Source organism: Bos indicus, chromosome 12, assembly GCF_029378745.1.
Source record: "Bos indicus isolate NIAB-ARS_2022 breed Sahiwal x Tharparkar chromosome 12, NIAB-ARS_B.indTharparkar_mat_pri_1.0, whole genome shotgun sequence".
Classification (NCBI taxonomy): Eukaryota; Metazoa; Chordata; class Mammalia; order Artiodactyla; family Bovidae; genus Bos; species Bos indicus.
In genome coordinates, this window is record NC_091771.1 from 16392796 (window position 1) to 16636588 (window position 243793).

At 42.2% G+C, this 243793-nt stretch overlaps 1 protein-coding gene across 3 annotated transcripts; it reads left to right on the top strand.

Moving 5' to 3' along the window:
* Window positions 1-27988: 27988 nt before the first annotated feature.
* LRCH1 (leucine rich repeats and calponin homology domain containing 1) lies at window positions 27989-243267 on the top strand. Of its 3 annotated transcripts, XM_070800077.1 has the most exons (20): window positions 27989-28564; window positions 135816-135960; window positions 160532-160658; window positions 172130-172235; window positions 177658-177794; window positions 178596-178723; window positions 180222-180285; window positions 183468-183570; window positions 186071-186198; window positions 190182-190249; window positions 191829-191915; window positions 196660-196749; window positions 196849-196885; window positions 201279-201332; window positions 202071-202143; window positions 204812-204916; window positions 213982-214091; window positions 218072-218209; window positions 221442-221519; window positions 232111-235753. In XM_070800077.1, the coding sequence occupies exons 1-20, from the start codon at window positions 28258-28260 to the stop codon at window positions 232315-232317; spliced, it is 2292 nt and encodes a 763-aa protein (XP_070656178.1). In that variant the 5' UTR covers window positions 27989-28257; the 3' UTR covers window positions 232318-235753. The 3 variants fall into 3 exon arrangements, with proteins under 3 accessions (XP_070656178.1, XP_019827284.2, XP_070656177.1); XM_019971725.2 differs by lacking the exon at window positions 204812-204916 and having other exon boundaries at window positions 27993-28564; XM_070800076.1 differs by lacking the exons at window positions 204812-204916; window positions 232111-235753 and adding an exon at window positions 240978-243267 and having other exon boundaries at window positions 27997-28564.
* The last annotated feature ends 526 nt before the right edge of the window (window positions 243268-243793 follow it).

Below are 243793 nucleotides of genomic sequence, written 5' to 3' on the forward strand. Positions count from 1 at the left end.
CATAATTGGAGTAAAAAGTAAACATCCCTTGAAGGGCCACTTATTGAATGGGTTATTTACAAAACTGTAAGCAGGGTTAAGGGAATTATCTGGTGGATCAGTAGTAAAGAATCCACCTGCCAATGCAGGAGACATAGAGATGTGAGTTCGATCCCTGGGTCAGGAAGATCCCCTGAAGGAGGGCATGGTAACCCACTCCCATTTTTCTTGCCTGGAGAATCTCTATGGACAGAGGAGCCTGGTGGGCTACAGACCGTAGGGTCACAGAGAGTCGCATACAAGTAGTGATTGAACATGAGCACGCAAAGCAGGGTTAAAAGAAACCACAAGAGATGATGAGACCTACCAAAGCTGCCAACAACTCAGCGGAGGTCTTGGATTTTCAGTAGCTGCCACTCAGGGAGTGGATATGAGATGGGAGGCTGGGAACAAATAGCCTAACTTCTCTGTCCTCCCATCCTTCTGACTCTTGCTCTTGCCCCTCAATGGTCAAACTACAAACCAGAAGTCGGTGGAGCTTAGAGGATGCCATCCACATGAGGTCAGCTTCCTGGGGCTCAGAGCAGGGTTTGAAAGTCTATCTGGAGCAGCATGTGGAGAATCCCCAGCACAAAACATAGAAGGCTTAGCAGTGTGCTGAGCACATAGTCGACACGGAAAAATAAAAAAGAGTGAATGGTGGGGGGAGCTAGTTAGGGAGTTTGGATTGACATGTACACACTGCTATCTTTAAAATAGATAAGCAACAAGGACCTATTGTATAGCACAGGGAACTCTGCTCAATAACAGACTAATAAACAGTCTAAATATAACAAACTAAATGGGAAAAGAATTTGAAAAAGAATAGATACATGTATGTGTATACCTAAGTCAGTTTGCTGTGCCCCTGAGACTAACACAGCACTGTTAAGCAACTCTACTCCAGTATAAAATAAAAAGTAAAAAAAAAAAGATACAAATTTCTAATTATAAGATAAGTAAGTATGAGGGATGTAATGTGTTATGTCACTAATATAATTACACTGCTGTGTGTTATATACAAAATTTTTTAAGAGAGTAAATCCTAAGAGTTCCTTTCACATGGGAAATTTTTTTCTTTTATTTTGTATCATATCAGATAATGGATATTCACTAAATTTATTGTGGTGATCGTTTATTAACGTGTGTAAGTGAAGTCATAATGTTGTTCACTGTAAATTTATACAGCACTGTATGTATGAAATGGCAACCCACTCCAGTATTCTTGCCTGGAGAATCCCAGGGACAGAGGAGCCTAGTGGGCTGCTGTCTATGGGGTCGCACAGAGTCGGACACGACTGAAGTGACTTAGCAGTATGTCAATAAGGAAATGGCAATCCACTCCAGTACTCTTGCCTGAAGAATTCCATGGACGGAGGAGCCTGGTGGGCTGCTGTCCATGGGGTCGCACAGAGTTGGACACGACTGAAGCAACTTCGCATGCATGCATGCATTGGAGAAGGAAATGGCAACCCACTCCACTATTCTTGCCTGGAGAATCCCAGAGACAGAGGAGCCTGGTGGGCTGCCATCTATGGGGTCGCACAGAGTCGGACACGACTGAAGCGACTTAGCAGCAGCAGCAGCAGTATGTCAATTACATCTCAATAAAACTGGGAGGAAAAAAGGAGTGAAAGAATTTAAGAAAATGTGAAGAAAAATATTTAAAGAAAACTTATGTTTCTTGAAGTCTTCACAGTACACTTTACTTCTGACAAAGAGAAATTCACGTTTTTCCAAAGAGAATTTTTCTCTTCACAACACTGATTTTTCAACAAGGGCTCTGTGTCCAAAGCTGGGCTGTCCTTTCTCTCGCCTAAAAGCGAGTTTGATGGAAAGAATGGCATTTTGTTTGCAAAGCAAGAGACATTGATAGCTCCGCTCCAAAGAACTTTTATCTGGGCAGCCAGTAATTACAGCCTAAGTGAGGCTGAATGGCACAGCTACCCTGATAACCGCTGTTACTGTTTTCAGTCTTTCACTTGCCAACAAGATCCTCTGGTCCCTTATCTTGTTCTGGGGCCAACCCAACAAGAGCGGGAGAAGCTGAAATTCTGACACTTTAAAGCACAGGACATTGTGAACACGCTGGTGAGTTGTTTGTGTTAGGCTTTGCTAAGTAATAGTCTGGGTTCGGAGCTAGTAAAAAGCTTTGGAGAGTCACGTTTGATGTTTATTCATATGGAGTTTCTCATTCTGCATGTAAATGAAATGATCTTTTTCCAGGAATCAAGTTTAGTTCTTGCTGCTTTCCTCCAATTGAATATTGATGTCAGAAACTCAGGGAGGGGGCTGTTGAGGACTTCCCTGGTGGTCTAGTGGCTAAGACTGAGCTCCCAGTGTGAGAGACCTGGGTTCAATCCCTGCTCAGAGAACTAGATCCTGAATACTAATACCTGGCATAGCCAAATAAGTACATAAATTAATTAAAAATTAAGAAAAAAGGAACTCAGGGGAGTTTTGAATTTGAAGGACATTTAGAAATCATTTTGTCCAACCTCCTCACATACCATCAACACTTTGGAGGGACTGGGGTTCAGCCTGTCCCTGATGAGAAGCTTACCTGATATCAGCAGCTCCTGTGTGTGTGCTCTGAGCCAGGTATGGAGCTTTGGTGCACAGGCTTAGCTGCCCCAAGGCACGTGGGATCCTAGTTCTGGGACCAGGGATCAAACCCAGATCCCCTGAACTGGCAGAAGGCTTCTCAACCATGGGGTCATCAGGGAAGTCCCCTATGCTCTTTTCATTACACCATGCTAGTGACAGCAAAAGATGAAGCAAGGAGGTATCACTCTTGCCCTGGGTTCCAGACTACTTCCTGTATTGTACTGATGCACTGCAGCTTTCTGAATTGCATTTCTATTGCATTTAAGAGGTTCGGTCTGTCTAATAGATCTGCCCCACATCTGCTGGTTAGATCTAAATCCAGTGAAAAATTGTCTCCATTGACTTTACTACCTGACCTTAACCCAAGCTAATATCTGCCCTTGCTTTGTCAACAGTGTTTGTGGGATCGTATCTTATGGACAGTGGGCAGATCAGACAGAAAGCAGTCTAGACCCACAGTGGTACAATGATGCTTCTATTTGGTCCACAGGTTGCCAAACAGCTGCTTCTAAGTATCCAGATGTTTGGCATCATGGACAACAAAGCTTTGATTCTTTGGCCAAATAGTCCATTGTCATCTAAATAATCAACATATGCTCCAATGTTTTGTCATTCTGCAGACTCGTTGTTTGCTTAGAAGTGATTAGATTTTAATATTTCAGCTTCCCCAAAGTAGCCCACAACAAAAGGCCCCCACACATTCTATTTTCCAGTGCATCGATCGTCTTTCCTTGTTGCTTGCCAATCTGACAAAAAGAAAAAGGTCCCGCACATTTTACAAACTCTTTAATCAGCTAAACACATCTGCATCAAAGGCCAGTTTGTTCTTCTGTTGAGAAAAAAAATGAAATCTTGGTTTTCCCCAGTGTGGTGAAGCCCAAACTGATGTAAACAAGACACGTTAAACCTCCTTGACTCTTGTCTTTGAATTTATTTAATTTAATTTATTCTTTATTTAGGATTAATTGACATGTTACATGATACTAGTTTCAGGGGGTACAATGTGATGATTTGATATTTGTATATATTATAAAATGATCACTGCAGTAAGTCTAGTTAACATCTGTCACCATACATAGTTACAAGACTTTTTTTTCTTGTGATGAGAACTTTTAAGATTTATTTGCTCTCTTAGCAATTTTCAAGTGTCTTTGGTTTTGTATATTTTACATAAACTATTCGATGAAACTTATCTCACTGGTTTTCCTAATAGTTTTTCTCTTGCATGGCTACCTGGAAACACATTTCCAGACAATTTGCAAGGTGGACAGGAAATGATGTCCGGTGAACAAGATTTCTAAACTTTCTCTACAGAAGTGGTGATAGTTTTCTCCTCCTTGGGAGATCCGTGTTACTGTTTGGTCACTGAGTCACATCTGACTCTTTTGCAACCCCATGGTCTGTAGCCCACCAGGCTCTTCTGTCCATGGGATTTCCCAGGCAAGAATATTGGAGTGCGTTGCCATTTCCTCCTCCAGGGAATCTTCCTGACCCAGGGATCAAACCCAGGTCTTTTTCATTGGCAGGCAGATTCTTTACCACTGAGCCACCTGGGAAGCCCTGAGAGATCCTTAGATATACCCTGTGTCTTTACTCCCTTTTGGAGCCATCAACCTACTGCTACTCAAAGTACTAATAGGATCTACTTTATATTAAGTCATCAGTACAGTTGTCAGATTCTGTGCTAAGTGCTTTCAAAACATGACTATTTAATTCTCTCAAGAAGCCTTGTGCTATATACCATGAAGAGCACCAATTTGCAAATGAGAAAACTACTGCTTAGAGAGGATCATCAGTTTATTCAAGGTCACACAGCTACTGGCATCAGAGCTGGGACTCTGAACCCCAGTCTAGCTGCCCACAGACCCCATGTGCTTAACCTCTTACTCTTCTGCCTTCAAAGAAATCATCCTCAAACACAGGATGGAGTCTATCAGCCCAGAGCGAAGCCTAGCACAGGATGGCTCTTCCTTGACTTTCTGCTTCCTGTCCTTCTGTTTCCCTGAGGGCTCCTGTTCCTCCTGCATCCTGAGGTTCATCCCCACAGGCTGCAAGTCTTCCCCCAAACACCACACTTTATTCTCCTCCGTTCATTCACATACCCTGCTCTCCCCACATGGAGCATTGTACACACCCAGACTCGGTGTCTATATGCCCAGCGTCTTTCATCAGAAAACCCCACTCATCCAGCAAAGATTGCTCAAAAGTTAATGCCTTGGGACCTCCCTGGTAGAGTTCAGTGGTTAAAAATCTTCCTTTCAATGCAGCAGACTTCGGTTCAATCCCTGATCCAGAAAGTAAGATCCCACATGCCTTGGAGCCCACAACGAGAGCATCTGAGTGCCACAAGGAAAGATCTAGAGCACCTGCTGCAACTAAGACCCGATGCAGCCAGATAAATAAATAAATTTTTAAAAAGACCTTATTTTTTAAAAAACATTAACACCTTCTTGAAGTTCATCTGACCCCATGCTGGGCCCCTCTTCTTCCATAATCATACCTTCCTTGGTTATAGTACCTAACACATTTATTGTCCTTAGGGAGCTGGTCACGTGTATTGAAATAATTTGTTTGCCTGCCAGGCTCTCTCATCAGCCTTGAGGAGGAAGCTGATTTCATCTCTGTGTCTCCGGGGCCTGGAATGGTCAGTTTTCAGTCGGTGTTTATTGACTAGAGGATGAACTAAATGTACGCAAGTTGTGATGATGTGTGAGTGATTACTAACATTTATTTAACTCCTTCTTGAAATTAAAACTGCTCAAAACTTGTGGTTTTATAGGTTTCTTTAGAACTGGACTCAATTTTTGTCTTCCCAATCCTCTGAGCAGAGAGTTTCTGCTTTTGCTTTCAGTAGGACTGTAAAATTGGTTTTTAGTGAGCAAGAGAAAAAAGGAGGTGGGGAGGGGGGTGTCTTTTTCTCTGCATCTCAATCCCAAAGTCTCAAGATAGATTTGAATAACTCAATCCTGACACTGGAACGAGCAGCACCAATAATTATATTATTCTAACACGACTGTTTCCATAATAACCATGTCACTGGGAGGGAGAGGCAATTCCATTACGTGAGAGTGGGGGAAGGGTACGGAGCAAAGAAAACAGCAGATGTCTGGTAGCCCATGCACATCAAGGACTGGAAAACAATCTCTTGCTAGGTTTAGCAAAACCTTGTTTATGCAGTCATCCCTGTCAATGTTTTGGAGATTTTAATAAGGGCCTCTTAAAGACCAAAAGGTCACCCAAGCTCAGAGAAATGCCTTTCTAATAGAGGCATTGCAGGAGGCCTGAGGGATGGGATATTTAGGAGCATAAAAGACGTCTCAGAGTCTTCAAATTACCCCATGTAGGGGGCTGTGAGGTCCTTTCATAAAGCCAGAGAGCTCTGCTTATTGACAGGGATACTTGTGTCACGGGTAAGAAGTTATTGGGCAGTTAGGTTCTAAAAGTAAAGATCTTCCAGAACCAACATCTGCAAAGCAAATGGAGTCTTGAGCCCTGGAAGCACAGGGCTCAAGTCAACACCCAAGGCCTCCAGGCTCTGTATTCAAAAACAGGTAACTTCATCTCTCAGAGTCTTTCTTTCCTCAGCTGTGAAAAGGAAATGAATAACAAAGTCATCTTCACGGAGTTGCTGGAAGCCTCAGGTGAAACAAAGTGTAGAACTCCTAGTTATACAAACGTTATTTACTTGTGTTATTTTATGGAGAAACGGAGAATAATGGAAGTACTCATTTTGTATAATGACTCATGAAAGTTTTTGCATTGATTTAACTGGAAACCAGGAGAAGGCAATGGCACCCCACTCCAGTATTCTTGCCTGGAAAGTCCCATGGGTGCAGGAGCCTGGTAGGCTGCAGTCCATGGGGTCTCGAAGAGTCGGACACGACTGAGCGACTTCACTTTCACTTTTCACTTTCATGCACTGGAGAAGGCAATGGCAACCCACTCCAATGTTCTTGCCTGGAGAATCCCAGGGACGGCGGAGCCTGGTGGACTGCCGTCTATGGGGTCGCACAGAGTTGGACACGACTGAAGCGACTTAGCAGTAGCAGCAGCAACTGGAAACCATGGGGAAATGACTGTGATACAAGTTGAATGAAGACGATTCATGTCACGTTTTTCTACTTTAACAAAATTTTATCTTACGTATTTTTTTATGGCTGCACTGGGTCTTCGTCGCTTTGTTCAGTCAGGTTTTCCCTAGTTGTGGAGAGCGGGTTTCTCTCTCATTGCAGTGGCTTCTCTTGTTGCAGAGGATTGGCTCATTATTTGCAGCTTCCTGGCCCTAGAACTCAGGCTCATTTACCATAATTTTATAAAAAATATGGATGTGTATGAAAAAGAACTAAAAAGGGAGTTCAGATTAAAAACTATTTGGTATTTTAGAGGACATAGAATGGCAACCTACTCCAGTGTTCTTGCCTGAAGAATCCCAGGGACAGGGAGCCTGGTGGGCTGCTGTCTATGCAGTTGCAGAGTCGAACACGACTGAAGTGACTTCGTAGCAGCAGCAGCAGCAGAGTTGGCTGAATTTTTTTTTCTTCTTCTACCTCAATTTCTGTTAGTGTTGTCTGTGTTTGAAATGATACTTCTTAAAATTTTTCCTTAAAATGAAAAAGAGTGTTGTTTTGTCCCTCATCACTCATATAGGTGACACTTCATGGCAGCCGTGGGATTCTTGTCCCTTTGCTTGAATCCTAAGGAATTCTGTTAGTCTTTATGGAGTCCTGCACCCAGTGAAGATACTTCAAAGTCGAATTGTCCAAGTGTTGAAGTGGATTAAGAAGAATAGCACCAGGGACTTCTCTGGTGGTCCAGTGGTTAAGACCCCATGTTTCCAATGCAGGGTGCGTGGGTTTGATCCCTGGTGGGGGAACTGGAGAATTAAGATCCCCACATGCCGCCTCGTGGCCAGAAAAAAGGCAGCATCTTAAGCAGAGGTGGAGCATGAAGGTAGGGCACACACGGGCAGATGAAACAGTTCCCAATTGTTTTTCTGCTCACAGTCCATCTGCCCTTCTGGTGTCTGCACCCAGCCTTCCTCTGAGACAACACCCGCCTCCAACACCTCTGTCAACGTGTTCCAAGGGCAGATGCACTAGAGCAGATTATTGAGGTCCCTAAGGTGATTTAACTTCACAATGTTTATTCTCCAGACTCTTGGGGGAAAAATGGGGTTGTTTAATGAATCATTTATCGATTCGTTTCATCCAAGGTTTTGCAGGGGTTTTAAGAACTTAAAACTATTGTCACATAGTTGTGTTGTTCCTTAGACTAGATTAAGCCTGCTGGGTAAAATGTTTCTTTCTGTTATAAGTGCTATTCGCCCATACACGTCTTTCCTCTTCCTGAAATAAAAATAAGACCAAAAAAAGAGAGGGGAGAGAGAAATTTTCAAGATAAAAATCTTTCTCATGCTATTTTAAGTTCATAATCCTGTCCATTTGATATTCATTTTGCATGGCTGGCTTTCATCACAGTGATTACCATTTAATTACATTTTAGCTGAAACAGCCAGATAGCATTTCAGTGAGATTGAGGGAAGACTGAGCCTTACTTTTTTCCGCAGCCTTATGTCTCTGTGTTAACTTCAGAGGCTGCTTTTTATAATACAAGGGCTACGATGTAGATAATTCATTTTCTGAGGATGTCAGGTACATTAAAAATTGGCTTGATTTCATCTCCGTTCCACACTAAGTTTTTCCCCCATTAGAAGCTTCTTCTCATGGAGCCCACAGTCCATCTGCCAGGGGACCAATCAGCCAAGAAAGAAAGAAATGAATGAATGAAACCTAAGTCACAACAGAGTAGGATTTCTTTTCATTCTTGTGCAGCGCTCTGCCTCCTTGGCTGTGGAGTACAAATTCCTGGACACTCCCGGAGATGCTGAGGAACTCACCCAGCCCTTCAGCCCTCTTTGAGAAAAGCTGGGAGGAAACATTCTAGCTGGTTCCTCCCCATGGTGGAGAGACCCATGGGAATAATGAGACCAGGACTCTGGCTCTTATCTGCCAACAAGCAGAGATCTCCTCCCTCCCTCCTCCTTTTATTCCGTCAGCCCAACAGAGAGCTTTCCGACCCTGAGTCCTTGGCCATTCAGTCTGTGACTGGTGCATTGGTCAGAGAGAATAATGCTAGGGAGGGACAAAGTAGGTAATTAAAGAGTTAATCCCTCTAGGGGATTGTTAGTAAAGAAGGAAGTTTGGGAGATCCCTGGAAGTTAATGATCACTCAAGAAAGAAGGTTTGCTTAACCGCAAAACCAGGCAGACTTGCTTAGCAACCAAAGCACGCAACAGAAGCACGAGGCATGCCCCAAAACAATAAAATAATGGTGGCATGAGACCCACATCCTGCCCAGTGAACTCAGTGAGTTAATGATCCCTAGACATGCTCTCGGCACCCATATAAAAATGATACTTTATGGAAAGGTGACATTTTAAAAATGAGAGAAGATATACTTCCAGTAGACCTTGAGCCTCCGTTTATGCTCATTTTACTATGTTAGCATATGCTAAATGACAGACCCACCAGGTTCATGACTGTTCTGAGGCTGACTATGAAAGGCCAAAAAGTGGGTGGTGGCCCAATTCCTGGAAACCACTGCCCCTTTCCCCCAGTGATTGGAATAATCCCCCCACTCATTAGCCTATGAAATTACCCAGTCCATAAAGACGAACCATGCCAGGGACTTCCCTGGTGGTCCAGTAGTTAAGAATCCATCTGCCAGTGCAGGGGACATGGGTTCGATCCCTGGTCCGGGAGGGTCTCACCTGTCGTGTGTGGGTCACAGCTACTGAGCTCAGGCTCTGTAGCCCAAGTGCTGCAACTACTGAAGCCTTCGTACCTGGAGCCTGTGGTCTGCAACAAGGGAGGCCACTGCCGTGAGAGACCCATGCAGCCAAAAATAAATTAAACAAATGAATAAACAAAAATTTAAAAATGAACCACACCATATTTCAGGATTCTCTCGCCTTCCAAAATGGTCCACACTCTGTGGAGTATTTCTCTCTAAATAAATTCACTTCTTCCTCTCACTTTGTCTCCAAAGCAAGAGCCTCAGATTCACTGGGAATACTCTGACAGTCTCTTTTTTAAAATTATTTCTTGGTGATGGCAACATCTAAGAACAGTCATCCAAATTAATGACAGTGCTGTTGACTTGTGTCACTGGAGCGACAAGATTCTCATCTCTAGTGATGGCCCAATAGGTTCTGAATGTTACAGGAAGGATAAAGGAATTATGTACCATGATTAGAGCAGCTAACCACCTGAGGAAGTGTGAGGAATCTAAGGGGGAGGGTGTCTGTGGTGGGGAGCATGTGTGCAGGGAAGGCATTTGCTGAAGGGTAAGGAAGTGATCCATATTTGAATAATGGTCCAGATGCACCAAGTACCTGCTGAATATCAGAACTGCCACGCCCTGTGCCCACCACGGCTCTGTGAGGGAAGATCCTACATTTATATCCTTTTTACACAGAAGGAAATGAGACCTTGCTCAAGATCACACACTCAGTACAAGGTAGTAATTAATTTTTAAACAGTTAATGGATTTTGAAGGGAGCAGTTTTAGGTTGACAGAAAAGTTGAGTGAAAGGTACAGCGAGTTCGCACACACTGCCTCACCTGTGCACCTTCAGTGTATCCCTTAACATCTTGCACTAGTGTAGTACATGTGATATTTGATAAGCTGATATCGACACATTATTATCATCTGAAGTCCATAGTTTGCATTATAGTTCACTCTGTTGTTTTTTAACTTTTTTTTTTATATTATAGTTGATTAACAATGTTGTGACAGTTTCAGGTGGACAGCAAAGGGACTCAACGAGACATATACATGTGTCCATTCCCCCCAAATTCCCCTTAGAGTTCACTCTTAGTGTGTACCTCCTATGAGTTTTGAAAAATGTATAATGATGTGAACCCAGCATGAAAATAGCACATAGCAGAGTTTCAACACCCTTAAAATCCTCTGTACTCCTATTGATCCCTCCCTCCCTCTCACAACCCCTGGAAACCACTGATCTTTTAATTATCTCCATATTTTTGCCTTTTACAGAATGTCATATAACTGGAATTATACTGTATGTAACCTTTTCAGATTGGTTTCTTTCACTTACCAATATGCATTTAAGCTTCCTCTGTGACTTTCTGTGGCTTGATAGCTCATTTCTTTTCATCACTGAATAATATCCCATTGTGTGGATATACCGCCATTTATTTTTCAGTTGAAGGACATCTTAGTAGTTTCCAAGTTTTGACAGTTAGGAACAAAGCTGCCACCTACATTCCTGTGAAGCTTTTTATGTGGACATAACTTTTCAACTCATTTGGCTGAATATTAATGAGCCTGATTGCTATATCATATGTAAGAGTGTGTTTAGTTTTACAAAACTCCCAAACTGTCTTCCAAAGGACTATATAGTTTTCTACTCCCATCAGCAAGTAATGACAAATAACTAAGCTTTTATACATGATTTTTGTAATTTACAGAGCACTGTTACGTCTATTTCTGGATCCCAGAAAGACACATTTCTTGAACAATAAAGCCATATTATTTCTTTGGTATGCTATGGACTTTTCTGTGTAATTATTACTGCCAAATAAAGGCAGTAATAATAAAGGCGCTTCTTCTGAACTATTTGGTGAATGGCATTCATTTCTTTATATGTTTATTTTATTTAATCCTAACAACAACTCTGAAAGGTAGGGATTGTCCTCCCCCATTTTACTGAAAAGGAAACTGATACTCACAGGAGTCGAGTATATTGATCAAAATAACAAAGGAATTCAAACCCAGGGCTGCCTATGGCCATGTCCTGGGTTCCTTATGTTCTACAGCGTTACAGCCCTTCAGTATAAATTGGCAGGAAAAATTGTGAAAGACTTGGAAGGAATTAAAAAAAAGAAAAAGATTACTGAATGTTCTGTCCAGTGCATTTTTTCTGAGTTATCTCCCCTTTTTTTCTGCCTCAGAGCTATTTTACAACTCTGTAAATTGTAGGAAACCAGTAATAATGAAAATGATTCTTGTCCACAGAATTGCAAATCAGTTGTATCTGGTGGAGGGCAGTTGACAAGTGCCCCGTGGATACCTTTGCTACTTATGCATTCACTTCAGCATGCCTTATCTGTATCTGTATCTGTGTATTAATTTTTAGAATATTTATTCATTTATTTTATTTGGCTATGCTGGGTCTAATTTGCAGCATCTGGGATCTTTAGGTATGCCATGCGAACTCTTAGTTGAGTGGCATGGCTCTTAGTTGAGCTATGTGGGATCTAGTTCCCTGACCAGGGTTCAAACCTCGGCCTCCTGGATTCGAAGCAGAGTCTCAGCCCCTGGGCCATCAGGGAGGTCCCTAATTTGAATTCTCCTCTGAAGCAGCTGAAACATGATGCATTAATGAGTTAAATTCCTTGATGTGTTTATTTTATGTACGGATGACACTCTTAATTTTACACATAAAAGTTATTTTAATAGAATTTATTTTGTGTACATGCATCAATATAATCAGAAACAGTGTCAGCGTTATTTCACTATCATGGTTCCTTCTTCATAACTTAGGTGCCCACCACATTAACATATCAAGCCATATGAAAATTCTGGACTTTGCTTAAACTCACTCAACTGGCTAGCTTTTGAGATTGACGTTGAGATGGTCTTTCCCTCAGTTTCTTCTCCAGTGCTAACATTGCATCCTCTTATTTCCTTCTGAAATGGATTTTGTTTTCTGCAACATTAAGATTCCTTGCTTACTGCTTCCAGAGAAACAACACAGTATTCAAAGGGGGAAGATTCAGTGATTCCCTGGTGGTCCAGTGGGTAAGACTCTGTGTTCCAATTCAGGGAGCCAGGGTTTGATCCCTGGCCTAGGAACTAGATCCCACATGTCACAGCTAAATAGCCCACATGCCACAAGACCTGGCACAGCCAAATAGATAAATAAATATTCAAAAAAGTAAATAAAAGGGAAAGATCCAATAATAGTCTAATTACGATGAATCTTAGAATTAAATTTTCCTGCAATACTTCATACTCCTCATTGTATGACAGATGATTATGTGTTTCCTGGCTTATTCAAGATACTAGTTTCTCATTCTGCCAGCCTTAGGCTCCTCGTTGTCATGAGGACTCTTCAGTCACGTTGCTTCAGTCACACCATGGACTGCAGCCAACCGTGCTCCTCTGTCTGTGGGCTTTCCCAGGCAAGAACATTGGAGTGGGTTGCCATTTCCTCAGGCTTCTCATTAGCCATTCCTAATTTTACCCTACTCTGTTCACTGCAGCACTATTTACGATAGCCAGGACGTGGAAGCAATCCACAGATGAATAGATAAACAAGTCGTGGTACATATCTATATATCTATCTCTCTCTCTCTCTCTCTCTCTCTCTCTCTAAAATGGAATATTACTCAGCCATGAGAAGGAATGAATCTGAGTCAGTTCTAGTGAGGTGGATGAACCTAGAGCCTGTTACACAGAGTGAAGAGGAAAACAAATATCGTATATTAATGCATATAAATATAATTTAGAAAAATGGTACTGATGGACCTATCTGCAGGGCAGGAATAAAGATGCAGACCTAGAGAACAGACTTGTGCACACAGTGGAGAAAAAAGAGGGTGGGTCGAATTGAGAGAGTAGCACTGAAATACATACATTACCATATGTAAAACAGCCAATGGGAAACTGCTGTATAGCAAAGGGAGCGCAACTGGATGACCTGTGACAACCTACAGGGGTGGGATGGGCTGGGTGGTGGGAGGGAGGATCAAGAGGGAAGGGACAGATGCATGCTTATGGCTGATTCATCTTGTTGCATGGCAGAAGCCAAAATAACATTGTAAAGCAATTATCTTCCAGTTTAAAAAAAAATAGAACTAAAAAAAAAAAAGAAATGTGTCTTTTCCTTCTTCTAGATAAGTAGTACTATCAAAATACTTTTGGTAGTACAGAAACTTGAAATAATTGATTAAACTATACTTTTGAGAATAATGACATTTTAGAGAAAAAAAGATCTTAGGTATGCACTGTGCAATCCCTTCATTTGACATAGCAGACACTGAATTCCAGAGAAATTAAATGACTTGGTCACAGTGACACAGCTCACTGTGGGCTTTGCTAGGAAGAGGGCTGCCCCCTCATTTTCAGTTCAGTTCTCTTTCCATGATACACAGCGTTTCAATAACCTTGGCCTTCAAGAACTCTGGTTAGTTCAGTAGTTAATAACTGAACTATATAACTATATAACACACATTATTTTCCTGAACTTCTCTGGTCTTCCGAAATCATGCAATTTAAAAAAGCTTATTGTTTTAGGTACTTGAAGGAAAAATCAAGGACAAGGTCAATGGCAGCAAATTTGCACTTCAATGACAACTTGAACACCAGATTTTCACTGTTGTTGTGAGAACAACAACAAAAATAAATTTTAAGTGAACACCAGATTTTCACTGTTATTGTGAGAACAACTAACTGGACTAGATCTTATGACTGTCACACATTCCACCTTCCTCCATGTTACGAAGGCCTTCTGGAGTTTTCCTGGGCTTGCTCAAGTTAGACTGGATTGGCCAATGGATACTGACCACACATTTGTTTGCCTACTAAAGTCAACAGTTCAAGAAAATGGCCCATTATGAAGAGTCTTGCATTTAATACCACTCATTTGCATTCAAATAATTATTTAGTTGAAAAGGAAGCTTGGGCCAGGGGAAGTGAAGGAAAGCCAGGCTTTATTTTCTGAAAACCTTAAGCCTAGAGGATCTCTTGGATTTTCAAGAATGATAAAAGGAAACAGGTAGGACTTAATGCAGTCATGTGGACCCAAATGGTTCTGTTCTACAGGAAGAGGCTCGTGTAATTAGAAAGAGCCAATGGAGCACAGCATAGCCTAATCAAGGACCTGGAAGAAGTGTGTTTCTCCCCTGTCCGATCATGAGGCTACCATAAACCTGCACTTTTCGATTCCCCTGTTGTGTTTACACATAGAAGCGCCACTCACACAAGGTAACCAACACACTTAACAGTTTCCCATCTGATGAAGTATGAAGACAGAAAGTACCTGCTTCTGTTACAGATATCTAATATGTTTTTATCATCAGGCTTGAAAAGTGCATTTCCTCTCAGTCATAATTCACTGCATGACCTGAGTAATCTGGAACCCCTTGGGGAGGGTGTTGGGTGTTTACCATAGCATCTACTGAACTCAATAGTAAAGTGTTTGCCTCTTGATTTTTTGGGGGGTGGTGGGGATGCTTTCTAGGTGGTGGAGAAGGCAATGGCACCCCACTCCAGTATTCTTGCCTGGAAAATCCCATGGACGTAGGAGCCTGGTAGGCTGCAGTCCATGGGGTTGTGAAGAGTCGGACACGACTGAGCGACTTCCCTTTCACTTTTCACTTTCATGCATTGGAGAAGGAAATGGCAACCCACTCCAGTGTTCTTGCCTGGAGAATCCTGGGGACGGCGGAGCCTGGTGGGCTGCCGTCTATGGGGTCGCACAGAGTTGGACACGACTGAAGTGACTTAGCAGCAGCAGCAGCAGTGGTAAAGAACGAGATCTCCAATGCAGGAGACTCAAGAGACAGGTTTGAATCCTGGGTCGGGAAGATTCCCTGGAGGAGGGCATGGCAACCCACTCCAGTATTCTCGCCTGGAGAATCCCCATGGACAGAGGAGACTCATGGGCTATGGCTCATGGGGTTGTAAAGAGTCAGGCATGACTGAAATGACTTTAGCATGCATCCACTTCTGATTTTTAACCTTGCAGGGGTAATGGGTTGCTTAGTTAGATAATCTCTGGGCCTATATGGGAAGCAGCTCTGGGTAAATGGAAGGTGATGGATGACTTGAAGGGAACGGAAACACATCTATGCCGTTTACCACCACCTCAGTTCAGTGTGGGAGGAAGCTCCATCATCTGTGTCCTAGGTACAGACTCACGTCACAGAAACGCCTTGTGCCAGCGGGGAGTGAGCCACACACTGGGAAGCCATGCTGTTCACAAGGGCAGGTCTGCGCCCCAACCCACAGGCGGGGACCCATACCCTGCTGCTGACATATGGCGCCCCGTCATTAGCCAGATGGCAGCAATGCTGGGAAAGGCCTGAGCACACATGAATAATCTAATCTGGGCTGTGGGAGGCAATTAGGACCAGCTGGGTGGGGATCAAAGCCGGTGCAGGGCTGGAGAAGCTTGAGCAGGTGTTGAAGGTGTTAAAAATGGGGGCGCTGGGGGAGTCTTCAGCATCAGCCTTACCTCAGCTATCCCCTCTTCTACTTCTGAGTGGGAAGACAATTCCAACGTCACCCAGTCCCCTCTGTGCCCAAAAGAAAGGTCAGGGGTTCAGGACAAGAAAAACTTGTTGCACATAAAAAGTAGAATCTTCTTTGAGATTGTATCATGGAACAGACTGCTTGAGAATTTTTTTTTTCAATAAAGAAGGCTTGGTCAGAGTTGAATAGTGGTGCTTGATCTGCCCTAGATGATTCAGAAAGCCTCAAATACCTTTGAAATTGTGTCCAAAGAACCTCGAAAGATCCATGACTCCAAAATATTTTGTAGCCACTTGAATAAAGGTCAGAAGAGCTCAACTTTTCTTTAATTTTTTGAACTCAGCCTTTCTGATCATAACAGAAAGAATCCTGGAGGGTTACTGCACATGAAGTGGATGTGGGATGACTCATGGTCTTGTATGTCGCCTGGTCTCTGGGTACCTCCATCTTCATCACCCTTCAGCTGGCCCAGGGCGCACTGCCTGTGTCAGAGTCAAGTAGCTAGACCATCTCAGGCCCCTCCAACCAGATCCCAACACAGCCCTTGTCCAGCATCACCCCTGTGAGCTAGTGCCCTAGATGACACCCCTATAATAAAGTTGCACTCAGGCAGAAAGCAAATGATCCATCATGATGGGAGGATAAGAGCAGACCTTCCAGCAGGGTAGGTCATGGCAGGCAGTTAACTTCCAGTCTCACGAGGGACAAGGAGAACACAGCGGACAGGAAATGGATACCCGAGTCCTGGTCCACATGTCTGCACTGGCCAGCACGCAGCACTGGGCAAGTCACCCTCATGCGTCTATTTCAGTTTCCTAGTCTGTAGAATGGGGAAGCGCGTCTATTTCAGTTTCCTAGTCTGTAGAATGGGGAAGTTGGACTGGATTCCTGAGGCCTCCATAGCTGAGGACGTGACAGGCTGTGGACAAGCTTTATGGTGTGGCCCTGCCTGTGGGAGGTATTCAGAAAGGAATGGGTCTTTTATTAGGAGCCAGTTTATTCTTCCATCTTAAACACCAAGCTACATGTTTTAAGACATGTTGGATTTTGTGATTAGGAAAGGATTATAAGAAAATATATGCGTCCAGGAGGAAAAACATCACTTGAGCACACCATCAAGGTTTCAGTGATGGGTCAATGTGCTCGTTAGATCCGAGAGTCACAGATCAAATATTTCTGATTATAATGTGTGTTTTCTGATTTGGAAATATTGTTCACACATCTCCCTTCCTGCCTCCAACCTCCAGTTCTGTTCTTAGCAGATCATATACATTTAGATTCTAAACTGCTCAGCGTATAAGCCCTAAGTGCTCTGAACCAATACTTTGGCATATCAGTTGTACTCAGGTCTCTTGACTTTTTCACTCCAGGCTCAAAGAGGGGGCTCTGCGTCCTCTATTCTCTCCTGGACTCCATCCTTCTCATCTCCACCCCCTTTTTGGATGTCCCACTTCTAACCCTCCGCTCCACACTCATGCTGCTTTCTCCTATGGGGGCTCCAATCTTGCCTTCCCCACGGGCTTTCCATTCTCTTCCCAGGTCTTCTCAGATCTTCCTTATCTTAAACATTAAACCAGTTTCTCTGTTCTGTTTGCCTTTTTGTACACGCACGCGTACTTGGTGCACCTCAGTCGTGTCTGACCGTGACCCCATGGACCGAAGCCCGCCAGGCTCCTCAGTCCGTGGGATTCTCCAGGCAAGAAAACTGGAGTGGGTTTCCATGCCCTCCCCTAACGGGTCTTCCTGACCCAGGGATTGAACCTGCGTCTCATGCATTATAGGCAGATTCTTTTCCACTGGGGAAGCCTACTTGTCTTTTTAGCCACTTTTCAAACTTTTTCCTTTTCCCAATCTCCTAATCCTTTGAGTTAATAGCTGTGTGCTTGAGTGCTCAGTTGCTTCAGTTGCGTCCAACTCTTTGCAACTCCATGGACCCGCCAGGCTCCTCTGTCCATGGTCTTCTCCAGGCAAGAATGCTGGAATGAACTGCCATATCCTCCTCCAGGGAACCTTCCTGACCCAGGAATCGAACCTGCTTCTCTTATGTCTTGTCTTCTGCATTGGCAGATGGGTTCTTGACCATTATCACCACTTGAGAAGCCCAGTAAATAGCTTATACCTCCTGTTTCTGCTTCCCTTGTCTTCTTCCAGTGTCTGCAGTCTGGATGTTCATAAGCTGCTCTGTATTTGCTCTCTCCAAGCAGGGCTTTCTACGTCTCCTCTTTGCCTCTGGCATCTGATATAAATGCAGGGTATAGATAGGATGTCCCTCCATTCACGTCCAGTGCCTAGCATTGACCTGACTTAGCAGAGGCTCACAGAGAAGGCAATGGCAACCCACTCCAGTACTCTTGCCTGGGAAATCCCATGGACAGAGGAGCCCGGAAGGCTGCAGTCCATGGGGTCGCTGAGGGTCGGACATGACTGAGCGACTTCACTTTCACTTTTCACTTTCATGCATTGGAGAAGGAAATGGCACCCCACTCCAGTATTCTTGCCTGGAGAATCCCAGGGACGGCAGAGCCTGGTGGGCTGCCTTCTATGGGGTCGCACAGAGTCGGACACGACTGAAGCAACTTAGCAGTAGCAGCAGCATTGGTGACTCAGCAAACCTTGGCTGAAAACTGAGGCTCTGTTGCCTCTTCCAGGTATTTCCCATCCTGTGTCTCCTTGCAGTCCAAGCCCTTCTCATCTCACCCCCCTTTCACTGCAGCAATATTCTGGCTCACTTCTTCACTTCTGATTTATCCCATAGAGCACTCTTCCTCAGGACTCACCAACAGTTCCCCAGGGACTATTGACCCAAGCTCCATCTTCTCAATGGGTATTTTAAAAAATGTAATTAATTGCTTGAAAAAAAGAGTTCTGGAGTCGGTTGCCATTTCCAAGGGATCTTCCCGACCCAGGAATCAAACCCGAGTCTCCTGTGGCTCCTGTAACAGTAGGCACCTTCTTTACTGTCTGAGCCACCAGGGAAGCCCATGGATGCACAAATGAAACATTTAAACTGAACAAAAGGTACCAGAGAAAGATAAAATCTCTTTTCTACCCTTCTCTGAGTTTTCCTTCCAGGAGCAATCACTGTTAGCAGTTTCTTATACATCCTTGCCCATCTTTGCAGAGATAGTTCGTGGATGCAGTGCTTCCTGATTGGCCTGCAGCTCACCATTGGGCCTGGGGCTCCATCTTCCAACCACTGGGTTGGGGAGCCCGTTTGCCTCCTGGACACTTCTCCCAGAGCTGGGCTCTAAGGACACACCCTTGCAGCTTGCTTCAAGCTGCAGACCTGAAACTGTCCTTGTTCTCTCTCGATTGTCTGGGGCTGCCGGTGTCTGGGACGGACCTTCAGACCACACGCCCCCTGTGGCTCCTGTGAGGGATTCTAGCACTGCTCACCCTCCCTGGAGTGAAGCTCCTTTCTGGTCAGGGGTCCAGTCTGAATCCCACTAATCCTGACTTGGCTCTTTTTGCACCAACCAGAAACTGCTGGAAGTTCTAACTGGTTTTGCTTCTAAACCCACGGTAGGTTGCGCTCCCCATTGATATGGTTGCCAGGAGATAAGCCTGGGATGATCCTGTTCCTGTTTTTGCAATGTCACTTCATCAGCAGGCCTTATTCCTGGGTCCAGGTCTGACCCCTCTTCAAATGATGCATTGGAATGATCTGAGATACAGCTCGGAATGTCCTCAGAGCCAGAGTGCATTTCCTACTAAATTGGGGAAGAGCAGCCACTCTGGGACGCCACCCCCCAACCCAGTTCTGCATCTGACAAGGCAGTAATGATAGCCTTGGCTTTGGAAAATAGCCCTGTAATGACATCAAGAGTCTTAAAGCTGTCCCGAGGGAACATATAAATTACTGTTTTAGTTAGATGCAAAGTACCTTAAGTATAAATAGGAAGACTTCTTAGTTCCTTTAAAATCCACCTAATGAACAATAGGCCTGGAACAGTATTTACTGGAGGTGCTGCGTTAGTGACACTTGGCCTATTTAAAATATTGATTTGGTGGTAAATTCTTATTTATTATATACATAGTTATGCTATATACGTGTGTTATTTATTAGGTATGTTGCTGCTGCTGTGTGTGTGTTCTAGTCGTGTCTGATTCTTTGTGACCCCATGGACTGTAGCCACCCAGGCTCCTCTGTCCATGGAATTTTCCAGGCAAGAATACTGGAGTGGGTTGCCATTTCCTAATCCAGGAGATCTTCCCAACCCAGGGATCAAACTCGCGTCTCTTGCATCTCCTGCATTGGCAGACGGTTTCTTTACCACTAGCGCCACCTTGGAAGCCTCATTATGATTGTTACACATATGCTAACATATATAACTAAGCACATGTTAGACATGTTAATGTTATATATATATTGAGTCAGCCAAAAGTTCGTTCGGGTTTTTTGTTTACAGCTCACTAGAAAAACCCAAATGAACTCTTTGGCCAATCCTATGTATTTATACATGTAAGTCATGTCTGACTCTTTTGAGACCCATGGACTGTAGCCTGCCAGGCTCTTCTGTCCATGTGATTTCCCAGGCAAGAATACTGGGGTGGGTTGCCATTTCCTTCTCCAGGGGATCTTCCTGACCCAGGGATCAAACTCCTGCATTGCTGGCACCCCAGAGATGTACATCCTCTCTCCCTCTTGCATATTCACAATGCATGTTAACATATCAAAGGCTCTGAGAGGTCCTAGAGTAAAATAACTTCTAAACCTTTTGAACTCAAACTTATTTGGCAATGAAGCCCTTTATGCACGATTCCTGAGTGTTAGTTGCTCAGTCGTGTCCGACTCTTTGGAAACCCATAGACTGTAACCCGCCAGGCTCCTCTGTCCATGGGATTCTCCAGGCAAGAATATTGGAGTGGGTTGCCATCCTCCTCCAGGGGATCTTCAGGGGTACATATAAAGGATAGTGCTGCTTCAGTTTCTGCATGCAAGTTAACCAATTTATTTGTATACAAACAGCTGGTTCCCTTAAATATTTCATATATCCATTACACTACAAACCAATAACATAATATGCATTATGTATACACGAATAAGCTAATATAAAGAATAGGTGAATTTTTGGAAAAATAAATCACAGTAAAGCTATTATCTATTCCTACATATGACCTAACATTTATATAGTCACATCTTTAAAAAGTCAGTATGTAAAATACATTTCTTTATAAATCAAAGTCCAGTTAGCTGGGCCCCTTCTGTCCTTACTGTCCCATTATTTTTTCCCTAGTAGCCACTTAACAAACTTCCGGCAGGAACCAGAGGGTCCGCTGTTGGTCACTGATATTTTTTTCCTTAAGGAGATATCAATCTCATTAAGCCAAAGAAAGTCTTCTTATTACGTTTTCTCACCTGAGTGATCCAGACTATATTTTCCTCATAGTTTCTTTCCAAATGCTATATGTCTCATAAGTACTAGGTCAGAATGCTATCTTTCTGCTACACAATTGGCTATATCATATATACATGTACTTTTAAAAATATTATTTAAAAATAATAAAAGTCATGCAAAATTGGCATTCTATCCTAAGCCCAAGTATGTTTATGAACTAGCACACAGATTAAAGCCCATAAAACAACTCATTCACAGATGGCTCCTCTCTGGTCATTCAGAGAGCCTCTTAGAGACTGCTATCTCGATGGCCCCGATTTTGTGGTTTTTCCATTTAATAGAAGTTGCCGTGGAAAGGAAGCCGTAAATAAGACTCCCTGGTCAAGGAGCTAGAGCTCTGCTTTATCTTGGAGAGAACTGGAAGAAACAGCTGAGCGGGGCCTGGCCACCGCAGTCGCTTCTAAGGATTTCTCATTGAGAAGGGAAAATAAGCCTCTGTGAGGGGACTGAGGATTTTTATTGGGAGGTTGGAGTAGAAAGAAAGTTTTGGTCTGAACAATAGTCATCTGTGAAATATTTTTAAAATCAAATGGCAGACAATATTTTCTTTTGAGACTTAATGATAAACCCTGGAACAAGAATGCCTAGAAAATACATTAGATTACAGTTGGTGTGAGCAAAGCTTGAGAAAAAGCTTGAAAGCAGGTAGCTGGAGTGCAGTATGTCTAACTCTCTTTTAAGAAAACCAAGAATCTATTAAAATGGAATACCAGCAAGGTCCTGCTGTATAGCATAAGGAAGTCTGCTCAAAGTTATGTGGCAGTCTGGGTGGGAGGGGAGTTTGGGGAGAATGGGCACATGTATATGTATGGCTGAGTCCTTTGACTGTTTACCTGAAACTATCACAATGCTGTTAACTGGCTATACTCCAATACAAAATAAAAAGTTTATTAAAAGAAAAAAAAAAAAAAAGAAAACCAAGAATCTAAGCAAGTAGTTTATAGACTTTTTGATTTCAAGGATAAGGAAAAAAATTCAGTTAAAAATATTGATTTTGAAAGCCAACTCTAGTAGCCCATTTTTCTTTTTTGCCCAAATAAGGATAGACTAATTTGGCAAGAATTACCATTGTTTTATTTTTTCCACTAGGAAAAAAAATAGGAAAGCATGATGTCATATTTACACATACAGTTCAACACTTATATACAATTCTTAAAACTGAATGCATTTGGCTTTAATGAAAAACTCTGGACATTGTTCTAATTTTTCTCACGTAAGTTTGCTTTGTTAGATTAGTGTTTTGGAATGCAAAATAGAATAAAATAAAATCTCCTAAACATGCCAAGGAAGTATTGATTATCTTCAGAGAAATTCACATTGGTATTATTAGTTGCCTTATAATATAAAAATATCTCAAACATTATTTATTGAATTTCTTAGGAAAAAAAAGAACTGAGCTCTGCATTTGATGTACTTAAAAGTTAATGAATGTACTTGAAAGTTAATGATGTACTTGAAAGTTAATGAATACAACCTACATACCCTGATCATTTACAGATAAATATTTACTGATAAGTATTTACAGATACAGTACAAAGAGAAAACTTTAGTACTGAGAGCCTGTGGAGGGAGTAAAAAAGGTGGTATTAATCAGGAAATATTCTTGGTTCTTTTTTAGGAAGGAGGGAGAAAACTGAAGCTGAGAGGCTAAAGAATAATATGAAGCAAGATAAAAGAGCTTCCCTGGTGGCTCAGACGGTACAGAATCTGCCTGCAGTGTGGGAGACCTGGGTTTGATACATGGGTTGGGAAGATCCCCTGAGGAGGGCATGGCAACCCACTCCAGTATTCTTGCCTGGAGAATCCCCATGGACAGAGGAGCCTGGCGGGCTCCAGTCCGTGGGGTCACAAAGAGTCGGACATGACTGAAGCAACTTAGCGCACACAGCACAGCCCTGATGTGCTGCCTTTGGAGTCAAAAGCTTTGTTATTTGCCTATAGTTTTGGAGTGCTTTTCCTTCACTTTTCAGGAGAGTTTGATGGATGCACTTATCTACCTGTGGTTGGAGGGGACAGTCGGGACTATGACAGACACAACTGCCTTGGCGTATATCCAGAGAAAATTCCAATTTGAAAAGACACCCACACCTCAAAGTTCATAGAAGAATTATTTATTAACACAATAGCCAAGACATGGTAGCAACCTAACTATTCCTTGACAAATGAATGGATGAAGATGATGTACACATATATATATATAATGGAATATTACTCAGTCATAAAAAAGAATGAAATAAGGCCATTTGCAGCAACATGGACGGACCTAGAGATTATCATACTAAGTGAAGTAAGTCAGAGAAAGACAAATATCATATGACATCCCTTATATGTGGAATCTAAAACAGAATGATATAAATGAACTTATTTACAAAATCAGACCACCTTACCTGCCTCCTGAGAAATCTGTATGCAGGTCAAGAAGCAACAGTTAGAACTGGACATGGAACAACAGACTGGTTCCAAAACAGCAAAAGAGTACGTCAAAGCTGTATATTGTCACCATCCTTATTTAATTTATGTGCAGAGTACATCACACGAAATGCTGGGCTGGAATCAAGTTGGAATCAAGATTGCCGGGAGAAATATCAGTAACCTCAGATGAAGCCATCCTCATGGCAGAAATCGAAGAACTAAAGAGCCTCTTGATGAAAGTGAAAGAAGAGAGTGAAAAAGTTGGCTTAAAACTCAACATTAAGAAAATTAAGATCATGGCATCTGGTCCCATCACTTCATGGCAAATAGATGGGGAAACAAGGGAAACAGTGGCAGACTTTATTTTGGGGGGCTCCAAAAATCACTGCAGATGGTGACTGCAGCCATGAAATTAAAAGATGCTTGCTTCTTGGAAGAAAAGCTATGACCTACCTAGACAGCATATTAAAAAGCAGAGACACTACTTTGCTCACCAAGGTCTGTCTAGTCAAAGCTATGGTTTTTCCACAGTCATGTACGTATGTGAGAGCTGGACTATAAAGAAAGCTGAGCGCCGAAGAATTGATGCCTTTGAACTGTGGTGTTGGAGAACTCTTGAGAGTCCCTTGGACTGCAAGGAGATCAAGCCACTCAATCCTAAAGGAAATCAGTCCTGAATATTCATTGGAAGGACTGGTGCTGAAGCTGAAACTCCAATACTTTGGCCATCTGATGCAAAGAACCGACTCATTGGAAAAGACCCTGCTGCTGGGAAAGATTGAAGGCAGGAGGAGAAGGGGACGACAGAGGATGAGATGGTTGGATGGCATCACTGACTCAATAGACATGAGTTTGAGCAAGCTCTGGGAGCTGGCGATGGACAGGGAGGCCTGGCGTGCTGCAATCCATGGGGTGGCAAAGAGTCAGATACAACTGAGCAACTGAACTGAACTGATTTACAAAACAGAAATAGACTCACAGACATAAAAAACAAATTTATGGTTACCAGTGGGGAAAGATGGGGGGGTAAATTAGAAGTTTGGGATTAATATATACACACTACTATATATAAAACAGATAAACCACAAAGACCTACTGTATAGCAGAGGAAACCATATTCAGTATCTTGTAATAACCTATAATGGAAAGGAATCTGAAAAAGATTATATAAATCTCTCTGTATATCTATATAGCTGAATCATTTTGCTGTACACCTGAAACTAACACAATATTGTAAATCAACTATAATTCAATTAAATAAATAAAAATAAATTAAAAAAATCTAGAATACTACACTTTCAAAAAAAAGAGATACCCCTAGATGGCCATGCTATCGGCCATTCTTAATAAGCTAGATTTTTACAACTTGCCCGCAACTCCATTTTCAGGTGAGAGTAAAAGAGCTGGGTCTTACACATGGAAGACTCTGTATGATCTGGTATGTTCACTGAGGACAAAAATTTAAAAAATAGGTTCTAAATTTTTTTTGATTTGTTGATGAAACTGATCAATTTCCTTCTAATAGTGATATTATTTTATAAGGGGGCATTTCTATTTCCCCACTTTTCTTAAGCATTTGAATTCTATTAACTTTGTGAAATGATTGGAAAGTACTAAAGACCAAGCCTGGTAAAAGGTTAGCTGCCATCATCCAAATAGTTGGTACAAGATTATTTGTGGACCATCCCCAAATGAGGCTATTTTAGAAAACAAGGGGGAATAAAGACTAAGATAAAAGACTAAATATTTAGAATCTTTGGTTGCACTGACAGAAAAACCAAATAAAACTGACATACACAAACAGCACAATGTATTATCAACACACCACTGGCTATCTCATAGAAACTAAAGATGTGACTTAGGAACAGGCAGAATCTAGGGTCTGAACAGTCAGGATCCTCTGATTCTCTGGATGTTCCGTCATTTGGTCAGAAGTCTCCTTCCAAAATAACCAAGATGGTTAACTGGGTTGATGTGATAACATAGCAGTTATCAGAAGACTATGTGCATGGATGGTGTGGGGAGAGTAGAACAGGAAGAAGATTCTGTTTTCAGAAGAGATTTGTATCAAATAAATCAGAGATGTCCACCTGATTGAAAAAATAGTGAAGAAGCTAGACAGCAAGAGAAAATGGCTTGTCAAGTTTCTTGACTGTTTATAAATAACCAAGATCAGTTTCACCTGATCAGTAACACCCCCTCCCCGCCATTTAAAGAAAAATTTTCTTCATTTAAGGACATCCTTTGAAAGATGTACCAACAAATAGCAAACTGTAAGCCACTTGGCCTATTGTGCAATGCTTAATTACTAATCTTCACTGCGCACTCATCATATGCAAAGAACTTTTCTGGATTTTGAGCTATGGGAAAGAAGTTGCAAACATGACTAGGTCCCTCCTTCAAGGAGTTTACACTTTAGAAATCTGGAGAAGGAAAAGTTTAAAGCAAGCTATCATAACTAAGTCAACCTAACATAAGGACAGATTGCTATATCCCATATTTTCCTCTAAAAAAAAAAAAAAAAAGAATTTGTGGTCTTAAAATAGTACATGATGCACCACGATTCACAGCCTGAACCACATTTGAAGTCAGTCAGAAGGTGTTCTCAACCATACCCTGCAGACTGATCACACACACCACCACCTGGATTTAGTGGAAGATTTTCAAATGCATCTTTTTCTTTCTTTCTTTTTTCTTTTTTTCGAAATGCATCTTTTTCTGTGTCTCTGTTTCTCACTGGCTTTTTGGAAAAATACCAGAGAGGAAAGGAAACCGTAGGTTATTTTTATAAGTATGCTTGCACATTCACCATCATCATCATCATCCACAAGCCTGGCTTTTAAAAGCCTGGGACTTCCCTGCAGGTCCAATGGCTAAAACTCCGAGCTCCCAAGGCAGGGGTCCCAGGTTCAATCCCTGGTTAGGGAACTAGATCCCACATGCCCGCAACTAAGACCTGGCACAACCAAATACATAAAAAAAAAAAAAAAAAAGTCTGAGGGGCAGAGGGGCGAAAAAGGAGCTGGTGAGAGGAGGTTTTGGCGGAGGATTCCAGCAGGTGGCGCTTGTCTCCTCCTCCGAGGTTAGAACTTTGAACTCACCCTAGACTCCTGAGGGAATCAAGAGGTACTTACTCAGCGCTCAGTCAGTGCAAGTGACATCGACCATGCGGTACTTTAGATCATCACCTTTCCGCATCACCACTTAAAACACCATCTCCCCCTCCACCAAGGGTTGAATTATTTTCTTATTTGACCTGCATCCTCTTCCCTTAGCTAAGTCCCTCACAAGGTCGCTGCTCAAGACTTGGGTATAGAGCCTTAGAGAGTTGGAACCGAAACTTCAGAAAGGAGGGGGACGTTATTAACCTTCCAACTGTTCTACTCTTAGGCTGTCAGAAGTTCTGATGCCCCTGGTGTTGGTCTGGGCAGAAGGTGAACAGGGGTTAAAAGAAGCTCACAAGGTCACCTTGACGAACACCTGTGCGCAGGCTCCAACCGGGACCGGGTTATTTTATAGTTGGGGTCACTGCCTTTCTGACCCCTCCAACTCCACCCAATTCCGGGCTCAGCCAGCCACAGCCAGCCCCTCTTCCTCACACGACAGTGGGTTCTGTCCACCATAGAAACGACCTGCATCTTGAAAACTCCTTCCTTTCTGTGCCTGTAGTTTTCTGCCATCGCTCAGAAAACGCTCTGCTCCACTCCTAAGCTGTTCGCAGCGGCGTCCAGCCCCGGCGTTTACAGGAGCGCAAGCCTAGAGTCCGAAGGCTCTCCTTTCAAACCCAGCTCCGCCTCTGACTGCCTGGGTGACCTCAGACGGGTTTCTTCACTTCCTCTGTGGGCTGAGGGAAACAATTTTTCCGCTCACGGGGTCCCCTAGATTCCTGAGATCACGAACGCCGACAACGGAGACCAGCGTCTGGCCCACTGGAGGTGCCCAAACGCTAGGGGCGGGGGTCGTCTGTTAGCCTGATCCTACCGTGAAACACTGCCTCTGGGGGTTGGGAGGGGACTGGAGGTCAAAGAATCCGAATAATTCGCAGAATTGAGATAGCCTCTCGCCTACCCCGTGATCTCCCCGCGTCCAGCCCCAAGCGAGTACCGGGGCAGCCCGGCGCCGGCGCGCGGCAGCAGCCGGGGCCCGCGCCCGGGGCGGCGGAGGCAGGCTCGGGGCTGGACTGACGGCTCCGCGGGAAGGCGGAGCAGAGAGCGGGCGGCGGAGGAGGGGAGAGCCGCCGGGAGGAGGGCGCAGGGGCGGGAGGAGACACATGCGCGCTGCCCGCCGCCGCCGCCGCCGCCGCCGCCGCAGTCCTTAGCTTCCCGGGGACAGGAAACCTTCGAGACCGCGCTGCCACGGCCGCCTCCGCCTCTCGGCTCCCGGTTCCGCGCGCCTGCCACACCCTCCGCCCCTCCTCCGGCATCTCTCGGCGGAGCGCCGCGGGGACTCGGCCCCGGGCTGTCGTCTCCCGTTCCGGGGGGGAAAGGTGTGACCTCCCCCCGCAGGAGCGGCGCGGCGGGGCGGGGGGGCCCGGGAGAAGATGGCGACGCCGGGAAGCGAACCCCAACCTTTCGTGCCTGCCCTGTCGGTGGCTACGCTGCACCCCCATCATCATCCCCACCACCACCACCACCACCACGGAGGAACCGGAGCCAGCGGCGGGGCCGCGGGAGGCGGCGGCGGCGGCGGCGGCGGCGGGGGCTTCAACCTGCCCTTGAACCGGGGGCTGGAGCGCGCGCTGGAGGAAGCGGCCAACTCCGGGGGCTTGAACCTCAGTGCCAGGAAACTGAAGGAATTTCCCAGGACCGCGGCCCCCGCTCATGACCTCTCGGACACGGTGCAGGCAGGTGAGAGAGGGCCGAGGGCGGGCGGTGGGTGTGGGTGTTTGGCGGGCTGTCGTGCCTTCCCCGACGCGGTGGCCAGTCTGAGATCTGGCCTGACCTGGGGGTCCAGCGGCCCGTGCTGTTCCGAGGCAGGGACCCGCGTGGGCGGTCCGGCCCGAGGAGAGCCGGGCTGCTCCGGGCCGCCGAGCCCGCGGGCGCGTGGGTCCCCCCCGCCGCTGCTGCGCCTGGGAAGTGGCCGCTGGACTGGGACTTACGGGCGCGCCGCGTGCGCGCAGTGGAAGTGGGAGGTTTCGGGCGGCTGCGGCCGCTTCCTGGGCCCGGCGCAGGGGCTGGGGACCCGGGCGCCGCGTCTGCGCCTCCAACCCGGGCAAAGCCCTCTTTGCGCCGAGGCGCCGCCCGTCCGGGTTGGGAAGCCTCTAGACAAAGGTGGCGCGCCCTCCGCCGACCCGAGGGCACCGGCGCAGTTCCGCCGGGCCCCCCTCGGCGACACCACCGAGCGATCGGGCGACTTGTGCCCGCGGCTTCCTCTTCCTGCGTCTGTGTGAGGGAGCGGCGGCTCTGGTCGCGAAACCAAATCGCAGCCGCTTCGCCGGGCTGTCCGCTCGCTGGTTCTTTGCCTCCAGCTCACCGCCCACGCGGTTTGGTCCTGCCACTGAAGCTACCTTGTACTCAGTAATCCGATCTTTGCGGGGGCCCTGGAAGAGACGGCAGGGTATATTTAAAAAAAAAAAAGTAATTAAAGTGCGCTGGTTTCCACCCGTGAGCCCGACAAGTTGTAACTCGCGCCAATGAGCATACAGCGTTTTCAAGTTATGTCGTGTGTTGACATATTTCTGAGAGGTCGGCTTTCCCTTTGGTAGTGGGAGTTACTGGAGCAGGATCTATAAACAGGAAGGAGGCTGGTGGAATGCGATTCGGGCCTTGGGATCCAGGTAGAACTGCCTGGGTTCCCCGCCGTCGGGTTTCAGTTCTTTGGAGGAGGGTTTGTATCTTGCCTCCCAGCATTTCCCAGAGCAGTGGGTACCCCATTTGGGAACCACCAACCAGACCTCCTGGCTGTCGTTGCGTCACAGGCCGAGTGTCAGACCCCTGGGATCCTGGATGGCTTGACTGTCAGCTCCAGATCTGTTTCCTCCGCTGCGGGAGGGTGGGGGTGGGGAGAGGGGACAGACAGTGGCCTTTTGGAGCTAGATTCCAGCGCTCCCCTCTTTAATTCAATGCACGTTTATTAAGAGTCCTAATGAATATTCAGACAAGACTTCTGAGTTCACTAGAGGCAGAAAGCACTCTTTGGGGTCATTAAACTTTGCAATTTGGATCTAGGGATAGTCAGGAATGGGCAAAAAGGAGGGAATTTCCAGAGTTGAGTTGTCAACAGCTGGGGAGGTTCTTGATTGGACCACTTAGATGCAGTTTCTCAAGTGGAAGTTATTCCAAGAATTGCCTGAATCATTAACTTAGGAAAAAAGTCCGTTGTTAAGTTGGACTTCCCTTTTGCGGCAGATTGTAAGGTGAGCTATGGCAGGATTGGATATGACTGCTGAAAATGTAGCTGGCAGGATATTCATTTCATTGGATATGAACATGGAGCTTGCAGGACCAATAATAATCTGTGTCTGTAAGTTCAGAAGGAGGCAATGAATAGTGTTCCTCTACTTCTGAGGTTTATTTCAAAGTTGGGTGAACTTGATGTGTTTGCCCTACTGGTGTTTCTTGGAGAAGACCGGTGCTTTTAAAAGCAGAGACCACCTCTTTCAGTTCAGACCTAACTGTGTGAAGCATGGTGGTGTTTAAAACACGATTTCCGTTGTCCTTTCTTTGCTTGTTTGTGGTGAGCTGTGCTTGTGAGTTCTGCAAGATTTTAATTCGAAACCTCACTTGCACATGTTCTATGTGCAGAAAATTCTAACTAGTTAAATCTTGGAGGCTTAACCTTAGTGACAGTGAACTGAAAATGTTAGTTCCTCAGTCGTGTCTGACTCTTTGACACCCCATGGACTGGGCCCACCAGGCTCCTCTGTCCATGGAGCTCTCCAGGCAAGAATACTGGAGTGGATAGCCATTCCCTTTCCCAGGGATCGAACCTGGGTCTCCTGCACTGCAGACAGTCTTTACCATCTGAGCCGTCAGGGTTAACTCCCTATGGATAAAGGCAATGTTAATTATGGGAGGAGGAATGACACTGGAGTTTGTAGGAAGTTAGGACAACTCTTGAAGTAAAGAGTATTCAATGTAGACAGCTCGTTTACATGAAATTTCATTACCCAAATGTGTTAAAGAGTTGCTTTTGCAAAAACATTTTTGCCTCAGGTCAAAGCTGGGTGTAAACCAGTTGTGTTCTGCCCTTTGCTCTGTTTACTCAGAGCACTGTTCCTTATTTGGAAGAGCAAAACTCGAAATAAAGCAAGAGTTAAAACTACCTCCAGTGTGCACAGTGCTGACATTTCCTGCATGTAAGAGTTTTAGAAGAGTGGAGTGTCTGAATAGTAACATATACAATAGAGACAGTGGATTCTCTGGGGTTCATATTTAGTTTACAGAACATCTCTTAAAATCAGAAGGACACACAAAGATCCTTGAAGACCCGAGATGTAAAGTGGACTTTTTCATAAATTTTGTAAGACAGGGAGTGACAGAGAAAGCTTTATCTCCCCATTCAGTTGTATAATTCAGGCCATTTGGTTTATGCCTTGTAAAAGTAACTCTTCTGGCAGCCACCCTAAGCAGAACTGCCCTCTTGGGTAATGTAGCTTATCTGGCCAGGAGTTGAAAACCCAGATGTAAACATAGAAATATAGAAGCCCAGGGCTGCTCAATAGATGTTTAAGCTCTGTTAATCAAGTGCATACATCCCTTTCATAGGAAAAAACCCAACACTCTTAGGCCTTCCCCCTTTCTTTGAGCCAATCAATTTACTCATATTTGAGTGCAAACAGTTTGGTCGTCAGGATCCAGACTTCTGGCTGGTGAGCTGGGGAAAGAAGGGCTGTGTGTTAGCACAGGTGACCCTGGCTGAATGGAAGAGCCACTATGAGCTCTTGGACTGGGCTCTGCATCACCCTGCTGGGTCCTTGTGAAAAGCACGTTCAGATCCTCCTGTACAGCTGGGGAGAGTTGAGTAATACATGCTCAAGGTCATCGCTCTACTTAGATGCTAAACCAGGGATGGAACCCTGATGAGTTCACTCTAGTGTGTGTGTTCTTGACCATGGTGCTAGTGGTAAAGAGTCTGCTTGCCAGTTTAGGAGACATAAGAGACGTGAGTTCGATCTCTGGAGGAGGAAACAGCAACCCACTCCAGTGTTCTTGACTGGGAAATCCCATGGACAGAGGAGCCTGGGGAGGGCTACAGTCCATAGGGTTGCAAAGAGTTGCACACGACTGGAGCAACTTGGCATATACGCACACAGGGAAGGGGTGGAGAGGAGTAAAATCCAGGAGGGTACCTGGAGACTCATTCAACCAACATTCGTTCTGCAAGTACCCACCAAGCACTGCTTAGTGCCAGGCACTGTTCTAGGTACCAAGGATACAGCAGAGACCAACAGAGACTCCCTTGACCTCTTCTGATAGAGTTCTCATTCTCCTTGTCGGTGAGGGTGGAGATAATTGAAGAAATAGATTTTGAAGGATGAACTGGGAAGACTTATAGGAGATGTACGCTATCTTGGTTTAGAAATATACACTCTGCCTCGTATTAAAGGTGACTTGCAGTAGCTTGTAAAATAGCACAAATGGTAGTAATAAATACGAACTGATGCAGAAAGTCAGGTCTGAGAAAAAAGTACACAAATACGTTCATTGGGAAAGCAAACTTGTTGTTGTTGTTCTAGTGCTGATTTATTAAATAGTGTCATTTGGGGATAAGGAAGTTCCAAAGGGTGTTTGTATGACTGAAATGAAGTGACTTGAAAAGAGGAGTAAGAAAAGAGTCTGTCTCAGGCTGATTGCTGGAGGTCCTGGAAAATGAAAAGGAAAATCTTGGATCCGATGTACAGAACAGTTGTTGAAAGTTGGTCACATTAAGAAGAGAGTGGGGTATGTTATTGCTGATATCTCTTTTTGGGGTGGCTGGAAGCAGGAAAGGCGATATGGGAAATGCAGGGCTTGCCCAGGCAGGAATACAGATGAGAAAAGTACTCAGTGAGGTCCTGTAAGTGCCAGTGCTGGTGCTGGAGGAGGTGCAGAGAGTAAGATGCGACAGGAGCACACGTGAGATGCCACGTGATCTTTTTTTAAAATAAAATCCCTGCATCTTCTTTAAATATATACGTGTATATATATATGTAATTTTCTATTTATGTGTTTATTTACTTTTGCCTGGGCTGGGTCTTGGCTGCTGCGCAGGCTCTTCTCTAGTTGCAGCAATTGGGGGCTCCTCTCCAGTTGCCGTGTGGGGGCTTCTCGTTGGCCGTGGCCTCTCTCGTGGCAGAGCACAGGCGCGAGGTCATGCGGGCTCCATTGTTTCGGCTCCCGGGCTCTAGAGCGCAGGCTCAACAGTTGTGACCCACCGGCTTAGTTGTTCCAAGGCATGTGGGATCGTCCCAGATCAGGGATCGAACCTGTGTCTCCTTCATTGGCAGGTGGATTTTTTTTTTTTTTTTAACCACTGAGCCACCAGGGATGCCCCCTTTATTTTGCATCCTTTAATTTCAAAACAAAACATGAAAAACACGATACACAGCCTTTAATTCCCCCTGTCACATGTGGGAAGGAACAGGGTTTGAGGCCCTGGTATCCTGCCTTAGACAGAAGGATGGAAATAAAACCACTGGACATCAGCAAAGGGGAGCAGGTGGGCCAGGCCGCCGGGGCTGCTGCTGCTGGGGCGGCCACGGGAACCGGGAAGCCGTGGGGACCTCAAGGTGCGACGCCGGTGGCACAGATAGACATTGTCTGCAAAATTCAGAAAAAAAGGTCATTTTAGTTAAACTGGCTGGGAAAGACTCTGCTAACCTGAGGTTTGGGTCAGGTTTTGTAGGCTGGCTTGGTTTTGGATGGAAGTCCGCACGCACATTCTGTGGTTGGAAAGATGGTGTGAATGTGGGGTGTGCCTGACAGTCTGAGATCTGCTGTGCGTACAAGTGAGACGGGTGTTCAGGCCGTCACCGTGCAATGGGGTGACGCGGCACAGGGCTCTTAGGACCCTGTAGGGCACCGCGGATTACTGGGGCCTGGGATATGTCAGCCTGTGGGACTAAGGCCCTGGTCTGCCTGCGATACCTCTCTCAAATATCTACAGAGGCAAAGACTCTTCTCTGAGATTTGTGGCTTCTCTGTTGAAGCCTGAGTCTCCCTGCCACACTCCCATCCTGTCTCAACTGAATCCTTGGGATATTAGCTTCCTTTAGTCACTGGGATGCACCCAAGACTTGATGAAATCTATCTGGTCTCAAAAACTATTCCATAATTTTGGCCGTAAAGATTTTTCATTATGAATGTAATGAAACTTGAAATCACACTTGTTTTTGTAGAACATGATGTTCTTTTGTAGTTATGCTTTGTTTCAAATTATGTTTCTGCTATTGAATTGATTAGTCACTGTGCTATAACGATCATTTATAGTTGTAGTCACTCTCATTTAAATGGCTATATTCATCACATATATTCTGACTATTAATACTTCAAAAACAAGGAGTCACAGCTTTTCCTCCCTTTTATTATTGTTGTTGATCAGTTTCACTGTTGTTGTTTAATCACTAAGTTTTATCTGACTCTTTGCAACCCCATGGACTGTAGCCTGCCAGGCTCCTCTGTCCATGGGATTCTCCAGGCAAGAATATTGGAGTGGGTTGACATTTCCTTCTCCAGGAGATCTTCCAGGACCAGGGACTGACCCCGTGTCTCCTGCATTGACAGGCGGATTCTTTACCGCTGAGCCACCAGGGAAGGCCAGGTTTCACTGTGGTTTAGTCGCTCAATCGTGTCCAACTCTTTGTGACCTAATGGACTGTAGCTGCCTGGCTCCTCTGTCCGTGGGATTTCCCAGGCCAGAACACTGGAGTGGGTTGCCATTTAGAGGACTTCTAGTAGTCAAAGCTGTTAGCACTGCCAGGCCTCCGTGTGCATGGTGTCTCTGCACCACAGCCACGCATGCTCTCCCACGTTTCTGTGTGTGGCAGGAACAGTCTCCACAAACACACCTGCATTCTTGTTGCTTGCATCGTGGGCCGCTCTTTATTGAAAAGGCAAGAGCACGATAATCATGTTTCCAGAATAACAGCATGCAACCATAGGCCACAAAACCTCTGGGAATTTTTGAGCTGTGCCAGTTTATAAAGGTCAGCCCAGGGTTTGACCATCATTGAAAGTATTCCACCGGCTAATTTGTTAGTCACTGTGACATCTTATTTGTTTTTTTGGTGAGTGTCTGTTATTAGGCAAAATTTTGGCATAACCTCACTATTTAAAAATTTTAACTTCAATTGTTGACTAAGAATTTTTTTTTTTTTTTGAGTTCTGTTGCAACTTAAAATTTTCATGCTGTGGTTTAGCAGTTCTTTGGTTTTAGCATTTAAAGGGTAGGTAAGCATTTAAAATGTAAACACTAACATTTGAAATCCATGTTAGTGTTGATTGGTGCAGAGGTTAATTACCTTTGCTCTTGCTGTGTGTGAACACAGCTGGTCTCTGCTGGTGTGAACAAAGGCTTAGAAGTTGTTAGTCAACTTCGTCATTACTTATCAATATTTAAACACAAGTTGCTTCCTTTTGCATGCACTTTTCTATTATTCCCCTTTTACATATCTATGTATATCTATTGACCTATATCCATAGATATAACTATGATGTCTGTAAGTTATATAGATATAACTATTTACCTATACCTATAGGTGTATTTATATACCTGTATTAATTGGTATATATCTATATACTTGGATGTACTGGTGCTCAAGACGGTAAAGAATCTCTCTGCAGTGTGGGAGACTTGGGTTCAATCCCTGGGTTGAGAAGATCCCCTGGAGAAAGGAATGGCAACCCACTCCAGTATTCTTGACTGGGAAATCCCATGGACAGAGGAGCCTAGCGGGTTACAGTTCATGGGGTTGCAAACAGTCGGACATGGCTGAGCAACTAACACACACACACACACACACAGATCTATATACTTACATCTATATACATTTATATGTGTGTGACTTGCTTAGCCAAAAAAGAAAGCCCAACTATATTTACATACCTGATGCCTTTATTTATGTACAGTTTATAAGTAGTGTGGAGGCATTTACTATTGCTACAAACTTCTTGTTGTATGAAAGTTCTGTGGCACCAAATTTTTCATTTGCTATATAAATTTCTTTGGCTAGAGATAATAGGTATAAAGACTTTTTATATTTATGCTGGGCAGCATTTACTTTCTCTTAATATCTTCCCAGAGTCATCTCCTCCTGGCGCTTTGTTGAGTCTGCTTTTCCAGAGACTTGGCGATTTAAATGGCAGAAATGCTATGAACTCTGCTTAAGGTGCTTATGGGGTTGTCGGTTGGGTCACATGACTTGAACTTTTGTCTGTGCCTCATAGAATTCTGTTTGTGATGCTACTTGCCAGATCTGGCTTAGCTTTTTGGAAGATTAGACTTCTGCCTTAGAAAGGCATTGGGGAAAGCTGGCCTGGGCTTAGGTCTGGTACTGCCACCACGATTACCGTTTGCGAGCTCTTTCAGTGACGGCGTCACTTGTTGGAATTCAGGTGATTTGGAGTTAACTGTGATGTTTATTTCAAATATAAAATTATGTGTGTGCTCAGTCATGTCTGACTCTTTGTGGCCCCATGACTGTAGCCCGCCAGGCTCCTCTGTCCATGGGAGGATTTTCCAGGCAGGAATACTGGAGTGAGTTGCCATGTCCTTCTCCAGGGGATCTTCCCAACCTAGGGATTGAACCCTCGTCTCTTCCACCCTGGCAGATTCTTTACCAATAGCACCCCCTGGGAAGTCCCTATCGTAAAAGGCTTAAGGATGTAAGACCCAAAACCCAACTATATTTACATAGCTGATGTATAATTTATAGAAAGTCAAGAGGCTTCTGTTTTATTGCTACTATTTTTCGTGTGTGGCGTGGAAGGGTTTTTGCAGCAGAATTTTCAGTTGCTATGATATTTCAGAGAAGTTTTTGTGTGTATGTGGTGTGAATTGTTTAACCAAAAAAAGAAAAAAGGCAAGAGAGAAAAGAAAGAAAAAAAAATAAGAATGGTCAGGATTCCATGTAAGCCTTAGGCCTGCCAATAGAGATGCAGGCCTGAAGCGTGTCTGTGTTCTCTTCATCTTAATTTCAGAGTTCAGTAGTATTGCTTCCATATACTGTAGTAAGAAGTCGTACATTTGGAAACCATCTGTTCCCACAAAGTAATTCAAAAATCGAGTGAGATTGTTTACATGGATAGAAAGTCGAAGAACTGTGAGAATTTGGCTTCTCTTGCTTTTACTGCAAGCAAGTAGAAGTGAGATGCCTTTCTCAAAGTCAGATTCCTGGGTGTGCTCCTACTTTTTCCTATCTGGGTCCTCCATTGGTCATAAAGGAGGGATACTGGGACCAAAAAAAAAAAAAAAAAAATTGGAGACAATCAGTGTTTGGTTTGCATCATAGAAACGTTTTAATTTGGGGTTGCTGAGAAATTATTGTTCCTATGTTCATAGGAGATTGATACTGAGCCAGGTTAATTTATGGTATCTGGAACCCTTCCAGGATGTTCCGGGGTCAGGCTTTATAATTTTGGAAATCTTCTTTGATATTTGCTTTCTTCCTTCTGCTGTGCTTCCTCAGTCTCTTTGCTGGAGGGGCCCTAAGAGCTTGTGACTCAAAACACAGTCCGTATCTCTCTGGCCCAGTGAGCCTTGAGGTTCCCCTTGACTGTTCTCCCCAGAGGGGCAGAGGGAAGCCCCATCTTGGTTTTCTTAATCCTCTGGCTTCTCCTGTGGTCTTGCTTTTGACAGCTGACCTCTGCAGCTCTGGCCATGGAGTTTTGCCACCCAAGGTATTCCTCCAATGTTCCTTTTTTAAAAAAAAATATTCTATGTATTTATTTTATTGGAGTATAACTGCTTTACAGTGTTGTGCTGGTTTCCGCTGTACTACAGTGTAAGTCAGGTCTGTGGGTCATATGTCCCCTCCCCCTTGAGCCTCCATCCCACCCCTGTCCCAGCCCTCTAGGTCCTCAGGGAGCACTGAGCTGAGCCCCCTTGCAATACAGCAGCTTCCCACTTGCTGTCTGGTGTATATGCCAGTGCTGCTCTCCCAGTGCGTCCCCACGCCCTTTGCCTCCCGTGCCCACATGTCCATTCTCTACATCCTCCAGTGTTCTTCCCTATTTTTTGATGTTGAAGCTGCACAGCCTTACAAGTAGCATCAGTACATCTTACCTGGTTCCGTCAGCCTGGCTCTGATTTACTGCATTTTCTCTCTGCAGGCAACTGTGATGAGTTCAAAGATAGCATCTCCCCTTGCAGACTGCCTGACTTGGCCTTTCTTCCCATTGCCCGCATTTCCCTTTTCCAGGTCATTTCCCTCGCTTCACCCCTCCACCTCCCCACCTTCTGCCCTGGAAAAGCATGAAAGTGAAGTTGCTCAGTTGTGTCTGACTCTTTGTGACCCCACGAACTGTAGTCTACCAGGCTTCTCCATCCATGGGATTTTCCAGGCAAGAGTACTGGAGTGGGTTGCCATTTCCTTCTCCAGGGGATCTTCCCAACCTAGGGATCGAACCCAGATCTGCCGCATTGGAGGCAGACACTTTACTGCCTGAGCCATCAGGGAAGCCCTTCTGCCCTGGACGAGTCTACTTAACCCTGCTCCCATTTGGTCAGTCCCCAGCCTCCTCAAGACAGGGGGCTCCCTGGCAGCCCTTCCATGTAGATCTGAGCACAGAATCAGGCGCAGCTTTAAGACACTTTGGCATTATTTCCTTATGGTGCTTTTTTGTGAATTAGTGCCTTCATCTCTGGTACTTTCCCCATGCTTAAACTCTTTCTTCCTTTGCTGGCCCGTGAGGTCTGGCTCGGCAGGGATTTTCCCTTAGTTTCGTGTGTGCCCTCCATACAAGGGACAGAAAGTGCTAGATTATTATCAGTGCACTGCTCCTCTCCTCTTTCCTACTCGAAGCCGTCTCTTAGTCCCTGCACTTTCAGTCCGTCATCTTGGATCTGCCACGACGCACGGTTTGCTGATCTGATGCCGTTTTTTTGGTCCTCACCTTTTTTTTTTTTTCCCCACACGGCATCTTTTTGCTTCTCAGCCATCACCCCACTCTACTAGTTGGCTCAGGCTGCTGTAACAAAATACCGCAGACTGGGTGTCTTAACAGAAGTTTATTTCCTCACTGTTCTAGAGGCTGAGAGTCCAAAGTCAAGGTGTCGGCGGGGCTGGTTTCTCCCGAGGCATCTCTCCTGGGCTTGTTGGTGGCCAGCCTGCCCCTGTGCTCCTGTGACCTTTCCTCTGTCCTTGAGCGTCCCTGCTGTTTCCTTGTGGGTCTGTGTTTCCTCTTCTTATGAAGACACCGGTCACACTGAATTAGTGCCCGCCCATAACCCACTCGTATAACCTTGTGAGTGGTTATACAACTTGAGAGGCCTGATCTCCAAATAGATCATGTTCTGAGGAACTGGGGCTTCAGTGCACGAATCTAGGGGAACTCGATTCAGCCCAGCACACACTCCTCCTGGCCTGGATACAGTGACTGTGCTGTGTAAGCCTGCCCTCCCAGGAGGCCTGGGCCAGGCCTGTCTTATTCCCCACAGTAAATGTTTCTGAGTACCTGATGTCCTGTAAAAGGAAGGGGCCACATACACACTTAAAAATGGGTGACTCTGACTAAAGTCTGGGTCTCCCTTCTCCCCACCACCTCGCTCAAATTTAGAATCTTGTTTTTGGTGGTTGGTGGGTCCCTAGAGTTATTCTTTCTCAACAGGTAAGAGTACTTTCTTCAACATTTGCCAAGTGTTTGATAAGCCAGATTACATCCAGAGGTCGAGTTGTCATGACTTCTGAGAGGGACAGGTGGGAGTTTTATTGTATCAAATGTCGCTTGAAGTTAACAGTTGAAGTGAGTAAACAGGTTTTGAGCACTTAGCACTGTGGACGAGGAAAAAAAATAGAGATATAGTTGTCCCTGTAGATTTTGCAGAATTGGGTAGGACTCAAGTAACGTATTTGGAAGACTGTTGTTTTGTTGCTGATGTGTCTGCTTCTTTTGCGACCCAGTGGACTGCAGCCCACCAGGCTCCTCTGTCCATGGGGCTTTCCAGGCAAGAATACTGGAGTGGCTTGGCATTTCTTTCTCCAGGGGATCTTCCTGGCTCCTGAATTGCAGGTGGATTCTTTACCACTGAGCCATCTGGGAAGCCCCGAAAGTACTGTATTCTCAGTAACTTAAGTGTCATTTTCAGAAAAAGCCTTTTAGTCCTTAGCCTAAGGGACTGTCTTCCCTGTTGTGTAGCTTAGAGGTTAAAAATCAGCTCTCTTGAGCCTCAAAGACCAGGGTCCAAATCTTGGTATTGTCGATTGTTAACTGTGTCACTCTGACCTGATAACTTAAACTCGGAGTATCAGTTTCCTGTGACCTGATGTCTTACCTGTAAAATGGGCACAATGGATACTGAGTCGTGTTGTGAGGACAATGCTTATAATTATGATAACAACACTATCAAGTTCTTTCCTGTGTCAGGCATTGTTCCATGTCCTTTATATGTAAACAGATATATTAAATATATGTAATATATACATTTCCTCATTTAATTCTTGCTGAGTGTTCTGTTTTAACTGTAATAGGAGCTCAATATCTCCTTACCTTCCCAACTGCCATTTGGGTTCCACCCAACTTCCTATATCCAGTTGAAATCCACCTGCCTCTGAAATGCCTTTCTTGACCACTGTAGCCTGAAGAGGGAGTTTCTCTATAACTAGAAATCACCCCTTCACATCTCTCCCTCGTTTAATGGCTGAGGACACTGAGGCTCAGAGAGCTTAAGCCACTTGCCCAAGGTCACACAGCAGGGTGGTGGACACCTCCCAGCCAGGAAGCTCCCTCCCTCCTTAGACTTCTCAGGTCAGCCCCACCCAGACCATCCAGGAGGAGCCCCACCCAGACCATGCAGGAGGAAGGACTCTAAAAGAAAAAAAAAAATACTGTGAAACCTTTAATAACATGTGGTCCAAAGCTGGGGAGAAAAAGATAGGAAACGAAGCGCAGTTACAGATTAAACGTGTTAGTTCAGGATTTTACAGCATGTGGTTTGGAGGACATGCTTGGGCTCCATGTAAATTGGATCCCAAAGTACTGACAGACGCGTGGGGCAGTCCCACCCAGACTCAGGCCTGGAGGTCCGCCTGTCAGAGCAAGACTTTTCTCAGCACTTGGAATCCATTTTCCTGTGGAAATAAAGTAGTAAGTGGTGGTTTGGTTCCCCCGCCAACCCTCCCTTTAACCCTGGCAGAGCTGGGCCTTTGGAAAAATGCAGACTCCCTTCTGACATGGAATTCTGCATCAGGATGTGAAACTCTTGCCTCTGGGCGATTGCTCTCTTCCCTGAGGCCGTTCTGACCCAATGTCAGAAAGCCCAGCTCCCTCCCAGGCCCCTTGGTCAGCGGGCCCAGCAGACTGGGTGTCCCTTCCACCCGGTGCGGGGAGCCAGCTGCTGTGCTGTGCGTGTGTACTCAGCCATGTCCCACTCTTTGCGACCCCGTGAATCGCAGCCCCCCAGGCTCCTCCGTCCATGGAATTTCCCAGGCAAGAATACTGGAGCGGGTTGTCATTTCCTTCTCCAGGATATCTTCCTGACTCAGGGATTGAACCCGCAACTCACGTGTCTCCTGCACTGGTAGATGGATTCCTTATCCCTGAGCAACCCAGGAACCTCACGTGGGCATAAGTCAGGGGCCAGCTCTGGGGCTCAGTGAGGCATCCAGACCTGAGACGCGTTGGTCTGGGAAATGCCCCGTGCAGGAGACAGGCAGGGATGGAAACGCTGCTCTGCCTAGTTGGTGTATTTTTTACATATTATTCCCCCAGGTTATTAATTTTAGAATTTGAAGCAAATTGCTGAGTCTTGCTGAACTTCAGGTGGGTAATTTGTTTTGTTTTAATATTTATTTATTCGGGTGCATAGGGTCTTAGTTGTGCCACACAGGATCTTTAGTTGTGGCGTGTGGGATCTAGTTCCCTGACTAGGAATCGAACCCAGGCCCCTGGCACTGGGAGTGTGGAGTCTTAGCCACTGGACCACCAGGCAAGTCCCCAGGTTTGTAATTTGTTGATGGTGAAAATACTCTTTTCCAGATGCTCAATATCACTCATTATCAGAGAAATGCAAATCAAAACCACAATGAGGTACCATCTCACTCCGGTTAGAATGGCTGCTATCAAAAAGTCTACAAGCAATAAATGCTGGGGAGGGTGTGGAGAAAAGGGAACCCTCTTACACTGTTGGTAGGAATGCAAACTAGTATAGCCACTATGGAGAACAGTGTGGAGATTCCTTAAAAAACTGGAAATAGAACTGCCATATGACCCAGCAGTCCCCCTGCTGGGCATACACACCGAGGAAACCAGAATTGAAAGAGACACGTGTACCCCAATGTTCATCGCAGAACTGTTTACAATAGGACATGGAAGCAACCTAGATGCCCATCAGCAGATGAATGGATGAGAAAGCAGTGGTACATATACACAATGGAGTATTACTCAGCCATTAAAAAGAATACATTTGAATCAGTTTTAATGAGGTGGATGAAACTGGAGTCTATTATGCAGAGTGAAGTAAGTCAGAAAGACAGACACCAATACAGTATATTAATACATATATATGGAATTTAGAAAGATGGTAACGATGACCCTATATGTGAGGCAGCAAAAGAGACACAGATATAAAGAACAGGCTTTTGGACTCTGTGGGAGAAGGTGAGGGTGGGATGATTTGAGAGAACAGCATTGAAACATGTATATTACCATATGTGAAACAGATCCCCAGTCCAAGTTCAATGCATGGAACAGGGCACTCAAAGCCGGTGCACTGGGCCAACCCAGGGGGATGGGATGGGGAGGGGGATGAGAGGGGGGGGTTCAGGATGGGGGACACATGTACACCCATGGCTGATTCATGTCAATGTATGGCAGAAACCACCACAATATTGTAAAGTAATTAGCCCCCAATTAAATTAATTAATTAAAAAAAAATACTCTTTTACCTTCAGGGCTGTTGCGAGGAGCTGAGATACAGTCCCCAGAGCAGAATTTGGGTTTGGCTTAAGTGAGTGATCAGTAGATGTCACTTGCTTTCCTAGATTCCCAAGGGTTGACGTGTCATAGTTTGTCTTCAGTACGATAAATAACTGGGTGTCATCAGCCTGTCATTGGCATAGTGGCTAAGGGCGCACATGGCTGGCTCTCAGTCCTGGTTTCACAAGAACACAGCTAGTGCTTAACTTCCCTGAGCCTCAGTTTCCTTGTCTTGCAATGAGGGATCATAATCCTAGGATTATTGTGCAGAGGCAATGAATGAATATATGTGTAAAGTGCTCAGATCAATGCTTGGCACTGACATTTGCCATTATTATTATCACAGTCCGTTATTTTTAGAAAAGAGATTCAGTCTTCTAAGGCACAGAAAGACTAAATTCCTAGAAATATTGTGACATTAATAAAATGCTTGTGATATCCAGAAAGCTTCAGTATACCTGGTGGCACTGTGTGTAAGCATTATTTATATTCTTTTGACAGTCTTTGGAAGTTGGTAGAGTAGGTACTGGCTCAGAGAAGAATCTGCCTGCAGTGCAGGAAACCTGGGTTCAATTCTTGGGTTGGGAAGATCCCCTGGGGAAGGGAATGGCTGCTCACTGCAGCATTCCTGCCTGGGAAATCCCCTGGACAGAGGAGCCTGGCGGGCTACGGTCCATGGGGTGGCAAAGAGTCAGACATGACTGAGCAACTTAGCACACAGAGAGTAGGTATTATTTATTCTTCCAGAGCTAAATATTCAGATCTTAGGTGTAAGGAAACCCGGATTAGATGGCGAAATGGTTTTCCTTGGGTTGTGTTACCAAGTGGTTGAGCCAAGACTATATCTTCTGAGTTTTTATGTGTTTTCCATTCATTCCTCAAATACTTCTCCAAGGAGTGAGAACATGTCTGTGAGGATGCAGAGATTAAAGAATAAATATGTAGATTTCAACATGTGATTGCTTTTCTTACTTTCCTGGTGTCCAGCATTTGGTTTGAACTTTAATCAGAAGGCGTTACATCCAAGGCCTGCTGAGAGGTTCAGTATCACCCCGAAGTTACTGATAAGGGAACCAAAAGGGGAGACGGTCTGGGTCCAGGGTCCTTCAGGCTATTTCCTCTTTCAGTCCTCCCAACGGCCTTGCAAGGCAGGTAGTCTCCTTGCAGCCCAGAAGGAAACATCAGTTATGCAAACCTGAGTACATTTGCAGAGCCACTAGAGCCAGAGCTGAAGCTGGAATCTGAACTCGGGTTGAAGAAGTGCTGGAGTCTCTTGCCATTAGTAGGAGCAGAATCTGCCACCCCCAGAATAGGCCACTTTGGCATATTGATTATTTTGAACTTTGCTGTTGTTGTTCGGTTGCTAAGTCATGTCTGACTCTCTGCAACCCCATGGACTGGTAGCCCACCAGGCTCCTAGGTCCATGGGATTCTCCAGGCTAGAATACTGGAGTGGGTTGCCATTCCCTTCTCCAAGGGATCTTCCTGATTCAGAGCTTGAACCCAGGTCTCCTACATTGCAGCCAGATTCTTTACTTTCTGAGCCACTGTTTGCTCAAATTCATGTGCATGGAGTCAGTGACACTATCTAACCATCTCATCCTCTGCTGCCCACTTATCCTTTTGCCTTCTGTCTTTGCCAGCAATAGGATCTTTCCAATGAATTGACTCTTCGAATCAGGTGGTCAAAGTATTAGAGCCTCAGATGCAGCATCAGTTCTTCCCATGAATATTCAGAGTTGATTTTCTTTAGGATTGACTGGTTTGATCTCCTTGCAGTCCAAGGAACTCTCAAGAGTCTTCTCCAGCACCACAGTTTTTAACTTAAGTTACTTTAAAAACATTCTGGCCTCTTTAGTCTCCCTGAAAACTGAAACTAAATACCTCGTGTGAAAGAGATACCAAAAGAGACACAGGGATACCCTCCATACCAAAGAGGGAATAGAAGAATTCAGGGTGGAGATGGCTGTGTAAATAAACTTTATTTCTTCACTCATTTCCTACCCCAAGTCCAAACTCATTTGTCTTGTCAATTTTTAGGAGGTTTACCGTTTTTTTTATTTTTTTATTTTTTGAGAGGGGGTGGGTCTAAAATATATATAAAAGCGGTCTGTTTTGGTTACTTCTTTCAGTATCTTATATTTATGAGCTCCTATATGTAGGAAATTAGTTTTTTTCCCATTGTTGGATAGCAGTTTAGTTACTAGGCCAACCAAGAACCTAGAAGGGAAGAAGGAATTAAGTTTTCTTCTCCTGTACTGTGCTCTCTACATATTTAGAGCTGGAGCTATGGATCCGTAGACGAGAGTTTGTGATGGGAATCAAGCCCAGAGCATTTTGATAGGTAGTCCCTGTGGTGACTCAGAGACTGTTGAGTTAAATTCCACTCCAGACTCATGTCTCCCATTAAAATAAATGGATACAGAGGATCCAGGTGGATGCCTGGGGAGTTCTAGTCCTGATACTCACCAGTTTCCAGTGGCCAATTACCAGCTCCATTTCTAAGAACTGTGCTTTCCAGCAAGCACCAATACTCATTAAAAAAAATCCTCCAACATTTATGTTATTTAAAAATTTAAGTACGCCTTCAGATTTTTGGTTTTGTTATGAAATTTTGTTAGACTTTGTAGTCCGTAACTTAATTGAACAGCCTATTTAAAATTTACTTGATTTTATTCCCTCCAGTGAGAAATGAATGGTCATTGAGTGAGTCATCAAGTAATATACTTTCTAGAGCGTTCCCTCTGCAGTAGGAGTACTTATATTCTCTGTGTTTTTTTTTTAAATAACAATCGTTGAGTTGATTTCTAAACATGCATTTTATTTTGTAATGAAGATCCTTCAATGCATTAATTAGTTGCTTTTATAATCTTATAAATGAAATAACACAGCAGCCCATTTTGACGAAAATGGCAGCACAATGTATGGCTAAATAACCAAAATTTTTTGTTAATGCAAATCGATCTAATTCAAAGGAATCTGATTGTGCAATTGAAGGCAAACAGATCTTTTCTTTGTTCAGTTCCCTTAGAGGTGAGGATGATAATCTCTGCATGCAATTTAAGGCAATTATGTGTAGTTTTCAGTCTTTAGAAAGCCTGGATAAATCAAAGTTAATTTTAGTTGTACCAGTCCTTCCAGTGGCTATCGTCTTGTAATAAACTTTCCGCCGTGGTTTGTTCAGATATTTGCAATGAATGCTTTCTTGCGTCTGTGCCGTACTTTGAAGGGCACCATGCAGTAACTTTATGAGTGCTAATGTGCCAAAGTCCGATCTATTTTATGAAATTCACCTGGCAGCTGTGAAGACTTGCTGTTGCTCCCCCTCGCCCCCCTAACCCCTAAAGTCCTTGGAATCACTATGTTAATGAAGACTTGATTTCTCAATGTGAAATTTACACAGTGGGAGTTCCAAGGTAATGTGCCTTGGCAGTGCCCTCAATGTCTGCGTTTTTAGAGAGTGAATGACAAAGACAGGCTAGCCCAGCTCAGTGTTTTCACCATCAGGCTGCCAGGGTCTTTCTAAGGTTGGTTCATTTTTTCAGTGTGCACAGCCTCTGGTCTCAGTGGCCTCAGAGGTTCTTTTAGAACCCTCCTCTTCTCTATCAGCCAGGTCTCCTTGTTTGTGATCTCCTAACACAATTGGGTTGGATAAGCCCCATTACCTTTTTTTTTTTAATTGAATGAAAGATTCTTTAAATTCTGTAGTGCTTTACACTTTTCAAAACTTTCATACCCTTGACTTCATATAATTCCATAATAAACCTTCTCTTCCCTACCCCTGTATTCCCTCTCCCCAATGGGACTCTGCTTCTTTTTTGTCTTATTCACTATTTTGTTGTACTTTTTAGATTCTCCATGTGATATCATATAGTGTTTGTCTTTCTCTGACTTATTTCACTTAGCATAATGCCCTTCAAGTCCATCCGTGTTGCTGCAAATGGCTAAATTCCATTCTTTTTTATGGCTGAGTAGTCTGCTGGTGACTTCCCTGTGACTCAGTGGTAAAGAATCCTCCTGCCAATGCAGGAGCCTCTAGTTTGATTCCTGGCTTGGGAAGATCCCCCAGGGAACTAAATGGCAACCCACTCCAGTACTCCTGCCTGGGAAATCCCATGGACAGAGGAGCCTGGCGGGCTACAGTCCATGGGATCACAGTCAGACACGACTTAGCCCCTTAGAACAACAGTATTCTATTGTGTATATATATATATATATACACACCAGATCTTCTTTATCCTTTCATCTACTGATGGGCACTTAGGTTGCTTCCATACTTGGGCAGTTGTAAATAATGCCACTGTAAACATTGGGAACCCCATCACCTTAGGACAAAAGACTTCAGCTTTCAAACATATCACTTTGTATAGTTCTGTGCAACACTCGTTTCTCAAGAGAGCCTTAGGTCACTGTGGACATCACAAGAGGTGCTCTTATGGAGCGCTCCTAAGTATCCTATAGACCAGGTTTTCTGGGGTCAGTCTGGTTGATACCATTTGCCCTGGCTTAATGTATAAAGACTGCTAAGTCGCTTCACTCGTGTCAGAGTCTGCGACCCTATGGACTGTAGCCTGCCAGGCTCTTCTGTCCGTGGGATTCTCCAGGCATGAATACTGGAGTGGGTTGCCATGCCCTTCTCCAGGGGATCTTCCCAACCTAGGGATTACATCTCCTTCATTGGCAGGTGGGCTTTTCCCTACTAGCGACACCTGGGAAGTCCCTTAATGTATAATAGCACCTCCTTATAATGCATCCTGATTTGGATGATAAATTTTGTGATCTCGTTACTCATGGAACCATAGGCACCATGTATTAAGATAAACTGAAAATGGAGATGAGGTAAGTGACTTGCTCAGGCCCTCTGGTCACTGAGTTCAGATCAGGTTTAGGATCTGAGCGATTTATTCTGGTCATCTCCATCACCTGCCCAGACTGCTGCCCTTTGACGGGGAATGACAATGCTTGGCTGGTTTCTCTTTTTTTTTTTTTTAAGATTTTTTTTTTTTTTTAATGTGGGCCATTAAAAAAAAGTCTTTATTGAATTTGTTACCTATTGCCTTCTGTTTATGTTTTTTTGGTTTTTTGACCACGAGGCACGAGAGATCCCAGCTCCCTGAACAGAGATCAAACCCTCACCGTCGAATTGCAACACCAAGTCCCAACCACTGGACCGCCAGGGAAGTCCCTGGTTTCTCTTTTTAACTTTCACACCAAGGAACCCTCACAGGAAGGTCTTTGGCATTTGTCATTAATTTTAGTGGGCAAATACACCACTCATTTTAAAATCATGAAGTATAGCATACATAGAAGAATCTATACAAAGTGTAAACATGGCTTCAATGATGATAGTGAAATTGTCTTAGGGGCAGACAGCAGGTAGGAAGCTGGGACTGGGGTGGGGACATGAAGACCTGGGGAGGTACAAGGGCTGATGCAAACAGTTTCTGTCTTGGGTTAATGGTGAATGCACAGGTAAGTATGCATTTGTCAGAACTCATCACACTCTACACGTAAAAAGGTTGCGTTTTGTTATATACTGATTGTACCTCAATAAGGTAGACTAAAACTGCTTCTGTGTGGTTTTATCCAACTTGAGAAGTAGAACAACCAATTCCTCTTTAGCTCTCTGCTTGCTGCACTATCCCTGAATAACAAGCTGTTTCATTATTATTTTTTTAACTTTTCAACATTTTTACTTTTTTTTTTTTTAAATGTGGAACATTTTAAGTCTTTAATGGGCTTCCCTTGTGGCTCAGCTGGTAAAAAATCTGCCTGAAATGTGGAGACCTGTGTTCAATCCCTGGTTTGGGAAGATCCCCTGGAGAAGAGAAAGGCTACCCACTCCAGTATTCATGCCTGGAGAATTCCATAAGCTGTATAGTCCATGGGGTTGCAAAGAGTGGGACATGACTGGTCAACTTTCACTTTCACTTTGATTAAATTTGTTACAACGCTGTTTCTGTTTTACATTTTGGTTTTTTGGCCAAGAGGTGGGTGGGATCTTAGCTAACCTACCAGGGATCAATCTTGCACCCCCTGCGCTGGAAGGCAAAGCCTTAACCACTGGGCCACCAGGGCAGTCCAAACAAGCCTTTTTAAAACACAGAATAACTGGAGCTTTATGGCTGAATTCTTGCCTACTATTTGAAGACTGACGTTTCTCCGTTCTTTGACCTTCATTTTCTTTATTTTGAAACAGCTTATTAACTGTCTATGTGCTGTGCTGTGCAAGTCGCTCAGTTGTGTCTGACTCTTTGCGACCCCATGGACTGTAGCCTGCCAGGCTCCTCTGTCCATGGAATTCTCCAGGCAAGAATACTGGAGTGGGTAGCCTATCCCTTTTCCAGGGAATCTTCTTGACTCAGGAATAGAACCGGGGTCTCTTGCATTGCAGGCAGACTCTTTACCGTCTGAGCCACCAGGGAAGCCCGAGAATACTCGAGTGGGTAGCCTATCCCTTCTCCAGGGATATCTTCTCCACTCTCCTGCATTGCAGGTGGATTCTTTACCAGCTGAGCTATCAGGGAAGCGCAACTGTCCACACAGTCACACTAAATCAAATATTCTAATTCTCTTTATGAGTGGCATTTTAGTTTATTGATAGAAAAACTGAAACTGAGCCAACCTTCCGGGCGTCCTCGGGATCGTGCTGGTTAACGAACTCCAGGATCTGAGAGCACTGCTGTGCAGCTGTTGGGTGCCAGCCACCCTGCAGACCTGATCTCATTCTTCCCCTCGGCCTGGGAAAGGTGTTTACCTTGCATTTTGTGGAGCGCAGATACCAAGACCCAGAGATGCTCAGCGGCTTGCCCAGGATTCTAGAAGCCAGGGTGTAACCCGTCCACCAGACTCTAAAAGTGTTTGCCATTCCCACCACGCGCACTATCTTTAGAAAGAACTGCCTTTTGTGGGGAAGGCGGGGCCTTTTGGCGGACTCCCTGCCTGTCCCCTGGAGCCTAGGACCCTGTGATGCTGTATCACCCGTGGTCTTCCCCTGTGACGGCCCTGAGCCGGCTTGCTCCCCACCCCGCCTCCTTCGAGGCTCTCTCCCTGCAGAGCTCCCATGTCATCTGCCTCTGGGATCCAGCGTGCCCCTCCTTAGCCACTGGGTTTCCCCTCACGCTCCTCACCAGTCTTTGTGGCTTCAGCTGCCTCTGTCTCAGTCCCGTATGTTCCAGGTTTAGCACCTCTGTTTCTCTATTTTGCCTTTGATCTTTTCTTCCCTTTACTCCTGGAGAGGGAAATGGCAGCCCCGTCCAGTATTCTTGCCCGGAGAAACCCATGGACAGAGGAGCCTGGCAGGCTACAGTCCATGGGGTTGCAGAGTCAGACATAATTGATCGACTGTCACTCACTCCCTCCTTTTCCTCTCTGTATGTGCCAAACAAAACACAACAGAAAATAGAGCAATCAAAAAATCAGACTCCGGATTTCCAGTCCCTGTCAGTCACCCCACGATCTTAACACCTGCCTCTTCTGTGATGTCCCCAACCACGGCTTCCCTCTCCCCACTCACCCCTGGCTTTTCTGCACTTTAGGGTTTTGGTACAAGTGATTGAATTGATCCTTAATTGTTCTTTAACTTCATGTCTTTTCTCTCCAGTTACTGATAACAACAAGAAGAATGATAATAGCTTTTTTTTTTTTAGTCAGGTATTGTATTAAGTATTTCTCTCATTTAATCCCCCAAGTAATCTTAGGATGTAAGTACATGCATTCTCCCTGTTTCACAGATTAGAAAATGGAGGCCCAGAAAAAATAGCCGCCCATAGCTACTTAAGTGGAGAAAAGTGAAAAAAAGGGTTAGTTGCTCAGTTGTGTCTGACTCCTTGTGACCCCATGGACTGTAGTCCACCAGGGTCCTCTGTCCATGGAATTTCCCAGAATACTGGTGTGGGTAGCCTTTCCCTTCTCCAAGGGATCTGCCAGACCCAGGGATCGAACCCGAGTCTCCTGCATTACAGGCTGATTCTTTACTATCTGAACCACTAGGGAAGCCCAGAAACTGGGATTCAAATCCAGTTTGACTTGTGTGGTTCCATCTCACCCTTTAGTGACCCCTCAAAAATTCCTTGACGAGCATAGAAAAGAGAAAAAATGGAGGACTCTTATTGTGCCTCTAGTATGGCATATTCTAGAGGTGGCTTACTGTATTATTCTCATGGTAAAAATGAGATATTGTGGTCTCCAAAAACTGAGGCTCAGTTTAAATAATTTCCTCAAGGTCAAGGAGCTAATAAGTGAGACATCAAAATTAAAGCAGGTCATTGGTCCCCTAGAAATACCGCCTCTGTGCATGATGAACTCCTACTGGATGTCCCGTTTTTTATTCTCTGCAGGATGTTAGTGAAATTTTTTGATTAGATTGATTGACCGAAAGCAGCGTTTCCTTTTTTTCTGCTAGAAGGGAGCGTGTGAGAAATAGTCCGCTGGGGAAGAGTGAAACCTCAAGGAATGTTAGTTTTAGAGAAGGGACAGTGTAATAACAAAGGTGAGGTGGAATAGCTTCTCAGATGGCATGGTGCAACTGTAGAATTTTGTTTATCTCAAGAGACTGATTTTAAACCTTCCTGAATTTTACCCTAGTGGAGCAGGGTTGTCTGAAATTAAAGGATGGGAGAGAATGATTTCGTATTTCTGTTCTGATTTTTTTTTTTTTTTAAACAGGTTTATTTGAGATGTAACTCACATTCCATACAATTTCACTCATTTAAAGAGTGTAATCAGTGGTATTTGGCATATTGAGAGTTGTGAAGCAATGGGCACAATGTTTGAGTATCTTCATCACCCCCGAAGAACCCTGTCTCCACTAGCAGTCACTCCCCGTTCCTCCCAAGTCCGTCCCCACCAGCCCGAGGCAACCCACCACTAGTCTGTGATAGTGAGTTTTGCCTTTTCTGGACATTTCAGAAAATGGAATCACACAGTACGTGTTCTTTTGGGACTGACTTCTTGCACTGAGCATCACGTTTTCAAGGTCGTCCATGCTGTCGCACGTAATCAGTACATCATTCCTTTTTATTGTGGAATAATACTCTATTATGTGCATACCCCACACGGATAACATTCTTCAGCAGATGGATACTTCACTTGTCCCCCACCCCTTGCTGTTGTGAGTAACACTGCTGTGAACAGTTGTGCACAAGGTTTTGTTCGGAAGATCCTGTGTTGTTACCTTTCTCTAATCAGCTGACTTCCTGCCCTTGTCAAGTACAGAATCAAACGCTAGTGGCCAGTTACCCTGGTTTCTTTCACTGGTAGATTCGGAGACTATTGAAATTCTCCCTAGAGCTCACCTTTCAAATTAATTAACAATTAAAAAACTAAACAAAAAAGGATCCATTTATGTTCTAAAAATACGTTACGATATGTTAGAATTTTGTTGATCAAAACAGGCATCCTCTGACTACCCAGTACATCTTGTGGTTAGTTCTTATTTGTTTGGGGCTTCCCTGGTGGCTCAGATGGCAAAGAATCTGCCTGCAATGTGGGAGACCTGGGTTCGATCCCTGGGTTGGGAAGATCCCCTGCAGAGGGGAATAGCTAAAGCTCTTCGGTTCTTGGTGTTAATATAAGTAACCCAGCATGCAGAGGACGGGTCTGCAGCAGATGCAGCTCCTGGGTCTTGGAGTTTGTTTTTGTCAGCAGTGTTTCTGCTTTCTGCTGACTGTGCTGCATGCCAAGGGCGCAGTTGGTGGTGGTATTCACAGAGATGTGTGTTAGCCTGAGGGACAGAGGACACTCAAGTGTGGACTTTTGAGCGATGGGCACCCGATCTGCCCTCCACACATGGCCCTTTGTACTCTCAGTAACCGGAGAAATGCTGGCCGTGTCTCTGGGTTTTCTCCAAGCCTGCTAGGGGTGGCATCTCCCAGGGCTGGATGTGAGCTTCTTAGCATTGTATGTGGTAGGAGCTCTTCCATAATGAACCACCAAGGGCTCACATCACCATGTCTTTGTCACTGGCTTCCATCTCTTGCTTGCTGTGACCATGCATGAGGTTTAAAACGATTATGGCTGTTTAGGCAAAGATCAAGGTCAAATCTCTGCTCTGTCAGTTACTAGTTGGGTGACTTGGGGCCAGTTCTGAGCTCTGATTTTTTATCTGTCAAAGGAAAATACTAAAACTTATTTCCTGGGGTTGCTGTGATGATTCAAAGAACAAATTCTCAACGCATGGTACTTGGCATGTGTGTGTGTGTGTGTGTGTGTGTGTGTGAGACATTAGTAGTAGCTGTGTTTTGAGCTGTGGTGGCCCCACTGGAGGAGCTATTTTTAGACAAGAGTGATCTGCTCACTGCCTCCAGCCCTCGTCCGAGCTGAGGACCTGCATCTGTCTCTGTCACTAGTCTGGGAACATACCTCTTGGCTGATACAACCTCCCTTCTGCCAGTCCTCCGAGTCCTCTTTGCACCCGTCCCCAGGCAGTGCCTGGGGACTCCCTGCTGTACACAGGGTGTCAGTGGTCCCGCCCAGCCTGGTGCTGGCCGGCTTGTTGGAAGGTCTTGGACTGTCTTGCACTTGGCTGCCTGGGTAGCTGCAGCTCCTCTGAGGCTGTGGTCCCCTAACCACATACATTTATCATCTTATATGAGCCATTTGGGGTCTCCTGTAAGCTCTGTGACTTTAATTTGAGAACCAGCGTGTAATGTGGCGTGGTGTCTTAGCTCTTGGTAAAGGTAAAATGGGAGGGAAAGAGAAAGGGAGAGAGTAAGTGAGCAAGAGAGAGAGAGGGTGACGTAAAGGCCAATTCTGCTTAGAAATATGAACATCTTAGGGTGAAGATGCTTCATCCGCAGGGATATAGTTTGGAAAATATATTTATGACCATTATTTTCATTACATCGACTAAAGGAAAAGAGTAAAATCTTTCCAACCTTTGGGGGAGTACAGGAGGCCAAGTGAGAAACATATATTTATGACCATTATTTTCATTATATTGACTAAAGGAAAAGAGTAAAATCTTTCCAACCTTTGGGGGAGTACAGGAGGCCGAATGAGAAGGCGATGTACTGGGACGCTGAGTGTCCCAGTGATCTGAGGGTGAACTGAGGCAGTAAAAGTTCGCAAGGACTTTAAAAGGCTTTTTAAGTTTTTTTGTTTGTTTTGCTGGGCTAGACAGCATTATGAGATCTTAGTTCCGGGACCAGGGAACGAGCCTGTATCCCCTGCAGTGAATGCATGGAGTCTTAACCTTTATAAAGTAAGAAATGCTGTGCTATTTTCTTCATTCATTCATCCAGCAAGTGTTTATTATCCAGCACATGTGGGCTGCAGAGGGCACGTGGGCTGTGGAGGGGCTGGTCCCTTCCTTCTGCTCACGTCCCTATGTGATGAGAACCGTGACCCACACCATGACTCGAACCTCACGGCCATGTTGAGGTTCCTGCTCTTCCACCTCCTGGTCTGGTGACCTCGGGCAAGCTCCATAATCCCTCTCTGCCCTGGTTTCCTCATCTGTAACTAGAAATGATAATAGCACCTGTTTCCGAGGGAGTGGAACATGTAAGTACCTAGAGCAGTGCCTGGCATGAGGAACAATCACTGTTAGCTATTATTTGATTCTTCTTTATTTGTTCCCGTCTTTCTTATCATTCCCTCACTCTGTCATCAGATGCAGGGAGAGACTTCGTTTTTCTTTTCCTGTTGTAACTAGTGTCCCTAGTTCCCAGGCTCCCTTAAGTGAAGTGAAAGTGTTAGTCACTCAGGTGTTCGACTCTTTGCGACCCCATGGACTGTTGCCCGCCAGCCTCCTCTGTCCATGGGATTCTCCAGGCAAGAATACTGGAGTGGGTTGCCGTTTCCTTCTCTAGGGGATCTTCCCGACCCAGGGATCAAACCCTGGGTCTCCTGCATTGTGGGCAGATTCTTTTCCAGCTGAGGTACCAGGGAAGCCCCATATAACTATATATTGCAAGCAACTGGAATTTATTGTGGCTACAGGTTCATGGGATTCCCCAGGCAAAAACACTGGAGTGGGTTGCCCATGGTAGGAGCTTAGTAAATATTCGAGCTCAAGCAATGAGTGAATGGATGAATGAATGAACACTGGGCTGGGCTGGATGTTCCATCTACACTGGTGACCCACATGTGGTGCTGGCCTTCATGGAGCTGGGGTTAGTATAGTGAAAGGGAAATTGGAGTGTATAATAACAGATGGTGACAGGGGGCATGCAGGCTGAGGCCTAGGTGGACTATTTTGGATTATGTGGTCAGGGAGGAAGTAGCATCTTCAGACTATGTTGTGTGTGGCTCAGTGGTAAAGAATACACCAGCGATGCAGGAGACCCGGGTTCGATCTCTGGGTCCGGAAGATCCCCTGGAGGAGGGCATGGCAACCCACTCCAGTATTCTTGCCTAGGAAATCCCATGGACAGAGGAGTCTGGCGGGCTTCAGACACGACTTAGGGACTGAGCACGCACGCACGCACGCATGGTTGATTAATAAACGGGACCTCTTTTTCCCTTCCTCCATTTGGAAACCTAAAATAATCATTTGTGGCTTCCTTTCCTGACTTGTAAAGCATTTCTACTCAATTATTCCCTCTCTTCAAACAGATAAACTATTATCTGCATGTTCTAAAGTTTTTAAAAGGATGACAAACAAGCTTTTATGATTTAAGAGATTTTAAAAGTCAACCCATGTAACTGAAAACTGATTATGAAACACTCACTCACTTGTTTACTTTTGGTTGCTTGGAATTATTATTTTTTTTTTTTCTATTTTGGTATATGGGATATTTGTTGGTTTTCCTTCATCTTTCTCTTGTCTGTTTGGATAAATTCAGCTAGCAAAATTCTTTCTGGGTGCAGTAATAATAAAGATTTTGCTTAGTCTTAGGGTGAAGTTTACATTAGATATTTACAAGTACATTCTTTTTTTTTTTTTGAATTTAAAAAACTTTATTTACTTTTGGCTGCACTGGGTCTTCGTCGTTGTTCTGCCTTTTCCTCTAGTTGTGGTGTGTGGGGGCTACTCTCGGTTGCGGTGAGTGGGCTTCTCACTGCCGTGGCTTCTCGTTGCGGAGCGCCAGCTTTAGGCCTGCAGGCCGTGGTAGTTGTGGTGCGTGGATTTACGTGCCCCGCAGCATGTGGAATCTTCCCAGACCAGGGATCAAACCCCTGTCCTCTGCACTGGTAGGTGGATTCTTGGCCACTGGACCACTAGGAAAGCCCACAAGTACATTCTTGAATGTTAGCATTAAAGGTTCTTTTGGCCAGTAGATAGTGAGACAATTGAAAAACATTAAACCAAAATATGCCTGATGGGCAGGAACCATCTTCTTTTATTAGATGAGGGTCCCCATTAGGGTGGACTCTTCCATTCCTGTCCTACCTTGGGAATGACTGACGGTGGGCAGCAGAGAGTCAGTAGAAGCGCTGGCTCCGCGCTGCGTCTCCATTACCGCCAGCGAGAAGGACAGAATTCTCTGCTGCAGCCAGTACTTTTATAGGTATGGAGGCTAGCTTCAGCTCTGCACCCCAAACTTTGGTGTGAGTGACCATTGTATGGCTTAGCTTCTCGCAAGCAGGAGACGTGTGTGCGGTTAGCTAAAGAAAGAACCATGCTGGGGAGAGCTTTTCATTCATCTGCCCTGCACACAGAGGTTCTCTCTCCACGCTGGAGGAGACATTGCTCTGTAGCAAGACCTGCAGAACAGAAAGCTGTGCGTGTGTATGTTTGGCAGACGGGTACAGAGCCGTCTCAGTCCTGTGTGTAAAAATCATCAGGCAGGGATTTTCAGTTTTGCCCAGGGCTGGTGATTTTCAGCTTGTGTCGACTATCAGCACAGTTTCTTGAACCCTGCCCTATGCCTTGGAACAGTTGCAAATCTCTTTGTGCTCAGGGAGTCCATTTAAATTGAATTGAAAGATTGAAACCATTTAAATGGAAAGATACAGAAACCATTGCCCGGTCTATATTTAGGTAAATTTATATTTTCACTTTTCACTTTCATGCATTGGAGAAGGAAATGGCAGCCCACTCCAGTGTTCTTGCCTGGAGAATCCCAGGGACGGGGGAGCCTGGTGGGCTGCCGTCTATGGGGTCGCACAGAGTCGGAAACGACTGAAGTGACTTAGCATGTTTGGGTATTTATATTTTCTTTCTATTTACATTTTTCTTGAAATGCCTGCAGGAACCCCTTCTGGCTGAAATTAGAGAATGAAGCTGACTACTAAGCCCTTGAGCTCATGCCTCTGGTGAGATAGCAGGAAATCTGCAGGGGAGTTCAGAGGGCGCAAGGATAATTAGCAGAAGTTGAAGGAGGAAAACCCCTGTGATACAGAACAGTATGACATCGAAAGTGACGAATATTTGACTTGGGAATGCGTTTTTATTTTTGGCAGTGGATTTACCTCCCATGTTCAGCCTGGACAAAGATTGGAATTAGTCCGCATTCCTGAAGCACATGCTGATTGCGTGCTCAGTCGCTCAGTTGTGTCTGACTTTTTGCAACCCTATGGACTATAGGCTGCCAGACCCCTCTGTTCATGGGTTTCTCCAGGCAAGAATACTGGAGTGGGTTGCCACATGTTCCTCCAGGGGGTCTTCCTGACCCAGGGATCGAACCCCCCGTCTCCTGTGTCGCAGGCAGATTCTTTACCACTGCCCACATGCTGATTTTGGCTGAAGTCTGAGGCATGCCAGCGACCAGGGGAAGGCCATCTGGGTTTTAGACATTTACCATGGACTTTGTGTTCATGTCTTTGCATTAGGGCTTCCCTGGTAGCTCAGACGGTAAAGCGTGTGCCTGCAATGTGGGAGACCTGGGTTTGATTCCTGGGTCAGGAAGATCCCCTGGAGAAGGAAATGGCAATCTACTCCAGCACTCTTGCCTGGAAAATCCCATGGACGGAGGAGCCTGATAGGCTACAGTCCATGGGGTGCAAAGAGTCGGACCCGACTGAGCGACTTCACTTTCACTTTCACTTTGTGTTCATGTAACTTCTCCTTAAGCTGGAGAAATGAGAACTGAAAGGCATTTTCAGTGAGGTTCTCATGCACAACAGCCTGTTTTAATTATAGTGCTTCCTTAGTGTCAGCTTTAAATGAGAACATTGTTTTTTTTCTTCTGTAGGATTCAGGTTGTCGGTGTAAAACTTGTTAGAATTCCCCAATGATCAGTCAGTTCAGTCGCTCGGTCGTGTTTGACTTTGCAACCCCATGAACTGTAGCACGCCAGGCCTCCCTGTCCATCACCAACTCCCAGAGTCCACCCAAACCCGTGTCCATTGAGTCGGTGATGCCATTCAACCATCTCATCCTCTGTCATCCCCTTCTCCTGTCCTCAGTCTTTCCCAGCATCAGGGTCTTTTCCAATGAGTCAGCTCTTCGCATCAGGTGGCCAAAGTATTGGAGTTTCAGCTTCAACATCAGTCCTTCCAATGAACACCCAGGACTGATCTCCTTTAGGATGGACTGGTTGGATCTCCTTGCATTCCAAGGGACTCTCAAGAGTCGTCTCCAACACCACAGTTCAAAAGCATCAATTCTTCGGCACTCAGCTTTCTTTATAGTCCAACTCTCATATCCATACACGACCACTGGAAAAACCATAGCCTTGACTAGATGGACCTTTGTTGGCAAAGTAATGTCTCTGCTTTTTAATATGCTGTCTAGGTTGGTCATAACTTTCCTTCCAAGGAGTAAGCGTCTTTTAATTTCATGGCTGCAATCACCATTTGCAGTGATTTTGGAGCCCAGAAAAATAAAATCAGCCACTGTTTTCCCATCTATTTGCCATGAAGTGATGAGACCGGATGCCATGATCTTAGTTTTCTGAATGTTGAGCTCCCCAGTGATAGGTTACTTTAAATGCCCTTCTGATAACCTGGAAGTTGTGGTTGGTGTTGAACTTGACAGGAATCATTGTATTCTTTTATGCATATTCTCTATATTTTGAGACCCAAGAGGGTTTTCGCTGCATGGTCACAAGGCTGCTGTTGGTTAGAACTCTGAGTTTTAGGAGGTTGTCAAGCTTCCCAGGTCACTCAGATGGTAAAGAATCTGTCTGTAATGTAGGAGACCTGGGTTTGATCCCTGGGTCGGGAAGATCCCCTGGAGGAGGGCATGGCAACCCACTCCAATATTCTTGCCTGGAGAATCCCATGACAGAGAAACCTGGTTGACCACAGCCCATGGGGTCGCAAAGAGTCAAACACTACTGAGTAATAACTAACACTTTTACTTTAAAGTTTGGAAAAGTTGGGAGCAGCCTGCTTGTTCTCTACTTTCCCAAACCAGAATGAGAGGCTCCTTCACTGGTCCCATTGAGTTCTGTGCTTACCCTTTATCATATATATAAATATCCATGTTCCCTTTGTTCCCCTTCTCTGTTTCTTTGTCCCAACACCCCAGCCGAGGGCCAGGCCCACATGGGCATTTGTGTCGGTTTTCTATTGCTTCATAAGAATTTGTCACAAAAGCGTAGTGGCTGAAAACAGCATGGATTTATTATCTCACAGCCTCCCTGAGTCAGGAGTAAGGGCATGTTTTGCAAGGTCCTCTGCTCAGGGTCCAACAAGACTGTAATCAAGGTATCGGCTGAGGCTGCTCTCATCTGAGTCTCCGACTCGTCTTCCAGGTTCGTGAGATTATTGGCAGAATTCAGTTCCTTGAGGCTGCAGAACTATAGAACTCATAGTGGCTTTTTTTTTTTTAAGAGAGGCACTTCTCTGGTGGTCCAGTGAGTAATACTCCATGCTCCCAGTATGAGGGTCCTGGTTCGTTCCCTAGTTGCGGAACTAGATTACACATGCCACAACTAAGAATTTGCATGCCACAATTAAAAAAGACGCTGTGTGCAGCAGTGAAGATTGAAGACCCCACATGCTGCAACTAAGACCCGGCCCAGCTGAAGAAATAAATACAGATAAATAAATAAGTAAATATTAGGGGAAAAATGGGTCCAAGTCTCTGTTTTAAAGGCATCACCTGATTAGGGCTAAATAAAAATAAATAAATAAATATTAGGGGGAGAAAAAGGGTCCAAATCCCTGTTTTAAAGGCATCACCTGTTTAAGACAGGCCACTCCAGATTACCTTCCAGTCGATGAATTCAAAAGAACCCACCTGCCACAGTGCAGGAGACATGAGTTTGATCCCTGGGTCGGGAAGATCCCCTGGAGGAGGGCATGGCAACCCATTCTAGTGTTCTTGCCTAGAGAATCTCGGACATGACTCAAGCGACTTCACGCATGCATGTGAGTCTTTCTCTGATCCCCTCTAACCACATGCACGTGCTCTTCTTGTTGTTTAGTCGCTGAGTTGTGTCCAACTCTTTTGCAACCCATGGATTGTAGCCTGCCAGATTCCGCCATCCATGGAATTTTCTAAACAAGAATACTGGAGTGGGTTGCCATTTCCTCCTCCAGGAAATCTTCCCGAGCCAGGGATCGAACCTGCATCTCCTGCATTGACAGGCGGATTCTTTATCATCTGAGCGACGGGGGAAGGCCATGCACATGCTGTATCCCCTTGGAATCCCTGGGCTGTGAGATGCATTAGGTGTGGAAAGAAAGCCTTCCCTTCAGATCTCCTGGCTTCATTTCAGATCAGTTGGCTGTAAGAAATCACACTGAACTGTGGTCGTCGGTGTTTAATTTGGAGGAGCATGAAGGGTGTGTGCTGCGTGGTGCCCACATGGCATAAGAGTCTCCATGATCTAATACCGCTCTGCCCAGCCTTAGAAGCTTCCTCTGCAGACAGTGGCCCTGCTTCCCTGACAGTTCCCAGGCGTGGGTGCCACCTTGTGTAAACATGGCTGCTTTTAGTGCCTGCAGAAGCTAAAGGATGACACATTAGTAACAGCTGGAGGATCTCATTCAAATTTGGAGGAAAATATATGAAGGCTAGAGTCTGGTAACATCCAAACATAAGAGAGTCTTTGTCTCATCTGATTAACAATCGGATACATTCTGAGTGCTTTTCTGGATGGTAAGAACCAGCGTTTCTGCTGGAAGGACCACATCATTCTTCTTCATGATAACCTACCCCTGTTTCTCAACTCTCCTTTCGCTTCCAGCATTAATATGTCAGTCCTTTGGACTCCCTTGAGAACTGAAGTAGCTTGGTGGCTGGTCCCCACGAACTGGTGCAGAATTAGCAGTCACTCGGTTGGCTTTGGGAACGTCTGAAGTATGCAGTCAGGTGCTCACATCCTGGGAGCTGGAAGCATAGGGCTTGGCCCTCCTGCCAGAAGGGAAGCACACTCCGGGGGAGCTCCCCAGGAAGAAGGGGTTGACACTTACACTTTATTAGTGATTTTAATCGAGGGAGCCACACTGCACCCTCCCAACTCTGCAGGGACAAAACCCTAATGCCGGTGAAAATGCCCTTGTTCATGAGTATGCTGAGACATTTTCCCTAGGATGAAGGTGGGGGACTTGCCCTGTGCAGGAGAAGGACTGCGTTTTCAACAATTTGTATGTAGAACTTAGAATAAAAAACAAAGTACACCAAAGGACTGTTTTTTTGAAACCCTGGTCTGGTTGACTCAGATGAACAGGAAAGTTGTATGCTTGCCTGCAGCATCTGATTATGGGCTGCGTTTGCAGCCCGAATGGCCACCTAATGTGAACCTGCAGAGCATAACTTAACTGCCAGCCTTCATCAGTGTTCATTTCTTTAGCTCATCAGAGAAGTATTTATCACTATGGAAAGTGACTATACATGTAGCCTTCTAGAATTCCATGGAACAAGATGTCAATCTCAGATGGATTGATGTGCCCTATGTCTTTTTGCCTATTATTGTTTTTTTCTTTCTTGGTAACAGTTTCTTCACATATGCCAACTTTTAGCTAGTGGGAAAAAAAATGATTTTCCCTTTCTGGCCAACTTGAGTAGAGGGTAGGGTTGGCTTCTTTTCTGGGGTTTATCATTATGGATCTGATGATGTGATCAATAAGGAGGTAATAACACCTCCATAGGCTAACAAAGTAGATAATTTGTACTTTCTTCGCTAAATTATCTTTTCACCACCTTCATATATTTCACAGTTAATTTTTCTGTAGGTTCATCCAAAGGCAGTTGCCTGCTGGTTTGTCCCTTTCATACCGAAGCAATGTGAATATTGAAATAATTGTCAGTTAAAGAAGATCCGGTTTCAGAAATAGCTGTCCAGTTGTTCATCATCTGGCAACTTAAAATGCAAAAGTATGAGGTGCTTTTGAGGAGAGAATGTGGAGAAAAGGGGACCCTTTTGTACTATTGGTGGGAATGTAAATTGATGTATTCACTGTGGAGAACGGAATGGAGGCTCCTTAGAAAACTAAGCATAGTGCTACCATATGACCCAGCAAACCCAGAGAGAAAGCCTCCATTCCAAAGACACATGCGACGCATTGTTCATTGCAGCGCTAATTACAATAGCCAGGCTCTGCATCAACCTAAATGCCTATCAGTAGAGGACTGGATAAAGAAGATGTGGTACATTACACAATGGAGTATTACTGAGCCATAAAACGGAGTGAAATTGGGTTATTTGTAGAGGTGTGGGTGGACCTAGAGACCTTCGTACAGAGTGAAGTAAGTCAGAAAGAGGAAAACAAGTATTGTATGTTAAGGCATACGTGTGGAATCTGGAAAAGTGGTATAGATGATCTTATTTGCAAAGCAGAAATAGAAACACAGACATAGAGCACAAACAAACATGGATGCCAAGTGGGAAGAAGGAGGGCAGAGGGAGGAATTGGGATATTGGGACTGACATATATGCACACATGTATACACTACTGATGCTATGCATAAAACAGGTAACTAATGTGACCCCAGTGTCTAGCACAGGGAGCTCTACTCAGTGCTCTGTGGTGACCTGAATGGGAAGGAAATCCAAAAAAAGAGGGCATATATGTGTACATGTAGCCGATTCACTTTGCTGTACAGCAGAAACTGACATAGCATTGCAAAACAACTGTATGCCAATAAAAATTAATAATAAAGAGTGTGGTAACATTGTTAATCTTGTGGGGCTTCGGGGTAATTTGAGAAGACTCGCAGTCTGTACCTGGCGAGGCAGGTCTAGAAGAAGGCTTCACCAAGGAGTGAAACCTCTCAGGCAAGCGGGGTGGGCCAGCGAAGCTCCCGGAGCATTTTGGCATGGACATCTGTTTGCGTTTCTAACTCAAGGCCTTTTTATAGCATTTGTTCCTCTGCCAGGTCCTCCTCCAACTGCCTCCAATTTAAAAAAAAAAAAAATCAAGTCCCATCTAACTGCCATTCTTGTTTGATTGTGAGTTAGTGCTGGAAAAGCTTTATAGGACTATTTTCAACAAAGAAGGAGTTTTAAAACTCATTCTATCACTTGTCATCAAATTATAAGCTGACTCTAGACAGTATCTCAAGTTCTTAAATCATTGAAAGGGTTTCATTTATTTCACTCTTTCTTATAGGGCTCTTCTCTTCTTACTTGTTTCCCAGAATTGTGTTTTTAGAGTGAAGAGATGAAATTATCCGAAGTGTAATTTGCAATTGCATCCTACGCGACAGTTGAGACAACACTAGCTAAACTAAGAAAAAAGCAAGCCGTGTCTTGTAACGCCAGTGGTTACTGTTAGCATACCCTGCTTTCTGTTTCAGGGGGTACTAACATTGGAACTGGGGACTTTTTGGCCTGGCGCAAATCTGTTAAATTGGTAAATCACTTGTTACTTCACATTTTGAAGTGGGGCTTGTTAGACGAACTTGTTTGTGAGACCAGAAAAAGCGTCCCTTCGCGTTCTGCTATTTTTGATTCTATAATGTGAGTTAATCAGGGCTGACATGGTGATAAAAGCTACCGTCGCCTGTCCAACCTTCCTGATGTGCAGGGTGGATTAGGATGGAAAAGCTTAAATATATGGGAATGAGAGCAGAAGTGACAGAGCTCTGGGGACAAAGTTCTTTTTACCGAAAAAGAGCAGAGAGCAAAGAGAATTGGTTAAGAATTTTGTAGTTTTTAGCACTGGGTCAGTTCTGATGAAGCTCTAGGAAAGGGAATTTATGTACAAAGTCTGACTCTAGGCCTCTTTATTATTATTATTATTATTAATAGCAGCAGTAATGTTTTCATGACACTTGGGATACTGAGGTATGTAGCTGGAATCCATCCTCGTGTTAATAGGTGCATCACTGGTAAGTATCTAATAAGCATGCACTTTGCTTAATGAAGTAAAGGAAAACACATCCCCCATGGCACTGTTGTACCAGAAAGTGGGTTCATGTGTCAGCTCCCTGCTGAGGTTTGGAATCTTGCTGGTGGGGCTGTGTTTGCTTCTTTGTCTGCTGATTCTCTCATTGTCTCAGTCAACCCCACTGCAGCTAGATACCTTTTACTTCCTTCCCCTAATCCCCATCCAAGCCTCCCAATCTTCTGGGGGCTGAATGGAATACAGTGTTTTTGTTTTTGTTTTTTTTGGTGTGTGTGTATGTGTGTTTTTAGCTGTGCCGTGCAGCATGCATGATCTTAGTTCCCCGACCAGGGATCGAACCCGTGCTCCCTGCGGTGGAAGCATGGAGTCTTCACCACTGGACCACCAGGGAAGTCCTTGGAATACAGTGTTAACTGTGCCTCTGAAGCATCTGCAATTCAGGAGAGGCAGGTTCTATCCCTGGGTCGGGAAGATCCCCTGGAGAAGGAAATGGCAACCCACACTAGTATTCTTGCTTGGAAAATCCCACGGATGGAGGAGCCTGGCAGGCTACAGTCCATGGGGTCGTAAAGAGTCGGACACGACTGGGCAGCTAACACTTCACTTCACTGAACCATCTGAGGGAAAGTGTGGGAAGGCCAGGGACAGAACGGAAGGCAAGGCAACAACAACAGCAGCAGCAAAAGGGCCGTGGGAGCTGGGGTGAAGGAAATGGAGCACGGAGGACTTGGAGGGCGAGATGAACAGAGTGGTGACCAGTGAAGTTGCTCAGTCGTGTCCGACTCTTTGCAACCCCATGGACTGTAGCCTACCAGGGTCCTCCATCCATGAAATTTTCCAGGCAAGAGTACTGGAGTGGGTTGCCATTTCTTTCTCCAGGGGATCTTCCTGACCCAGGGACTGAACCCAGGTCTCTTGAATTACAGGCAATCGCTTTACTATCTGAGCCACCAGGGAAGCCCAAGAGAGTGGTCGGGGTAGGTAAGACTCCCCAGCATCGTCTGAACAGGTACCACGTGCCAGGCGTGGTCATCTCTGTCTCACTAGTATCCTAAACAGTTATCATTATCATCCTTGTTTTATTATTATTATTATTTTGATAGTACCTTGTAGCTTGTGGGGGGATCTTAGTTCCCTGACCAGGGATTGAACCCCCAGCTTTGGGCAGTGTGAGCCCAGAGTCCCAACCACTGCACTGTGAGGGAATCCCTCATCCTTGTATTAGATAGGAGGCATCTGCAGCATGAAAGGAAGTCATTTTTCAGTTTCTCAGCAGCCCTTTCAGGGATCAAAGCACAGCAGTCTTGGCTCCTGTTCATACCCCTCACCATTACACTGGAGTCAACAAAGGGTGGGATGAAAATCACAACTAAAGGTGGGGATTTTTCAGATTATTTCGCCTCTCCCAGCCTCCACTCTTCCATTAGTTTTCCGTCTTCTCAAACCCAAGTACTCCTGTCCTTCTTTTTGTTTTCCCATTCTCTCCATAATCAGTTGCCTTCCCTTTCAGTTCAGTTCAGTTGCTCAGTCATGTCTGACTTTTTGCGCCCCCATGAACCACAGCACGCCAGGCCTCCCTGTCTATCACCAACTCCTGGAGTCCACCCAAACTCATGTCCATTGAGTCGGTGATGCCATCCAACCATCTCATCCTCTGTCTTCACCTTCTCCTCCTGCCCCCAATCTTTCCTAGCATCAGGGTCTTTTCCAGTGAGTCAGCTCTTCGCATCAGGTGGCCAAAGTATTGGAGTTTCAGCTTCAACATCAGTCCTTCCAATGAATACCCAGGACTGATCTCCTTTAGGATGGACTGGTTGGATCTCCTTGCAGTCCAAGGGACTCTCAAGAGTCGTCTCCAACACCACAGTTCAAAAGCATCAATTCTTCGGCACTCAGCTTTCTTTATAGTCCAATTCTCACATCCATACATGACCACTGGAAAAAAACATAGCCTTGACTCGATGGACCTTTGTGGACAAAGTAATGTCTCTGCTTTTTAATATGCTGTCCAGGTTGGTCATAACTTTCCTTCCAAGGAGTAAGTGTCTTTTAATTTCATGGCTGCAATCACCATCTGCAGTGATTTTGGAGCCCAGAATACTAAAGTCAGCCACTGTTTCCACTGTTTTCCCATCTATCTGCTGTGAAGTGATGGGACCGGATGCCATGATCTTAGAAGACCGGATGCCTTCCCTCTATATAATCCAAAAGAATTTTAAAAATTATTTGAAGAAAGTATAGTAGACACCTAGAAACTGCTCGTTCCATGGGACACTGGCAGTTTTAAAAATTGGAGTGCGCTTAAGATACAAAGGATCCTTGCTTGTGTGCTTGCTCACTCAGTCGTGCCCTACTCTGTGATCCCATGGCAAGCCAGGCTCCTGTGTCCATGGCATTCTCCAGGCAACAATACTGGAGTGGGTACCCATTCCCTTCTTCAATAGATCTTCCCGACCCAGAGAGCGACCTGGTCTCCTGCATTGCAGGCAGATTCTTTACCATCTGAGCCACGAGGGAAGCCCACAAAGGACCCTTATCGCCAAGTTTTTCCACCAATGGGAAAACAACTCTTGCCGTCTTCTTTTGCGCCATTTCATCCTCCCAGTGGCTGTGACCAATACAAGACTCTCCGTGGTTGCATTGAGTTCCTTTGGATGTCTTCCTGAGGGGTGAGCCTGTTGCCTTTTGATGGAATTAAGCCATAATTGCTCCCAAACACTTCCAGAGATTTTCAGGCTCAGAATCCAGTAGTGGCTCCTACCCCAGCTCTCATACCACCGTACATCACAAAGCCTTGTGCTCTCGGAAAGAAAAATAGTGGCAGTTGTATTCAATAAGAGGTGGAAACAGGAGCTAATACATTTTTCTGAAAAAGGTGTTACCCAAAACTCCACTTTGATCCAGGCCAGAGACCATCCAGTGGCCTGAGACCCGCTGTCTCAAGGACTGTTCTGCCACAGATTCTCGAAGGATGGATCTTTTTTTTTAATTAATTAACTTTTCCACCCAAACATTAAACTTTTTGTTTGGTATTGGGGTATAGCTGGTTAACAATGTTGTGGTAGTTTCAGATGAACAGCGAAGAGACACAGCTGTACATAAACATCCACGGACGGATCTTAATGTCAAAAAAATAAATGAAAAACCTTTTTATTTATTTATCTTCTGCCAAACCACATGGCATACAAAATCTTAGTTCCCTGACCAGGGATTCGGAGATCGAACCTTCATCCCTTGCAATGGAAATTTGGAGTCTTATCCACTGGACCGCCAGAGAAGTCCCCCATCTTATAAAAGCTACTGGTTCTCACATTATGCATTTCATCTGATCACTGCGAAGACAAACCAGTTCTAGCTTCCCTTAAAGATCTTGGTGGAATTTGCTGCAGCCACACGCCCATGTTGAAAAGCATGACTACTCTGTCCTTTTCTATATTCTATAGAATGTAGCCAGTGAGAATACTGGCCAAATTAAAAAGAATGAGGTTCACTGGATCAAGGCATTTTCCTTGCTGGATTAAGTCCATGACCTCTCGCACGCACTGGAGGTCTTGGTTGGAAGTATGGTGGGGTAGTTTTGTCTTCGTTGGAGTCTTCTGCCCCTGAACTCAGAGGCTACGGCATGAACTTTTGACTCCAAAAGACGCCTTCAGATTTCTGCCTGTGTTCGCAAACATCAGTATTGATTCTAACTTTGGGGTATTTCTAGTCTTTGGGGTAATTGAGAATAACTACATTCCCTAGGTTTCTTTTCTATTTAATAGAATAAATGTTAGTGATGTGATTTGATCCAACCAGATTACTACAGACTTTTGACCTTGTCTTCCTTGGTAGCCCAGTTGGTAAAGAGTCTGCCTGCAAGGTGGGAGACCAGGGTTCAATCCCTGGGTCGGGAAGATCCCCTGGAGAAAGAAATGGCAACCCAGTCCAGGATTCTTGCCTGGAGAATCCCATGGACAGAGGAGCCTGGTGGGCTACAGTCCATGGGCTCACAAAGAGTCAGACATGACTGAGTGACTAACACTTTTGCCCTTAATTATTGGCTTGTACTTTTGTTCATGTTTCAACTAAGGTTTCTTGTTGTTTTGGTCACCTAGATTTTAAATTCCATGAAGTTAGGAAACTTATTTTTCACATGTTTTCCCTTTGTGGAAAGGGAAGACTAATTTCTAGGTATTCTGTAGAAATGATGTAGGTAGTGGCTGAGGATAAGATCTGTGAAATTTCCTTATTTTATGCAGATCTTGGCCTGACTACTTGCTAGCTGTGTGGCCTTGGGCAAATTCCTTAATATCTCTGGGCCCTATTTTTCTGTTCTGTAAAATGAGGGTAACAAAGGGATGCTGAGAGACTTAAGTGAGATAATCCACCCAAAGTACCTGACAGTCAACATTCAACATATTGGAACTCATATTACTGTTTCTATTCATGTTTTTTTTTTTGTTTTTTTAGCTTTTTAATAGTGAACTGACACATGTAGAACAACACAACGATTTTCTGGATAGAGCAACTAAAATAGTGAAATAAATCAAAACCTTATTATTCGAAGAGTAGTTGAAGAAAACAGATGTTAAGCCCAGAAAAAAGAAATACAGAAACTGTGATAACTCTTTTCCAGTATCTCGGGGGAACACACTCCTTCCATTATAAATTTATTTTAACTATCAGACCACATAAGGTTGGAAACACATTACATTTGTTAGTAAAACTTAATCGATTCCTTTATCTGAAGTATGTATGATTCCGAAATCTTAGGCAATGGAACCTGTATTCAAAGACATGAGAATAATTAAGACGCTTAAATCGTTGTCTGTTCATCACTGGTGGAGTTCACATTCTAGTTATAGAGTGCCTTTCTTCCAGGAAACCTAAATTTCTTTACCCTCATAGCCTCATCTCTTTCCATAGTGTCCTGCTGTGTTAATCCTGTTGTTTTTTTTTTTAACATTTAAGATCTTACTCCCCAGTGTATGTTCCTTGGACCAGCCTCATTGGCATCACCTGGGAGCTCCCAGAGACATGCAGACTCAGGCCCCACCCCAGACCTCCGGACTCAGAGTCGGTTTTTTGTTTTGTTTTGTTTTGGCCATGTGGCACGTGGAATCTTAGTTCCCCGACCGGGGATCGAACCTGTGCTCCCTGCAGTGGAAGCCTGGAGTCCTAACCAGTGGACCACTGGGGAATTCCCAGAGTCTATGTTTTTCACAAGATCCCCTTTTGATTCAAGTGCATCTTAAAATCTGAAAAGCATCTCTCAAGACACCAAAGTTAACTGTGTTTGGAATCACATGGCAAGCAGATTTCCTGCCTAGTCAGGGTTTCGTAGCTTCTGCTGTTGAGAGAGCTGAGATGCCCAGTCTTTCTTTCTCACAATGCCCTCTGCCACCTTGGGGCTTCTGAGGGTTCCTGTAGCTCATGTTTCTCTTGTTAGGCTTTGTAGCTGTGCCCCTGTGAGTTTTTGCCCCTTAATGTTTTGTCTCTTTGATTTCTTCATGTGCTCTTGAACTTTTAAGCTTTTTATTTCTTACTTTTAATACGGTATTTCAGTCGGGTGACAATTTTATAGTCAGAGCCCACATGGTACGTATTTAATAATGTCTTATAAAGCACCACTTGTTACGAAAAGAAGCGGATGTTCTTGAGATGAGGCTATAGGTAAAATATGGATGGAATTTGTGCCTCATTTGGGAACTGATGGAGAAGTATATTTTGGTCTGCTATAAAAGTTCCTTCCTCTAACTTCCTCCGTGCAACGAAGCCATGAAAAGCACAGGGAATTCGCAATTTGCTTCACTACTGAAAAGTTACAGGAAATTTATGGGGTAATAGTGACATTGAGAAGAAGTAGTTCTCTAAGAGAACTGCATTTTTCATAGGTAACTGGAAACATTTCCAGCTTTTAAAATGAACAGATGTCTTTTTCTCTCATGATTAGTAAGGTTTTGGAAATGAGCAGGAACAACTTGGTAGCGTTCCTGACATATATTTCAAAACATTTTGGATCTACTTGTTAAGTACGATGTTTTAAAAGGCGCTGGCACTTGTATTTCTGCTACTCATAAGCATACATTCAGCATTTTTTTTTTTTTTTCTTTAGCATTTCTGTAATTTGCAACAGTTTTGTAGAAATGAGTGTTATCTGAAATGAGTGTTCTCGAACATGCTTTACCCACATAAGTAATTTTCGTTCTTTAGATTACATCTCTCTCTTTCTGGTTGTAACTGGATTTACTGGGGATGAGAATGAACATTGTCATTTTTCCCCCTAGGAATGATAAATGTAATTACAGTACTAAAAAAATCCTTTCCAGCTGAAGGAACAAACCATGAAGACTGTGGTTTAAGTCTTTGTAAATGTATTTTTCCCCCTGTTAAATCTAAACCATACAGTTAGACTTGGTTGTGCTGTGTAGGTGTCCGATTTTAGTTTCTTTGACTTTGTGATCTCCCAGTTCTCAGGCATGAGTCAGTCCAGTCCTGGGCAGAAAACTGCACTTTCAAAGTTATTTTGACTTTTCAGTTTGAGTTTTTAAACCTTAAAAGCATTGTGCATTCTTCTCACCAGGATGACATGTTTATCGCCAGTCTAGCATCTAGAAATAGCTTGACTTAGAGGAGATAAAAGTCAGTGGTTGCAAAAACAGAGATGGGAAGACAGAATGACAGACAGAGGGAAAGATCAGTGGGTATGACCACAGAGATGACACATTTTGCTAGACTCAACATTGTAATTGTTGCCCAGGAAGGTCTGAGGAAGGGCCACACACAGGGCCCAAGGTTGCCGGTTGCATGTGGTCAGCAGCCAAGGACAGCTCCAGCAAAGGCCGGGGAGAACTCTGTTCATCTGTTTCTTCATTTGGCCAGCTTTGATTGAGTTCCTCCCTGGGCTCAGGAATTATAATACAGCTGTAGGAGTAAGTGCTGGGGGTCAGGATAGTTCTTTCCATATTGTGTTGTCTTGAGCAGGTTTTCCTAACTTTGAATCTTCCCAAGAAGAAACCTTGGATCTCTCTTGGATGTTGTGTATGATGTGGTTTGTCTCAGCTTCAGCAGAGGGATTCTGGCTCTCACTGGATCTCAGTTTCTTTATCAGGAAGATGAGGAGTTGGCCGTTAAACGACGTCAGCAGTGGCTTCCAGCTGAGATCCTTGGGATGTCATGTGGCTTGTTGAGGATTAAACAGCTCATGACGGATCCTGGAAGAGGCTTGCAGATGCAGGCCTTTCTCTACCCATCTGAGTTTCTTAAGTCGTAAATGCTCGAACCACAGCACCCTGAGGAAGCTGCCTGCTGAAGGTGAAGCTTCGGATCTCCAGTTGGCCTGGTTGTCGGGAGGAGTGACAGGCGGTGTATTGAAAAGCAGAGGAATCACTTTGCCTCATGCTGGGAGGGGTTGGGGGCAGGAGGAACAGTGGGGACAGAGGATGAGATGGTACGATGGCATCACCGACTCAGTGGACATGCGTTTGAACAAACTCCAGGAGATAGTGCAGGACAGGGAAGCCTGGCATGCTGCAGTCCATGAGATTGCAAAGAGCTGGACATAACTTATCGACTGAACAGTAAGAGAGAAGTGGAAGTTTGGCCTTCAGCGACATCTCAGTCCTTGGCTCTGTGTACCACACTTCCTTTAGTCAGTGGAATAGTAATTCCTTGAAATGAAACCCCATCCTCAAGTTTGCCCTGTGCCTTCACAAGAGCCAGATAGGCTGCACTGCTCATAGAATGTGCAGGTTGTAATGCTGATTAAGTGAAAAACGTGTTGAGGCTGGCAAGGGATTTCTGGCATTGATGGATTAAAGCAGATTAGACAGCCTTTCAGGACACTTTTAATAAACTTACAGTATGTTAAAGACATTTAAGAAGAAGGATCGGAAGGAAATAAGGGAGTGGGAGCACATTATGGGTCCCTGAGAGAAAGTATTTCACTGAAGCTCAATTTTAGGTTGTCCTCAGCTTGTGTTTTCTTTGGTAGTTTTGATTAGTTGGGAATTAGAGACAAATTTTGGGCTTCCCTGGTGGCTCAGATGGTAAAGAGTCTGCTTGCAATACGGGAGTTCGTTCGATCCCTGGGTCGGGAAGATCTCCTGGAGGAGGGCATGGCTACCCCCTCCAGGATTCTGGCCTGGAGAATCCTTATGGGCAGAGGAGCCTAGTGGGGTGCAATCCGTGGGGTTGCAAAGAGTCGGACACGGCTGAGCGACTACGCACGGCACGGCACAGAGACACATTTTAGAGGAGTGCATCGTTATTGTCATTGTTTTATAGCAGTCTTAGTGGTAAGTTTCAATAAATGACACTGGTTTTGTCGGTTAAAAGTTGAAACAAATCTGCCTTATTTTTAATGTATGTGATAATAAAGACTCAAAACTATAACCTTAGCACAGATCAGAGAGCTGTGAGAAACAGTAAAAAATATATATATCACTTCCATTATTAGGCATTGTGTATGAAATTAATAATCGCTCTCCTTCCTTATACGGGCTTCCCTGATTGCTCAGTTGATAAACAATCTGCCTGCAATGCAGGAGTCCCCGGTTCGATTCCTGGATTGGGAAGATCCGCTGGAGAAGGGATAGTCTACTCGCTCCAGTATCCTTGGGCTTCCTTCCTTCCTCAGCTGGTAAAGAATCTGCCTGCAGTGTGGGAGACCTGGGTTTGATCCCTGAGTTGGGAAAATCCCCTGAAGAAGGGAAAGGTTACCCATCTCTAGTATTCTGGCCTGGAGAATTCCATGGATGGTATATAGTCCATGGGGTCGCAGAGAGTCCGATGTGACTGAATGACTTTCACTTCACTTCACTCACTTCCTTCCCTATGTCAATTGCTGAAATTAATCTTAGCATTTCTGTTTCAATTTTAGTACCACTGAGTAGTTAAGAATTGGTGGGGCTGTAATTATTAGTGCTATGTGGATATTTAAGTATAATTTGATATGAGGAAATTAAAGGAATGTGCAAACTTGAGGCTGTGTTTTTCTCTTTCGGGTAAATCTAGTCATATAGCTCTGTTAGAATTGTAAATGCCGAGTTATTTGATCTTTCCTGGTTGAGTTGTCTTGAAGTAATTCACATTTACAACATGCTGTGTATGAAAGCGTGAAAACCAGAACCATACAGTTTCACTACCGTCTGCAGTCCTGAAATGTTTTTTATGTACATAGTAAATCTGGGATTGCTTATAGTAAGTGGTAGATACTGAAAGTGGTAGCAACTTTCAGAGATAAATAAGTTACCTATTAGTCTGATTAAATGTTTTTGGTAGTTACATGATAAGTCATATATGTTTCCTTGTTATTTCTTCTGAGTTTCCTCAGAGATAGATTAACTTTCTTTTCACATATTTAAGGTCTTAGCAGCATTTTCCCTACTCCTGGCCCCCCTAGATTTTTATTATAAAATATGTCAAACATAGAGAAATAGAAAAAATAGTACCTTGAACATACATTGAACATGCCTAGGTTCCTTAATTGTTAACCATTATGCTGTATTTGCTTTATCTCTGTGTGTATGTGTGTGTGTGTGAATGTATACATATATGCATATTTTTTGCTTAACAATTTGAGGCAAACAGGGGTAGGCGAACATTAAGATACTCACCCCCTACGTTCTTAAGTATCTTCTAAAAATAAGGACATTCTCCTACATAACCACGGTAATATTTCAAAATCTGAAAATTAACCATAATTGTTTCATGATTCTCGATAGCCAGTCCATATTCACACCCCTCTCCCCCAATTGTTTCCAGAATGTCTTTTATGATTGTTTATTTTTTCCGTGAACTAAGATCCAGTCAGCATTCTTGCATTGCAGTGGTATGGCCCTAAGGCCTTATTTTTTCTAGTCTAGAAAAGCTCTCATATTTTTTTTCTATGACACTGCCTTTTTAAAAAGAGACCAGGCCACTTGCTGTGGAGAATGTTCCACGCTGAGTATGCGTCTGATGGATTGTTGCCCTGCGGCCCATTCAGTTTTCCCTCGCCCCCATATTTCGTGCAGACTGGGAAAAGTTTGAAGGTTATTATTTCTTTTACTCTTTTTTGGGGGTAGGGAAGTGATTAGGGGCTTCCCAGGGGGCACTAGTGGTAAAGAACCCTCCTGCCAATGCAGGAGATGTGAGAGACTTGGGTTCAGTCCCTGGGTTGGGAAGATCCCCTGGAGGAGAGCATGGCAGCCCACTCCAGCTTTCTTGCCTGACGAATCCATGGACAGAGGAGCCTGGCAGGATATAGTCCATGGGGTCGCACAGAGTCAGAAACGACTGAAGCGACTTAGCAGGCTGGCATGCATGGAGGAGATTAAGAAAACGCGAAGGTTGTCTGTTCAGAGTAAGTTTCCCTCATACCCAGGCCTCTGTGCTGTTGAGTAGGATGGAGAATAATGGCTTCATTGAGAGGTAATATATATGTTTCTAGTCTTCGGTTGCTCCCACGTGAAGTGATAAGTAGATGTGTTTATCAGTGGATGTGCTAGCTTTCAGGAGTTGATGTGTGTCTTCTCAGAACAGAGTTTTCTGTTGCCTGTGGCCTTTTATTTTCTGTCAGTGCCTTGCCAGCTGTAGCTGTGAAAACACGTGGACTTAACTTTCACTTGTCCTGGTTGGACGAAGCTCCTTCCTGCATGGACAGTCCGATTGGCTCTGTGGCCTTAAAATGTCAAGTAAGTGCCCTTTTCTGTGTGCCCTGAAACTCAGCCTAAGCTTTGCTATAAATGGCAAAGCTACTGAGTTGCTGTGGCTACAGGCCAAAGGCTGGAAATAATTTTAGGATCTAAAAACACAGTTTTCATATGAAAATGTTTATTTTATGGGCCGCTGATAAGCATGCATGTGTGCTATTCATTTTCATAATGAATTAGTTCCTTTTTTTTTTTTTCAGTTGTAAGAATAAACCTTCATTAATATCTAATTTGTTGGAATGGAAATGATTCCAGTAGGGTTATGATGATTTCATTGTGACCTCCCTTCTGGAGAGGCATAATGAAATGGATACTTTAATCAAATTCGAAGGAAGATTTATCTGAATGTGCACTTGATCAATAGGAAAGGTGGCTTTTGGCTTTCACTTTGAAATATTGTTTTCTCAGCGAGGGCTCCAGGCTAGGCCCCAGGTTCCAGAAGGCAGTTAAGAAGGGAGTCAGGATATTACAGAGTTCTTAGTCTCCCAAACCTAATTAAATTTGAGTCCTTAGAAGCATGCATCTCTTTGGATTCATCTGGATGCGTGGTTCTAAGAGGGAATGTACAGGAAATTTAGCATATATTTATCATAAGTGAAATTCAGAATTAAGATTAGTAGTTTCATTCTTTATGCTGATGTGTGTTAATCAATGGACAACTAAGCAAAGCTCATTTTACAAGTTTTCATTTGGAACTTTTGCTTCAATGTCTGTTTCTTAAGTATGAAGTCACAAAGCCATTTCATTTCCTTCTTATAAATTAGCAAGTGTATAATATATGTATATAAAAAATTGAGTTCTTAGAGCTGAACGGGGCCAGAGAAAACCAGCAGGGCAAGACCTTTCCCTTTAGGCCAGAAATATATTAATTCCTGTTCTCAGGTAAGAATTTGAAGGCAAATGTTCTTTGAAAAACATGAAGGCTCACAGGGGACTGCAGCCTGGGATGTCTTCTTTTATTGCACTTTTTCTTCTCTAAGAATACTTGTATTTTCCATTCAGTCATTAGGCTAACGTCAAGGAAAATAATATTGATAATTTGAGAGATTAGAGGAGTTCAGTCATCTGTTGGTAGCATAAGTCTTCTCCATGGAGTCCTTCTTGAACTTTGGATGGAATTGGGGGAAAACTGTCCCTGATTTTCAAGGCTTCCCCAGCATCTTGTGGTATTTGAATCAAAAATAGACTCTTGTTTTAAAAACTGTCAGAATAGGCACAGTTCCCACCCAGCCGGGCTGTTCGTGGCTCAGTCCTTGCTTTGAATGCAGCAGTGCCATGATGAGGCCGCTCAAAACTTTCGACTGGTGTGCACCCATTGGATGGACATTTTTTTTTGTATCTAAAAGTTTGTTTTTTTTTTTTAATTTTTTGTTGGATAAATTTTTAAAGAGTATCATCGATTTCGTCAAAGCCTCACATAAGTGGAGAATGAAGGTCTCCTGATTTGGGATTGCTAATTTATATTATAAACAGGAGTGTTTCTGTTTCAGAGTGAGCCACAGCTCAGAGGCAGCAGTTTTAGGGAGATTGTATCCTCAGTTAATCACTTGGCAATGGTGGTTTAGTCACTAAGTCACGTCTGACTCTTTGCGACTGCGTGGACTGTAGCCCGCCACGTTCCTCTGTCCATGGGATTTTCCAGGCAAGAATACTTTCCTCTGAAGGATCTTCCTGACCCCGGGATCGAACCTGGGTCTCCTGCATTGCAGGCGGATTCTTTAGAGACTGAGCCACCAGTTATGTGATGCCTGTGATGTGTCCTGGTGGTCCATGGCACTTTGTCGTTCTATCTCTTTCATTCCTGGATTTACCCTTCCAGTTCAGAATAGGCAGGACACGGGAGGGAAGAGCTCTGTTACTTGCTCTGTACCTTGAGGGACACTGTGCCCTCCATAGGGACATGAGGGTTCCCTGTGACAGTCAGTGCAGGACTCTGGAGTCACTATGATCTGGATATTTTAATCCTCAGAGTCTCATTTTCTTATCTATAAAATGAGATTAAATTGTTAGAGTCCATCAAGCATTGAGCAAGTATGCTACAAATGGTACTTAACATTACTCTCTATTGACATTTGTCAGTTTTATTTTTCAAAACCACTCATTCGATCACATCCTTCCTCTTCCCAATCCCTGGTCTTAGAGCTGAAGAACCTCTGGTGACTCCCTCCTGCACGTGGGCTAAAGTTCAAACTCCTTGGTGGGTCCTCTGAGGCTCCCTGTGATCTGGCCCTATTCAGCTTTTCGAAACTCAGACTCCCCTTCCTGCTTGCATTGGACCAGTTGTGCTGAACACGATGCTGGAGTTCTGGCTTCCCTAAGTCTGTGTCTTTGCTCCACCTGAAGTTCCCTCATCACTTGAGTTCTTGTGCCCTCAGCCCCCCGCCCCACCATCCTAAGGCTAACTCTAACCTCTGATCCCTAACCCCTAACCTGCCTCCAGTTGCCATCTCCTCAGATTCTCTAGTCCTTTTTGAGACTTGTGCCCCCAAATAGCCTTTCTTGTTTCCTTCCAAATTGGAAATACTGTCATCCTTCTCTGAATTGCTAACTCTATATTTATAGCTCTCTTAAAAGCCTCAGAAAGTTTATTTAGAATTCAAGTCATTAGAAAAATTAAACAATGTTCTGGACTTACATTTATGTAATATGAAAGTTTATCAATGTATTTTCAAACACTTTTTCAATGAGAATTGGAACAGCGATGTTTGTTTTTCCTTTAGGGGTTTACTTTACTTTAGGGGTTTGCTTTATTTACTTATTTTTTCATCCTCCTAAGACCTGAATTTGATGAGACAGATGTAGTTAAGTGGAAGATGCCATTCTTCAAACATTTCTGGGAATCTCAGTACTTGGTAGCTGACTAGGTCATGCTCAAAATAGAAAGGCAGAAATGAAAAGTCGGCCCAGAGAGTTGCTGGATCTTAGAACCAGGAGAAACCAAAGTGACTTTGGTGAATCATTATTGTGGTCTGAATTAAGCATAATCTCAGATAAGTGAGGCCGTGTTCTGAAGAAGCTGGTTCTGCCGGTTGATCCAAATGGCTAGTTTTTCTGGTGCTGCCTTGGGAGCCAGTGGGCACACCTGTGCTTTTGCAGGGGGCACCTGAGGCCTGCGGCCCTGCCAGGAACATGACCCTGGTGGGGACCATTCTGTAGCTGGTGAGGCCCTGAGGTCAGGCCAGCGCTGCCACTGTATCAAGTCTAGGGAGCATGGGATTTCCTTGTTGTGCTTAGTGGCTCAGTCATGTCCGACTCTTTGCGACCCTATGGACTGTAGCCCTCCAGGCTCCTCTGTCCATGGGGATTCTCCAGGCAAGAATACTGGAGTGGGTCGTCATGCCCTCCTCCAGGGGATCTTCCCAACCCAGGAATCGAACCGAGGTCTCCTGAGTTGCAGGCGGATTCTTTACCATCTGAACCACCAGGGAAGCATGGGATTTCCTTGGGAAACCATATATCACTCCCAACCCCTATCAGCTTCTACTCCTGCCCTTTTGAAATGTAAACTCACCTTGCTCTGATTTTGTACTTGTTTATTGTCGTAGTTTTGGTTCAGTTGGCTCACCATAATGATTAGGTATTTTTATCATCTATTATTGCACATACCTCATGTTACTGCTTTTGATTTATTTACAGATTGAAGGTTTGTGGCAACCCTGCTCCGAGAAAAGTCTATGAGCACATTTTTAGCATTTGTTCCTTTGTGTTTTTGTGTCACATTTTGGTAATTCTCACTGTATTTAAAACTTTCGTTATTATTATGTTTGTTATGGTGATCAGTGATCTTTGATGTTACTATTGCAAAAAGATTCTTACTCACTGAAGTCTCAGATAATGGTTATCATTTTTTAGCAATAAATTATTTTTAATTAAGTTATGCACATTTTTAAGACAATGCTATTTCACACTTAATAGACTACAGGATAGAATAAACATAATTTTTGTGTGCATTGGGAAGACAAAAAACTTGTGACTTTTGTGGTATATGCTTTATTGTACTGGTCTGGAATTGAACCCCACATGTCTCCTAGAGATATGCCTGCATAAAGCTGATTTTAATTTGACATGGTAAAATATAAAGATATTATGAATTAAGTAGTATAACTTCAAATGATATAGAATTTGATAATGATGATGATCTAACCCGCTTCTAGTATTTACCATATGACAGAAACAGTTGTAAATGTTTTACATATTTAGTTTACCCATTTAATTCTCACAGGAATCCCATGAGGTCGTGGCTATTAGTATCTTCACGGACGCACAGAGAGTTTAATTAACCTGACCAAGATCACACAGCCAGCCAGTGGCGGCGTTGTCGTTTAAACCTAGGCAGTCTGACTCCAGGGAGCAAGTCGAGACATTCACCGACTCTCCTCTCTTGCCTGGATAGTCTTACTGTTTGGCACTGGACCCCTCCTTCATTTCAGGGAAAAAAGTGGAAAGTCTGCATTTAACAGTTAAGCAAAATAAGCACAGGATGTCGTAAATTTCCAAGCTAATAGGGAATTGTTCAAGAAGTATATTTACGGATGAGGCTTTTAAGAAAATCATAGGATGAGTATGGGACCCTTGTTATCTGACGCGTGCTACTTACCCAGAGAAAAATTTAGGGAAGGGATCCTGATGGAATAGCAAGTGATTTTTAAAAAATCTCCCCAGAGAAGTAAAGACCCTTTGGTTTAAAGCCACTATCGTGCTCTCTCCTTGAGGCTGAGAATGCTTAGGGCCATGGGCCAGGTAGAGGGAGAGCTGACTTCCAGCAGAGTTTACAGGAGAATTTAATATTTCACGTTTCTCAAGTTGACTGAATTAGTCCATAGGACTTCATAAGTGACTGCTTCCCTTAGCTTTGATGAATAATAAAATCACCAAATCATGCGGCTGCACATTCTAAAAAAGACAGCCCTACTTTCAAGTTGGCACCTTTTAGAAATAAAACATATCTTGTCTGAAACGTGAAGACTGTAATGAGATCAAATAACAAGAGTGTCATTTCGGAAAACCTGTTTGCCTCCAGGTTCTGTGGCCACCCAGTCCACAGCGGGCAAGAAAGTCTCATCAACAGATTTTATCTGAGTCCCATTCATACTGTTCTCAGTATTGCTGCATTAACTTCCTCTAGCTGTGCAGTTTCTGAGTTTTCTCCCAACCTTATTCTAAACTTGTAGTCTTCATTTAATTACAGTCTTCATGATGATTATTTTTGGGTTTGCCGCCCCGCCCCCCCCAACCCAGTTCACTGTAGGTTTAATATACCATCTCTGATCTTTTCTAGTTGTGCTCTCTCAACTCCCCCAGCCTCCATAAGAACCATATAACCGTATTCCCTTATGGCAGATGGGAGTGAATGGAACACGTTTTCTCTGTCTGGGGAGCGAAGAGGATGACTGGGCCTGGTACCAGCTGTGAGGAGGAGCCGTAGCTTTCCCCATGATTGTGCTGCCTGCAAGGCTGCCCCCAGTTGTGTAACACGCTCACTCCCTCTCCAAAGACCCGCTTTGTGTCTCCATCCCATTTCTGCATTCTGGTCCAGGTTGTGTCTCTCTCCACATTGCACAGGCGGATTAGGTAGGAAGCAACTGGGATCCGCTTTTAGATTCGAGTCAGCATTTTCACCTAGGACACGGGATGGCTGCAAAGCAGCCCTTGTTGTTCTCTGAGGTTTATCACTGACGTCCGTTCTGCCTGAACATCCCCAGCTGGTGCTGAAGCCACACGTGCACTTGAAACTTCACCTGCCTTTTTGCTTTAGATGTAATTTCAGATTTCGTTTGTTTTTATTGGTGAACTCAGGAGAGAAAGCGGGGTTCCTGCTATGACTCAAGGTGAATTCCTATGTCCAAAATTCTCTATTTTTGGAGTGTTTGGACCTGACAGGAATTGACTCAAGGAAACAAAAAGAACAGGAAAAGCCCTAGGCACATACTGGTTGATCCAGACACAGAATTTTGCTGGTGACGGGCAAAATCGTGAAAGCTAAACTATGGCTCAGCAATTTTTCTTTGAATATTTTATGTAGGAAAGGGGATGTTAAAGGGGGAAAGTAAGAATAAGCATGTCTTTAAAATAGTAAGTCATCACTTTAATGCTCAAAAGCTTTTTTATTTTTATTATTTTTAAAATTTAATAATTTAATTTTTTATTTATATATATATTTTTTACTTTACAATATTGTATTGGTTTTGCCATATATCAACATGAATCCGCCACAGGTGTACACGTCAAAAGCTTTTTTAAAGTGGATAATCAACAGGGACCCACTGTGCAGCACAGGGAGCTCTGCTCCGTATAATGTGGCAGTCTGGATGGGAGGTTTGGGGGAGAATGGAAACGTGTCTGTGTATGGCTGAGTCCCTTAGCCGTCCACCTGAAACCGTCACAACATTGTCTGCTTTACTGCTCTACTCCAGTATAAAATAAAAAGTTTAAAAAAGATTTTCTAGTTGTGATGTGAAAAAGTCTTTAAACAACTTTAGAAAAGACTCTAAAAACCAGCGTAACTTCTCCCGTGAGGTGTGTCAAATTGTTGATTATTGGAAACAGGATGTCATTTTCTCCTTCTAGGCTTTTTGAGAGACTTCATCTTCTCCTGACCAATGATTTATTAGATTCCACAGGAATAGAATGAAGGTGAATTTTGTTTGAAGAAAAGACTTTAAAGAAGTAACGGGTTTTGAGATTTTTTAAAAAGCAGAAGTTTTGGAGACCTGGGCTTCCTTTTTTAGTGTGACTGTAAGGGGGCGGAGCTGAAAACTGAACAGTGGTGATGGGGGTGGGGGTATTGAAGTGAAAGTGAAAGTTGCTCAGTTGTCTCCGTGACCCATTCTCCAGGCCAGAATACTGGAGTGGGTAGCCTTTCCCTTCTCCAGGGGATCTTCCCAACCTAGGGATCGAACCAGGTCTCCCACATTGCAGGCAGATTCTTTACCAGCTGAGCCACAAGGGAAGCCCAGGGGTTGAGACAGAAGCATGGGTTTCTTTTCTGAAGAAAGTCTTGAGTTCTTACATTTATTGGGCTGGTGAATTTTATACTTTACCTGCGGCTCTGAAGAAATACCGTGACCCTGTCTTATGCCCCCTGAAAATTTTCAACCTCAGAGGCAGCACAGCTTGGTGTAGTCTGGTACGACGATGCTCAGTTTAGAGTCATTACTTTGGAGAGATAAAAAATCGCGTGTTATTTCGCAAGGAGCCTGAATTAGTTCTGTCTGTTGTAGATTTCCATTTTTTTTTGATGGAAGACACGTGGTGTGGCTGTGAAGAGTAAATAGGAAAAAACTGGGCATCTTTTAATCTTGAGTTTTGTCTTAAGCATATGTATGGAAATGAAATATCCCAAACAACAGAGATATCTTTGTTGGAGTGTGAAAGAACGCCAGCGAATTCTAACTGGGAGTTATTTTCAGAGGAAACTTTGAAGCATGAATAGACAAAGGGAGTGATTTTGAGGGTGTGCCTGCTGGAGACGGTGGGAAATCCCGTTGTGGGCAGACAGGCGGCTGGTGATTGGATCAGAGTCCCTCAGACGTGGTGGCGGTAGATGCTGGTGGGCAGACTGTTAGGTCCAGTGATCGGTGCTTTGCTTGGCCTGCTGAACTTGAGGGAACCAGGGGAGCATTGTCACTGCCTCTGGCAGGCAGTCAGGTGTGTGACGTATATGCAGGTCAGAACACCTGAATTTTCAGGTGACTTTCAAATGTATTTATTTATCTGTTTGGCTGTGCCGGGTCTTAGTTGCAGCATGTGGGGTCTCTAGTTTCTGCATGCCAACTTAGTCGAGGCATGCAGGACCTGGTTCCCAGACCAGGGATTGAATCCCAGGCCCTCTCCACTGGGAGTCCAGAGTCTTAGCCACTGAACTACAAGCGAAGTCTTTCAAATGACTTTTATAAGGGCCACCATTAATATGTTGAAAGACCTTGTATTTATCACCAGAAGACTAGGAACGTTCCTAAGTTGGCTGATACAGTTGTTATTGTTGTTCAGTCGCTCAGCCGTGTCCGACTCTTTTTTTCGACCCCATGGACTGTAGGCAGCCAGGCTTCTCTGACCACGGGGATTCTCCAGGCAGCAACACTGAAGTGGGTTGCCATTTTCTGCTCCAGGGGATCTTCCCGACCTAGGGGAGATCAAATCCTCATCTACACTGGCAGGTGGATTCTTTGCCAGTGAGCCACCAGGGAAGCCTGGCTAATATAGTGGATGCTCCTTATTCAAGGATTCTCTTTGTGAATTCTCCTGCTTGCTGAGATTTATTTATGGTCCCCAAATCTGTACTCCAAAATAGTGCTGTTGGCTGTGAGTTCAGTGGTAAGGAATCAGCATCATATATCAGATAAGATGTTTTTAAACCGAATCACATATAAAACAAGATCAGTTAACTAAAATGTGATGCTCAGAGATGTGGTATTCAAGGAGCCTAGTCCTTCTGAGTCCTCCGGTGATAATAGTTTGGTATTTGGTAATTCAGTGTTCAAGGTGATTTTTCTAGAACAGAACTACCACGCATACAGAGGATTAGGTATATGTAGGAGCTCCTCTCCTTCCCCTGCTGCCCTGTTAATTCTAAAATTTATATGAATGTAGTCCGATCATAAACCATATGACCTCATCAACAGCACCCAAAGTTCTGGGAACCTCGAGGAGGTTCTTTTTTTTTTATTTATTTTTTTTTTTTGATGTAGACCATTTAGAAAAGCTTATTGATTTGTTTGGCGTTGTCAGTTATCAGTTGCGTCATGCGGGATCTTCGTTGCATCATGCGGGATCTTCGTTGCATCATGCGGGAGCTTTCATTGGCACACACAGACTCTCTAGTTGAGGTTCCTGGGTTCAATAGTTTCGGCACTCGGACTTAGTTGCTCCGAGGCGTGTAGGATTTTAGTTCCCCAACCAGAGCTCTAAGACGTGTCCCCTGCATTGCAAGGTGATTCTTAACCACTGGACCACCAGGGAAGTCCCTCTGCAAGGTTCTTGATACCATTTTATAGTTGGTCTATCACTGTAAGTGTGGATAGATGTTGGTGTGCTGGTTCAGAACCACAGGTATGGTAAAATCACAACAGAATTCCAACTTCACAGTTTTTGAGGCAGTTTCAAAGTCAGTATCTAGTGCCTTCTTTCCTCCCCAGTTTCAAGAAACACCGCTATTTCTTTATGTGTAAAATGGCCTCTTTTGAGCATCTCTGGGGTGGTTTCCTCTGGTCGTCTTGTAGCCATGGTTCCCCAGTTCAGTGTACAATCAGAGTGAAAATAGGCAAAACAGAAACTTGTCTGTCTAGGGGAGGGAGATGGTTGCATATTTTTGGAAGCTTTTGCATCGGAATGGATGATATGCTACCAGCTCTTAAAAGACACAGATTTCAGAAAATTCAAGGGAAAAAGTTGTCTGCCTTTTTAGCCTCCCTAGGACTTTTTCTTTCATAGTCTCACACCCCGTTCCCACCCCCGAAATAAAAAAAAAAGACACAAAATGGCCCTTTTCTGTGTTTTGAGGAAATGGTTTTGTGAGGCTGTTTGGTTAGACAATGAATTAAAGACTCAGAACTTCCTGGATGGGCTTTTGGGAAAGGAAGTGTGTGCAGCTGTGAAGCCTGAGGTTCGGCCTGCCTCAGGACACTTGAAAAGTTATTCTCTGCACCCAGAATCATGGGTAACACTGTGGTGCACAAAGCCCCCAGAGATTATATATATATTTATTTATTTAAACTTGGTAAAATACATTAAAAAATTACCATCTTAACTATTTTAAGTGTACAGCTCAGCCGTGCTGAGTATATTCATGTTGTCATGCCACCAGTCTCCAAAGTTATTTTCATCTTGCAAAATTGAACCTCTGTAGCCATTAAATACTAACGCTCCATTCTCCTCGGCTTCCCAGGTAGCTCAGTGGTAAAGAATCCACCTGCCAATGCAGGAGTTCCATCCCTGGGTCAGGACATGGGTTCCATCCCTGGGTCAGGAAGATCCCCTGGAGAAGGAAGTGGCAACCCACGCTAGTATTCTTGACTGGAAAATTCCATGGACAGAGGAGCCTATAATCCATGGGGTCGGAAAGAGTCAGACACGACTGAGCAACTAAGCTCATACACATGCTCCAGTCTCCCCACCTCTCCAACCTAAGAAAGCACCGTCTACTTTCTGTTTGTGTAAATCTGACTTCTCTATAAATACCTCATGGAAGTGAAATCATATAGTATTTTCTTGTGACTGGCTTGTTTCACGTAGCACAATGTCTTCAAGATTCATCCAAGTTGGAGCATGTGTCAGAATCTCCTTCCTTTTTAAGACTGGGTAATATTCCCTCAGCTAGGTACACTACATTTTGTCTTTCACCTGTTGATGGACGCTTGAGTTGCTGCCACCTTTTGAGTCTTGTGAATAATGCTGCTATGAATATGAGCGTACAAATATCTGTGTGAATCTCTGCTTTCACTTCTTTGGATATATCCAGAAATAGAATTGCTGGGTCATATGATGATTCTTTTTTTTGGCTTTCTGTGGAACTGGCGTGCTGTTTTCCATTGTGGCTGCCCCCACCAGCGGTGCTCAATTGTTCCAGTTTCTCAACATCTTTGCCAATGTGTGTTACTTTGTGTTTTTGATTTGCATTTCCCTAATAATTAGTGTCATGGCATCTGGTCCCATCACTTCATGGGAAATAGATGGGGAAACAGTGGAAACAGTGTCAGACTTTATTTTTTTAGGCTCCAAAATCACTGCAGATGGTGACTGCAGCCATGAAATTAAAAGACGCTTACTCCTTGGAAGGAAAGTTATGACCAACCTAGATAGCATATTGAAAATCAGAGACATTACTTTGCCGACAAAGGTGCGTCTAGTCAAGGTCATGGTTTTTCCAGTGGTCATGTATGGATGTGAGAGTTGGACTATGAAGAAAGCTGAGTGCCGAAGAATTGATGCTTTTGAAGTGTGGTGTTGGAGAAGACTCTTGAGAGTCCCTTGGACTGCAAGGAGATCCAACCAGTCCATTCTGAAGGAGATCAGCCCTGGGATTTCTTTGGAAGGAATGACGCTAAATCTGAAACTCCCGTACTTTGGTCACCTCATGCGAAGAGTTGACTCATTGGAAAAGACTCTGATGCTGGGAGGGATTGGGGGCAGGAGGAGAAGGGGACGACAGAGGATGAGATGTCTGGATGGCATCACTGAGTCGATGGACGTGAGTCTGAGTGAACTCTGGGAGTTGGTGATGGACAGGGGGGCCTGGCGTGCTGCGATTCATGGGGTCGCAAAGAGTCGGACATGACTGAGCGACGGAACTGACTGAACCGAACTGACTGAATAATTAGGGATGTTGAACATGTTTTCGGAGAAGGCAATGGCACCCCACTCCAGTACTCTTGCCTGGAAAATCCCATGGATGGAGGAGCCTGGTGGGCTGCAGTCCATGGGGTCGCTAAGAGTTGGACACGACTGAGTGACTTCACTTTCTCTTTTCACTTTCAGACATTGGAGAAGGAAATGGCAACCTACTCCAGTGTTCTTGCCTGGAGAATCCCAGGGATGGGGAGCCTGGTGGGCTGCCGTCTATGGGGTCGCACAGAGTCGGACACGACTGAAGCGACTTAGCAGCAGCAGCAGCGTGTTTTCATGTGTGTGTTTGGCCACTTGTGTATCTTCTTTGGAGAAATGTCCGTTTGCCCATTTCTTAATCGGTTTGTTGTGTTTGTTGTTGAGTTGTAGTTTTCTTTTTTTAATATACTCCGAATATTAACCTTTTGCAGATAAATGAATATGACATATCTTCTCTCATCTCCTGGGTTGCCTTTTCATTCTGCTAATAGTACACTTTGAGGTAAGAAAGTTTTTGGTTTTGATGAAGTACAGTTTACCTATTTTTTTCTTTGGTTTCCATTGATTTTGGTGTCATATTGAAGAAATTATTGCCAGATCGAATGTCATGAGAATTTTCTCCTATGTAGGGTGAAAATGAGCCTGATGGAACCAGGTTACCTTGTATTACTGTGGAACTGTGACTGATGCCTAATAGATGTTCAGTGAACTTCCATAAAAGGAATGCCAGTGACCGTGAAGTCCGTTGAGCTGTGTTGTCATGGAGATACATATTGAAGTTGGAAAAGATTTATGATACTTTTCTTTTTAGCTCCTTGGCTGTCTCAAAAACATAAAAATGTTCACTTTAACTATTGAAAGGCACACGTTTAATAGATTTAAAAGAGAATTTTAGTAAACGGATCCCAGCGTTTCCCAAGGCTTCCCTGTGGCTCAGATGGTAAAGAATCCTCCTGCAATGCAGGAGAACCGGGTTGGATCCCTTGGACATGAAGATCCCCTGGAGAAGGGAATGGCTACTCACTCCAGTATTCTTGCCTAGAGAGTCCCATGCACAGAGGAGCCTGGTGGGCCACATCGCATGAGGTCACACAGAGTCAGACATAACTGAGCGAATGACACACACACACAGTTATAAACGTAACCCAGTGTTAAATGTGTTCATGTGTTAGTTATATTAAATATAAAATATGCTGGTGCTTTAAAAAATTATTCCATTCTGCTTCCCCACACTAGGACATTGCCCATGTGATGTTTATCTCTGTGGCATTCCCAGGCGGCCATCTGCATGCTTTTCTTCAGCATGCATTGTCTGCACCACCAGGCTCTTAAACGTAGAAGCATAAACAGTTGTTTTCTAGGAGTATCTTTATGGTTTGGGCATGTGGCTTCCTGTCTTTTAATACTTGATGCGATCCTTTGTGTGTGCTTTCTAAACACCTGCATTTGAAATCTTTCAGGTGTTTTCCAGTAGTTTTCTCAGATAGTTGGATTCCATCGGGCCAAGAATAATAGAGTCCAGACTGTGAACTGTATGGTCAGCCCTTCTAAAGGAAGTATTTAATTCATTTTTGTTTGCCATTTCTTGGGTCTCATTTGCTGCCCCAACTTACCCCAAGTTGAGTTTTCCAAGCTGTCATTGTATGTCCTGACCAGTTTCACACACAAGTGAACCTAAAGTACTTGTTGTAGGGCATACAGGTCTTCCTAAGGATATACGTTTTCATTTTCTTTACATAACATGCCAGTCACTGAATTGATTTATCTTGTCGTACAATTTGGCAGACACTGAGCCCTGGCGCCATAGACCTTTGCTATTCGTATTCTACAGCAGTAGCCAGTCTTTCTGCGGGTGACTGACAGCCTGTTGCTGTGGGATGCTGTCAGTCCCTTAAAGCACTTTGATTGTCGACATCATCCGGCTCTGGCTGTACATTCAGTTTTACCTGCGCAGGCGCTGCTCCACAGGAGGTGGGACTCTCAGAGCAGATCGGACTTTCCATAGAAACAGCTTTATACCTGGGGGCAAGGGCAGGATTCCCAGAGGAAGACTCAGCAGGAAGGAGATCATGTGTCAGCCCACTCTAGCCCTCCAAAGTGTAGTTCCTGGCCGCTAGGAATTGCTTGCGTCACCTGCAATCATCTGTAATTGCCTACGATCATTTACTTCGTGGATACTCTGAGCAGAGGTGCTGTGTCTGGTTTCTCTGTTATCAACAGTCCTTAGCATGGTGACTTGGGTGGAGAAAATGCATCAGCCTCACATCTGGTAGAGTCTCTTCATTCTCTGTCTTCTTTTTTCTCCAGTGCTTTTTCTTCCTCCCTGCAGAAAACAGAATTATGGACAATAAGAAATAATGTGGTATGACCTGGGGGGCAACTTGTTTGGGAGATGGAGACTGCCTGTATGTGAAAACTTATGTTTGAGGCATACTGGAGCAAAAGACCCTTATAAATTAAGAAAAAGTAAGATTAGAAACATTTTAAAATGTGGTAGTGAATACAGGAGAATGGTTAATAGTTATCTCATTGATCATAGGTAAATAGAGGCTTTTAAAAAGTTAAATGACTTGTCCCTTAAGGTTGATTCAGTGTCCTCTTGCAATCTGAATTTTCTTATCCAGTCCTTTTAAATCTAGGTGGGGCTTGGCTCCATATGAGGTATCACAAAACCTTAAGGCTAATTGGATTTCCGTGGCAGTGTTCAGGTGGCCCCCCCCTCCAGTACCTGTCAAGCCCAGCCCTGTTGAGTTTGTTTTCCTCCTGTCAAGGTCCAGTAGGACTGTCACGCTGTTTGGGGCTGGGGCATGGAGTGGCAGGTTCCTGGCAAGGTCACAGGGCCTAGGACATTAGGGCCATAAGCTAGGCTTGCATCATGGCATCAGCACTGCTCCAACTCTTGAAATCCAGCTGTGAGTCAGAGTTTTCATGTACTTCCTTTTTTCCTGGGAGGAAAGAGTCTGTTAGATAAACCTGGGAATTGATAGCTGGTGTGTTGTGTTTGGATTTGTAGGTTGGATGTTTTATGTTGACCAGTTTGCACCATTGTCATGTAAATTAGAGATGATGGATCCAGCTGTGGTTTAATGGTGACTGCTCCTGAATGTGGATCCAAAAGATCGGAATTTGTGTCTCATTTCTTTCTGTTCTTGCTGTGTAGCCTTGAGGAAGGGTTAACCTCTTCACTCCTTAAAGGTGTCAGGAAGATGACATGTGACTAGTACTGCTGAACCAATAATTTGAATCCAATGAATTTGGGGATCAAATTGAGTAGAGCCTGGATTCTGGATGTGGGAAGTCTTTGAAGATGATCTAGTTTCATTGTGTAACTGAGAGTCTGAGACATTTAAGTGTGTTTCCTCCGTTTCCTCTGTCAGTGGTAGTGTCATGATTACCACCCAGAACACATTGACTCTGGGACGGGGTGTCTGCTCAGGGTTAAGAGTTTGGGTCTCGGATTGGTCCACCAAGGATCTGAATTATCCCCTCAGTTTACTGTGTCTGGAACCTTAGACAAGCTACTTACTTCTTGCACTTAGTCTTCCTATGAGATTAAATAGAAGAATACTTTTTTTTTTAAAAGAAAATTCATATGCATGTGATGAAGATTGAATGAGGTAAATTTATGCAAAGCTCTCAGCACTATGACGGCACCCAGAAAGCATTCAATATCATTATGGTTTCTTAATCAAAGGACATTACTGTTGATCCCTTAGTGTGCTTCTCTGGATATTAGGCTGAAATTCTGCATTATCAGAAGGTCGGTTATTGATAGGCATTGCTCAGTTCTTTAATAATAAGTAAGTAAATTTAAATAAATTTAAATAGTCTTATCTTGATGAATAAATGGCTTTGTTGTTGTTGTTGTTGTTTGACCATCCTGGGTCTTCATTGGGGTGCACAGGCTTTTCTCAAGTTGTGGCACATAGGCTTAGTTGCCCTGAGGAATATGGGACCTTATCAGTAGTTTCCCAGCCGGGGATTGAACCCATGTCCTCTGCATTGCAAGGTTGATTCTTAACCACTGGACCACAGGGAAGTCCCTAAATGACTGTATTTTTATAACAGAATGTCTGCATTCTGCAGCTCCATCTTTTAAATGATTTGTACCTCTTGCACTTCCCATGGTCTAGGAGGCAGGAGGCTCCTTCTTTTTCATTACTGGCATCAAACAGAGATGCGGACAGTCTCCTGACTCCTCCTCTTTGGGCGTGGCTTTGTGTTTTGGGCTCGGGTATGTGATCACTCAAGGAGGAACAAAGCCGCACTGCAGAGATCTGAGGTGTTGGGAACCCATCCAGTTTCCTCCTCTGACCCTGCCTCAGGTCTTCCCTGAAATCTTCTGTCAATCCCCGTTCTCTTTCTATCAGCCACCCACCTTACATAACCCACGTGGGTTTCTAAGGCCGAGGTCCGCAGAGGTGTTCTGTGTCCAGCAAAAGACTTTGGGGTGGAGCTGGGGATCCATTTGTGTCACCAGAGTGAGTAATGGACGTGGAAAGTGCTGGGTGCTAACACTGAATGACAGTGTCAAAGTGTTAGTTGCTCAGTTGTGTCCAGCTCTTTGCCACCCCGTGGACCATAGCCCGCCAGCCTCCTCTATCCTTGGAATTCTCCAGGCAGGAATACTGGAGCGAGCAGCCGTCCCCTTCGCCAGGTTATCTTCCTGACCCAGGGATTGAACCCCAGTCTTCCTCACTGCAGGCAGATTCTTCACCATCTGAGACACCAGGGAAGCCCAACACTGAGTGCCATCAACAAATTTGAAAATTCGATCTGCCATAGACAACCTAGTTAATTGCCTTAGAAAACTTTTTAAGTATTGGTGAATTTTAAGCATTTGAAAACACTTTCTATTTTCAGCTTTTTAATCAGATGATTTGATATTCAAAGAGGTTATGTTCTGCAGACCCCAGGGCCTTGTTTGTTTTAAATAGTTATAGGAAGCCCTTTAATTTCCATGAGATTGAGATTTTGGAGGCCAGGAGTGATTACAGGGATTACGTCTAAAATCGTTTGACCTTGCTACTGTTGAAATTTTATTTATTCATTTATTTTTCTAACCAGCTCATTGATCCTGCCTCCCTGTTTGTTTCACTGGCAGTAACTACTTTTTATTCTTGTATTGCAGACTACCATGGAGGAATAGTGAAAGGATTGGGGAAGGAGTTGCCAAATTTGGCCATAAAAAAAAAAAAAAAATTTCAGGACACCTCATCCCATTTGAATCTCATACAAACAATGAAATTTTCTGGTATAACTATGTCCCATGCCAGAGTTAAATTTGAATTTTAGTGAAACAAGGAAACATGTGTTTAGTTTAAGTATGTCCCATGCAATATTTGGGATATACTTAAATGCTGAAAAATTTATTGCTTCTAAACAAGAAATCGACCCATTTGTTTCTTAGATAAGAAAGGCTTACTCTGCTTTCTTGGCACAAAGCAGCACCCAGAAATGTGTGGAAGTTGTAATTCCAACCTACCCTTTTCAAGTCTCAACTCTTCTGAGTTTAAAGCACTTTTTTTTTTTTTGCTCAGGAAAGTTGGATTGACATAAAAAACACACGTGTCTGGAATTATCTCTGAGTCCTTTATAAACAAATGGCCAAGACTTGGAAGGGCACACCTTAGGTTACAGAATGTTTTCCTGGGCTGGGCTCCAAAGCTTCCTGACTCTGGAACAATAATGGGTTCTTTCCATGCTACTTTATGTATTTATTTTACGGCATTCTTGTGCCTTTTATCCCTTCATAGCCACTTGGAAAACATATTTGGGTCCTGCAGGAGCAGACATACAGAAATTGTGGAGTGTTTTATGTTCAGAGGCTCTGTGTGCTGAGGACGAGGGACCCCCCTCCCCCTTCTTTCCCCTCCTCCCTTCTCCCCTTCTTTTCCCAGTGCTCCTTCCTCTCCCGCCTCCCCTTCCTCCCTCCCCTCAGCCTTCTTTCTTTTTCTTTTTTTAAATAATCATAAGAAAAAAAATAATCATAAGGATATTATTCCTCATTATGTGCTTGTAAATATTTTTATTGGAAATTTTTGACTGATTTCTAAACATCCTGATGGGGAAGTAGGGTATTTCTTCATGCGATAAATTCTTTAAGGAGAGATTTGAAGAGTTTTGACCTTTGAGTTTTCTTTTTTCTTTCAGTTTCCTTGCTGTCTAAAAATCTTACATTTCTTGTTAGGAGGCAAAAACAAAGTATCTCTGATGATAATGACTAAAACATGTGATTGGAATTCAAGTTTTAAGTTTAGTGAAATGAAAGTCATTCAGTCATGTCTGACTCTTTGCGATCCCATAATCCCATAGATTATACAGTTCATGGAATTCTCCAGGCCAGAATACTGGAGTGGGTAGCCTCTCCCTTCTCCAGGGGATCTTATCTTCCCAACCCAGGGATTGAACCCAGGTCTCCCGCATTAAAAGTGGATTCTTTACCAGCTGAGCCACAAGGGAAGCCCAAGAATACTGAAGTGGGTAGCCTGTCCCTTCTCCAGCGGATCTTGCCAACCCGGGAATCAAATTGGGATCTTCTGCATTGCAAATAGTCAAAGCTGTGGCTTTTCCAGTAGTCATGTATGGATGTGAGTTGGACTCTAAAGAAAGATGAGCACTGAAGAACTGATGCTTTTGAACTATGGTGTTGGAAAAGACTCTTGAGAGTCCCTTGGACTGCAAGGAGATCCAACCAGTCCATCCTAAGGAAATCAGTCCTAAATATTAATTGGAAGGACTGATGCTGAAGCTGAAACTCCAATACTCTGGTCACGTCATGTGAGGAACTGACTCATTGCAAAAGACCTGATGCTGGGAAAGATTGAAGGCAGGAGGAGAAGGGGATGACAGAGGATGAGCTGGTTGGATGGCATCACCAACTCGATGGACATGAGTTTGAGCAAGCTCTGGGAGTTGGTGATGGACAGGGAAGCCTGGCGTGCTGCAGTCCATGGGGTTGCAAAGAGTTGGATACTACTGAGTGCCTGAACTGAACTCCTGCATTGCAGGTGGATTCTTTACCAACTGAGCTATCAGGGAAGCCCCATTTTAAGTTTAATAGTGACAGTTCATTCATAAAATATAACATGGCAGAACTAGGAGGAATCTTACATTTGATCTAGTCTTAACACTTCCCTCATTAGAGGAAATAGAGACTCAGAGATGTGAAGTGACTTCCCGAAAGTCACACAGCAAAGTTAGTGGCAAAGTTTGAGAGCAGGTACCTGGGTTGCCTAACACGGCAGAGCTTTCTCCCAGCTGTTGAAGAAAAAGTTCAGTATTAAAATTAAAATACTCAAATGCCCAAACTCTGATTTTAACAGTTTTTGGTAGAAGTCTTTCTGAAATACTTGATCTTCTGAAGTTGAAATGGACGGTGTAGCATGCACTTTAATCTTTTCTCAGTCTCACTGTTACCAACATTGTCTTTTGAACATCAGTTATTGTTTGTGTTTAACACCTAGATGCCCTTTGCGTCTGTGACTAAAGTCATCTCCCATAGCTGAGGTTTTGTTTTCATTAGTTTTCAGTTACATGCAGTCAGCTGGGATCCAAAAATATTAAATGGAAAACTCCAGAACTTAATAATTCTATTGCTATTTTATTATCATCATTATTATTTTATTATTAGTTATTGTCCCTGCATTGCAAGGTGGATTCTTAACCCCTGGACCACCGGGGAAGCCTTTGTACTTCTCATATGATATTTGCTGCTTTGGTTTTTTTCCGTGTGCATTTTCTTTTCTCTCTGAGGCATGGTCCTCTGTCGTCTTACGTCTTCCCCTTAGTGTCTGGTGCTGAGCTGGGGTGCTCAGTCTGTGGCCGGAAGTAAGTGTTTGTCGAGTGACATCTATAGGCTTGTCATTGGCCATTATTTCTTACCTGCTGGATGTCAGAGTTGTCTTGATAGTTGACGTTGTCTGCTGAGTGACTCCTGGAATGTAAGAAGCTATGTGATACCCGTTAATTGGTCTGAATGTATAAAATGTTATAAGGCATCAGACAGGCCGTGCTCACCATTTCTGGATCCAATGGGGGTGCTTCTGCATTTTAGAGGTAGAGTAACTGAGGCAAAGAAAGGGAGTTTGAAGTGACCAAGGACATATAATGAAAAACATTGAATCAAAAAGATATCAGCTTACTCTTATCCATGAGTAGGCAGAAATGATATTTTTCTTTGAATGAAAATCCCCAGTGCCAAAGCGTTCATGAATAACACTGAGATGTAACTCGTTCATGTGGTAGGTCAGATAATAACATTCTCCCACCCACTGCTATCAACCCCCTCATAGATGTGCAGGTCCTGATTCCAAAACTTGTGAATATATTACCTTACGTGGCGAAAAGGACTTTGCAGACGTGATTAAGGATATTGAGTTCTAGAGATGATGTTGGGTTTTCCCAGTAAGCCCAGCATAATTACAAAGGTCTTTATAAAGGGAGGTGTTGGTGGAGTGGGGTCAGTCAGAGGAGATGATATGGCAGGACAGAGGCAGAGGTTCGGGTAATGCAGGGCCATGAGCAGCTTTTAGAAGCTGGAAAAGACAAGGAATGAGCCAGGAATCCAGCTCTGCCAGTTCCTTCGTTTGCGGGCCAGTAAAACCCATTTCAGATTTCTGACCTCCAGAAATGGGAACAGATACATGTATGTTGTTTTAAGCTGCTGAGTTTGTGGTAGTTTGTTACAGCAGCAGCTAGAAACCGATACAGTCAGCTTCGGAAGAACTTTATAATCTCCCTATTCCTGTTGGGCTGTGAGTGCCCCCAGATGCTTGGACTGAATGAAAAGAAGAGAATCTCACATGGTCCCAAGCTTGAAAACTTTTGATTTCTGCATAGTCTCGAAAGATCAAAGGAAGAGCTCTCACACAAACTCCCCCACATGCTCTGCAGCAACACACACACTCTCTCTCTCTCTCTCACACACAAACACACACATGCACGCCTGCACTTTAGAGGAAATGACTGAGAGAAAGAACGTATGTTTCAGTTGACTTTAATGGCTGAATGCCTCTATTGTGCAGATGCTGCCCAGATTCTGAAAGATGCTGTGGTGAAGGAAAGACCCAAACCCCAAACCTTTTATGTACACTGTCCGCATTAGATATTTTCTGTCAGAAGTAACCCAGCCCTTCTCTTTTAAAACGTCTGCTCTTCACGCAAACATTTAAATGATGTTTGGCATGTTAAACACTTTTATCAGTATTATTCAAAGTATGTTATGAAATGTCCTCAGATGCCTTAGGAAAATGATTGTCATTTCTTGTCTGCTAATCAGGTGAGCAATTTCTGTGCAAGTGAGGGGTGGGGTGGGAAAGGGCTCAAAGGCCTGGGGTTCTCAGAGAGGTGGGGTTCCCTTTTGTAATGAAGACCTTTGGCCGTGGGAGAAGGCTACTGATTATTTTTTTTTTAATATGCTTATTTATTTTTCAGCTTGTGCAGTCTAGTTCCCTGACCGGGGATTGAACACAGGTCCCCTGGACCACCAGGGAAGTCCAGCTGCTAGTTAGTTTTGAAGCAGAGCTGAAGGCAGGGCCTCTCCTGTGCTTCTGGAGCAGTCAAGAGATGAGGTGCTAGTTTTATCGTTAGAGTGGAAGGTGATGAGTTACTTTCCGGGAGTTGCTGGTGGATATACTCTGACCATGTGGGGTCTTAGCTCTCCAGATTGAACCCAGGGGCTGAACCTGCACTTCCTGCATTGGTAGGGGGAGTCTTAACCACTGGACCTCCAGGGAATTCCCCATATGCAGTGGATTTTTAAGGGCAGATTAGTTTTCCCCGTAATCTGTCACAATTGGTAATTCTTGAAGTTATGGTCTAGTGATTTAAGTTCTTCGAGAAGTTACTACACGTTGTATGTCGTTGTTGTTCAGATGCTAAGTCCTGGCCGACTCTGCGACCCCATGGACTGCAGCACACCAGGCTTCTCTGTCCTTCACTCTGTCCTTCACTGTCTCCTTCAGTTTGCTCAAATTCATGTCTGTTGAGTCGGTGATGCCATCCAACCATCTCATCCTCTGTCGTCCCCTTCTCCTCCTGCCCTCAGTCTTTCCCAACGTCAGGGTCTTTTCCAGTGAGTCGGCTCTTTGCATCAGGTGGCTAAAGTATTGGAGCTTCAGCTTCAGCATCAGTCCTTCCAATGAATATTTAGGGTTGATTTCCTATAGGATTGACTGATTTGATCTCCTTATTGTCTAAGGGACTCTCAAGAGTCTTCTCCAGTGCCACAGTTTGAATACATATGTCTTTTGAGCAAGATGGACAGAATGCAGTGTCCTTCTCTCTTTTGAACTTGGTGTCCCCCTCACTCACTCATCCCACGAAAAGGAATGGTGTAGCATGTAATTGTGTGTACCCAGCCACGTAACCCTCTTGAGTGAACCAGGGAGAAGCAGCCTCTTCCCTATGGTTTCTTAGTGTCCACCGAGCCACATTGGCTTCAGGTTAGTTGTTTATGACCTTTGCCTTGTCACCATAATTTAAAACAAGTCAATGATTTCTGCATAGAGAGGGCACTGAGCCCTGCCTTGTCTGCCGAGGTTGGCCATTTGGTTACATGCCCCACACTTGGGCATGAGCGTAAGGCGTGAAGTCTGTGTACCTTTCCTCACTTCTTTCTTTTTTAAAAAAGATTTATTTATTTTTTAAAATTTCTGGCTGTGCTGGGTCTCTGTTGATTCATGCAGGCTTTCTCTGTTGCAGTGAGCGGGGGCGATTCTCTAGTTGCGGTGTGAGGGCTTCTCACTGTGGTGGTGTCTCTTGTTGTGGCTCCCAGGCTCTAGAGCACAGGCACCGGCTTAGTTGCTCTGCAGCATATACGAACTTCCTGGGCCAGGGATCGAACCCATGTCCTCTGCATTGGCAAGTGGATTCTTAACCACTGAGCCACCAAGGAAGCCCTCCCCATATCTTGATGTTGTTCTGGACTGGAGGTCTAGGTCTGTCGCCTTAAACAAGACAACTACACTCTTCATCCTTAGAGAGGGACGGTTTTCCCAGCAAGACCTGGACATCACTTTTTCCCGAGTTTTCATACCATCCCCTTGCTATTCATAAGTAATCTTAAAGATTAAAAACTGCATCTTGAGAAAGCTGCAACAAGAGTAACAAGGGGAAAAAGTCATGTATTTTTATAAACACTCAGCTGCTGATCTTTTCTCTTTTATTCGAAGGTGAAAGCATTATGTAAGGAAGGTCTCACAGAGAGTTTTAGAATTTCAGAATGAAAAGAGGTCTTAGATGAACGCACCAAATAGCCAATTAATTCATTCAACCAGAAAGACTTAGTTGAACACCCACTGGGTGGAGGATTCTGTGCTGGGAACTATGCTTATTACACGTTGAACACCACAGCGGTGGTCCCTGTCTCACGGAGCTCATACTTTAGGGGGTGATGGACAATATTCAAGTAATTGGGGAAGAAAAATCTCTAATCAGAAGCTTAAGCAAACTACGGCAAGTCCGCTGTAGGAGAGGTTAAGGAGCTCTAAGAACATATGAGGGGAAGGGACTAGATCTAGTCTGGGGGAAGGGGACAGTGGATGTTTGAACAGATTAAGAGGATGATCGGGGATTAATTGGAAGAAGGAGGAGGGAAGTGGGGTCTACCCAAGGTTTGGCAGCCTGGAAGAGGGATCCTCTTGAAGTCTTAAGCCAGCGTCCTTTTAGAAGGAAGTTGAGTGAAGAAAGGAGAAAAGGTGATATTTTGTGAGCTGTGGTTGTCAGAATGCCCAGGAGTCAATTTGACAAGATGTCCATTTCTTTTCCCCTCTTTTTTACGGCTGCCAGTTAGATCTTTGTACTGTTCACTGGCTCCACAGTCACATCAAACAAAATAAGAAAGAAGAGGAAGTGACATGCTCACTTCTTAGGCTTTACTTTAAATCCTGGTATGGATTCATTTGGGAGGGAGTTTGAAATGGCAATCCAAAATATCCCCTCCTTGGGATATCCGATTATTTAAACGTTGTTTTTAACACTTTGCTGTATTCACTTTTTTCCCCCTATTGTTTTATGTTCAAAGGCATGCTTCCTAGGGTAGTAATTGATTTATCCTGCCTCTTTCAGACTGTATCATTGTGTTGTTATTTTTTAATTTGTGAAAATATATAGTCACCATATTTATATTTTTCTGTAAAATCTTTGACATTTTATTAATCTACCAAATCTGCATCCTGAGAAATAACACAATACCTTTTCTGATATGGGTTTATCTGACACGCTCTACGCCATTCACCACAGGCATTTAGGTATGCAGTGTTCACAGAATTGACTGGAAACGGCTTAGGAAAATGACATGGAATATAATTTACCTCGTAAATCACTGATCCTATTAACATACATATTCAAGATGTGACTCTAAAACGTTATTTGGGAGGCAGTTTTTAAACAAATTTTTATTTTGTATGGGTGTATAGCTGGTCAGCAATGTTATGATAGTTTCTGGTGACCAACGAAGGCACTCAGCCATAGACATACTATAGACACCCACTTCCCCCCAGCCTCTCCTCCCATCCGGGCTGCCATGCAACACTGAGCAGAGTTCCCTGTGCTATACGCTAGGTCCTCGTTGGTTACCCGTTTTAAACAGAGCAGTGTGTACCTGACCATCCCAAACTCCCTAACTATCCCTTCCCTCATCCTTCCCCCCCCGGGAGGCAGTTTTACAGCCAAGGATAGAACCTGCTCTGGAGATGCTGGGTCCAGGAGCCTTAGAGTTTTGGTCTCAGTTAACCACCTCATGCTTTAGGAAGTTTTAGGATCAGATTCTGGACCCACTGTCCTCTGTTGGCTTTGCCTCTCAGAGCCAGCTTTACAGCTGTCACCTAATGAGGTAGACCTCCAGTCTCCGAACGCCCGTGTGGGTCCTCCAAGGGCCTTACTGTAGAGCACCCATTTAGACTAATGTGCTCAGTTGCTCAGTCGCTGGCAACTCTTTGCGACCCCATGGACTATAGCCTGCCAGGTTCCTCTGTCCATGGAATTTTCCAGGGAAGAATGCTGGAGTGGGTTGCCATTTCCGCCTTTTGCAGCCTGCCCACATTGGTTTATCCTATTTGATATGTCAAGCTCCCATAGCTCCTTTCTTCAGCCTCCTTTGGCTGTTAGAGAATGAAATAAGTCTTTTAAGAAACAGCTTTTATGTTCCCTGCTTTTTAAAGTGAATACCTTCATTAAAGATGTGTATTTTTCTAGAGACTATTATACAGAGTGAAGTAAGTCAGAAAGAGAAAGGTAAATATTGTATACTAATGCATATATATGGAATCTAGAAAGATGGTACCGAAGAACTTATTTGCAGGGTAGCAGTGGAGAAACGGACATAGAGAACATACTTATGGACATGGAGAGAGGGGAGAAGACCGTGAGATGTTTGGAGAGAGTAACATGGAAACTTACATTACCATATGTAAAATAGATAGCCAATGGAATTTGCTGTATGGCTCAGGAAACTCAAACAGGGGCTCTGTATCAATCTAGAGGGGTGGGATAGGGCGGGAGATGGGAGGGAGGTTTAAGAGGGAGGGACTATACATATACCTATAGCTGATTCATGTTGAGGTTTGACAGAAAGCAACAACATTCTTTAAGCAATTATCCTTCAATTAAAAAATAAATTTAAAAAATGTGTGTGTTTTATATACATGTTTATAAAGGTATGAGCAGGGCTTCCCTGGTAGTTCAGCTGGTAAAGAATCTGCCTGCAATGCAGGAGACATTGGTTCCATTCCTGGGTCGGGAAGATCATCTGGAGAAGGAATAGGTTACCCTCTCCAGCATTCTTGGGCTTCCCTGGTGGCTCAGACGGTAAAGAATCTGCCTGCAATGTGGGAGACTTGGGTTCGATCCCTGGGTGGGGAAGATCCCTTGGAGGAGGGCCTGGCAACCCATGCCAGTATTCTTGCCTGGAGAATCCCCATGGACAGAGGAGCCTGGTGGGCTACAGTCTGTGAGGTTGCAAAGAGTCAGATACGACTGAGCAACTAAGCATAGAGTAAAGGTATGAACACATTAATGAAGTGAATAATTATGAACAGTTGTTTCTATCTTGTAGGGTTTTATTTTTACTTCTTAAAATATTTGATTTTTTAGTTAAAAATTTCGAGAGGAGAGCCTTTTATTTAATAAAGCACAGCTTCATCAGTTTATGATTTGCTCTTCTTTTTAAAAACATTTTAATTTATTTCTATTGAGGTATAATTGACATACAACAACATTATATTTCTATTCTGTAGCTTTAAGTTGTATAAGAAAGAAGTCACTTGACATACCATGATGCTTTGGAATTGGATCTGTTACAGAATTGGGCTGTATGTGTAAGTTCATAAAAAGAGCCCACAGTTTTGCTGAAACTCTTACCACATAAGAGAGAGATGGGTCTGTATGTGTTGATTTTGAAGCACCGCTCTGCCAGAGACCAGGCAGATCACTCCAAGAACCACTCTGTTTTTAACCTTTGAGTTTTTTTGGAGAAAATGAATAGGCTAGCATTTGGAACTGTTTGTTTTAAGTAGGTTTAGTTTTGTGTTTTCAAAGCAAGATCAGAGAAAAAGAAAAATTCTATACTACTTATGCATGGCTTCCTAGATAAGCAGATGATTTCTAAGAAACAGTACAATATTGTTTTGAAGAATAAAGCTATTTCCTTATTCATCTTTAAGGCTGTGTATTTTTTGCTTGTTTATTTGGTCAGTTACGAACAGCAATTTAAGGAAGAAAAAAGTTCATTTTTACCTATCACAGATTGCAGTGGCTAAGTAATTTGAAGGTGCCTGGTTAAGAGTATATATACGTTGGTGGATCACACAAGTTGGTGAAAACCAGTATTTCCTACTCATTTCCAAGGCAATGTAATTTGCTATTTATGCACTTGTTCAATTATGAAGAATCATAATATAAGGAAGCCACTTTCATTTTGACCTATTGAAATTATACAGTATCATGCTTAAGTAATCTTAAGTTTTTCTGGTTAAGTGCATATATACATGTATGTACATTGATGGATAAGGTAATTATTAAAAGCCATTGAAAAGCTGCAGAAACCTGTTGTTTGTGCATTAGTATTTCAGATCGGCATAATACATGTCGTCAGGTTTTCTGTATCCTTGGGGGGGGAAAAACACACATGAGCCTCTACATTGTTTTGTTATTTATTTAGTTTCTCTAGTTGCGGCAAAAGTCTACTCTTTAGTTGTGTGGTGTGTGGGCTTCTCGTGGTGGTGGCTTCTTTTATTGGGGAGCACAGGCTCTAGGGTGTGTAGCCTTCCGTATTTTTGGCACATGGGCTTACCAGTTGTGGCTCCCAGGCTCTAGGGCACAGGCTCAGTAGTTGTGGCGCACGAGCTTAGTTGCTCCGTGGCATATGGGATCTCCTCGGATCAGGGATCGAACCCATGTCTCCTTCATTAGCAGGCGGATTCTTTACCACTGAACCACCAGGGAAGCCCCCTAAATTTTTACTTACCACTCTCTGCTCCTTCCCTATCAGTCGTCTCTTCCCCCACCCCCATCATTTCTTCCATGATGATAAAATGCCAACTTTGTTCAGACCTCTCCGTCTATGCTCTTTAGGTAGGTGGTATGAGGCCTGAGGGCTGAAACATGATGGGCCAGAGCTTTCATTGCTCAACTCTGTTCATTAGAATCGCTCTGGGAGCTTTAAATACAGATGCTTGGGCTCTGCCCAACGGGATTCTGATTTACTGGTCTGGGGTAGGACATGGCTTAAGCCCTTGAAATGGGTTCTTTGTAACTTGTAGCTGAAAGCATTTGAATTGACACAGCATAAGTAAGGTGACCACAGAATCATCATTCAACTCTGAAATGTTCCTCAATGTCCTCTGAATTCCTACCTCCCACTCTTAGGCTTTTGAAGTGGTTTGGGCCAAGCACACTTTTATTCCAGCGTGAAAACATTAGTGGGTTGTTTTGCTTCATCAACACTTTCTTAGGTAAACCAGGTTGTATGTGTTTTAAGCTCTTGACACTGACTTCATTAATGACACCTTTGAGGTAACATAGTGTGATGGTTGTTGGTCCCTGAATTCTGGGAAGCTGTTTCTGGTTCCAGAGAGATGAAATTGATAAAGACTAGAGGGCAGAATATGAAAAGAGCTTAAAGATGATCTGTGAACAAATCATAAAACTAAAGTCATAAACATCTGCCAAACAAATCCACATAAGGGAAATATGTTTAAAAAAAAGCAATGCTGAATTCATAAAAGGCTAAATAACCAAAATGTTCTTAGAGGGAAAAACATGTACGATGAAGAAAACATTTAAAAAAGAGAGTCTTGATAAAATCTGATCTCTGGTGGTAAATGCTATTTCTCAATCACATCTAAAATTTTACCCTGAATTATATGTTCTGGTTGACAGCTTTGTTCATTTTTTCCCTTGAAAATGAATAGTCAGTGCATGCTAAGTTGCTTCAGTTGTGTCTGCCTCTTTGCAGCCCTATGGACTGTAGCCTGCCGGGCTTTTCTGTCCATGGGATTCTCCAGGCAAGAGTGCTGGAGTGGGTTGCCATGCCCTCCTCCAGGTGGATTCTCCTTATTTCAACTCCCTTATGTATTATTGTGTTAACTTTCCCTGCCACACTCAGATGAAAGGTATTATGATAGTCAAGATGAGTAATGATGTAAGGAGAACTTCCTCTATTGTTTATCAGTGCAATTTCAAAACATTCTGTCCCAGGAAGAGACGACGGTGACTCAGAAAATCCTGTTGGAGTTGAATGACATTGTAAGAGACCATTTGGAAATCACCGTCTGGCATTTGGGCACCTGGGACTCTGACCTCATTCCATTGCCCCACCTCCTTATACATTTAATTTTGAGGGTGCCATTCTTTTTAGGGCTACCACTGGTTTCTTGTCCACACTGATGAATTCATTGCATAGCAATGAACCCGAGTTATCACTACTGATGATTTGGTTCTTGCTCTTAGAAATGTTTCTTCCTTGGCTAAGTGGCCTCAAATGCACCTCTAGCAATTTTTGCTTTTTTAAAATCCAGCTTTCAACTTCCGTGTATTCCTTCATCCAGACGTTCCTTGTGGGTATGTATGGAGACTGGCTTTTGTCTTATTGTTATCCAAGAACAAAAAGGAGCTTTAGGCCCAAGAGTTTCAGGAATGTTTTGGTCCCCAAGATTGAATATTTTTCAGTTGTATTTTCTACAAGTATTTCTGATGTGTACAGACATGCCCAACTATGGTAGTCTGTGTGGACTGTCTTAAAAAGGAATTATTATTATTAAGGGTTTGATGGAAAAACTTCCCAGGAAGCCTCCTGCTTTGAATGCCGGTGAGAAGAACCCATTAGATGAAGCACACCAAATACTGGTCTCTTTCCTGCCTTCCCTCTCTGTTGTACCTCCTGTGAGGCAACCCTGGTCCTAACGGTTTGTGAACAATTTGAGTAGCTCCCTCATATTTCTCTCCTGGAGTAATTAAACATCGTTTCTTGGAAATGTAAACAAGAGACTTAGAATTCAGTTGCGGTAATGCATTTGGCAGAGGAATTAATTGTGTGTTGGGAAAAGAAAAATATCCTGGAGTGAGTTTCAGTTTTGCAGATAAGGAAACTGGCTTTATTTAGCCAATTGGAACAATACTGGACCTTGTACCCTGATGACAGTACTTTTTTTTCCCAGAGTCTACCTGGGCTTAAGACCAACTTCCAAATAAAACTTGAAAGTAAATGGCACCAGACAGAAACCGAGCCCTATAAACTAAGTTTTTATGTTACCGTTCCATAAAAAGAATTTATTTGCCTTCAAAATGAGCTTAGAACAGAACCATGGTCTGAGAGACAGCTTTGCCTCTGTCCTTAAGATGACAGCATCCTTCCACTCCCTGTCCTTGGTTCTAAGCCTGGCCTGTAAAAAAATAACAGGGAGAAGGTGGTGCATGTGCATGTTGGGAGGGGGCTGATGTTCATCTATTATTTAGTGAGCTTCTAAAAATGAAAGTAAGAGTAACTTCTTAAGTCACTTCCAGGTTCCTCCCAGAGAACTTTAAGTGGTACTGTATTGAAAAACAGAAGTGAACTATCGTTTTTTAATTTATTTTTTAACTGGAGGAAAATCGCTTTACAATGTTGTGTTGGTTTCTGCTGAAGAACAAGGTGAAACAGCCATAATTATACATATATCCCCTCCCTCTTCAGCCTGCCTCCCCTCCCTCCCCCATCCCGCCCTTCTAGGTCATCACAGAGCTGGAGCTGAGCTCGCTGTGCTACGGAGCAGCTTCCCACCAGCCATCTGTTTTATGCACGATAATGTGTATATGTCAATGCTACTTTCTCCATTCGTCGCAGCCATAAAAAGGAACAAATTTGAGTCAGTGGTATTGAGGTAGATGAACCTGAAGCTTATCATACAGGGTGAAATAAGTCAGGAAGAGAAAAACAAATATCATATATTAAAGCTTATATGGAATCTGGAAAAATGGTACTGATACACCTACTTGCAGGGAAGGAATGGAGTGCAGATGTGGAAAACAGACTTGTGGCCATTTGTTTTTTTTTTTTTAATACCCCAGAATAAATCTCCTTTTCTGTTGTGAGAGTAAGTGATCTGAAATTTCTTTCTTATGCACGTTTTTCAGAGGTGGTATCATGAAATGGTTAGACGGTCTGTCAGGTGAACAGCTTTTCAGGCGGGCTTCTGGGTGAGGGCAGATGTCTTTGGGGTTGTTTGTATTAATACTAGAATGCTTTGGATGGGAAGTCAAGGGGTCATCCTCTCAGGCAGAGGACTGCGGCAAATTTAGACACAACTTTGGACCCAGGGCCAGGAGAACTTGGTTCTCATCCCGGGACCAGTGACCTACTAGCTGCGTGGGCAAGTCAGTTCGTTTGTCCAAGCCTCCCTGCTTCCTTCTGTGAAGTCAGGGTGTAGGCTCCTCTGTGTGGTCGCCTCTAACACTGTGTTTTTGTGAGCTGGAGCTCACACGTTTGAAGCAGGAAGTCACAAAGGGTCATCTGAGCTGCATTCCTGTGTGGCTGGGGAGGCTGAGAGAGGCGGCCGTGTGACAGGGGCAGGGTCCTAGCAGGGCCAGTCGGGACTTCAGGTTCCCCACAGGCTCCATAGTCTTAGATGTGCCTAACCCTTCTCTTTAAAAGGCAGACTTCAAGCCTGCTCTCTGTTGCAGTTAGGTGGCCTTACTGTCTTAGACTTACTTGCTCAGATTCTCCTTAGAAATTGATCATTTTAAGAAAGTTCCTTAAAGAAGATAAAAGCTCTCCTCCGAGATGGGCCCTATAGACTTTTTTTTCCAACTTGATAAATTGCCATTTTCTTCAGGGCAGCAATGGAGAAACAGACATAGAGAACAGACTTATGGACATGGGAGAGGGGAGGAGACGGTGAGATGTATGGAGAGTAGCATGGAAATTTACAATGCCATATGTAAAACAGATAGCCAATGGGAATTTGCTGTATGACTCAGGGAACTCAAGCAGGGGCTCTGTGACGATCTAGAAAGGTGGGATGGGGCGGGAGATGGGAGGGAGGTTCAGGACGGAGGGGACATGGGTGTACCTGTGGCTGATTCTTGTTGATGTGTGACAGAAAACCACAAAATCCTGTAAAGCAATTATCCTTCAACTAAAAAAATGAAAAAAGTGGCAAAAGATGTCATTTCCTCACATCATATTCATCTATCCACTTATTCTTTCATTTTTTAGATGAAGAAAAATGTATTGAAGTATCGTCAATTTACAATGTTAGCTTCAAATACACAGCAAAGTGATTCCATTTTGTACACACGCCTACCCACGCACACATTTTTTAATATCTTTTCCATTATACAAGATATTGAATGTAGTTCCCTGTGCCATACAGTAGCATCTTGTTGTTTATCTGTTTTCTATATAGTAGTGTATGTTAATCTCAGGGCTTCACAGGTGGCGCTAGTGGTAAAGAACACGCCTGCCAGTAAAGAAGACATAAGAGATGTGGGTTCAAGCCCTGGGTTGGGAAGATCCCCTGGAGGAGGGCATGGCAACCCACTCCAGTATTCTTGCCTGGAGAATCCCATGGACAGAGGGGCCTGGTGAGCTACAATCCATGGGGTGGCAAAGAGTCAGAAAGGACTGAAGCGACTTAGCACACGAGAATGTTAATCTCAGACTCCTAATTTACCTCTTCCCTCCTTTTCCTTTTGATTACCATAATTTTGTTTTCTGTGTCCTTGAGTCTGTTTCTGTTTTGTAAATAAGTCATTTGTATCTTATTTTTTAGATTGCACATAGAAGTGATATGATATTTTAAAATATTTATTTAATAATAACTAATTATTATTTAGTAATAAATATTTGGCTGCGGTGGGTCTTAGTTGCAGCATGTGGGATCTAGTTCCCTGGCCAGGGATCTAACCTGGGCTCCCTGCATTGGGAGCGTGGAGTCTTAGCTATTGGACCCACAGGGAAATCCCCCTCGTTTGATATTCATTAAGTAGTTTTCAGAGTCTATGGAGCTAGTTGGACACAAAGATAAATCAGACATAGCCCCTCTCTTCTGGAAGCTTTACACCCTGCTAGTGACACCCTCAGAGTATCCTATGGGCCATGTATATGAGTGTTCCTCTACTAAAATTTTGTGTGTGCCAAGTCACTTCAGTCGTGTCCTATTCTTTGTGACCCCGTGGACTGTAGCCCACCAGACTCCTCTGTCATGGGAATCTCCAGGCAAGAATACTGGAGTGGGTTTCCACGTCCTCCTCCAGGGGATCTTCCCAACACAGGGATCAAACCTGCGTCTCCTGCAGCTCCTGCACTGCAGGTGGATTATTTACCACTGAGCTGTGAGGAAGCCCAAATTATAGCTACTTCGAATTTTAGCAGAGCCTGGTGTGTAGGAAAATTATTCTCTTGTGTTGGCTGCACTGAATTTTGCTTTGATATTTTCCCCTAAACTTACAAGAATAAAGACAAATTGCTGCCCCAAATCGTAAGTATAGAGGTGTCTTCTGCATTTGTGGTGGGGATTGATGTTGAGGACTTGGGACATGAGACTACAGCAGCCTTTCAGGAATGTCTCACTGGGCATTTCTTCAAAGCCTGCGTTTAATAAAGAACAAAACAGCAACAACAAAACTTAGTGTACCCTGAATACTTTATAGGGTTTTCCCGCTTGTAACTGCTCATTTCCTACTTCATCAGTCATGCTTGTTTTTGTTTTTTTAATTTTAGTTTTGGCCACGAGGAGGTGCAGAGTTGAATTCTCCTAGGATCCATGTAGAAACTCACTGCCTCCATGGATCTTCCTCAGTCATGTTATCCCTGTGTGGGTTTTATTAACTTTAGTGCATGTTATTAGGTGAACTAATAACTGTTATATGGATGGTGTTTCACAGTTTACAAAGATGTTTAGGAAAATCTTACCAGATTCTTGGGATTTTTGGCTACTCAGTCCTAGTATTACTACTGGTAACACATTTTCCAGAATTCTAGAATTGCATTTGATTTCTCTTAATATTAAATGAAATATATTTTTAAGGAAAAGAGTATATTTAATTTCCTTTTGGTTCAATTACAATTTAAATTATGAATGGAGATCATGTAATTTTGGTATCTGTGTTGGTTTGGTAAACTATTTGGTCTCAGGGATTCATTTCCACAGTTTCAGATTTGACAGATGCAAAGAGGTACAGAGTGCAAACTCCTCACCAGATCTGTCTCCAGCCACCCAGTTCACCTCCTTCCAGGCAACCAGGTTACCACATTCTCGTATATCCTTACTTAGGTACCAACAAATAGGAAAGGTTATTATTATTTTCTTCCTGTTTTTACACTAATGATGACATGCTGTGTTCACTCTTTTATGGTATATGCATTTATGTTCAGTAAACTCCTAAGGGAAAAAATGACAAGTGTAGAGTAAATTGCGAGTCTGTAGTATTCTCCAGCAGAAACAGGTGTGGGACCCCAAGGACAGGGTTGTAATCATCATAGGAACCTTGCTCAGGTAACTCATCAGGTGTGGAGCTGTGTAGCAGGGAAGTGATCTGTGGATAATCTGCCATATTTTTCTAGAACAATGATGAGTTGTGTTGCTGAAGTCTACAGGGACTTGTTGCTGTTGTTCAGTCGCTCAGTCGTGTCCTACTCTTTGTGACTGCATGGACTGTAGCACACCTGGCCTCCCTGTCCTTCACCATCTCCCGGAGCTTGCTCAAGCTCATGTCCATTGAGTCGGTGATGCCATCTAACCATCTCATCCTCTGTCGCCGCCTTCTCCTCCTGCCTTCAATCTTTCCCAGCATCAGGGTCTTTTCCAGTGAGTTAGCTCTTCCCATCAGGTGGCCCCAGGTTTCCTGCATGGCAGGTAGATTCTTTACTGTGTGAGCCACCAAGGGAAGGCCACGGAAACTTAACTTTTTGCCTAATTTTGCCTTTGGAATTGGACATTTCTTTTCTCTTTCAAACTTTAAACTTTTTATTTTGTGTTGGGATATGGCCAGTTAATAATGTTGTGATATTTTCAGGTGAACGGGGAAGGGACTCAGTCATACATATACATGAATCCATTCTCTCCCGCTCCCATCCAGGCTGACACACAACCCCGGGTCGAGTTCCATGTGCTATACGATAGGTCCTTGTTGGTTCTCCATTTTGAACATAGCGGTGTTGGGCATTTCTGTGCATGACTATACTCAGTTTGCACTCCCCACCCCCCCCCCCCCCATTTTGCAGGGATATTGAGTAAATCATTAGCTGATGATAATTTTTGTTTATTTTTGACCGTGCTGGGTCTTCATTGCTGTGCGGGCTTTTCTTTAGTCGTGGCGAGCAGGGGCTACTCTCTAGTTGGCTGTGCAGGCTTCTCATTGTGGTGGTTTCTCCTGTTGCAAAGCACCGTCTCTAGGGTGCTTGGGCTCAGGAGTTGTGGTTTCTGGGCTCTTGAGCACAGGCTCAGTAGTTGTGCTGCACCGGCTTAGTTGCTCCCTAGCACGTGGGATCTTTCTGGATCAGGGATTGGACTTGTGTCTCCTGCATTGGCAGGCAGATTCCTTATCACAGAGCCATCAGAGAAGCCCTTTACTTTATATTGCATGCTGAAATGTTGTGGGGAAACTTGCTGTCTTTCCTGGCTTTTGTAAGAAATGTATGATTCATTGGGTTCTGACAGCATTTAAGGGGAACTGGTTCTGGCATCTTGGGCTCTGAGAAGAGCTTCTGTGTCCTGGTCAGCCAACGCCCACACACGCTCCTTCTCCCCTAGACCTTCCTCTTCATGCTCTGCACCTCAGAACCCAAGAGATTTGGGGGGTCATTAGAGTAGAGCTACTTGTGAGCATGTTTTCTTGGACCTAGCAGCCTTTTCACCCCACTTCCTCAGCCCAGACAGAAGGTCTTCCAGGGTAAGTGCAGTCAGTCAGATATTTCTCCACCGGCAAAATGGCATTTGCCAGCCTGTGGGGGGTGTACTGCAGGTTCGGTGTGGCCTCTGCATCTGTCCTTTTCCCACTCGGCCCCGAGTGGCTTCAGGGCAAGGGCTGTGCTCCAGTTTCCAGCCGTGCACGCTGAGTGGATGGCGGCCAAGCTGACTCTCCAGAGGTCAGCTCTGAGCGTAGGTGGGTGAATGCCATACACACAAGTTCGGACAGCAAATTCTGACTTCGGTTTGGAAGCCAAAGTAGGAAACCATAAAAGGTTATTTGAGCAGGAGAGTGACAGGCTTCCATGTGTGACCTCTTAAGTTAATTCTCATGGCATTAGATGAGGGGAGAGGTTGGGGTAAGACTTTTGACAAGGTCTGGATGAGCAGTGATGGAGTTCTGCAGTACTTACTTCCCATTGCTCTAACTAAATTTCTCAGGAAGAGATAAACCTTATATTAGATGTATACAATAAGTTTGATATTATAATACCCTTCATAATATAAGGTTATAGCCTAGTATAGTAAGGGAATATAGGGAGTTAGTCACCACTTTATACTCAAAAAGGATAATATTTTTTTAAATTAATTTATTTATTTTAATTGGAGGCTGATTACTTTACAATATTATAGTGGTTTTTGCCATACATTGACATGAATCAGCCATGGGTGTACATGTGTCCCCCATCCTGAAGCCCCCTCCCACCTCCCTTCCCATCCCATCCCTCAGAGTTGCAAAAAGGATATTATATTTTAAACAATTGATATTTTTTACAGTGTCTTCTGATGGTAAAATAGGAAAACTCATCAAGTGGATGGGAGTGTTGCTTTGAGAAGTTTGCATTCATGAATCCCGCAGAACTTCATCTAATCCCTTCCATATACCTAGAGAAGGAAATGGCAACCCACTGCAGGATTCTTGCCAGGAAAATCCCATGGACAGAGGAGCCTGGCGGACTTTAGCCCATGGGGTCACCAAAAAGTTGTACACGACTGAGCAACTTTGATTTCACTTCACTTATTTATGCTCTTAGAAACTGGAAAGGTTTAGAAGGTGGATAAGATGCAGGCTTATTTTACTTGTGTTCCAGACATTGGACTTGAAATGTAAAGCAAATGTTGCATTATTCTTCCTTAGGTAATAGAAATTTCCATGCAATGTGTGTATTGATCATTCCTGAGTAAATTGAATTAAATGGAATGTGCTAACAGAAGTTGCTACTTAAAGAAGCCCTAGGATGGGAACTTCCCTGGCGATACAGTGGTTAAGACTCTGTGCTCCCGATGCAGGGCCATGGGTTTGATCCCTGGTCGGGGAACTAAGATCCCGCATGGTGTGCAGCCAAAATAAAAATAAATACTCTACAAAAACTAAGTAAAACAAAGAGGTGACACTTTTGTGAAATAAAGAACTTTAAAACACTGAAATCTAAATAAGCACACTTTTCATTTCTATGGTTCTTCCCAAGGCAGGGTATCCTGTATCTTCAGTGTTGACTGAATTCTAGTCGGCCAACCATTTGCTTGGTTAAGAGAGTGTGTGTGTATTGGTCGCTCAGTTGTGTCTGACTCTTTGCGACCCCATGGACTGTAGCCCACCAGGCTCCTCTGGCCATGGGACTCTCCAGGCAAGAATACTGGAGTGAATTGCCATTGCCTTCTCCATAAGAGAGTGTATCATTAACCAACTCAGTGACACTGGAGCCCTCCAAAGGATGTAAACCATCCAATGCTGTACAGTCTCAACCATTAAATAGATTTACATTCTCTTCAGCTTGGGTGGGTGTGATTTGCATCTTTCTTAACAGACAAGCATCTGCAAGTGTTTTGCCTGCAGAAGCTCATTAAAAATCAGTGCAAGTCCTGCCAGTGTCTCTAGCAGCAGGCACCAACTTGCAGAACCCTTGTTAAGTGGATCGTGTTCCCAGGATCAGTGAAGATTCCACGCTTGTTTCATGCTGCCATGAAAGTTTCGTCCTGGAAGGCATCCGGTGAGTACATCGCTCAGGCAGTGCTGATTTTTCATAAACCCCAGGGGAACTGTCAAAGACCCAGACAACCTGTCACATGAAAGGGAAATAAAAATTCTCAGGTTGTTAATTTGTTGAAATTAATTTATGCTATGACTCAAGCTAAGAAAATGTACTTCCGAATTTGAACAACCAGACAGCCTGCAGAAATTTCCAGCCATGTTCAAGAGTGCCATGGTAAAGCTGGCATTTCTGTCAAGATCCTTTACCACTCCCTTTCATTTTTATTAAAAAAAAAAAAAAAGTTTGCAATTAGTAATTTCAGTGAAGCAGCTTTCTTGTGTCGTACTGCTCATTGAGCCTAAGCCTTTTGGGAAAACAGAATTTGGAGAGAGACCCAGGGTGTCATAGCTGATCCCCCTGGCATGTGTCCCAGAGAAAGCGGGGCTGGAAGCTCTCAGTGTAGTTAAAAGATGCCGGTCTGTCATTTGCATCCATTGAAACTGAGCACGAGATTTTAGAGGGGGCTTTATATTCTGCTTTCGCCGAGAGCAGCTGGTGAAGGGCTGCAGATTCTGTGTGAGCTGGGGACCTGTCATCTGGTGTGTTTCGCGCAATCCTGCCTCATCTTGGGAGCAATTTCTGGGCCCTAATAATGATAATAATGCATACTCTTGGGGAAGGGTAATGCTTGCGGTTATTTAGAATGTCCAGACTAAGTAGGGGCTTTGGCATGAAGATGGTTAATGGTGGGAGAAAGACGACATTTAATAAAAGGATAGTGATGAGGAGAAGGCAAATCTTCTGGATAAGGAAAGCCACAAATACATGACTAACAGCCTTTCAAAATGTTTATAAAGTGATAGCTTTTCAGTACCAGAAAGGCAAAGTGTCCAATCTCTAGCTTCCTTTATAAAAATCTACTTCATCCTTTGGAGGGTGACTCCTTTTGTTGTTCAGAGTCAGCCTTTTTCTCCAGGGATATGTTTAATTAATCCCATCATCTTCCATTAGTGATTGTGCCAATTTGATCATTCTTTTCCCTTCTGCTGCCCCACCTCCTTTCCTTGACTCCCAAGAATAATTAATGCAACCATGACTTTATTTTTAACTTGCAAAACATTTTCTGCAGGCTGAGTTTATGTAAGATTATAAGATAATCTGTGTGGGCAAAATAGAGCACACCATTGTAAGAGCTCCTTTCGTTCATTTTCGTTCTCTGGTGTTGGGTTTGACTGCTGTGGAGTTTGAGGATGGATGTGTTCTGCACCTTATTAAGGAAAGCACTTTGAGAACCCACCAGGATCCACCAAAGTGAGTTTCAGAATGACCTCCCCTTGGCAGTCCCTCAGTTTCTCCCCATTCCTAGCCCATCCCTGCTCGCTGATACATTGCCATTTTCAATGGGATTTTTCATTTTTTCTTTGGTAAGAGGACACAACTGCCTCTTAAATTGGTTTGGATATCAGGAGATCCACCGAGTTGGAAAGTCTTGCAGGGAATCGGTGGAGCCTGAAGGGATTCTGCTGTGAGTAGTCTCAGAACAGGTGCAGCACGGGGAGGGTGTTGGGGGGGAATTCCTTGCAAAGTTAGAATTCTGCTGCTTATCTTGGGGGCACAATCTGTTTTAGCCAGCATGAAGGAAAACAGAATGGAAAACACTACTAACACCTTTGGAGTGACCTGGGGATATTATTGACGGGAAAAATCTCAATGTTGTGAGCTTAATACAGCCACTCCAAATCTGTGAATTACTTTTTCAAGGAACAGTTCAACCTTTGTTGCAACAGCATTTACTTGTAGAGTCGAATGTTATACTAGGAAGATTTATTACAATCAGTGGTCTTCCTCCCACTGAAACTCTTCCTGTTACTTTCTTTTTAGATTTGTTTTTTTTCATTTTGGCTGCTGTGGGTCTTTGTTGTGGCACACGGGCTTAGTTGCCCCTTGGTATGTGGAATCTTATTTCACTGACCAGGGATTCAACCCATGTCGTCTGCACTGGAAAGTGGATTTTAAACCACTGGACCAGTATGGAAGTCCTCCTATTACTTCCTTACCTAACAGCCTTCAGTAGTGGACTGCCCTGGCAGGCTAGTGGTTAAGACTCCACACTTCCTATGCAGGGGTCATGGGTCAGTCCCTGGTTGGGGAACTAGGATCCTGCATGCCTTGTAGCCAGAAAAACAAAAACCAAGAAACCTTCAGTATCTTCAGCAGCCTCTGGGTCATGTGCATAGAGAGCCTTGACAATCACCCTCATATTTGCCATTACCCCTCTTCTAACCGGGTTCTGGTCATACCTGCCGGCTTTGCCTATCTGGATGCGCAGCCTTCTCCCTGCCCACATACTCAGTGGTGCCTTGTGTGCATGTGGGGCTTAAGCTTAAGTGTCTCCTCATCCCCGTCGCCCTCGGTCCCTGTTAGGACCGCCTGCTTTCAAATGCCTCTCACGTCCTCTGCTACTTCTGTGCTCCAGCTGTCCAGCGCTGTGAACAGGTCACCCTAAAACAGCAGCTTAGATCAACAGCCATCATTTATTTTGCCCATCAACCTAGAGTGTTGACTGGGCACACCTGGGGGTTAGTGACTGGAGTCTCACGTGGTCACAGTCAGAGAGTGCTGGCTGCTCACCAAAGAGGCTCTTTTGCTTGCAGGGATGGTATGGGAGTGGGGAAGTTCCCACCCTTGGGGGCTGGAACTTCTGGGGATTCTGGGACCTCTCTTTCTCAGTATCATTTCTCCACATGGCTGCCTCGGACAGCTAGATTTCTGTGGTGCATGAAGTCTCCTGGAATCAGTGTCCCAAGAGAGCCTGGGAGAACCTGGCTGGCTTGAAAGTCACGCAGAGTGACGTTTGCCACACTGAATTCATCAAGGGGGTCACAAAGGGGGTAGGGGTACATAGACCGCATGTCTTAATGGGAGGAGTATCTTAGAATGAGGGAACATGTCTTTATTTTTAATTGTGAGAAAATATACATAAAATTTACAACCTCAACCATTTTTAAACACACACAGTTCAGTGATACTAGGCATATTCACGTTGTTGAGCAGCCACATCCACCCACAGGGCTCCTATCTCACAAGTCTGGAACTCCGTACCCATTAAACTACCCAGCTATCCGCTTTCCTGTCCCCCAGACCCTGCAAGCCACCATCCTGCTTTATGTTTCTATGAACTTGAGTACTCTGAGTATGTCTCTTGAGTGGAATCACATAGTGGCTGCCTTTCTGAGTCAGGCTCTTTTTACTCAGCACAAGGTCCTTAAGGTGCATTCAAGTTGCAGCACGTATTGGAATTTCCTTTCTAAGGCTGAATGGTATCCGTTGTATGCATATACGGTGTTGTGTGGATTCTCTGCTCATGGACACTTGGGCTGCTTCCACCTGTTGGCTCTTGTGAACAGTGCTGTTATGAACATGGTTATGCAGTGCAAGACGTGTTTTGAACTCACCAAGCTGTTACCGTTCATTCTGTCTTTTGAGGTCATTTTCTTTGGACTAGAAATACCTGAGAGCAGGAACAGTGAGTTTCCGTCTTTAAATCCCTAGGTCACAGCATAGGCAACAGAAGTATTTGTCGGATGAGTAATGTATGGGTGGACAGATGGATGGAAGGATTGGTGATAGCTACTCTAAGTGGAAGGTGGGAGGTTTTAATTTCCGAAGCCTGACAAGGGCCATATTGGGTCATACTCAAGATGGGGCCATCCCATAATGTGCCAAGTCCTGTGCTGTTGTTTTGATAGACCTACTGGCTAGGGTCTGGCACAGAGTCAGCTTTTATTAAATACAGATTGAGTTGAGTTAAATTGCAATTGGGAAATGGGTGATGAGCTAAAAAGGCTATGTTTTAATACTTTTTCATCATTATAGTCTTCCACTGTGCTTAATACACGGTCTTGTATTGAGAAATTTTCTGGGTAATTCAAGGAGTTGTAAAGTAGTCGTTTCCTTTGTTGGTTAGTTTCTGCTTAATTTCATTTTAAGCCTGGCAACCTTGATAATGACTGCCAAACCGTGTGACGTTAGACTCAATTTTCATTAGATAAGTTTTAGCCCTTTTTGTGTGCTGACATGGATGGAAAAGAGCACATGTGTTAAATACAAAATTAATAGCGACTCTTGCTTTTCGTTGTTTTCTTTCATTATTCGAATGCCCCTGTAAGTGGGTTTATGCAAAAAAAAAAAAAAAAGAAATCCCCCCAAAACAAAAGTGAACGTGATTGTAATATTCTGACTTTCTGTTTTATTGTAAATTAGATAACACAAGGTTTATCATAATAGAGCGGAGCAAGCGCTGTCCTTAGCATGCAGCCATTGCTGTGCATTGTTGTTGTTCAGCCGCTCAGTCGTGTCTGACTCCTTGTGACCCCATGGACTGCGGCACGCCAGGCTTCCCTGTCCTTCACCACCTCCCGGAGTTTTTTTCAGATCACCACCAGACATATCCGCAGCCGAGTGTCGCTTCCGCTTTGGTTCAGCCGCTTCATTCTTTCTGGAGCTGTTAGCAGTTGCCTTCTGCTCTTCCCAAGCAGCATATTGGACACCTTCCGACCTGGAGGGCTCATCTTCCGGTGTCTTATCGTACTGTTCATGCGTCCTCACAGCCAGAATACCGGGGTGGTTCGCCGTTCCCTCCTCCAGTGGACATCATTACCCTGCACCATTGGTAGGCACTGGGTCCACCCAGGACCCACTGGTGGTCCCCGCCCACTGGCAACCAACTGTCAAAGACCCAACGTTAGTGGTCCTGTGCCGCAGTGGGTCCCGACCACTAACAACCACGGTTAGTGAGGGGGGATTCAGACTACGCGGGGTGGTGGTCCTGAGCTGGAGAGGGAGGTGAGGGCGGGCCCTGCCTGCTCCCTGAGGGCCCCCAGCTCACCCGACTTCCGCTGTTGTAGGGGTCTTGGGCCCCACCGTGTGTGGGGCGCAGGGACTTGTGTTTCCAGTAGCAGTATTTCCTTTAACTTCTTCATATGTGTTCTTCAAATTAATGTTTGAGGAATTGGTTGGGAGTTTTCATCTGCCTCACACATCTTTGCCTGGAAAATCCCATGGATGGAGGAGCCTGGTAGGCTGCAGTCCATGGGGTCGCTAAGAGTCGGACACAACTGAGCGACTTCACTTTCACTTTTCACTTTCATGCCTTTGAGAAGGAAATGGCAACCCTCTCCAGTGTTCTTGCCTGGAGAATCCCAGGGACGGCGGAGCCTGGTGGGCTGCTGTCTTTGGGGTCGCACAGAGTTGGACACGACTGAAGCGACTTAGCAGCAGCAGCAGCAGCAGCACACATCTTTTATATGGACATGTGGTAAAATTGGATAAGCCTTGGATTTGGAGTCAGATGGGCTTAGGTTTGCATTTTGGTTCTGTCATTTACTTGTAAATATACCATTTGGAGTACTTCCCAGGTGGGGTAGTGGTAAAGAACATGCCTGCCAATGCAGAAGTCATAAGAGACGTGGGTTCCATCCCTGGGTCAGGAAGATCCTCTGGAGGAGGAGATGGCAGCCCACTCCAGTATTCTTGCCTGGAGAATCCCACAGACAGGGCAGCCTGGAGCGGGGGGTGTGGGGTTTCGATCTGTAAGATTACAAAGAATTGGTTTGTACACATACTATTTAGAAGAAGGGGGAAAGTAGAAATAATAATAATCTCTCTTGGCCAGCTGGAAAGATTCAGTTCATCTCAACCAGCCCGTGTCTGAAAGTACATGTGTGTATATGAAATTTGAAAGTCACATTTTGGATTTCAGCGTGCTTCCTCCTATACTGGTATCTGTAAATGTAAATGTAATGACAGGTCCATCTTCCTGGAAAGTAAGGTAGTGAGAAGGGATGGTTCTATTTCTGACTCTTTGCTTTTACCATGGAGCTTTAGATAAGGCTGGATTTTTATTTGACAGATTGGGAAATTGAGGCCCAGAGGATTGAGTGAACCATGCAAGTCCTTGTAACATGTGAGAGGCAGAGCTGGGGAGCAGGGTGGAGTGAGAGGCAGTCTGTCCAGCGTTCCATTGTATAGCTAGACTGCTGCCTGTCATACTGTTTTCCCAGGCTTCCCCTCTCCTTCTTCCTCCTTCTCAACCTGGTCCACCTTTCATTAGTGTAGGCACATGTGCGTGTACACACACACACACACACACACACACACACACAGAGCAAAGGTCTAGAAGGATGCAGCGTCCAGTCTCCTTTCCAATAGAAACTGCTAGTACCAGTCCTGGCTACCCATGGCCCATGTTTGTTGGTCACTTCCTCCAATAGCTTATATTAAAGGGATAATTCTATTAATAATTTTTTTTTTCTGAGTTTTCCTTTTCATTTGTAGTTTTGAGACCCATGTGAGATCTTTGAAGTACCTGCATTATTTTCTCTTTCTCTCCATGTCCATGGACCGAATTACCATGCCAGGCATCTCGGTAAAAGCTTGATACACACATACCTGAAAACCTCCCATCCCACAAAATCACACATTGGAAAGAATATGGTTTATAGGAAATAGAGGGTCAGGGCACATCTAAGACATGGGTCTCCACATGCTCAGACCACGGGGGCATCTGGCAGTGGGCCATGTGCTGCATGGAGCATCAGCTTCATGATACACCGTGTCCAGCTCCTGTCACTTCCAGGTACAATGCCGTGATGGGGGCAACGTGCAAGAACAGTGTGGCTTTTGTTTTATGCTGCAGCCAGTCCCCTGCTGCCTGTCTAACCCGTGTGACAGAAAATGTCGGGTAGTGACGGACAATACCTAGTGTTACTGATGCCGCTAAACGTCACTGAACATACCCGTTGGATTTCTCTTAGAGTAATGAAGACTCTTGAGAGTCCCTTGCACTGCAAGATCAAACCAGTTAATCCTGAAGGAAATCACGCCTGAATATTCACTGGAAGGAATGATGCTGAAGTTAAGCTCCAATACTTTGGCCACCTGATGCGAAGAGCCGACTCATTGGAAAAGACCCTGATGCTGGAAAGATTAAAGGCAAAAGGAGAAGTGGGTGGCGGAGAAAGAGATGGTTAGATAGCATCACTGACTCAATGGACATGAATTTGAGCAACCTGCGCGAAATCGTGGAGGACAGAGGAGCCTGGCGTGCTACAGTCCATGGGGTCACAAAGAGTCGGACATGACTTAGCAGATGAACAACAATGTTTACAAAACATTTTGAATGTTTATTCATTCTGAACATGACAGTGGCCTGCATTAAATATCCCCCAACACCAGAAAGTAAACATATCTCATTGGGTATTCTCAAGAAATGTAATGCAATGTTCCTGGTAAACTATGGAAACAAAAAAAGGCCAAAGGCTGTAGTGCAGAGCTTCTTGGGGGTTTTGAACCTGTGGTAAAATCAGTGAGCTGAACTGCAAACTGGGAGACCAGGAGAGGATCCTTCATAGGGACAGAAAGAAATCTTTCCCCATTTAATAAAACAGTAGTGACGACAGCTGTCTTCTCAGGATCTGTAGTCCATGTCTGTCTTTTACTTTTCATAGCTCACTTGTTATTTTTTATTAATCCTGTGGAAATGTGTTTTGTGTTATCTTGCATGCCAGTCATCATAAGATGACCCGTTGGTCTAATACTGCCTTTCAGGAGTCCCACAATCTGACGAGCGCTCCACCCAGAAGCCTGTTCTGTTTTCTCATTCATTTCTTCTCTGCTTGGCTTCTGTGTACATTAAGAAGTTGGGAGTGGGAAAGGACCATGTTGTTTGTCAAATGGAAAGTATACTCAGCACTGAGGCTTTGAATGCTTGGGGAGAGGGGCGTTTTGACTTTCCTTCCTTCGTCAAGTGCAGTTAGACTGATTCTCAGAACAATGATGAGAAAGTTCTAATTAACTCAATATTTGAAACATGGTAAAATAAACGAGATGGGCAGTTCTTTACAGAAGACTTTTATGAACTTCACTCTGAAACTGCAAGCTTTGGGGAGTTCTGGTTTTCTCCGGTTTTCTGTTGGCTGCCTTGCAGTTCTGCTCCCTAGGTTTGGGACTCTTCTGTCCAAAGGCCACTGGGAGACCTCAGCACCAGGATCTGTTCCCTCCTTCCTCTCTCTGAACTCTATTTTAGATCTGCAGTCAAGTTTTGAGGCTTTTTGCAAGCTTTCAACTCTGAGGTATTTTGGAAAACTGTAATTGTGTTTGTTCTCCGCTGTATGCGTGTGGTTTCTTAAAACACGAGTGTGATTATTTTCTGCATCCTTTCCATAGCAAACACTTCCCCCTAAACTACAGGTTTCAAAAGTGGGTTCTCTAGTGCACTTGGCAGTCTCCCTTGAAGTGCTCTCACTGAGAAACTGTCTCCATGACCAACAACTTGATACAATTTTGAGGCTTTATAAAAGGTGGCTTCCAACCTTGTGTTGGGGTTTGCTCCTCAACAGGAGATGGACCTGCCCAAAGCATTGTATTTTCCAGCAAGCCATGCAGTGCTATTGAGTGATTATGAAATTTAATTTGATGATGATCAGAGTGGTCTTTAAAATTGCACTTTGGGTAGTTTTTATCCGTAAAATAGCAATTTGTGGAAGACCATTAGCATGGAGCCTGGACTCTGAATCCCAGCTTTGCAACTTTTTTTTTCTAGTACTTTTATTGTTTCTTTTTCTTGTTAAAATTTCAGTCTACCTGAAATTTACTTTAGTATGAGGAATCAAGATAGGCTATTTATTCTTTTTTAAATAATATTTGATGTTGGGGGTAAAATATTACATAATACAGAGTTTACCATTTTAACCACTGTTCGATATACCATTCAGTGGCATGAAGTACATTCACAACTTTTTTAGCTGTATGTTATAGATCAAGTTATTTTTACTTCTTTCTGTCTCAATTTCTTTATCTGCTAGTAGGTATCCCTGTCTCTATCCCTATGTACTATCCCTACATCTCCATTAAATGTTTTCCTTAAATTAGATTTTTTTGGAGTATAGTTGTGTTACAGCGTTGTGTTAGTTTCTACTACACGGCAAAACGAATCAGCCGTTCATATGTGTATACCCCCTCCCTGTGGATTCCATTCTCATCAGGTCACCACTGTGCATTAAGTACAGTACCCTGTGCTATACAGAATATTCTCGTTAGTTATCTATTCTATACATGCGTCATTCTCAGTCTCATAATTCCTCCCATCCATCCTCTCCCCCGTGGTATCCATATTTTTGTTCTCTGTGTCTGTGTCTCTGCTTCTGCTTTGCAATTAAGATCATCTACACCATTTTTCTAGATTCCACATATTTGTGTTGTTTTTCTCTTTCTGACTTACTTCACTCTGTACGACAGTCTCTAGATCCATCCACATCTCTACAAATTACCCAGTTTTGTCCTTTTTGTGGCTGAGTAATGTTCTATTATATATGTATACCACATCTTCTTTATCCATTCCTCTGTTGATGGACATTTAGGTTGCTTCCATGTCTTGGTTACTGTAAGTAGTTCTGGTATGAACACTGAGGTGCATGTATCTTTTTGAATTATGTTTTTTTTCTGTGAGGTTTTTACGAGATGATGAGTATTTGGAAAACACTTTGTGTGCCTGGGAGACAGTAAGTGCTGAGTAATGATTTGTGGTCATGGTGACTTGTAGTCCTGGCAGGCTCTGAGTTTGCTGGTCAGAACTAGTGCCATATGTGTGGTGCACCTATAAAAATGTTTAGATGGGGCAGTTTTTGCTCACTGACTCAGTGTGAAGACTAGAGAATTCTCATTGCAAACCTGGGTCATTTTACATCATTTTTGTGTCCACTTTAGCATGGGTCTAACATGCAGTTTGAACTTCAGGAGGACAAAAACATTTTCTCAGATCGGGATTTCAAATTGTTTGCAAAGCCATTAATAGTGAAAAGATAAAATCTATTTTGTCTTCAAGTTTAAGGCATAATTCAAGAGACCTAGAGAGGGTAGACTTCTAAATCTATTCCATGCACACTAGCTCTTTTCAGAACTTGATAAGAGCTCTTGCTTTAAAAATTAGATGTGAGCAACAGTTGTTTGTTATGCCTGAACTCTAGATGAAGTAAATCATGTGACCAAAATGAGAGGAGAAAGAGAAGTCACACGAAAATAAGCGTGTTGTTTACATGCTTTCAGAAACCATATTTTGGAAAATAATATGCCAGTTTAACATGCTTTCTTAAATAATATAAACTGTATTTCTATTGTAGTTGCTAGTAAGTGATAATGTGAAACAGTTTCTATGAACAATCTTATTATATTTTAGTTCAGCAAGAAGCTTCCAGCTAGATCTGTGAAAAAGGATACAGAAACCATCTGAAATAAACTATTTCTAGACTTAAAAACTGCATGTTCTTACAATGGAATATACTATATTCAGACACCGTCACAAACATGCCTTTCTTATCAGTGCTGCCCTAGCTAAATGTGAACTTTAAAAATTGGAAATCAGGCACTTTGTAGACAGTTCGTGCTTTGTTTCATATTTTAGCATTAAGAAAAAGAAAAATTGCCCAAGGAAGTGTTTCTGGAAGGAGTCAAACTTCTCAATTCCCTTGGTGTGTAGCCTACAGTATTTTTGTTGTTTTAGGAATTGATTGTGACTCTAAGTGTAACTGAAAGGATATTCATTTCTAAAGCATGGATCCTGATTACTTCCTAAAAAGTGAGTGATAATATAGCAATTAGATGCTGTCATCATATTACACACACTTGGTCCAGGTGTCAGTACAAAACCATCATTATCATTGAACTGTGTAATAACATGTAGGGCAGAGTGCAGGAGTGGAAATAACATTGGATTTTGGTTCGCTAAGTCTGGGTTCCAGAATTCATCATGGCCCTTGGGCCATGGGACCAAGCCTTTAGGTTTCAAGAAACTGTGATGGGAAAGAGCATTGGCTTTATGGAGGCAGCTGCTAGAAAGTCCTTTGCTAGCTCATTTTCTTTCCTCAGTTTTCATGTTTTTCCTAGGATGATGTCATATATGAACACCCCTTATTTACATGCTGATGTCTTCCAATCTACATTTTAACCAAGACCTTTATCATGGGCTCCAGACCCCAAATCTCATGGCTAACAGACCACTCTACTTGGTTGCCCCCTAGATAATATTAAATCAGTGTATTGAAAACTAAACTCATCATGGCTCTCCTCTCCCACCATTGCCCACAAATCTGGTTTTTCCTCCCTGCATTCCTTTTCAAGTAGCATGCTTCTGGGCATTTCCCCAAGCCAGAGACCTCAAGATGCCCTCAGCTTTTCTTTCTCTCTACTTTCTATATTTAACAGATCACTAACTGGCAGATCACTCTGCCAATTCTACCTCTTAAATATCTCCCTGATCCATTCCCTCGTATGATGATGTTCATTCTTCCATTGCAGATGACTTCACCTTACTCCTGGCCCTTCTCATTTCTCACCTGGATTTTTGTGTCCAGTCTCTGTAACTACTGTTTCCATGCATGCCTGCTGAGCATCAACCCCATGTACCAAAACCATAATGCCAGTGACGGTTCCTCAGTGAGCTACCCCCTCCTCCATTCTTCACCTGGGCAGCACCTGTTGGTCTGGAGTGAATTGTCTGTTCTGCCCCTGGTGCTCTCCCAGACACCGTCCAGAGACTCAGCTTACAGGTCAATGCCTCTCTGAAGTCTTTCTCAGCCTGTCAGACAAGTTGGTATTTAACCATACTGATAAATATAGATCTTGTGTATGTATCGTACATTTTCATTGTACGTTTTTCTTTGATTTCTCTTCTTCCCCTGTTGGACTCTGTACTTGAGGTTATGAACTGAGTCCTAAATTCTTGTCGCTCTATACACTAGCTGCATAATGTGCCCAGCTTATAGAGGCCTCCTATAAATGACTGAGTGTGGATGGTCTTCCTTGCGGCGGGAAGCATTAGGGAAGATGCCGTTTAGCCTTGGGACTGCCCCTACCTCCTCGCTCACCCCTGCCAGCATCTGGGACTTACTGCTGAGTAGGCTCACCCCTGGGGACTTTGCTTGGCTCTCCTCACTTACATACGTTGTATTATGGGATCAGAGCTACACATGATAAGTCAATACTTTTTTTTTTCATTTCTAGATGAGTTTTTTTGATGGGCAAAGGCATTAAGGTTGGACATGACCAGAGGGACACAGGCAGTGTGCGCCTTCTCTTGGGCATCTGTACGCACCCTGGCCATCCTGGCCATCCCACTCTCAGCTCACAGCCAGTCCTCAAATCACCCGGCACTCAGTCTCCGTTCGTCTGGTTCGGCCACTTTCCTTCTGTCCTATCGACTGCTTCACACTTCATCTTAAGACCTTGACCATCTCCTGCTCCTTCCCTCCCAGCTGGGCTTGGCGGCAATCGTTATGGGAACTTCAGTGGCTGCCCACCACCCCATCCACTCAGATATCTGCATCTGTGCCTCAGTTGGCTGCCTTCTGTCCTTTCCTGGAGGGGAACAGTCCGTGGTCCCGCGGAAGGCTGCTTTCTGAAGATCATCAGCCTCGTGAGCCCCGCTGGTTCCCCTGCTGTCCCTGCTGTAGGCCCGCCTTTCTCCTACCTCAGCACTCTCCCCTTCGCTGTTCCTCCTGGAAAAGGTGCCTCCCCCAGATGTTCCCATGACTTCCTATCTTCCTTCCTTCAGCTGTTTGCTCAGTCACTTTATTTGTGAATTCTTCCTGATCATCCTGTTCAAATTTGCGGTCCCCTGCCTCATACTTCCTATTTCCTTATTCTACTTTATTGTTCTCGTTAGCGCGGACCACCGTCTAACATGCGATGTATTATCCCTGTTAGTTTTGCGTAGATCATCCCACTAGAATGTAAGCTCTGGAGGGCAGGAATTTTGCCAGGATTCACTGCTGTTTGCCCACCATGCAGAACTATTCCTGGTATGGATGCTCAAAAGTATATTTTGAGTGGTTCTGTCAAGAAGGAGCTTTCTCAAACAGAAAAGCACAATAAATTGTCTGTTTCCTTCTCTTAAAACTATAGGCTTCAGCAGAAACTTCAAGTTTTTATTTTATCCAAAAGATAACAAAGCTCAATTTAAAATTCCCCCAAACACTGTGTCTATTTTCAAAGAAAGACATGAAAATGAAATAATAACTTAAGCCTTCTCTGAACACTTTTGTACACATAAAATGTCATTAGTGATTAAAAAAACAGTATTTCTATTATGTATAAGGAGGTAGTATGGATTTTCAAATGGACTGGTGCATAAGATTGGCTTTCTTAACTTTAGATTTTCTGAATCATATCTACTTAAAAACATCACTGGTGATATCTTTAAGGTTTTTTCTGTCAAAAATAAAGTTTGTGGTAATAATTCCTTCTTTGACCTTATAAGCAATATGGTGAAACTGGCTCACGACTTGTGGATAGCTTTTAAAATTTTGCCACATTCGAGATTAATCACCATTGATATAATTGATGCCATATGATATAAACTTTGAATTCTGTATGATTTCTATTTCAAAGTGATGGCTGTTACCCACACTCTGCTTAATGTTTAACACAAGTATTGGGGAAACTTGAATAATGAATTATCTGGCTAATGGACCTGTACTTGAGAATTAATAAAAGGAAAAATTTATTTCTTTATCTTAGAACTCTTTAAAAATGTACTAATTTTTTTTTTTTTGCCATTTAGAAAGTCTCTTGGAAGGTCAATAATTTTATCTTTGATAAAGATCTTACATGGTCTCATGCCTGAGATTATTTATAGGACTGTAAAAAATGATATTTGATTTGCCTCTAAAAGGGTTCCTTTTAATGAGAGACCAAATCAATAATATATGTGAAGGGGCTGTTTAACTATAAAAACATTCCATCCTCTCTACTTTTGGTGGGGGTAATGTTAACTTTCTTAATGTTTTTATTTGCTATTTTAAAAATTTATAGTAAAATAATCTGGGACTTCCCTGGCAGTCCAGTGGTTAAGACTGTGGGCTTCCAATCCAGGGGGCACAGGTTTGATCCTTGGTCTAGAAACTAAGATCCCACATGCTGTGTTGCATGGCCAAGAAAATATTAAATAATAATATCATCATCATCTAATTATTGATGATTATGGTCATCTGACATTCACAACTGAGCACACACACACAGACTCTTTTACAGTATATTTGATTTCTAAAGCTAACAAATGTAAAAATTCTGGGAAAAATTTATGATGAGGTCATTTTTATTATAAAGGGCTTTCTTTCCACCAAACAACATTTCTTTTATGGTTGAGAGTTTTCATATTTATGTACTCAAGTCACAACAGTGCATTGTTTCATTCTTGGTAGTAAACCTGGAGTGACTGTAAGCTCCAGCCAGGCTGAGGCCATGGAGTTCCCGGGTAGCTGCTCTGTGTTCCTCCCTGCTCCCTGCTCTGTTTACAGCAAGTCCACTCCTTTCCTTTAACTCCAGTATAATCATGTGAGTTTGATCCATTAGGGCCCTTGGGACTCACCTTCCTTGCCTTCCCCATATTACTCATCTTGCAGCACTTGTCAGATCCCTTAATCACTAATAACTAGTTTTCCTGCAATTACCGTGTAACAGAGACTGTCCATGAACTGGCTGGTGAGTAATTGTCATCAGCTGCTCAGCTTTAGTCCAGCAGCAATCACGTGATTTACTGAAGGGCCCCTTGAGCTCTAGAACCTCCCAGGGAAAGCTCCGGAGATCCTGTTCTCCCTCTTGCCATTCCAGAGAACCCAAGGTCTGCTCACAACACCTGAGCAGCTGCCCTGGGTCTGACCTGCCAGAGGACTGGCCCACACTATCTCCTGTTCCTTAGAGCCCCTTGCTATGTCTCCCCTGGGCTCCTCTGCACCCTGGGAGACCCCGTTCCTGGGAAAGTCTGTGACTGTGTCTCTTCCCATGTCTGCCTAGAATTTAACCATCAGGCTCTGTCTCTGTTCCTTTCTGCTCTGCTAGATTGTTAAAGCTGAAGCCATGCCCTAATTTATTTCTTTTCTCAGTTGTCATCCGTTGAGTTCCAGGCACTGCTATTCACTCTTTTTTCCATCATTTATGAGGTCCAAGTGTATCCAGCATGTGCAGTCGTTGGCATTGTGATGAGTGAGGGTATCTGTCTATGTAGATCAATGGATGGAGCTAGAGAACACTGTTGGGTAAGGTGACTGCTGAGTTAGTGGTACTTGGTCATCAGTCCCAGGGTTGGGAAGTTCCCCTGGAGGAGGACTTGGCAACCCACTCCAGTATTCTTGTCTGGAGTCCCATGGCCAGAGAAGCCTGGCGGACTGTAGTCCCTGGGGTCCCAGAGTTGGACACGACTGAGCACCCACGCACGCCCAGTCGTAGAGCTGCCTAATAGCATTTATAGTGTAGATGTGCTGTCTGTCCTTGTGAGATTTCCCAGAGCTGTCCCTTTTACTTATGCCTCCCACCTGATAGGGTTAGTAATTTCTGTTACTCTGGGAAATTTCAGGTTCCAGGATAATGTTTGTATTTTATGATCATTTTTAAAAGCATTCATTTTTTAAAATTGTAATAAAATAACAACATGTCACATGAAATTTACCCTGTTAACCATGTTTAACTGTCCAGTTCAGTGGCACTAAGTACATCCACGTTGGTGTGTGCCGTCACCATCATCCATCCACAGAGCTCTTTTCACCTTGCGAAACTAAAACTCTCTCCCTCTACACAATTCTGCCTTTCCCCAGCTTTTGGCAACCATAGTTCTACTTTCTGTCTCTATGAGTTTGACTCCTTTAGGAACCTTGTGTAAATGGAGGCATACAGTATTTGTCTTCTGGTGACTGGCTTATTTCACTTAGCATAATCTCAGTGATTACCCATGTGGTAGCACGTGGCAAACTTTCCTCCCTTTTTAAAGTCGAACGCTGTTCCATTGTATGTGTAGACTGCATTTTGCTTTTCCATTCATTCCTTGGTGAAGAGTTGAATTAATTCTACCTTTTGACTTTTGCAATAATACTACTTAAAGCATTCATGTTTCATAAGAAAATTAGTGTTTTCCCTTTAAATTGGTATTTCTCATTTTAAAGATGAGCTGTTTTTATTATGTCTCAGAGCCAAAATTCTCTTAAAGGAAGTGGGAAATGATTCATTAGCTAAACAGAATCACTAGGGAATGGGTCATTTCACAGAAGCTGTAACCATTTAAGATGTTTTGTTTTGAGTAATTTTACATGAAAACATTAAAAAAAATAGATACTGCTCTGCTCTCTTGAACATTTTAAAGTTAGTTTAATTTTCGAATGTGTTAACTAGTCCTAGATTATTCAACATTGAGAGTATTATTTTGGTGCTAAAACTCCATTGTTCTATAATATTTAGAAGGGTTTTGACCATTACATTTAGAATTTTTGAATTTAAAATACTGAAATTTTAAAATGTGTATGTATATTTTACTCTTTGTTATTTTTTTTCTTGTTGTTGTTAGAAGCACACTTTCTTATGACTGCTTTTCTTTGTAGAATCTGTTTGTTGCTTCTAAAACACAGTGGTGCTAAACAGGCAATAATATCATTTGTTAGAATTATGTTGAAGAGTAAACAGCCTCTGAGTGAGCCTTTTAGAGATTAAGTAAAATGGTTATACTTTGGGACAGGAACCCCTTCCCCCACCAATTCTATCTATGGTGGTCTTTTACAATTTTATTTCCTAATTTTTTTGGCAATGCTTTGGATAGGAGAGGTACCATAAAGAAATCAATTTTTGCTATCAACATTTCAACAATGCATTTGTTCTGTAAAAGGCCATGCATGCGTGTTAAGCCATTTCAGTCTTGTCTGACTCTTTGCGACCCCATGGACTATAGAGCCCACCAGGCTCCTCTGTCCATGGGGATTCTCCAGGCAAAAACACTGGAGTGGGTTGCCATGGCCTCCTCCAGGGGATCTTCCCCACCCAGGGATCAAACCTGCATCTCTTAGGTCTTCTGCATTGGCAGGTGGGTTCTTTACCACTAGCACCATTTGGGAAACCCTAATATGTAATTACCTCTTTAGTATTTTGTGGGCTTAAGTAGGTATCTACTGTTAATAAATTCACCAGACCAAGAGTCTGGATCTGTCATATTTTTTTTTGGCATTTACCAAAACTAGCTTCTATTTCTTATTTCCTTCTTCTGCTTGGGACGGGTAACGTTCAAACTAACTTACAGCTTTTTTGCTCATAATGCACCATTGTTTTTGTCTATTGTTTCATCTCTGATTTAGTGTTATGAAGCCTTTGTACATATGGTGTACTTCTTGTGCTTGTTGCCTAGATTTTAAACTCCTTCCCAGCCCAGGCCTTTTTTTCTTGCTAGAAATACTGTATTCGAAACCCAGCATTAGCTAACATAATGACAGAGACTATTCTTAGAGTCCCTCCTCTGTGTGGATGCTGCTGTAAGGATTTGTGTGTATCATCTCATGTAGTCCTTCCAGTAACTCAGTGAAGCCAGTGCTAGTACTATCCTCATGTTACAAGTGAAGAAGCTGAGGCATAGAGATATTAAGTAATCATTTCCAAGTGCACACACCAAGTAGTGGAATCAGGGTTTGAGCTCAAGCTGTCTGACCAAAGAATCTCCTTTCCTACTACCTTCCTTCAATGAATATTCATTAAACTCTTACTGTATACCAGTGAACAATGCAAAGATCCCAGCCTTCACAGAACTTACATTCTGGTTGAGGAAGAGAGAAAATGAACAACCAAAATACATGAATAAATGGTATGCTATATTAGAAGGCTATCCAAGCACTAAGACAGAAAAGAAAATGTAGAACAGAGGAAGGGGCGGTAAGACAGACAGGTTGACATTTTAAGTAGATAATCAGGGAAAACTTCATGGTTCATACAGAGGAACTGTTTAACAAGTCTCTAGTGTTTGATAAGATGATTTTTTTTTTTATTGATCTCTTAGAGATGTAGCCTGAGATCTTGACTGACTCATTCAAAACTTTCATGAATCTGTTTATTAGTTCTGCCTGTTTAACCCTGGAAGTGACATGTGGTTTTATCTCCCGAGTCAAGGATGAGGCAGCCCATGGGCTCTGCTTCACTGCCTGGAGCAAGTCTCTTACTCCGGAGTACTCCCAAATGTGCAGGTGTCTGGGGAGCTGGCTGTGGGTGCTGAATCGTGAGGCCGGGTGGGGTGTCTGTCCTGGAGTGGGGAAAGAGGGGTGATTAGACCCCTGGGACATTGTGCAGTGGTTCTTTAGAGAAGGATATCGCTGAGATTCTTCTGGGGAGACCCCTGCCTGCCTAGGGGAGAATGGATACAGATTGTCCAGACAGGGCAAGTGGCCTCAGACCATCCTTCCATCCAAGGATTGTCTCTGAACTATGGACCCAGCAAGGGACCGAGCAAGAGGGCGAAGGTGGCCTGGCCCAGAGGGTCCCGTCAGTATTAGGAAGACAGTGGGGCCTGTATGCTTGTCTGTGGGTCAGGGGTTTAGATTTATGTGTGAAGGACACACACTTCACCCAGTTACTGAGGCATCATGGAAAGTGCTAATATGCTAAAATTAAACTTCCATTCCCTGTTCCTGTGCTCCAGTTTGTTAGTTGTGCCCGACTCTTTGTGACCCCCATAGATTGTAACCCGCCAGGCTCCTCTGCCCATGGAATTTTCCAGGCAAGAATTCTGGAGTGGGTTACCCATTCCCTTCTCCAGGGGATCTTCTCAACCCAGGGATCAAACTCGTGTCTCTTGCGTCTCCTGCATTGGCAAGGCAGGTTCTTTACCACTAGCGCCACCTGGGAAGCCGTGATCACATATTTACTCTCAGCTTAAAAGATGGATCATTCAGTTTTTCTGGAACTGGGCATGACTGGACTCCAACAGGCCTTTCCTTTAGACCAGAAAGCACGGATGTTGCAAATGAGGTTCCCAGCTGTCCTGGTCTGTCAGCCTTCTGCTCGTGGCTGTGGTGGCTGATCACTCAGGATGTTGTTGTTGGAGGGGTGCGGCTGGTGGGGGGGGGTCATCCAGCCCCTCCCAAGGCACAACTTTCCTTTTTTATACAAAAACAACACCGTGCCTCCGAGGGTGCTGACTGCACACCAGATTCCATTGACTGTTTTCCTACGCTCCTCTGCTTATTTTTATTCATTTGGCTACTTTATTTTAGGGCTTCGCAGAGCTTGTTTTGGCCCGAGCGAAACGTATTGTTTTATTTCTGGCTGCCCTGCTCTCATGTGAACGCTTCAATTAAGAAGCGGACGCGGGGAGGACGTGGTTCTGGGGTTCCGGTTTGCTGCCCGGCCGTTTGCCCAGAGCTGCAGTCGACCCCGCTCCCCAGGGCAGGCTGAGGCCCCTGGGCAGGTTTCCAGCAAGAACGGACTGAATCCGGCTCGGGATGGGCAACCAGGCCCTGATGACACAGGCTCATCTCACTGGAGAAGATATTAGGACCTGGTCAAAATCACTTACTTCTAGTCCAGAGCTTTGACATCATTTCATGCCTCCTCACCAGGTATCAGAAATGGATTTTTTTTTTTTTTAAAGAAAAAAAATGGATCTGTTTTTATTATTTTTTAAATTAGAGATACCCCACAAGAACAACTGACCTTCCCTAGCTGCAGTCCTACGAGGCTGAATCAGTGATGTTTGAAAACAGGGCTTTGGTGTCCTGCCTGCTGGTTTAGTTCTTGCCTCTGCCACTTACTAGCTCTGTGTCCTGAGGCAAATTGCATAACCTCTCTGGGCCTCAGTATCCACACATACTGGGAGTGATCATTGCACCTGCTTTCTTAGGTTATGGTGAAGATTCAACAAGAAAAAAAAAATCCTAATTTTCTATGATCATAGCCAACTGATGATGATATGTAAAACTCCATTGCAGATCGGATTTTTGTCGCTCCAATCATATCTGGAACTAGTTGAGCTGGAATTTAGACTAAGAATCTAATCAAACTGAATTGGTGCGGTTTTCTTTCCCAAGACTGTTGTCTAAATCAGACTCTTCCCAGACCCAACCACTTGCCTCTAGGAGAGCGCCACCTGTTGGTGGGTCTTGGTTTAGATAGGAAGCTGAGAGGGTGGATCACCTGTGTTTGCCTTGGGATCACTGTTGTTCAGTGGTTCAGTCGTGTCTGACTCTTTGCGACCCCATGGATTGCAGCACACCAAGCTTCCCTGTCCTTCACCATCTCCTGGAGCTTGCTCAAACTCGTGTCTATCAAGTCAGTGATGCCATCCAACCATCTCTTCCTCTGTCGTCCCCTTCTGCCTTCAGTCTTTCCCAGAGTCAGGGTCTTTTCTAATGAGTTGGCTCTTTGCATCAGGTCGCCAAAGTATTGGAGCTTCAGCTTCAGCATCAGTCCTTCCAGTGAATATTCAGGATTGATTTCCTTTAGGATTGACTGTTTGATCTCCTTGCAGTCCAAGGGACTCTCAAGAGTCTTCTCCAGCTCCACAGTTCAAAAGCATTAGTTCTTCGGTGCTCAGCTTTCTTTATGGTTCAGCTCTCACATCCATACGTGACTACTGGAAAAACTATAGCTTTGACTAGACGGACTTTTGTTGGCCAAGTAATGTCTCTGCTTTTTATTATGCTGTCTAGGTTTTTCATAGCTTTTCTTCCAAGGAGCAAGCGTCTTTTAATTTAATGGCTGCAATCACCATCTGCAGTGATTTTGGAGCCCAAGAAAATAAAGTCTGAAAATAAAGGGATAGTGGGGATCAACTAGCCATCCAGGGATGCCCAAATCACACCCTGATACTTCTGGCCATGGACCCCAGGCTTCAGGATTTTTAAAAGCCTTCTTTCTAAGTGATCCCAGTATACTAACGCAGTTGAGATATACTAGGAAGATATTTTATTTAGGAAAAGATTTCTTAAGTGGCTTCATTCATAGCTCCATGTATTTATAACAGAATTAGAGCAGCACACAAGAAAAATAAACACAAATTCTTCATCCCTGTTTATCTCGAGTTTAAGAACTGACATATTTCTATCATTCAGAACTTACTGGACTTTTCACAGCTCCTGATTCATTTGCCCAAACTGGTTTGGGTTGTATTTCAAAATAAAGATACAAATTGCATTCTTAACACTTGCCTGTTATCTGTGAACTCTTATTCTTCCCGTCTGTCTGTAAATATTACTACAACTGCCTGGCTCCTGCTTTGTTTCTCTCTGCCTCCGGCAAGGATCTGCCCTCTAAGAGTCCCAGTTAGAGACACTCACGTCTGTGTGGGCACCCTGAACTGTCTGCTCATGACTTTAATTACAGCTAAATCCTGGATTTCTTTCTCTTCTTCCTTCTTGTGTGTTTTGTTTTTGTTTGTTTTTGGTTCTTTTGTTTTTAAAGACGGTTCAGACCATATTTTATTTTTGTTTTCAGCTGACAGGAAAATTTTTGAACCAATTTGTATGACATTTTTCCCCATTGTTTATAATCAGATTATCCACTCTGGATTATCAAAGTCAAAATGTCTTAATCCAGACTGACTTTCCCAGCCATTCTGGGCATCTTTCCCATGGTGAGTTAGTGGATGCCCAAGGGTACAAAATAATGTCTGCAGGAGCCTCAGTAAATCATAGGAAAGCAAACCTGTTCCTTTTTTTTTTGTACCCTCTTTCTTCCAATAAGAAAGCTAGTTGAGACTCATTGGAAAAGACTCTGATGCTGGGAGGGATTGGGGGCAGGAGGAGAAGGGGACGACAGAGGATGAGATGGCTGGATAGCATCACTGACTCAATGGTCATGAGTCTGAGTGAATTCTGGGAGTTGGCGATGGACAGGGAGGCCTGGCGTGCTGCGATTCATGGGGTCGCAAAGAGTCGGACACGACTGAGCGACTGAACTGAACTGAACTGAGATGATATTCAGATCCAAGTAGGAAAAAATAAGTGACGTATTTGAAAACTCATTCTAAACCCTTCAGTGAAACAGAGTGCTTATATAAGATTAGGATAATTGGCAGTTTAAGCCAGTTTCTACTCACCAAGTTTCCTGTAACCACTTCCAGAATTTAGTCCATCAGGTGCCATTGTTTTCAGTACTTTCTTTTTTGAATGTAATGTTTCTAACTTTCTTGTCCTCTGGGTTTTTACACAGAACATGTTGTTGACTTGATTTTTATTGTATTTTGGACAAATGAAAATGCAGTGAAGATTTAATCGCCATATCTTCCTAATAATCTAGCTGTGGGATACATGATCTGGCCATTGCTCCAAGGAGAAAGGGTGGGGAACTTGGTCAGCCTTGGAGTTAGACATACTTAGCTGTGAATATGGTTACTGATTTCTGTGGCTTTGGGCAAGTCACAGAAGCTTTCTGAGCCTAGTTTACTCATCTGTAGGTTGGTGGTGCTCCTTGCATTGGTTTAAATGAGTTACTAGACGCAAAGCTCCAGATACGGTGTCTGGCTCAGTGGGAGCGCTCAAAGGGGTGATAACAAATACCCACCTGGATTTTACCTCTTTATTTCTATCTTTTTTTTTTTTTTTTTAAGCCCAATTGGAACCTTTTACCTTATAGTTGAGGGTTTGCCTCCTTTTATCTATCAAATTATAAACTTAAAAAAAAAAGTAGTCCTCTGTGTTTTTCTTTTCTGCAGAAACCATGTACTTAGTAAATTTTGATGAATCCGTCAATAATTTATCATTTGGATAGTGAATCTAAACAAATAGGATAGGAAAACTTGTAATTTTTCTGTATTTCAGTTTTGTTTTAAATTAACCTAGGCAACTGTTTCTCTATAGGGATTGAAAGAGTCTAAGCTCCATGTAGGTTTTGTTATTTCTTCCCTTTTAACGCAGAAACTGGAACCCAAACCCAGGATGAAAAGGGCGTGTTACATAGGTAAATTCTCACTAACTCTGGACACGGAGGTCTGTTCATTTGGTCTGTTCATTGTAGTCTGGGCATTCATGTGCTCACTGTTAACACCTTATACCTTTATTTATAATCAATAATACTCTCAAAAGAAAGAACTGGAAAAATCCAGAATAGCTCAGTTAAAGGATTAGGGTGATCCTGTAGGCCAGATCCTGGACAGCTAATAGTTTTGCATGTGACTTTCCTATTGAAACTCTCAGAGACCTTAAAAGATGTTTATTGTAATGTGACTCATAGGAGAAGGGAAAGAAAGAAGTTAAGAGGAGAGGTGATCATATACTATTTCATGTATCACTCTTTATTTGATGACATGTTTAGATAATTTAGAAAATACTGATGTTTCTAGAATGAATCCTACTTGAACCTAATATGTTAATCTTTTTAGGTAAGTGTTTAATTCTGTTGACTCTTTTTAAATTTAGATTCACACATGTATTTAGAAAGGAGATTCATCTGTAGTTTTCTTGTTGTGTACTTTTTTGTTAGATGATTATATCAGTATCATCTGTTACTATTTAAATAAGAATTTGAAAACTTTCTTTCCTATCACATGGTTTGAAATGGTTTAAATATGATCAGAATTGTCCCTTAAAATTTTCCCAGAATTCTTCCTCTGAAGACATCTAACCTGCTTTTGTTTATTTATGTGTTTATCTATTGGAAGGTCAGTTGGGGAGGTAGGTTTTTGATTTGTGTTTCATTAGTATACACAACATATAGTGTGATTCCTTAAGTAAATCTGAAATGTTATTTACTGAACATTTTCAGTTCTTACTGATTAAGTCCTGCCTAACTAAGGGCGAGGTGATTTGTTACTGTTGATTACTGTTTCAAGAGTGGCAGTTCTTGTTTGTATTCAGTGTTTTATGGCATTTTACAGTCATGTATACCATTCCTAGATTTGGACATTAAGGACTATTCCACATTTTTATTGTTGAGATGGTGATGCTGTCAATTGTATGTTTATATTACTGTGTAGACTGTTATTACTCTTTATTTTAGATGCTCTTTATTTATTCATTTGTTTATTTGGCTCCGTGGAGTCTTAGTTCAGCATGTGAACTCTCAGTTGTGGCATGTGGGAGCTCGTTCCCTGACCAGGGGTGGAACCTGGGCCCCCTGCATGGGGAGCACAGAGTCTTAGCTAGTGGGCCACCAGAGAAGTCCCCACTGGTACTGTCTTTGGTACACTTGGCCAAGGGAGCCAGTTTTACCGCAGATCATGCAGCAGACACGGTATCCATCCTTAACAGACAACAGAGTTGTCTAGTACATTGAGGTACTTAGTAATTCTGGTGAATGAAATACTTGTTTAGTATCTACTGTGTGTTTGGAAAAGGTATAAAAGACATGTTCAGAGACAATATGTTATGAATGCAAAATTGAATTAAATAGTTTAAATATTAAGGCAAATGTGTATTCAGATATATTAAAGGATTCGATTTACATACTCATCTGGGGGAGAAACCATTTTCAGATGGAGAAAAAAGTAAATATTGATTCAGTTACCCTGTACCTGGCCTGAATTTACAAACTGATATAGAGAGCTAAAACTGTTTCAGTAGTATTTTTGTTCTTCTATATGAATTGGGCTATAATGCTAGGAAATGGGAATCACAACTCTGTAGTAAGAGTGGTACAAAAAATAATGTTGATCTAAATTTAGATTATAATATTTATTTTAAACTTTGTTAAAGAAAAGGTATTGATAGTTGATAAGATTGTATTGGATTATGTTGAAGATATATTGACAAAATATTCTTTCCTTTTCTCTTAGATTTATCTAAAAACAGACTGGTTGAAGTTCCAATGGAGTTGTGCCATTTTGTATCACTGGAAATTCTTAATCTGTATCATAATTGTATCAGAGTCATTCCGGAGGCCATCATTAATCTACAGATGCTGACTTACTTAAATTTAAGGTAGGTTTAAAAAAGAAAAAAGATCACTTGCATTTCTGTCAGTTTTTTTCTCTCTGATCTTTTCTGATCACCCTTTGAAATAAATCACATGAAGATTATTGAAGAAATATCTTTTATAATACATTTATAGTGCCATTATTATTGTTTTTGGTGCTCGACTTCTCAATGTCAATAGGGCAAGATGTTTGGCTTCTTAAGATAATTGATACAGCATCATTTATACTTTTTGTTTGATACTTGGAAGGTTGTTGGTCTGTTTTCTTCGGATATTGATGTAGATTTTGGAGGAGGAAGGCTGAAGGAAGTGAGAAAGGATTGATGGTTGAGGCAGATTAGGACCTTCCTGGTTTTGGAGATTATTGGAAACATTGGATTTGCTACCCACAGTTGACTGAACCTGTTCACCTTAGGTCACTAGAGAAAGCTGAGGAGGAACACTGAGCCACTCTAGCAAGATAGGACTTTGCTGTCTTTAGCCCATTAAATTAGGTCAGTGTTTGCTGAGTTTGGGTCAGTGGTCTGTACTGACTCTCTGATTAACCACAACACAGTGTAACCTATTAATGTACTGAGTAGCCCTGAAGTTAAGAAAACTAAGAGTTTTAAGGCCTAGCTTTTAGACTTTCGCTGCTGTGACTGTCAGCTTTTCTGGCCTGATTTTGACTCCTTGATACTTAAATCCTGGCTCACATCTGGGATATCAGGCAAGAGGGGGAGCTGTTCTATCAAGTCTGTCTCTACTATTAAAACAAAGTTGCAGAGTTCAAGCCTGAGCAGCCATCACTCTTGTCAGTTGCATTATCTTACTCTGCAAAGGATAGCGCCTGACTAGCAGGGTTTGTGCTGTGAAACAAATATGCAGCCTTCAAAGTGCAAGATTCCCAGTAAACCAGGTATAGTATTAATTTATGATAGAGAATAATGTCATTTATATTTTAGGGTTTTTATTTGTTTGGTTTGGTTTACCACTGATGGTTAGAAATCTTCTGCAGCTTTCTTTGTTGTCAAAAATGGGCTTCCTTTGCATTTCATTAGGACTGTATATCTTTTCCCTTGGGAGTGAAAAATAAATCCTAGCCATGTTTTTAAGTGGCCTTTATTTCATTTTTGGTAAATAAAATGTAAACTATTATTATTATTACTACTAGAAGCTCAACAGAGCCAACTTTCATTTTTTCCAGGTTTCTAGTTCATTTGAGTTTTCTTGTGTAAGAACCATTCATACCATTTCTGCTGCAGCAGAGTATTAATTACCTGGAATTGCCTGATGGAGCCAGCATAGTGATGTCTATAGACATGGCTTATTATCTCCCTAAAACATCTGTCTTCTAGTCCCAGCCCACATAGGGGAAATAACCCAAGAGCATATGTCGTTGGTCTGTTTATTTTACTGACCTACTCCTGATACTTTCACCGCCAGCAGCCTGCTTTCAACAATTAAATAGATTTAACTTTGCATTGTTGTACAGTATTAAATATATATATATATACACACTGAGAAACCTTGGGGTAACAGATGACGTATTTCTTCTGGCATGATATAAACTATAAAATTCTACAAATACTAGGGAATCTAATCTCAGCATTTATATTTTGCTTTAAAAGCAGTAATAAAATTGTTTTTGATAGGATGATTTTTATGTTGAGGCTAGTTGAAGGTAGAATAATGTTACTGTTCTCAGATGGTAGAAAGACTGTATGGAATATGAATCTCAGGAGTCTTTCAATTAAGAACAGAGAGAATTTATTGGAACTGTTAATGGTTGAAGTTGTGTTTGGCATATTGTAAACAAAGTTTTGTGACGTATTTCTAGGTAAAAGAAAGAAAAGAAATAAAGGGGTCATTAAGCACCCAACTTTTTAAACTTCGTTTTCTTCTGATAATGGTTTCATTTCTCACTGGATTTAATTTCTCTATTTTTGGTCCCATTTATATGGTGGTGGTTTAGTCACTAAGTCGTGTCCAACTCTTACAACCCCATAGACTGTAGCCCACAAGGCTCCTCTGTCCATGGGATTCTCCAGGCAAGAATACTGGAGTGGGTTGCCATTTCCTTCTCCAGGGTATCTTTCCAACCCAGGAATCATTTATATAGGTCATTTTTATTTTGTTTTGGTTTTCTTTGCTCACATTTCCTACTTTAATATTACCATCTTTTAGGACATTTTCTCTAGTGTTGAATCATAGCTCTTCAAAGGAATTGATAAATAAATGGATGAAAGTAAGAAAAAATATATCTCTTACTTTTCAGAGATACTCTTAATATGTCAAGGTATATGAAAAATGTATGTGTCTCATCTAAAATGGTGCTATATGTACATATGTGATTATCTTTGGTGACTTCTATCACATTTACTTTAAGAATGTCACCTAAAATAGCAACACAGGGCAATTTTTAAAGTGAGCAGGAGATGGTCATCTTTTCTATTCATTTATAAGGCCTCTAACTCCTGTTTGATTATTAGATTTTTGAAATGAAAATTCTAGGAATAAGACCTTTGTACTGAGTTTTTCTTTGTGGGAGAGATTTGAGGTAGAATGTTAAATTTGCCTAAATGGTTTATTTGTAGCTTCTGAAATGGTGGGTGACTGTCACATCTGTTTATCTATAAATGTGTAATACAATAATATATAGAAGATGCCAGTGGCATCTAGTTAAATTGTAAGTCTTCTAAGAGATGTTGAGTAATGACATCCCATGATAATAGTGTTGTTTGTGTGAGTTCTCCCTGTCTTCAGGCTACCATCTCCACTCCCAGCCACCACCACTCCGACTCTGAAGGCAGCTGGTAACCAGAAGGAATGTAGAATGTTGTGTTTGTCTGTGATCATGACAGATGTCCCCTTCACAACAACCAGGGTTGGGCACTGTGGCCTTTTCGTGTCTTTCTCCTGAAAACTTAAGTCAACAAAATAAAATGAATGGGTGTGGTGAAGAGGCATGGTAGGATTCTATTGACTCCTGGCCTTCAGAGAGAAGCTGCCAATCCACATATTAGGAAAAGAGGCAAGATGCTCAGGATGCTGCACAAAGTACTGCTTTGTAGGACAGCTGCTGATCCCCTTTCAGTCCAGGCTTTTGTGTGTGTGTGTGTGATAGTTACAAATTGAATATTATGCCAACGAGAAAAGCTCTTTTTTTAATAGGCCATCTATCTAATTGATTATTTTTTAGTTGAAGTATAGTTGATGTACAGTATTAGATGTTACAAGTATACAACATAGTCACAATTTTTAAATGTTACGTTCCATTTATAGTTATTATAAAATATTGGCTATATTCCCTGTGTGGTAAAATATATCCTCATGGCTTTTTTATTTTCTAAACCTTGTTTATTTGGCTGTGCTGGGTCTTGGTTGCAACATACGGGATCTTTGTTGCCATGTGCGGGTTCTTAGGCACGTGAGGTATAGTTCCCTGACTAGGGATTGAACCCAGGCCCCCTGCATTGGGAGCTTGGAGTCTCAACCTCTGGACCACTGAGAAAGTCATGCTTATTTATTTTATACATAATATTGGGTTGGCCAAGAAGTTTGTTTGGGTTTTCCTGCAAGATGGTACAGAAGAACCTGAACGGACTTTTTGGCCAACCCAATAGTTGGTAGCTCTCAATCTCCCAGTCCCGTAATGCCCCTCCCCATGCCCTCTTCCACTGGCAACCACTAGTTTGTTTTCCGTATCTGTGAATTGGTTTCTTTTTCATTATGTTCCCTAGTTTTAGATTCCACATACAAGTGGTATCATACAGCATCTGAAAAGATATATTCTAGATAGAAGCATTTAATCAAATTAAGCATTTAATCTAAACTGTAGCTAATTTAGATGTGTTGGGGAAGTCAGTATACATTTCAGAAAATTAAGAAAATCCTGTAAATTACTTTTGAGTGCACACTGTAGACTGGGTCAGATGTAGGACGGTCTGAAATAGCTTTAACGGATAGGCAAGTTCAGCTGACTATATCAATAAATACCCCAAATACTTTCTTTTCCATAGTACACTTAGGACTAGAAAGAAAGTGCTGCTCAAAAAAATAGCACAGAGAAGCTGCTTTTCAGATTCCACAGATTTCATGTTGCTGTGCATAACATTAGACATGGTCTCACTGTATTTTTAATTGTTTTCTTTTTTAAAATAAATCACGTGGAGAAATTGCTGATTTTTGTGTGTTCTAAAACAAGAGACGTGTCCTGTGAAGCCACTTTGAATGTATGGGAACCATTCAAAATTGATGACGCCCTCTGGGATGCATTGCATATTCCATCCGAGTGAACAGTCATAGATATTTGATGGTGTTGTGATGATGACAATAGAGGTGATGATGGTGGTGTGTCACTGCATCTGCAGCTTCTTGGCTGGTAGGATCTCTCAGCGACATTATCTTTAAATGTCAAATGGCTGTTTGGTGCCAGCAACCCAGTCCCATCTTAGACTAGCGATGGGTTTAATTAATACATGGAAAGAAAACCTTTACTGTAAAACACAGTTAAAAACACTTCAGCGTTTCCTATTTTTTGATCTCGCCGTAGAAATGTCCTGTTTGTGGAAAACATTACTTTATTGCTGTTTATGTAGTGTCCTTTGAAGAAACTGGGCTTGTAATCTTTTCTTCTTGGTGTTTACAACAGAAGGTTATGTTGATTTAATGTACGTGCCACTGTGTCTTCTCCTGTTAGAAAGCGTCTTAATCCAAGAAATGTGGCCAAGAACAATACCAGTGATTAAACAAGACTTGTTCCTATATCGGAACAAACACTTTGAACCTGGTACACGGGAAGACCTCACAAAGTGTAAGACCTATTTTAAGCAGTTGGAGAGGTTGTTGTTGATGAGACTCATGAAGAAAATGTACCTTAGAAAGTTTTTAGAAGAACACAGAGCAGAAAAGCTTTTGGCAAGTGTCTGGGTGTTGTGAATGAAACTAAGAATAGGGAGCTTAGCTTCAACGTTTCATCTCAGAGATTTGGGGGAGCAGAAGCTGCCCCCAAAAGGCACATTCTTCACAGCATTTGATCATAGCGTTTCCAGAACTCTTGGTTAGTGGTTTTACTGTTCTGGGGTGAAACGTGCAGAGCCAGGAGCTGGTTTATTCATTAGAAGCCCCTTTCTCTGCCAGCATCTTAGGTATTGCCTGTAAAGAAGGGGGGCCGTCTCTTGAGCAGAATGTTATCACGCCATACAAGGAATCTTTATTGGCTGCTTTTTCTGAAGCCTGGCATCCTTTTTGGCTGCTTAACAATGTGCAGAAAGAGCCAACTTCCTGATGGCTGTATATAACCTGTATCCCCACATTCCTTTGGGGGCTCATTTGGAGAATAATCTTTAATCCTCAGACTGTAGCTCTCTATTTGAAGGACTTGGGGGAAGCATCCTGCATCCTAGGTTTGCCTTAGAAAGCATAGATTTTATAATTTTTGTTATGAACAAAAACTAATTTCATTGTTTCTCAGAATCTTAATTTTATCCCTGAGAAACACAGCTTCTCCTTGCATTGACCTTCCTGAAGAATCTCTCAATTATAGGATAGTATTTTTGTCTTTCTAGAAACAGAGAAAATGGGTGATGTCTTCTTAAACTGGAAAAAGGAGAGGAGTTTTGCTCATTCAAGCTTGTATCACTCTTTCTTTTATGAAGATCATAGGAGTTTTTCCTCATTCAGACTTGTATTGCTCTTTTACGAAAATCACATCTGGTTCAAAGGGGAAAGGAGAATATTTAGGTATGTGTATATATATATATATATATATATATATATACACATACATACATACGTATACACACACACATATATATGTGTATACACACACACACACACACACACATATATGTGTGTGTATATATATATATATTTCAGAGAAGGCAATGGTACCCTACTCCAGTACTCTTGTTTGGAAAATCCCATGGATGGAGGAGCCTGTTAGGCTGCAATCCATGGGGTCGATAAGAGTCGGACACGACTGAGCGACTTCACTTTCACTTTTCACTTTCATGCATTGGAGAAGGAAATGGCAGCCCACTCCAGTGTTCTTGCCTGGAGAATCCCAGGGATGGGGGAGCCTGGTGGGCTGCCGTCTGTGGGGTCGCACAGAGTCAGAAACGACTGAAGTGACAGCATAGCATATGTATATATTTGGAACTTGCCTTTGGTAACTAGGTTGTGCTTTGTGAAATGACTGATCATCAGGAAGACACCAAAATACAATAAACCGTGTTGGAATTTGGAAGTATCATCTTAAAATTTGAAACTATTTTCCACAGACTGCTGGAGTAGAAAGTGGTCATCAGAGTTACCCATCGCAGGAGCAGCAGCTTGGGGTTGAAGCCTTGCCTTTTCTAATGCGCTTACTGGGCATTTGTCTTTAAGGTGGAACCTTTAGGCAACAGCCCTTAAAAATTTTAGTTCATATTTATAAATTATTGTGCCGGGAAAGTTATTAGCATTGGTAGTTGAAGGGCTTTATTAAGTGTGAATATGTTCATAATAGGTGTTTCTTATCAGACTCCATTCCTGTTAGTATAGCCTAAGCTTGGCAAGACTTCCATAAGGGATTTTTCCATTCTACGTATCGCCTGATCACAGACGTGGTTTTAGATCAGTGTTTGTATGGAAAAAAAAACCAGAGGAACACAAAAGGGGCATTATGGCTTATGACAGCTAGACTGCTGTCAGAATTTGTTGGGTTTGTTTTCAGTTCTGCTTCTGATCTTAATAAAACCTCTAAGATCTTTGTGCTGCAGATTTGCTTTCTGAAAATAGGATGAACACTCTCTCCCAATGTACTGTATAAATTTTCCTGTTTATGTTCATTCTCAACGTTTTTCCTGCAAGCCCCAAATGAACACGCTGCAAATTACATTTCTATTTCTCATTGGATGGACCAAAGCTCTTTGAAACATTGCCATTTCATCAACAACAAGCTTATAGTTCCTCCAAGAATGTTACAGTTTTCCAAGTCTTAAAACAAGTGTCGTAGATGAAGAGAGGAAAAGGAAGAAAAACAGAACGTAAACATGTGAAAGGAGGTGTGGAAGTCTGGAAAAACTTTCACCATTGTCATCATCACCTCTACCTCATCAATTCTTAATAGCTAAATATGAGCTGTTACACTGTCATATTTGAGCCCTTCAATAGCTCTTTACTTGAGATGGGAAATAGGAAAGTGATGCATCCCTAAAACACATTATTTCGTAAATAAGAATCGTGGGAATTAGGGAAGCTTATTTCTGTGGCCTTTACTATTTGCTCAGCACTTCCCCCATTGCCATCTTGTTTGATACTGTGCTCTGCTGCAGTCCATGCCCTTTGGACCATTTCAGAATTGTAAACATAGTTTATGAATTAAAACATAGAGAATTTTCCAGTAGGCCAACCTAAATATTTAAATAAGGGAATTAAAAATATTCATGCTACTATATCCATGCTTTAAAGTTTTTTAATGCCTATAAATTTGTGCCTTTCTTTTTCCCTTTATTTATTATTTTCAGAAGTTTGTTTTTTGTGTATGTTTTAAAATTTCAATGACCAACTCTTTTGATATTTTCTTTTCCATGAATTTCTGATACTGTCATATTTCCTTTGGTCTACTTTCTAATAGCTTTAGTCTTTTAATTTATGGAGTTTCCAGTTATTGTTCTTTTCTTATAGGAGCATTTAAGGCCATGGGTTTCTCTGTTTTTAATGTTTTAGCACTAAAGTTTTGGTGATTCCCAGAAGTTTTGATATATAGTATTTAAAAAAATCACTCCTAAATCATTTCTGATTTCCCGTGTTTCATTTTTGACCCATGAGTTTTCTATAGAGCAGATTTTAATAGTTGGCTTTTAAAATTGATTTTTAATTGCATTACATTTGGAGGATGTTTTGTTTGACATTGTTTCTTTAGGTTGGTTGGTATTTGCTCTATAGCCCACGCATAGTTAATTTTGTAAATATTCCACATGAACTTGGAAGGAATGTATGCTAAGTGCTATGGACTGGATTCTAGTAAACCCACTAAGTGTAACTTCCTGTTGCTTTTGCATCTCATTTATTTAGGGGTTTCCTCTTATAACGTGCATTCTTCAGTAGTGCATTCACTGAGAGGATATAAGTGCAGTCTTCTTCTGAAATGGCTTTCTTTACTCATTTTTAAGATTCAACTATTTGTACAAAATTTTCATTTGTACTAATATAAAGTTTTAAGTTGACAGCTGTTTTCTATTGTGTTTCAAAGATATTAGATTTTCTGGCCTCTGTTTTACTATGTTTTAAGTTTGTAGAAAATCTTCTATATTTTTTCCTTTGATTTCTTCTCATATCTTTGTCTTTGGTGTTTCTGCACTTTATGCTATGATATGCACAGAGATATTATTTTGATTTATCTGACTGTACACTTAATTTTGCTTCCTAAGTCTAAAGATTCATGTCTTTCATCAATTCTAAAAACAAAAAATAGTTATTACCTTTTTAAATACTGCACCTTCCTCTATTTCTCTGTTACTTCTATTTTTTTAGTGTACTCCCTGTTGGTTATATGTTAGACCTCTCATTCTCTCACATTTTTAGTCTCTTTGTTAGTTCTCATTTCTTTATATTTGGGTAATATTTTTTAAGCATGAATATGCCTTTAACATATCAAGAGTGAAAGTGCAGTAATACTGTGAAAGCAGGAAAAATGGTAGCACCATGAGGTTCCGTAATGGAAAAGAGTCTTAGTGATTGAGATGCATGGCATAAGAACTGTGCATTTTGACTCATTAGTGAAACCTGATGCACTGTCTTCTGCTTCCAGTGGTGTACTTTGTTGGTTGCCTAAAAACAAATCGATACAGTAAGCTCCCTAAGTGCAAAACTTCAAGTTACAAACTTTCAAGCGTATGAACTTGTGTTCGCATGTTCAGTCACGTAAATCGGTTGTGTGTCTGGGGTACATTGTCACGTGCGTGCATCCTCTACAGATGGTTGCAATTTTGTGTACTGTTCAGTGTTGTATAGAGTACGGTACTAGCATCTCCCGCCTCCTCCCCTCCTCAAGTTTGTAGCTCCTCCTTCCTGCTTACTCGATGCCAGCCCCCGTATGCCAGCTGTTGTACTGTACTCCTTTATTTTCAAGGTACTGTACTGTAAGATTAAAAATGTTTTCTTTTTTGTGTTTGTTTTTTATGTATTATTTATGTGAAAGGTACTGCAAGCCTATTACAATGCAGTACCATATAGCCAATTGTGTTAGCTGGGTACCCAGGCTAACTTTATTGGTCTTAGGAACAAATTAGACTCAGGAATGCACTTTTGGAACAAAACTCATTCATTTGTGGAGGACTCTATGGTACTGAATTTCTTTGAGTTTTTTTTTTTTTTTAATTATAAAACTTGATGAGAACTAGTCTTGTTCCTTTTGGCTTTATATTGAAGTTTGTGACAATTTGACTTCCTAATCTTCAATCTTGTCTTTGTTGAACTCTGTCCTCCCCCCCCCCTTTTTTTTTAATCTTTTCGGCATCCTCCATACTTTCTTCCCTGAAATTAGGGCTTTAAGGAAGTAGGTTTTGACTGCAGTTTGGAGGTCTAGTGGCCAACCCAGGGTTTCACTTTGGTTCTCTTTGCGTTCTTACTTGCTTGCAGTAACAATTACAGTAACTGGATAAATAAAATTTTTGTTAAGAGTTGTTTTTGAGAAAAAGAGACACAGTATTGGTTTCCTCAGCTTCCCAATCCAGGTCTAAATGCATCACTTTGTGTTCAAAAGTAATAAAATGTATGCTATAGTGGCTAAAACATTGCAGAATATGGTGTTAAAAATATTATCCTATTTCTGAACAGAATGCTTGTGCTGTGAGAACTTAGGAAGGAGAAATGTTGATAAAATAATGTAGCCAAGAGTTTCAGCGTATGTAATAGTCTCAAATGACATTTTTTTCAGGGATGAGAAATAAAGTCAAGAAAAATATGTATTCTGTAGTTCTTTATCTACAAAGAGTTGAGGGATTGGGTGCTTAGGGTTCAGGAGGACTCATTATGAAGAGGGCAGTTTATTCTGTAAGGCTTTGTATTTCGTCCTCTGTCATTTCTTGGAATACGTTTATACTCTCTGGAACAGATGGACTGTCAGAACAGATGCCATGAGATGATCCCTCTGAATTCAGTTCAGTTGCTCAGTCGTGTCCGACTCTTTGCTAGCCCATGAATCGTAGCATTCCAGGCCTCCCTGTCCATCACCAACTCCTGGAGTTCACCCAAACTCTTGTGCATCGAGTCAGTGATGCCATCCAGTCATCTCATCCTCTGTCGTCCCCTTCTTCTCCTGCCCCCAATCCCTCCCAGCATCAGAGTCTTTTCCAATGAGTCAACTCTTCCCATGAGGTGGCCAAAGTACTGGAGTTTCAGCCTCAGCATCAGTCCTTCCAATGAGCACCCAGTACTGGTCTCCTTTAGGATGGACTGGTTGGATCTCCTTGCAGTCCAAGGGACTCTCAAGAGTCTTCTCCAACACCACAGTTCAAAAGCATCAATTCTTTGGCGCTCAGCCTTCTTCACAGTCCAACTCTCACATCCATACATGACCACAGGAAAAACCATAGCCTTGACTAGATGAACCTTTGTTGGCAAAGTAATGTCTCTGCTTTTGAATATGCTATCTAGGTTGGTCATAACTTTCCTTCCAAGGAGTAAGCGTCTTTTCATTTCATGGCTGCAGTCACCATCTGCAGTGATTTTGGAGCTCAAAAAATAAAGTCTGACACTGTTTCCACTGTTTCCCCATCTATTTCCCATGAAGTGATGGGACCAGATGCCATGATCTTCGTTTTCTGAATGTTGAGCTTTAAGCCAACTTTTTCACTCTCCTCTTTCACTTTCATCAAGAGGCTTTTTAGTTCCTCTTCACTTTCTGCCATAAGGGTGGTGTCATCTGCCTATCTGAGGTTATTGATATTTCTCCCGGCAATCTTGATTCCAGCTTGTGCTTCTTCCAGCCCAGCGTTTCTCATGATGTACTCTGCATATAAGTTCAATAAGCAGGGTGACAATATACAGCCTTGACATACTCCTTTTCCTATTTGGAACCAGTCTGTTGTTCCATGTCCAGTTCTAACTGTTGCTTCCTGACATGCATATAGGTTTCTCAAGAGGCAGGTCAGGTGGTCTGGTATTCCCATCTCTTTCAGAATTTTCCACAGTTTATTGTGATCCACACAGTCAAAGGCTTTGGCCTAGTCAATAAAGCAGAAATAAATGTTTTTCTGGAACTCCCTTGCTTTTTTTCTTATGCTTATTCTCTGAATGGTGAGATCCAAATAGCTAGAAGCTTTGGGTCATTTTGAGAGTTGGATTGTGTGGAACTGTGTTATCTTTTAATCTCAGTTTATCTACCTTATCCTCCTGGAATCAGGCAGTGTTTTTCTGAAACTCCATTTGGCAACTGGCAAACCTTCGCAGAAAGGGATGGGAAAATGATATAAGAAAATTGATCCATTCTACTGAGTGAGTAGTCCTTCTGTTCATAAAAAGAGAATAAGAGAACCAGAGAAAATCTGCTTGCCAAATTCCCTAGGAGAAAAGAAGTTACTTAGTTCCAACCACAGTGAATGCCATTAGCTCCATCAGGGTGTAAGTAGAAGATTGTTATTTAGTCGCTGAGTTGTGTCAGACTCATTGCAACCCCATGGACTGTAGTTGGCCACTGTCTTCTGTCCTTGGGAGTTTCTAGGCAAGAAAACTGGAATGGGCTGCAACTTCCTACTCCAGGAGATCTTTCAGACCCAGGGATCGAATCCACGTCTCTTGCATTGGCAGGTGGATTCTTTACCACTCAGCCACCAGCATTTCCTAAAAATACATTCTATGGAAAATCTTCTGTTGGATGGTAATAGGTACGCCTACTTAAGAAAAGTCCATGTATCGTACTATCAGAACTCTTCTCCTTTCTCTGGTGAAGATGAGTGTTAGTCACTCAGTTGTGCCCGATTCTTTGCAACCCCATGGACTGCAGCCCACCAGGCTCCTCTGTCCATGGGATTTCCCAGGTAAGAAGACTGAAGTAGTTTGCCATTTCCTTCTTCAAGGGATCTTCCCGACAGAGATCGAGCCCAGGTCTCCTGCACTGAGCTGTAGGGAAGCCCCCTTCTTTGGTGAGGTCTGTGTATGAGCATCTCCTAGAAAGTGCTGTTCAGAACATCTGTTTCTAAACACTGATTTGGCAGAATGCTGTATCACCTAGAGAACCCTTTAGGAACTGACCTCATGCCTCAAAGAGAATGAGGTTAAAAAGCATATGCCTTAATGATGTCTTGTTCAGAGGCCAAAGAATCTGTATGGACTGGATATGTTGAAAGATAAGATGAAATGTGAGTGGAGAAGAGAAAGGCCCTGGGAAACACTATAGCATACAGTGTGTTCACAGAGCTGCCACCCAGGCTGATTTATTCTTTATTTAGCACATTTTAAATATGTATGTATTTATTATTAATGATTAATTAAAATAGGCAATTCATTTTGAGAAACAAACAAGTACTGAAAAGTGCAAAGAGTGAAAAGTGCATCACTCACTAGTAGTCAGGTTTAAGCTTGTTTCCTTCTCCTGAGCTCCTTAGTAAGACTGAACTTTCTCTGGAGTGGGGTGGGGGGATATTTTCAGTTTCTGAGAGCTCTGTATTACATAATGAGGAAAAGAATCACCTTGACCAAAAGTCTGTAGCAGCTGTGTCTTTAAATTGAATTGTCTGTACTGAGATTTTATTGGTGAAACACCACCAGACTTCTTCTCGTTAACACTAATCACCTGTTAAAGATAATTCTTTAAAAAAAAGATAAAATCATAACTCTCATACAAATGTAAAATGTACATCTGTGAAAGATTCTATTTAACCCAGTAATTGATGGAGAACTGATTGAACGTTATATTTTGTTTAAAGGAAAATTCAGTGTGTGCACACACACATACACACAAACTCTAGTGGACTTGATGACATGAATTGACAAGTAGTTCCGAAGCTGGGCAGTATCCGGAGGGCAGAAGTCAGTTGCAGCTCCTCTGCACTCATCATGATTCGTCTATATTTCTATGAGCAAATGATTTGCACTATGATCATTTCTGCAGAGTTCTAAAATAACTTGAAGTCAGTGAAAGACAGAGGTCATCTGGAAGGATGTGCTAGACAAGACCCCCCACGTAGTTTATGTCTGTATCAAAATTACTTACAGTTTTTTCTGATACGCCAAGTAATTTATATTGCCATGTGCAAGAACTGTGTCACTCTGTGAACTATTTGAACAGGACTGTAGGTAGAAGAGGGGCTTTCCTGGTGGCTCAGCAGTAAGCAATCTGCCTGCCATGCAGGAGACACAGGAGATGCAGGTTCAATCCCTGGATTGGGAAGATCACCTGGAGGAGGAAATAACAACTCACTCCAGTATTCTTTTTTATTATTATTATTTATTTTAATTGGAGGCTAATTACCTTGCAATATTGTGGTGGTTTTTGAAAGATGGTCAGAGACATTACTTTGCCAACAAAGGTTCATCTAGTCAAGGCTATGGTTTTTCCAGTGGTCATGTATGGATGTGAGAGTTGGACTCTGAAGAAGGCTAAGTGCCAAAGAATTGATGCTTTTGAACTGTGGTGTTGGAGAAGACTCTTCCGAGTCCCTTGGACTGCAAGTAGATCCAACCAGTCCATCCTAAAGGAGATGAGCCCTGGGTGTTCATTGGAAGGACTGATGCTGAAGCTGAAATTCCAATACTTTGGCCACTTCATGGGAAGAGCTGACTCATTAGAAAAGACTCTGATGCTGGGAGGGATTGGGGGCAGGAGGAGAAGGGGATGACAGAGGATGAGATGGCTGGATGGCATCACTGACTTGATGGACATGAATTTGAGTAAATTTCAGGAGTTGGTGACGGACAGGGAGGCCTGGCGTGCTGCATTCATGGGGTCACAAAGAGTCGGACACAACTGAGCAACTGAACTGAACTGAATGACGACCCTATACGCAAGACAGCAGAAGAGACACAGATGTAAAGAACAGACTTTTGGACTCTGTAGGAAAAGGTGGGGGTGGGATGATTTGAGAGAGTAACATTGAAGCATTTATATTACCACTCTAGTTTTCTTGCCTGGAGAATCCCATGTACGAAGGAGCCTGGTAGTCCAGAAGGTTGCAAAGAGTAGGCCACAACTGTAGTGACTGAGCATGCATGCACTCATAGGTAGAAGAAAAAAAATAAAGAGATGTTCAGTAGGGATTGGGAAACTTCTTCTTTCACATCCTGTATTCTAGACTGTGAGAGGCCATTTGCAGGTAGTAGGTGAGGAAGACCAAAGAGATAGTGGGAATGTTTTGAAGGCAGCACATTGCTTTCACTTTTGTGTGGCCAGTCATGTAAATGGGTGATCTTCAGGGAGTTTGAGAAAACTGATACCTGTGGTGCGTTAGTCTCAGTAAGAGACCCTGTGACCTCAGGATCAGGAGAGAACAGCCTAGGGCCTTGGCAGAGGCAGCCTTTGAGCATCTGACAGCGGTGCCCAAATCTGCAGACACTTGTTTCAAGAGTTATCACCACCAGTCTGGAATCCTTCATTCCCCCTTACAGGATAAGACCTATACAGGATGTCTCGCTTTCTTTATTCCTTGTGCTCATGCTCAGTCGCTTCAGTTGCGTCTGACTCTTTGCAACCCCATGACTGCAGCCTGCCAGGCTCCTCTGTCCATGGGGATTCTCCAGGCAAGAACACTGGAGTGGATTGCCATGCCCTCCTCCAGGGGGCCTTCCTGACCAGGGGTTGAACCCACGTCTCCTGTACTGTGGGCGGATTCTTTACCCACTGAGCCACTTGGGAAGCCTGGATATATGTATCCATATAGCTGACTCACTTTGCTGTACAGCAGAAACTAACACAACACTGTAAAGCCGCTATAGTCCAGTAAAATTTTTAAGAGTCACTGAATTTTTATACGCAGTAAGAAATATTGGTTGCTCCAACACTTAAAATCCCTGATCCACGTTCAAGTCGGAGGTAGGGGATCACAGCTCAGGAGGATGTGGCCTGTCTTGGTAGGAGCTGCGCTTCAAGATTCCTTTACATTTCACATTTTATCAGTGCACTCAGGCAGCACAGCACTCAGTAGGTGTGAAACTAACCGGATTCCTTTCAACATTGGACACCATAGCATCTTCTTTCCTTGGTTTGGTCACATGCTTTCCTGCCCACTCTTCTCCTCCTTTCTATCTCTTCTCTATTCCTGTGTCTGGATGTTCTTTCTCTTCCTGCACCTAAATGCTAGGATTCCCCAAAACTCCATCTTTGGTCCCTGAATCTTGTCTCTCAGACCTCATGCCTTATGTGTGTGTGTCCAGTACATTCTGTGTCACTTTGACTTATTTTAACACTAGTCCTCATTTTCCCAGTTGACTAAAATCCAGTTTTTCTTAGATGTCTTTTGACATCTCTCAAAATTCAACATGTGTTAAACTGAGCCTATTCTTTTCTTTCCCAAATCAGTGTATTTGGAACCTGGTTCCTGGCCATGCTCCTACAGCTTTTCTCCAGTCCCCCACCCACCAGCTTGGAATCTCAGAGACAATCTTTGACCCTTTGCTCCATTGCTTTTTATATAAAACCAGTTATTGAATCGCCAGCCTAGCACCTCACTCCATCTTGCTTAAAATTCAGAGGCCTTTTCCTACTGCTTTCTTGGTTTGCCTTTATTATTTTTTAATTAATTTATTTTAACTGGAGGCTAATTTCTTTACAGTGTTGTAGTGGTTTTTGCCATACATTGACATGAATCAGCCATGGATGTACATGTGTCCCCCATCCTGAACCCCCCTCCCACCTCCCTCCCCATCCCATCCCTCTGGGTCATCCCAGTGCACCAGCCCTGAGTGCCCTGTCCCATGCATTGAACCTGGACTGGTGATCTGTTTCACATATGATAATATGCATGTTTCAATGCTATTCTCTCAAATCATCCCACCCTCGCCTTCTCCCACAGAGTCCAAAAGTCTCTTCTTTACATCTGTGCCTCTTTTGCTGTGGTTTGCCTTTATTTTTTATTCCAAAGTAAAATGAGCAGAGACTATATTGTGTTGAGGGAAAACCACAGACTTTGACCTGAAGCCCAGCCCGCCTGATTTCATTTCTTAGCACAGAGTGACTCATTAGTTAGACACCTTGAAGCAAGTGATTTAAATTCTCTTTGTATCTGAAAAGTGTGTGCCCATGTGCTCAGTTGCTCAGTCGTGTGTGACTCTTTGCGACCCCATACACTGTAGTCTGCCAGGCTCCGTCTTTGGGATTCTCCAGGGAAGAATACCCGACTCCAGTACTCTTGCCTGGAAAATCCCATGGATGGAGGAGCCTGGTAGGCTGCAGTCCATGGGGTCGCTAAGAGTCAGACACGACTGAGTGACTTCACTTTCACTTTTCACGTTTGTGCATTGGAGAAGGAAATGGCAACCCACTCCAGTGTTCTTGCCTGGAGAATCCCAGGGACGGTGGAGCCTGGTGGGCTGCCGTCTATGGGGTCGCACAGAGTCGGACACGACTGAAGTGACTTAGCAGTGCAGCAGTAGGGAAGAATACTGGAGTGGGTTGCTATTTTCTCTTTCAGGGGATTTTCCTGACACAGGGATCAGACCCGTGTCTCCTTTGTCTCCTGGGTTGGCAGGCAGATTCTTTACCACTGAGCCACAGGGGAAGCCCCCCGTCTGAAAAGTAAGGGGATTTGATACTTTTACTATAGGATTACTGTGAATATAGATAAGATGATAGTTGTCCTGCCCAGCACAATGCCTTATCCGTAAGAACCGCGTAAGAAAAGTCCATTGAATTGTTGAATGAAGTTTGTAGCATGTTTTGTCTAATGAGTTCCATTGTGGGTTAAGAAAAATAGTAGTAAAGGTCTAGTATTTGAGTAAAGTAAGTGGATTTTATAGTATTTTTAGTAATGAGGCTATGTTACTGATTTGTTGAGTAGTAGTGGAGAGGGCAACCCACTCCAGTGTTCTTGCCTGGAGAATCCAAGGGAAGGGGGAGCCTGGTGGGCTGCTGTCTATGGGGGTCACACAGAGTCGGAAACGACTGAAGTGACTTAGCAGTAGCAGCAGAACAGTTAAGTGAAACTGTATTATTATTGGCTGTCATGAGGGAAGCTTTCTGAAGGCTCACTTCCTTGGAAGGACACATGGGAAGAAAAGGGTGTACAGAGACTTACATTCCTACATGTCTACCTGTATCAAACATTCAAAAATTCCTGGAAATAGAGAGGCACACATCTTCAAATGATAAAGATGTTCAAGCACTTTAAACTTCATTATGAATATGTTTTGTTAACTCTGGGTAAAAGTTGATCTGGGAGTTCTCATTTAAATCAGTGTCAATAGCCTTTTCTTTTTTAATAGGGAAAAATGCTAAAGTAAAAAAATATATGTATTTCCCTGGTTTTGGTGTGGAGTGGCAGAGAGGAGAAGGCAGGTAAATGAGGCGCACCTTCTTGGGAGCAGAAAGGTGGTGTCCATTCTGCATGGAAGATGGTTCTCGAAAGTGGGAGAATTTTCTTCAGTGCCGATACATCTTTCCCAGCCACTTAGGGGTCATTTTCCCGTTTGCCAGCAACAGTGTTTTACAGGAGGCTATGGCCTCTATAGTCTTAATACTTAAAACCTCAAATCCGCGTTGTTGCCTCTGGTGGTGTTCAGCCAATTAATGTTCTTGCTAGTGTCAGGTTGTAGAGTTCTCGTTGAAATTCAAAGCTTCCTTGGTTTTGAACATTTAGCTCCATTTTAGAATGAAGGAAGGACACGATCAATATTATAGAGGAAACTTTAAGGAATAGTTTTTAGAGCCTTGTTGTTTTAGAATTGAAGAACTCTTAGAAAAAAGGAGAGGAAATATAACTGAGAAAGGGACAACTTATCAATAACTGTACTCTGAAATCTAATTACAGACATCGGTAGTGGCTGCTAACCATTAGGGGTGTCAGAAACCAGAATATTTTAAGCAAGGGTTTATTTATACTCAAAAGGAGACTGGTGGCTGTTATTGTGGGAAACCAGTTCAGTTGCAGAAGCCAAATATGGTGCAGGTATGCACAGCAAAAATGCACAGCGAAATGGCTGGTGCAGCAACTTGCCTGAATTTTGAACTGCGTTAGTTGCTCGTTTTTTGTTTCTTCCTTTTCTTTTAACTAAAGTTCACTTTTTCCTTCTCAAAGCATGGCCCTTATGTGGAGGGTGTGAAATGGATTGGTGTAGTGTTCAAGAACTGGTTTAAGATTCACTTGAAACCGTGACTCTGAGTTTCTAGTTTTGCAGCATTTTAAGTTTTCAAATGATTGTCATCCTCAAGTGGTAGGTAGCAGAACTCCTTTCAAAGTTAGATGTAAATATAGACTCCCAGATTTTATGCACATACAAAGTTTCAAATTTCTATCTAAAAATACCATATAAAATATTCCTAAAATTAAATTATATTTGTAGAATTTATATTTTTAAAATTAAAGTAGACCAAGATATCTCCAGGCAACTTAAAGCCAGGATCTTGTTGTTGTTGGTCATTTTCTCAGGCATATGAGGATGGTGGGAATGAAGGGGGCGGGCTGGCAAAGAGGGGAAGTATTAAGTCACTTGGGGAAGTGAGGGTGAGAAATTTTGCTGTGGTGGGTTTTCAGAATGAACCAAGCAGGAAAAAGGAAATCGTTCTCTATGGGTATTGTTCACTGTTGTGTTGACATGAAGACAATTAACAGTCAAGTGTCATATGCACAACAGAAAAAAAATTTACTCTGCCTTTGATGAAAGGGGAACAGGGTATGCAGAAAGAACATAAAATTAAGAGAGGTATTCTGTGCAAGAGGAAGCTTACTTGGCTCAAGTGAAGTAGCTGTTCTTCACTGCAGTTCAGGCACAGACAGTGCATTCAGAGAAGCAGTTATACAGTAACTCCTGCATCCTTGTTTATTCCTTTCCTTCACGGAGACTCATGTCTGGTGAGCCTGGGGCGTTATCACCATAAAACCGACCCTGCTTTCTTTGTGTCCTTTCACTGCAATCTGTGACATTTTCTTCCTAGGTTTGTGATGGTTAGTGATTTCACATCATTATTTCTGTTCCTTTTTGGAATGTGTGTGTGTTCAGTGGTGTCCGACTCTTTGCGACCCCATGGATTGCAGCCCACCAAGCTCCTCTGTCCATAGAATTTTTCAGGCAAGAATACTGGAGTGGGTTGCCATTTCCTTTTCCAGGGGATCTTCCTGACCCAGGAATCGAAACCGTGGCTCTTGCATCTCCTGGCATTAGCAGGTAGATTCTTTACCACCAGTTCCACCTGGGAAGCCCTGGAAGCCAAGTAGTCAATAGAGATGATGATCCCTGAGTATTCATGTTTTTCCAGAAAAATGGCAGGATCTTAGAGAAGATGGGAGGGAAAAGGTCAGTTGTGTGATGACATGTTTTAGTCCTGGTTCTCCAGACCAGAACAAGTAACTTGGTTTGTTTTGGCATGAAATTTTATAGCCCGGCCTGGTTCTCCACAGCATGCCTTTGAATGGTCATCTTTAATTGGCTTACGTTTCTAAAAAATAAACAAGAAGCCATATTTTACCAGTGGCTGAAATTTTAGCAATCAGGAAATAAAATACATGGCTAAAACCTAATTAAGTTCTTTTTGATCCCTCCCATTGCTTTGCCACATTAGTGCTGTTGCGTATGGTTTAACCTTTATGTACAGATTAGGTGTTGGGCCAAGCACTTTTATATCCATAAACTAATACATCATATTAGGTAAGTATTATTATCTATGTTTTATGGATGACAAAGCCAGAGAGGTTAAAGTTACAGAGACGATTATAGTAGAGATGAGATTTGAACCCAGGTTTTCTCCACAGTTAGTGACCTCTTTACCAATTGCATAGGTGAATCTGTTATAGAAATCTTTCTATAAATTATTTTCTGTTAAGTGAAAATTCCATGTTTCATTTTGAAGTGAACCCATTCACTTACAAAAAAGAGATACTCCAGTAGAATAAAAAATGTATATGTTACCTGATAATAAAATCACATGTATATAGCCATGTTTAAAACATCACACACACTAAGGAAAATAACTGGTAAACCAATAATAAATATTGTCAAATACCAAAATTAGGTCTGAACGTATTGATATTAATAAGGAAGGCCATAGTCAAAATGTATTAAAATAAGACTCTAAAAGAAACCATACAGAAGTGACTTGGTTTGTGAATTCTTTAATTTAGGAATTAAATGAAGGGAGTGATACTTGAAGGGAAATTTAGCTTGCAGACTTAGGCTATCAAAATCATTCAGATTATGGTGAGCTGCCTTTTTTCATCCTGAAACTGGGAAACAGATCATTAAGTCTGGGAAGAAGTCATTTGGCTGAGAAAGATGACGACAAAGCCTTAGCAGTAGTCACCGACTCGCAGGGCCCACCGCCTTCCTGCCCCGCGCCCCCCGCCCCCCCCGCCCCTCCTCACACCATCATCCACCTTCCTCATCTCCATTTCGGACGCCAGGTCCACCCAGCCCGGACAGGGAGAGAGACGGGAGGTGCTGGGCAGCCCTTGCTTTGCGATGGCAGCAAGGCCTAGGCCACCATGGCCGAGTCTGTAATTTCTACTTCTGAATAAGTGGCTCTCTTTTCCTCCACTAATTTACTCTTTTGTAATGAGTGAGTTTAAAAAATCTTTTTTTTTTTTTAATATTGCTTTCAGATGTGACTCCAGGCTGGATTTGAAAATAAATGTTGGCCATTACCTTATCGGATGCTGTTAGGGCCTTATTTTTAAACCCCCTTTCCTCCGAGGGCCTGTTCGGAGTGCAGAGGGCTGCCGCAGACAAGTGGGGGCCGGGAGGGTGGGTTGTGGCCTGAGGCACTTATTTGCTTGAGAAAAATTGCTGCCAGATGAGTGGTTTTTAGAAAGCTCTGGCTGCTGATGTGGTCTCTAGTAGGGAGGGGATTAAAGGGAGTGCAGTTTCTCCTCTTCTTTATAAATATTTGCTGGAGAGCTAATGGGTTTTTGTGTGCCTGTGTATTTCCTTTTTCTATTGGGGAAATTACCAGTAATACAGGGACATCCTGTGATAAAATATACAGAGTACAGTCTGAGGGAATGGATGGATGAAATAGAGGAAATGTGCCCCGGGCCTGTGGCATGCCGTAGTATGACTCGTCCTGGCATCTTGATTTGCTTACAGGTGATTAACGACAGTATAAATAGAGGAATGTGTAGGGCATAAATAAATACATAGGTTCTTCCATCAGCTGCTTTTAGCAGAAAAAGCATTCATCCCCATCAAAGAAACCACAAATGCTCTCCCAAGCCTAAATTTTATTTTCAATTAGTTACCCACCCTGGAAGAACGCCAGTGGGAATAGTCCCATGTAACTTCAAATGCTCCCGTGTCTGAAGGAGCAGAGCCTTCATCGCATCGCTTAAATGGTATATAGATGCTCTCCCAGTGCAATGCCTGATAATCTGATTAGATGCCTGCATTGAGGTAGTGAGACTGGGAATACTGTAAATCTGAGTTTCCAGGCAGACAAACACAGGAAAGATCTCCAACTGTAATTGCTGATTCTGTGGAAAATAGGAGCATAAAAACTTCTAAAAACACTTACCTTTGTTCTCCTTATCCTGTCTTCAAAGGGGAGTCCAAAATGCAAGGATTAGCTTACTATGTTTTAATTTACCAATCCTCACTATGTGAAATTATATATTAATAAATATTTTAAACCACAAATTGCATTCCAAAATATTTACTTGCTGCCTTTTAAGAAGGGGCTTCCCGGATGGCTCAGTGGTACAAGATTCTGCCTGCAATGCAGAAGACACAGGAGATGTACGTTCGATCCTTGAGTCAGGAAGATGCCCTGGAGAAGGAAATGGCAACCCACTCCAGGATTCTTGCCCAGGAAAATGCCATGGACAGGAGCCTGGCGGGCTATAATCCATAGGATAGCAAAGAGCCGGACACGACTAAGCAGCTGAGTGTGGATGCATGCCTTGTAATAAACTGAGTTCTTTCCAGGAGTGTGAAGAAAGCTTGAAGAAAGCTCTCCCAGCAGGGCGCGTGGAAGGCCCCCTCCTCCAGCCAGAGGAACCCCGCTGGGTTCCTACAGCTGTGCGACGGCAGCAGGAGGGCTCTGAGGGCAAGAATCACAGGCTGGCAGCCCTGGTCCCTTTGTCAGCTGCCCCCAGACAGCAGGAGAGAGTGTCAGTGCGAGCCCACCACCCCAGTCCAGCCTGTTATCCTTGCCGGCGGAGCTAAGAGCTCTCCGGTCCTTCTGGTGCCAGGATACAGCCCCAGGCTCTCACTCTCCTCCCCTCTCTGCTGGACCCTCCTAGAGAAAGCCGTCCCCCTCTCTGGAAACAGCTTTCTTTGTAGGCCTGTGCAGTGGAGAGAAGATATGGCTGTACGTTTTCTTGCTAAACCCTGGTTACCTGGCACTGGGCACCTGGTCAGGGTGGTCGCTGGAGGGCACCCAGACAACCCCTGCTTTTTCTGAGCCCATAAGTTAGAGACACCCTTTGACTAACCAGCTACCCACCCCCTCATATGGTAGAGTGAGGAAGTAAAAGATTCAGTTGAAATATAACATACGGAAAAGTGCACAAATCTAAGTGTACATCTTTTTTTTTTCTTTTTAATTTATTTTATTTTATTTTATTTTTTAACTTTACAATATTGTATTGGTTTTGCCATACATCAAAATGACATCTTAATGAATTTTCACAAGTAGAAACACCCATGTAACCAGTATCCTAGTGAAGTTTCCTTTTATAATGATTTCTTCCTTAATAATAGAAGCAATTTGTAGGAATTTTTGAAAAAGACATCAAAGTATAATAAAGAAAATACAACCCATGCATTGTACCTGCTGCTGCTGCTGCTGCTGCTGCTAAGTTGCTTCAGTCGTGTCTGACTCTGTGCGACCCCAGAGAGGGCCGCCCACCAGGCTCCCCCGTCCCTGGGATTCTCCAGGCAAGAACACTGGGGTGGGTTGCCATTTCCTTCTCCAAATACATTGTACCTACTCCCCATAAAATGATCACTGATTAACATTTTGGTGTGTTTCCAGCCTGTCTGTTCCTCTCTTACACACACAAAGATATATATGCATGTCCATAAATACACACACGGTCCCACAACCTCTGAAGCTTCATACACGTGTGTGTGAATAAACACAGAAGTCCCAAATGATTGCAATAACACGACCTACAAATTTGTAGATACTTAACTGTCCGGTGGTTGGCTTCCTCAGCAGAGTAGCCAAGATATAAGGGGAAACGAAAAACCATCTGTCTCCTAACTCGATAGCAGGAAAAGAGCTGCTTATGAAGGAGGGGATAAATAGATGGCTGACATACACTTATGGGTGATTCATAGGTTTCATTTATTCAGTATTTTCCTTCTCTCTCCTAGCATTGATGGTAGGAAGTGTAAAGACTTTTTAATGCAGAGCATTAAGTAGAGACCTTTTCATGCAGAGCAGGGGTGAGACCTGTACTCACATTTTTCCGGCTCCTCCGTGAAACTGAACTCCTTTTGGCTCCAGCTTCACTTTTACCAAAAGGCCAACTTTCCTTTTTCTTTTTTTTAATTAGCTCTCTCACAGATAGCCAAGCAGAATTTAACCACAGAGCTCTTGCTTTAACAAAAGGAAGCGGAATCAAAATGTTGGAAATGGGCCCGGTGGTTTTGTGAGTTGCAGCAAAATGATCTTCCCCATCACGACGAAGATGGATGCGATGGTGCTTCACTGCACTGAAAAGCTGGGGGCTTTGGTGGTCGCTGAGTCTCCTGCTCACGCTGTTGGGAAGGGAACAGTTGGCACCAGCTTCCCATTGCTGTTGGTGGTACAGCCTGTGCTGTCCATCTGCTTTCGGGCTGGCCAAGTCTGCAGGGGGCTTGATAGGGTCCCTTGTGCTGAGAAAAGCTGCTTGCATCAGAACTGCCTGCCCTTCTCTTTTTCACTTATTTATTTTAAATTTTTTTGTTTTATTTTTGTTTTGACTGCAGTATGCAGAATGTGAGCTCTTAGTTCGCCAACCAGGGATTGAACCTGTGCCCCCTGTATTGGGGGTGCAGAGTCTTAACCCCTGGACCGCCAAGGAAGTTCCTGCCTCTTGTCTTTTAGTATCTTTTATATCCTTATGCACTGGGGATTTGAATTTTTACACATATAGAAAGTTTATTGGATTTTTTGTATTTGCAAAATGTTTTCTTAGATCACACCTTTCTCCTTGCTCGTTAAAAACATGTTCACAGGAGCATCCATGGTGGTCCACTGGTTAAAACTTCACCTTCGAGCGCAGGGAGTGTGGGTTTAATCTCTAGTTGGGGAGCTTACATCCCACAGGCTCCCCCCAAAAAAACAAAAAACAAAAGCAAAAAAAACATAAAACAGAAGCAAGCAATAGTATAACAAATTCAGTAAAAGCTGAATAGTCCATATCAAGGGGAAAAAAAATCTTAAAAAAGACAGTACGAGTGGAAAGACATTAAAAACAAATATGTTCACAAACAGTATGAAGTAGCCTGCATGTTTACCAAAGTTCTTATGTTTCTTTGCAGTCGGAATCAGCTGTCCGCCCTGCCGGCCTGCCTGTGTGGTCTCCCTCTCAAAGTCTTAATCGCAAGTAACAACAAACTTGGATCACTGCCTGAAGAGATAGGTCAGCTCAAACAGTTAATGGAGTTGGTATGTTACTGATTTTTCAGATGCCCTTCTTGTTTGTTTGCTAATCATAGCCCATCAAGGTAATCAGAAAGACTTTTTCCTACAGGGGGTCAAGGAGAGAAGATCATGTTGTTGGAGGTCTGTATATGATAAAGACATTAAGTGGGGAAGGGAATAATCATGGCTTTGCTGTGACAAGGAGTTCTGGAAATTTACAGGTTTCCTGTAGTTTACACTTCCTGAAGTTTGCAGGATTTATAGTTCCTCAGGTTCACAAATTATCCTATGGTAGTTAGATCACTTTTTTTTTTCAGATTGGATAAGTAAGTTTGTAATGAAATATGGATACACTGGCAAAATAATCTGCAAATTAATTAGTAGGCCACACTTTGTGAAGGTGTATAATTAAGTCAGAAAGAACAGCATGCTCTGATTCTATAAGGATTTTAGTAACCATTGCCCCAAATTGATGTAACTTTAGAATGTGACCATAACCCCAGGGATAAGAAAGAAGAGCAAATTATAAATAGGCAGAGATGGGTTGGAAGTACGTACCTGAAGCCAAGAGGTCAGCTCTTTCACCACTAATTGAGTTACTGACCTTGTTTCTAAAAGGGGAAAAAAGTGAGTTCTTTCTCGACTTCCATTGAGCTAAGGTATCTTGGGTGAACGAAGAGGCAAGAACAAGCAACTGGGCTCAACCATAATCATCACAATTTATCCTCCAACAAGCATCCTTCAGTACTGTCCCTGTTGTTGTCCAGTCGCTCGGTCATGGCCGACTCTTTGCAGCTGTCCCTGTGTTAAGCAAAAAACAGGATGTTCTGATTACAACCACGAAAAGGACACAGTACCTTCCTTGAAACAGACTCCCGGTCTAGGACATTGATGGCCAATAACTCTTCTCTTGCGTGCCAGTTCCAGTTCATTTCTTTGTGACTACCTGGAATATTGGGGTGATGGCTTATGGGGCCCAGATAGAGTGTGCTGGGACTCCATGGTCAGGTGTGCGTCTGGAATTGGCTCAGAAAGGAACAGTACCCACGTCACGTACGTATCCACTTTGACTTTAGGAAAGAAGTAAATAATTGTGGCGTAAAGACAACAGAGCTCTACAAAGAGTGCCTTTTTCTGTGACAGCAGAATCTGAAGCTCATGCCCACTAGCTCACACCAAGAGCTGGGATGAGTCGTAAGGATACAGGGGTCGTCACATCACTGGTACCACGGCATCTGGTCAGGGATTATGAGTGACCGGCAGAAGACACTGGAAAGGTATTGAGAAGCATGGCGGCCGTTGGTTTTCTTACTCAGCTTTCCATACTTTTCTGTACGGTGGAGAGGTTGCCTCGCCCACAGATCCCAAGGTTAAATGTTCTTCAGCTAAAGCATTTAGCAGGACCTGCTAGCATGTTTCAGCCCTGGTTTCTGAGTTGGAGAGACGAGATCTGGATCCTGTGTCTTCTCCTGATTCGGGGTCAGCGATGCCCAGGGCCTTCGGCCACACTGCTCTGACGTGGCTGCTTGAGTGCCACCTAGAGGGATGATTCCGAAAGAAGACAGATATTAATTTGGGCGGATACACTCCTCCTACAAAGTCTCTATTACAAGAAGTAAGTGCTTGGCCTGGGGACTGATTGATTCAGTCCTGGGTTGAGAATGGTTTGTACAGAAGAGACCTTTGAGAGTCTCCTTACATAAGTCCATGTAAGGGACAGACTTGTGAGCACTTTTGAGCACATCACTCTTTCTGCAAGGACTGTTTCTTCCTTCTCTTCTTTGCTTGGTCAATTTTTAGCCAGATTTCACTTCCTCCAAAAATCCTTCCCAGATTCTCCAAGCCAGAGTAGGGTGCTCCTAAGGCCAGCACTCTACATAGCACTGAATTTTCGTGGAACCACATTTGTCTTCTCACTTGGCGTTCTCTAGGTCAGTACCCACTAAACCCAGAAAGCTGCTTCAGCACTGGATCAGCGTGTTACTTGTTGTATCCCAGTGCTTGACACAAGACGTTGTTTAGTCACCAAGTTGCGTCCGACTATCTCTGACCCTATGGACTATAGCCCTCCGGCTCCTCTGTTAATGCAGCTTTCCAGGTGAAAATACTGGAGTGGATTGCCATTTTCTTCTCCAGGGGATCTTTGGACCCAGGGATCAAACCCACGTCTCCTATGTTAGCAGGATTCTTTACCACTGAGCCACGAGGGAAGCCCCTGACACAAGATTGACATCCCCAAAACATGATTGCTAAGGGCTACTATTTAGGTCGGGGAGAGTGGGCCAAGAAGGTGGCTTGGGATAGATTGGGAAGACCCTCATGTGCCGTGCCAGTAAGGGGCGACTCTGTCTTTCAGTCTGAGTTAATTCAGAAGTTTCCATATTAACTGATTCCAGAAAACAAAAAGTATACCAAAAACACTTTGGATGAAACTGAGAGTTATATGCCTTTAAAAAAAAAATGCTTCTTTTAGGAGTGTGATGAACACTCAAATCTCAGTTTACTAGAATTTGGATTAGGTCTTGCCGATCCAGTGTGAATAAGGAGTTGGGTTTTTTCCACTGCTCAGGCTCCCATGGAGAGGATGGATGGCACGTCGGTGAGGTCAGTGTTTGGCAGCCAGCGTGTGTTTCAGTCCCGCTGCACCCGGGCTTAAGCCGACAGCGTGCCCGCCCTCAGCTGTGCGGCTACCAGCCTGCTCATCCGCTAAGAGGGGGCACACGTGTTGAGCCCTGGAGCCAGCCCCACACGGAGCAGGGCTTTCCTTGGACACTCTTGTCAGCTGCTGGGCTGGCGTGCGGCAGAGGTGGAAGAGCACCGTCTGCAGCCTCGGGGCACATGAGCTGCTGGCTGGCTGTAAGGGGTGCTCTGGGGCTTTTCTTTGCTCCCTGACCAGACCCCAGCTCCAGAGAAGGCTGCTCTGCTTCCTGGATCCAGCACCGTCATCAACCCCCTCCTTGTGTGTTTTCTCCACTAGCAATAAACTGTTGAACGCCTGAGCCCTGTAATGTTAGAGCCATAGGGGTTTTTTAAAAGACGTCTAGTCCAGACTTTCAACAAATTGCAGAAGAAGAAATCCAAGGCAGAGAGATGGTGAGCGACGCCTGGAACGTCACCCTGGCGTAACTGACTTACAACCCAAACAGAAATGCACTCAGCTAGCACGGTTCTGTGAAAAGACCATGCAGGCAGCAAATGTCATTTTTGTTTTTGTTTTTGCCTTAAAAAAAAAAAAAATTGGGATATAGTTGATTTACTACTTTTTGCTGTATGGCAAAGTGAATCAGCTATACATATATCCACTCTTTTTTAAGGTTCTTTTCCTATTATAGGTCATTACAGAGTACTGAGTAGAGTTCCCTGTGCTGTACAGAAGGTCCTTATTAGTTATCTATTTTATATTTAGTAGTGTGTACCTATCCCAGTCCCAGTCTTCCAGTTTATCCATCCTCCCCTTTCCCCCTTGGTAATCATAAGACTGTTTTTTACATGTGTGACTCTATTTCTGTTTTGTAAATAAATTCACTTATACCTTTTTTTTTTTTTTTGGTTTCCACATATAAGTGATATCACACAATATTTGTTCTTCTGCAAATGTCATTTTAAGTGTACTAGTAGCCACATTAAAAGAACAGAAGCAAGTGAAAGTCATCTTTACAGCATATTTTAGTTAACCTTAGATAGCCAAAATATTGTTTCAGCATCTCTACAATATAAAATGGATGAGATATTTTACAGCCTTTCTTTCATCCTAAGCTTTTAAGGTCAACTGTGTATTTCCCACCCGCAGCACATCATAGGTTGGACTGGCCACACTTCTCTTGGCCAGTAGCCACATGCGGCTCATGGTCACCCTTCATGGGCAACCCTGTATTCCGTGTTCTTTCTGCTCTATGAGCAAGCATGATCTTTGCAAAAAGCATTTATTTGCAAAGTTGATGAATATTTAATAAGTTGCCATTATTTAATCACAAAGGGTGACTGGCCTTGCTTAAGGTCACAGACTAAAAATGACTGGTTGCCATCAGTTCTTATTTATCTTTCCTATCTCTTTGCTTAAAATAGTACTGATACTACAGGTAACCACATCAGAGGATTTTTAGCTATCAGTTGGGAAAAAAAATTCCCTGGGGAGCCTGAAATGATTCTGGAATTGCATGGGAGGCTCCCTTACATAGTAACCAACTTGCAAAAAAAAAAAAAAAAGAAGAAGAAAATTTTGGGAGCTCCCCAAGCATTCAGGCTACATGAAGCCACCTAAGTGCTGATAAAAATCTCACAGTTTATTTTTAGGCTCTGAGCATTGTTTAACTATTTTGGAAGAAATATTTTGAAATGTTCATGTTAGACTCGAAGAGTATCCTAAACTGAGTTGTAAACTCTTCTCTTCAAGAGTCATCGTTGGCTTAAAAGACAAAAATGATAGCACTGTGGCCACCTGTAAGAAAGGAGGTGCCCTCTCTGATTTTTGAGAGGAGTTGGAGTTGGAATACAGTATCTTACCTTCCTGAATATATCAGTTACCTAAGAATCTTAAAACACAAAGCATTGGCATTTAGTGATTGTGCAAAGATATGGATAAGCAATTTTTCCTCCTTCCCTGAAGACTTTCAATTAAGAAGTACTTCTGAGATTTTTTTTTTCTTAAATCCACAGGAGAGGCCAGGGTGGATTAACGCATCGTTTCAGGTGCTGGAAAACTTAGGGAGCCTGAGCCTAAGCTCTATTGAGTTTGAAGCACAAACTGATGGGACTGATGTAGGACTTTTTGACCTCCTTGGGCACTGCATTACTTCTGTATTGCTTGTCTCCTTAGAGCTGTAGCTGTCTCTGTTCCTTTGTTAAGTCTTTATATTTGCGTGTTCTTTCTATCAGGGACAGATACACCGCACTGGCATTTACTGAGCACTTACATTGTATGCCACACACTTCGCTGGGTATATTTGACATGTGTTCTCTCATTCGATCTTGACAATCGCCCAGCAAGGTGGATATCCTGTCTCCCTTTCACAGACAAGTTTGGGTTTCAGAATTACTTACCCAAAGTCATGGGGCTACGATGTGGTGAAGCAGGAGTGAAAACTGAAACCTTTGCACGGCACAACGGCGGCTGAGCTCACCGGGCCCTCATCTGGATTGCAAACCTCTCGTGGAGAGAAGCCGTGGTTTCTTTCTGTGGAGCTTCCCTGTTTCAGCTTGCAGTGGTTTTCCCGTTAAAGTTGTGGCAGGCCATGAACAGCAGGGAAAATGTTACAAAACAGGGTGTGGTACAAATGGACAGTGTCTGTGAGAGTTTCCTCCTTGAGGAGCCACAAGCCAGGCACAAGGGTCAATAGACCTCTCTTGAGTTGGCTAAACATCACTTTATTCTTAAAGATCCTTCAAACTTGTCTTTTGTTGTGTGTGTGTGTGTGTTTACTTGTCAGATCATACCTAAAGGATAAGGTGTGTTAAATATTTGGTGGGAAATATTGTATGAAGCCATTTTATAATTAACAGATGGCTCTGAAGAAGACAGGCACACTAAGAACACAATAATTTGAGAACCTTTTATGGGGTATTTGTCAAAGGTCACTATCTTCCCTGGAGGCTCAGACGGTAAAGCGTCTGCCTACAATGCGGGAGACCCGGGTTCGATCCCTGGGTCGGGAAGATCTCCTGGAGAAGGCAGTGGCACCCCACTCCAGTACTCTTGCCTGGAAAATCCCATGGACAGAGGAGCCTGGTAGGCTACAGTCCATGGGGTCGCTAAGAGTTGGACACGACTGAGCGACTTCACTGTCACTTTCACTTTGGTCTCGCTGGTTCTCCGATTGTGCTGGCTCACTGGGGTCCACAGGTGGTCCGTCTCTCGTTTGGTTTTCCTCAGTCCTGTCTCCATGCTCTGGGTGAAAGTTGTGTTCCTGTGCTTAGCTTCACGTAAGAGAACATAATACCACTGTTTTAGAAACCTGCTTTTTCAACCCCAAAACTCTCAGGGTCTGACTCAGGTAATAACTGACTAGATGGTGCATTTTCTGGCCCTGAGTTAGACACACTATTGTTTTTTTTCCCCCTCTTTTTTTGTGTGTGAAATGTGTGGTTGTGTGGAGAGTTGGAATTCAAGAATAGAGTAGACACAGGATGTATTGAGCAGCTTCTAAGGAAAATCTCTTCTTTATTGTTTTTCTGTGCAGCATGCCGGTCTCTGAGGTAGATGTAATGGAGACAGGAATTCACGTCTAATCAAATCCTAGGTCCTTTCCTAGTCTCTGCAGATGCCTCCCAGCCCCTCTGGTTTCTGTTAGAGAATTGGAGAACCAAGGCCTGTTCAAGGTCCCTTCTGTAGCTTCTACCTCTGCATTTCTTATGGAGAGCCGGGGGGTGAGGTATGTGTTTGTGGGAACGTGGAAGGGTGTGAACTAGAATTTTATACTAGAAAGAGACTCTCGGTAAGTGTTGAGAGGTAATAATTTATCATACCAGAGGTTGCTTGAAAAAATTTTGAATTTAAATGAACATACCAATTTGTTTTAAAAAGTTCTTACTACAGGCTTTTAGATTTTTGATTGCTAAAAAATCAAAATTGACATTACTCCTAAGTCAGTTAAGTAATCTATCTTTCAACAGATTTCTTCATTATTTCTAATGTGGTAGAAGGATTTTCCTGATGTTGTAAGGAAACTAGAGTGATCTATAATCTCGTCTCTTCTTTTTACATAGGAACAGAGAGGTTAAGATACTGCCCTCAAGTTGCACAGTGGGAGTCACACCAAAGACATGGCCACATCATGGGAGGCCAGTAATATTAATAGCTTGTATTTCCTGTTAGGATGTTCACATTTTCTTCTGTTAAATAAAGAGCAAGATTTTAAAATATGACTTAAGCCATAGTATAACAACACTAAAATTTTGAAAACCCAAGAGTCGGGGAGATAGCTCATGAGAATCCCACAAGTAGTTTTGCAGCGTAGCCTGGTCTCCCAGGAAACCTTTTCTAACCAAAAATCGTCTTGACACACTTAATTATATTGGCTTTCATTAAAAGTTACAACTTGAAAAAACAGGTCTAGTCTTTCTAAAAATGTTATATTCTGAAAATGAACCTTTCCTGCTTTAATAATCTTGAACCTATGCTAATATTTTAAATCCTTGTCATTTTTGCATTCTGAAGGTAAGTTTGCAACTAGCAGTCAGTCAGCTAAAATGTATTAATCTTGAACATGCTTCTAACCCTTCTAGAGACTTTTTTGGTAATTGCCCAGAAGGGTTGTGATAAATGAGAATCTTAACTTATAAAGTCTTTCTTTGGGTTGCTTCGGAGCATTTTGATTAAACCAGCGGAAAATACGTGTATTTTAAGTCATTGCTGGAGTTCTGATGTTCTTTGTTTTTTTAATCTAAATGAGAAAATTGGCTGGCCCATAAGACTTGAGTTTGAGTGTTTATGTGATTATGTAATACATAATGATTAGATTCATTTCTGTTTCAAAAAGAATAGATTTAAGTATTTATGACACATTTAAGATTCTTGCTTTTGGGCCTTTCTGTATATTTTCAATATTATAATGCTAAGTATATGGTTTCTCTATAGCTTGCAGTAATTATTCTGCGAGACATAGCTTAGGGCTAAGAGGCAATTCAGAAGGGATTCATTTGATTAGCTGAAGAAGCTCCTGGATCTGGAACTTATAACTTGATAAATTATCACTACTGAAGCAATATGGGGCATTAATGTTTATTTTTTAAATGTATTTTTTAAATCATATCTTTTAAAAATGAACTCTCCCCCCTAAAAAAACAAAAACAAAAAACATACTTTCTTTTAGACCAAGTGGGGAAAGACATGTTCTAAAGAACCAAGCTATTCTAGGAATGTTGCTTTTTCAGTTTCTAACCTGAAGTATCTTATCCAAAAACATCTAGACTATTTTCCTCTCTGTCCTCCTCCTCATTCCCCAACTAATTAAGACATAATTACCTATGTGGTTTTACTTTTGTGACAGAATTCATAACCTCTTTAAAACTGGGCAGAGTTTAGTAGCTGAGAAGGAAGAGGTTAGCACGGTTTTGCAGTATAGATCATACAAGAGTGAAAAGTCTTTCTCTCGCTTTCCCCTCGTTATTTTGGCAGAACAGGAAGTAACTGGTGGCAGTGCAGAGTATTATTAAAATAATGTGACCTTCACCATATACCCTTCAAAATGTGAATGGACAATTGGACTTTGTGTTTCTAATGGTCTACAGATGTCCTGTCTTGTAAGTTAGAAGGAAAAGCTTGTTGTTAACATTATGTGAAGTTCTTTAAAAAAATAAATTAAGAAAGCATTTCCCCTGCTGGTAAGTAAGTATTTAAATATAACTGAGGGGAGTCTACTTTCTTTGATAAAGCCATTTAGAAATATATGTTGGAAAAATTACTTCCAACATATATTTGGAAGTAATTTCCTTCCCTAAATTATATTTAGGGAAGCTTAGGGAAACAGCAGACTCTTAATTTCATGACTTAACCAGCGGCAATCAACAATGTGCAAGGTGAATATAGTATACAGAAAAAAAGTTGAATAAAAATGCATTTTATCTCAGACTATTTCATAATGCTGCCTAAATATATCTAGTTTCTCTTGGCTTGCCCTTCCCACCTCTCTTGTTTTAAGAGAAAGATTTTTTTAAAATCATGTGTTTGAAACCTCAAAGTCATCAGTTTCACATAGAAAAATCTGCAGTTCCCATATTCTGCAAAAGTATCTTTCTCATGCTATCATTCACAGACTTATAAAAACATTTCAGCTGTCATCATAAATTCTCCTTAAAGGTGGAAAATAATCTCACTAATTCTTCCTCCATGACCTTCCCTTCCTGTCAGCCATCAACAATCTGACTGTGCCTGATCCTGAGTCCAATAAAATAATTTAATTTCATATATTTCTAGGGCTCACCTGTGTGCCATTTGTGTGAAGGCTCTTAGATTTTAAAATGGCACTTCTTGAGAATTTGTAACTTGGTTGAAGCAAAGAAAGATAAAACACGGGTTTGGTTATTGACTTCTATGGCTGATGAGGTGCTGTAGTAATCGGGAAAAGATGGCATTTCACTTTTTACTTCTCATACATGGAAGTATATTCAGAAAGGCAGAATAATTTACTGACTCAGTGAGGGTGTAAGAGTGACTGAGCCAATCTCTAGACCTCCTTTATGTAATTAACTTCCTTAGACTTTTATGTCTCTGCAGATGTGCTTGTGGGTTTTTTTTTTTTAAACATCAGGGAAGCCTTTCATAAAATTTGGCGTGACTTTTCTGGGCCAGAAGCAATGCAGCAACAGCCAGCTTGGGGGTGATGCCATCAAACATCTAATGTCCTTAACCTATCACATGATAGCCCCCCACCTCTACCCCAAGTCAGACTGCTGAGTGGGCTGATTCCAGTGTGTGTGCCCAGACTTCATAGATCACAGCTTAAATGCCTTCAGTAGGAGTGATGTTATTCCTTTTCATCAAGTGATATCCATGTAACACCTTCATGACCATGACAGATTGGCAGGTCACCTGAGGATATTGAAAAGAGATGGGATCAGAGGACAGCGATCCACTGTGCTCTGTGCAGCCCTGCTCTTACACAGAGCCTGGGGGTTTCAGGGAACTGGTCAATGAGTTCCTCTCATATAAGTGATTATGAAACAAGGCTTTGTTCCTTCTAAAAGGAAGAGTGAAGGGGGAGTTTTTTATAGATTCAGCAGTGGTGTGGGATGTTTACAGACTTGATCTCACTGGGATCATTTGTAGTCCAAATATACCTATGGTTCTGTGACACCAAGCAAGACCTTCAAGAAGTTTGGTGTGTGTATTGGGGCCTCCTGGGCTCCCAGCCAGAGACAGAATAAACTGCAGCATCATGGAGCATCAACATAAAGCGGTTTAAGACGTTTTATCCAATATTTACTGATCTTGTACTTTCTACCTGGCATTCTGCTTGGCACCAGGAGATCAAAGTGGCTAAGAAATAGTCTCTTCCATCTAGGAGCTCGCGGGCTTACAGGAGGAGGCAAACAATTGAGTGGTTTTGAGCTTGGTACTTTATCCTAAAGTTTCTAAGGAGCTGCTGCAGATGTTTGAGCTGGTGGAGGACACGGTGAAGTTCAGGCTGTAAATCTTCACTGTGTGAAGGATGGATCCAAGGAGGAGCTGGATGCTTGCAGACAACCAGGAGACCATTATAGTGTCTGGCTGAGAGATGCTGCTAGTCTGGACTAAGTGGGTGGCTGGGGTGAGGGAGGTGGAGGGCAGGGCAGAGCAGGGCAGAGCTGCCAGGGACAAGAGGAAGAGTGGGATTAGGGATGATAATACGATAGAAGATTAAAGATATCATGGCCACCATTTTGCATGTGTCGAGATGGTTCTAATCAATGATTCAGTTTAGTTCAGTTGCTCAGTTGTATCTGACTCTTTGCGACCCCATGGACTGCAGCACACCAGGCTTCCCTGTCCATCACCAACTCCTGGAGCTTACTCAAACTCCTATCCGTCGCATCGGTGATGCCATCCAACCATCTCATCCTCTGTTGTCCCCTTCTCCTCCCGCCTTCAATCTTTCCCAGCATCAGGGTCTTTTCCAATGAGTCAGTTCTTCGCATCAGGTGGCCAAAGGATTGGAGTTTCAGCTTTAGCACCAATGCTTCTAATGAATATTCAGGACTGATATCCTTTAGGATTGACTGGTTGGCTCTCCTTGCAGTCCAAGGGACTCTCAAGAGTCTTCTCCAACACCACAGTTCAAAAGTGTTAATTCTTCTGTGCTCAGCTTTCTTTATAGTCCAATTCTCACATCCATACATGATTATTGGAAAAACCATAGCTTTGACTAGATGGACCTTTGTTGATTACCAGTGGAGTATTATTTTTTCCAAGGCAGAGAAGACACAGTCTCCATCCTCCACAGTCTTGCTTGTAAATGTTTATAAACATGTTCCAGTCCAAAGTTTTCAGCCTTCTGATAAGAATTACATTTAAAATAAATAACATATCTAAACAATGCATTAATATACATAGTTATACACTGTAAATTGTGAGCCTCTGGTGAGGTAGGGTAGTGGCTGAACAGTGGGTTGGGAATTGGTTCTGAGTGTTTACTCTGCAAGCCTTGGACAATTGACAGAACTTTCCTGGGCCTCATTTTTCTGATCTGTGCATATTAGGCCAGTAATACTGTCCTATGGATTTGTTGTGAGAATTAAGTAAGACTGAAGCATGTAAATGCAGCAGCCCAAGAGTAGCTACAAAAGGCTACTAACATGCCTCTTTTCACCTTTTCTCTCCCCAGAGGATGTTTTTAATAAAAACATTGTACTGTCTTCTTTTTCTCTGTGATGAGCCTCACTTGGCCTCGGACCTGGAGACCAATATATAAATGTACCTGTACAGTTATCCTAATATTTAAATTCCTTAAGGAGATTTCCCCTGAAATGCTTGATTTCCCAGCGAAAGGCCTTTATTGTTTCTCTTTTTGTTTGCGATGCAGGACGTCAGCTGCAATGAGATCACAGCCCTGCCTCAGCAGATAGGGCAACTGAAATCCCTACGAGAACTGAATGTCAGAAGGAATTACCTTAAAGTTTTACCACAAGGTAAAAAAAAAAAATAGAGGGGAAAAGGAATCAAACAGAAGCCTTTTATTGTTTTTTAATAACCTCTGTGAAGGTAAATCCAGTCATGTTTGTATGTACCTATTAATTATAATTTGAATTTCATGTGTAGATAACAGAGAAGTTACATTCACGTTGTAATTTTAGTCAAGGGTTTCAGTAACAAAATCATCCCCCCCGTATAAAGCCATGTGTGTGTGTGTGTGTGTGTGTGTGGTGTTAATTTTATCAGATTCCCATAACAAAGTCCCAAGGACTGAGTGGCTTAAACAATGGAAATGTATTTTCCTGCAGTTTGGAAGCTGTGAGTCTGAGATCGTAGTGTTGGTTGGTTTTGTCTCTTCAGAGGCCTCTCTCCTTGGCTTGCAGGGGGCCATCTTCTCCCTGTGTTTTCATGCCGACTTCCCGCTCTGTGTGTCCTAACCTCCTCTTCTTGTGAGGACACCCATCATATTGGGTTAGGACCCTTCTTACCTGATAACCCCATTAACTCACTTACCCCTTAAAGGCCCTGCCTGCCTCCAAATACAGTTACATTCTGAGGAACTTGGGATGGGGGTCACGGTTCCAACATAGGAGTTTGGGGGGCACAGAATCCAGCTACTATCAGGAGGCAGCATGAGTTGCTGTTGGTGTGGACGTGTGATGTCCTCAACTGTCCAGCCAACAGTTAGCTGCTGTGCTTGGTCCTGCAGGTCCAGGATTCACCTTGTGTCTCAGATCCGTGCTTCAGGCCAGGGTGTGCCTCTGCTGAAGTGAAATTTGGACCCCTAGCTCTGGTGGTTTTGAAGAATTTCTTGAAGCCTGGAGCAAGGATGTCTTGGATCCATGCTTCAGGCAAGGGTGTGCCCCCTGAAGTGAAATTTGGACCCTCAGCTCTGGTTGTTTTGATGAATTTCTTGAAACTTGGAACAAGGATGGCTCTAGAGACTCAGGTCCCCAAAGACACAGCACGAACTCAGAGCCCTGCAGATAGCACCGCCTAGGAGACAGACTCAGGCAAACGTTTCTCTGCGTCTCTGGGCTTCCATATTATGCCCTCTGATATGATGTTGTGTTGAAGTTCAAGTAAGAAGATACTCAATACAAAAAAATTGTCAGTCAACTTTACTTCAATATAATAAAAGTAAATAAAAAAGATATATATATGTTCAGAAGTGTTAGGCCATTAAGAACTTTGATAAGCAGCCTTGTAGGTGGTACTGGATCTGAATTTCACATTTGGGGATCCTCATTTGGACCTGAGTCAGGGATGAGTTGATGAACGATGTGATGTTGAATGGTTTCTCCAGAACGTATTCTAGTTTTCCAAGATGACACTGATTTCTGTCATTTTTCATATGAGCACACTAGCCATGCCCAGTTTCAAATTTACATTTGCAAATATACCTCAAAGCTAAAATGTTTATTTGGAAACAGCATTTGGTTAATCTGACCCTCACACAGCTATTTTAGAACTGCCTGATTTTTATTATTCTGTTCCTGTTTCATGATCTTTGGCTTGAAATGCTTCATTATTCAAAGCAAGAAAATGGAGCTCATGAAAGAGAAAGAACTTTATAAAATGTCATCTGCTTTTAGTGTTATCTTCCATCTTCACCTTTCTCATCCTGACTAGTATTTTAAAGAAGGAACATTAGAAACTAAGCATAAAGATTTATTACTTTATTACCTGAGATGACTTGGCATAAAAACAGTGATTTTTCATTTTGTCATTATGCAGTTCTACTTCTCAATGGATGAAATTGTTTCCTTGGTTTGAGCAAGTACAAAGGAAAAACTTATTATATAGACAGCAAATCTGTAAGCATATAACCTTTCATAGCATTAAGGAAAACTTTCATTTAAAGTTAAGCTCTTATGTTAATTATTGAGAAATCATCACTAATTATTGAACTCTTTTTTTTTTTTAATTTAATCATTTAACAGTTTTCTGTAATAGAAACATGAGGGAAGAAAGTGCATCTGTAAAATCAAGAGATTTGTTTCTGACACTGTTCCTTGCTCTCTCTTAACTTAAAAACACTCCTTCTAAAAAGAACGGTTACAAATTCCTATGCTTTCCATAATTGTGTTTTCTCAGGTTCCATATTTTAATAAACACCAAGAGCTAAAGCTTTAGTTTACTGGAAAATCTTTTTTTAAAAAATAATTTCCTGAATATCAAGTGTCTTTTTGCTTCACTCTGGAGAACTCTGTTAACAAAAGAGCATTGATAATGCTCTGAGGCAGTGAATTTAAAGACTTTTAGTATTTACTCACTCACTTTTCCTCTTTCGTATCCCTCCTCATATACTTTCAATCTGAGGAGGAGGGGAAACGTTTGTGGCCTTATTGCCCAGATCAGTTTTATGGTGTTTTTCCTAATGCAGCGGGGAGACTCTGACTTTGTACTTTCCGGGCCCAGAACAGACAGAGTGTTAAGGCAGTCATTCATTGCTTCTCTTTGCAGTGGACAGAGAGCAGTGGGATTCAGTGTTCTTTGTTATTTCTTACCACCCCTTTTCCTATTCTTTTGACCTTTTCTGAGCAGAGTTAACATTTTCTCTTCCATTTCCTTGTGAAACTGTCGGGTTCTTGCATTCCTAAACTAAAATGGTAATTGTGTCCCCAACAGGCACTAAAAGGAATAGTCATTATAAAACCCATCTTTTACTTTAAGTTACCTTCTTTCCCCTTCTGCTGTATCTTCTCTCTGCTGCTGCTGCTGCTGCTACTAAGTCACTTTAGTCGTGTCTGACTCTGTGTGACCCGATAGACGGCAGCCCACCAGGCTCCCCTGTCCCTGTGGTTCTCCAGGCAAGAACACTGGAGTGGGTTGCCATTTCCTTCTCCTACTCTTGCTTAAAAGTCTTCATTTTAAGTGGCAATTTGTTGAAGAGCCAGAGTCCGGTTAAACTTCGTCCTGATTTGCCAAGCTAACTTGATGAGAGTCGAGTCAACCATTGGAGAGATGGATTCATATTACTGGAAGTTACAGCAAAGAGATATTCTTTTTATATATAGTCCCCCTAATTCTCAGCTCTGTTTTTAGAAACAAACTATGAAGTGGAAAGAGCTCTTCCTTTTAAGTTTCATGATTCCATGCAGTCCCAGGGCTCACCTCCTACCTACCTCCCACTGCTGTCCAAGCACTTCATCAAAGCAGCTGGGACAAGTGAGGCCTGGGGAAGGTCACTTATCCTGCTATTGATCAGAGAGATGGGTTTGAGCAGAGAATTCCTTGGGGGCAATTTAAAAAAATACACATCCAGCTTGAATTAGATTTCAAAAATTCTGATTAGAAAAGATATATGCACCCTAATGTTCACAGCAGTACTATGTACTATAGCCAAGACATGGAAGCAATCTAACTGTCCACCAACAGATGAATGGATAAAGAAGGTGTGGTGCATATATATGATGGGATATTACTCAGCCACGAATAAGAATGAAATAATGTCTGTTAGCAGCACCATGAATGAACCTAGAGATTAGAGAAGTCAGACAGAGAAGTACAAATACCTTATGATAACGCTTTTATATGTGGAATCTAAAAACAAATGAATTTATTTACAGAACAGAAATAAACTCACAGACATAAAAAAAGAAACTTAGGGTTACCAGAAGATTAATTAGGAGTTTGGGACTAGCAGATACACACTGTTATATATAAAATAGATAAACAACAGAGCCCTGCTCTATAGCACAGGGAAGATATATTCAATATCTTGCAATAAACTATAAAGGAAAAGAGTCTGAAAAAAACAAATATATATAGTAGTTGTTCAGTCACTAAGTCATTTCTGACTCTTTGTGAGCCCAGGGACTGCAGCATGTCAGGCTCTCCTGTCCTCCACCATCTCCCAGGGTTTGCTCAAATTCACGTCCATTGAGTCAGCGATGCTATCTAACCAGTCTCATCCTCTGCTGCCCTGTTCTCCTTTGCCTTCAATCTTTCCCAGCATCAGGGTCTTATACATACATACATATGTATGTATAACCGAATTGCTTTGCTGTACACCTGAAATACAGCGTTGTAAATCAACTATATTCCAATTAAAAAACATACACATCCTGGGTTTCTCTTACACAACTGCATGCCTATCATGACCTGAGTTTGGGAGCTGATGAGCAATGACCCTGTTCACTGTCCCAGCATTTCAGTCTCATGACTTTTCTTTAATATAGAGCAGTTCACTAAGGTATGAAAGAGGGAATGTCCCTCCACACCCAGAGCAAGCTGACTTCAGAAAAGGGATGGGTTGCTAAGCTTCTGTTGGTGGAACATGAAGTAGTCTAGCTGAGTAATGTGAAAACCCTCAGGCAGTACAGGGGGAGTGGAGGGATAGTGTTATTAGGAATACTTTCTCAAGGTCCTGCCTTTGGTTCCTCTTCTTCCTATAGTCCCTGACCTTCATCTGCTTGAGAACTCCTTGAGTATTTGAAAGCACTGCGTATCATCCCTTACCAGATTTCATAACAAACGTGGTGAGGCCCGTTCTGAAATGAACCCTCTGTCGCCTCTCGTACAGAGATCTTAGTGATTTGCCCCGTGTCACCCTACATGTCTGGCATTGCTCAGCCTCTTTGCTCTATGGAATATATTTGAGTTCGTTTCTTGCAGCTGCCAATGTCGGTTGGAATGCTTGAAATTACTGAGTGTTTGCTATGCCACTGGGTGGGGATTTTATGCTAAATATAATGTTCTGTCTTGTTTGTGGAGCTACAGAAGACCTCTTTTAAAGCAGTAGAATAAAGCCTAATCAAATCAGAATTACAGGGTCTGTTGCAAAATTCCAAATTTGATAGCATTTATTTTTTAAAGTGGTGTTAAACAATCATGAACATATTTTTAGTAACTTGTTCTGAGATTCTGCCAACCCACATACACAGAATACATAAGGATATGTTATAATTAGCGTGTTATTCATAAGCTAGCAAGCTGTTTGAAAACAGTTGGAAGTTAAAACATAAGCATGTCTTGGTGTGGTGTGGCTTATGTGATTGTTTTGCTGGAAAAAAGGCCTTTTTAAACAATAGATGTTGTACATGTATAGCATTTGCAGCTCTTATCAGAACTAACAATAAATTAAAACTTTTGGGCCCCCAGTGAAAGCTTTCCTCTCTTCTTTAGTAAAATGTTATATTGAGCTGGCCAAAAAGTTGGTTTGGTTCCTGAGTATGTTGTTCAATAAAGTTCTTGATGAAAATGAAAAGCATGTTTTTTAGTTTTGCTTAAACCCAAACGGACTTTTTGGTCAATGCAATATCAACATAATGTATATTCTTCATGCACAACTTGATTTTAATTATGCTAAATGATATATTTCCTGATAAGCAGAAACTTTTTTGAATGTTCAGCCACTTAGTCTTGTTGCTTTCTGAGTTTTTTTCTTTTCTTTTTTTTTCCCTGTTCTTTTAGAACTAGTAGATCTTCCCTTGGTAAAGTTTGACTTTTCCTGCAATAAAGTGCTCGTGATTCCCATTTGTTTTAGAGAGATGAAACAGCTGCAAGTATTACTGCTTGAGAATAACCCTTTGCAGTCTCCTCCAGCACAGGTGAGGCGTCTCACAGCAAAGTTGTTGCTGCTGGGGGCAGTGGGGTATGCTATCAGTAGCATCTAAGCAACTCTCAGCAGAACCATTTTTTTTTTTATATTCTGCAGAATTAATGTGTGAGACATGATCATAAACAGTCACAGTGTTTTAAAAACTGAAACCTCGGGTACATCTGACTACAATATGTCATCTTCTTGACATCAGATTGTTTACCAGCATTGACCTCGCTGTTCTGGTCACTGCAACTCCAGAATTATGATGTTTGATTATTTCACTTACTCAGTTGTATTGATCATTTGTGCGTGCGTTTGAAACTTTTTTCATGGAGTGTATGGTTTATGAAAGGAGTAATAGAGTCTTTAAAGTTAGCTGAAAAATGGAGTTTGACCATTTTAAAATACAACTGTCAGTTATTTAGAGACAAGATTCAAGCTCAAATATTAAACTATGTGACAACAAAATTAAATGTACATGCTTTCAGAATTGGAACATTTCTAGGTCAGTCATATGACATACATACATTTTACACTATTTTTACATAAATATATTTCTGTTAAAATTTTGCAATTTAGTGCAAAGAAACAAGAAATTTCTTGAGCACAGTTTGCTATTCAGGTAGAATTTGAGGAGATGATTGCCTTAAAATCTTACCTGTTTTGGAGACATCAAGTTTGTTGATCACTGTTGACATATTACTTAAAGTGAAAATGCAAAAACTAAGACATACGGAGTGAGATGTCTGATGTTTGCATTTTGTTTTGTCTTTAAAAAAGGAGCTACTTATTATTAATTTTTCCTTAGATTTGCACCAAGGGCAAAGTGCATATATTCAAATATCTGAGCATCCAAGCATGCCAGATTAAGACAACAGACTCCCTTTATCTCCACACCATGGAAAGGCCACACTTACACCAGCAGGTGGAAGACGGGTGAGTATGACAACCCTCGACTGGAAGCCCCATTTAGAATTTGTTTAGCCCAACACACTCCCAGTAAAATACGTCAGATCTCAGCCACTTTTGGAATAAGAAAGGGAAAATTGATCATGTTGATAATATTTTGTCATCTTTCAATCTCATCTACCTTCTCCTAATCCATAATCAGTCCTTCTTGAGTGCTGCCTATGTGTGTGCGCACATGTATATACACATCTGTTTATGTATAGCCTTATAGATAGGATCTATAATATAAATGTATGTATATTTTACTTAGCAGTTCGAACAGATGTATCAAACTGAGACACGGTTTTCTAAGTTAATTTTTACTGTGCTACTGTAACATTGTTCAGAAATAGTGCAGGCTTTATTTTTTTAATTGTCTTTTAAAAATGCACTGTGCATGGTTTTTGCCATTTTCTGTTTAGAATGGGAACTTTAGAATCATTTCGTGTGTCCTTGACCGTTTTGTGGCATAAATTGGGCCTTGAATTTTCAGAGAACAGAATTCTCATACTGAACACACTTGTAGACATGCAGGTTGTTTTTGAGATGTATTCATTGCAGAAATATTTCCTGAACTTTTTACTAAAAAGTAAATACAGTGACTTAAGATCTCAGCCTACCTTAATGATACCTTTATACAATGCTTAAAAGAAGTATTATTTTATTGTTTTAAACATACTATCAAATTTATTTAGTCACTGGATAAAAGTTTACAGAATTATTGAAAGTTAGGACATTTCATAACATAAGAGGTAAGAGCAACTGACAGATTTTACTTTTTTATATGCTAGAATTAATAAAATAAGAAAATTTGTTATCTGATTAAAAAATGGGCCGCTCAGGTAGAATGTAAATCCATGAAACTCCGGACACAAGGAATTTATTTTACATTCTATTTAGACAGTACAGGGACTTCCCTTGTGGTCCAGTGGTAAGACTCTGCTCTTCCAATGCAGGAGTTGCTGGTTCAATCCCCAGTCAGGGAACTAAGATCTCATGTGTCAGTGGTCAGGCCAAAAATAAATTAACTAATTAATTTAATTTAAAAATTGTCCAACAGACCATTCAAGTATCTGGTTTTCATTAGGGTCTTGTCTTGGTGGTGGTGGTTTAGTTGCTAAGTCGTGTCCAACTCTTGCAACCCCAGGGACTGTAGCCTGCCAGGCTCCTCTGTCCATGGGATTTTCCATGCAAGAATACTGGAGTGGGTTGCCATTTCCTTCTCCAGGGGATCTTCCCGACACAGGAATCGAACCCGGGTTTCCTGCATTGCAGGCAGATTCTTTACCGACTAAGCTATGAGGGAAGCCCAAGTTGGGCCTTATCTTAATATCCTTTAATATTCACCTGATTTGTTGCCTTTGGATAATAATAAAAATTTATATAGCAAAGTCATTATTTTGATATAAGTTGATATATGTTGTTTTGAACTTTGTCATTTTGATTCTTTTCTAAATGAATTCAATATCGATGGCGTATAACCCAGCAAGAAGGATTCTGATTCGGGCGTTGGGAGTGATAACGGAGACAAGCGATTATCTGCCACAGAGGTAAAGTTCGGGATCAGATTCTTTTCCTTCTGTGCCTCTAGGTATATCTACTTGCATTCACTGGACTCTTGGATAAAGGCAATTGCTTGAGAACATGTGATAAAGTTTGTGAAAGTTATTTGAAATTTTCCAAGTGTTCTATAAATATTAACTGTTGTTAGTTTTTTCTGCATCTTTAGTATTTTGTAAATGTCTCCTTCCCCTCCTCCCACCCTCCTTACATTGTCCAGAATATTCTTGCATGCTTAATAAATATTATAAAATGACTAAGTGGTGTGCAAGTACCCAGGAAGTATTTTTATAAATATCAGTGTTTGTTTTTAAATGACAGAGTAACTTAGGAAAAAGCTGTTAATACGCCTGCATAAATGTTAAGCAATCAAATGTACATTGCATTTTCCCCACAGGAAGTGCATTTTTGAGTAGCCATAATTTTTACAGCAGTATTTGTTTTTCGGAAATTCTTAAATTGTGTTCTTTTCAGATAGTATTTGATAAAAGTTTGGTGATTTGTGACTTAAGAGGCCTCCCACACTAGAGTTTTGTAAAGTGGTTATAAATAACTCATTTAGAACATTTTATGTATATATAGTTTGTTAGGTTCCCAAACCCTTTCACTAATAAATTACATGAGGTTTCTTGACCAGCAGACCTAAGAGGGACAGCTGGGATAGGGGTGGATGTATCATGATGCCTTCACACACACATGCACACACACACACACACACATCATGATGCCTTCCCTTTTTGAGGGAATTTACTGAGTTGGACTGAGCGACACATGCATACACACTCACACACTGAGTTTTTGTGGTTATTGAATTATGAACCATTGTAATACTCTTTTAAGGGCTTCCCTGGTGGCCCAGTGATAAAGAATAGCCTGCCAATGCAGGAGAAATGGGTTTGATTCCTGGGTTGGGAAGATCCCCTGGAGAAGGAAATGGCCACCCACTCCAGTATTCTTGCCTGGAGAATTCCATGGACAGAGGAGCCTCGTGGGCTACAGTCCATGAGGTCACAAAAGAGTCAAACACGATTTAGCGACTGATAATACTCTTTTAAGATGTGATTAGTATCTCAGTTACTCTAAGAAATCTGAATTTTTACTCTTTGTATATATAAATCCAGGAAAATTGCCTTTTCCCTGTTCTCTTTAGGCATTTGAGATTTAATATGTAGCTAAGATATTTAAATTTATTTCCCACAAAATATTTCATAAGGCAATATATTAAAAATTAGTATGCCTTAATATTTTTCTAATATAGAATATTTCAAAAGGAAGAAGAGTTTATAGGCAGAAAAAGAAGGCTAATATCTATAAAATGAAATTACCCTTATGAACCTACATGTGAAATTACCCTTATGAACCTACATGAGTAGTTTACTGTGGTTCCGTGGGGGAAAAAATACTCAACACATTGCTTTGCAAGTTTTATTTAATTCAGCTCCCTTAGCTGTATTAAAACTCATAAGTCCCCTGAAATAGCCCATTGTTTCAGAAATTACTCACCCGAGCTTATTTTCTATTAAATTAAAACAGACTCTGCTTTATCCTTTGTCTGTCTTCTAGGGATAATTAAGTTCATTAATAAAACATTAAACAAAGAACTTCATTATCCTTTTGTTCCCACTTAGTATAAGTAGGATGCTAATATTCTAAAAGGAGGCCAAGGGTTTATTTTCTCCTTTTTAACTAGATGCATATCTTGAAATTTTGCTAAGTTTTTAAAGGTGGGAGGAGGGTTAGAAGGAAGGACTGCAGAAAAGATTATGTTCAATAGAATAAAGTGTGCACATTTCTCATTAGCTTTTTGTCTTCCTGTTTATTGCACATGGTAGTCTCATTACCTGAGAACACCTCCAAGAAATGTGTGTTTTACACGGATAAAGGTTCTGAATTATTCTATATAACTTTCTATTTTCACTTTATTTGGCGAATATGTTATCATCTGTGGTCAGTCAATCTTGCTCCCTACTTAATATCTCCTTGTGGGGTTCAGAATTCACACCTCATCCCCTCTTTGGCTGTTGCCATTGTCCGATTAATTTTAACATTTGTTACTCAGATAAACAAGCAGAAAACAAATGTGAGGCCCAGTAAGGAGCTGGGTAAGGAATGAAATGCACATTTGTTTTCTGCCAGTTTCTGAACAGTCTGTGCGTGTGTCCAAAAGTAAGACGAACACGGTGTGGTACAAGTCACAGCCTCGGGAGTTTAGGAGCAAGCCACAGTCACCTGAAGTTGTGGGGGTTCCTGATCCCTGTGATTGGAAAAGCTTTTCACGAAATAGTGAAGCTAAAGTGGAGACATAGGAAAATACATGAGGCTTCATGTTTCACGTGTGACAGAATCATAGATTATCTGAACAAGCTTCATCAGTTAGTGTGGGAAACAAGAGCCCAAGGGAGAACCAAGTCTGATTACTAAATAGAAGCATTATTCTGAAAATTGCACAGAACCCATGTTCCTTTTAAGTACTATATTTAAACTATATTTAAAACAGCTTCCTCTACCTAAACAGGGAAATAAACTGAAGCTTGATGTTATGTGTAAGATGCACTGTGAATAAATGAGGTGTTTCAGGGGTTGGCTGCCTGCTCTCTGTATTTGGCCTCATGAAACCTTAATGTGCTTTTAGTAAATCAGTGTTGTCAGATCTCAGAGCACCGTTACCATGATAGCGATCGATTAGACTTAGGGCTAGCTTGGTAGTGGATTTCCAGTTATTTCTTTATTCTATCAGGTGTTATCCAGTCCTTCTCAGCGTCCTGACTCTTAGATTAGAAAATATCATTAGGTACCTGAAAAATTTTCAAATCAAAACGTACGTACAGAGAAGTATGTGTGTGTTAGCTTGATGAATTTTGAACAAGCGAGCACACTCATACAAACAGTTCCTAGTTAGAGAAAGAGAACTGTACCAGCCACCCAGGAAGACCTCCTCATGCACTCACCCCCAACCCAAGGGCAGCCGCTATCCAGACTTCAAACACCATAGATTAATTTTGCCGGTCTTTGAATTTATATTTTAGTGGCATTGTCCTTTGGTCTCTTTTAATCAGTACTACATTTGTGAGAATCACAGTACTTTTTTTTTTTTTTTGATCACAAAACATTCTCTTAATCTGCCTTGATAACACTTCTCCCTTGAATCAGACAGTGCCTCGTTTCTTTTCAGCCTTCTGATGAAGACGCCGTTAGTCTCAATGTGCCAATGTCAAACATCATGGAAGAAGAGCAAATGAAGGAGGACTCCTGCCATCGCCTTAGCCCAGTTCAAGGTCTGAGAAGGAAGGATGGGAAGAAAATGATTGTTTTGTTTTCAATAGCGTTCAGTTATTTGGCTGCACTTGTCTTAGTTGGGACCCTGGGGATCTCCCATCTTTGTTGTGGCATGTAGGATTTTGTTGTGGCATATAAACTCTTAGTTGTGGCATCAGGATCCATTTCCCCTACCAGAGATCGAACCCTGGACGCTGCATTGGGGACATGGAGTCCTAGCCACTGACCACCAGGGAAGTCTGGCGAAAGTGCTTGTTTTTAAGTTCCAAATGCTGTGTTTAAAATATGTAGAAATATGGCAACAATAATACAGTAGTTACTGTTTATTGAGCATTTCATATGCAGCAGGCACTGGCTAATCTGTGAAGGTGATCTCATTTAAAATTCAAAACTCTGACATGGATACTCTAAGCACTCTATCTATAGCTGAGGAAGTTCGGTTCAGTTCAGTTGCTCAGTCGTGTCCGACTTTGCAACCCCGTGGACTGTAGCACACCAGGCTTCCCTGTCCTTCACCATCTCCTGGAGTTTACTCAAATTCATGTTTATCGAGTCATTGATGCCATCCATCCATCTCATCCTCTGTCATCCCCTTCTTCTCCTGCCCTCAATCTTTCCCAGCGTCAGGGTCTTTTCCAGTGAGTCAGCTCTTCGCATCAGGTGGCCAAAGTATTGGAGCTTCAGCTTCAGCATCAGTCCTTCTATTCAGGACTGATTTCCTTTAGGATTGACTGCTTTGATCTCCTTGTAGTCCAAGGGACTCTCAAGAGTCTTCTCAAACACCACAGTTCAAAAGCATCAATTCTTTGGCACTCAGCTTTCTTTATGGTCCACCTCTCACATCCATTATTGACTACTGGAAAAAACATAACTTTGACTAGATGGACATTTGTCGGCAAAGTAATATCCCTGCTTTTTAATATGCTGTCTAGGTTTGTCATAGGTTTTCTTCCAAGGAGCAAGCATCTTTTAATTTCATGGCTTCAGTCACTATTTGCAGTGATTTTGGAGCCCAAGGAAAGAAAGTCTGTCACTGTTTTCATTGTTTCGCCATCTATTTGCCATGAAGTGATGGGACTGGATGCCATGATCTTAGTTTTTTGAATATTGCGTTTTAAGCCAGTTTTTTCACTCTCCTCTTTCACTTTCATCAAGAGGCTCTTTAGTTCCTCTTCACTTTCTGCCATAAGGGTGGTGTCATCTGCATATCTGAGGTTTTTGATGTTTCTCCCGGCAATCTTGATTCCAGCTTGTGCTTCATCCAGCCCAGCGTTTTGCATGATGTACTCTGCATATAAGTTCAATAAGCAGGGTGACAGTATATAGCCTTGATGTACTCCTTTCCCAATTTGAAACCAGTCTGTTGTTCCATGTCCAGTTCTAACTGTTCCCTCTGTTCTAGAAGTGGCTGTTTTTTGCTGGCTAGAAGTCTTTGAGGTCTTCCCAGGTGGCACTAGTGGTAAAGAACTCACCTGCCAATGCAAGAGACGTAAGACATGGGTTCAGTCTCTGGGTGGGGAAGATCTCCTGGAGGAAGGCATGGCGACCCCTCCAGTATTCTTGCCTGGGGAATCCCATGGACAGAGGAGCCTGGTGGGCTAGGACTCGTTGGGGTCGCAAAGAGTCAGAAACGACTGAAGCAACTTAGCAGGCAGGCAGAAATCCTTGAAGGTGATGTGGTCCTCCTTGGTTCTTTCCAGCGTCTAGAGCAGCTGGAAGAGATCCACCTTTGCTCCTTGTTCCTGTCCTGCAGCATCTAGAGCCCAGTCCGGTTGGATGAGCTCTGACAGACAGCGCTTTCCCCTCCATATGGCCCTCATCATAGTCACTTTTCATGTTATGATTTTGGGTCCTTACTTTTGTCCTTTCCCACACTTTCTTACCATGTTCACTAGTTTTTCAAATTCCTAGAATGTTTAGCATTATACCTGCCGTTTATTTAGTAGTTGCTCAGTAACTGTTCACTGAATTTTGAATTTGAAATACTTACTTGTCACATGTTGCTGAGAGTGCAAAAAAGTCCACTTTTATGTTTTTGTCTTCTCTGTTCCTTAAAAAAAATTACAGCAGATTCTGTCATACGAAACTAAACCATAAAGAGGCTGTGACTTTTAAAAATGTTACTCTTTGGAGGATAATTGTTTTACAGAGTTGTGTTAGATGCTGCTGCACAACGAAGTGAATCAGCTATTCGTGTACCTATATCCCCTCCCGCTTGGACCTTCCTCCCACCCCACCCATCCCACTGCTTTAGATCAAGAGGCCTTGATGATTAGATTTGGGGTTTTCTATTTCTTTTACTTTTATTCCCCTTCTTTCTCTTTTTTTCACCTTGTCCTCACATCCGATAGGGAAGATAAAACTTGGGTCACCATATGCCTCCAGAAGAGATCGGGGAGAAGATTGGGAAGCTAGATGATGTATTTTAGAGTCATCTGTGTTTTAGTTCATCTGTTTATTAAATCATGCTTTGTCTCTCTCTTTTTATTTTCCTAACAGGGGGATTTCATCAGGAATTTCAGCCAGTGCCTTCGCTTGTAAGTAACAATGACAACTTAGGAGAAGACAGAGGCCAGTTTTCCCACGGAACAGATGTGCTCCATTCGGAATTTATAAACTACGGGAAGGCAAGTTGAGGATCAACTGTTAATAATTTCTTAACTTACTGAGTTCTGTTTGGCGCCTTAGAGTTTAAGTTCAAGGTTTCCAACCCATCGCCTTCACTCTCAGCTTATTGCCACCTTCCTCAGGCCTCTGTACCATCTTCTCAATGCCTTGTGTGTCTGTCTGCTGACATGAGGACCTGATCCCTGCCATCCATGCCTATCTGTGTTTATGTATGATTTTCTTTTGTATTCGGAAATTACTAAGCTTTCCAGCAGTCAGTGCATCAGGTAAATCAGGAAATTTATCAGAATTGCTGTGACCATCCAGTAAAAGCTAAAACGAAGTTTCACGTGCTTTTCAATGTATCCTAGGAAAATGCTTTTCTTGAGAGCGTATTTATAGTAAAAGGAGAAAAAATGAAGACTTTTAGAGGAATATGTTCCCTTTTTAGGAAGGTTTCTCTGAGGTCACTTATTCCTGAGCAGGGTTAGTGGCGCTGAGATGTTGAAAGGTTGGATGAAGTCACTAAATTGTCAGACGAACCTTCATCAGAGGAGCGGCAACAATGGGGGGAAAACCAGCCCTTTACAAAGCTGGCGGTTAAGGTTCCACTTTGTGACAGGATTACGTGCCTTGGTTTGTTCCTGTCAGTGCTTGGCCTTGGTCATGGCACCCAGGGATCACGAAGATAATCCTTTTGGTTTAGTTCAGATACCTTGTGGGTTGTGAGAGACGGTGGTCTCTGAGTTGCCGTGTTAAAGTCAGGCCTGGGGTCTTCAGGTGCTGGTCCTTATTTCCTGAGGATGGTGCTAGGATGGCTGGGCTCTGTCTAAACGAATGTCTCCGAGCATCACCTTCGAGGGAACTGGGAGAAAAACAGCTGAACGGTACACTGTAGGAGACTTGGGTGTGCTCAAAGCCAACACAGTGATCCTGGCATATGACACACATTTGCAGAAAACCTAATTCGTTATTCTGTATATTTAATCCATCAGCTCTTATTTCAAATTCTCTCACCCGCACTGCCTCCTTCTGTCCTCCTCCTGCTCTGATGTGGCTTCAGTGGAGCCTCATCACTGCTTATTCGGATGACAGCAGGAGTCCCCCAACCCCTGCTGAGCATCCAGCATCCCACCCTGCCAGGCATTCTCCTAAAGTGAGAATCTCAGACTGTGACTCTCCAGCGGGTGGCTCTCACAGGACACTCCCACATTTGATGCCTGTCTGTTAATTCTGAGACAAGTCTGTCACAAAAATGTGGAAAAATGGGCTTTGGTCTTTCTTTTATAAACAGTTCAAGTTAAGGGTCTAATGGTGGAAGCCCTGAAAGAAAACAGTCAAAGTGATAATAAAATTTAAAAAGCAGGTTGTTTCAGAAAAGCAGGTTTCCTAGATTTAGAGGTTTCGGGAGGCACCGGGCCCATGGAAATGGCTTCTGTACAGAATGGGTCCTGTAGGCGGAGTCTAGGGGAACAAAGCTGAGTGTAGAAATCTACCCCAGATGTTTCCCGAGTAAACACTCCTGCAGGAGGCTTCTCTTGGCAGGTGGAGAACTCTAACAGTAAAACAAAACCTAAATCTACAGTGAAAAGTTGTACACCGAAATCAGGCCCGTTGTAAAGTGTGAGTGTGTTTGACTGCTATCCAGTGTACTGAATTACTCAGCCCTCGACCATCGAGAGCTCTGTGTTTTGTATAATCGTGTCTCCTCTCCTTCACTGAAGTAGCATCTTGTGCTTTTGTAACTACAGTTGATCCTCATTCACATAGTTCTGTTATATAAAGTCTCCTCAAACACTGAATTGTCTAATCCTGAACTGTTGCTCCCATTGGAAATACAGGATTAGGTTCCTACGAGCCTCTAGTCACATATTTGTTAGCTGGTTGGTACATAACCTGGTTTTATGTGTGTTCCTGCCTCAAGACACCTTATTTAATGTGGATTGTTGGTTTGTTAACATTGAACTTGCAGCCAAGAAAGACCCTGTAACTCATGCAGAAAAGGAAGCTTACCTAACACAGGTATTTTCTCCTTAGGGTACATCATAGCCTTCTCATGCTTAGGATAATAAGACAGCACTCTGGTACTACGCTAGGGGGCATTTTAAATGCAAAATCATCAAAGAAAAGCGTCAAAATGTGAAAATGTGATACTAAGTAGACTCTGAAAAGGACTCTTTTTTACAGTCTGAAAGCTGAAACAAAAAAGCATGGGTGACCTCCCCTTGTTCAGCCTCAACTGCGGAAGTGTATGTTGGGGTTGGGGACTCTGGTTTTTCACCAGGCTCTGCATGTGTCTACAAAATCACCACAAGTATTGATTTTGGGGTGACAAATAGATTTCAGATAGTAGATAAATTCATAAGTACCAAATCAGTGAATAATGTTTATTGACTGTATAGCCATCTAACTTAGCAAAGTACTGAAATAGATGTTTTATACATTTTTTGTTTTATATTGGCTACTTTTTATTGTGAAACTGAAACTTGGAAGGAAATACCCATGGCTCCTATAGTTGAAACCCAATAGGAAGAGACAAGAATATGTTTTCTTAGTTATTTCTGGTTGTGTATTTTCACCCATAAATTTCACTATCACTTGGATAGAGGTGCAGTAATTTATATATTGATTTTTATTATGCACAAAATGTGTAATCAATATAGAAAAAATCTAAGTGTTTTTCTTTTTTTTTTAAAAAAAAGAGTCCAGTGTTTTTCAAGCCAGTGGTTGACATCAAGCAGCTAGATCCCTCCTTAGAATGAGACTTGTTCTCCATGACACATCTGGAGAGTTGGCTGGGCCTGAGTTAGTTAATAATGTGTCAGAACTTTGACACAGAAAACCAGCCTTTTGTCTGTTGTACCTTGCTTGCTAGGGGAATGTTCCCACTTTCAGGGATGGCTTCCGTTTTAGCTGTCAGCTGAGTTAAAGCAGTATTTCTCTGTGTTGGAGATCAAAGTGGAGAGCAGCGCATGGAAGTTCCAACAGGGGGAGAGGCCTTTCTAAAGATTCCCACCAGAGCGCTTCTTTGGGATCAGAGGAGAGGGGTGCATTTCAGTGAAATCTGGATGTTTTACACATGAAAACCATCAGATGCAATTTGAGGCATTTTCTGTCGTTAAGTCTTTATGCTTCCCTTTTTCTTAATAGCACACGCAGGCACACGCGCGCACGCGCACACACACACACACACGGTCCTCACAAACAGTAGAATGCATATTTCCATGTAACTGACAAGCTCAGTGGAGGAATCTGTCAACATCAGGAGGTGCTAAGAGGGCGATGAGGAATTGAGTTAAGCTTTGCATTTCTGACTCTTATCCAGAGTCCAGAGTCAGGCTCTCTTTTTTTAAATTTTAATGTTTTATTGTTGTTATTGTTGAGTTGCTAAGTCGTGTCTGACTCTGCAACCCCATGAACTGCAGCACACCAGGCTTCCATGTCTTTTATTTTTAATTGTGGTAAAATGCATATGACCTAAAACTTACCATCTCAGCCGTTTTTTTTAAGTGTACAATTCAGCGGTAGGTATATTTACCTTGTTGTGTAACCATCCCCACCATCCATCTCCAGAGTTCTTTTCATCTTGTAAAACAGAAGCTCCTTACCCATTAAACAGTAACTTCCCAATCTCTCTCCCCTCTCCTCTGGCAACTACCATTCTACCTTCTGTCTTTATGAATTTGACTATTGTAGGGACCTCATGTATGTGAAATCATACAGTGTTTTTTTTTCGTGATTGATTAATTTCACTTAGCATGTTGTCCTTAGGGACATCTATGTTGTAACATGTATCACAATTTCCTACATTTTGAAGCCTGGACGATATTCTATCGTATGTCTAGACCACATTTTCTCCATGCATCCATCCACGGCCACTTGGGTCGTCTCCACTTTTTGGCTGTTGTGAGTAGTGCTGCCATGAACATGGACGGAGGCAGGTTTAGACTGCTGACTATCAGAGCCAGTGGCTTTCAGGAGACCCGTGTGTTCTGTCCCATAGGAAAAGACTGAGGCCTGTGAAGAACTGTTACGGATAGAAGAGGACGCACACTGGCCTTCCGAGGGGACGTGAGTACCCAGAGCTGGGGATGAGCCTCCATCCTGTAAAGTGCACGTGACAAGTGGAACAGCAGCTCTGTCATGATAGAATTGTGGGCCACTTTTCTTTGGGCAACCTGATAGTCCTATCCAATGGTATTGATCAGAGGGTGCAAGTTTACCCATGGGTGCTTATTGTCATAGTATTGGGACCACACAGTACTAGGTCATACCCCTTCCCTGGCCGTGAGTTTTATCTGATATGAGGCTCTGGGTAGAATGTGATTCAGGAAATGAGATAGAATTGCTGGACTAAAGATTTCAGCTTACTTTCCTTTGTCTGAACCAACCAACAGATGGACCTTTTAAAATGATATATGGTCCTGTTCCTGCTTCCTTCACCAGAGTCCTCAAGGCCTGAGAAAACGATATACTTCTGAGATCTTGGTCTTAAGTCTAATAGTTGCGCTAGCTAATGTTTGTTAAATACCACATGCCACGCACTGTCCTGAGTACTTCACAGGTTGTAACTCATTTCCTCTTGACAACAATCCTATGGGATAAATTCTGTTTTTATCCCTCATTTTGCCGATGACAAAACTGAGGCACAGGGAGACTGATCATCTTGCCCCAGGGTTACAGAGGGCTAGGATTGAACCCAAGGAATCTCACGCCAGATGGCCATCCCTTCCAGTCTACTGCATATAAAGATTTACTTGGCTAGCTTTACGCAGGAGGGCATGAGTGATCTGTCAAGACAGTGAACCTTTTGCAGGGGGTTGAGTTGGGACCATATGGCATAGGGTAGATTTTTGGTTCCCAGGATTTTGTTTTCCATGATCCAGCATATAGGCCTGGACCTTCCATCAAACTTCATGAGGGTTTTCCTCTTAGTGAGAATTTACTTCATCATTAAAACTTTCTCCACTTATAGAAAGACATTGACTTATGTTCTGTAGTGGAAAGCAGTAACCATGATCAAATCTCTCTTGCCTTTTAAAAATATTGCGGAGTTCCTTTCAAATTACTGTCTAGTACAGCCAGCTATTCATTGGATATGCTGAGGAGGAGGAGGAGGACTAGCTTGATTATAGAGTCATAGAATTGTAGGGAAATGGATTTTATAGAGAAAGAGTTTTTAAACTATGTAAATCTTTGGAAACCCCATTTTCAATCTTACATCTGTTGTTCCCAACTCTGCCTGTAAATCAGTATCATCTGTAAACCTTAATAAAATGTTCAAGCCCTAGACAGCCTGCTTGGGACTATCACACCTGGCATTTTTTTAAAGCACCTGAGATGATTTTACTGCTTAAAGAGCCTGGACTGAGAACCACTCAGCTTGTCTGTTGCCCTCGTGTCACAGTTGAGCAGATGGGGGCCCAGGGGCATAGAGACTTTGATATGTTTTACAGCCAAGCTGGCCCCCCACCCCAGCAACTCTGGAAGCCCACCCCACAGAGTTCTGACACATCTCCATTAAAATGCTCAGTGTGTCAAAATCATTTTTGCGATGTGAGGTGGATTTTTGAAGTTTGCTCTTGAAAACCCAGGTGCTATCCGTGATCTAGTGGTCATTTTCAGTCTCACGCTTGGTTTCATGCTGCAGAATAAGTGCATCCAAAGACCAGGACCTCGATATAGCAATGATTGAACAGCTGAGGGAAGCGGTGGATTTGCTGCAAGATCCCAGCAGGTATGTGTGTCTTGCCCTGGCCCAGGTTCCATGGGTCCATGAAGTACACTGACTTATTGAGTGCATTCTCTCAGTTTTTTAAGTATCTGTAATGCACAGTATGGGCTCACCACTAACCACTGAAAGAAAAGTTAGTTTTAACTGTCTGTTCTCCCAAGATGCATAAACAAAAGAGTCAAACTTCTGGAGGGATTGAGATCAACTACCCCCTGTTCGTCGTTTCTAGAAATTCATTCATCCTTCATGCAATTCATAGGGTGATTTTTGTATAATGTTTAGACAACAGAAATAGTCAAAGTGCATATTTTATATTAATGAAGTTTAAACCCCTGGAATATAGAAATATAAGAGATTTTCTAAAAAGGGCAAGTATTAATTTATCATGTGCTACCATATTTATTTCTTTTTAAAAATTTTTATTGAAGTATAGTTGATTTACTATGCTGTGTTTAATTTCTGCTGTATAGCACAGTGACTCAGTCATCCATACATATGGTGCCAAGTGTATGTTAACTAAATTAAATATTTCCAAAGACTTGGGGGATAATTTTTTAATTGAATTAGTCATTATCAATAATAGGCACTATATGCAATCAGCATAGTTTTTGATTTTTTAGCTGAAGATAATAGAATGCCCATGGACAAAATATTTTTCAGTAATGCAGTATTGATGGAGAAATAGATCCAAAGGTTATCCCTGGTAAACTGTTCAGGGTTTATGGGGATTTAAATGTGAAGGTGATGTGGTCTTGTAATATGGTGGGTGTAGAAATCACACCAGGTTCTGAGAATTTATGGAAAGAGTTATTAGTGAGTCCCAGAGTGCCAGGGAGAGTGCACCACCACTGTTCCTGGCTCTGAAGGAATACTCACAGGTCAGGCTGAGCATGGCTGGAAACCTTCAGCAATTGATTTGAAAAGCATTTCAATTCTGCTGACATTAGTTGAGTGCTTAGAGCATGGAAAGATGTGCAGTGTGTACGTTGGGGGATATAAGGATGAACAAGACACAGCTCTTCCTTCCAAGAACTTAAACGACCACAACAGACATTGCCTTGAGTAGTGATTTATAAGTGTAATGGATTTAAGGGCTTGACGTGAAGGAAACAAGCGATAGAATGAATGCCTGACTCCGGATGGAAAAGCGGAGGTGGCTCAGCCAGCCTTCTGAAGTTTAGAGTATTTCACCTGGGCCTTTAACAGCTAGCACTTTCAAGGAGAAAGCGAATTCTGGACTGAATGAATTAAAAGCTCATGCAAAGGCATGGAGGTCAAGAAGAGTGGAACAAACTTGGAAAATCTCAAGCGGAAAAGGTGATCTCCCATGCTGGCTGTGCTTCAGTATCATTTGTAGAAGTTTCAAAACACAGGCACTCTGCCTGACACTGCCAGTGGTGCGGGGAGCCTGGCCATTTTCATTTTTTAAAAAGTTCTGCTGGTGCTTCTGATGTGCAGCCAGGAGTGGGACTTCACAGAGGAGCTGTTCGGAGTGATGCAGCTGTGACTTCAAATTCAGGGTTGAGGAGCTGAGACTTAATTTCATATGTAGGAGGCAGCGGTGGCTTTAACATGTGATGATGCGTGTTCATTTTCCCTCATGGTTGGCTCAGAGTCTGGCTTATTTGTAAGCACCTAATCGAGGTGTGTTCCTTAAAAAGCTGAGTTTCACATTCTAACTCAGAGCAGTCAGTGAGAAAGGTGGAAACAGGGAGAAGAGAGCTTCTGTGTGTGTGTATGTGAGAGAGAGAGAGGGAGTTTGAGATAGAGAGAGAGGCACACAGAGAGAGTAATTATATGGAGCGAGGAAATAGTATGGCTGGAGGAGAACACGCCTTGGTCAGCCAGACACTGGTTGCAATCCCGGCTCTAGCACCAGGTACCCTGGATGAGTTACATAAGTTCTCTGTACCCCAGTTTTCTCATCTGTAAAATGTGCTATAAGTACATGTTGTGAGGATTTGAAATAATAAATAACTGCTGGTGGAAAGGTGCACTGGCAGAACCGTTCTCCAGAAGGCATCCTTGTAGTTTCTGCCATAGCCTAAAAATAGACAGAAAGCTTTTGAATTAATTCCAAAAATGTATCCTAAGGGACAGAGAGACATGAACAGCAGTTGTGAGGGGAAAGAGGTGTTTTTCCTAGCAAATATTTGGGGAAAAGGCAATGATCTAACAGTTTGGAGATACTTAAATTATGGTCCCTAATAAGATGAAGTATGTGACCAATACGTTTTTTTAAACTTTCCAATGTATTTTAGGTTGCTCACTATATAATGTTAACTTTAAAAAGTGTAAAAGTACATAAAATTTGATCCCAATGATATAAGTAGAATGAGTGGATAGTGAAAGTTGCTCATTCGTGTCTGCCTCTTTGAGACCCCATGGACTATACAGTCCATGGAATTCTCCAGGCTGGAATACCGGAGTCGGGTAGCTCTTGCCTTCTCCAGGGGATCTTCTCAACCCAGGGGATTGAACCCAGGTCTCCCGCATTGCAGGCGGATTCTTTACCAGCTGAGCCACCAGGGAAGCCCAGGAATACTGAAGTGGGTAGCCTATCCCTTCTCCAGCAGATCTTCCTGACCCAGGAATTGAACCAGGGTCTCTTGCATTGCAAGAGGTTTCTTTACCAGCTGAGCTACCAGGGAAGCCCCAGGTCCCATTAACAATTAAAACTAGAAACAAATATATCAAGATGGAAGTTTTCTCTGAGTGTTTCTAAATTATGGTTTTTATTTATACTTTTAAACATTGGAGATACTCAGCAGTAGATACTGTGGTAGTTCTTTGGTGATTGTTTGAAGTGGGGGTGAGGATGGAGGGAAACAGTCCAGGGTGTTTTAGACCTGACCCCTCCTGTCTCCATCTGAGATGGAGAACCATGGGGCGCAGCCAGTTTGAGAAGGAGGATATTGGGATCAGTTTAGGACCTGCTGCATAGAATCCAAGGTGGCAGTGTGATAGTGTCCATTCAGCTGCTAGATATTTAGGTCTGGGGCTCCAAGACTTAGACTTAAAAGTTACTTTCAGGGACTTCCCTGGTGGTTCAGTGTTTAAGACTCCGAGCTCTCAAGGCAGGGGCCAGGGTTCGATCCCTGGTCAGAGAACTGGATCCCACATGCTGCAACTAAGACCCAGTGCAGCCAGATAAATTTTAAAAATAAATAAAGTACAATAAAAGTTACTTTCATAAGATATGTTGTAATGGAAGCAGTATTATAAATGGATGGAGTTCCCAAGGGTGAGCCTATCAACGGGAAAGGAATTTGAGTCCAAGATAGAGCCTCAAAGACGTGATGTAGCAGAGAGAAGACCCCCACTTGGGCTCAAACTTTATATTGTTTTAATATTTCTGCCTTCTTACACTTTGTATCACGTTTCCAGTAAACTTTGCTTACAAATTCAAGATGAATACGTGAGCCCCAAAGTGAAAAAGAACGGCTTCGTTTGGTGGAAATAGCAGTGGCCAGGGAATGTGGGACTGGAACCCAGAGTAAGATCGGGGTGCCCTGGCGGGTGTGGCTCCTTCATGAGAAGTGGGTGAGCTGAGGATCTGGAGATACCACTCCAGCTTGGAAAGGTCTGAGGCAATAAGTTGCCAAGGATGTCTAGCCAGTCGGCATAGTTGGTGGGTGTGGAGGAAAATAGCCTTGAGTAACTGTCCCGGGGATAGTTGATTTGCATCTTTGTGGATTGTTATTTTAAAATTATATTATGTTGTAAAACTTTTATGGATTTGACCTCCTAAAGCAATCGACTGCTTTGGCTGCTATAGATCTTTGTTGTGCGTCCTGAAATAGATATTCTGCTGCTACAGTTCTGACTTGATAATAATGTGTCTGTGAGCCGGTGTAATAGGGATAAAGAAAGAGCCCTGTCTTTGCTTCTGATAAAGAGAGGGCACTTCAAGAGGTCAGTTATTTCTAGCTGCTTGAATAATAGTCATAAAAAGTTTATATACACATTAAGATTTCCCTTTATCTCATTTCCTTGAACCAGATTGCTTTGTTTGTTTTAATCAAGTCACTGATCATAGGATTAAATTTTAGAGCTTTACCTTTCATGCGACCTTAACATCAAAAAATTTAGTTGAATATTGCTTTCCTGTTTTGCCTTTGTTGATTTCTTCTCTCAAGGATTTCTGATTGTTGGTTAGATATGATTTTCAATAGGATTGTATACTATGAATGCATACCCACCTTTTAAAATAGCTTTGTAACTTTTATATGACTTTTAGAAATTCCTGGTTTTATAGATCTTAAAAAAAATTCAGCTCTTAAAATTACAGAAATTCAGAAACTGTAAGAAAATTTCAGAGATAAAATGCATACCTAAAATTGATTTTGAAATTTTTTATTTTAATATTCCTATTAAACAAATGCCCTTGGGACATATCTGTAGTATAGTGTATGTACAATATAGTAGAGAGAAATTTTACTTGTTTCTACAAACTGATTAAGTTCTTAATAAAATTTAGTGTGTGCTACCTATGACTTTTATGACCTCATCAGAAATTACTATTGTATTTCAAATAAGTTGGATTTTGATACCAAAGTAGATTGAAAATTATATTTAAAAAATATATATATAGTCATGGTGAGGAAACTATATAGTTTGAAATTTCTACCATAAAACTTATTACTCAATTCTAATGATAAACACAACTTTTAAGTATATAACTAAAAGCAGTAGGATTTATTAAAGTTCAGTAATTTGGTAACACTTTTTCTCCCCTACTCTTTAGATTAAGCACAGATATTACAGAGAGAAGCGTTGTAAACTTTTACCCTGTGGACCCAGCAGATGACTTGGAATTACAGGACTCCACACTAAAGTATGTTGACTTTTCTATAACAGTATATTTTCTCTTTTTACATTGAAATATTTTTGCTTTAAATTATATTTATATCTTTTTATTCTGTAATTCCTACAGTGGTAAAATACAGCTGGAGAGGTCTCCAGAATGTGAGGTAAGGCTGCTCTTGGATGAACCAGAGTTCTGGTGCAGTATTCTGCCGCTGAAGAGTGGCTACCATATTCTGTCAAGATGTATCATGGGGTAGAACATTCTTTATAACACTTTGGCCACCTGATGCGAAGAGCTGACTCATTGGAAAAGACCCTGATGCTTGGAAAGATTAAGGACGGGGGAAAGGGGGCAACAGAGGATGAGATGGTTGCCTGGCATCATTGACTCAATGGACATGAGTTTGAGCAAACTCCAGGAGACAGTGAAGGACAGAGAAGCCTGGTGTGCTGCAGTTCATGGGGTCACAAAGAGTCAGACACGACTGAGTGACTGAACAAGAACTTTCATTAGTGAGATCAGTATTCAGATTTGTTCAAGATCTGGTTTTCAATTTTTTTATACTTTTAGCTTCTTTAGTTTTCCTGCTTATCAATTCTATTTCACCTCCCACTGAAGATGAGAGTTGACTGTTTCCATTGAATTCTCTAAGTCTTTATGTCAGACAGTTTTAAGTCAGGCCATGGCAAATAAGACCCACAGGGAAACCTGGCTCTGTCGGACACTGGAGGTAGTACCAGCCAGTGCCAGCAGCCTATGAACTGACCAGCTGAATGTAAACTAGGAAAGACTTTAAAGATAAGGGTAAGTGATTTGAGAAACATCTAGGAGGATTAAGAGACTAGCAAAGATAAACTGATGGGGGAATTTGGGGACAGGTTAAGGCAGGTTAGGTAGCTATGTAGGGTAAAATTCAGGTGGCTGCAGAGAAAGCAATTTTGACATAAAACTAGAGATAAGCTTGGAAGGTCCCAAAGATAAAAGGGGGGAGAGAGAGAGGTCTGAGTCAGTGACATGGGAGTAAAACATTGGTTACAGCCTGTTTCATCCCTTCTTACTGAATGGGTTTAGGATGGCTAATTTCAATACAGCCAACTTATGTTGCTTGAGCTATCTGAACAGGTACCATAGTAAAGCAGTCTCACACTCTTAAGTAGCTAAGTCTCTGTGTTAAATAAGTAGGAAAAGAGCTATAGTTTAAAAACCCATGTTCCTAGAGAATATGGTTTCATAGTTGAGTATTGTGATTTGGGATTACATTGAGTTTTCTTTCCATTTCAAAGGCTTGCTAACTATGGACTCGCGTGGGCTACCTCTCTAACTTCTCCTTGATTTTCTGTAAGTTAGGATCCATCTTATAACTCAGGACACCTGACTTTAGCTGTGACTGTTCCTCTGCTCTGTCCTTAGAGTCACTGCACTCCCTCCTCCCCAAGTGGAGAGTCACTCAATGACCCAGGAGTGGGACATCAGGGAGCCTCTTAGGTGAAGGCTGTCCTGGGTCTAATTCATGAGGCCCTCCTTTTGAGACATGCTCCTTTTGATTCTGTTCAGACTTACTTTTGTATTTGGCTTTTTACTTGGAAATAATTATAAAAGGTTAAAAAATTACAGAGGTCTGCAAAAAGTTACAAAAAAATTATAACCTTTTACCCACATTTTCTGTAATTAACATTTTACCACTTTTGCGGTATCTGTCTCTCTCTTCCTCCCCAGAGTTCTTTTTCTAAAAATTAAAGGATAAGTTTTGTACGTCATAGTCCTTTTCCCTAAACATCTCAATGTACCTTTCCTAAGAATAGGGATTTTATCCTATGTAACTCGACTTCAGTTATCAACTTCATAAATTTACACTGATAAAATAGTTTCGTCTAATATGCTCTCCATAGTCCAAATATTTAGATTGATCTAATGACGTTTTTCACAGCACTTTTTCCGCTTTAGTAGGATCCAGTTTAGAATCAATAGTTGTCAGGTACCTATAGTTTCCTTTATTCTGGATATTTCTATAACCTTTCTTTGATTTTTTATGACCTTAAAATTTTAAAGAATATAGTGCTCTTCTTTTTTAAAGAATGAACTGCCTCTTATTTTGTGGGACAGAAATCCTTCATATTTCCTCATGATCAGATTGAGTCTCTGTGTTCTTGTCTGGGATGCTGCCCAGGTGACGTGGTGTCCTTCTCAGGGTATCACCTTCAGAGGCACATTGTGAATGTCTGAGCTTCACTGGTGATGGTAACTTGATCACCCAGTGGACGAGGAACTTGATTTCTCCACCATTTGAGTATTGTTTTATTTCCCCTTGCAACTAGTAGTCAGAGAAGAGATACTTTGAGACCATGGTAGAATCCTGCTGCAGACCCACTTTTTTAATCTTTTTTTTTGGCTGTGCCGCATAGCACACAGAGATTCTCACTAAGATGTGGGACCTAGTTCCCTGACCAGGGGTTGAACCCACGCCCCCTGCATTGGAAGCACAGAGTCTTAACCACTGGGCCACCAGGGAAGACCCTGCAGAACCAGTAAAATAGATGCCCTCCTCTGTGCATGATTTTAGGAGTATCAGGAAGACACCAAGCCTCTAGGGGAAAAAAATCTCCATTCCATCTCTGATTTACAGTGTTAATTTGTTTTTTTTTTTTCCTTTTTGGTGGAACAAGGAGTCATGTTTGGTGTAAGGAATTCTTATTCCTTATCTTCCTTCTTTGGGCAATTCTCTGTCCATGACAGATATGTCTTCATGATTTTAAAAAGGGAGGGAGAATTTCTGGCTCCGGTGGAAAAAGAAAAGTCACAAGAAGGAGGAATGGAGAAGAAAGTGGTGGATGAGCAAGGCCAGTACCCATGATATGTGGAACTTAAGTGGGCCCCTCCTTTATGGTCTGGTTATTTCTGTATTATTTCTTCCACCCAATTCAGGAAGAAATCAGTTTCATAAGCAGAGTCTTCAATCAGTTAGCCAGTCTGTGTTGAGTCCTTGTGCTGGATGTGGCCTTGTTTTTAGCACCCAAGACTGGAATAGGAAGGAGATGAAGTTGCCCTCACTTTTAAGGCATTTTAAAAATTGTGGAGGAAAGAAGCCATAGATATTGAGAAAGCAGAAATGACTGTGAGATGGCCCATAATCCTGGGTGTTTTAGGTACTCTGGGATAGTAGGGGAAGGGATAAGAGTTTAAGGAGAGAGAGATTAATCTAGATTTCAAGGGCGATTTGGATTTGGATGGGTCCCAGGAGGCCGTGCTGGGCAAGACAGCGTGGCCATGACGGAATCAGCATGAAGCGTAGAAACACCACGAGAGAGGCTGGTGCCCAGTTACATTGGTGAGACCAAGATTGTGAAATGCCTTGTAATTAGCACACCGCATTCTCTTCCTTTTAACACACTTTAGTTGACTGTCCCCATTAAGTGTGGGTAGCACTGGCATCCATCCAGGAAGAACTACAAAGTATACTCTTATACATAAATAAATGTCCAGTGGGGAAGGATGGTGGAGGAGCACAGGGAAAATTGGAGAACAGAGTTTCTGATAGAGAATCAAAACTGCAACTTACTTGTTAGCAGTTAAGACATTTAATTAGGTAGGGAAATCAATGACATTTTATTCTAAAAATATGTTATTCCCTTGAATTTGTCACAGTTGGGAATGTTTTTTAATAGCAGTCCTCAACAATAGGAATAGACATCTTAAATTTTTACTAGTTTGGTGATACGTATGAACATGTTTATATTAGTTATCACCAAATTTTTTATAGGGCGGATCAATGGGATTTTGTTGTTGTCATTGGCCATGTCGCAAGGCTTATGGTATCTTAGTTCCCTGCTGCTGCTGCTAAGTCGCTTCAGTCGTGTCCGACTCTGTGCGACCCCATAGACGGCAGTCCACCAGGCTCCCCCTTTCCCTGGGATTCTCCAGGCAAGAACACTGGAGTGGGTTGCCATTTCTTTCTCCATTCGTTCCCTGACCAGGAATCAAACCTGGGCCTTCGACTGTGAAAGTGTGGAGTCCTAACCACTGGACGCCAGGGAATTCCCTGGGGTTCTTGATTACCTTATAAAAAAGGCAGATCTGGGTAAAATAAACTATTGAGTTTTCTCATTGGTTGTCAAAACAAACTGATGTTGAATTGATAGCATAGGACTTTCCTAGGTTCAGGCGTGTTCGTTCATTAAAAAGCTCCCAGTGAGATTTTGTGTATTTGGGAACTACTGCCTTGGGCCATTTCTGAAAACCCTTATGCTCTCAGCACGTGGGAGCCTGCAGGTTACTGGGGAACCTGGCAAGCTGATGTTCACAGGTACTTTGGGCTGAGCTCTTTACTCTGGGAAATCCCTTTTCTTAGTTTGTATATTTTAGATGTATTTTTCTGTGAATATAGCTGCATGTTTTTAGAAAGTGTACAGTAAGAATGGCCTACTTAACTACAAATTAATTCTATGTATTAGGCATTGTATCCCTGTGTGCCAGGGATATGATAGAAGTCAGACTCAGTTCTTGCCTTAAAAAGTTTATAGTCTGATGGAACATACCATGCATTTTTTTTCTTCCTTTAGGCGCAAAATGACCTAACATTACAGAGTAATGGGAGCGAGTATTCTCCCAATGAGGTAAGTTTCCTGATGATTAATGAAAGCTGAGGTGTTTTGTGAAACCTGAATTGGAATATCTTTTACAAAAATCTGTAATCTGAGACTGTTGTGATTCATGAGTTAATTGTATTGCAGAATCTCGGAGGGAATCTCTCATTAGCTCTCATAGCCTGATCCAGCCCTATCCATAATTAAAGACTCATTTTATAAGATACATTTTGAAAATTAAATATAGCAGCGTTTTTATAGAAAGCAGAGTGAAAATAGCTCAAATAGGCAACATTTAGAATGTCTTGTTAACCATAACTGATCCATGGGGTTTCCACATAGCTGAGACATCTGCTCAGTGTCATCTGTTTTCTCATCTCACTGTGTTATGAGATTCTTTATCAGATGTGCCCTCTGTGAGGTGATGTATGTGTGTGCTTGTGTGTGTGTGGTACACGTGCATGCGTGCACTTGAATGCACACATCTATTCTGGAGCAGAAAAGGATTACCAGTATCACACGATTATGAACTCTTTTATAATGAACATATAAAAATTGAATAAATCTGCCCCCAAATAACATTCTGTTGATTCTACCACAAGAATTTGCAATGTGAAGATGCATCCGTTATCATGTTTTTTAGTCAGGACTTCCTCACAGCAGCCAGTGCAAGGAGGTCGAGGTTTTGTTGCAACCCTTGATCCTGGAGAAGCATGCATAGTTCTGCTCCAGTTCTTTAAAAAGTGTCCTTTCCTTCTAACACCACAGATGAGAGAGAACTCCCCCGCCAGCTCTCCGACCAACACCAGCACAGCTCTGTTTGGTCTGAAACCTCGATCAGGTAAATGGAAACCTCAGTGTTCTTGCCCACGTGAAACAACTCCGGAGTTTCTCTTTAGCCTTTTGCGTGCATTTGTTATAGTGGGAGCAGCCTTGTTAATGCTGGTGAGTTTGAATCCTGGCATCAGAACCTTGCTACAGCTTGGCGAGGCCAGATTTTCAGGCTCTGTTGTCAGTGTGTCTCCTCTTAAGGCTGTGTTATCAGTAACAGAGCAAAGAGAGAAAAATGTTGGGGCATGTAAGTGGCAAAGAAATGCTTTTTGGATAAAATAGCCACCCCTTTGCCTCGGTGGCTGCTGGTACCTTGCTGCATGAAGGATGGTGACTCTTTGTGAGACACCCCTCATTTGCTCTCTGGACCTTGGAGAGGTCTGTGTGATTACTCCTGTGACAGGGCAGTCATTCCAAGACTCACGTGAGTGGTCAGAGAGATTTTAAAGGTCTTTTCTGGTTATAGTACCTACTTTATTTTAACTTATTATTAGTAGTTGCTTCTTTGTTTTAATATTTTTCATTCTTAGGTCTTTTGCAAATATTCTGTACCAATGCTTTTCAGTTAAGTGCTAAGAAGGCACTCAGATTCTTTAAGCAAAAGGTAGTAAAGAACTTAGATATTCTTGGGTTTATTAGTAAAGCATTTTGGCAGCAGTTGCAGATACACATATGTATAATTTTTTACCCATAGGAAAAAAAAATATAATTCTTTTATAAAGGAATGTTTTTTCATTTTTGGAGGAAGTTGGTTGATGGGTAACGTGTGGCCAGGTGTAAAGGTTTCCTGGCATTTTGAATGGACTATAAGACAAAGCTATTTGAGAACATGCTTGGGTGTGTGGTGGGGCTTAGGAAGTGTTTTATGGAGAGCCGAACTGTACTTGAGATTGGACTCAAATGACTAGCCTCACCATTTACAGACCTGAGTGTATACAGCCAGATATGGGCTGGGCTTCAATTTGCAAGGTCTCAGGTTGTGCTGGGAGGAATGGGGGCACCCATGCCTTGAGTGGTGATCTACCAGGAATGTTCTCTACACACCGAGGGCCTCATATTTGGCTAGGCTTTCTCCTGTCCCTTATAGGCAGTTTTAGACAATTTTAAAAGTTCTTATAACTGAGCAAATCAAAAGTTGAACGTATCTCCACAGAATAATATTCTTTTAAATGTGCATCTTTGTAGTTTAGTCGTAAAATTGTCTCCATGACTTTTCCAGTTCTTTTTATGGGGTCCAAATTCAGCTTATCAACTTTGTGCCCACACTGTTGAACCATTTCTGATTCTTTGCAGTGGTGAAAACTAAGTGAAGTATTCATTTTGAATAGCAGGAAACAAAGATAATTTCCCCTCCTAGCTTCCAGCTTTTCTATAATGCTGACTAACCAGTGTGGAAATTGTGCTAGCTGTTGAAAGCTTTGTGGAGTTTGTTGTAAATAATACTGATTTTTCTTCAGAAACATCAGATGGCATGTTGGAACTTTATGAAACTAGCATCATCTATTGGGAATGTTTAAAATTTTATTTATTAAGTTTAAAATATTACAGTATGTATTTTTGACATTTTCTGGAAAATATATAGTAATCTTAATTGAAGGTCATATCATTCTTTTTGATTAAGTAGCTTTGGATCTTTAAAAAGTGATTTTTATGTTAAAATTAAGTATATGAATTCATGTGATTTCTGTGTTATAAATAAAAACAGACTTCTCAAATCAGAAATTTGGAATAGAAACTTAGATTCTTTAAGTTGGCTGGTAGTTTTTTCCAAAAGAAATTTTTTTCTATGTTTTCCTCCAAGGAAAGACAAATGTATATATACCCAAATAGTCATTCCTAGAAACATGTCCATGTATTTTACCGGCCTTGCCTTAAGATTGAATAAAAATTGTGTAGGTATTTTCTAAATATCAGAAACTACTATATGAATAGTGCCCCCAAAAGAGATGTTATTTCATAAATGACCAACTTAGAAGTTCTTTGAACTGATGGATATCTATTGGTTAATTAACCAATTATCTATTGGTTAATTGTTGTTAAGGAGACTCAACTAGTGTCCAAAATTGGTTTTATACTGATCAATATCTAAGACAATGGTTCAAGGGTTGAGCAGAGTTGACTAGATTCAGCTATCATTATAGATGTCTTTAAAGAGAAATTTTACACTGCCTTGGGAAAAAAAATTCACCAACTGTAAATGCTGATTCTATAATAGCTTTATTTATAAATAATAGACATATTTACACATATTAAACTTTGCATAGCCAGCTTTTATGGTGAGTCATATTTGCTAAAATTATTTAGAAGGTCTTCGGGAAAGGTATCTGGTAGGGCTTTTGCTTTTTATCTGCATAGTCTATGGGGGCCCCTTCTTTCCGCTGACATGATTCATTAGTGCTCTAAGTCTGGGCTTGAGAACTGTTAACGATGAATGATATTAACTGCATGCAAAGTCTATGATTGATAAGTACTAACACTCAGTTTTTTATCGTTCTTTTTATTCCATGCGCCATCTTTCATTCTCCTGCTGTATTGTACATTTGAAATTAAATCCCATAATTTGAAATTCGCTTCATTTCCATACAACCCTTATGCCATTTGTGAAATGCTGCCGCCCCTTTGGTTTTTCCTGGTCCTTGCGCGACTGTACGCGGACTGGCTCTCTCGCTCTCCTGCAGACCCAGCCCTCACTCTTCCTCCTATCTCCTTCAACAAACTTACACAGGCACAAACATGGGACAGCTCTAGCTACTGTGTTCCCTCTGCAGGAGACAGTGACAATGGTAGGTGGCTTTGTACCTGTTCTTCAATGTGCTCATTAATAAGCCAGTGAATGAATGTACTGAACATTCATTTCTGTGCAGCTGAAGATAGAATGCGTTCTCCTGCATGCCTGACTTAAGAGATAACAGTAAACCTGGAAAGTCCAGAAAAATGCATGTGCATTGTTCTCTGGCAGTTTGTTAAACTATGTTTAATTATCTTGAACATTCTGAATTTTGGAAGGACTGTACAATAATTTCTTCTCTATTCTTTCTGCTTGGGGTTTTTTTTTTTTTTGGTGTGTTTGCTTGCTTATAAAAATTTGGGTTTTTGTACATTTGGATAATCTCTTCTGAACTAATGCTTTTGGAGTTTATAATAATAAATAATAAAAAATAATAATCTTTTATTATCTAGGCTTCCGATAATGAGATTTTTTAAAGTAATTAAGATACACTGTGACTGATCTGAAAGGAGTGCACTGAGAATGGTTAGAAGTAAGGAATTTCTAAAAACGAAGAGAAATCACTTGCTTTTTTTTTTTCTTTGAAAATTATTTGCACATTTTGACTTTTGATAACTTCAGCCCTTTCATCTATATAATATTCAAGAGGGCTTCCCTGGTGGCTCAGTCGTAAAGAATCCCCCTGCCAACGCAGGAGATGTGGGGTCGCTCGCTGGGCCCGGAAGAGCCCCTGGAAAAGGAAAAGGCAGTGGAATCCAGTATCCTTGTCTGGGAAATCCCACGGACAGAGGAGCCTGGCATGTTGCCGTCCATGGGGTTGCAAAAGAGCTGGACACGACTTAGAGACTAAACAACAACAAATATTCACGAGTGGTAAATTGGCTTGAGAATCAAATGTGCAAATAAAAAATTGAGGACACCCAGCTAGGATTAATGTGGATATTGTTTGATCTTGTGCCACTGTATATCTAAAGTAGCCTAAAAGATGAAAATAAAATACATATAGTTATTTAGATACACTTACTACAGATATCTCAATCTCCATATTGATCTGTTAGTTCAGATCTTAGGCATTTTACTCCAAGATACAAAGCAATAAAAGTAATATTGAAAGAAATAGAGAATATGATTCATAGGGAAGAGAGGTGATGTGTGGGGTAAAACCACTGCAAACACAAGAAGATATATTTTCTAAGTTATTTTTTTAATCTCAATATCAATATGTTACATGTAATGAATAGAAACCATATATGTAAAACATTTGTTGTGATTTCTGGTCGAAATTCAACCAAAAAATGCTTTTTTCAGACTTCATTACATAGAAGGATAATGTATATTTTGGCAGGTTAGTATTCTTGCCTGGAAAATTCCATGGACAGAGGAGCCTGGTGAGCTACAGTCCAGAGTGTTGCAAAGTGTTGGACATGACTGAGCACACATGCACTCACTATATCTTTCCTGATATTATCACTATATCTTTCCTTTTTCTAGACCTCTGTAGCAGAAGGCGTTTTATCTGATAGTACTGGAGAAGGCAATGGCACCCCACTCCAGTACTTTGCCTGGAAAATCCCGTGGACGGAGGAGCCTGGTGGGCTGCAGTCCATGGGGTCGCCAAGAGTCGGACATGACTAAGCGACTTCCCTTTCACTTTTCACTTTCATGCCTTGGAGAAGGAAATGGCAACCCACTCCAGTGTTCTTGCCTGGAGAATCCCAGGGATGGGGGAGCCTGGCTGCTGCCGTCTGTGTGGTCACACAGAGGCAGACACGACTGAAGTGACTTAGCAGCAGCAGCAGTTACAAAAGGAATTTTATTATTTCATAGATTTCTAAACTTTCAAACCAAAAGCAAGTGTGATTAAACAACAATAACAAGGAAACCAAAGTTCCTTCTTGTATCACCCCACTTTAAATCCTGGGAATTGAGGAAGGCTAAGTGGAAACTTTCTTGATAAACTATTCCTTTACTTAAAAATAAAGGGGAGAGAATCATTTTCATTTCTCAGAAAGCATGGCTATTTATGGATCTGATGATGTTTAAAGGGAATAAAGCCTAGAATGAAAGATTTATGTGTGATTTGGTGTTTCCTTAGGAATTATATCTGAAAAAGACTTTTTAAAGCTAGGTAAGATTTAGATGTAGCAGTAAAATTTCTATCTTTATAAATGAACCAACTAAAACAAGAAAGGTGGGGTGACCTGCCTAGCTCACGCTGCTAGATAGAAGGGGAGCTGGGGCCATGCCCAAGGGTCCAGTCTCCTCTCCACCATCTCTACCTTCGCATCTACAGCTGTTTATTGAGGATTCTTTGTGCAAGATACTTTGTGCCAGATAAAGTCTTAAGATTTCCATAGAAAATAATCACTGTGAAAATCTTCCTGAAAATAAAATAACCATCCAATACTTATATGATATTTTTCCTATGAGTGAAAATTCTAGGGATTCACATGTAGGTATTATAGTGTACTACACACACACACACACACACACACACACACAAAATAACAAAGGGATTGTTTTCAGTATTAATCTACCCGGGTCAGACATTGGGTAGTTGTTATTTTCCCCTTTTTGCAATTTGCCTACAGTATGCCCTAGGGAAGGGATAATTTTCTGTTAATTATCTGATAATTTTCTGGCAGCAGAAGTCTTTTCAAATATTTGTGTAGGTTCCCAAATCTGACCTTTCAAATACAATCTTCATTCTCTTTGAGCTAAATGTTGCCTTCTGATTTGAATACATTTTCCAATACATTTAAAGTTTTTTTCAAACTAAACTTTTTATCTTGTATTGGCATATAGCCGATTAACAACATTACGGTAGTTTCAGGTAAACAGCAAAGGGGCTCAGCCATACATACACACGTGTGCACCCTCCCCTAAACCCTGCTCCCAGCCAGGTGCCACCTAACATTGACTAGAGTTCCCCGTGCTATACCGTAGGTCCTTCGTTGGTTATCCATTTTGAATATAACAGTGTGTACATGACCTTCCCAAACTCCGTAACTATCCCTTCCCCTCCCGCAGCAACCATCAGTTCATTTTCTAAGTCTGTGAGTCTCTATCCGGTTTCTTCCATGGGGTCGCAAAGAGTTGGACACGACTGAGCGACTTCACTCACTCATTCAATTACTTTACAGTATTGTGGTGGTTTTTGCCATACATTCACATTCTCTTTCTGTTTTGTAAGTGTTTTTTAATTAATGAAGAAACACTGTATGCATCCCCAAGTATGTGAGCTAAAGTTGGAAGAGGGAAATAGCCTACTTTTATGTTGCTCTTCCTGGTTACTCTGAAACAGTAGATCCCATTCAGTGCCCCTCATGGCATCTCAAAGCTGATTACCCCATCAGTTTTGTTTCCTCATAGTTGCTCCATTGTCCAGTATCTGTGGTTATCTCAACCTGTGAAAATAAATGGCATCATATTCCCACTCTACCCAGCATGATGCAACTTGCCTTTCATTTATGATTTTTATTAATTACTTTTGGTAAAGTTGGCTTGTTTATTTCTTGTTCACTGTCATGCTTTATATTAAAATTCCCACTTTTTAAAAATGACTATTGAAGTAAAATTATTTAAAGAAACACATTTGAAATAATAAATATTGCTTTCTAATATTTTGTTTCAAATATATGTCATTTCAAATTCCCATATCTTCCCTAAACTCATTCTTCAAAGAAATAAAAATGACAACTGGCTAGGAAGTCCTCGGGAGTTTGAATTTCTACAGTCCTCAAAGTCCTGCCTCCTAAAATGGCTGGAGAAGGATGTGGACCTGTGTCTCTATGTCTGCCCCCTGGGGCTGGAGAGGGCAGCTTCACTTCAAGTTGTTCTTAACTTGAAAGCTTCACTTCCGCTCCTTCTCTTGTGCTCTTTTACTACTCTGCTGCTTTCTTTCCTTTCCCCCTTCATTTTGAAATGAAAATTGTTCCTGCCTTCCTTTGAAGTATTTTCTCTCTTTCATTTTCAACAAATTGGTGGGTGCTAATTTATACTTAAAATTGATCTTTAAACTGTCACTGGAAAGTGAATGAATGGACGGACATACCTATCTTGGGCCAGTTTTCAGACATTTTCTGGAATGTTTTTACCATAATCTTGCACTTCTAGGTATTTTTTTCCCCATTATAAAAATGAGGAAACTGAAGCTGGGAGGGGTTGTGGTTCTCAACCCTGGCTTTATATGAGAATCACCTGGGCATTTTTCAAACAATGGCTGCCTGTGCCCTACACTCAGAGACGCTAATTTATTTGGTGTACCATGGAGTCTTCGCACTGATTATTTTGCTGACTTGATGTTCTGTTAAGCAGGTAAACACCCCTGGGTTAAATAAACTGCCCAAGACAATAGAGAAGAAATTTGAGCCTTCTGAGGGCAGAGAATTTATCTAATTCATTTTTAGGCACCAGAGGGAATAAATGAATGTATTAATCAGATTTCTGATTCACATTAACTGGATCTACAACTCATGATACTTTTTCAAAGCCACCCTATTGTTGCCCTTGAATTGGTATGTCTTTAACATCACACCCTGTCCAGATTTTTTAGTTTCCAAGGGGAAGTGGAGAGCTGAATTCCAAACCTCATGTGTCCACAGAGAAGAAATCTGGAGTTAAATTTAGATAATAAAGGTTAATAATATCCACTAATAATTTCTATGCAAAATGCTTTTCTTGTAAGAGCATTTCAGGGAATTTTTAGAGGAGTGGGCTTTCTTTGCTTAACTGAAAGGTACTTTTATAACATTTTAAAAAATAGTTTCTTGTGCACATCCTTAAATATCTGTTGAAAGTTGCTCAGTCGTGTCCAACTCTTTGCGACCCCATGGACTATGGCCTGCCAGGCTCCTCTGTCCATGGAATTCTCCAGGCAAGAATACTGGAGTGGGTAGCCGATCCCTTCTTCAGGGGCATCTTCCCAACCCAGAGATTGAACCCAGGTCTCCCACATTGCAGGGGGATTCTTTACTGTCTGAGCCACCACGGAAGCCCAAGTAAACTGGAGTGGGTAGCCTATCCCTTCTCCAGGGACTCTTCCTGACCCAGGGATTGAACCGGGGTCTCCTGCATTGCAGGTGGATTCTTTACCAGCTGAGTTACCAGGGAAGTTCCAGTATCTGTTGAGTGCCTACTGTGTGTTAGGCATGATGCACTTTACTGTGGACACAGTTCTGAAAAAGACAGACTAAATCTCTGCCTTTGTGGAACTTTTTATTTTGCAGTCTAAGGCATTCAAACCTGGAAACTAAGCTTTAGGAGATTTCTCAGGTGACTGCTTATATCAGGGTAGGGTAATCTGTGTCAAGGTACTCTCCAGATAGACTGATCTTTGTTTTCTTGCTTGTTTTTTAAGGTGTTTTGATGTGGACCATTTTTAAAAGTCTTTTCTGAATTTGTTACAATACTGCTTCTGTTGTTTATGTTTCTTTCTTACTTTTTTTTTTTTTTTTCCTATGAGGCATGTGGGATCCTAGCTCCTCCACCAGAGATCGAACCCACACCCCTTGCATAGGAAGGGGAAGTCTCAATCTCTGGACCACCAGGGAAGTCCCAGATAGTCTGATCTTTGAATGAGGGAGTTTTTGAAACACTTTTTTGTTGTTGTTGTTTATTCATCAAACAAGCTGCTTTCTTGGACAGGGGTAGAAGTTTAAATTGGAAACAGACATAAACTCTGTATTAGAGAGTCCTATGGAGAAAATCAGATCTGTACTGTGAGACAGAAGGTGATGAGTACCATGAGAGGCGCAGATAAGGAACGTTGCGCATTCATAGCTGACAGACCATTCCCAGGTCGGGGATGAAGACGATGAAGAGAGTGGAGGAGGAGGTAGAGATAAGGGGAAAGTAGTAGAATTTGACCTGTACCTGCAGAATGAATTTGATATTCTTCCTAAGCATATTCATCATTCCCTGCAGAATTTTTGCTTAGAAATTTGTCTCTGTATTTCTGAGTATGAGCAAAACTGCAAGTATGAGCAAACCATCCTTTTCATTCTTTGAATGTTATTTGATACATAGTAACTAACCAGCGAAGCAGGACTCATTTTTTCCCTGCATCTTATTTCTCCTATTTCCTTGGCTTTTCCTGCCCCTTAGGCATATATACGTGTGTGTACACACGTCCTTCCCGGGTGGTTCAGTGGTCAAGAATCTGCCTGCAGGAGCCCCAGGAGACATGGTTCTATCCCTGGTCAGGAGGATCCACTGGAGGAGGAAATGGCAGGTCACTCCAGGATTCTTGCCTGGAGAATCCCAAGGACAGAGGAGCCTGGTGGGCTACAGTCCATGGGGTCGAAAAGAGTCGAATACAGCTGAGCACACACACACATAAACACACACTCACTCCCTCATATACACACTCCCTCTGCTCTCTTGTCCCAGCTTTTTTTCCTTCTTATTTACATTAATCAGTGTGGCATTTGCTTTGAAAAATATTTACTATAACAAGGCGGCTCTTGTAGCCTCAAGTTAACTTTTATTCCCCTGAATTAAGTAGGGGAGTTCTTAAATGTAGTGACAGAAAATTAAGGAAAACTAGAATAATTCCTCCATAGATCAATTTCCTGAAGCTCTGACCAAACTGGTCACTGTATTTATTATTTAAATATGGCTTGAAAAGAAAAAAAATTGTAGATAGTATAATCAGAGCTCCTATAATGATCCTATGAAAACTAATTCTGTCATAACAAACATGTGCTCTGTAGATTTATCAGTCTAAATAATTCATTGTAAATTCTCATATATTCTACAATAATTAATCTATTTAGAAAACTCGTAGTAGTCAAATTTCCAATAATTTTATATACATTGGAAGTGTTCATTTAAAAAATAACAGTTCACATATGTTTTAACATTTTTTAACTGCTTATATTCATAAAGCAAATACCCAAGCATGCATTTTGTATTTTTTGAGATGTATGGGCATTTAAGATGAAAAGCAAGACCATGTATTTAAAACCCAGACACCATTGTGTTATCTTGTTATCTCACATAGGGCTCTAACAGGGCATAGATACTTGAAGAGTGTCCTCTTAACCAAAAGCTCACAGTTAATTTAACTGCCTGATAGCTTCGTATTCAGAATGAAGTCTGCCAGTAAAAACATATTGGAAATATTAAACATGTAGTATTAGATAAGATTGCCCCCAGAAAAAAAGCCGAAGGAAAATAAAACCTCCAAAGAAAACACTGGATTTGTTTAAACAGAGCTGGGGCTCCCCCTTGCGGACCAGTATGTGTATTACTCAATTAAGTCCACATTCCTTGACTTTTTTGGTAAATTTGGTTGATTTCTTTTCTTTGAGGGTGTGGATTTTTTCTGGACTTTCCATTTTAATGTATCTCTCTTCTGATCACTAAGTTTAAGTAGGTAGATTTTTTGACTGGGCTCCATATGGTGCAAAGGCAGCTTTATCTCATCTCTCCCTGCTGATTGGTCTACCCTACTTCCTCGGCCTGCCTTGCCTTTATTTTTGAAACAGTTGGTCTCACTTCCTGTGGGGTTTGGTTTTTGTGGGTCTTGGTGACAAGACTTTGGCTCTTTCCACCTGTGACTTCCTTAGGGGGCTTGAGACAGAAGCCCAGGCCCCAGGCTGACTTCTCTCTGAAGTTCCAGAAGGTGTTTCATGTACAGTAGTCATCCCGTTGCTCCATTAACTTCTGTAAGTCAAGGATTTCTTAAGATGTGTCAACTTTCTGGTCCTCTGTAGAGCGCCAGAATGCTGATTCAAATATCCTAGAACTGATTTAGAAAGAAAATACCTAAATGTGAAAAGTATAGTGTAAGACATTCATTAAGGTGTTTTGATTCAAAGATACAAATTAGGATTAAAATGACATAGTTGTATGAATGTAGGATAATTGATTATAGGGTGGGCCCCAGTTTTTAATTCAAAGTATATTTGTAAACCATATTTAACAATAAATAAATTGAATTAGCTTTTAAAGTGGCTCAGAGAATGTTTGTCAGAATAGAATAAACATTGCATAATCTTCTTATTCTATATTATTGAAGATATGGTGATTGAAGCAACTAGAATCGCAGTATGTCGGTGCAGCCTTCTATGTGGTACTGATTTTTAAAACTGGAGTTCTCTGCCCCAGATTTTCTGAAGCCCTGCCCCCCCCACCCCCCATCCTCCCATCCCCACCTCTCCCAATCTGAAAATCTATGGGACACAGAGAACCAACGACAGCTCTTAACCACTCTTTGCTCCCTCTGTGTGCATGGAAAGTTGATAGTCTTAATAAGAATCTAAAGGCAGAAAAAGATTCAAGTTTAAATCTGCCCTGTGCTTTGTATCCTGATACAAATTGCTAGAATCACTGCCCATAGGCAGAATATTTCGTGCTTTCCTGATAGTCTTTAAGAGATGTTATCCTTCAAAGTTTGAGAACATTCATTTTGTCTGCAGCCAGAGCCTTAACTCCTTCCTGAGTTGCCACTGTGAGTTGCTATTCCTGGAAGGTTGTAATTTTAAGGACCTGCAGGCAAAGATGATCTCTTAAGACTGCCTCCCATCTTGACAGCTTTTCTGAAAGCAATCTACGGTCATCTTTGAAGAGCTGACTTAGGGATGCACTTTCAGTGACATGATAGAAGCCAGAATTTCCCCTCCACGCTCAGATAGATAACGCTTGGGAGTAGGTAGTGCATATCATCACTTAGTTCTTAATCCAGGCTGATGGAAAAACCGCAGCCAACAAAATCATTAACCTGTGCTTGTTTATACCATGTAAAGCAATTCTGTCTTGTTACTTGAAACAGAGTATTCAAGTTTAATGAAAGGATTGTGAAACCTGGAGTGTAGATGAAAGCTTGGAATAGAAGCAGTGGAAAAATTAGAGGAGGAGTCTGGAATAATACCAAGGATGACCAAGCCCTTTCCTGGATTCAGCTGATCATTCGTCCACACAATGCAGAATAATTGAAAACATAATTTTCTCTAGAATATTTGAATCAAGCTTTTCATGTAAAGTCAGAATTTCCTGTTTTTGTGAGTGGTGAATGAATTATTTGGGATAAATAAACTATTTGATTCAAACATGAGCAGCCCGATATGGCAGTCTGTACTAGACACTCCATAAAGGCTTTCCCCCTTTCTCTTCTAGTGTTTCTAAGACCACAGAGAAATTTGGAATCTATAGACCCACAGTTTACGATTCGGAGGAAAATGGAACAGATGAGAGAAGAAAAAGAACTGGTGGAACAACTCCGAGAGGTACCGGGAAACGTTGTATTACTGAATAATAATTTCCAGCGTTGAAGCAGCATTCCGTATTTTTAAAAAGTAGATTTTGAAATACTTCAAACAGACCTGGTTTCAAATCTAGCCAACTCGCCTACTGACTGTCTGCTACTGGGCAAGTCACTTAACATCTCTGAGTTTGAGTTTTTTCATATATTAAAACAGTAGTTCCCATCTACCTTTGTGGGATTTTGTGAGGAATCTATGAGGTAATATAAGTAGAAGTACTTAATACCTATGTATAAAAGTTAAAACTTGTAAAAATGCATTGTTATTAATTTATTTAATAAGATTACGTGACTTATTAAAGTCACTTATTAAAGTGACTTATTAAAGGATGTTTATAGTTATCCCTACTAGGCAGAATTTTCCAATGTCATATAATAGGCAAACCATTTGAGTTCCTACCAAGAGTGAAGCCTTGTGCTGGGCGCTAGGGGAGCTTTTAAGCTTGGTGATGGCAGGAGCCATGGCTGTCTTATTCCATATTGTAATTCTATCCCCAGCACAGCTCCTGGTGGCAACTGTGTATATATTTGTCTACCCTCATGGTCTTTGTGTCTAATTAGGAGGATCTCACGTAAGTATGTGGAAGGTCAAATGGCAGGCCAAGGATCAGTTACCAAAGAACTCACTGATATTAGTTATTAAAGGCAGCATATCATGCTTTACTACATAAGTTCTTTTATATTCAAAGAGAAGTACCATAGCCATTAATTAGAAGAATATAGGAAGCTTCTTGAAGAGGTGGATTTTATACTATATCTTCTTCTTTCACTGCTGCTGCTGCTGCTGCTAAGTCGCTTCAGTCGTGTCTGACTCTGTGCGACCCCATGGACTGCAGCCTACCAGGCTTCTCCGTCCATGAGATTCTCCAGGCAAGAACCCTGGAGTGGGTTGCCATTTCCTTCTCCACTAGCAAATGGTTATTGACTGCTGCTCTGTGCCAGGCCGTATAGTCTAGGTGATGGAGAGACAAAAGAACAAAAAGGTCTCTGCTTTCATGAGGCCTGTAGTCTATTGAGAAGAGAGAATAAGTAAGAAGGAAACAAATAAATATACAACTTCAAATAACAGTGAGTTTTACAAATGAGCAATGAATTCTATAAGTAAAATTAAAGCTGAATTTAAGGAAGGTCAGAATCTTTTTTTGTTGTAGATGATACTTCATATATATGGTTATATAAGTCGCTCAGTCGTGTCTGACTCTTTGCGACCCCGTAGACTGTAGCCCGCCGGGCTCCTCTGTCCATGGGATTCTCCAGGCAAGAATACTGGAGTGGGTTGCCATTTCCTTCTCCAGGGGATCTTCCCAACCCAGGGATCGAACCTGGGTCTCCTGCATTGCAGGCAGATGCCTTATCCTCTGAGCCACCAGGGAAGCCCCCAAAGTATATATATAGCAGGTAGTCCGGAGGAAAGAGATAAAAACCCGGAAACTCCTCACCACCACTTTAAGCCGCTGTGGTTGACTCAGCAGTCACATCGGACAAGTCAGACCTCGGTCGTTTGCCTCGAGTATTTGGGTGTGCTGTAAACTTGGGAGGCGAACTTTCAGAGATACGTAAAAATAAGATGAGAAGTTGAGACAAGCCTCTCAAAGCGTGATATGATTTTATCTTAAAGCCTGGGTCATATTGATAGCTTATGTTTTAATTTAATTAGAGACTGAAAGCAAGGTTAGAAATAAAAAATCAGGTGTCTAGACACAGGACAGTTTTGAAAGAGAATTAGGCACTGATTTTATCAGGCACTGTTACAGGCACTGATTTTCAAGTGCTTTACTTATTGCAGATCTCCAAATTAAGTCATCCTTTCTTACAGTGTTACCCAATTATGAGGAGCTTTTGCTGTAAAGGAGAAATTTGTATTTGAAGTTTAAAAAATGGATTTTCCTGCTTTTGAGGAGATGGAGTAGATGTACTTTTCCCCATTCCTCTCACCAAGTACAACTAAAACCCTTGGCAATTATATATAAAATAAGCATAAGAGCACTCTGCAAGGTGGAGAGAATAATTCAGACCAGCTGGGCTCCTTGGGACTAGGAATGACTCGGTGCTGAGTCCAGTGGGTTTTCTTTTTTGCTTCATCTTTCTCAGACTTGGAGCTGAAGTAGCTGGAAACTGGAAATGATCATGGGAACAGGTTTTTTTTTTTTTTTTTAAGTCCCAACAAAAGCCTGCTTACTTTACTCAGAGGACCAGAAAAAGGACAGCCTAGGGAGACAGAAAACTTTTACAATTTTTACATTTACAACATCTACAACAATAAATGCCCTACTCCAGCTACAGGAAACCTGTGGCCCCAACCCTACCCATGCCTGCAAAGATGGAATAGGCAGCTGACTTTCACCTCTGCAGGGATGATATCAGAGAAGGCCAAGTTGGGAGCCAGGAATTTCATCCCTACTAACTAAAAACAATCCCATCCCCTCCCACGGTGACCGTGGAACCTATACACGGGGAGCCTGGATTTCTTTCCCAGTCCCAGTGAACTGACACCAAGTGGCAATCTGCGTTTACACAGCAGCAGCAAGGTGGTGCCTTCCCACTCCCTGCCAGAGCAGTGTCCAAAATAGCTAGCCAAAAGAGAAGTTTAAATAGGGTCCAAAGTCTCATAACGTAATACCAGAAATGTCCAGTTTTCAACCAGAAAAAAAAAAAAAAAAATCATTCATTGTACCAAGAACCAAAATGAATGTGAAAAGGTAATCAGTAGATGACAGCACTGTTACGGCAGAGATGTTAGAATTATCTGACAAAGATTTTACGGCACTCACCGTGAAGTTTCTTCCACAAGTAGTTATGAACATGGCTGAAACAAAGGGAAAAAATTGAATGCCTCAGCAAAGGAATAGATAATCTTAGCAAAGAAACAGAAGACATAAAGAAGGACCAATGGAAATTTAGAACTGGGAAATACATTATCTGCAGTGAGAAGCCCAGGGGATGGGCTCAACAGCATCACAAAGCATCAGTGAACTGTAGGAGAGAACAACAGGGATTACCTAGTCTGGGCAGCAGAGAGAGAAAAAACAGACTGAAAATAAGTGAGCAGAGCCTCAGGGACCTTTGGGAGTTACTGTAACAGATGATCTACATTCTTGTCCTGGGAGTCCTGGAAGGGGAGGAGAAGAGAGCAGGGACAAAGAGGTTCTTGAGGGGTTGGAAGTGGGTGTGACTGCAAAAGGGCAGCACGAGGGATCCCTGTAGTGAGGGATGTGTTCTATCCATGTCAGTGTCCCGGCTGTGTAGGTGCTTTTGCAGGTTGCTCCCTTAGAAGGAAACAGGGTAAAGTGTACCTGAGATCTCTCTGTATTACTTCTTATAACTGCATATGAATTCATAATGACCTCAAAATAAAACATTGCATTTTTTTAAGAAGGGAGAAAAATTGCTTTTTCAATGAAAGCATAATCTGAGAAAAACACCCCTAATCTCTCTTCTGCCCTCTGCAGGCTACGTGAGATACATTATCCGAAATAAGTTTGGGTTGGATTTGAGTTTTTCATTTGATTTTTGTTTATGTTTACTTATTTTATTTACTTCTTGTTAAAATATAGTTGACTTACAGTATGATTTTAGTTTCATGTGTACAGCATATTGATTTGCTATTTTTGTACATTGCAAAACAGTCACCACCGATTTGGCTTTTATTTGTCAACTTATTCTGGTTTTCTATTTTAATTGCTAAGCCTGAGGCAATATTGAACTCAAGAAGTGATTCCATTATTTTAAAAATTCAACTGATTAAAAATTTTTAGCATAACTGAATTTATTTTTCTACAGAGGGATTTTTATTTAATATCTTTTGAAAGGTTTAAATCATGTCAGTGTTTTCCAGGTGTTCTTATCCTTTATAGTGAAACTTAAACCTCAGTTCATAAATACTCATAACTGTATTTTATCCTCAGTTGCCTGAGAGCAATTGACTTCCTTTTGATCTCTTTTCAGAGCATCGAGATGAGACTCAAGGTCAGCCTGCACGAAGACCTGGGGGCCGCCCTCATGGATGGCGTTGTCCTCTGCCATTTGGTCAACCACATCCGCCCGCGATCCGTCGCAAGCATCCATGTCCCCTCACCGGCAGTCGTAAGTAACACCATTTAAGGAAAACTAACTCTTACATAAAAGAAACTCCTTTGGAACAGGACTGCTGGTTAGAGACACTGATGGGGATCACCAGGACCCTGTTCAAATCCTCTCTTTTGGGCCCCAAACAACTTGAAAGAGCAGAAAAGGAATAGCGTGTCTGTTTTGTCTTTGGGGATTTTTTGGCCATGCTGTAGGGTGTGTAGGATTTTTAGTTCCCTGACCAGGGATTGAACCTGTGCTCCCTGCAGTGGAAGTGTGGAGCCCTAACTAGTGGACTGCTAGAGAATCCCAGGGATAGCATTTCCGAATGAAGCAACACTTTTACTATAAAAAGGGAAACTATTTCAAGTAAATCTGTAAATGAGAGACAATGAACTAGTTTCAAATATAAAGCAAATCACGTTAAATGAGTGCTCTGCTCACTAACTTTAAGACTGTAGAGACAGAGATTTATTCCTCACAAGCATTTATTTAAGCAATGAGAAGTCCTTTCGGAAAACATTTTTTGGTTGGTAGGTTCTCTTCTAATGGAATCTATTATTTTATAATTATTGAGGATTTTAGGATCACTCTGAAAAGATGTAGGTTCTGAGTAAAATATCATTAGTAACCTGTCAGGCCAGAGGTTGGTTAGCTGGTCATTAATTCAGTAATTCCTTGACTGCTAGCTGTGCTCAAGGGTCGGTTGGAGATACCAAGGAAACGGAAAAGATCAGAAAGAGTGAGTGAAAAAAAATCCTTGTCTCACTGTTGAGGAGATAAAGCCAGCACTGAAATCTTTTCCCTGTACTTCATTGAGCATGTTACCATCAAGAAGAGAGGAATCAAAGATAAGCTTGTCTTTGAAGCCCACGCAGGGTTCATTGGACAAGTAGAGAAGAACTTCTATCCACACTATTGCTGTTAGATGAAGCAGAAGAGTTTAGGGGCTAAGACTGTAGTGTTGGGATTCCAATTCCACATGGGTATGAGCCACACGACTTTGGGAAAGTTATTTAACCTCTCTTGAACTTGATTGGCTCTTCTCTGTCACAGAAGTGCTCTCATGAGGATGAAACGAGGTCCCGTACATGATAAACACGGGAATGAATGCAAGCCACTGTGATCACTAGTGTTTGTGAGCAGATTTGCAAAAGTCAGAGCTCCCAACCTCAAGGCACAGTGTTCATAAAAGGTCACACAAGGAGTGTGTGGAATGAAAGCCTCATGTGAGGCTGCCCACTCCCGACGCCTCAAGGAAGGTGTCTCAGTGGCACTATTGGTTTTACTTTCTTTTCTCTTCGCAGTAGGAAAAATAAGTTGATGATCCCGTTTCACCTCTCAGTTTTCTTTCTATACAGTTAAACATAATTTTTGCTTCCCAAAGACTGACCACATTTTGGCTTCAGAAAACACAGGGGAAAAACAGACCAATTTGTCTTATGACTTAAATCTGCTTTATCTGCCTTAGTTTGGACAGTAAATTCTGTCCTGTAATCTAATATGCAAAAGTTTTCAAGTCCAGACAGCTATAAAGTTTGAACTGTGTACCAAATTCTCATTCAGTAATTTTCCTCAAATTATAAGAAAGAAACTATCATTCTTCAGCTCCCAATTTAAATATACAATAATTGTTTTATAAGGTATAAGAGACACTATGAATCATGTATCTATACACATTTATATATTTTGTCAGTTCTTCAGGGGAAAAAAATGCTACATTCTTTGGTTTTCACTTTTTTTTTTTTTTTTTTCCCAAATAAAAAAATTTCAATTGAAAATGTCATGTGAAATAATGCCTGATTAGAAAAAAAGAGATAATGGAGAAATGCAGGAGGAAGATAAATAATGTCTTATCCCACTCCCTAAAGACAACCACTGTTTATGTCTTGGCTTTCCTCCAACATAGAAGTTGTTTTGAATTGTGAGCTTCACATATATACTGTTTAGTAGTTTTTAAAATTTATGGAAACCTAAGTATCTCCCTGAGTCATTAAAGTTCCTCATAACCATGTATTTTAACAACTGTAAAATGTTTTGTGCTTAGTCGCTCAGTCGTGTCTGACTCTCTGCAATTTGCAACTCCATGGACTGTAGACCCCCAGGCTCCTCTGTCCATGGGGATTCTCCAGGCAAGAATACTGGAGTGGGTAGCCATGCCCTGCTTCAGGGGATCTTCCCAACCCAGGGATCAAACCCAGGTCTCCTGCATTGCTGGAGGATTCTTTAGTTTTCCTTTTTAGAAATGTTTCTGAATTTAGTCCACTTCTTAGAAATTCTTCACTGAGCATCTTGAGCCCCCACTGACCAGACCCAGCTGTGCTGTAGCCGTAGAACCTGGTCTGCTTCTTCTGTGCCTTCACTCTCCACTCCCGTGTTTGCACAAGCTGCTCTTTCTAACCTAGAAGGCTGCTCCCCACCGTGCCTCTAAATTTCTTCACCTTGAGGCATCAGCAGCCTTCTAATAAAACCCGTTGCTTTGAGGAGAAAGATAGTCATTAGCCTGGTGAATCAACCCTTAATTTAGAAATATATTTGCTCATGGGAAAAGGTGATGTTTATGGTGTGCTTTTGGAGAAGGCAGTGGCACCCCACTCCAGTACTCCTGACTGGAAAATCCCATGGACGGAGGAGCCTGGTGGGCTGCAGTCCATGGGGTCGCGAAGAGTCGGGCACGACTAAGCGACTTCACTTTCACTCTTCACTTTCATGCATTGGAGAAGGAAATGGCAACCCACTCCTGTTCTTGCCTGGAGAATCCCAGGGATGGCAGAGCCTGGTGGGCTGCTGTCTATGGGGTTGCACAGAATTGGACACGGCTGAAGCGACTTAGCAGCAGCAGCATGGTGTGCTTTTAAGTAAACTAAAGCAGGTTACACAGCAGTATGATCTTATAAAAATAGCGTGTGTGTGTATGTATCCACATGTATACATTCACATACATGTGCAGAAATTTTGCACATGTATGCAAATATGCAGAAAGTCTACATATAAACACATATCTGTATGTGTACACACCTGTTATATCACACATGTACCTACACAGTGTCTAGAAAAATATAATCCATATATTAACAGCTGTTCAGGTGGATTGTTCCTGGATAATTTTTTTATTGTCTTCTATTTGTTTATGTATTATTTTTCTCCAATAAACACGTATTACTTGTGGCATTTAGAAAGCTCAAAATTTAACCTGTTATTTCAATTATTCCTCTTAATAACTAATTATTTTTGAATGTTGCATTTATAGCCTAAACTTAGCATGGCCAAATGCAGAAGAAACGTGGAAAACTTTTTGGAAGCCTGCCGAAAATTAGGAGTACCAGAGGTAACATCAAACTTAGTTCCAATCACTATGTTTTAGTAACGGTTTTATTTAATGTATGTTTGAACCCACTGAATAGGAATACTCCTTTGTCCCTCCTTTTTTGTGTCAGTCTTTCTTGAGGAATGATACGAATAAGTTATAAAATTTTAGTTGAAATTACTCTATTGCAGTGAAATAAAAATGGCTTAAAATGGTATGGTCAATTCTGAGGAAAAGGGGAACATTAAGGTTTTGAAATAAATGAGAAATTCCAAACTTAAAAAATGATTAGCATGATTCTCCACTCAGAGAGCAGCAATTGCTGAAGCTTCAGGGAGCCTTCTGTGGGGTTACATAGGGTAGAATTTTGGAGATGATGTTTTTCCTTATCCAGAGTTCTTAAGCAGAGCAGATCTGTAGTTGACTTTTCACACCCTGTGGTTTTGGGGTATGTAGATCAAAATAATCAGCATTAATTGAAAATATTATAATTATTGTTCTTATCATTAATCATTACCATTAATAATAGAAGTGTTTGTATATTATTTTATAGTTTGTTAACTGTTGCACTTATGTTTTCCCCTTTAGTCCACTAAAGTAGCATAAAATGATTTCTTAGGGAGATAAAAGCCAGTCCACTCAATTTGGGTGTAATTTGACAGACTTTTCATCATTGTAATAAACAGAAATGGACAGAAATTACATTTCTTAAATGTTCCAGGATAAAGTAACTACAAATGCTAGAACATTTTTGAGCATGTGAAGGAATTATATTTTCATGTAATTCTACTCAGAGATAACAGTTAGTTATTGGAATTAGGGTTTTTTCCCTTTTCCTCCCTTTATTCCTTCCTATTTTTCAACTTGGTGAGGTTTGAAGGTGAGGGTTAGCAGTGGGCTTCTAATCTTATGTGAGGAAAAAGGGAAAAATTTTAAAGCATCTTTAAATCAAAACTGTATCAATTAAAAGAACCTTGCAAATTCATTTTGTAAAAGAGTATAATCTTTATATAATGTACTAAATGCCTTTATGATCTATCCAGATGTCTTTCAGCAGTGTTAATCTGTGTGTCCATATTGTATGTGTATATTTTACTATTGCACATACATTCCTGGCTACAAATGTTTGTGAAATTCTCATACATGTACCTCTTTTAATCATTTGATTCCATCATGGGTTAATAAGATTTCCCATGTGTGAATCAAAATTATCATACCAAGTTTCAGACTGTAAATTATTCGTGTCTGTACTCAAAAGCACTGATGAGTTATCACCTAATTCCCTGTGATATTTTAAAACTCATCAGCGTTTTCTTGGCTTACAGTGATACAAAATGAAATGGGAATGCCCTTAACTATTTATTGTGAGTAAAGGTTGATAATTATGGTTTCCTTTTAAAGTGAGGAAAAGGAAATTAAATTAGCATCAAAATGCAGAGAAAATTTTATCATAATTTCTGAATTATGCCGCTAGCACTAACAGGCAACTGATAATTCCTGAGATGATTGAACTGCAAGGAGTAAATCGTCTTTTTTTGCCAGCATTTCACTTAACTATGCTTAGTAAGAAATGCATCATTAAGGCTATTTTTGAAATTATTTTTTTAAGATTTGAGATGATTTTCAAGTTCACATGGTATATGTGTGTATGTGATTGTGTATACATCTATCTATATCCATCCTGATGGATAATTGAACAGCATTTTACTTGTAACTGGAGTAATAATACATTAAGGTCATTGCTACTAGCAAAAGTCTATTGGCTGGCTAGCAGTTGTACTTCTTTAATAAGATATGTTAAAGGGAGGGAGGAATATTCTGATGGAAACCAGAAATTGCCAATTGGAGGGCAATTGGCAGATCTTCTGTACACATAAAGGAACATGTTTTCATCTCTTGGAATGAATGAGGAATAAATTATTGGAAATAAGGAAATGTTTTCATCTAGTAATATGATACTAAGTTGGGGGAGGGTTGGAATGACTCCTTCCCACTTAGATAAGGATCCTTCTTCCACTATTTAAGATATTTGATGAATTGCAGTGTGTATGTGGCACACTGCAGTTCATGATTTATAGTGAAAAGGAAGTTATATCCCGAATCTAGTTGCAGAAATTTCCCCTGGCAATCAGGTATTTTAAAAGGCCGGTACTTAAGAGCAGAGGACCTTTAACATTACGTTTTCTTTTTGATTTCAAACTTAATACTTGGGTAAGAAAATATTCACTGATTGCCCAGTAGCTTAATGAATTCCTCCTAATGTGCAAGCTTGTCCTCTCTTCTCCATTCATAACTTATCCACATAAACATACCCAGAAGTCACAAAGATTGGGAATTCTGTATTTTTTAAGCTAAATATCTAATTGGCAATGATAAACCATCCTGTAGAGACTGAAAAGCCACAGCTATGCTCTAGCCCGAGTTTGTTGCCCTTTGTAATAGAATTACAGTTTGAAACTACAAACCAGAGTCAGGGTCGGCAGCTTATTCACTTTTATTAGGTTCATCTGGGTGGAATGTGGTTGCTGAGAAGTTAAAACTATTGCACATAAAGCAATACAGTGGGAAGAAAGCAATTTTTAAACTGTTCCACTTGTTATAGTTTATTATATTTTCTTTCGAAGTCTCCAGGGACCACAGTCCCAAGTATCTGCCTCAGGGTTGGTCAAGGTTCATGAAGCATTTTATTGTGTGTTCAGTGGAGTGGCTTACCTATAAATGTGGCTTCTTCAAATTGGCTGCCTTCAGAATTGCAGACAGCGTGAGCCTAGTATCTCTGCAGAAGGCTAGAGTATGTAGTAGATGTGTATGGTGACTCTAGACGTCTGTTATTTGTGACGTTTGGATAAGGCTGGACCTATACGTTTCCGAGTCTAGGGCACAGTTAGGATTTGGCACAATTGATGCCAATGATAGGAGTTGACATCACAGAAAGTAGTTGGTGTTGGAGTTCTGGAGAAATTCTATTAGGGTTACACCTGGCATATTTGCCGTCTCTGAGGGATTCTGGGATGAGGTAGAGGTTTGCTAATGAGAATGCCAAGGAAAGATCCTTAAAAACAAATTGGAAATGTCCCTCCCTGGCAAGTTTCTTTCCTGGTGGCAGAGTTAATATTTCTTCAGGTAGTTATTTCAGCCTGGGTCACTTCTCTTCCTGCTTCCCTGTGCCTTAGGTTTTTGTTTTTGATTTTGTTTTCTTTTGTTTGGGGCCAATTCCCCAACTAAAGGGACAGCACCTGGAAGGCAGGGCGTGAGGGTGAGTGCAGAGGATCTGTGAGCAGAGTGAGGGACACGAGGGGTTTAGGATAAATTAGCCGCACCTGTGTCGTTAACTGGTTATGTGCCCGGAGGCGAGCCTGTGGCAGCCTAGAGCCATTAAAGCCATTCGCTGAGAACTTCTTACACCTGCCTCCTCTTCTTGAATGCTCACTGTTGAGGATTAGAAGTATTTTATTACCATACAATGAAGAAAATGAGGTCCAGAGAGGTTACACAATTTCCTAACCTCACATTTGCAGCTGGGAGGCAGCAGAGCTGGCTTTTGAACCCAGATCTGTCGGGTTCAAAAGCTTCAAGCGCCTGCCTTCTTTCTGGCATACATGGAGGGTCTCTTTGATGGAGTTCCCCTGCTCTGCAGACTGCAGGTGTTGGACTTAAGCGATAGATTAAGCCACATTCTCCAGAGCCCTGGATCTTTCCAAGGCCCCACCCAGGAGGCGAGGAAAGCCACATGGGGAGGTTACAGATCGTAACTGCCGCCTTGCTTCAGCTACAGCAGTTTCTCCCTTGCCTGTGGCATATACTGACTTTCCAGTTAAGACTTCCTTTGGGGGACAAGTGTTCTATTGCTAATTATAGTTTGAAAATCACTGAACCCTTAAGGTTTCTTTTAGCCAATAATCCATGGATGCTCTGCAGCCACATGATTTCAGAATTGTTCCAGTTGCTTTCCACCATCAGCTGCTCAGCTGCAGGAAAATTACCTCATGGAAATCTGGGAATTGGGAGATTTTGCTGGCTCCGTCCCAAAGACACCAGTAATGTTGATGCCAGTCAGACTGTGTGCTGTCTCTGACCTCTGGTGCAAGTGTTAACTTGATCTTGAACACAGGCATACCCTTGGTGGGCTTCCAAGTTCTTCAGAATATAGTTTCAATCACCAAAAATCTGACTTCAATTAAGCCTCCGGGTCATGAGGCATTTTGTGAACATATTGAGGCTTTCTTTGCCTTTTCTGAGTCATCTTGGTCATTCCTGGTCTCTGACCTTGATGTGGAGAATTCACAGTTGGCTACTGGAGGGTTCTCAAGTTTATCCAAACTTAGGGCTGTTTTAGGACTCCTATTAGTCTCAGGTCAAGAGAAATCTCTCATTTGTGAAGCATCAAAAATACTAGAAAATATTTTTTTTCTTACCAGGGAATGTTTCACCTTGATTTTTTTGGGGGGTGGGGGTTGTGGAGAGGGAAACACTAAAATCTTTATCTGGAGAGAGATCCCGTGGTCTCTTTGTCTGAGGGAAACAGCCTTGTCTTTTTCTGAAAGATATTGCCCTAGTCTCTCAGCCTGCTGGGAAGCACCCATGTCTGTGTCTGAGAGAGAAACTGTGGTCTTTCTCTGAGAAAGGTCACTTAAGTCTCTGAATAAGGGGAGATGCTCTGGTCTTTCCTGGGAGAAGTCTGAGGGGGAGACACCCTGGCCTTTCTCTGGGAAAAGCTACCCAGGTCTCTGTGGGGAGATGCCTTGGTCTTTTCTCTGGAGGATGTTGCCTAGGACTCTGACTGAGAGGAGATGGCGTGGATTTTCTGTGGGAGATGTCACTCAGGTCTCTGAGGGGAGGTGCCAGGTCTTTCTCTGGGAGAAGTCACTCAGGTCTCTGAGGAGAGGCGCCCTAGTCTTTCCTAAAGAAGTTGCTCAGGTCTCTGTCTGAGGGGAGACACCCTAGTTTTTCTCTGGGAGAAATTGCCCAGGTCTCCCTATGAGGAGAGATGTCCTGGTATTTCTCTGAGAGAAGTCACTTAGGTCTCTCTCTGAGGGGAGACACCCTGGTCTTTCTCTAGGAGAAGTCTCCCAACTCATTGTCTGAGGGGAGTCACACTGGTTTTTCTCTGAGAGAAGTCACTTAGGTCTCTGTCTGAGGGGAGAAGCGTCCTGGTCTTTCTCTGGTAGAAATCACGTGGGTCTCTCTCTGAGGGGGACAGCCTGGTCTTTCTCTGGGAGAAGTTGCCCAGCTCTCTGTCTGAGGGGAGATGCCCTGGTTTTTTCTCTGAAAGGAGTCACTTAGGTCTCTGATTAAACAGAGAAGCTCTGGTCTTTCCTGGGAGAAGTTGCTCAGGTCTCAGACTGAGGGGAGAAGCCTTGGTCTTTCTCTGGGAAAAGTCACTCAGGTCTCTGAGGGGAGAAGCCCTGGTCTTTCTCCGGGAGAAGTTGCTCAGGTGTCTCTGTGAGTGGAGTCACCCTGGCTTTTTTTATGGAAGGAGTGCTTGGGTTTCTGAGGGAAACTGCCCTGGTCTTTCTCTGGGAGAAATCCCTTAGGACAAACCCTGGTGATTCCTGGAAGGAGTCACTCAGGCTTCTCTCTGAGTGGAGACATCCTGGTTTTTCTCTGGGAGAAGTTGCTTAGGTCTCTGAGGGGAGGCTCCCTGGTCATTCCTGGGAGAAGTCACCCAACTCTCTGTCCAGGGGAGATGCCCTGGTTTTTCTCTGAGAGAAGTCACCCAGATCTCTTCATGAAGGGAGATGCCCTGCTTTTTTTTTTTCTGGAAAGAGTCCCTCAGGTCTCTGAGGGGAGACACCCTGGTCTTTCCCTGGGAGAAGTCCCTCAGGTCTCTGACTGAGGGGAGATGCCCTAGTTTTTCTCTGGGAGAAGTCTCCCAGGTCTCTAACTGAGGGGAGACACCCTGGTGGGCTTTCTCTGGGAGAAACTGCTTGGGTCTCTGACAATTGGAAAAACCCTGGTCATACCTGGGAGAGGTCGCCCAACTCACTGTCTGAGGGGAGATGCCCTGGTCTTTCTCCGAGAAGTCTCTCAGGTCTCTGACTGAGGGGAGACATCCTGGTCTTTCTCTGGGACAAGCTGCTTGGGTCTCTGACAAGGGGAAAAGCCCTGGCCATTCCTAGGAGAAGTCGCCCAACTCACTGTATGAGGGGAGATGCCCTGGTCTTTCTCTGAGAGAAGTCTCTCAGGTGTCTCTGAGTGGAGATGTCCTGTTTTTTGTTTTTTTTTTTTTAATTGAAGGAGTGCTTGGGTCTCTGACAGAGTGGAGACACCCTGGTCTTTCTCTGGGAGAAGTTGCTCAGGATTCTGTTTGGGGGGCGAAGCCCTGATCTTTTTCTGAGAGAAGTCACTCACATTTCTGAGCAAAGAAGACTCACTCTTTCTCTGGGTCAAGACACTCAGATCTCTGACTGAAAGGAGATGCCCTGTTCTTTTTCCGAGAGAAATAGCTCAAGTCTCAGTCTGAGGGGAGACACCCTGTTCTCTCCTGGGAAAGAACAGGTCTCTGTCAGGTGTCTGTCCAAGGTGAGACTCCCTGGTCTTTCTTGTGAGAAGTCACCAAATTTTCCGAGGGGATTGCCCTGGTCTTCTTCTGAGAGGAGTTACCCAGGTTTCTGTCTGAGGAGGGAACCCTTGGTCCTGTTGAGAATGGACACCTTGTTCTCTGTCTCTCCAATTTAAATGAGAAACCTTGGCCTCCAACCTCTTTGTGGACCAAGGTCCTTCATTTAACAGACCTGGTTCTCTTTAGAGGAAGAAGGAACTTGGAATTAAATGCACCTCGTTTTCTAACTGCCTAGCCCTTCCTATTCATTACTAACTCCAGGTAGAAAACAGGCAAGAGGATTAGGGCAGCAACTCCATGTACTGTACAGGGCCTCTGTGCTGCCCAGGCAGGCAGAGAGGGGTCCTTGCTGGCCTGTGGGAGGGGAATGTTTTCATTCCATGTCCACAAGGCAAGTCACTTGGTGTCCATCCTCTGCATCAGCCAGATGAGTTAAAAATAAAATCCTAAAATGCACTGAGAAGCTAACGATGACTGTGTTGATACAAATGGAATTATGATTGAATCTTCTTGTCAGTACCTTTCATATTTGTATTTTTTTTCTTTTATATGAGGTATTATTTTTGAAAATAATTGTAAAACCTTTCCTACTTTACACCCGTTTTTGAGGGTTTAGGACACTATACATATAAAACTGATCAGAAAATTTTAATTGAAACACATTTTATATATTGAAGCTACCTTTTTTGTTTGTTTTAATCTTAAAATAGGAGGTTATGAGTTCCTTTGCCTCTTTGAGCCCAATGCCTCTTTTCTTCCCCAAATCAATGACTTTAGTGTCAATTTAAATCCTAACTAATAAACACTTTTAAGGGGTGGTGAGATTATTACAAGATTTATGTTTGTATTTGCATTGATTATCTCTGAGGTTGGATAACCAGAGGTCCAGGTCCCTGATTATACACCTGATTATATTAAAATCAGTTTTTAAATTCATAATTTATTAAATAGAGCTAATCTCTAGCTTGGAAAACCAGTCATCCCTTAATAATTAGTAGGTGTTTATCACCGTTCAAGTAAGAATCCTCTCCCACTGGGTGTCTCCTGGTGGCAGAACAAAGTCTAGTCAGTGCTCTGACAGCCTTTCAGATATACATGGTTAAAAATAAATATTTTATTCCAAAAGCTTAAAATTACATTTCCAGATAAATTATCATACCAATATTAGAGTTACTCTCTAAGTGCATAAAATTGGTGATTAGTTATCATATCTGGGGGAAACTCTGGAAACCTTTTCCTAATTCACTCTGCCAAATAATACCTTGTCAACTAAGACTTTAAATTTTCAGAATAACCATCAGCGTTCCTGTGCTAAAAATACTTTGTATTAATAAGTATACTGCCTTTAAAATTAAATGTAAATAAACAGTATATTCTAAATTTCTTAGAATTTAGTCTATTACACTCAGAATGCCTGTAAATTAAACCTTTTGCCAGATCCATCTATATATCTATTTGTATCTGTAGTATTTGGGGGAACCTGAGTTAATCTTTAATAGTAATTTTAGCCACACACATGTTGCCTTGTATCAGAACCAGTTAACCTCTAGTAATGGTGATTTCTGTTCACTATAACGGAAATTAGAATTTGCACTTGCCTCTGGGGACTCTTAAGTATATTAACTATGTTTTTCAAACACCTTGCAATAATTACTAGTGCTCTGTAAATATATGGTGAAGTTTGGCCTTTTAAAATTTCCTTCTCTTGTAGTGTTTTCTGATTTTAATTATAAGAAAAAATAAAGCATAATCTGTAAGTCCTTCTTATTAAGACTGAAATTGGGGAAGCACAAGGATCAGAAAACCCCCAGGTTCTCCTGGCAGTTTCAGCCCTGGTTCCCGTCACGGCATCCTTGAGGGGCTGACTTGATGGCTGTGAGCTGTGTAACTGGGGTGGAAGCAGAGGTGCCCGTACTCCACCCATTATGATTTTGCCTGTCAGCCAATCTTAGACCCATGCCTTTTTCTTCAGAGATTGTGATTTAATTTAAACCACCCGCCATGGACTGGCTAAAAACAGTTCTATCCACCGTAATCTAAATAAAACCCAGAATCTGTGGCATCATGAAAATTATTTCCAGAATGAGAAGAATGGTCTGTGTTGCCTACCCATGTGAGAAGTGTACTGTTGGATAAATACACTGGAAACCATAGACAATCTGAGTTCTTTGATGGAGTTGCAGGAAAGCAGACCAGACATTTTCCATAGGGTTCTGGGAAATGTATTGAAATACATACTGGAGATATATACTGCTTTTACCCATGGAAATACCCCTTTTGTGACAATCACATTTCAGTGTGCATATGCCTTCTGTCTTATGTTCATTTTGTTCAGAGTTCACTGATTAAGCACAACGTTGCAATAGAAAATTGTTATTGCAATAGGAAGCTACTTCTCCTAGATGTTTCCCCATCTGTTAATTCTTGAGTCCATCACTGTCCTAGTGAAATACATTCTATTAGTAGCCTGGTGGTTCAGATGGTAAAGAATCTGCCTGCATTGCGGGAGACCTGGGTTCAATCCCTGGGTCAGGAAGATCCCCTGGAGTAGGGAATGGCAACCCACTCCAGTGTTCTTGCCTGGAGAATCCCGTGGACAAAGGAGCCTGGCGAGCTACAGTCCATGGGGTTGCAAAGAGTCAGACATGACTGAGCAAGTAACACACACACAGTAGCTGTTTTAATTCTTGAGAAAATAGCAGTGTTCACTTGATTCCTCCTAATGCACTGAGAAAAGATGCATGATCTGAATAGATATAACATGATTTGTTAATTCCCTTAAATGTCTTTTGTTAAGAGTATCTCTACCTTCATAAATTAAGATTGGGAGGTTTATAATCTTATTCAACCCATTTACACTGAGTTTGCCTCCTTACCAGGGGGCATCAAGCTAACTTCAGAATATATGAGAAAGACATAGTCTTTTAGAATCATCTTTCAGTTGCTCTGTGATTTGCCTCTGCTTAGCAGTGATGCTAAAACAGAGGGCAATGTTGTTGCAAAGTATATCATAAAATATATATTATATATATATTTAAATGCTTTGCCTAATTTGGACATAAAGCTGCATTTATGAAAGATATTACAAATATTTTCAAATATTTTCTTTTTCAATTTGGAAACAAAACCAGAACTTTGGTTTTATACTGACATATCAATTATAATTTTTAAGTTGAAACTGTGGTCAGGAATTCAGGGTATCAGAAAACCATTTTTTTCTTGAGAGCATTAGGCATCCAGAGGTCAACCAAGACTCAGCACCTAATTTTTGCGTTTAGTTGAGAAAGGAAGAGTTCTGCCTCCTTGCATGGTGACTCTCACGTAGACAAAACCTGAAGGTCCATGCCCAAACCATACCTGTTGAGAGGTGAAGAAATCTACATAATAATGCTATGCAGGAATGTACTATTATTTAACTGCAGATCTAAGAAGCTCTGCTAGACTTTTGGTTTATGTCAGTAGCAAAAATGTGAAATTTAATGTACTTTTGGGGCACATGTAGGGATATAATTAGACCTAGCAAGGCCCAGAGTTTATCAAAATTCTAAAAGAAAAACAAATTAGGTGCATTCATTACCTTTCAGAGAGAAATACTTTATATTCAGTCTTCATAGACCAGGATAATGGCTTAAATTTTAAAGTTTATATTTTTCCCTTTAGTAAGGCGAAGACCTAAATGTGTCCCAGGTGAAAAGCTCTTATTTTAATGCCATTGTTGACACATGAGAACACTTGAATATTAAAACTCTTTGAATACCAGAAGGACATATAAATTACAGAACATTCTCTTCCTCACTAGCAAGATTGGGGGTAAAGAATTTCTTTGTCCTATTTGCATAGAAGTCTTTGGGAATGCTGCTTTTATTTTGTAATTAATTAAAAAAAAAAAAAAAAAAACTTTGGTGAAACGGTTTTTACCTGCTTGAAATAAGGGGTTACTCTTGCCATTTGCTAGTAAGTAAAAATGTGTTCTTCTTTCCAGCCATTGTTCTGTGTATTTTTAATTGTATGCACTGTCTCTTTCTGTCCTGATGGCTGCCCCTGGAATAGGCTGACCTCTGCTCTCCGTATGACATCCTGCAGTTGGATTTTCGTCACATTCGAAAGACTGTTGACACTCTGCTGGCACTTGGGGAGAAACCCCCACAACCAACTTCTGCCCTCCGCTCCAGGGACCTTATAAGCTTCTGTCTTGTCCATATTCTCTTTATAGTGCTGATCTATATCACTTACCGCTGGAATGCTCTGCCTCCGTAACGCCTGCATGTGCATCCTTACGCTCTGGTCTGTCCCCTGCTCTGTGACAGGGTCCTTCCTCCCTCTGAGCCTTTGCCTTGCAAACTTCCATCCCTGTCATCTCTTCAGTAATCTCTCAAGTTTTGAAGCTGAACGTTTATACATCAGATTTTCCAGAAGCACAAACTTTATAGATTGCGGTTCCCATTAAATAATTTCACTTGCTGAGGAACAGTGAGGACTGGGTGTACGCACACCTCGTTTCCTCGTCCACGTAGTGCCAGCAGCAGTGCCAGCTATGCAGGGCCTCTTCTCTCTCCCAGTGAGCTTTGCTGCCCTGGGTAGAGCAGAAGTTTCCAGAACAGGAGCAAAGGGGATTTAGCGTATGAAAATCTTTCTATTGGGTCAGTATTGAAGTTGAATCCTAATTCAGGATTGGGCAGTTGAACTGTAGAGGGGCCACCTTGCCAAGAAGACAGAAAGCAAGCATTTGGGGTCCAATTTGGTCTTTAATAATAACCACTGTTGACCAAGTTGAAAATTACCATCTGGAAAATGACTGCTTTGCTGGCTGTCCATTTGGCTTCCTCCCTGCTTCCTGCAGCGGGAGCTGTGAAGGGCATCAGGGCGGGTGACCCTCTGCCCTGCTGCATGAGAGCTGTGCTGAAGGGTCAATGGGGAGAAGGGGGCTCACACTGTCAGAGCGCCCCCTGGAGGATCCACTGCCCACCACTCTTTCTGTATATTTTTACTTATTTCCTTGTTTGGTCTACTCTGAGGCTCTTAGAAAGGATTTTCCAGAAGGGATTTCTATTTTTAAATAATATAATGGGTCATTTTGCTTTTTTTTTTCGTTACATCACATCGTAACTTCAAGTCTAGAATGTGATGGATTTGACAGTATTTATTTCCAAATAAAGCCATGAGTCATGGAACATTCTTGGTCCTGGGGCTTGGGTTACTATGGTAGGAGCCAATGAGATTGCTTTTATTTTAGAAGAATGTAGTTTCTCCAGTGACTTGAAATTTCCATTTAACCTTTGATTTCCAGTGACATTAGCAAGCTACTTCTATATTTAATAAACTTAAAGGATTATATGTTAATTATTATATCTGCTTTCAGAAGAATGTTATCAGTTTATAATTAAAGAAAAGGACATTGTGATCCTATCTAGACCAAGATATTCGTGGTTTGGGATGTCATTTTATAATACGAGAAGGCCCTACTCCAAGGTGAAGACAGACTCCCCAGTTCGATTTACATCCGGCTGCCAAATATCTTTTCTTAGGTTGGGTGGAGGGGGAGAATGGAGTTCACTTCCTCAAGATAAATTTCTCATTTACTCAGATGGAAGCAGTATTTATAGATTGCTACTAAGAAGATAATTTTATTTTTCTGAACATTTCCATGAATCTAGGGGAACTTGAGAATGTGGAAAACTTACATAGTTAGAAGAATGTATTTTATAAAGATGCTTTGTTGGTAAATCAGATCAGATTTTCTAACAGGAGACAGTCTTTACATGGTAATATCTTGAGTTAACTGAGCCTTTCCCTCCTGATTTTGTGTTGATTGGTGAAATACAGGGTGTGTGGAGTTGTCTAATTCACATCAGTTGTGTAATAAGTAACCTGCAGATGTACTGAATTGCCTTGGGTGCTGTCTTGTACTCATTAACTTGTAACACAATAAAATCCCTTTGTACAATGTCTAACGAGCACCATGAGCCATAAGTTGTTAATAAATACATTTTGGGTGATAAATCCAAGTTTTTATCAGCCCATCAATACATTAATTTGTGCACCCCCAGAATTACACTCAGCACTTATGTCCAGCTCTGCAGTGCATTGAGACTTCCCTTCCATGGTCATAGCTATTTGGTTTTTTTCTTCTTAATTAGGATGGGGGCACAGAGGAAGAAGAGAGATGACTTACTGGGTGGCCATCTGAAAGACAATGCTGTCAATAAAAACTAACTAGCACAATGCCTTGAGAACAGATTTAACTTTCAACGCTGACCTGACATCATTCTTTGGCTGCCTTCCTATTTCAGTTCTGGCTTCCGGAGTAGTTTTTTGGATCCACTTTTATTTCTTGTGTCATTAATGCATCTGTACCCTAATGTGCTGCTCCTCTGGGGATCTGTTGGATGGTATTTTTTTTCATCAAATAGCCTGGTAACAAGCAGAACACAATTAATTTAGCCCTTTAGGCAAAACTTAGAATGAACTCTCTTGCCCATTACTGTTCATTTCTATTCAGAACATTATTAAACCTCCCCGTGGTTCCTCCCCCAGGTACCCACGCACCAGCTCACATGCTAGCATGGTGCCTGCCACTGCCATGTAACTAGGGATACTTGGTCAACCCACTTGATATCTGAGAGGTGGTTGGGGATTTAGTTGTGATTTATATATGCATATTAAATCTTCCTTTCACAAGAAAGACTTTTTTTTTAGTTATTTCCTTCTAATACCTGATAAAAATGATCAAGTATTTATTTACACATTCTTTTTGAAATAGAAAGATCTATTTGAAATAGAAACTTCTCTTTCTCCAGTTCTTCAGTCGGTGGCAACTTGCCACTCAGTGTCGGGATTTCCGAAATCTGTGACATTGAGTTCTATTAGTTCGTTCTACTTATGGATTTGTGGTTCCTAGGTAGCTCACTGCCCTTGGGGAGAAACACTTAAAAACGGTGCTGATGAAAAGGCCCCACAGAACTCAAAAACAAGACCACTGAGTGGGATTTTCATCACGGAGTAGATAAGTAAAGGCACTCACAAATAAAGGCCAATTATTTGTGAGTAAGAAATTAAATTTAGTGTACGGTGGCTAGAGTTATGTCTCTAAATTCCATGCTGGTCTCTATCATAAGGAAAAAGGATGTTTTACCTACAGGGTAAATGTAATGGACAGTAAATTAAAATTTTATTATTTTGAAAATGGTTCTGGATTAGGTGAAAAGTATTTTAATGGGATTTTATTTCAGGAGATTTAAGTTTTTTAAAACATGTATTGAATTTGTGCAATACTATTTTTGTTTTATGTTTGGGTTTTTGGGCCACGTGGCATGTGGGATCTTAGGTCCCCCACCAGGGATCAAACTCAACACTCCCTGTACTGAAAAGTGAAATATTAACCACTGGACTGACTACCAGGGATCAAACTCACACTCCCTGTACTGAAAAGTGAAATATTAACCACTGGACTGACTACCAGGGAAGTCCCAGGAGGTTAGGCTTTTAAAATTCGGCTTCAGATTTTGAAATTAGTTCTCAATAAATAATCAGGTATATAGAATGTTTGCTTTTTTCCTTAAGACTATCAGGATCCAGTTCTGTGGCTTTTCCCCTGGATTTTGTTTATGATTGTGTTCATTCATTCATTCTTCAAATATTGAATGAAGATTGTTTGTGCAGCACCCCACCTTGGCAATAAAAAGGGTGACCATGACATGTGATTTTGTCTTAAAAAAAACTTACATTCTAGACTAGGAGTTGGCAAACTTTTTCTACAAAATGCCAGTAAATATTTTAGGCTCTGTGGGCTAAAACCTACCTTTAGGACTCCCCGGCTCAGCTGCTATAGTATGAAAGCTGCCACGGATGACTCATAAATGTGTCTCAATAAAACTTTATTTACAAAAACAGACCACGGGCTGGACTGGCTTACAGGTTTTTGGATCTTATATAGCTGACTTAGTGGACAATTAAAGAGGAATTCAATGGATAAGTTTCTGTGATAGGTCAGCTACAAGATTCTCTATGTGAAACACATGGACAATCAGGACTGACCCTCATGAGAGTGTGTGGTCTTTGAAGCCTTTCTAGAACCATGATGTTTACACTGAAGCCTTAACGATGTGTAGGAATAGCCAGGTGAAGGGGGTATGGTTTAGAAGGGTGAGAGAAGGGGTAGATATGTATAGAAAACAAATATTCTAGACAGTAGCTGGGCTGGAAAACAGAGAACCAAATGAAGATTTGACAAATTCTCCTGGTCTAGAAGAGGTTGACATGATTTGTATTTCGCATCGGAGGAAGCAGCCCCTGAGTTCTCATGTGGCAGAGCAGGAACTGAAGTTCTCTTTCCCATGCAGACAGTTTCAAGGTTCAATCAGTTTAGGGCCAGGACTTTGCATTTTAGACAACAGACTGAACCACATGAAATGTGCTGCCTGGGTGACTTCATTTTGTCTAGTGGGTGGCCTGGCAGGAGGCAGCGTGCTTCTTGGGGAGCATAAGAAGCTAGATAAAGAGGAGAGTCAGGCAGGGACAGTGATCCGCCTGCTCCCACGAGGCATTTTCTGCGAGAACAAGACGTCTGCCCCTCACTACAAAGGAAACTAAGTGAGCTAACCAGCAGAGCTAACGCCTTTCCTGTGTTGAGGGTTCTCTCATGCCCACCTGATGCTGAATTTGGTGGGACTTACCTGGAGAGAACTCCAAGGGGCCAGGGGCCGTTTCCTGTCTTCCGGACACAGAAGGAACGTACTCATTTCTCAGTCAAGGACCTCGCAGGAAGCAACATGATGTCGTGGAAGGGGCTGCTGCTGTAAGATGAGACACAAGTTCAAATCCTACTTTACCTACTGTGTGACTGTAGCGAAGTTAAGCTCTCTACATCTCCGTTTTCTCCTCTCTAAAACAGAATACTCTGTTTATTGGATTGGCCAAAAAGTTCATTCAGGTTTTCCCATATGATATTACAGAAAAACCCAATACCTCTCAGAGTTGTCAAAAAGAAGAAAGGAAAAAAGCAACGTAAATCTATAGCATTGGGACCAGACCTATAGGAGGTACCCCAGAAGGCTTGCAGAGTTGGAATTGAATCTTTATGGCTCGCCTGCCTTTTTCAGCCCTACTTGTTGTGGCTCAGAAGAGGGATGGGTGAAGGGATAAGAGTGAATAATTGTTTCATGATTGGAGAAACAATGCAAAGGATAGGACGAGTTCTTCAGAGTTTTTGTATGCAGGATACTACTTTATGATTCTGCTCTGTGCTTTAAAAAGAAACAGCAAAGGAGAGCAGTCTACTACTACTTTCTCAATGGAAATCACTCATCTCCTCTAACAAGGAGATTTTTTGTGCATTTAAACCCAGTGTAAATGTTCACCTCTCTAAGTTTATTACACAGGTGAGGTAAAATCATTTCCCATCCAGCTGTAAATTCACAGCAGTTCCTTCCCATCACAACTTCTATAGGGATTCCCTCCCTGTGGGATATGCAATGACAGGACTTGCGTGACAGAAATGGCCTCTGGCCACCCCTGAAGCGCCTCCGTATTTCTGGCAGACTCGTCCTGTCAACCAGCACCTCAGGTTGTAATTCCCATCAGAGATGTCCTCCTAGTCCTGTACTAGAATAACTACAACTTCTGATTGTTTTTATAAGGTTTCTATGATCTGATGCTTGTCTTCCTAGGTACCTCCAACCCCATAATGTAATCTGAGGACACCTCGGGGATTCTTAGGAAGTCTAAATGCAAAGAGAAAGCCAGAAAGGATGCAAGGGGTACCTTTTATATATGCTGTTTGCTCCTTGTCACCAGCTGCAAGGGTGGAAGGGAGAATCTGGAACTCTGTGGGAGGACTTTGAGCTCCCTTGGTATGTGACAACTCCAGTGTCCTGTCAGCAGGCAGCCAAGGCCTCATATCTTGCCATCCTGTTTCCCTGGAGCCCCAGCCCTGCCCAAGCATGACTTCTATTTTGGAAACTCAACTCTGCAGACCACTGGAGCCATCACTAATCGGTGGGACTGGGCAGTCACTGATGGAGACATACAGCTCAAGCAGGACTCAGGACAGCCCTGTCAAAGCCATGTTGCATACAGAGGTTAGGCTTTGTCCACCTATTAGTTGTAGAATTCAAGAATGTTTGCTGCTACACATAGGTGAACGCTGAGGTCAAGATGCAAAATATCTTGTTCAAAATGCCTTGGGCAAATCCCTCGTTTTTAAACTTCTATTCATGTTCCTTCCTCAGAGCTCTATTGATTTCTTAGTGTTTTTTTTGCAATGATTTGTTGAGCTTATGTGTCAATATAATCCCTTTGTAATTTGATACAGCTGATTTTTTTAGTTGTTTATCTTTAAATTGAGTGGTGGTTTATCTTTAAATTGAGTGTTTGTTTTTTGATACACAGGAGCTTTACACTTCCAGGTGATCAATTGTTTTTATCTTTTGTAATTTTGATATCACATATTCATCCCCATCTGTTTTTCAGAGAAAATATTAAATACATACCTATATTTGATTGGAAGGGGTGTTTGGGGATTTTCTTTTTAACTTCAATTCATCTCAAATTGTTCTTGGCATCTGGTATAAAGTGAAGATTTCTTTTTTTCCCCCAAGGAATTCCTTGGACCAGGAGCTTAACCATAGTTAGTAGGCATTTATAATTTCCTACTTGGATTCTGTGGAAACCATAAGAATGAGGAAAATACATTCCTGTCCCTGTGGTATTAGTCTTAGCAATGAAATGAGATTCACAAGCCATGGCAAACAGGTGTTGGGTACACACTGACCTCAGGCTGTAGCACAAGGAGGAAGCCCCTGTGGCTTGGGGCCCAGTTCATAACTTGGACGGAACCTCCTATTCTTTCTCAAGTTGACATTGGGCTACTAAGTTGGCGAGCAGCATAAGCTTGCCTCTCCACCGAACACACCATTGATGACAAGATAATCCTGTTTGATACACACCAGCCACTTGAAATGGAGAAGGCGATGGCACCCTACTCCAGTACTCTTGCCTGGAAAATCCCATGGACGGAGCCTAGTGGGCTGCAGTCCATGGGGTTGCGACTGAGCTACTTCCCTTTCACTTTTCACTTTCATGCACTGGAGAAGGAAATGGCACCCCACTCCAGTGTTCTTGCCTGGAGAATCCCAGGGCTGGGGGAGCCTGGTGGGCTGCTGTCTATGGGGTCACACAGAGTTGGACACGACTGAAGTGCCTTAGCAGCAGCAGCAGCCACTTGAAATAACTGTTCAAACTGTGTTTAAAAGAATCAGCTGTTTTATATTGACAAATGGCCATTACTTAAGGCCCGGAGTCAGAGTTTGAAACACTCTGAAGTCTATAAGTTGGGGAAGTGGGAGGGATGGGGGATGCTAAGACTGCGAGATTAGAATCTACAGACATTTCGAGGTTGTGGAACAGGTTCTTGCATGTGTCTTTTAAAGATCTTTTTAAGAGCAGAATGCCTGTACTTGGGATAACTTATGGAGATTCCTGCACTGAGGCAACAGGAAGATCTGGTTCCTCCAGCAAGAGTCACGTGAAAGGAAGCAGTTCTGACCAGTGACCCCAGTTGGCTTCAAGTTAAACACTGCGTCCACCACCTGGAGCTTAATGCAGCTTTCATCTCAACTCTTCTTAAAAACGGTGGCCACTGAGAAAGGAAAAAAACAATAATATGCATATATTAATGCATATATGTGAAATACAGAAAAGTGGTACAGATGAACCTATTAATTGCAGGGCAGGAATAGAGACATAAACACAGAGAAGGGACATGTGAACACTGCGTGGAAGGGAAGAGTGGGATGAATTGGGAGATTGGGGTTGACGTATAAACACTACCATGTGTAAAATAGCGAGTGAGAGTCTGCCGTATAGCATGAGGAGCTCAGCTTGGTGCTCTGTGGTGACCTAGAGGGTGGGAGGAGGGGCTATATACACAGACATACAGCAGATTCTCTCTGTTGTACAGCAGAAACTAACACGACACTGTAATGCAATGATACTCCAGTTTGGGGGAAAAGTGGTTACTGGACTGTGGAGAGCACACCATCTTCGGGTACACGAGAGGGAGAGTTTGCTGTGGAGTCATTTCCCTCTCAAGCAGACAGTCTCTGGAAGGAGATTCCCTTGTATGGTATTAGCCCAGGGTCAGACAACAGAAGTGTAAAATTACTTTGTCTTTGCTCTTTTGTAAACCGTCAGTTGAGCATGCAGGGTGCCACACACAGGGAGTGAGTCGCCTTGATTATCTTTCTTGAATAGTATGTGCTGGACATTTCCCAAGAGCAAAAATACAGCGCGAGAAAGTAGCAGGACATTTGTGTCTTTGACGGTTTTATAAAAGAGTCTTGAAAAGGAGGCTATTAAAGGCTGTGGTTAAAATTACTTATTTATAAGGCTGTTTGCAAACTGAGAAAAGATGCCTCCATTCCAGAGATCATGGGAAATAAAATGAACTAACTCAAGACTAATGGCCAGTTTAAAAAAAGATTCGTAAAGGTTTATGGTCAGTAGAACCTTGTGTGGTCTGTATAAATGAGTATTCAAGTTCTCTTAAAATGTGTGAGAGGCTGTCTGCAACTTTGCTTTGTAAGAATATAAGCTAATATGTTCCTGGTGGGTGGTTTCCAACTGTATGTAGCTCAGTTATTTAGTGTCAAGGATTTTTTTTAATGTTTAGATCTTTTGCACATTTCAGGATGACTGGAAGTCTTTCTAGAGCAACCCTCACTTGTGGAAAAAATCATTGTTTTCTTTGCCAACACAGAACAGGTCTTTGTAATGGTTGAAAGCTAGGAAGAAAGCATAGTCTGAGGTGATCAAATAGGCAGACAACAGAGCTTGACTTAACTCCTATCAGTGGTGTCTTGAGGTTTTATCCTTAGATTCCAGTCATCTAAAAATCAATGCTTTGTTCTTCTTCCTTTTAGGAAAAACTGTGTCTACCCCATCACATTCTTGAAGAGAAAGGCCTGGTCAAAGTGGGCATTACTGTTCAAGCATTGCTAGATGTGACTGTAGCGAAGGCTCTGTTCACATGAGACCGACTCCTCTCTCTGGTCGGCTCAGACGCTCTTCCAGTCAGAGACCCTGGACTCTGCTCTCAGCGCCTGTCCCCTCCACCCTCCCACTCCCTGCTCGTCAGTTCCCCAACTCGAGTTGAATTGACGGAAGGACATGAGAGAAGATTTCCTACCTTTCGTAATTGACTCCGACATTAAGGTGAGACAAGTAATTACCTAAAGCCCATGAGGGAGCTGGTTGTGAAGAGCGGAGCAGCACATCAATGCCTTCTGCAGCCTCCTTCCTCCCTTCCATGCTCACCCACTGCCATTACCAAAACACCGAGCACAACCGTTTTGCGGCAAGATGCATTTGTTTTTATTAAAACCAAACACATTGTATATTTCGTGGGGGAGGGGGGTGGAGGGAATGAAACTCAATCAGGTTTTTCGCCACCAAATTTTTCAAGAAGTTTCTTGAGACCATTGCCTTTAAAAAAACAAAAAACTATTTTCGACATACAAAATATTTATATAAATATTATTTATTAGTGAGTTGTTATTCATCCTTTGGATGCAAATTGTAAACTAGGAAACTATTTTATTACTGCTTTTTTGTGGTTAAACACTTTATTTTAATATTATAAATATTGAGTTATTTTCTATCCTCTTTGGTGTGCAGGTAGTTCTAGGTCTCCATAGTTATGTTTTCTGATGTATATGACTCAAAAAAAAATTTAAGCAAAAAAAAACAGGTGCTTCTGTGACAAAAACTGTTTTCTGGGGAGCCATTATTTACACTTTGGTTTATGGAACATTGGTCTTATTTATATTTCTGCATTCCATCCAGCTTCCTACATTCCAGCAGCCCTGTTGTCCCTTGATATAATGAACTGACTGAAATCGAGAGAGCACCCCAAAGTTATTTGTAAATAGCTGTGATGGAAAAAAGACATATTAAACTTGAATATAAAAATGTGAACAATTCTTTTTTTGGGTTCATACTTATTTTGCTATGCACAAAACATTCACGTTTTAACACAAAGAAGTGACGAGTGTTGGCCTCGTGTGTCTTGTCGTGTAATTTTGCACTGTAACCTGGGTAGAAGTCGAGCACCAAAGGTAGGTAATAAGGAAGTGGTGTAGGAGAGGGGAGAGGAGAAAAGATGATTCTGTAACCAAAAAGTGTTTTAAGGTCAGCTTCATTGAAAAGTGATTAAGAAATAACTTGAGATACAGGACCTAGGTCAGGAAACCAGCACTTTCCACAGCTGCCCGTTTTAAAAGAGGCAACAATTCTGAGATGTAGACGTGCTTATTTTATTGCAGCTTAGCTGGTGGCTTTCAGAGTAGCCCATAAAACACCGTAAGACTCACAGTGCCTGGTGTGAAACCTCAGACGTGAGTCAGTGAATTGGTGGGGCAGATGGATGCCACGCCAAGGTGGGCACAGGAGAAGGTGAAGTAAGTAGTATTTGTGAGCCTGAAGGGCCCAGGAGGGAGCAAGTTCAAACAAAACAATGACTTGAGAAAACCCAGCAAAGGAGAGGGATCCGTGTTGGTCTGAGGGAGTCACGTAAGACTTCACAGACACATAGCCTATTTTAGGCAGTTACAAGCGTGTGCACTCACCCTGCAGGTACAGATTTCCCAGGAATTCGTCTTTCCAAGTCTTGTGAATGCTGACTGCATCTTTGCCTCTGTGAAAAGCCATTGTTGAGTTTTTAGAGCAGCGGCAGCCACAAGCTGTAAGACAGATGTGAACACAAAGAGACCAGGAGGACAGTGTGCGTTGAACACAGACTTACCCAGCCAATGCCAGGGCTGCCCTCCTGTCTGGGCAAGGGGGGAGGGGATGCTGAAAACAGTCGTTTGGATTGGCAGCTAGCAGTTACTTCCTGTCAAATGTACTGTGCACTTTAACCTAATTGAAAATATATTTTAATGTTTTCCTGTACTGCACAAATACCTGTTTTGTCAAATAGCATAACAATGTAAAAAAAAAGAAAACACTTTGAACAAAGAGCGTATTCAATGTTAGCCACAGTCAAAGGTTGATGATAGAAATAGGAATTCAGATGGCTGCACCTTGATGGGCATTGAGAATGCAGGGTCCTGAAATATTTTTTTTTAACATGTATATATGGCAATATGAAACTCTGTAATCCTTGTTTTGAAAGATTTTTTTTCAGAATTAAAATATTTCTTTTGATACTAATTTTCAGTATTTTCTTGCAGTTGGCTGTATAATATGAATGGCTTCAATATTTTATAAAATGCGCTTTTTTTTTTTTCTTCAAAATGGAATCCTTTGTGTGGCTGAGGTGTCTTCAAGATCTTTGTCCATTGCTTACACGTGCAATAAGATGTGCATGGCCGGCCGACAGTGCCCTAAGTGGACAGAATATGCACAGTGCAAATATCCTTCCTTTTATGACTTAACAGCCATTAAAACTTTGAATCTGTACAGACTATCTTCTGATTGACTTCCCCATCAGATGCAGAAAAGAAATCATACGTAGAGTGTCACTGATGAAACAGATTGTGGCAATCATCTAGTGTATATGTTTTTATGTTGTGTATTGTGAAATATAAAAATAATGTGCATATATAGGATAGGACAGTTTTTATTCAAACTAAGATCTCCCCCGGAACACACAGAACATGAGCACTCAAAAGCAGAGTTGCTATGATTGGGAGGGGTTGGTGAGGGAGGGCAGTTGGAGTCCACGTGTACATCAGAC

Bases quoted from the DNA above. Each gene is read 5' to 3' on its own strand.
- LRCH1 (XM_070800077.1), top strand. From the start codon at position 28,258: ATGGCGACGCCGGGAAGCGAACCCCAACCTTTCGTGCCTGCCCTGTCG. The intron at 202,144-204,811 runs GTAAATGGAAAC...GCTCTCCTGCAG, and splicing joins TGGTCTGAAACCTCGATCAG to ACCCAGCCCTCACTCTTCCT. The intron at 214,092-218,071 runs GTACCGGGAAAC...ATCTCTTTTCAG, and splicing joins TGGTGGAACAACTCCGAGAG to AGCATCGAGATGAGACTCAA.